At 39.0% G+C, this 227479-nt stretch overlaps 3 protein-coding genes, 1 long non-coding RNA gene and 2 pseudogenes across 5 annotated transcripts; 2 read left to right on the top strand and 4 right to left on the bottom strand.

The window, feature by feature from the left end:
* The first annotated feature begins 1319 nt into the window (after window positions 1–1319).
* Window positions 1320–90776, top strand: CCDC191 (coiled-coil domain containing 191). Of its 2 annotated transcripts, XM_047099855.1 has the most exons (17): window positions 1320–1409; window positions 3516–3554; window positions 10561–10702; window positions 14249–14389; window positions 18371–18549; window positions 20221–20444; window positions 23433–23583; window positions 35598–35788; window positions 47702–47951; window positions 54747–55204; window positions 55985–56097; window positions 58210–58292; window positions 59033–59134; window positions 69713–69856; window positions 74768–74920; window positions 75440–75585; window positions 89542–90776. In XM_047099855.1, the coding sequence occupies exons 1-17, from the start codon at window positions 1320–1322 to the stop codon at window positions 89684–89686; spliced, it is 2751 nt and encodes a 916-aa protein (XP_046955811.1). In that variant the 3' UTR covers window positions 89687–90776. The 2 variants fall into 2 exon arrangements, with proteins under 2 accessions (XP_046955811.1, XP_046955810.1); XM_047099854.1 differs by lacking the exons at window positions 1320–1409; window positions 3516–3554 and having other exon boundaries at window positions 10609–10702; window positions 14254–14389; window positions 89542–90775.
* Window positions 61820–67084, bottom strand: LOC124526503 (ATP synthase F(0) complex subunit B1, mitochondrial-like; annotated as a pseudogene).
* LOC124526727 (uncharacterized) lies at window positions 67503–86759 on the bottom strand. The gene is made up of 4 exons (XR_006965725.1): window positions 86180–86759; window positions 71233–71403; window positions 69551–69718; window positions 67503–68679 (listed from the first exon to the last, which is right to left on the bottom strand). It is a non-coding gene; the product is annotated as an uncharacterized LOC124526727 (long non-coding RNA).
* A 715-nt stretch (window positions 90777–91491) lies between the features above and the next one.
* ZDHHC23 (zinc finger DHHC-type palmitoyltransferase 23) lies at window positions 91492–103487 on the bottom strand. The gene is made up of 5 exons (XM_047099942.1): window positions 103282–103487; window positions 102530–102801; window positions 99830–100540; window positions 98172–98339; window positions 91492–96067 (listed from the first exon to the last, which is right to left on the bottom strand). The coding sequence occupies exons 2-5, from the start codon at window positions 102679–102681 to the stop codon at window positions 95800–95802; spliced, it is 1299 nt and encodes a 432-aa protein (XP_046955898.1). The 5' UTR covers window positions 102682–102801; window positions 103282–103487; the 3' UTR covers window positions 91492–95799.
* A 2339-nt stretch (window positions 103488–105826) lies between these two features.
* Window positions 105827–207245, bottom strand: GRAMD1C (GRAM domain containing 1C). The gene is made up of 18 exons (XM_047099880.1): window positions 207219–207245; window positions 201476–201625; window positions 187010–187094; window positions 178868–178971; window positions 178184–178279; window positions 164968–165048; window positions 139875–139993; window positions 136180–136312; window positions 132969–133131; window positions 126323–126460; window positions 120255–120373; window positions 118535–118677; window positions 117640–117743; window positions 115906–116082; window positions 114522–114579; window positions 112461–112571; window positions 112129–112234; window positions 105827–106033 (listed from the first exon to the last, which is right to left on the bottom strand). The coding sequence occupies exons 1-18, from the start codon at window positions 207243–207245 to the stop codon at window positions 105953–105955; spliced, it is 1995 nt and encodes a 664-aa protein (XP_046955836.1). The 3' UTR covers window positions 105827–105952.
* LOC124527464 (uncharacterized) lies at window positions 128920–129070 on the top strand (annotated as a pseudogene).
* Window positions 207246–227479: the final 20234 nt, after the last annotated feature.

The following is a 227479-nucleotide window of genomic DNA, read 5'->3' on the forward strand; positions in this document are numbered from 1 at the left end:
ATGGGAGTGGATGTTTTTTATAAAAAATGGAAATACACTACACTGTATGCATTTCTCTGCAATTTGCTTTTCTCTCAGGAGAAAATGGGTATCTTTCCTGAAGAAGAGACACAGAATTAACTTACTCTTTTAAAATAACTACTTCATGATATTACATTTTGGATGTGACACAATTTATTCAACCATCACCCTTGTGATAGGCACTCAAGTTACAGAGCAGGCCCTATGATCTCTGCAAAAGTCTGAGGACACAGCTCCCCTAATCTCATTTCCACCATCTCTAATCTACTTTACATTATGTTTCCTGGCAAAGCGCTATGTTTATGTTGATTTTTCATCATTACAACGCTCCAGTGAATTAGGTACTATCACTCCCAGTTTGCCGATGAGTTAATGAAGGGTCCGCGCTGTTTTAAACAGGTTGCCTGAGGTCAGCCACAAAGCAGGGTTCAAGCTCCCATTGTAAGCCCACCACCCTGCCTGTATGAGCCCATGTATCCTAGAGGGCAATGTCTCCGGGTACGTCTAAGTTCAATCAATAAGGATGGATTTTCCTTCACTCCATGCCTCCAGTGGCCTCAAACCTCGCGAAGCCCTGAGCTCAAGGATTCGAGATCTTCCCAACCCTCCCAAAGTACCCTGTGCCGTCCAGGAAACATTTCCGGCTGAGAACTTCATTCTTGAGCAGAGGGCAGTCGAAAGGAGGCCCTTTTCTCTCAGAGATGAAGAGAAGCTTACAGGATTTGGGAGAATCTGGATTTAGAGAAGCCAAGATCCATCAGAAGAGCCAGAAAAGGGAAGGAGAGACATGACAGAAGTACAACTACAGTTACTGCAACACAATCAGTGAGCCTCTGGGGGCGACGCGACTCAACCACCCGCAGTAGCCCCCATTCTTTCAGGGAAAGGGGGGACTTACGTGCACAACTCCCAACTTTTTTGGCCTTGAGACCCCTCAAACTCCTCGCAGCTCGTTACCACGTGTCCGGCTTGCAGGATTCTCGGACCCCTGAACCACCGCCTCCGATGTAGAGCCAATCAGGGAGCACTGCGTCATCACCGGGCGCCAGTAAAAGGCAAAGGTAATATTAAAGCGAGCTCCGGTGACTGTGAGGCCGCGGGACGGCTGCCGTTGCCATAGGTTACCGACCTAACTTGTTCCGCCTGCGCACAGCCTCCTGGGAGTGGTAGTTCGACGGCGCCCCACGCCTGCCTTCTTTGCGGGCGGAGGAACTACAACTCCCAGGGCGACCCGGAAGCAGCCTTGGCAACGGAGCGGTCTTTCCAGCTTTGCCTGGGTCCGGGCCTGAACCTGGAAAATGCTGCTGGCGCCCCAGGATATGTCCTCTTCAAGGAAGAGGACGGGGCCGAATCGCTGGAAACAATTTACCAGGAAGCCGAGTCCCAAGGTGATCCATCCCAGTCGGGAGCTCTGGGGGGTGCGGGGACCGACCCCGTGGGCAGCCGAGCCGGGCTGCGCTTCCTCCTTCTTCCCCCAGGGGCATCCTTACTTGGCTCCCCCTTGCCTTGACTGCCCTGGAGCCAGCATTGCCCTGGGGAAGGGGGCCTATGAACTTTGGGGTCTAGGTACCTTTTGGCTTTGATGGGCAGTACCGTGAAAGAACTGTTTCCATCAAATGCTTTTCATAAACCGGAGAGGTCTGGTAGCACCCATCCGGGTGAAGAGAATTCGCCAATTCCCTCGCCTCCCATTCCCACGCCCACAATTTTAGGGAAGTTCCCACACATTTCATTGTTTTAAAAAAAGGGGTTCCAATTTTAGATCTGTATTGGAAGGGGAAAGTCTTCACGTTAAGTCCTACGCCTCAGAGTCCTCCCCTTCTAATTTTACATAAATTATCAAAAATGAACTCAGGAATGCAAGTGAATATTGGACAGACCAATACTTGATTCACTTAAAAATTTCTGAATTCACCAACATTCAGAAAAATAATTCCTTTTTATATCTGTTACCTCCTTGGATGCATTAGCATCCAAAGACATGGATAACTGATAACCCCATTTTAAACTTGAAGCATACGCAAATGCCATGTGCAAAGTCACAGTCACACGGTGTGTGCCGTCCACAGACTACCTTTTTAACAGTCACAAAAATAAATGCTTTAAATGTGAGAGTACTAAAATGGAGTGGCTTCTCAGCTTTCAGCTCCTGAGCAGTTTCACCAGCTGTTTTCACCCTCAAGTTACACTTTCTTAAAAAAATATATTCTATAGACAACGTGACCTTTCTTAGGGCTCTAGGCAATTGAGCTTGCAGTTTATTTTAAATATACTAGCTAAATAATGCACCGGACATAGTCCACTTGGTGAATATCTTGACCAGAATACGGGAGGGTGGAGGTAGGAGCATTAGACTTGGAAACAGAGTCTGCTCATATTGTAATGTAGTAGTTTCACAATAGATTGGATCTCAAATAGGTTATTGGTATAGACTTGATGATGAAAGGTAAAAATTTGGGTCAATTTCTTAAGACTCCAAAAAGGAAGGATTTTTGCTGCCAGTGCTCATTGTAAATGCCTGGAGGATAAAAACGTAAAAGCACGAGAGCTTCTTGAGGTTCAGTTGTTTGAATAGCATCAGCTCTTTGTTGTAGTGAAAAAGCCACTCAGTTGTCCAGCTGCGTTGATTAGTTATCTTGAGGTGCTGTGAAGGTGACGTATTATGTGAGAGAGTATTATACCTTTCCTTCTTCTGTGTGACAGTATGTTAGTTGAGATATTCCCTTCTTTATTTAAAGACCCACCTGAATTATTAGCAAAGCAAATACTTACCTCTATTTGTTAAGTGACTATTAGAGGGAATTCTACAAGCTTCTAAGAGTTACAGAGAGTGAAGAAAGGAAGTGTCTTACTGGTCTGGTTTCTAATTTCATATTGATATCTGACTGACATGGGTAAAAATATTTGTGATCTTTACTTCATTTTCAGCTTTGTAAAACAGTAGAAGATTGCTTATCCCTCATGATATGCACCGCCTCCCCTCCCTAGTTCTTTTTGGACCAAATAATATTCCTGCTGTAGGTAAGATAGGAAAGCCCCTGGCTACAGGTCATTCTTGAAAAGAGGGGCCCAGGGAAAGGCGCATACCTTTCTCCAAGCAGATTTGCTTCCATGATATTTGAATGATTTGGCTCATGAATTGGCGCTTGTTTGGGTTTTTATAAGGAATATCATATCTATCATTCCTCTATTTTGGTTCTGGAGAGCTTTAAAAAAAAAAAAATACTGACACCTGGGGCCTATTCCAGACCAATTAAATCAGAATCTCCAGGTGGGCCTAGGCAGGAGACAAAAACAGAAGATGTCCCAGAGAAGGCTCCGTGTTTTTTCCTCTGACCATCTCTGTGTTCTTTTCTTGCTTAACTTGCTAATGAAATGCCTTGAGGAAAGAAAAAGGACACTTTTCCATATGCTTTAGTCAGAAGGATAGATTAAAAAGGCAAAGTTGATAAAGGTATTGCTGTGTATTAATATTCTGTATATATTATCTACAGCCTGCCTTTGACCCTGACAATGTGGAGCACTGGATTAAGGTAAGGATATTGCACAGTTAAGATAGGAAGAGAGTTAAGAGTCGGACATAATCAGATGGAAAGGAATACTAATCTCCATTTTGCAGTTTTTATTCTCATGTTAACTACGTTGCCTTAGTTGTGTTTTTTTAAAACTTTTTTTAATGTTTTTATTTATTTTTGAAGGAGAGAGAGATAGAGCATGAGTGGGGGAGGAGCAGAGAGAGAGGGAGACACAGAATTCGAAGCGGGCTCCAGGCTTTAAGCTGTCAGCACAGAGCCTGATGTAGGGCCCAAACTCACAAGCTGTGAGATCACAACCTGAGCCAAAGTCGGATGCTTAACTGACTGAGCCACCCAGGCACCCCTGTTGCTTTAGTTTTATATTCTTTAGTATTTTTTTTTCATTCTGTTGCTTCTCATGAAAGTGTGAATGACAAGAAAATGAATATAGACATACTCTTTCAAATGCTGTGAGGATCACGTGAAGAAGATTAAAGGAGCAGGAGAGGAGAAGCTGTAAGAGAGGATGTGGCAGCCTTCCTAAGATATTGGAAAGACTGTCCTGTAGTTACACTGACCTATGGGACCAATGCATTAGGTGAAAGCTATGCATGCATCATAAGAATTTTCTAATGACTGGAGGGATCCAAACATGGAGAGGGCATTCTCCTAAAGAGATGTTTTCTTTTTTGTTTTTTAATGTTTATTTATTTTTGAGAGAGGGACAGAGACAGAGCATGAGCAGGGGAGGGGCAGAGAGGGAGACACAGAATCCAAAGCAGGCTCCAAGCTCCCAGCTGTCAGCACAGAGTCCAACATGGGGCTCGAACCCACGAACCGGGAGATCATGACCTGAGCAAAAGTCGGAGGCTCAACCGACTGAGACACCCAGGCACCCCAAAGAGATGTATTTTCTATCAATGGAGGTATTCAAGTGGATTCTGAAAGGCCACTTGATGTTAGACTAATGAAGAATATGTTTGAGCATTCTATGATGAGGGGATTGGATTAGGTAACTTTCTGAGCGTTCTTCCAGGCCTGAAATGTATATTTTTGAATGCAAGTACCATTTAAGTTGAAAGTACCATTAAACTACTTCAGGTGCCTGCCTCTGAGTGTCAGCTTGGCAACTTGCCATACTCAATTCATTTGTGCAGCATATGTTTCAAAGTCATGCAGCATTTTCCTGGGAAAATATCATTCTGCCTGTTAGTATTTTGAAGAGCTATTACTTACCTAAATTGACAGGCATTATGAGCACCAGGCCAGATGGAACCTAGGCTAGATGTAATCAATGTTATTTATCCAGACAGTATTTATGAAGTGCCTTCTAGATACCAGTGCACTCTGTTGGACACTGAAGATAAAATAGTGCTTGGGGCAGGTACTCTCTGCCTTCCTAGAGTTAATAGTCCAGCAGGGGTTAAACAACTTACTTAAAACTGTTGGGAGAATTAAAGATGTAATAGAACCATGTGGTGGGGGACACTAATATAGATGGGCCAGAGAAGGCCTGCTGGCTCCTGCGGAAGGTCTGACTTAGAAGACAGCTAAAATGGACCTGCCATTGTGGAGGCTAGCCTCTGGGAAGCCCACTCCTCAGCCTCATACTAGGCTTACTTAGTTTACATGTCAGTGCTGAGAGTTCAGTGCCAGACCCCTGCAGGGCTTAGTTGCACATTTAGTTACCGTCTCCTCCAGAGGGGAAGATTTAAGTGACACAGAAGGATAAAATTGTGCTCTGACTTTCTACACCATTTTCCTCTTTTATGCGGTTGACAGCTTCATCAGTTAGATCTTTTATCATTCTTCTAAAACTTGTGCAGTAGCTCTGTCTCAGTTATGCCCTCAAATCTTCCATCTCAGGAAAACCCCCCAGTAAGTCCTTACTTGACCCCGCATTCCATTCTGATTGTGGTACATCTTGTTGTTACCTAGTGTCTTTGGGTGTATAGCCTAGACTCCCTGCCCTTTCATTTTTATTATCCTCTGGTGTCTACAGTAATTTCCCTCCCTGTTTCTGTTTCTTACCACAGAAATGGTTCTTATAAATGACTTCCTGATCAATCCTCTGTTATCTTCTTCATTCTCAAACTTTGTAAGATTTGTTTGATACAGTTATCACTTTTTTTATTCTAGAAATCCTCTCCTTATCTTTTTGTAACAGTCTTCTCTTGCTTCTCCTATTATTTTTCTGTTCATTCCTGTCTTCTTCTCTAATTTTGTTCCCTACTGTATCCCAACTCTGGATGTACCCTAAACAGTTACAACCTCCGGACCTAAGACTTCAAATCCCCTTAAGTGGACCACCATCTCAAAATCAGCTTAGACCTTGTTACGTGGAAGAAGGGGGAAGAGGTATCTGGAAAGGGTGTGGAGCATAGTGAAGTTTGAGAAAGGGCTTTCTTCAGAACAGAAAAGATCACCAGGCAGCACTGGGGACTTGGCTAAAGCAGGTAACTAAAATCTTATGTGATACCAAAAATTGACAAATCAGATTGATCCAGACTTAAAAATTCTCATTGGAGAGACAAAGATACAAGAGATTTGAGGCTTATGTAAGACAGTAGCTGAATATCCATGCAGAGTAGGAAGGAGAGGACCTTTTATTTATTTATTTTTTTTTTGGAAAAAAAATTTTTTTTTTCAACGTTTATTTATTTTTGGGACAGAGAGAGACAGAGCATGAACGGGCGAGGGGCAGAGAGAGAGGGAGACACAGAATCGGAAACAGGCTCCAGGCTCTGAGCCATCAGCCCAGAGCCCGACGCGGGGCTCGAACTCACGGACCGCGAGATCGTGACCTGGCTGAAGTCGGACGCCCAACCGACTGCGCCACCCAGGCGCCCCCAGAGAGGACCTTTTAAAGGACTCCTAAGTTGGGAGGAGAAGACATATAGTGACTAAGGACTTGTTTAGGTGCAACACCAATCTAGTGGAGGAGGGGGAGCAAAAGAGGCCAATGGACAGGAGGCTGATGAGGGGAAAGGGGTTATCAGCTTTGGGGCTGAACAGTGGAAAATTCTGCGTGATGTAGTGCAGGATGACCATGTCGGTAGGTTGCTGAAGTACAGTTGAGGGGAAGGCCATTGGAATAGAGATCAAACAAACCCTGAGGCTGAAATGTTGGTGAGTCTTCCTCAGAGATGTTGAAGTCACTTAGAATCAGGCAGATGCTTGAGTAGAACTGTGAGTTCTAGGGGAGCTCACCCAAAATGCCAACAGTTCACTATGATTTATAATTTATCCTCATCCTGATTTGATACACTGACTCATCTTTTTACTACTGTGCATTCTGTTACTTTGATACTTAAGCTTTCTAAACATTTTCATTGATTCTCTATTCTTGAACCTTCAGTGATTCTGCACGCCATTCAATGAAACTCTGTAAATTCTAGATGGGTGTTTAAGTCTCTCTGTCAATGTACCTGTAATATCAGTCAACCTGTAACAGCCCCTTTGCTGATACTCTGTGTGACTCCTGTCAGGCTGGTCTCCTTCCCATCTATCTTACCTTCACTTTGACTTACACCGATCTCCCCCCACCCCCAGCCTGGAATATCATTCCTCTCTGGTGTGGGGGGGGGGGTCAATCCAGATCCTTCCCTTAAAGCTCAGCTTGAGATGCACCTCTCAGTGAATAGCTTCCCCTCACTCACCTCAACCACCTAATCCCATTTTATCTAATACTTTTTCTTTGGAATTATTTTGGCATTCATACACAACAGAAACAGCATCAAGCATTTGCTTATATACAGAGTGATGAAAAAAGAATTGGGCAGTTTAAAAAATATCTTACTCCTGAAACTATTATATATAAACATGCAGTTTGTACTTGAGGGTATATTAAGAACCTTGTGCTTGTACCTCCCAACGTTGAGGAAATTGGAGTCCATTGTAGCTGTTGTTTCTGCCATTGGGTGGACAATGGGATTGATGTGTGCTGTGGGACATGAGGAGCTCATATTGAGCATTTATAAGATCATGGGAATAATTGAGATAGTTCCTTTACAAATTATATACTTTCATGTAACATAATTACTGAGTAACTTTACTATTCAAGTAACTCTGTTCAGGTTTTCAGGTTTTCTATGTAATCACCCTGTGTTACTTTAGAACTATGAGTTTTTTCTTGCACACATGGCATATGAAACAATAAATAGATAGGTAGGTAGATGAAAGTGAACTCTCTGAAAAGTCACTTTTAGTTTTGTTTTCCCCTTAACGTCCACTAAGGTAGTAGGAACAAAGCTCGCCTTCAATCCTTCAACCAACTTACTTAAAGAATAAGTTGTTAAGTTGACACTGTTTGTTTTAATGAAATATAACTTAAGATAAACCTCTTCCATTTCTCACATATTTATTTTGAAAGAAATGGTAAAGATGTAATATTTTAAACAAGGAATACAGACAATTTCTAATCCTTAGTATCATCTGTTTTTTCCCCAAATTTTCATTTTAAGTGATATCCCAAACACTTGCTTTGTCAGAGCTGAGCAGACATTTCTCTTTACTCCCTTCCTTGTAAGTTATCGGTCTGTGCCCTTCTTTAGTACCCAAATCAGTCTCCCCTATCTCCAAGTTCTCTACCTCCTTTGATAAGAATCTGTACAAATTCTAAATCAGTCTTCCCCATCTCCAAGTTCTCTACCTCCTTTGATAAGAATCTGTACAAATTCTAACTCACATGAGATGACATACCATACAGAGTTCTTTCTTTCATTCATAGCCTGAGGAACTGAGTCTATGATCTGGGTTTGTTTACTTTTTGTTTGTGAATGTTGGTTTAAAAACTGAAAGTTGATCTATTTTATTTGCACATTATTTACATATATATGTATATAGCATATACACACCTACAGAATATGTGAAATTCATCATGCTGTCTTAGAATATTAAAACCTTAAAGGGAAGGACTATATGCCCAGCGAATTGTGACCATCTACTGAATGGCATATTGACCATCATAAATTTGGGCACATCAGAGACCAAGAAATAATGTGGGAAACAGATCTCTCCCGAGTGATCTCATAATGAGTGAATGATATTTTCTTTATTTTAACCCTGATTAGATCGTGTTTTCTTCTGATTCCTATCTTTTCCTGTGTGTTCTATTTTCCACATCTTTTTCAAATTACCTTTGGCTTTTCAGTTTTATTCCTCTGTTTCTAATTCAAACTTAATATATGAAATCCTTGAGAATTTAAAAGGTAAAGTCCCTGGCAAATTTTGGCAGAGGTACTACCAGTTTTTCCATGAAGAGCAAGAGGAAAAATCATTTCCAAAATAGATCAGGCAACAATATAAACTTTGGGAAAGTTTAGCTTTTTAAAATAAATCCTGCATGTATTCCTTTTTTCAACAAACATTTATGGGGCATCTGTTACGTGTACTGGGGGATTCATGCATGAAAAGGACAAAAATGTCTGCTCACATTCTACTTAGGGGAGACAATAAATGGTAAAATATAAGGTCATAAGTGCTACAGAGAAAGAGCAGAGAAGGAGAATAGGGAGAGCCACAAGGAGGGTGGTTACCTTCCTTTCATGTAGTGTAGTTCGAGAAGGACTTAGGATGAAGGTGATATTTGAGTAAAGAGGAGGCAAGGGAAAGAGTTGTTTGGTTATCGAGGGGGAGCAGTTCAGCAGAGGGGAAACAAGTGCAAAGGCCCTGAGGTGGGACCATGCTTGGCATATGTGAAGAGGAATGAACCAGTAGATGAGTGTGGCTGAAGTTGAGTGAGCAATGGGATGTAGCAAACAAGAAGGTTGGAGAGTTCACCAAGGGCCTCATGGTACAGGACCATGAAGCACATTGGAAGGACTTTGACTTTTATTCTGAGTAAAATACAGAACAACTGAAGAGGTTGTTTTTTTTTTTTTAATATTTATTTATTTCAGAGAGAGCACGAGTGGGGGAGGGGCAGAAAGTGAGGGAGACACAGAATCCACAGCAGGCTCCAGGCTCCGAGCTGTCAGCACAGAGCCTGATGTGGAGCTCGAACCCACAAACCGCGAGATCACGACCCAAGCTGAAGTCAGATGCTCAACCAACTGAGCCGCCCAGGCGCCCCAAGAACAATTTAAGAGTTTTGAGTGGAGTTATGTTATGGCTTTCATTTTAAAGGGACTATCTGCTGTGATGGGAGACTATCACAGAAAACCTGTCAGGAAATTGCAGTGCCTTGGACCAGGTGATAGCAGTAGAGGTGACCAGAAGGGGTCAGATCCTGGGTATAGTTTGAAAATAGAGTCAACAGATTTCCTGACCAATTGGATGTGGGGTAAGAGGGAGAGACTATGTTCAAGAAGGACTGCAAGGTTTTCATCCTGAAAACTAAAAAAAGTGGAATTGTTACTACCAGGTGTGGAGGAAAGCAAGTCTGTGGGGAGGGGGAAAGTCAGGGATTTAGTTGTAAAATAAATTATTTTTTGTTGTGCAGATAAATGAAAATATGAACACAGTTTGCCCACCTCCACCAATCCCATGAATTGGGCCACGTTTTACTATTGAATTAAAACATTCTGGATGACTACCGTTCAGTGACTCTATCCCAATTTTATTGAGCCTATAGTTTGTTTAACATATGATGGGAGGTTCATTTCAGGGGTAGTAATTTAAGGAAGTATATAGCTACTCTGCCTCTGGTTCATATTCATATGCAAATCCTAGTGGCGTTGGAGCTAATAAAATGTTCTATTTTTTATTTGAAATAAAATATCCAGGTGTCAGGATCCCATCACTAATGCTCTAAACAAAAATTATCTACAGTCTAAATAATCTTTTGTTCAAATATAAGCATTGTGAATACCTGTTAAAATTTGGCAAAATATTGTAGTAAATTTCATGTTTAAAAAATGAAATTATTTGGGGTGTTTACACCTCAGAGTTCCTTCAAAAATGGAAAAATGGAAGTATTTTAGTAGTTGGTAGAAAATCAGTTCCATGAGCAGGAGAAAAATTCTTTAGCCCTGGACAAAGTTGTTGTCACCTTAATGGATTTCTTTTTTCTGTTATATTGAAGAGGGTGGAGAAAGCCTCAGAATTTGCAGTTTCAAAAGCATTCTCTGCTAGAGATTCTGATTTATCCAGAAGGCTTTGGAGCCATATCATAGATTTAGAAACACCTGAGCAAATAGAGGATCATGATGAAGTCTATGCAGAAGGTAAGAGAATACATTTTTTGCTGCAATGTTAACAGTTCTTTAGAATACAGTTTATTAAAGCATTACCTGTAATGCATTTCAAAGTACAGAATGGAAACTTTTCTTTCTCTTGCTGTTAATTTTTGTGTCTTTCTATCTTCCTGAAACTAATCTACTCTGGAGTAAACTCCAGTATTACAAGTAGTGCTCTATTTAAGGCCCATTTTGTCTCCTGAAATAGAACCACATTCAGAGGCAGTTTGATATGGCACAGCTAACTGGTGAGTGCTGTAAGGTATTAGTCCTGTTACACAGAAGGCAGCATGATAACTTCATCTAGTATTATGAGATAATTTGACCGCTAGTTTGTAAATCCACTTTATTCCTTATGAAGAGAGTCTAAACCTGATCTAACCTCCCTACCTTCCCAAAGCATTTACTCCTCTGGAATTTAGTATTTTAGTTTCTCATGCTCTGAGAAACTCCAGCACTTAGGGATGAAGAGATCAGGAGGAACCAGCAAAGAAGACTGGAAAGGAGAAGCCACAGAGGTAGGAGGAAAGTCAGAGTGGCCATCTCCTGAAGCCAGCTTCCATTTGGATCATCTATGTCTCCATTTATTCAGATTATGTCTTCGTTCAAAAAACATATATATAATTATTCTTTTATATGTATGATTATTTGTATATCTATATAATTTATTTATAATGAAAATTTATACATTTGTAACAAAATATATATTTATTTTATATATTATATACATGTCAATATATATATACAATTAGTACTCTGAGCCAGGTACTATTTTAGATACTGGAGGAACAGGTTATGAACAAGAGAGGCAAAGCCCTTGCTTTCATGGGGTATATGTTTTAGTGTGAGAATAAAGAAAACTGAAAGAATTATTAGGTAATGATAAATCATTCCAGTTTTCACCTGAATAATAAGAAGGAGCCAGCCAACTGGTGATGGAGGAAGGGCATCCCAGACAGAGGGAAAGACAGCATCAAGAGTTGAAGTACAGACAAGCTTGGTGTGCTTAAGGAACTGAAGGAAGAGCAGTGTGGCCGGAGCTTCCCAATGAAGATGAGCTTGCAGGAGTGAGCAGAAGACATATTACATAGGGCCCTTATAGGCCTGGGAAAAGAATTTAGACTTTATTCTGAGTATGAGAAGACATTGAAGGGTTTTAAGCAGAGGTTTAGCAGCACAGTATTTGAATTATATGAAGAATGGATCATAAGGAAGAAAAGGAGGGAAAAGGGAGACAAGTGGAAGGCTGTTGCAGTGGTCTGGGTGAGCAGTAATGGCACTTGATCTTGGTGGTTCGTAGTATTGGAGATGGAGAAAGGAGATTGATTCAGAAATTGGCAAGGCTACATCTTGCCCACCCTATCTCCTAATCCACTAGTGGGAATGCACAAAATAGTGTTTACTTACCCCATTTCCCAAGCTCCCTTTACCATGAAACTCTTTTTATCCTGAAATCCATATTCATATCTTGAAGAATTAGTGATACACATTAGAAAGTACTAGTATATGGACAGAACATGGTTTTCAAAGGTTTATATCCTTTTTTCTTTTCTCATCAACCATCTGTTAATATTCAATAAGAACCAATGTTCTGAGGAACATTCTTTGAGAAATTCTGCTTAATGTAGCCTTAGAGCCTCTGATCCAACATGAGGTATTCCTACAGTTGAACCCTCTAAGAGAAGTTCCCTTTCTTTTTTCTTTTGGGGCACTTCATACTAAACCCCTGTTTACTAATGAATGACATTTAGCAGATCTGAGTTAGTCTACACATAAATTATTATACACATAACTGCATGTATTACTGTACACAGGGTTACTCAGTAAATATCTGTCCCCTTTCTCTTCCTGCCTCTGAAAGCCAGTGATATTTGTTACGAGTATACTTTTCACACTTAGTTTCTACTACCTTGATTCATTTTTTTCTGTTTTATATGCATTGCTAGCTGTATTAAATGCCTTTTGGCATCATTTCATGTAATAAACATTTCATTCTCTCAGAGCTGTGTGATAATGGTAATAACGATGAAGATAGTGGTGAAATATACACTTTTCCTTTTTGAAAGCCCTCTGACCTACCCATAGAGCTGTCTGATAATGATGATAGTAATGAAGGTCATGCTAAAGTAGACATTTTCTTCCATACCTATCTATTTAAGAAGATTTTCTGAATATCACTAGGAACTTGGCTGCCAGGATGTCACACTGTTTGATTTTCCTCTTACCTCAATGGGCCTCTCCTTCCTAGTCTGCTTTCCTGGTTCTGCTTCAGCTCTTTAGCCCCTAAACACTGGAGGTGTTCAGAGCTTATTCCTGGAACCAGTTCTCTATCCATCTTCCTCCTTCGGCGAGTTTGTCCACTTCTATGGCTTTAAATACTGTCCGTATGCTGGCAACACCCACACTTATTTCTTCATCTTGGACCTCTTCCCTGAAATTGAGAGTGATATAGCCAATGCCTCTTTGACATTCTTATTTGACATTTCTTGTTTGTATGTCTCATAAGCATTTCAAACCGAACTAGTCTAAAACTGAGTCCCTGATCTTCTCTCCAAACCTGCTTTGCCCTTGGCCTTCCTTGTCTCAGTAAATGGCATCTCCATTTTTACAGTTGCTTAGGCCAAAAACCTTATACATTTCTTTCTCTCAATTCCCATATCATGTATCGGCAAACCAATTCCACCTCAAAGCATTACTTTCTAAAATTGGACCATTTTTAATACTTACACTGTAGGTCCGGGCTCCTATCACTTTTTTCCTAGATTATTGCAATTGTCTTTGACTTGGTGTCGCCTACTTCTATGCAAGGGATTTTCAACCTCAGCACTATGGATGTTTTGGGCCAGACAATTTCTTTTTGTGGGGGCTGTCCTGTGCATTGTTGGATGTTTAGCAGCATACCTGGCCTCTGTTACCCCAGTTGTGATAACAAAAATGGCTGTAGACATTGCCAAATGTCTACTCGGGGGCAGGATCACCCCTGGTCTAGAACTACTGCTCTAAACCTGATCCCCATGTTACCTCTTTACTTCGTCTCCTACATTCCCCCTTCACTCACTCCTTTCTACATTGCCTCCTTGCTATTTCTCCAACACTCTAGACATTCTCTTCCGTGGGGCCTTTGTACTTGCTTTCCCTCTACATGGAATAATATTGCCTTACATGTCCATATGGCTCACTCCTTCACTTTCTTCTCTTCTTTGCCCAAATGTCTTCTCAGGGAGGCCTTCTTTGACCCCTTCCCCCCAGTTTAAAACTATCAATACCTACCTTCCATTTCTTGTATATCATTTCTCCTCTTCCTGCTCTGTTTTTCTGATTTACTTATTGTCTCTCTTCTCCAATTAGAATGTAAACTTCATTGGTGATAGGTTTTATTTGTCCTGTTTTGTTTGCTGCTCTATTCACAGCATCTAGTGCAGTACTTGACACGTTAGATGCTCAATTAATATTTACTGAATGAATGAAAACAGTGAATGAAGAAAGTCTCTGAAGTAATTGAAATATTAAAAAGATTTTTTGTTTCACTGATAGCTCAGGAGCTAGTCAACGACTGGTTAGACACCAAACTTAAGCAAGAACTAGCAAGTGATGGTGAAGATGCTAAAGACACGGTATCAAATATCCCTTCTGTGCCGGAAGCCACTGGGCATTCGAAATATGACAGGTTTGATGGTAAGAACTTGTCTGATTGTTTTAAGCTTTAACATCTAATAAATGTATCTAAGAAATCTTTTTAATTGTTTGGAATAATACATGATATATTATTTGACTTTTCTGTGTTTTTGCTTAGTTTTATAATTAGCTTTAATTTTTCTTGGTTCAATTTAAATTACTTACCTATATCCTCAGTAAATTCATAGTGTTTTTCAAATTAAAAGCATTGTTTGTAATTCTTCTTTTGATTATAATAGCAATGCATGCTATTTGAGTGTCTTCCCATGTATTGTTGAATGACTCCTTACTTTGACAGGGGCTACATTTAAACATTCTTGTATCATTTTTAAAAATTTTTCTATTTTTGAGAGAGAGAGACAGAGAGAGAGAGACAGAGAGAGAGAGAGTGCACACAAGCCGGGGTGGGAGGCAAAGAAAGAGGGCCAGGGAGAATCCCAACTGTCATCGCAGAGCCTGACACAGGGCTCAATCTAATGAACTGCGAGATCATGATCTGAGCCAAGATCAAGACACTTAACTGACTGAGCCACCCAGAAACCCCTAAACATTCCTTTATCATTTTATATTTATGAAATGCGTCATATATCTTTATAAGAGAGCTTATTGCTTGTGCACAGAGCCAGTTTGTGAGGGTTCCTCAAATGTACTCAGAATTTGATATTATTTTCTTCAGCATAAAGGTAGGCCTGGTGATGGTGGTGGCAGATCCTCATGTGTGACTCAGACACCCTGGGTAAACTCACCTGGCGGCATTTTTCTTGTTTAGGGCTCTACAAAATCAACAAAATCCCCAGCCCAGGAATCACAAAGTCATGAGCTCTTAACGTTAGAGGAATCCTTTAAGATCAGCTAATCTGATCTCTCCTCTTCACCCCCTCAGACAGAGATCCTTCTATAGTATCCCTAACATGGAGTGATACAATCTCTGCCAGTAGAGGAATGCCTGGGTGGCTCAGTCGGTTGAGTGTCCAACTTCGGTTCAGGTCATGATCTCACGGTTCGTGAGTTCAAGCCCTGTGTCAGGCTCTGTGCTGAAAGTTCAGAGCCTGGAGCCTGTTTCCAATTCTGTGTCTCCCTCTCTCTCTGCCCCTCCCTCACTTGCACTCTGTCTCTCTCTCTCTCAAAAAGAGATAAACATTTTTAAAAAATATTAAAAAAAAAAAAAAACAAAACTCTGCCAGTACAGCTCCCAGGATAGGAGGAGCCCATTTCAGCTGTTGTGAGGCTCTACTCCTCACACATTCTCTCTTGGGAATTTGTCCTGTATAACTTTTACCCTTTAGAACAACAGAAAATAATATCATGTTCCCTTTCCCAAGAAAACTGTTGTTTGTTTGTTTGCTTGTTTGTTTTGTGGGTGATATAATCATATCTGATCTCATATACTTCAATGTTCCTAGCTTGAATACACCAGTTCTCTCAACAGTTCTTTATGTCACATCATTTCTAAATCTCATTATCCTGGTTGCCACCTTCTGGATGTTTTCTAATTCATTAATGTCATTACTAAAGTGAGGCATTTCCATACTTCATATTTATTCTGAAGCATATATGGAATATAGTGAAACTATTACTTCCTTTCATATGGTGCTAATAGATATAGTTATATTTCTTAGACTGGCAATTTTCATCTAGTATCATACCATCCCTCACACATCTTTTGCTTGTAGAGTGTTTTGTTTTCCTCATTTTTTAGATCAAAACTGAACAAAGGTATTATGGAGCCATTAAAGAGGATATTACCAAAAATATTGATTAATGTGATTATCTCAATAGACACAGAAGTACTTAACAAAATCTAACATCCAATCCTAATAAAAACTCTCAGCAAATTAGTAATAGAAGGTAAATTTCAACCTAACAAAGGTCATTTACATAAGATGTACAAAAAACAAATACCAAAATGACAAATATAAATCATATCTTGTCAGGAATTACACCTAATGTAAATGGATTAAATACTCCAAATAAAAGACGAAGATTTTAAAATATGAACTATATGCTGTCTGCAAGTTACACAATTTAGATTCAAAGACACAAATAGATTGAAAGTAAAATTCTGGAAAAAGATATACTGTGCAATTAGTAACCAAAAGAAAGTGAGAACAACTTAGTAATATCAGAAAAAATAGACTTTAAGATAAAAAAATTGTTGGGGCACCTGGGTGGCTCAGTTGGTTAAGCCTCTGGCTCTTGATTTCGGTTCAGGGCATGATCTCACAGTTTGTGAATTCGAGCCCCACATCAGGCTATGTACTGGCAGTGCAGAGCCTACTTGGGATTTTCTCTCTCCCTCTCTCTCTTTCTCTCTCTCTGCCTCTCCCATGCTTTCTCTCTTTCTCTCTCTCTCTCTCTCTCTCAAAAATAAATTAAAAAAAATTGTTATTAGAGGGATGACTGGGTGGCTCAGTTGGTTAAGTGTCTGACTCGATTTCAGGCTCAGGTCATGATCTCATGGTAGTGAGATGGAGCCCTGCATCAGGCTCTGCACGGGGCATGGAGCCTGCTTAAGAGTCTCTCTCTCCCTCGCCTTCTGCCCCTCCCCCACTCGTGCTTGCTCTCTCTCAAAAAAAAAATTGTTACTAGGGACAAAGAAGGGAGTTTTATAATGATAAAGGGACAAGTATAAACATACAACATACATACACCTAACAAAAAAGCCCCAAAATATATGAAGCAAAAACTGACAAAGTTGAAGGGAGAAATAGATAATTCAACAATTCTCCAAATTATTTGGAAACCTCATACCCCATTTTCAATAATGTATGGAACTAAACAGAACATCAACAAGAACGATGTTCACTATCCCTAGCCATCAAGAAAATGCAAATTAGAACTACTTTGAGTAACCAGTACATACCTAATAAAATGGCTTGTATCCGAAGACTGATGACACCAAGTATTGGTGAGGATGTGGAGTAACTGGAACATTCCTGTACTGCTGATGATTATGTGAAATTGTATAACCACTCTGGAAAACAGTTTGACAGTTTTTTAAAAAGTTAAACAGATACTTATACGATCAAGCCATTCCACTCCTAGGCATTTTCCCAAGAGAAAAGAAAGCATATGTTCATACAAAAACTTGTACACACATGTTTATAACAACTTTATTTGTAATAGCCAAGATCTGGAAACAACCCAAATGTCTATCCCTGAATAAATGAACAAATCATGGTATACCCATACAGTGGAATACTAATCAGCAATAAAAAGTGATAAACTATTGATATAACATGAATCTCAAAAATAATTATGCTGAGTAAAAGAAGGCTGACGAAAAAAGTACAGAGTGTATGATTTAATTAATACAAAATTCCAGAAAATGTAAATTTATAGTGTGAGAAAGCAGGTCTGTGGCTGCCTGGGATAAGACAGAGAACGTGGGGAGGAGTGGGAGGAAGAGCTTGCAAATCAGCATGAGGATCCTTTTGGAGCTGACAGACATGTTCCTTATCTTGGTTTTAGTGATGGTTTTACTGGTAGATGTATATGTCAAAACTTATGGTAGGCTTTAAATATTTACAGTTTATTGTATGTCAATTATACCTCAATACAACCATTTAAAAAAAAAAAAGCAACGGACGGGGCAGTTGGCTGGCACAGTCGGTGGAGCACATCACTCTTAACCTCAAGGTCGGGAGTTCGAGCCCCATGTTGGACGTGGAGCTTCCTTAAAATAAAAAAATGTAAAAAAGAAGCAATAGAGTCTTCAAGGATGTTTAGACTGAAATAGTATCTTTTACGTTTTGCAATGAAGGAATCTTTAGTGACTTGGGGAGGGAAGAGTCGTCATTTTTCCTCTCAGCTGAAGGTAGTTAATTGCTGAGGGCTGTACTCACCCAATTGGCATTATCAGTTACTGTTTATTAAACACCCACAGCTTTATGTTTTTATTATACCAAGGTTATTTATTTAAATATGGAAATTGTACTAAATTTTTTTTCCCTTTTTTTGTTCTTGCTCTGTCTCCCCCAGAGTTATGTGGCTATTTGGAGGAAGAAGAGGAAAGTACCACTGTTCAAAAATTTATAGACCATCTGCTCCATAAAGAAGTGGTGGATTCTGGAATGTTGGAAGATCTTGGAATGAATGGAAACCAAGACAAGCAGCAGCAGAAGGATCCTCGCCTTACCATGGAGATGAGACATAAGCAGGTGGGAGGGAAAAACAAAATTAAAATGGGTAACAGGAAGCAATCTTTGTGTAGCACATTTAATAAGCTTAAATAAAGACTTAGGCTTTATTATGAAAAAGGGTGCCATCTGTGGTTTGGTTAGAAAGAATAAAAATAAAATATAAGAACTTCAGAAGAAAAATAATGCTCATAAACTGAGAACAGGAAACAATTTAAGAAAACCAAAAAAGAGAACAATTGATTTTGAACAATGGAGTGGTGAACTAAACTTTATATTAGTTTGTATGTGATATTTTCTATTATAAATATGTAGATTGGTTTTGCTTGAATTTGGTTTTTGAACTGTGACATCAATATATTAATATCATGAATATTCTAGTGAGTGTTATAATGATAATTCTTTTCCAGACAACTGAAAAATTCACTCATTTTGTGATTATAATTTGAAAGGGAGGACAGATCTGAATTAAATCTAGTTCAGCTGTTTTGAATTAGAAAGGCATATGGGAACTTTCTTTTCTTCAAAGGGAATAAATAGTGGGTTATAGGAAAAAGATGCATCTCCACTCTTTGTAGGGGAACTTTAGGAAATCAGAATGACCAAGTCTTTTCCACATGTCCAGAACTAAGACTGAACTAAAATAATTGCATATACATTTTATGCTACCTTTTTATAACTCTGAATTTCTGATTGTTTTAAATTAAGATGTGCCTAATCAGCACTGGAGATATTAGAAAAATGGGTAGAAGTATGATCCTTTTGGGTTTGTGAAAAAAGGGAGGAGAGAAGGTTTAATAAGAGATTGCCAGTATCTGGAAGTCTTCTCATAAGTGGAGAGTAAGGTGAGGGTAAAGGTAAGTGACCTAGGAGGGAAGGAGCACTCCCATACTTACAGTTAGCCAAGCCTCTAAAGAATCAGTATGCTTGAAAAATTGACTGTGCTTATTTAGAAATACCTGTGAAATTCATGGTTTTGATTTCCAAATAAGAGCCAGAGTCATTGATATATTTAAATAATGATAAAAATGAATAAAGGGTAGGGGGCGCCTGGGTGGTTCAGTTGGTTGAGCATCCAGCTCTTGATTTGGGCTCAGGTCATGGATTGAGCCCTGCGTATGACTCCATGCTGAGACTGGAGCTGCTTAAGATTCTCTCTCTCCCTCCTTCTACCCTTCTCCCCCACTCGCTCTCGTTCACTCTCTCAAATAAAAAAAAAAATTTTTTTTAATAAATAAAGTGTGTGGTGTTCTTAAAGCAGTTTATCACTGTTCTATCCTTCACAATGTAGCCTCCCCCAAATATCCATATTCTTTCTTAAATTATAATCAGCCTGCAGACCGGGCCCAAATGAACAGCAGTAGTGTATATCTTGGAAAACTTTAGGGGTCAGAAATTATTACTAAGTAAGCATCCAGAATGTGGCATCTGACCCATTAGATTTTCAACTTTTCCGTGATGCAAATCATTCCCAGACTCTTTGGGAGTCCTCCTACCTGACTTCATCTAGACTTTTGAATTGGTTTTTACCCAGTAAACATGAATTCTTCCTATTTTTCTGATAAACAGTGGGCTTCTGGGCCAGAATGTTTCAAACTGGGCATATTGTGAACTTGAAAATGTATTCTAAGCTTTTGCATATCCTTTTCTACTTGAAAGGCTGCATTTCACCCTTGTTGTATTCTCTTTAAGGTAAAAGAAAATCGCCTAAGACGTGAGAAAGAACTAGAGCGCCAGAGAATTGAAAAGACCCTGAAAAAATCAGCGTTGTTAGAGGCTCAGTATTTGGTGCAAGAAGAGAAGAGAAAGAAGGCTCTGGAGGCCAAGAAAGAGGAGGAGGAGATTCAAAGGGAGATGGTAAAGCTGCGGAGGGAGATAATTGAGAGGAGACGCACTGTGGAAGAAGCATGGAAAATGTAAGCCGGTCGTGGTGAGCAGTGTGGAGTTTTTTTGTTTAAGCAGTCATTTTGGAAGTACTCTAAAAAAAATGGACATTGTAATAGCAAAACACAAAAGAGAAATCACCCACCATTCCAGTATCTTAACAAATTATTTAACATTTTTCTGTTTCCTCTGGGTCTTGATCCCTTTACATACTTAAAGTACATTTAATTTGTTATTTTGCTTGTCATAATTAACATATTGCCCAGAGTCCTGAGGTCTGTGTATTACCCCACTGAGTTCCTAGACCATAGTTTATGTAATGACCTCCCCGCCCAACCTGATAAGCATTTCAACTCTTTCAGGTTTGTCACCATGTAATAATGCAGTGAGCTTCCTTAAGCATAGAGCTTTTTATATTCTTAGGCATGTAATTACTGAGTTAAACAGTACAGGCCTTTTAATGACTCTTGAAACATTGCCAAATTTCTTTCAAAATGCGTTGTACTTATTTACACTATTGCTGGCAGTGGGCCAGATTAGCACACTCTTCTCAGCATTGGGGAGTACTATCACTTTCAGTATTTTTGCACTTTTAATAGGTAGTTTGTATTAGTTAGTTTGTATTTCTTTCGTTACCTGTATATTTGCTCACTGTGCCTCAGCCTGTGTGAATTGTGTGTCTTACCTTCTGATAATCCTACAGAATCCTCATTGCCTTCCAGCCACTGATCAAGAACGGAAATATCTGACATAAGAGGAAAATCAAAATAGTCTTCACCGGATGTAGTACTATTATGTATCCTTATGCAGAAAATGAGCTTCCTAAATGAAATAAATAACTAATGTATTTATTCTGAGAAACAGCACTGATGCATAAATTGGAAAAACCTTGGAGCAACATGCCTCAAGTGACTGAATACTCAAAACTCAAAGGCTAGAAAGACCTATTAGATAATCCCTTCCACCCCACCAGCCTACACAGCTTTTCCCCCTGTGTTCTTGATTGCTCTCACTCTACCCAATTTAAAACAGCTCGGCAGTGGATGTAGGCTTCACTCTTCCAAGTGCCAGCCTCAGGCTTCCTCCAGACGCCATTCCTTTCAGAAAGCAATCAACAGTGTTTTAGGGAGTTTCTCGCTAAGGGCAACCTTACTTTTCAGATTGCTCTTAAACTCTGAAAAATCTAGGCAGACCTAAAATAAATTATGAAAACAGGTAACATTTGATTGTAACAGGATGCTCTGTTCAGAGTGGGCACTCATCAAATGTTCACTGACCACTCATTTCTTTTAAAAGTTAAAATCTTGTCCGTGAGTCCAGCGATTCAGATAATATGCTCTACTGCTAGCAGATGAACTGATTTTAAACGTTCTAGAAAGTAATTTGGCAATAAACAACAAGAGCCGTAAAAATGGTGTTATCACTTGACCTGGGAGTTCCAATCTTAGGAAAACTCTCCTAAGAAAATGATCAGAAATCCAGGCAAAGATTTGTGCACAAAGATTATTAATATAATATTATGTATGATCAACATTAATAAATATTAGAAAAATTGATAAAACTGGTGGTACAATCAGATATCACTGACATATTGTCAGTGTATGTTTTCTGGGTAGAAATATGGATGGCTTTTATAGCTCTGGTGTTTCACAATGAGCAGCTATTATGTTCATAACATATTGTAACGTTATTTTAGAAAATCAGATCCATCGTATTAGAACTGTATTTCTTTAAATGGCCACTATGATCTGCCTACAAGTGTCTAATATAACATTATTATGGCACCTGGAGTCAGTAAAATTTTATTATTGATAGACCTTTTTAATTTTTTTGTAAGCTATCCTAAATCTGCTTCCCTACATAGTTTCAAAGTATCTCCTCTAAGAAATCTTTAATTACAAAGGGAAAAATGGCAACTTTACACTGGAGAGGCCCCTTTAACCAAGTGATGGTCAACAGCACAAGTCATAAGATACAACATTGTGCATCCCCTGTATGTATAGGAGAATTAATGAGAGCATGTTTATAGAGTATTCTGGCATCCCTCTCTCAGTTTGAGTTTCCACAACTGTGAAGTGAAATTCAGAAAGACCTGAGTTTTCACAGCTGGTTTGTGGGCCAAAGCACATAAATCCTGAGTCCTGACTAGGTGCTGTGTATACGACATCATCTTACACACATACATGTACTCGTGCTTTAGTACATGCCAGTAAGAAAGCAGTGGCTGTGAGCTTGCTTGAATTGGCAGGTGTGAGAGAGATGACCTGGGTGAGAAAGAATAGATGAGTGAGACAGGGGATGACCAGAGACATGAGCAACACATTTACTGAGAGATTCCTGTCACTTGTTGAAGGCCTTTTATTAATTGTTATTCTATTTTTTCTCTTTTCAGCTGTTTTAGAATTAATATAAAGTCCCTTCCCTCTTTACTCAAGAATACCTGATTCTTTTATTATTTTTTCCCCTAGAAGCCTTGTAAAAGCCTTGGAGTAAAATTCTCATCCCTTTCTTACCTAAGGTCCTTTTTTGTCTCTCCCTCAGAAGAAAGAGAACTTATGTCTACAGTAGAAAACACCTAGGAGTTGTTAACTCTCAAATTTTGATCAAAGTATCGCTCAGTGGTAAACTCAGTAAAAATACTTTGCCAAAGGGGCACTTGGCTGGCTCAGCCCAGAGAATATGTGACTGTTGATCTCAGGGTGAGTTTGAATCCCACATTGGGTGTAAGAGATTATTTAAATAAATAAATAAATTTTTTGAAAACTTTACCAAAATATCTATAGGGCCTTCTGTTTTTCAGAGTATAACAGTTTTATTTCATTTAGTGTATATTTTATAAAGGAGTAAACTAAGGCTCACAAAAAAAAAAAGAAAAATCATCCTACTATGGACTTTTAGAACCAGATCTAAAAATCTGTCTTCTGATGGAAAATTCAGTGTTCGTTCCACTATGGTAGGGTGTAATTGCCCATTTTTAAGTCTCTTGTTCCTACATGTATTTTTAAAATTGTTATTAACAGAGAGAAGAAAAAGCAGGAAGAAAATTCTCAAAACAATACAGAAGAAAGCATCTTTCAAAGTGATCATATTCTGGATAAAGAAAAAATGGCGAAAGAAAGAAAGAAGAAACTGAAAGAGTTACTAATCCAGACTTTCAAGGAAAATCATCAGGTAGGAATTGTAACATACCTTTATTCAGCATAAATGACAGAGGGCTCTCTATCAGAGATACAACAGTGTCACACTAAGCCCAACTGAGGCCTCACTGCAAATACCAGAATTGCCCACACCACTATGCTGCCCAGCAGGCTTAGGGCCTGGGGCAGTGCTCCATTCCCTGGTCCCAGGGCTATTCTTATATGTACTCTGTGTGATCCTGGGAAGTCAGGTGTGAATTTGGGATGGCTTCCTAAATTATTACCCGTTTCAGAGTAGCATGGAACCACCAGTGAGGTCTCTGATAGGTTTCGAAAGCTCGGCTTCTACGGTCTTCTGGATTATTCAGAAGAATTACTCAGAAAGTCACTTGCTTTCTGGTAGCTATGATCTTAAAGCAAGATACACTTTTCCTTTTCATGGTCTGCATTTTCTTTTACTCTTTTCTCCCTCTCTTTTACTTTCACTTTTTGTAAAATTAACTGGTCAATTTTTTATTGACAAATGAGCATCTTTTCCAGGCCATTTGAGCATAAATTTGTTTCAGTGAAGTGGGATTCACAATAGTATGCATTTGAGGCTTAAAACATGTCAGGTGTGGAGCACCTGCGTGGCTCAGTCAGTTAAGCATTCGACTTTGGCTCAGGTCGTTATCTCACAGTTGGTGAGTTTGAGCCCCGCATCGGGCTGTGTGCTGACAGCTCAGAGCCTGGAGCCTGCTTTGGATTCTGTGTCTCTCTCTCTGCCCCTTCCCCACTCACACTCTGTCTCTCTCTGTCTCTCAAAAATAAATAAATGTTAAAAAAAAGTTTTTAAAAACATTTCAGGCGAAAGGGATTACTTGGAAGGTTTGTAAAATGAGAAGGTTGGATGAGAAAGATAAACATGGATATATTTTATATCTTTTATAACACCCACCTATGGCTTTAGACTTTGCTGAAATTCAGCAAACAGTAGTGGAATGAATGCAGGAATGCATGGATTTAACAAGAGAAAAGAGAATGTCAGGATGATATTGAGGAGTTTAATAAATGTAGGACAGATTTACAAAAGCCCTGAAAATCAGAAACAGGAATTTGAATATAATATTGATAACTAGGATATGAGCAACAAAGTAAAGGAGTGTAAGCAATTTAAAAAAAGAGAGAGGGGAGCACCTGAGTGGCTCAGTCAGTTGAGCTCCAACTCTTGGTTTCAGCCCAGGTCATGATCTCATGGTTCGAGGGTTCAAGCGCCACATCAGGCTCCACACTGACAGTGCACAGCCTGCTTGGGATTCTCTCTCTCCCTGTCTCTCTTCCCCTCTCACTTCCCCAACTCACATGCTCGTTCTCTCTCAAAAAAGAAAAAAACAAAAAAAAACACATTTGATGGAGGCATTTTGGACTGATGGGCAAAAAGTCATAATTGTTGAGATATAAACCAACAAGATTTCTGGTTAGGGTTTTGGCTTTAGGAATAGAGAGGGAACATAGTAGGAGGAAATATTAAGAATTGGGGTTAACATTTTGAGAAAGATTGGCAAGGACTCTTAGATGCTGCATCTTTCACAGGACAGATGGCATTGGTGTGTCCTCCTAAAATAACAGTTCAGATTTCTGAAGGAAAATAGGAAAGGAGATGAGTACTCAGGGGGCCATCTAGAGAATGCGTGAGGAAAACGTGCCATGGTATATTGTCCAACCAATGAGAGATTAATAAGACATGTGTTCTCTGTAAGCTTAAGTTTTAAATTTTATTGAAGTTCACTGTACAGGAAGAAGTAATGTATGTTTTAGATAGAAGTGGCTAGGTATAAATTTTAGACATATGTAAAGAGTTTTACGAAATTAATGGTCTACCTAAAATAGATTACTCAGGTTTTTTTTTTTTTTTAAGTTTATTTATTTTGAGAGAGAGAGAGAGAGAGAGAGAACGAGCTGGGGAGGGGCTGAGAGAGAAGAGGACAGAGGATCTGAGGTGAGGTCTGAACTGTCAGCGCAGAGCCCCATGGGGGGCTCGAGTTCACAAGCCATGAGATCATGACCTGAGCTGAAGATGGATGCTTAACCGACTGAGCCACCCAGGTGCCCCCAGATTACTCAGTTTTAAAAGGACCAGCCATGGGGTGTCTGGGTGGCTCAGTCGGTTAAGTGTCCAACTTCGGCTCAGGTCATGATCTGTGAGTTCAAGTCCCGCATCAGGCTCTGTGCTGACAGCTCAGAGCCTGGAGCCTGCTTTGGATTCTGTGTCTCCCTTGCTCTCTGCCCCTCCCCCACTCACGCTCTGTCCCTCTCCCTCTCTCAAAAATAAATAAACATTCAAAAAAAATGTTTTTAAAGGACCAGTCAGGAATTCCTGGGTGACTTAGTCAGTTGAGCATTGGACTGTTGATCTTGGCTCAGGTCATGATCCCAGGGTCATGGAATCAAGCCCTGAGTTTAGCTTGGAGCCAGCTTAAGATCTCTCTCCCTCTCCCTCCGTTTCTCTCCCTCTACCTCTCCCTCTCCCCCTTTACACATCCCCCACATGCACACATATTCTCTCTTTAAAATTAAAAAATTAAAAAACGATCAGCCAGTATAATTTAAAAATGTGAGAGTATGAATAAATGATCTCTACTTCACACAGATTCTGCTTAGTGATCCTATACTTTATTGTTTTTAAGTTATTTTGAAATAATTGTAGACATACAGAAAAGGTTGCAAAAACAGTACACAGAGTACCTGAATACCCTTCACCCAGCTTTCCCCAATGTTACCATCTTATGTAAGCATAGCATAAATATCAAAACTAGGAAATTAACCTTGGTACAACACCATTAAATACATTAACTAAACCACAGACCTTATTAGGATGTCACCAGTTTTTTCACTAATGTCCTTTTTTCTATTCCAGGACTCAGTCCATAATTCTACATTAGGGAATACCTAGGAGTATATATACCGAAGACTCAATCCATAATTCTGTTTCATTTAGTTGTCACATCTTCTTTGTCTCTTCCAGCTTTGTGACAGCTCCTCAGTCTTTCCTTCTCTTTTATGACCTTGACATTTTTTTAAGGGTACTGATCAGGTATTTTGTAGAATGTCTCTCAGTTGAGGTTTTCTGATATTTTCTCCTGCTTAGATTGAGATTATACATTTTTGGTGAGATTACTTAAAGAAGTGATGCTGTGCCCTCCTCAGTATCGTATCAGGGTGTACAAGTGTTAATATGCTAGGTTTCTATACTATACTATTTTTCCTTTGGAATGTCTTAGAAGAAATATTGTAAAACTATGCAAATATCCTGTTTCTTCTTAAACTTTCACTTACTAATTTTGGCATCTATAGGTAGATAGATCTTGCCTGCAACATTAATGTATTTGTCTAATGATGATTTTGTATTTCCCTCATTTCTTTTCCATTTATTAACTGAAATTCTTCTAGAAAGAAAACCTGTCCTTTCTCCCCAATTTATTTATTTATTCAATTACCTACTTTTATCAGTATGGGCTCCTAGATAGGTATTTTATTCTATGGGTTATAATCTATTATTATCGTTGTTTACTTTGTTACTCAAATTGTTCTAACTTTGGCCATTGGGAAATCTTTCAGGTTGACTTCTTTGTTCTTTCAAAATATTTCCATTGTTTCGGGGGCACTTCCTTTCTTTCTGGCACCATAGGACATTCCAGGCCCATCTTGTATTTTCCCTGTTCCAGCCCTGGAATGAACCACTTCTACACGGAACTCTGGTTTCTTTATTGGAGAATAGTATTTAGAAACCAAGATCTGAATAGTAGGTGCTCTCCGTGCTCCTGGAGTGTCATTGCTTGGAAGACAGAGCTGGGAAATACATGTGTGTGTAGTAACCCACGCATGCACCCACATTATTTGTATTTCTGTGTCTGCCTATCTGTATACATACTAAAATCCGTGAGTTCATACTAGTATCTCTAATTCCAGTGCAGTAACACAGGGGTCATGCTATTCTTCCCTCTTCCTTATTTATCACTTATTTCTATAACTGTCTGTATGTTTATTAAAATAATCATAAGTTCATAATGATACCTTCAACTCTAATCCAGCACCACGGGTTTCAGTATAGCCCCTCCCCCTTGCTGATTTAGAATTCCTTTTTCAGACAGTGAGAAACCTGACACATTATCAAAAATCTATTTACTTATTCTAATATACTATAGAAGTAGTTTCAGAATTGCCAACCATACTGCTATGTAAACAAATATACTAACCAGAGTATAGTATTTGTACATTATCTTCATTTTCAATCTTATGCAGCCAGAATATTGTTACTTAGGTTGGTTCTGTTCTTCCCCTTCCCCTCTCCCTTCCCTTCAGTGTGATTATGTTGTTCATTTGTAATATTGTCAGTGAACCTGTAATTCTGATTTCTCCAGTGTATATGAGTATAACTGAGACATGGAGAGAATCCACCTACCAGACTCCTCCGGCTTTTACATAGACTTGGCTGGAGACAGGATAGGCCTCTGGTAAATGCCATGGAGTAGCTCATTACCTTGGCCCTAGTCCACATTCCTACCCTGGTTCTAAAGGAGCCTAAAGCTGCCCTTGGGAAATGAAACTTAAAACACTCAGCAGCCTAAATATGATCACAGGATAAAAAGGGGGAAAATGCCTAGCTGGCTTGCAGAGAGTGACTAGATAGCAGGAAACTTGTCAGCACCCTCAAAATGGTTCACTGGCACAAACCCAACAGCCAGCTATACAGAGTATTTACAGGAAGACTGGAAAGAATCTTTCTAGGAGTTGTTCTAGTTCAATCTCCTTTAATTCTTGTAATTCTTTGTGCTTTGACTCTGGATTCTATTTGTTCCCCCCTAAACAATCTCTTAACATCACATTTGGGCCAAGTTATTTAATAGGAGACTTTCTGAGAGAAACTGAGCGGGCCCTCTTATCCAAACAAAAGCTCAGGTGCAGCACTATGCATGCATCTTTCCCACATACTTCATTGCCAGCTCTCTTTGTTTTATTAAAAACCTGTTTTTGCATAGAAACTCTCTACTTCCATTTTCTCTCCTAGTTTCTCTTTGATCTTGCAGTGAAATCTCTTAGGGAGATTCAGCAATCCACATGTCATTGCTAATTAGCAGAAACAACAAGGGATTAACTATGAAACTCATACTATTTGGAAAATGGCCTTCTGAATTCTTGCCCTATCTTGAAATACATTTTATGTCTTGTTAATAAGATAAAGTCTATGAAACAAGACTTGGGAAAGTTGAAGAGAACAATGAAACATGGGTTAATACTAACTGAAATCTTAACTCTGTGGGGGAGGGTTTTGGTTTGCTTATTTGGTTGGGTTTTTCTGTTAGAGAGTAAGATAATAGTGACCCCCAGGAAATCATTGTTAATGTTATGCTTATGGCATAGCGCCTTCCAAAAGGCCACCCCAAACGAAACCAAGGGAACATGGGGATATATGGAAAAGAAGCCTAGATTTTTCTAACAAGATGATGAAAACAGTAGTTAAGTACCTCATTTATATAGCACGATTCATCCCTAGAGATCTTAGTTACATCGGGACTGCCTACACGCCACTGAGGTAAAGACATTTCTGAGCTGAAACATAGCAACCATCCTCTCAGCAATGTTGTCTGTGTTTGGGGAAGGAAATGAAGGAAAAGCCTTTTTGCAAATAAAACTGTAGGGAAAGAAATGTCAGGCACACACATGAAGGACATTGGCTCTAAGCTATTGGTAAAGACCATGTGTGGTATCATTTTAGGAGGGGTTTGAAACATTATTATGTTTTACTTCATGTAGCGAACTCTGGAAAATATCCAAGTAAAATTTGATCAGTATTAGTAAGGAGGTTGTTTATTTTGTTGTTCTGCTCTTCCTTACCCTCATCCTCTGAGTAACTAGGGTTTCCCATTCTCACAGAAGGGACAGTGAGAGCCAGGTTACCAAAGTATCGTGCTGGGGTTTTGCTTTTCAAAATGCCATGAAGCTGTTTGATCCAGAGGTTCCAATTCATGTATATGTAATTGTTTGTCTTTTGAAAAAAGTTCTGATTAAATTCTGCTTTAAGAAAAAATAAGAGCTTTTGGCATAAATGGGGCCCATTCTATAAAATTTTATGAGTTGACTATCATTTCCCCTAAATGCTAGACATTTTGGGTGAATATATATAAGGATCTTGAGAACCATATTGGTAGAAACAAATGACATTATATCATTGTCTTACTGTCAGACTACCCTGGAGGTGAACCTAACATTTGTCTAATATATTCTGAGATGAGCTGTACTCTCGACATAGTTTGAGGGTGTGTGGCTGAGGTGGGAGAATGCACAGGGAGTGGGGATTGGTAGGAGGGAAGAAATTTGGAAGAGGAAGAGAGAGGAAAAGAGAGAAGTGATGGGAAGCAGTGGGTCTGCCCTCCCTAAGACAGGAGGCCCTGAAAACCGGTCTAAGCTACATTGAGGAAGGAGCCTTATCCTAATGAATAGTCAGGTTATAGGCTATATCATGATCATTCTTTAAAAGATCCGGGGATATTTGTTGGTTAACAATTTACTGTATGAGGATGCCTAGGTGGTTCAGTCGGTTAGGCATCCAACTCTTGATTTCAGCTCAGGTCATGATCGTGGTTCATGAGTATGAGCCCCACATCTGGCTCTGTGCTGACAGGTGTGGAACCTGCTTGGGATTCTCTCTCTCCCTCTCTCTCTCTCTGCCCCTCCCCTGCTCGCACTCTCTCTCTCTCTCTCAAAATAAATAAATAAACTTAAAAAAAAAAAGAATTTACTATATGGTAAGACTAAGCAACTTCTTTCTGAAATTGTACTATTTCTGAAGAGAAGCAGAATTAGATAATTAAAGCAACATTATTGCTTAGCAGAATTAAGAATTTACCAAATGCCCTAATGTTGGCAAATACACAGTGACACATATATGTGTGATGTGATTTAATGTCTGATGTGTAGAATTTATTTTTAAATACTCCAGGGGAAAAAAAAATGAATGGAGGAGACATACAACAAGATTAGCAAAATGTTGATAATTTTTGAAGCTGAATGAGGGGTTTATTCTTCTATTTTTGGGTATGTTTGTTAAATTTCTGTAATAAGGGGTATTTTTGTGTGTGGGATTTTTTTTTTTAAGTTTAAAAAAGGAAGGAGAAAAAAGCTAAGTACAGAAGTTAAAAGAGCATCACACCTTCCAGGATATAACAAAAGTAGCTTTTTGTCTGTAACCAGTGTTAACATTTTGCACAGCGGTTTTGCACAGTGGTAGTTGTCAAGTTTAGGCCTTTGGGCTTCTCCGTGGAACCAGGCATTGTCCAGGTCTCAGTGCTGTGGGCAGGGAACTGAATGTATTTTCCCTAATGTAATTAATTATAGGAGTATTTAATGTTGGGGTAGGGGACACAATGACTTCCTCTCTTTTCTTTGGGGCGTAATGATGAAAATCAGGAATAGGGTGCGTCACAGGGTACTCCTTCCCAGGGGCATGAATTTTTGCCTGAATAAGGATCTTCCTTTCCCCACCCCCCAGGATTGCATAGGTTCTATGGGGCCTTTAGCCTAGCTCTATTGGTCCCCAAAAGGAAAATAGTTGAGGATTGCCTCCTGTTGTAGCTATAGAGTGCCTGTTCCTCTTGGCCAGGGAGCAGCAAGGGGTCACCTGGGGCCCCACAGAGCCTGTGGCTTTATTGCTAACATCGGAGCCTTGGTCAACTCCCCCCCAGCACTAGTTGCACCACAGTTAGTTCTGTTCAGTTCTGTTCAGAAATAAACTGTAAACTTGTTGACATTTTTGTCCTCTTTACAATGCATTGTTTATTTTTCCATGACTGAGAATTTTGATGCAATTATCACAGAGATTTCTGACAAAAGGGAAATAGCTGAGGAATTTTGATGAGTTCCCCACTTCATTAATCAGAACAAGCGTCTCTAGTGACAGGGTCAGAATTACAACGAAGATTAGATAGCAAATTGCTGTTCCACCTGATGCCAATCATTCCCCACGACAGCAGTGTGATTACACGTCAGGGAAGAGCTTTTCTTGCCAACAAAATGAGGGCAACTCCAGTGTAGGTAATAAATTTAGCAGGGCGAGCTGTCATTTCTCCTTTTGAGTGGAGTCCTTAACCATCAGAGGATGTCTTATGGAAGATTTTGAGAGGATGAGAAGCACTTCCCTTAAAAACTTACTCAATTTCACTTTGTGTAGTATTTTATTTTATAAATTATTATAGATATGTATTTAGGAACAGTCTTTCCCACAGTGATTTTCTGTATTTTACTTACCTGTACGAAGCCTTAACTCTCACCACAACTACGTTAAAAAGAGGTGCAAGTTAGTAAAAAGAATATATGACCGTAGTTGAAAATCTATCAGAAACAAAACATGGTACAGAAATAAAGGAACTAGGTAAGAAATGGAGGGAGGTCAGAATAGTTGTCTGATGAGTTAAAACATTAAATTCTGAGGGGCGCCTGGGTAGCTCAGTCGGTTAAGCATCGGACTTCGGCTCAGGTCATGATCTCACGGTTCATGGGTTCGAGCCCCGCGTTGGGCTCTGTGCTGACAGCTCAGAGCCTGGAGCCTGCTTTGGATTCTACGTCTCCTTCTGTCTCTCTGCCCCTCCCCTGCTCATGCTCTGTCTCTCTCTCTCTCAAAAATAAATAAATATCAAAAAAAAAAACCCCATTAAATTCTGAAACCAAATTTATTGAATAATATGTATTAAACAGAATGTATTCCTCTTCCAACACAGTTGTGACTTTCAGTAATAGTTCTTGTTTCAAAGAGCAAAAGGATAGAGCACTATTGTAGTGGCACTGAAGAGGAGAAGCAGGCCCGGGAACAGCAGGGACTCAGCTGGGGGGAGAGGTAATAGAGAGAATAAATAGATCATGACTATGGAAGTATGCCACTTCTCATCACTTCTAAATAAAAGCAGAGTGCTAGCATCTTCCAGAGAAGACAGGACTGAGAGTATTTTCCTTTCCCAAATACTTTCCTCCAAGTACATTTATGGGAATCCTATTTGCCGAAATAATGTTTGCCATGAATCAAGAATAACTAAGTGGCTATTTTTGATTCACACTTTTATTTATTTTTTTTTTTACTTTAATGAGATTGCTCTTTTGAGTAGTCAGGAAAGACCAATCACAAGTGAATTTTGAGAAAGCAGTTGCTATGAGGGCTCCTGGGTGGCTCAGCTGGGTGAGTTTTCAATTCTTGATTTCTACTCAGGTCATGATCCCAGAGTTGTGGGATCAAGCCCTGCATTGGGTTCTGCTCTGAGTGTGGAGACTGCTTAAGATTCTGTCTCTCCCTCTGCCACTCTCCCCTTCTCATGCTCTCTCTCTCTCTAAAATAAAATGTATTAAAGAAAAGAAAGCAGTTGCTGTGAGTCTGTCACTTTGCTGTTACTAACTTTTATGTAGTGAAACTGAATCATAGATCGTTAAAACTGATCATTTTGCCCTTAAAGTCTAATCTTAACTATTTTCACTTGATCTTAGCCAAACGGCCGAGAAGCGATAATCTTAACTATTTTAAAGACATATAATGACAATAGCATTTATTAACACAAATTTTGCCCTTTTAAATTCACATATGTTCCAGCAGTGCTCTTCTACCATAGTAAGGTATATATTGAGTTTTTTCTCTTTCAGTATAAAAGCAGCAAAAAATTTGCCCTTCATTTTTAAAAAGAAGACTTTTTGCCTAATATAGATTGGGTCATCAGGATGCCAGAATATTTCAGTGTTAACCTTAGGTATGCCACTAGCTTTTCACTCTGTGAATTTAGTGATTAACCCTTCTCTACTTGAAGTTTAGCTTTGTAAAGTAAATCATAATATCTGCAGTCTCTCCATTTGGTAATGATGGTCTACAAATTAATAAAACAGTGCATGTAATATTGTGCTTACAGCAATGCTTTGAACTTTGTAGACAAGGAATATAGAAATCCAAGAAGGACACTATTAATAGTGTTATTATTGTCCAGGTGGATTATGTTTATACTATTTCATCATTAGAAACATTCCAGGAGTTAAAATTAGAGATAGCTACACACAGAATATTTCATCAGATCGTTCAGGAGGAATATCTTAAATGAATCTGGTATTTTCTTTTGACAATGACACACAAGTTAACAATATATTTTTTTTCCATGGTCTATTTTGTGGGTTAGATGGGCAAATAATGCAAAAAGTATATCCCCTCAACTTGGTAGCTATGTGTCTTTTCTTTTTTATGACTGCAGGCATATCCTGTATTTAGCAAATGTCCCTTCCTCTCTCCCTCTCTTTTCCCTTCTTCCCTCTTTTCCTCCCTCCTTCCCTTCCTTGCATGGCATCTAAGGTAAACGTCTGCACAGTATTCCCTCATGTGACATAATGGAAAGGGAACAAGGGCTTTTTAAAGTTTGCCATGGTTTCTCCTGATAAATAACAATAGGGAAGATTTTGTAGTTTGTCTAAATGGAAATATAACTGAATTCTTGTTATTCCTGGACAAATGGTCTATTTGTAAGAATTCCAACATATGCTTCCTTCCTAATGTTATCAATCTTTCAATTTATATATCCTCTCTCCCTATAATCTCTCAAAAGGAGAAATTATATCTTAACTTTGTTCAGAGTTCCCAAATTTAAACGCAGTGGTGGTTGCTTACTAAATGTTGAAATAGTGAAAGATAAGTATTGGTACACAGATAGAAGCAGTAAGTACAGATGATCCTGGTAGAGCTAACAAGTGCTTGAAGCTGGTCATTAGGCATTCCCTATACTTCCCACAAAGTCACTTTCTATGAAGTTACTTTGTGTTTTATTGCTACCAACACGGATTTTCCATTTCCATTCATGGGACCCACTCCCTTCCTTCTGGAGGCTCACAGTCTAGTAGAAACCAGTGAACAGGTGATTATAATACAGTGTAATGAGAGTTTTGATAGAAGAAGCAGAGGTTGCTGAGAACACAGTGGATGGGCACTGAGATTTGCAGAAAGTAGTTGGTGATAGGAGAACTTCCAGGGAGAAGTGAGTCCTGAAGTAGTCAGGTAAAGAGAGGGCAGAAATGGAGGACCAAGAAATTAGTATGAACATAGGAAGGTGTTAAGCAGTGTGGTTGATATAAGGCCAAGAGCTGAAAGTTATGTGATGTGGTGGGAACATTAAGTTTACTGTGAAGGTGGAAGATGAAGGCAACGACTAGATCTCAGAGATGTTCTCAAACCAGAGAGTAAAGTACTTCTCTGGGGATATCTTTAGGGTCAGTGGAACTTGTCTTATTTGTTGTCAGATGCATGGAGTGGAAGATCAAAAGCGTCCTGAGCATCTAGTCTCTCTAGACCTGCTCACCAAAGCTCTCCCATGGTCATGGTAGCCCAGCTGAAGCTGTTTTAGCTATCCTGTTTCCAGACACCAGAGACCCCCATTCCATCCTCATGGGATCTTCTATATTCCTTTGTGTAGGATATCAGCAGGTGTTAGTAACAGAAATTAACTAATTGGTTGGTACTTTATTTTATTAAGTTTATTTTATTTATTTATTGGGGAGGAGGGCACAGAGAGAGAGGGAGAGAGAAAATCCCAAACAGGCTCTGCACTGCCGGCACAGAGCCTGATGTAGGGCTCGAATCCATGAACTGTGAGATCATGACCTGAGCTGAAATCAAGAGTCAAACGTTTAACCCACTGAGCCACCCAGGTGTCTGAATCAGTTGGTATTTTAAGCTCCAAGACAAGTTGGCCATCCTCCTAGAAGCAGGTGTTTCAAGCTTTTCAAACAAGTCCCTTAACTGGGGTCTTAGATATGACTGCTACTCCAGCTTCCCAAAGGACTGGTGCCTGAGAATGAGAATTAAGTACTATAGTTTAAGCCACGAGCCTCAGCTGCATGACTTGAATAGTTATACTTGGTTCTCCTTCCATCAAGACGACAGTTGCTAGATTTGTTAGAAAAAGTATGAGGGGGATACCTGAGGTGACAGCTCTCAGTATTAGATATTACAAACACTAGAGCCAATCAGTGATGATTTTCCACATGTTTCCATTGCAGTGTCAAAAACGGTATTTCTCTGCCTGGCACAAGCTGATCCTTGATCATAGGATCAAGCTGGGAAAAGCTGGGACCCTGTCTGACTGGAAGTTTCAACTGAAAGTCCTGCGGGCCTGGAGAGACTACACAAGATCCCAGAAGTTGGCACGGGAGACTCAAGCCATGGAAAATTACCTTAGGGAAGAAAACAGGTACTATTATCTGTACCATGAAAATCCTTCTGGTGTATTATAGGACATTTTTCCTCCTGAAGAATCCCAAAATAATCTAAAAATTATGTTCACTAGAATCATCTCATCCATTATAAAATGTGGTAATCACTGTTTTTCTATATTACATCCCAAACTAGAAAATTTTAACTGAGGGGCACCTGGGTGGCTCAGTCAGTTAAGCATCTGACTCTTGATCTCAGCCCAGGTCTTAATCTCAGGGTCATAAGTTCTCGCTGGGCATGAAGCCTGCTTAAGATAAAGAAAAAGAAAAAAAAAAAACATTTTAACTGAAAAGTATAAGCAAAGATTTCATTAAAATATACTGATGCACATGCTCTCCTTTTGAAGAAAACAAGTACTATGTTTTTTCCTTGCCCTCTGGATGTCGTAGCATTGTACCTTGGACCATTTTGCCAATTCAGAAGACAGAATTTGGTTTTTTTGCCAGTAATTCTCACTGATGGAAATACCTGTCTGCACGCTGAATGTTAATTAGGAACACAGGGAACATCCATCTGCCAAGGTGATTCCCCCCACTCCTCTGTCTTCTGTACCACACCTTATTTAGAGGTTTTTGACACCTTTATATCAGCTCCCTCTTATGCTTGTGAATGACACAGAATTTGTCTTCAAATAAAACGTCCTTTGTTCCGTCATCTTAAAATTATATACGTTTTCTTCCATTCATTTCCAAGTTTAGCTCTGCATCCTTGAACCAAAATCATGGGTATAGAAGGAACCATTTGTTTGTTTGGGGACAGGGGCAGTTTATGTGCTTCTGTGTAATCACTTCTCTTACCAGCAACTCTTATTCAGGGTGAAAACTTGAATGAATTGTGTGTGAAACCATTGTTATGTAGAAGGAAATGCTGCCCCCTGGAGTTGTGCAGCTGTGTGACAGCATCAGGCCCTGGGGTGGATACACAGGAGTCTGAAGCCCTTTTATGGGGAAGACAAGATCTAGAAGCAGGACAGGGGCTGAGCAGCATCATAAACCATCAAGTGCATAAATCAGCCCCTCTGCCACTGAGAACTTAGCAGAAGTGTCACACTGACTGAGCAGGCTCCTACAGAGTGCCAGGAAGGGCTTGATCAGGAAGGTGGGTCTTGAGCCGGACTTTGTACCATAAATAGGATATTCCTAGGTGGGGATGGGGAGATGAGGTAATGGCACTTGGTGTAGCCATTCAGGTTGGCCAGAGATCATCAAGCATGTGGCTTCTCAAGTTCATCAATTTGTGAAAGGCCTTGAATGCCAAGACAAGGAGTTTAGGAATTCTTTGGTAAATAAAGGTGAAGTCTTGATAGTTTTTAAGCAGAGGGATGACTTAGTCAATTTCCCTTTCTTTACAGTATGCTAGGGGGAAAAAAAAGGTCAGCTTGGAAAACTCTTTCCCATAATTCATTTCTAAGTTCTTAGGACCTAGCGATTCATATAAGGAATTGGGATGATAGCTTACTGAAAAAGGAATAGCTAGCAAGATATGCTGGGTAAAGGAGAGAAACTGGAGGTGCTGTAAAAGGGAAGTGACATGAATGATGGTATGAAGGGAGTGGAAACTGAGTGTTGAAGTTAAACATGGCTGTGAAATTTACATACCAGAAGAAACTTGTAGAAGAAAAATATGAAGAACTTGAGATTTCATTGCAATTAAACTGCTTAAATATGAAATCACTAAATGGGGATTTCATAATAGCATTATGTGCCAATTTTTTTTTTAAGATCTTAGAACGTCTCGTATCTGTGAATTATTTTCAGGTGTCTATTTTTAAACATTCAGAATGGGTACTACATTTTTTTTAAGTGCCAGAGTTAGAAAATACTTAACTTGTAATAATTTTTTTACTACAGAACTTTAGAGCAAAAAAATGTAGAGCAGAAAGCCACCTCAAGGATCATCTGATCCTGCCTGTCATTTTACATATGTTAAAAGTAAGGCCTAGAGAGAGTAAACAACTCTCTCAAGGTCCAAAGGGTGAGAGTAGCTAGTCTAGGACTAGACTCTGGTCTCTTTGCTTCTGATCCAAATGCTCTTTCCTGTACCACACTGCTTCTGTACTAAATGTTATATAACATCTAGGTGGTGGTTCCCCAAGACAGCTGTATTTTTCATTTGTGTGGCAATTTACTTTAGATGGCTGCAGATGAAAAATAAAGCAGTAATTAACAAATGACAAGACATGCTGGAAACATATTGGTAGTAAGAAGCTACTAGATACAAACCATCCTTTGTGCTGCTTTCCCAAATCCCTGGCTGTCTGCATGTTTTTCTTTGTTCTAGAAAGAAGGATGGGATATTAAAAGTGGGGAAAAGCTCTAAGTTAGCTACTATAAGCAGAAACCAAGAAACATTAGTGGGATTGAGGGTGTCTGGAGAGCTGGGTTCTTTTCTGTGTTCATCAGAGTTTCTCCTAGTATCTCAGTAGACACCAAATACACATTTGCTGAATAATAAGTGAGTCAATGAGGAGTTTATTTGCTTCCTCTTTTGCAATTTAACTTGACAGTGTTTTCAAGTATTTTTTTCCCCTAAATAATGAGCTCAAGGGATATAATGGGTTACTAACCATAGAAACTAAACACCTACCAGATTGACAAAGCACAGGTGGTTCTGTGGCCCATCCACCTGGACATGGAAATTATTTGCTATGCCCGTTACTCAGATGTCAGCTGTGTCTTCATCCTCCAGCTCTTGCATCCGCACTTGTTTCTGACACCTGAGATTTCCCTCACTGGCCAGTTCCCCCATGCAAGGCCTAGCTTTCCTGGCTTCCTTCCTTCCTTCCATCCTTCCGTCCTCCCCTTTTTCCTTTCTTTAATTTTCTTTTGTTCTTTCTCCTATTTTTGTCTGTCTCTTTTCTTTTAAAAGTAGTTATGGTAGGGGCGCCTGGGTGGCGCAGTCGGTTAAGCGTCCGACTTCAGCCAGGTCACGATCTCGCGGTCCGTGAGTTCGAGCCCCGTGTCAGGCTCTGGGCTGATGGCTCAGAGCCTGGAGCCTGTTTCCGATTCTGTGTCTCCCTCTCTCTCTGCCCCTCCCCCGTTCATGCTCTGTCTCTCTCTGTCCCAAAAATAAATAAACGTTGAAAAAAATAATAATAAAAAAAAAGTAGTTATGGTAACGGTGTTATAAAATTTCAATACAATATTATAATATAATCTCAACCTTAACAAATATTCCCAAACCTGAGAATTTACTTGCTTAGGTAATATAATAAAACCCTGGTGCACATGCTTAGTTAGACCCTTTGATGTGGTGGTGTTGGAATTTGAACTGTATTTTTACTTTGCTCAGCATGTTCACTTTTAAAAGCTGACTTCATTTCTTCCATTGCTCCTCTCTCCCTTCCTCTCTTAAATTTATGGCGAGCCCTAGACAAAATTAGGAAGGAGCGGGGTTTTCGACATCTTCCACCAGCCCTTTTTGAGCCCCTGATTTCTCAGTTCTTTCCTGAGAAGTACCTCTGTTTTCCTCTCATTAACCTCTACATTACTTGCAGTCCTGCCCTCTCTTGTACCAGAGTTCTGGGCCTTTCCTGAAATATGCTTTTATCTCTTCCCTTTGTCCCTCAAGCCCCTCATGCTCTTTTACTGTAATCCTCAGTTGATGTTATCCCTCTCAGGAAACTGAGTATACTTTAACAGGCATGGTCTGGAAACAGTGCCCAATATGTAAGTGTTGGGGATTTGAGGGTACTGTGTGGCAGGCCAGTGGGAAAACTGGCTCTTTGACATCCCTCAAACTATGGTGTTCATTTGTTCACTTGTTCTTTCATTCTGTTTGATAGAATTTATTCTTTCAGCCAACCAGCTTTATTGACATTTACTGGGTACTAGGCTCTCTCCTAAGTACAGGGAGGAGGGACTTGAAAAAAGTGTTAAACACTTGCCTTCTAGGAGTTTTCCATTTAAGTGAAGTTAAACATGGCACCCAACTACTAAAAATAATTGCAACAGAAGGCAGCATAAGATAAATACTCGAGAGTGACATGGACTTGGCTATCGTGCGTTATAATCCCCTGAGGAGCTTTTTAAAAATAGGAATTCATGGGCCCCACCTTCTGAGAGACAGAATGTGGCAAAGTAGAAGAGGGCGTTTTTCAGTTTGGGGAAAAACTGGTAAATCAGCACATAGCTGGGGTGAGCCCACATGCTAGCCTAGAAGAGGGGAGGCTGGGTTGGAAATAGACTGTCAGGTCCCCATTTTCCCACACCTCATTTGAGCATTCTTTTGGGCAGTCACTTACAGCGCCCCTCTGTGAATCATGTTTGATGCCCTTCCCTCCATGCTCACCTGGTCTGAAGGCAAGAGGCCAGAAATTGCGTGGCTTCTGAAGCTGGTCAGGCTCCTCATATGTCTGTCATAGAGGCAGGGGGCCCAGATTTGCACTGCCTGGCTCACTTTAAAACCCTTTCAGACAGAATTGTGTTATCTTCTTTTTCCCTGTGGGCTACCTGGTGCATTACTGAATGCATTAGCTCGTTCATTCCTGCTCCTATTCATCCCAAATGCGACTGCTTGCACCGCTGCTGTTTTCATGCGTCAGATTTCAGGACTCAGATCACTAGTGTGTGCTTATTTATTTATCATTTTTCATATCCTTTTAAAAAATCCAAGACACTTTTTAGGTATCTAGTAGTTTTGCCCTGAGACAGTGTTATCTTCCATGAGAATTTGTTCTCTATGTTTAGGGTGTGTGTGTGTGTGTGTGTGTGTGTGTGTGTGAATTAGATCTTTTTAAAAAACTCCTGTAGAACAAGCAATGTAAAGCCTTTTTTTTTTTTTTTTAGGGTGATACCATTTTTTAGGAGGAATCTGAGGCTTAGAAGCTTCCAGGTACTTATCTAGTCACCCCTATCTATTCAGTTAGTGTTCTCCTGACTTACAGGTTCTAGTTCATGCACTGATCACTAAGTATCAATTCAGGTGTTGGTATAAACAGCATGGTTCAGGGGCACCTAGGTGGCTCAGTTGGTTAAACATCGACTTCAGCTCAGGTCATGATCTTAAGTTTGTGAGTCTGAGCTTTGTGACGGGCTCTGTGCTGACAGCTCAGAGCCTGGAGCCTGCTTCAGGTTCTCCCTCGCTCTCTGCCCCTCCCCCGCTCATGCTCTGTCTCTCTCTCTCTCTCTCTCTCTCTCTCTCAAAAATAAATGAAAATGTTAAAAAATTAAAAAAAAAATAAGAAACAGCATGGTTCATATTTAAACTCTTATTTAAACCCTAATAGTTTATTTTCTTTTTTAAACTTAAATTTTATTTTATTTTATTTTTACAATTTATTTATTTAAATTCAAGTTAGTTAACATACAGTGTAGTATTGGTTTCAGGAGTAGAACCCAGTGATTCATTACGTATATATAATACCCAGCGCTCATCCCAACAAGTGCCCTCCTTAATGCCCATCACCCATTTGGCCCAACCCCTCACCCACGTCCCCTCCAGCAACCCTCAGTTTGTTCTCTGTATTTCAGCATCTCTTATGGTTTTCCTCCCTCTCTCTTTTGTGTCTTATTTTTCTCTTATTTTTTTATTATTAATTTATTTTTTTGTATTTTTCATTTACATCCAAGTTAGTTAGCATATAGTGCAATAATGATTTCAGGAGTAGAATCCAGTGATTCATCCCCTACATATAACACCTAGTGCTCACCCCAACATGTGTCCTCCTTAATGCTCCTCACCTGTTTAGCCCATCCTCCCACCCCAAACCCCTCCAACAACCCTCAGTTTGTTCTCTGTATTTAAGAGACTCTTATCTTTTGTTCTCATCCCTGTTTTTATATTATTTTTGCTTCCCTTCTCTTATGTTCATCTGTTTTGTATCTTAAATTCCACATATGAATGAAGTCATGTGATATTTGTCTTTCTGTGACTAGTTTCACTTACCATAATACCTTGTAGTTCCATCCACATAGTTGCAAATGGCAAGATTTCATTCTTTTCGATTGCTGAGTAATATTCCATTTTGTGTGTGTATATGTGTGTGTGTGTGTATGCACACATACACACACACACACACCATATCTTCTTTATCCATTCATCTGTTGATGGACATTTGGGCTCTTTCCATACTTTGGCTGTTGTCGATAGCACTGCTGTAAACATTGGGGTGCATGTCCCCTTCAAAACAGCATACCTGTATCCTTTGGATAAATACCTAGTAGTGCAATTGCTGGGTCATAGCATAGTTCTATTTTTAACTTTTTGAAGGACCTCCATACTGTTCTCCAGAGTGGCTGCACCAGTTCGCATTCCCACCTGCAGTGTAAAAGGTTTCCTCTTTCTCCTCATCCTTGCCAACATTTGTTGTTGCCTGAGTTGTTAATGTTAGCCATTCTGACAGGTGTGGAGTGGTATCTCATTGTGGTTTTGATTTGTATTTCCCTGATGATGAGTGATATTGAACATCTTTTCATGTGTTTATTAGGCATCTGGATGTGTTCTTTGCAAGTGTCTATTCATGTCTTTTACCCATTTCTTCACTTTTTTTTTTTTGATTTTTGGGTGCTGAGTTTGGTAAGTTCTTTATAGATTTTAAATACTAACCCCTTATCTGATATTAGAAGATACTGCAAATATCTTCTCCCTTTCTGTTGGTTGCCTTTTAGTTTTGCTAATTGTTTCCTTCGCTGTGCAGAAGCTTTTTATCTTGATGTGGTCCCAATAGTTCATTTTTGCATTTGTTTCTCTTGCCTCTGGAGATATATTGAGTAAGAAGTTGTTCTGGCTGAGGTCAAAGAGGTTTTTGTCTGCTTTCTCCTCTAGGATTTTGATGGCTTTCTGTCTTACATTTAGGTCTTACATCCATTTTGAGTTTATTTCTTTGTCTGGTGTAAGAAAGTGGTCTAGGTTCATTCTTCTACATTCTTCTACATGGCACTGTCCAGTTTTCCCAACACCTTCAGTTTGCTGAAGAGACTGTCTTGGTTAGCCCATTCATTCTTTAGTAGGATGGTCTTTAGTCTCCAATAATTTGTTGTCTTTCCAAATTTTTTTCTTGTGGTTGATTACAAGTTTCATAGCGTTGTAGTCTGAAAATATGCATGGTATGATCTCGATCTTTTTGTACTTGTTGAGGGCTGATTTGTGTCCCAGTATGTGATCTATTCTGGAGAATGTTCCATGTGCACTGGAGAAGAATGTATATTCCACTGCTTTAGGATGAAATGTTCTGAATATATCTGTTAAATCCATCTGGTCCAGTGTGTCATTCAAAGCTGTTGTTTCTTTGTTGATTTTCTGCTTAGATGATATGTCCATTGCTGTAAGTGGGGTGTTGAAGTCCCCTACTATTATGGTATTATTATCAATGAGTTTCTTTATGTTCATGATTAATTGATTTATATATTTGCGTGTTTCCACGTTGAGGGCATAAATGTTTATAATTGTTAGGTCTTGGTGGACGTACCCCTTAATTATGATATAATGCCCTTCTTCATCTCTTGTTACGGTCTTTATTTTAAAATCTAGATTGTCTGATATAGGTATGGCTACTCGAGCTTTCTTTTGGTGACCATTAGCATGATAGATGGTCCTCCATCCCCTTACTTTCAATCTGAAGGTGTCTTTATGTCTAAAATTGGTTTCTTATAAATATCATATAGATGGATTTTATTTTCTTTTCCATTCTGATACCCTATGCCTTTTGATTGGAGCATGTATTCCATTAACATTTAGAGTGAGTACTGGAAGATAGGTTTTATTGCTATTGTGTTGTCTGTAGAGTTGGAGTTTCTGGTGGTATTCTCTGGTCCTTTCTAGTCTTTGATGCTTTGGGTCTTTTTTTGTTTTGTGTCATTTTTTTCTCCCCTCAGAGAGTCCCCCTTAAAATTTCTTGCAGGGCTGGTTTAGAGGTCATGAACTCCTTTAGTTTTTGTTGTCTGGGAAACTCTTTATCTCTCCTTCTATTTTGAATGACAGCCTTGCCAGATAAAAAATTCTTGGCCGCATATTTTTCTGATTCAGCACATTGAATATATCCTGCCACTCCTTTCTGGCCTGCCAGTTCTATGGATAGGTCTGCTGCGAACCTGATCTGTCTTCCTTTATAGGTTAAGACTTTTTTCCCTTGCTGCTTTCATGATTCTTTCCTTGCCTGAGTATTTTGTGAATTTGACTATGATATGCCTTGATTGTCAGTTTTGTTGAATCTAATGGGAGTTCTCTGTGTTTCTTGGATTTTGATGTCTGTGTCTTTCCACAAATGAGGAAAGGTTTCCGCTATAATTTGCTCACATAAAAACCTTCTACCCCTTTTTCTGTCTCTTCATCTCCTTGGACTCCTATGATTCAGATGTTATTCCTTTGTAATAAGTCACTGAGTTCTCTAATTCTTATAATGTGCTCCTTTGCATTAGTTTCCCTCTTTTTTACTGCTTCATTATTCTCTACAAGTTTATCTTCTATATCCCCCCCCATTCTCTTGAAAAAGAAGAAAGGCTAAAATGGATTTAATATCAATCATAGTGACATGAAGCTTCCATAAAATCTCCAAAATACAGGGTTCAGGGAACTTCTGGGCAGGTGAACACATCCACATTGACACCCCAAATACACGGGGACAGAAGCTCTTGTGCTTAGGACCCTCCCAGACCTCACCCTATATATCTCTTCATCTGGCTGTTCATTGGTATCCTTCATCATATATCCTTTAATTAACTGGTAAACATAAATGTTTCTCCAAGTTCTGTGAGCTACTCTAGCAAATTAATCAAACCCAAGGAAGGGGTGGTTAGAACTTACAGTCTATAGCCAATTGATCAGAAACACAGGTGATAGATAACCTGGTCTTGTGACTGGCATCTGAAGGTGGTAGGAGGAATGGGGGAAGATACTTATGGGACCGAGCCCTTAAACTGTGGGATCTGACACTGTCTTCAGGTAGAGGTGTCAGAACTGAGTTGAGTTCTTGGATACCCTGCTGGGTGTACAAGAATTGCTTGTTGGTGTGGGTAAAAACCTCCACACATTTGGTGACTAGAGTGCCAGAAGTGAGGTATTCTCTGAAAAGGTAAAAAAGACACACAGGTGACAAACAGTGGGGAAAAACTGGATTTTTCCCTACATGGGAAGGAAAATGGAGTTTTTCCATTATATATGGTCTTTAGCCTTTCTGTGCATGCAGTTATGTAAGGATGATGCTCAATTTATATACTCGTGCCAGAAATTCCCATATTTCACCTGGGAAGCATATTGGGACAGGATGTTTTCCAAAGGGAACTCTGTCCTTCATTTTATGATTAATTGGCAACTGTGTCTGAAACCATTTCTTTTGGTTAACATACCTAAGTATTGCATTGGATTGAGGTTTTAAGACATAAGTGATTTTTCACTTTCAGAAATATTTATGTTTTTAGTGTTAATCTTTTAAAAAGTATAGAAATTAGCTTATTTGGACTATTGTCACTCTGCTGAGGTGAACTGCAGAGGAACGGGAGTAAAACTAGCATTGTCTCTGGATCCCTGCCTTCTTCACGTCTACTCTTCCATCACAACCCTCAAATGTAGATATTTTAAACACACTTTGAAATCCCCTACATAGTCATTATAGAGTGGCTTGTAAGCACTATGGTGAACATGAAATTTTTACCCATTTTCTTACTGTTAGTCTTTTTGTTATACTTGCAGAAATATTTTTCTCTTTCCCTTTTTATAGTGTCCAAATAACTTCTTCCATGACAGAATCCTAGATCACTTTTTGCTGTTTATGCTGTAAAGACATGAAATTAACACATCAGATAAATTTCACACTCCCCCCCTTCCTGAGCAGATTGATGTAAATTGAATTTCACATTAATCAGACAGAGCAATATACATCTTCTATCCAGTGGAAATTTATGATTTTCACTTACTTAAGAAAAGTGCTATAGGCTTTCTATTTCTTTCACTATTTAAACATTGGTATTTTGGGAGCTTTTTCTTACCTGCATTGCTACCTGATTTATTATCCCTATTTCCTCTAAAATTTTTATTTCAAGGTTATTCTGTCTCATACTAGATAATTTATTTCCATCAAATTAAACTCCATGTATAAATGTTTATATTATCACCTATATTGTACTTTTATCACAAAAACATCAGTCTGTTAATCAAATATTGAGTACCTACATTAATACAGTAGAAGGAAGCAATTAAATACAATGAAGTCCACTATTGGCAGAGTTGTTGTTAGTGTTCATCCTGAATTTCATTATTTCAGTGGACTCTACTCTCACTAATTGGTTGTTTCATCCAATGCCTCTGACATAGGTTAAATTCTATAATACTAGAATAGTCTTTTTCAAACTAAGGGTTTTAACCCATTAATGGGACCTGAAATCAGACTCAAGATGAGCTGTTTTTTAAAGAAATGGAATGCATCAGAAATGTCAGAATGCACCTCTGGTAGTAAGGGTAAATATTGTTTGGTGAAACTTTTGTTTCATTTAGATATGTTTTTGTTTCAAACATACACATATACCTATAAACTTGTATGTTGAGCCACGGTGTAACATTTTTCTTACTGTAGGTGCCAGTCAAAAAAGATTTAAAAGTCACTTAAACATTTAACAACTCTAGAAATGTTCTCCTGACTCAGTGACTTAAGAACTTTATGATTTTTTTTTTTATGTAACGCCAAACAGTCTTTGAGGAGTGTTAAGCATTATGGATGTTCAACAGAAATGGGTATACAAATTGTATTCTAGAGAACATATTCGAGTCACTTTTACAAGATAAAATCAAGTAGGTGTCTAGATAATAGATTTTAAACCTCAAAACTGACCCCTGATGCAATATAATAAGTTCCAAACTCTATAGCTTACTTATTCAGGGACAGTAATTATCCACTTATAGTGCTCAGAGACCTCCATGCTTGAATTCTCAAATGGCTGTCAGAAAAATGTCTCTTAATGGAGATCCCCTTTGGGAAGGGAGTGTAGCAAGCATTACCCAACTCCACTCAGTGATGTCTCCTAATGTCATGAAGTATCTGGGAATCAAAAAAAGGTCTTCCTTACAAAGAGAATTAACCAGACTCATTACTAGACTCTGAATGAGTTCCATGAGGGCAAGTGCCTTATCTCTGACACGTCTTTCACACTTGTCTAGTGTTTAGCAAGGCAGTGTTTCATTCATTCAGTTTAAGCATTTGGTAAATGAATCCTTCTCTTTAGAGATCCTGTGTCTGATCAAGTTCTTTCCTAAGATCCACCCTCCTGGTTTCATACTGACTTTTGTAAGTCTTATACTTAATTTGTTATTGACAGTTCACTTGTTAAATCTTGTTCCATTCCCTTTCTCCCAAACCTGTCTTCATTTGCAAGCATGGCTGAAATCTCCCTCATGCATTCATCTTTTTAAAAGTAGTTATTTAGGGGCTCCTGGGCGGCCCAGTCAGTTAAGCGTTCAACTCTTGATTTCGGTTGAGGTCATGATCTAACGGTTCATGAGTTCAAGCACCGAGTCAGGCTCACGCTCACAGCACAGAGCCTGCTTGGGATCCTCTCTCTCTCCCTCTCTCTCTCTGCCCCTCTCCCACTCACTTGCACGTGTGGTCTCTCTGTCTCTCTCAAAGTAAGTAAACTTAAAAAAAATAAATGTAGTTCTTTATATGCCTGTTCTCTTTGCTCCCTTTTACTATTTTATGGTAATTTAGAAAATGTAGTATGTCTTTGTGACATGATAGAATTCCTTCTTCTGAGGTAATGTCTTATGGTACTAATGCCCTCTACTAGCAGACCTTTTGCACCAGGGAATTTGATAAAGTGATTCCATTTTAGCTTAAATCAAAGGATAAGCTGGAGGTAAGATGGAGTATTTCTGGGACTCCTTTAGACTTGTCTCATTTATATTATCAACTAACAAGCGATAAATGGCTTCTTTTTTTTAACGGAAGAACTTTGTTGCTTAGAAAACAACAACTGGCCACTGAATATAACCGGAAACAAGTTCTCCGACACCACTTTACAGAATGGCAGCATTGGCATCGTGCAGAGATCCTAAAGAGAGAGCTGGCGCAAACTAAGAAGGAAACCAGGAAGAGAATGAATGAGCTGCTGATGGCAGCATCACTAGGGAAACTCAGTGCAAATGGGTCACCTGGCATCAGTCTACTTGAGGAAGCAGCAGCCATGGTGGATGCACCTGTAAGAAATGGAGAGGTACAATGTTTTTCCTTTGCTTGGCCTTCTACTTATTAAACACTGGCATCTGAGCTCTGCACTTGTATAGCCTAGGATATATTAGCCACTGTCAGATTGCCTTGACTGGGCTATCTAAAAGATGAGAGCTGTTTATAGTACACAAAGGTTACCTTTCAGTCAGTGTTTATTTTCTTGAGCTGAATCTTGTTTTTATATATCACATATAAACTTTGGTATAGTTGAGACTCGGTAGGGACATAATATAGAGAGGGAATTTACAATAAATGAAAGACTCTTTCACAAATAGATAAAGATTGTTTATACCTTTTGAATTCCTCTTACTTGATCATCAGACATTTCCTTTCTAACTGAGCTTATGACATATGTATATATGTATATGGAATTTTAAAGTTTTTGTCTAATAAGAAAGTCATATGTTAATTATTGTCATTTGATAGGAGAAAATGAGAGAGGAAAAAGAAAAGTAGCCTATAATTCCATCATCTGGAGATAACCACCAGTAACATATTGAAATACAGCCATATAGTCTTTTCTCTATTCATGCATATGTAAATTTTTCTCTTTAATATTTATATAACTTAACGTTTCTTCAAGTGACTGAAGATATCTAGTTTTTCATAATACAGAGAAAGTAAGGCCATTTTTTTCCTTCTTAATAACTATATCACTATGCTGTTTTTCTAAAAAAATAATTCATAATTTTATACTATAACATGTGAATTTTCTATGCCACTAAATCTACTTCTGCAACAGTAGTTCTCAACTGAGAGTAAACCACAGATGAGACCTGTTAAATCAGAATTTCTGGTTGTTGGGTGCCTGTATTTTTTTTAAGTTTCACAAATGACCCTGATGAATACCCCTTGGTGAAGCACTACCATTCTGTACCATCATTTTGTAATGGCTGTGGATACTCTATCGTGAACCCTAAGCTAGGATATGTTTACCTTTTTCTCTATTGCCGGACATTTAAGTTGTTTCCAGTTTGACGCTATTGCAAACAGTTCTTCAGTGCTTCAGTGAACATCATGGTAATGAAATCTTTGCACGCATCCATTTTTACTGAAATGCTTTGTACTTAGGATAAATACGTAAAAATAGAATGCCCATTTGAAGACTTACCAAATTGCCCTTCCACAAAGGTTGTGCCAAAGAAATGCCTATTTTCCTGTCTAATAACACATTTTTCATTTTTGCTAAGTTGATAGGTAAAATATTTTTATCTTATTATTGCTTCAACATTTGCATTTTTTTATTAGTGAGGTTAAATATTTTCTTAATGAGCTTTCTTTTTTTATTTTATTTACATCCATATTGGTTAGCATATAGTGCAACAATGATTTCAGGAGTAGATTCCTTAATGCCCCTTACCCATTTAGCCTGTCTGCCCTCCCACAACCCCTCCAGTAACCCTCTGTTTGTTTTCCATATCTAAGAGTCTCTTGTGTTTTGTCCTCCTCCCTGTTTTTATATTATTTTTGCTTCCCTTCCCTTGTGTTCATCTGTCCTGTGTCTTACAGTTCTCATATAAGTGAAGTCATATTATATTTGTCTTTCTCTGACTAATTTTGCTTAGCATAATACCCTCTAGTTCCATCATGTAGTTGTGAATGGCAAGATTTCATTCTTTTTGACTGCTGAGTAATACTCCATTGTATATATATACCACATCTTCTTCATCCATTCATCCATCGATGGATATTTGGGCTCTTTCCATACTTTGGCTAATGTTGATAGTGCTGCTATAAACGTGGGGGTGCATGTGCCCCTTCAAAACAGCATACCTGTATCCCTTAGATAAATACCTAATAGTGCAATTGCTGGGTCATAGGGTAGTTCTATTTTTAATTTTTTGAGGAACCTCCCTACTGTTCTCCAGAGTGGCTGCACCAGTTTGCATTCCCACGAGCAGTGCAAAAGAGCTCTTTTTCCGCATCCTCACCAACATCTGTTGTTGCCTGAGTTGTTTGGACAGGTGTGAAGTGGTATCTCATTGTGGTTTTGATTTGTATCTCCCTGGTGATGAGTGATGTTGAGCATTTCTTCCTGTGTTGGTTGACCATCTGGATGTCTTCTTTGGAGAAGTGTCTATTCATGTCTTTTGCCCATTTCTTCACTGGATTATTTGTTTTTTGGGTGTTGAGTTTGGTAAGTTCTTTATAGATTTTGGATACTAACCCTTTATCTGATAGGTCATTTGCAAATATCTTCTCCCTTTCCATCAGTTGCCTTTTAGTTTTGCTGATTGTTTCCTTTGCTGTGCAGAAGCTTTTTATTTTGACGAGGTCCCAATAGTTCATTTTTGCTTTTGTTTCCCTTGCCTCTGGAGACGTGTTGAGTAAGAAGTTGCTGCGGCCAAAGTCAAAGAGGTTTTTGCCTGCTTTCTCCTCGAGGATTTTGATGACTTCCTGTCTTACATTGAGGTCTTTCATCCATTTTGAGTTTATTTTTGTGTATGGTGTTAGAAAGTGGTCCAGGTTCATTCTTCTGCCTGTCGCTGTCCGGTTTTCCCAGCACCACTTGCTGAAGAGACTGTCTTTATTCCATTGGATATTCTTTCCTGCTTTGTCAAAGATTAGTTGGCCATACGTTTGTGGGCCCATTTCTGGGTTCTCTCTATTCTGTTCCATTGATCTGAGTGTCTGTTTTTGTGTCAGTATCATACTGTCTTGATGATTACAGCTTTGTAATACAGCTTGAAGTCTGGGATTGTGATGCTTCCTGCTTTGGTTTTCTTTTTCAAGATTGCTTTGGCTATTCGGGGTCTTTTCTGGTTCCATACAAATTTTGGGATTGTTTGTTCTAGCTCTGTGAAGAATGCTGGTGTTATTTTGATAAGGATTGCATTGAATATGTAGATTGCTTTGGTTAGTACACATTTTAACAATATTTGTTCTTCCTATGTAGGAACATAGAATGTTTTTCCATTTTTTGTGTCTTCTTCAGTTTCTTTCATAACCTTTCTATATTTTTAAGTGTATCAATTTTTCACCTCTTTGGTTAGGTTTATTCCTAGGTATTTTATGGTTTTTGGTGCAATTGGAAATGGGATCAATTCCTTGATTTCTCTTTCTGTTGCTTCATTATTGGTGAATAGGAATGCAACCGTTTTCTGGGCACTGATTTTATATCCTGCAACTTTGCTGAATTCATGGATCAGTTCTAGCAGTTTTTTGATGGAATCTTTTGGGTTTTCCATATAGAGTATCATGTCATCTGCGAAGAGTGAAAGTTTGACCTCCTCCTGGCTGATTTGGATGCCTTTTATTTCTTTATGTTGTCTGATTGCTGAGGCTAAGACTTCCAATACTATGTTGAATAACAGTGGTGAGAGTGGACATCCCTGTCTTGTTCCTGACCTTAGAGCTGAAACCTAAAAACTGAGAGCTTTCCCCCACTGAGGATGATATTAGCATTGGGTCTTTCGTATATGGCTTTTATGATCTCGAGGTATGCTCCTTCTATCCCTACTTTCTTGAGGTTTTTTATTAAGAAAGGATGCTGTATTTTGTCAAATGTTTTCTCTGCATCTATTGAGAGGATCATATGGTTCTTGTCCTTTTTTTATTGATGTGATGAATCACGTTAATTGTTTTTGCGGATATTGAACCAGCCCTGCATCCCAGGTATAAATCCCGCTTGGTCATGGTGAATAATTTTCTTAATGTATTGTTGGATCTGGTTGGCTAATATCTTGTTGAGGATTTTTGCATCCATGTTCATCAGGGAAACTGGTTCATAGTTCTCCTTTTTAGTGTGGTCTCTGTCTGGTTTGGAATCAAGGTAATGCTGGCTTCATAGAAAGGGTTTGGAAGTTTTCCTTCCATTTCTATTTTTTGGAACAGCTTCAAGAGAATAGGTATTAACTCTTCCTTAAATGTTTGGTAGAATTCCCCTGGAAAGCCATCTGGCCCTGGACTCTTGTTTTTTGGGGTTAAATATTTTTTGTAATGACTATATATATATATATATATGTGTGTGTGTGTGTGTGTGTGTGTGTGTGTGTGAAAATGGATATAGATATTTAGTGACTTGTCTCTTCATGTCATTATACTTTTTTTTGCTTGATTATATATATTTTTCTTATTTGTAGAGCTCTTTCTATTAGACTATTGATGCTTTTATTATGACGTATTTTGCAAAATTGTTTCATTTTTTTTTGTCCTTTTGGGTAAGTTTTGGTGTTTGGTACTATACAGAGTTAAGTTTTTATAGATTTTTGTCTTTCATAATTATACTTGTCATATTTGAAAAGCCCTTTGGGGAAGGTCCCCTGCCACCTCACCTTCACCCCAAACCCCTCCAATCTTTCACATAACACTGTTGAGCACTTAACTCAGACATGTAAAATAAACTGGGCACTAAAGGGGCCCCAGTCTTGCTTTTTACCCTGATTTCTGCCAGTACGTAGGCTGGTTTTAATTTAAACCTAGTCTCTTAGCAAAGGGCTATCATGAGGATGCTTATTGGGACTTATGTAACATTTTGGTCCCTTCCCCTAGGCAATTTATCAACCTTTATGTCAGCTAGATAATTTTACTTCCATTGAGACCCAAGAGAGTCCTCTATCTTAAGAAATAGCTGTGTGGAACCTTTTACTTTACAAAGTTACACTGTTGTTATCTTTAAATTTAGAAAAGACAACAAAGTATTTTTTATTTTCATAAAACAGAAAAGTTACTATGTCTAATTTTCTTACTATATGTAAGATATAAAAAGAAATAAAAGCCTTTAAATCTCTGAAATCAACTCTGAAAAAGATATTCTTAAAAGAATATTATAAAAAATAAAGCAAGTGGAAATAAAAGGATATAATACTCTGTAGGTTATTAGGTAAACCCTAACTTTTTCCACAGTGTAGAATATAACACAAATAAAATATAAAATCTTTAGTAAGATGCTCAGTAATAACACAATTAAAGGGACTAATGTACCACAGATGCATACATTATACCTTGAAATTTTTCAAAATTATCAGCTTATAGATGAATTTCGCTAATTACACCAGCCTGTTCAGTCCTGTTTCACCAAATACAGCAAGTACCGTTAAGCTTTCTTTCATTCTTTTATTTTTACCTTGAAAAGTTACTGTGATCCAAATGAAATTTTGCTGTACCCAAGGCTTTTACAGTCTTGCTGGGTTAATAATGCACCATTATCACAAAGTTTAAAAGGGCCTAAAACGTATACCCTGCTTGATGCTAAATTACGTAAGCAGATGTTCTCGCAAATAAATATCCATTGACATTTCTGAAATAGAAGGTTATTTTTTAGTCTTTAACATGTCAGAGTTTCCATATACCATATTTTTCACTTTAGCTGAGTCTATAGGAAATATTTCCATCATCGTGAAAAATATTTAGTATGGTACCCTCTAGCTAAAAGCTTCTAAGATATAAGATAGTTCATAGTATTTTTCTCCCTGTATCTTTGCAGATGGCAGAATCAAAAACTGGTCAGACCTTAGGACACAGAACCTAGAAGAGACATTTTAACTATGTGTTATTTTGGTCAGGATTAGTTTTTCTGATTAAGAATTCTGTTTCCTCCCCCTCTATATAGAACTTATATGAACGAATAATAAGTATGATATCTCAGTCTGTTGAATGAGGTCTGTTATATGATAAAGCTTTAACTCATATGCTAAAATATTGTATTATCGGGGCGCCTGGGTGGCGCAGTCGGTTAAGCGTCCGACTTCAGCCAGGTCACAATCTCGCAGTCCTTGAGTTCGAGCCCCGCGTCGGGCTCTGGGCTGATGGCTCAGAGCCTGGAGCCTGTTTCCGATTCTGTGTCTCCCTCTCTCTCTGCCCCTCCCCCGTTCATGCTTTGTCTCTCTCTGTCCCAAAAATAAATAAACGTTGAAAAAAAATTTAAAAAAAATAAATAAAAAATAAAATATTGTATTATCGATAATAGTATTATATAATGCAGATATTTGCCCAGTGGTCATGGGCTTGCAAATATTTCCCACAGATAGTCTGGGAATAGTTGGAGACTATAAACTTTAATCCAGACTTTGATTCTGAAAATGAATGAATGAATAGGTGAATAAATAACATACATATATACCCTGTAATTAATTTATTTGTGGCAAGAGGGGCATTGAGAGAACAGAGCTATTATTCATTTGTAAAGGTATTTGCTAGTTTTCAAACATTCTTTTTTATTTAATTTTTTTCCAAAAGTTTATTTCTTTATTTTTTAGAGAGAGAGAGAGCACAAGTGGGGGAGAGACAGAGACAGGGAGACACAGAATCCGAAGCAGGCTCCAGGCTCCGAGCTGTCAGCACAGAGCCCCACGCGGGCTCAGACTCATGAACCACGAGATCATGACCTGAGCCAAAGTCGGATGCTCAACCGACTGAGCTACCCAGGTGCCCCAGTTTTCAAACATTCTTGACAGAGAGTATATCCTTTGCCACAAAATTCAGAGTTAATTCATGCAGATTAAAATTCCTGTAATATATATCTGGAATAATCCTGCCTAATTGACAAATGAACTATCCAAATTAGAAATTTCTAAGAGCACAGTTTTCTTATTGTAAATGTCCTGGCCCACGGCAATGGTTTGTACAACTGTAGCCACTCGCCCACCTAGTTTCCATGGTGAGCAGCAGTGCACATTCTGAGAACAGCTCACAGATCTACGGCTGGTAGCCTCTGAGATAGCCAGGCCAAGAGCACAGGGCAGTTGTGCCATTGAACCAAACAAGGCTGACTAGATGAGGTTGGATCTCTTCAACATAGTCCTTTAAATAGCTGAACTGTAACATGCTCCTTCTTTCTCAGGTGACTGGTGGGCCACCTTTGTGGGAAAAGCCTCCCTCAGGGAGCAGTGATTGCATGCCCAGCCCCCACCTAGGAAGACCAACAAAGAGCAGCTTGCATTTTCCCTTCCAGCATGTCCCTTTGAACACATATGACAATAAGCAGCACGAGACCCAGGATGTTGAGCCGTCCCAACAGCCTGGCAGCAACAAGATCATCAGAACCACCAGCCAGAAAGCAGAATCCATGTGCATGGGTCATTTCCATAACCGCCATGTCTTCCAGCAACAATTGATTGAAAAGCAAAAGAAGAAACTTCAGGAACAGCAGAAAACAATTCTACAGCTGAAGGAAAGCCAGCGGTTAGCAGAGGCTCGGTGGGCAGCAGAGAGGGCTGCAGCAGTCACAGATGCACAGAGCTGCCAGCTGTCAAACCCCAGAGGAAAAGAACCTAAAAGAACCTGCCAGGTGCTTCCAAAGTATGTCCATTATATCAGAACACTCTTTGGACTCATGATTTGGGTTTTTTCACCTAGTGTTTGAGAGGCCCCTGAACTTCTTTGACCAGCTTCCAGACTCCATGATCTCTCCCTTTCTTTTGTTGTGTACTCTCAAAAGAAAGAAGCCCCTTTCTCATAGATATTTCAGGCCACTAGCAACCTATGAGTTATATAGTTAGCATTTGTGTTGTGGCTATCTTTGTCTGAGGAGCCCTGTTGCTATACCAGTAAAAGAGAATAATGCTTCCTTGCTTACTCTAACTTGATTTCTGGGTTTCTGATTATGTTTAGTCCTGAGAAGCCAGGTTGGACAATATCAGGTGCAAATGGAGCATCCCCTGGACTGGCTAAATACCTAGGTTAAATGTGTAGTTGGTTTGGATAAAAGTAAACATCTTTGAGCCTGAAATAAGAATCCAGATTTCTCAAAAGTGGTTTCAGACATGCTTGTGACATACTCAATACATGTGATAAATGGTAGGATAAGAAGTGGGTGATAGATACCTATTGATTTGAAGCCCTGGGATGGGAGTCTGAGCACCTGACTCACCTTGCAGACTGAGGACAGTCATTCAACCTTCCCATGCCTCCTCACACCAATTTATCGAGTGGGTATAATATGCAGTTATCTTAGAGAGTAAAGATTAATGAATATTTGTGAAATGCTTTGAGTTCCTCAGGCTCAAGAGTTTTGAACAATGCTGGTTATTGGTCTGAATTCTTTCCTTTTTTTTTTTTTTTTTTTTTTTTAACCCCCAGCTCGCCTGTTGCTTCCCCTGGAACTGATGGTAGTAGAAGTGACTCCCAAAATTCTCTCTCTGGAGCCAGAAGGAACCCAAGGCAGCTGATGGCACCCCACCCCATACTGAAAGGCAGGGCGGTCTTGGTGGTGGTCTGGTGGGAGTTATCTTCCTTCCTGAAATAGGATATGCTGGGACTGAATCCCAGCAACTCCTGGGTTTTGAGACTTGGCAGAACCTGGTCAAAGATGTGAGGAGACCAGTGCACCAGAGAGTTCCACGGCTTTTTTCCTGCCCCTTCTGCCAAACTTTTTGGCCTTCCCAACCAATACAAAAAGAACAAAAACAAACTGAAAGATGCATCATCTTTCTGTAATATGAGATTTGGACTGTGGGAAAAAAATGGGACAGTTACACTAATGAGAAAACTCTGAGTAACTGCTAACAACAAACACTGATAAAGATCACCTGACATTATACTTTGTTAACCTTAAAATATTGATCCATTTACAGCAATCCACATCAAGTTACTACATCATCTTATAATGAGTTGTACCTTGATGGTGATAATAACATTTTGATGCATGTGGTAATCATTATTTAAACCAAATAATGCTATGAGAAGAAAAGCATTCTCCACCTAGTGAATCTGCTAATTGTTTTTACTGAATACTCAGTCATGCACTGTATATGTTTGTATATAGAGGTAGGCACATTAGCAGTTCAGTTATGTTGTGGTTTGTAAATCTGATTTTTCACCTATGGCAAGATAGTTGCCCTAATAAGAAGTGACGTCACCTGAAGGCACGCTGTGCCTGAAGTCCTTCCTTTTCATGAAGAAAGTAGCAGGCTTTGCATTGACTCTTTGCCAGGACAGCAATCTATGCCATCTTTGTCTACCCCTGAGGATGGTCAGGAAATGCCTAGTTCAGTGTGCTTGTTTTTAAAAAATTATTGTTCGGATCAAGGGGTTATCATATTTTAGAACTGTAGGCTCCTTTTCAAGTAGTCTTTAATGATTCACGCTAGAAAACATGGGGAAAGCGCTTATTACCAGAGACTCTGCTCCTCAGGGCTCTTGCTTTAATCCTCTAGTCTATTTCTGCCTCCTTGAAGACAGCCTCACTGCCGCCATCTGCAGCTTTCCCACTATTCTTTTTCTAGGAAAGCAGACACTTAATATCTGTAAGAAATAGCCTGGTGAGTTTTTTGTTTATTAATTCTTGAAAGTTGGACTTTTCCTATCACGGCACAAGGAACCAAATGTAACTTGGCTGACTTAGGTGGGCAGAACTTGATACTCCTCCCACCCGTGCCCATCTTCCTGTAAAAGCCCAACTGATGACAGAGTCATATTATCAGACCATCTTGCACATTTGCTTCTTTTGGATCGATATTTAATAGACTGTCAAGCACAGGAGTCTGACACTTGAATTCACTCAGATGCCAGTTCTCTAAATGCCTAGTACAATTCCATTTTCTGCCCATCTGGATATCTATTCATGCCTTAAAACTAGATTTTAATATATTCATCGTGACCCCAAACTTCAGTTTGTTTGTTGTTGTTGTTTCACCTACAGACATACTTACATGTATGTATGTAGTATAATGACTTAGGGAAAAATAGCAGACCCAATGGGATTTGAAGACTGATTGTACTGTCAAAGTCTGTGTCAGATGTATTTAAAGTTTTCTACATTCGTTAAAGAAATGATCAAATTAAAATTCTGGTTTCTGGGGGCACCTGGGTGGCTCAGTCGGTTAAGCGCCCGACTCTTGATCTCAGGGTCATGAGTTCAAGCCCCGCGTTGGGCTCCATGCTGGGCGTGAAGCCTACTTAAAAAAGAATTCTGGTTTCTGGATTTCATTAAGAAAAGTATCATCAAGGCACATTATCTTATTTAAATCAGTAAACATTTATTCTAATAGAAAAGTAAACAAAAAAACAATTTGCAAATTGTTCATCACTGCTGAGGATAGGATTTTAGGTCTTTAACTTGTACGGGGTATATAAGTAACACATATATACTCATATATTTATAAATAGCAACTACAACTTCTATTTTATATGAATTTTTTATTTATATATTTACCAACAAATAAATAAATGTTTCTGAGATTGTAAATACTCAACCGGCAAGAAAACCCTAACAGTAACACTAAATTTTGCTATAAAATGTGGAGACATTTCTTTTGCAATGTTCCTTATATTTTTTATATCGGAGCTCTGTTACTATTTTCTAGCCATGGAAGAGAGAGCAGTTCAGCGAGCTGAACGTAGGCGGATCTTGGCAGAGAGGAAGAAAAAACAAGAAGAGGAGAAATTGGTAAATCAAGAATGAAACCCCAGGCAAGAAAAAAGATTCGTATAGGTCTTTATTTAAAAAAAAAAAAAAATGAGGCCTAGCTTGTTTAAGTGTTTTGAGACAAGAGAGCTAGGCCAACTTTAGAAATGGCTTTTTACCCACTGGCCTGAACTCTGTGAAAATTTTAGGAAAACAAAGGTAAAAAACAGAAACACCATTAGTGTAGCAGGAAGGAAATGTTATAAAAGTTGATGAGAGCCAGCAATTGGGAAGATCTGCACATTTAGATTTAGATGTCTGATCTGGTAAGCTGCAAAGGTGAGTAGTTCCTGTCATACAGAGTTGTGACCTAGACTGTCAAAAGTAAATTTTGTACCTAGCAAGAAAAAATAAATAGTTCCAACAGTTTGGGGGGGTTTTGAGTGTGAAATGAAAGAAATTTTTCCGACACTTTATAGAGTTTGGATTTAGTGTTTCACAGGTGAAAATAACTAAAAAGTAATTATTTTTTACTGAAAAAGTAATGTCCTTTTCTTGCTTAGTATCACCTTCCCAAGTAGAAGATAATTATTTTGGAGATACTTTTAAGTTACACAAGTGATCACCTATTTGTTGGATTTTCTACTTTTATCATGAAGTGTAGGCTTCTTGCAGGGACAGAGCGGGCACTTTGGTAGATACTTGACTTTCTTCAATATGAAAAATCTTATGTCCATACAAATACAGCATTCTCATTGTTTACTGACTCTAATGTTGATTAGGCCCAGTTAAAGGCCCAAGAGGAGGACCGTCAGAAGAGGGAAGCAGAAGAAAAGGAAGCTCAGCTTAAGAAAAAACAAGAAGAGAAGAGACTGCAGAAAATGGTTTGTAGCAAATGTTTGGTCAGCCATACATAGCACCTGTCTGTTAAAGCCTATTGTGTGCATTACTGTGGCCCTGTGCACACTTCTCCATCCCAGAACTTCCAACCAGAACACTCTTTTCATACCTCTACCCTTTTTTTCTACCTTAGTGAAAACCTGCTCATTCTTCAGCTTAAACAGAACTTCTTCCAGATTAGCCTTTCTTGCCTTGTACACTGTCTTCTCCACCCAAGGTTAAGTTCCCCTTAATGGACTCTGAAATGTATTTCCTTCAAAGCATTATCAGGGCTTGTAATTAAGCATATGTTTTGTGGTTGTCTTATTGATTTCAGCATCCCCAACTAAACTGAAATCTCCTTGAGAATAAAGGGAGCAGTCTGGTGCTGCTCACTGTTGTTTTGGTTAGCAGTATAGTAGGCATATAGTAGGAACTCAGCAAGTGTGTTGAATGAGTGAATAGATGAATGAACAAATAAGTGAACAAATGGAGGAAAATACACACACAAGAAATAAGAGCTGAAACTCTTACTTTCAAGATTATTAAATTCTGGTTGGAAAGATAAGGCCTAAAATTGCACACCTGTCAGACAATGTAGTCCAGCATATCCTGTCTTGTGCCTCAAAGTCCAAAGGAGATCAAGAGAGTCATACAAGGCAAGACCTATTAAGATTTGGGGGATATTATAGACCTTTTTGTAGAAAAGAGATTCAAATTGGAAATTGTATTAGTCATGATTCTACAGAGAAATGGAAGCAATAAGATATATGTATAAGGAAGAGATTTATTATGAGGAATTGGCTCACATGATTATAGAGATTGAGAAGTCCCACAGTCTGCCATCTGCAAACTGTAGACCCAGAAAAGCCAGCAATGTAATTCCAGTCTGAGTCTGAAGGCCTGAAACCAGGATAATTGATGGTATAGATTCCACATTGGGAGCAGGACAAGACCAATGTCCCCTCTCAAGCAGGCAGCCAGAAAGAAAAAAGAGGCAAATTGTTCCTTGGACAATGCCATTTGGACATTTGGGAGGACAGTCTACAAAGCCCATGGATTCAAATGCTAATCTCGTCCCAAAACACATTCACAGACACACCCCTAAATGTTTCATGTAGGCATCCTGTGGCACATTCAAGTTAACACATAAAATTAACAAGTCTACCGCTTATCAACTTGGCATCCATACATATCTTCTTAACTCACACTTGATCTCCAAATAAAGACAACAACAAGATCATAATTCTGCTTAACTTGATACAACTATCCTGCGTACAAGTGAAAGCATACTAACTCCTTCCCCAGAAGAGGAAGTAAAGTTGTTGAGTGATGTTTACTCTTCTCGTTGCTCTCCCATAACTTAAATACCGTGATGTAAAATTAAAAATACTTAAACACAATGATACAAAGTCAATACATCTTATATTACTGTTCATTGCAGAACATTTGAGAATACCTAAAAAAAACTTTTTTTACATCTATGAGTTCAGCACTAAGAGGTAACTATTTAATACCTTAGTATATTTACTTCTTTTTCTCTAAGCATCTCTCTCTTAATTGATAACCTGGGGGTGGGGGAAGGGGCGGTGCATGTAGCTTTTAAGCTCCTTTTTTGCATTTCAGAGTCTATCATGAGTATTTTCACTTGTCATTCACAATTCTTCAAAACCTATATTATATGCTGAAGGTCATTTTTTTAAGTTTTTAAATTAAGTTAACATAGAGCATTACTACTAAAATGTTAACATATTTGTTTCAAGTGTAGAATTTAGTGACTCGTCACTTACCATACAACATCGAGTGCTCATCACAAGTACCCTCCTTAATACCCATCATTTTTAAAAAATAAACTTTTTCTTTTGGATAATTTAGGCTTACAAAAAAGTTGCAAAGGTAGTACAGGGAGATTTCCTACAACCTTCACTCAGTTTCAGTTTCTCCTTTAATGTTACCATCTTATATTACCATGGTACGTTTGTCAAAGCTAAGAAACCAACATTATTACATTACTATTAACACCAGACATTATTCAGATTTCACCGATTTTTCCAGTTTTTCTAACTTTTTGCTGTGTCTTCACGTAGTGGAAAGAGCTAGGGAGCTCTGTGGAGTCTCTTTTATGACAGCACATCCCATTCTGAGGGCTCCACCCTCATGACCTAAGCACCCAAAGGCCCCACTTCCTAACACCATCACTTTGGGCACTTTGGTAGATACTTGACTTTCTTCAATATGAAAAATCTTATGTCCATACAAATACAGCATTCTCATTGTTTACTCTTCCCTTTCGGTATCCGCTAGCTCAGTCTGTAACCTTAAAGCCTTTGCCTGTGTGAGGTTCCCCCTCCACTTAGGTGAGATATGGGGGGCAAGTCTGGGCAGAGCTCTCTTCCCCCCAGCTGCAGTAGCAGTCCACTAGTACACTGAAGTAGGGCCACTTGCAGATGAAGGCTTTGTTTCCCAAGGGAGAATGGTTTGGGCAGATTTTACAGTGACTGCTGTTACTCTCCCCGAGCCAGAACCATGGTAGGAACTTTATCTGGATTCCCTCGATTCTCTCTGTGACAGCCTGGTGGAGTTCCTAGAGCAAAAGCCTGCAAAAAGGTGGGAACCTCCCTATCACTATGACCTGCAGATAAAATATAACATTAGTCCAAAACGGTAGACCAAGAGATTTGTCATATAGACTAGTTTCCATTTAGTAAATCTACTATAGCTGTTTCAATAAAGATAGATGCATGTTCAAACTGTGTTTGAGCTTTCTTTGCAAGCAGCTTCAGATCTAAAATACATTTGGCAGTTGTCTCCTTTGCTTCTGGGCAGTCATGCTCTCCACAGTGTATTTCTCTACCCAGTTTATCATGAGGTCTTTTTCCTTCTGATGCATCATATTCTGCACAGGCAATTCTTTACCTCCTTGTGTACTTGATACAGCCATTCCTAGTAAGCAACTACCAAGGCCATGGCAGCATTATTCCTCTGGACAAAAAGATAATGACATTTCTGAACTAGTGCCTGCTATGACTTCTCTGAATCAGTCACATCCTGGATGTATTTGATGGGAGCCTGCTTCTCTTCTTCTAGTTGGGATTTCTTTTTTCTTATTATCTGTTTACAGTATGAGGTACCATATTTTCTAATTACATAGATGAGCAACCCTACTGTTGATATGGTAGAGAAGGTTTCTGGGGCAGTCTCATGTATTTCTTTGGATAAGAAATACAAGATAAGTCCTTTGACATGTTTCAGGATAAAGGAACTAAAACAATTCCTTAGGGATAAGCCTATGACAAATTTGTCCTGTATATTCAGAAAGAAGTGGTTCAGGGTTAAGACATGACTGCCCTTTCTGAAAGGGCCTACCTTGTTACCTACATTTTAGCTGGTGCTAGAAATTCTGCATTCGTCAGAAGAGGCCACTGTAGCTATGGCAGGAAGTATGACCTGGGACAGCATGGTCATTCATTGATGACCCAAGTGATGGTGGCTTAGTGTTTCTGTGTCCCTGACAGGGTAGCTTGTCAGATGTAGCAGTATGATGGCCACTTGTGGGTCTCATTCAGTGACCTTTTGAAAATAAAAATCTAGGGGTGCCTGAGTGGCTCAGTCAGTTAAGCATCCAACTTCAGCTCAGGACATGATCTCACAGCTCATGAGTTCTAGCCCCACATTGGGCTCTGTGCTGACAGCTCAGAGCCTGGAGACTGCTTTGGATTCTGTGTCTCCCTGTCTCCCTCTCTGCCCCTTCCCCACTCATGCGCGCGCTCTCTCTCTCTGTCTCTGTCTCTCAAAAATACACATTTTTAAAAAATTATAAAAAAGAAAAAAATCTAAACTTTAACATCCCATTGTCCATTTTTCTGAAAAGCTTACTTTCTAGTAATATTTATCAGGCAGTAACTTTTATGGATATATAAATATGTTTTTGATTAACAGACAATTGATGAAGTTTTTGGTTGAAAAGATAAATTTATCAGAGAAGACCAGACAAGATTTGAAGTCTTCCATAATTGTGTAACAAGCATATTTGTTCACTAAACAAGTATCTATAGAGCCTCTACTATGTGCTAGGCATCATTCTAGGTATTAGAATAGAGCAATGGAGAAGACAGACAACACTTCTGCCCTCACAAAGATTATATGCTACCTGGGGAGAATAGGAAGTAAACAAGGTAACGAAGTAGGGAGGGAGAGGTAAAATGGGGGAATGAGGGAAGCAAGATGGAAAGGCTTCTCTGAGGAGGTGATATTTGAGCTGTAAGATGCTAAGGAGGCTTCTGCAAGGTCCAGTAGGGGCATGTTAAATGTGAGATACCTATTACACATCCAACTGAATGTATCAAATAGCTGAATATATAAGCCTGGATATGAAGATTGTAGTAAGGAACGTGAAAGTCAAAAACATGTCAATGTTATTAATGCTCTGGGAATGGATGAAATCAGCTTGGGAGATTGGATGGAGAAGAAATATAAGGGTCCAAGACCAAGTCCTAGAGTGTATAAATAATTACTGAGGATGAGAAGCTAATGAGGTAGAAAGAGAACCAGAAGAAATTTTTGTCAAAAAAGCTGAGAGAAAAACCATTTCTGGAAAGGGGTTGATGGTAGTTAACTGGACTAAATAGTGCTGAGTTCAATTAAAAGGAGGACAGACTCTTTGATTTGGCAAGATGGAACTCATTCATGACTATGAGTATAATAGGGGTCACATGGGATCAAAGAAGATTCTGTCATGGCTGGTGATTGTTTTTTCTGCCTTATTTTATTTTCTAAAGATGGGAGTTACATGTACATAGTTGCATAGCGATGGGAATGATCCAATAGTGAGGGAGAAATTCATGATACCAGAAAGCAAAGGGTATAAATTACAGGAGTATATAAATGTTCCAGAATATGTGCCAGAACACAATGAAAGGGTGGCTTATAGTGGACAGAAGGCAGAGTTTGGGAATGGTGTTGACTGCCCTGTAGTCTTCTTAATTCTTGCTGTAATTCCTGGTCTTTCAAAGTAGTAGTGGTGGAGAAATATACACATGCACATATACACGTTCAGATTAGTCTTATTTTTTGCACATCACTTGTTGAATGATTTAAATCAGAAAGATGCCCTAATTTTTTATCCCTTCTTAGCCTGAGTGAACTATGCTATATGAAACCCCAATATAAGTGCCATCTCAAAGCAGACACCATCATTTCATGTAATCCTTTGTTTTATATACAGGAAATGGAAAATATGGTAATATTAATGAAATACAGTGAACTCTTGAGGAATCCTTAATCAAGAGGTAAAATATATATTTAAATAATTTGCTGTGGAAACCGAATTTTGGCTCAAGCAGCTTTCTATTAAATGTTTTTCTTTCTATTTTTTTCATGGAAAAGTAAACTTCAAAGAAGGCTATTTTAATTTGCAACGATGTGGAAGGAACTAGGGTGTATTATGCTAAGCGAAATAAGTCAAAGAAAGACAAATACTGTATGATTTCACTCTTGTGGAATTTAAGAAACAAAATAGATGAACATATGGGAGGAGGAAAAAAGGGAGAAACAAACCATAAGAGACTCTTAAGACTAGAGAACAAACTGAGGGTTGGTGGAGGGAGGTGGGTAGGGGATGGGCTACATGGGTGATGGGTATTAGGAGGGCACTTGTTATTGATGACCACTGGGAGTCGTATGTAAGTGATGAATCACTGAATTCTACTCCTGAAGCCAATATTGCACTGTATGTTAACTAATTAGAATTTAAACAAAAATTTGAAAAGAAAAAGTAATACAGACTCATTTTCTCTGCTCCATCCAAAAATGGGTTTTCTTTTGAACCTACAACATCAGCCATAGAATTGTAATTCTAGGAAAATATTTACACCATAACTTAGGTGTGTGTGTGAACAGGGTTGGTGAGACTGAGGATTTCTCCAAAGGCTTATTGTCTGTGTTGAATTGCTGTCTGTAAGTTGCAACTGCCATCTCAATGCTACAGGGACATTTCAGTGGATGTGAAAATGGCTACTTTTCTGTTTTCCTCCCCACATAACCCTCAGCTGCTCCTTGTTACTCATTAAGAAAATTCTTATAAATGATTTTTATTTCTGACCATTCAGTTCAATATCTCAAGTGTCTGGAATAAAGATTATAAAGATAATTTTATGTTAGTGATTTAGAGAATGTGGACATTTCATCTTGAGGAATTTGTACTGAAACCGGTAGTTTGGAATGGAAGATCAGGACAAATCTCCCTTCCATATCAGAAATGTTCCACTTGCTTCTCTCATTTTTTTTTTCTTGCATAAGACTCAGCAATGAAGCAGCTTGTCAGAATCAGCTAATTCAGCACACTTTTTTCCTCAAGTGAAATTGGGGGGGGGGGGGAGGGTAGAAAAAGAAGCTTAAATTCAATATTTTTATATTTACACTACATAGATGACAACTACTGTAAAGTCTTTGCTTTTGTTCTTGTGACTCTCATAACGGGTATCAGTTGCTACCACTCACCTTTTTAAGGTAGTTTTTTTTCTCACTTTTATTATAGCTCATTTTTATTAAAAAGAGAAATACAAGAAATCCTAATACCTTTACAGTAAACCATTAAGCTTCCATCATCTTCCTCAGTCAGCCTCTCGGGGTGCAGTTCTTCTTTGAAGAGAACAGAGGTGTCTTTTCTCAGTGCATCACCACGGATGGTTAAGCTTTCTCCTCCTCAGAGAAGGGAGGGCTGCCTAATGATCATCAAATATTTTTAACTCTTTTTTGGACTTATTTGTTCATCATGTTTTTAAAAATCCCAGTGTAAGAATATTATTGTAGGCATTAAATGGAGTATAGAGTATCTTTAAATTTAAATAGGGTATTATTTACATATAAATCTCTACCCCATAATCCAAACGAAGGGACTGTATTGCTACATTTCCCATAATAATGAGGGGGAAATATTGATTGCTCTTCTAACTAGATGTTTTACTTTGGGGGAACTTAGTGACATACAAATCATCTGTGAACAATACTGAATATATCTAAGAATATGTACGGCATTCATTTGTGTAGTACTTACGACCAACTTTTCCCCACCCTCTTGGCAGAATTGTTTCCCATGATGCTCCAGTGTTCTGTTACCATGATTAGCACACTGTTTAGTAGTTATATGTTGAAATTACATTAATTAGTTATTTGTTGAAATTCATTAGTGTTTGGGTCATGGCATTTTTACTTATTTTTTGCAGCTTTGCTGAGGTATAATTCTTCCTAATGAAGTGACCCTTTTGTCATGATATAATGACCTTTTTTATCTTTTATTATAGATTTTGGCTTAATGTCTGATGTAGATATAACTACCCCTGCTCTTTGGTTTGCATTTGCATGGAATATCTTTTTTCCATCCCTTTACTGTTAGTCTCTATGTGTCCTTACAGCTGAAATGAGCCTCTCCCAGGCAGCAGATGGTTGGGTCCTGGGTTTTTTTAATCCATTCAGCCACTGTATGGCTTTTAATTGGACAATTTAGTCTGTGTGCATTTAGGTTTTTGTTTGTTTGTTTCAGAGAGAGTGCAAGTGGGGGAGGGGCAGCGAGAAAGAGAGAAAGAATCTTAAGCAGGCTCTACGCTCAGCATAGAGCCTGACACAGGGCTCAATCTCATAACCCTGAGATCATGACCTGAACTGAAATTAAGAGTCAGATGCTTAACTGAGCCACCCAGGCACTGCAGTCTGTGTTCATTTTAAGGTAATTGATAAGGGGCACCCGGGTGGGTGGCTCAGTCACTTAAGCATCCAACTTCAGCTCAGGTCATGATATCACGGTTTGTGAGTTCAAGCCCCACATTGGGCTCTGCACTGACAGTGTGGAGCCTACTTGGGATTCTCTCTCTGCCCCTCCCCTGCTCATGCGCTCTCAAAATAAATAAATTTAAAAAAATAAATAAAGTAAATGATAGGTGTGGACTTACTCTTGCCATATTGTTTATTGTAGTTTTGTAGTTCCTTTATTCCTTTCTTCCTCTCTTGCTTTCTTCTTTTGTAATTTAATGATCCTCTGTAGTGGAATGCTTTGATTCCTTTATCTTTTTTTGTGTACTTACCTATAGGTTTATACTTTTTGGTTATAAGGCTGACATAAAACATCTTATAGTTATAATCGTCTGTTTTAAGCTGATAAGTTTGTATACAAACTTCTACATTTTTATACTCTTGCTCCCAGTTTGTGTTGATGTCACAATTTACAATTCTTAATATTCTATAATTCTTAATATTCTATAATTCTTAATATTCTATAATTCTATAATTCTTAATATTCTATAATTCTTAATTAACAAATTATCACTATAGTTATTTTTAATACTTTTGTCTTCTGACCTTTATACTGGAGTTATAAGTGATTCACCCACCACCATTACAATATTAGAGTATTCTGGATTAAACCACACACACACACACACACACACACACACACACACACACACCTTTACCAGTAAATTTTATTGTTTTATAATTTAATATGTTTTCATGTTACTAGTGTCCTTCACTTCAACTTGAAGAAGTCCCTTTAACACTTCTTGTAAGGCTGGGCTATTGGTAATGAACTCTTTCAGCTTTTGTTTGTAAAACTCTTTTATCTCTCCTTCAATTCTGAAGGACACCTTTGCCAGGTAGAGGATTCTTGTTTGGCAGTTTTTTTCTTTCACACTTTGAATACATCATCCCACTATCTCTGGCCTGCTAGATTTCTGGCTGAAAAACTGGCTGACTGTCTTATGGGAGTGCTCTTATATGTAACAAGTTGTTCTTCTCTTGATGCTTTTAAGATTCTCTCCTTGTCTTTTAACTTCTGACAGTTTAATTATGTGTTTTGGTGTGTGTGTCTCTTTAGATTCATTTTGTTTGGTATTCTTTGGGCTTCCTGGATGTGTATGTCTGTTTATCTCCCCAGGTGAGGGAAGTTTTCAGCCAGTATTTCTTTCAATAAGCTTTCTGCTCCTTTCTTCTCGAACCTGTATAATGGAAATATTTGTACCTGTGATGGTGTACCATTAGTGCCTTAAGCGATTCTTTGCTCTGTCTTTATGTTGGCTGATCCTTTCTTCTGCCTGATATAGTCTACTATTGAACCCCTCTATTGAATTTTTTCAGTTCAGTTATTGTATTCTTCAGCCGTATGATTTATGTTTGGGGTTGTTCTTTAAATATATTTTGTATCTCTTGGAGAAATTCTGTCTTTCCTCATACATTGCTCTCCTGACCTCAGTAAGAATCTGTACAACCACTGTTTTGAACTGTCTATTAGGCAAGTCACTTATTTCATTAAGATTGCTTTCTGGAGATTCATCTTGTTCCTTTGTTTGAAAGATATTCCCGTTTCTCTATTTTTCTTGACGCTCTTGGTCTCTGCACATTAGATAAAGCAGCCACCTCTCCTAGTCTTAACAGAGTGGTCTTATGTAGGAGATGAACCTTGTCAGCTTGGCCCAGGTTCTTGGTTGTCTCTCAGACCTCTGTGATCATTCAGTCTGCTGCCTTTGTTCTTAGTTCCCAGTAGTTGAGCCTGTACCAAGACCTGTCAGTGTTCCAAAGGGGAGAATCTCAGTCAGCACCTGGATGCAAGCTGATTAAAAACTGTACCCTCAGGCAGCAGCTGGAAATGTAGGTAACTAAGCCCCTTTGAGAGAAACTATGAGATGTGTCTTTGCCTGCTCCCTCTGCACTGAGCCCAGGTGTGTAGCCACAGGGGGTGAGGGATGCTTCTAAACCCATTTAAAAACTGCTTCTTTGTTACAGTCCTATAGGACCTGTGAATATAAGCTCCATTGGCTTTCAGAGCCGGGCAAACCAGGGTCCCATCCCTCAGGTGGTTGTCATAAATGTTGGGTAACCAGATTGTATCCACACTCCTTCCAGAGAGATGCTGGTGGTCTTGTTTTATCACTGGAGTGAGTTAGAGGGAGAGGACAGGGGAAGGCCCCATCAGACAACTTCAGTCTCTGGGGAAGACTATAGCCAACCCCTGAATGTGTGCTAAATTAGAAACTGGACCCTCAGGAATTAGCTTATAAAGTATGCAATCAAACTCTTTCAGGGAAATACTGGGAGATGGGCGTTTTTGCCTGCTCTCTCAGGGCTGAGCCCCACGGGGATGGCTATAGGGAGTGCTCACACATCCATTAAGAACCATTTCTTGGTTTTGTGTATCTCATGGACACAGGCTCCACTGGCTTTCAGAGCCAGTTTTTTTAGGGGCCCTTCCTTTGGGTTGGTTGTTTTAAAAGTTGAAATACTAGATGTGCAGTCCAAACCCTTCATTCCTCAGAGAGAAGTTCGGAGTTGGGAGTTCCCTTCCTGTTGTATGGTGCAGTGCCAGGGATGGGGTTCAGTCAAGAATGTGTTTCAGCCTTTCCTACCCACTTTGATGTGGGTATTCTCTCATTTACCTGATATGGAAGTCGCTCAGCTAGTTTCTGGACTTCTTTTAGAGGGAAATGCTCCATCTGTGGCTATACACTGAGTGCATCCAAGGGAAGAGGGAAGTCCAGGACCTCCTAGGTCACCATCTTGGTCCTTCCTCAGCAGTTTTACTTTTTAATTTTTCCCAGAAAGAACTAGAGAAGCAGAAGAGAATTAAGAGGAACCAACAGCTGGAAGCAGCAGCTAAAGAACATTATGAAAGAATGTTGCTAAGAAAAAAAGGCATGGAGCCTTGGAAAAGATTGAGAATGCAAAGCAAGCAAAACATTCAGGTATAGTGTCACGAGCTTCCTCCCAAAATTACAAAATGAATAAATAGAATTTTCAAATAGAATAAACCCCCAATTAGGATTGTTTATTTGGTGTTTAAAAGCCAGAAATATTATCCCAGACCTACTATTTGAGTATATGTATTTATTTGGGATAAGAGCTCAGATTTGGTCATCAAAGATGGAGGAAGATTTCTGTAATTGGGTAAGTTGGAAACAAAGTGAGGTTTCTTTGTTTTGTTTTGTTTTTAGTTTTAGAGAGGGAGTGGGGGGGGGAGGGAGAGAGAGAGAGAGAGAGAGAGAGAGAGAGAGAATGAATGAATGAATGAATGCATCCCAAGCAGGCTTCATGCTCAGCATAGAACCCAAAGCAGAGCTCGATCCCACAACCCTGGGATCGGACCTGAGCCAAAATCAAGAGTCAGGCACTCAACTGAGCCACCCAGCTGCCCCAAAATTAGTAAATGTTTTTTATTAAAGACTTTCCAAGTAAGATAAAGAGAGGCCTTTCTCAATTTTAGCCATGTTTTTAACAAAGAGAAAATGACTACCATAAGGAATATTAGTCAGGTTTCTACTTCAATAAAACTGCATAACAAACAGCCCTCAATAATCAGTGGCTTATTTCTTACTCACATGTCTGTGGCCCAGTTGTGGATTACATTCAGATCTCTCCAAAGCCTCTTTCTGGCTTCAGCAGTAATTTAGGCCATGCTTTTACCTGGTAGATGTCTGAGGTACCAAAACTAAACCCAAATATGTACACCAATACAAAGCCTCTGCTTGTATCACATCCACTAACATTTCATTGGCCAAAGTAAGTACCAGAGCCAAACTCACAGTCATTATGGGAGAAAAAGGTTCCTACTTCATTGGGAGGCACTATGATATGACACACAAAAAGTATGGGTGTATAATCCTATTATAGGGACAATAATCTACTCTGCCACACAGAAATACATAAAATCAAATAACATTAAACTTCAAATTTACTCACTACATAGGGCAGGACATTCTAAACTAAATGATCAGAAGCTCAAAATGGATAAAATGTTATTTTCAAAATGCTGTCTAATAATAAGCACAGTAATCTATACTAGTTATGACCACTCTTACACATTTGGCCAGGTTAATACTGAAAAGTAAAACTAGCATTTTTGATTATGAAAACCAAATATAATAAGAGTCCCACAAAATTGAGTAATGCTGTGGGTTATACCTCTGTGCACATGACTTAGGCTGTTTTTTTCCTCCCTACCTAATCTATTCATTCTTCATTCTCTTTGTTCTCTTCCTTTCACACTTTCTTTCTACCTTCCCAAAATGTCCTTCCCACTGTCTTTTCTCTGTCCCTGATTTTTTGCACTCAGCCTCCTTACCAGTGGTTCTGGAACTGTTGAGTATTCCAGACCTGCTGATGAAGTCAGTTTGTGGTGATCAGGCCTGAGGGCAAGAGGATCCATCTGTGCCCTAAGCCATTGCTTTTTGCTTTGGCTTTTTCTTGTAATGAGATAGGAGGGCTGACTCCCTGGTCTTCTGAATGAATGAATCTGGAAATGAAATTTGAAATTCGAATTGAAATTTGCTTCTTACAATATACTACCAAATTATAAGTTGGTTATATCTGATAGTTTGCTATCCAATTGAATTTCTAGTTTTGTTTTACCTGGCTTTTGTATATTTTGGGGAGATTTTCAATTATTAATACACAAATAAAAAGTAGACAGGGAGTGGAAAGACTCACTCTTATATTTTTATAAGCTCTTCTTTTGTCCTAATTTTTTTACTAAACTAAACATCTTGGAGGCTCCTGGGTGGCTCAGTCAGTTAAGTGTCTGACTTCAGCTCAGGTCATGATCTCACAGTCTGTGGGTTTGAGCCCTGCATCGGGCTCTGTGCTGACAGTTCAGAGCCTGGAGCCCTGCTTCAGATTTTGTGTCTCCCTCTCTCTCTCTCTGTTCCTGTCCCGCTCATGCTCTCTCTCTCTCTCAAAAATAGACATTAAAATTTTTTAAAAATTTTAAAAATAAGGTATAAGATTTTGAAATGAAATTGAAATTGAATCTATGGGTGAATAACCAAATGAAAAAAAATTTTTTTTAAGTTTATTTATTGGGGCGCCTGGGTGGCTCCGTTGGTTAAGCATCTGACTCTTAGTTTCAGCTCAGGTCATGATCTCAGTTTCATGAGTTCAAGCCCCATGTCAGGCTCTGTGCTGCCAGTGTAGAGCCTGCTTGGGATTCTCTCTCACTCCCTCTCTGCCCCTCCTCCACTTGCACTGTCTCTCTCTCTCAAAATTAATAAATAAACTTTAAAAAAAGTTTATTATTTTTGAGAGAGAGAGCACAAATAGGGGAAGGGCAGAGAGAGAGATAGGGAGACACAGAATCTGAAGCAGGCTCCAAGCTCTGAGCTGTCAGCACAAAGCCCCAAACTCATAAACTGTGAGATCATAACCTGAGTGGAAGTTGGATGCTTAACCAACTGAGCCACCTAGGTGCCCCCAAATTAATTTTTTTTTAATTTATTAGAATATAAAAATAGGAGTTTGAGTTCAAAAGGACAATTATAGGCTTTAAAAATAGAAAATCCCTAAATAGATTATTAAAAATAATAGTGATAATAAATGAATAATATAAAAACAAGAGGACAAAACATAAGAGACTCTTAAATATGGAGAACAAACAGAGGGTTTCTGGAGGGGTTGTGGGAGGGGGGATGGGCTAAATGGATAAGGGGTATTAAAGAACCTACTCCTAAAATCATTGTTGCACTATATGCTAACTAACTTGGATATAAATTTAAAAATAAATAATTAAAAAATAAATAAAAATAGAAAAGCCCAATTAAAATAAAAATAGGAAAACAGTTCTGAAACCAGTATTTCCAAACTTTTCTGTTCATAAAACCTGTTTTCTTTTCATCTGGAGAACTTCTAAAAATGAACATTCCCTGGTGCCCCCTCCAGGTATTCTCAGTAGGACTGAGTTGTGGGCTGGTATATGTGTCAGGGAATCTGCATTTTTTAAAAGTAGCCCAGGAAATTGAGTGGTCTGAGCACCACATTTTAGGAATCATCTCTGCAGCTTATGACAAGAGTATTAGCTTCCTATTGTTGGTACAACAAATTACCACAACTTTAGTGGCTTAAAACAACCCATATTTATTATCTTAAAATCAGACTTGCAGGGCAAAGGCACGTTCCTTCTGGTGGTTCCAAGGGGTATCTGTTTCCTTGCCTTTTTCACCTTCTAGCAGCCACCTGCATTCTGCTGCCCCCTCCTCAAATCACTCTTCTCTCTTGCTTTCATGTCACATGTCCTGATACTGACCCCTCTCCCCCCCAACCTCTCTCTGACAAGGATACTTAGAATTACATTTAGGGCTCTCCCACATAATCCAGGATAATCTCGTTTAAGATCCTTCACTTAATCACATTTTAAGATTCTTCACTTAATCACATTTGCAAAATCCCTTTTACAATGTAAGGTAACATATTTCCAGGAATCAGGCCACGACTGTTCCTGAGGGGCCATTATTCAGTCTATCACAACAAGACAGTAGAATTTTAGAACATTAGCAGTCCTCTCCATCTCTTTCAATATGTAATAAGAGAACTGAGCCTTAGGAGAGCGGACGTGCTCTAAGTTACACAGCACATTGGTTACAAAGCTAAAGTGTGGCACCCGTTTCTGCCAGAAACCCTGCCCAGGTCTGGCATTCCTTTAAACTGTGTAAGAATCAGAGTATTTGTGTAGACAACAACCACCAGTTGAAACTTAAAAAGTAAAATGAAGTAAAAGAAAAAGTTCTGGAGGACAGTAAAAGGAAGGGTTGCTTCTTTACCCATCAGAGTTGGCTTCCAGAAGAGACAGAAAAAAGAAAGGTCCAGTTCAACAGTTCCTGGCTTGTTTGTAACATGTTTTCATAAGGGTTATTTAGCTTTTCCCTTAAACTCATATATGCTATATGCTATTTATTCCAACATCCATTTTCAGAATTTCCATGGGATTTTCTGATAATCTTTTTCTTCTTGGTTCTCTGTTTTCCCAGAGAATAAAAATCAGGGAGAATAGGAGGCTCCCCTTGCCTTTCGGCTCCCAGGCCAGGATGAGTGAGGACAGGCAGTGGTCTCAAGGGCCACAATGGCCTCCTGGATGGTTATTTTGACCAAGAAATATGACTGTTAGGAGATTCGCTTGGATCATTCACAGTGCTGGATAGCTAGACAAGGCTTGGGAAAATTTCTAATGGTCTGGACAGGATTGAGAGAGAAGGATTTTTCCCTCCTGCCTCTTAAAAGAATGTAACAGTTACCTTTTAAAACCCATAAACTCTGAGTTACATGTTTGTTTTGATAGAATGATGCTCTGAACCTTTTAAGTTGGTAAGACATTAAATTATTCATCATGTTATTTTCCTATCAAATGTTTTTGTGGTTTATTGATAATGTCTAAATTTCAATTCTGGTGACAGCTCATACTATAAAACTAATTGAAAGTATTGGCATTTCTTCAGTTAGATGGTGGTTAAGTACATACTAGAGAAGTTTATTATGGAGTTGCTGTCTAAGCTCCAGGAGAACAAACTGAGAATGTCAGCTACTGACTTCAAAACTCGGTGCAAGTGAAATATGGCTTTGGAGGTTCATTCCATTTCCCTAATAACCAGCCAGTCACTGTGGTCTTTAGGGAGTCATCGCTGAAAGGCTATACATGATGTGAATCTAAAACCCCCATAAAAAAGGGTCAGTAGTCAAAGCTCTTAGGACATAGTCTGAATGTCCTTAGTATTCTTACCTCTACAACTACCTACATGTGTTTTATAGCATCGTTTGCTAAGGTGATTTGTGCTTTCTTAAATGATTAACCATATAAGGAATAATTTCCTTTTCTCATTTAAAAACTTCTCCAGGTGGCAGAAGAACATCACTCTTTGGCTCTACAGAGGAAATGCCTGTTGTCTTGGCTCCAGTATAGTCAGGAAAGCCTGGCTAGGAAGACAGCCTGGGCTGATCAATTTTATTGCCAGATATTGCTTAGGAGAGTTATCCGGAGCTGGCTACAGGTAAGGCCACAGGGAAGGAAGCTTTAAATACATGTCCCTGCTCAGTCCCATGTAAGAAAATCAGATGCAATCCAGATGTCCATAATCATTGTTTTTTCAAGAATATAGAATAGTCAATTCAGTTCCTTGCTTTGAAATGAATATGAAAATGTCAAATCAATTCTTAGTATAAAACATTTCACAGTTTCATAAGCTGTTTATAAAGTGTAATGTATCATTACATCAGCTTTTGTTTTTATACTCATTTCTTGTTTCTTGTCCCATAATTGCTCAAGTGATTTTACTAGAACCCTGCCCCCGTCCCAGGCTTATAATTGTTTCTACACCTCTGGTTCCATTATTGTTTAATACATTGCAAAGGATATTATCTTGGCTGCCATGTTGTCTTTTTCTCCTTCTGCCTCCAGTGTCCTTTCTTCCTTTGTTTTGTGTTTGCTTCAATTCTCTTTTGTACTGCTTATTTGTTCCAATTCTTTATGATATTATTTGTCTCACTGTTATTCCTGTCCTCATCCCTAGTACATGACCGAACTGGAGGAAGACATACGAAAACTGTGTGTACATTTTCTTCAGAAGAAGATGTTCAGGGCCTGGTTTAACGTGGTCAGGGAGGCCAAGACTGATTCCCAGAGCAAGCACAAGATTGCGGTGGAACATAGTGACAGGTGAGGTTCTGATTTCTGAGAAAATTCACTCAGACTTCACAGCTGCTCTGCAATATATTGTTTTATGTTTATTTATTTATTTTGAGAGAGAGAACATTAGCGGGGAAGGGGCAGAGAGAGACAGAATCCCAAGCAGGCTCCACATTGACAGCATGGAGCCCGACTGATGTGGGACTCGATCTCAGGAATGGTGAGATCATGCCCTGAGCCTAAATCAAGAGTCGGACACTCAGGAGCCACCCAGGAGCCCCCCCGCCCTTTTTTTTTTTTTTTTGTATTTTACAGAGAGAAAAACAGCAATCAAGACACGAGTTGGAGGGAGGCAGAGAGAGAGGGAGAGAGAATCTTAAGCACATTCCACACTCAGCATGGAGCCTGACATAGGGATCCATCTCACCACCCTAAGATCATGACCTGAGCTAAAATTAAGAGTCAGATACTTAACCGGCTAAGCCACCCAGGCACCCCTGCTCTGGAGTATATTCTATGCCCAGAATATGTCTGAAAGATGAGGTGGGGGCTAGGAGAGCTGGACACTCGAAGATACCAGAGAAGGGTGAGAGTCCTAGCTTGCCCACTGACTACAAGGATGAAGGCAAGGCAGTGAACTCCTAGAGCTCCAGGGTCCCAGTCTTAAAATGAGGAGGAGGATGCCTGCCCTCTCCACCTCTCTACCTCACAGGGGCTTCCCAGAGGATAAAATGATAGGAAATCCATGAAACACACCTGAGCAAAATGTATCGTATACTTTATTAGTCATATAGGTTTATCTTTTAAGTTCAATTATTTTAACATTTATTGTGAAATATAACACAAATATAGAAAAGTGTGCTTAAATCAATCATACAAATACAGCCTACTGAATTACTGTGAATTGGACACTCGTGTCACCATCACTCAGGTCAAGAAACAGGACATTGCTGGCCCCTACAAATCCCCACGGGCAACTTCCTAATTGCAAGCCCTGCCCTTCCCTCCTAAAGGTAAACTACTCTCCTGACTTTTAAATAATGAGCACATCCTGGGGCACCTGACTGGCTCAATTGGTTGAGCATCCGACTTCAGCTCAGGTCATGATCTTACCATCCATGAGTTTGAGCCCCACGTCGGGCTCTGTGCTGACAGCTGGGAGCCTGGAGCCTGCTTCGGATTCTGTGTCTCCCTCTCTCTCTGCCCCTCCCCTGCTCGCGCTCCATCTTTCTTTCTCTCAAAAATAAACACTGAAAACAAATTTAATAAAAAAAAAACAACAAGCACATCCTTGTGTTTCTTTTCCCTTTGACCTAAGGATGAAGCCTTCAAGGCTATAATTTCATGTTGCCTGGTTTGGAACTTTATATAAGTGAAATCACATTGCCATATTTTTATAATACAGTGATGTTTCATTTAATCCAGTGTCCTTGCAGAATAAGCTATTCTATGTAAGTTTTTTCTTGGTTTTCTACTTTTAGGCATTTTGGATAGAAATGTTCTAAATTTCATTACATACTTCCCTTTGAGAGTAAATTAATGACCTATGTTTTGGTGATCGGTTGTCATTGCTTATGAGCATAATGTGGTGGGCATATATCTCCAAGCTCTGAGGTGGCAAGATTGTTGTGTAGGTAGAAAAGTGACCCTTTCCTCATTACACCCAGATTCATTTTTGGTTGCTTTGTTTTCATTTGTGTGTATGTGCCTATGTGAGTGTCTGGTTTTTATAAAAGTGTTCCTATCTTGTTGCTGCTAGGGTGCCCACCACCAACAAAGCCTGCTCACCCTTGTTTAATTTACAGGTTACTGAAATCTGTGGGCTGGGAAAACCTCAGTAAGTTGATTCTAATTTTGTCTAAAATAAAATAAGCAAAGAGGGGCGCCTGGGTGGCTCGGTCGGTTAAACGTCCGACTTCAGCTCATGTCATGATCTTGTGGTTCATGAGTTTGAGCCCCAAGTCAGGCTCTGTGCTGACAGCACGGAGCCTGCTTTGAACATTTAATTTTTTTTTGACCTTTATTTTTGAGAGAAAGGGAGAGACAGAGCGTGAACAGAGGAGGAGCAGAGAGTTAGGGAGACAGAATCCAAAGCAGGCTCCAGGCTCTGAGCCATCAGCACAGAGCCCAACGCGGGGCTCGAACTCACAAGCTGCGAGATCATGACCTGACTTGAAGTCGGATGCTTAACTGACTGAGCCACCCAAGTGCCCCAGCACAGAGCCTGCTTTGGATTCTTCCTCTCTCTTTGGAGACTCTTTGGAGTCTTCCTCTCTCTCTGTTCCTCCCCTGCTCGCATTCTCTCTCTCTCTCAAAAATAAATAAAAGACTAATAGATAAATAAACTAAACTAAGCTAAAATAAAATAAAATAAAAGTAAGCAATGAAAAAGGGTACTCAGAGGATTTGCCTTTGAATAAACACTTCAGTTTGAAGGTTGAAGTTTCCTCATGTGACCCTGGATAAATAACCTTTTGAAGCCTCCTCATTCCCTGTTTGTAAAATGAGAATAACAACAGAACCAATCTTAGGGAGTTGTTGAGAAGACTAAACAGGCTAACACAGTACCTCACTTAGTGCATGCTTAGCCCCAAATAATAGCTATGTTTTGTTTACTGTCATTATTAATGTGTTGTTATTAAACATCTTGTTTGTCCACTTTTCTTTCTGTTTCTCGGCTGCCATGTACAGACTGAGAGACTTATTGGGGCGGCCGCACAGGACAGCTAAGAGAGGGCTTTCGCACACACCAGAGGGTGGGGTACAGTGTCAGTGTTTCCCTTTTCAGGCAAGGAGACTGAAGCTACAAGCAGGTAGGTAAACTGCCCAAGGCACACAAATAACAAATGGTGGAGCCTGGCCTCTGATTCAGGCTTTCTGACTCCAAACCATTCTCTTCTTGCTATATCCATCTCCTTCCCCAGTTTTCTAATTCAATCTAATTCAATGTAAACTATAAAATATAGTAGTAAAATAGTGGTCCTATTCACTGAATATTCAGTTATGAAATCTATGTGGGAATCCACACATTCAACAAGAAATAAATTCTCAACCAGTGTCTATTTGATATAAAAGCATCGTGGAAAATTCATGGCTTCGCTCTTTGCTCCATTCCCCGGGCACCAGCCCCATGGCCTCCTGGTGTTCCTCAGACAAACCTCACGTCTGCTTCACAGTTTGCACAGCTTTCACATGACCTGGATCAATGCACCTCCCTGACCACCCCATCTCCTGTCTATCCACTGACATGCCCTGTTTTCTTCACAGCACTTGAGACTCTCTGAAATTACATAATTTATTGTTTACACATTTATTGTCTGTCCCTTCCAGCAGTGGAAGGGCCACATCTGGCTCACTACTGTGTTTTCAGTGTGTGACAATGCCCAGTACACGGGTGCACAGTAGATACTTGGTACATAAATGAACGGATTTTCTTACAGGAATGACACTGTAATTTAGTCACGGGTCTTTTAAAAGGACCTTTAACAAGTTGATATTCAAAGTTCTTATTCAATGTTATATGAATGAAAGAATATTGTCTAGAAAAGCTGTGGGTGAAAGAGAAGGAAAGAGAGACATTTGTAAGTGTGAGGCCTCATCTTAAAGTTGCAGTAATTCTGTCAGATGATCCTAATAAGAGCATGAGGTGTAATCTTATATATCTGTATCACTTCTCAATATATTACTTTATAATTACATATAGATTTCTAATTTTATAAATCTGGAATTTTATACTTGGTGGGGATGTCAGCCAGACCTAAGTGTCTCATTATCACTACTTCCTGTGTAGTTCTGCAGTTAGAGCTCAGCTGTATGCCTGTCCAGTGCCTCTCAGATGAACTGGTATATATTTATATTTTTATACTATAGATACTATTCTATTTGTTTTACATATGTGATGGCATTGGATAAATGACATCTCCATGATTAAGCAATTATTGTTATCCTCATTGTTTCATTTTCTTTTAATTCCAGTATAATTAACATATAGTGTTAGTTTCAGATGTACAATATAGTGATTCAACAATTCTATACATTACTCAGGGCTCATAACAATAAGTGCACCCTTAATCCCCTTCACCTGTATTATCCATTCCCATACCCCTCTCCCCTCTGGTAACCACCAGTGCTTTATATTTAAGAGCCTGCAGGAGGGAGCTGTTTGTCTCCTTTTTTCTTTGTTTTGTTTTCCACATGTAAGTGAAATCGTGGTATTTGTCTTTCTCTGACTTATTTCACTTAGCATTATACCCTCTAGATCCATCCATGTTGTTGCAAATGGCAAGATTTCATTCTTTTTTATGGCCTTCATAAATATTTCATCATATATATACCACATCTTCTCTATTCATCTATTGATGGACACTTGTGTTGCTTCCATAATGTGGCTATTGTTTTTTTTTTAATTTTTTTATGTTTCTTTATTTTTGAGACAGAAACAGAGCATGAATGGGGGAGGGGCAGAGAGAGAGGGAGACACAGAATCTGAAGCAGTTCCAGGCTCTGAGCTGTCGGCACAGAGCCCAACACGGGGCTTGAACCCACGAACCGTGAGATGATGACCAGAGCCGAAGTCGGACGCTTAACCAACTGAGCCACCCAGGTGCCCCCATACTGTGGCTATTGTAAATAATGCTGCAATAAACATAGGGGTGCATATAATTTCAAATTAGTGTTTTCACACTTTTGGTAAATACCCAGTAGTGGAATTACTAGATCATAAGGTAGTTCCGTTTTCAATTGTGGTAAGAACCTCCATACTGTTTCCAGTGGTTACACTAGTTTGCATTCCCAACAGTGCACAAGGGTTCCTTTTTTCTCTACATCCTCGCCCATATTTGTTGTTTCTTGGGTTTTCAATTTTAGCCATTCTGACAGGTGTGAGGTGATATTTCATTGTGGTTTGAATTGCATTTTCCTGATAATGAGTGATGCTGAGCATCTTTTAATGTGCCAGTTTCCATCTGTGTGTCTTCTTTGGAGAAATATGTCTTTCATGTCTTCTGTCCATTTTTAAATTGGATTGTTTGTGTGTGTGTGTGTGTGTGTAATTGTATAAGTTCTTTATATATTTTGGGTACTAACCCCTTATTTGATATATCATTTACAAATATCTTCTCCATTCAATAAGTTTTCTTTTTGTTTTGTTGATTGTTTTCTTTGCAGAAGCTTTTTATTTTGATGTAGTCCCAATAGTTTCTTTTTGCTTTTGTTTCCCTTGCCTTAGGAGACATATCTAGAAAAATATTGCTATGGCTGATATCCAAGAAATTACTGCCTGTGCTCTCTTCTAGGATTTTCATGGTTTCAGGACTCACATTTAGGTCTTTAATCCATGTTGAATTTTTGTGTATGGTTTAAGAAAGTGGTCCAGCTTCTTTCTTTTGCATAAACTGTCCAGTTTACCCAATATGTTTATTGAAGAGACTTTTTGCCATTGTATATTCTTGCCTCCTTTGTTGAAGATTAACTGCCCATATAATCATGGGTTTATTTCTGAGTTCTCTATTTTGTTCCATTGATCTGTGTGTCTATTTTTGTGCCAGTTCCATTCTGTTTTGATTTCCACAGCTTTGTAGTATATTTTGAAATCTGGGATTGTGATACCTTCAGTTTTGTTCTTCTTTTTCAAGACTGCTTTGGCTACTCAGTCTTTTGTGGTTCTATACAAATTTTTGGATTATCTGTTCCAGTTTTGTGAAAAATGCTGTTGGTATTTTGATAGGGATTGCATTAAATCTGTTTTGTTCTCCCAATTCATAAACATGGAATATCTTTCCATTTGTTTGTGTAATCTTCAATTTCTTTCATGCATGTTTAGTTTTCAGAGTACAGGTCTTTCACTTCCTTAGTTTATTTCTAGGTATTTTATTATTTTTGGTGCACTTGTAAATGGGATTGTTTTCTTAATTTCTTTCTGCTACTTCATTGTCAGTGTATAGAGATGCAATGGATTTCTGTATATTGAATTTGTATCCTGTGACCTTAATAAATTCATTTATCAGTTCTAGTTTTTTGGTCGGGTCTTGAGGGTTTTCTATAGATAGTATCAATCATCTTCAAATAGTGAAAGTTTTACTTCTTCCTTACCAATTTTGATGTTTTTTATTTCTTTTTCTTATCTGATTGCTGTGACTGATTGCTTTTTCTTGACTGATTGCTGTGTTCAACAATATTATGTTGAACAAAAATGGTGAGAATGGACATCCTTCTCTTATTTCCTGATCTTAAGGGAAAAGCTCTCAGTGTTTCACCACTGAGTATGTTATTTGTGGGTTTTCCATATACGGCCTTTATTACGTTGAAGTATGTTCCCTCTAAACCTACTTTGTTGAGGGTTTTTATCATGAATGAATGTCATACTTTGTCAAGTGCTTTCTCTGCATCTACCAAAATGATCATATGGTTTTTATCCTTTCTCTTAGTGATATGATGTATCACACTGATTTGCACATATTGAACCACCCTTGCATCACTGGAATAAATACCACTTGATTGTGGTGAATGTTTGTTTTAATGTATTGTTGGATTCAGTTTGCTAGTATTTTGAGGATTTTTGTATTTATGTTCATCAGAGATTGGCCTTTAGTTCTCTTTTTTTGTATTGTATTTATCTTGTTTTGGTATGTGTTTAATACTGGCCTCATAAAATGAATTTGGAAGCTTTCTTTCCTCTACTATTTTTTGGAATAGTTTGAGAAGAATAGGTTATCAACTCCTCTTTAAATGTTTGGTCGAACTCACCTGTGAGTTTGTCTGGTCCTGGACATTTGTTTGTTGGGAGTTTTTTACTGATACAATTTCATTGCTGGTAACTGGTCTGTTCAAATTTTCTATGTTTCTAGGAATTTACACATTTCTTGTAGGTTGTCCAATTTGGTGGCATATGGTTTTTCATAGTATTATAATCCTTTGTATTTCTGTGCTATTGGTTGTTATTTCTCCTCTTTCATTTCTGATTTTGAGTCCTCTTTTTTTTTTTTTTTTTTAAATGAGCCTAGGTAATGGTTTATCAATTTTGTTGATCTTTTCAAAGAATGATCTCCTGGTTTCACTGATGTGTTCTGTTGTGTTGTTTCTTGTGTTTTTGTTTTGTGTTTTAGTTTCTATGTCATTTATTTCTGCTCTAGCCTTTCTTATTTCCTTCTGGTTTGGGCTTTGTTTGTTCTTCTTGTTGTAGCTCCCTTATGTGTAAGGTTACGTTGTTTATTTGAGATTTTTCTTGCTTTTTGAAGTACGTCTGTGCTGTATAAACTTCCCTCTCAGAACAGCTCTGGCTACATCCCAAACATTTTGAACCATTCTATTTTCATTTTCATTTGCCTCCATGTATTTTTTGACTTCCTGTTTTATTTCTTCATTGACTCTTTCATTGTTTAGTAGCATGTTATTTAACCTCCATGTATTTGTGGTCTTTCCAGATTTTCTCATGTGGTGGATTTCTAATTTCATGGCGTTGTGGTCAGAAAAGATGCATGGTATGACTTTGATCTTTTTGAATTTGTTGAGACTTGGTTTGTGGCCTAATATCTGATCTGCTCTGGAGAATGTTCCATGTACACTTGAAAAGAATATGTATTCTGCTGTTTTAGGATGGAATGTTCTGAATATATCTGTTAGATCCATCTGGTCCAATATGTCATTCCAAGCTATTGTTTCTTTGATTTTCTGTTTGGATGATCTATCCATTGATAAAAGTGGGGGGTGTTAAGGTCCCCTACTATTATTGTATTACTATTGATTACTTCCTTTATGTTTGTTATTAGCTGCTTTATGTATTTAGGTGTTCTCTTGTTGGGTGCATAATTAATTGTTTTATCTTCTTGTTGGATTGTTCCCTTTATGATTAGGTAGTATGCTTCTTTGTCTCTGCCATAACACATGGTAATTAAAATGGCAAAGAGTAGTGATAAAGAGAGTTTTAAAATCAGCAAAAGAAAAGTTACATTCAAGGAAAACCCCATAAGGCTATCAGCTGATCTTTTAGCAGAAGTATTGCAGACCAGAAGGGAGTGGTATGATACATTCAAAGTGGTAAAAGGAAAAAAATCTACAACTACCAATATTCTATCCAACAAGGCCATCATTCAGAATGGGAGAGATAGAGTTTCCCAGACCAAAACAAAAATTAAAGAAGTTCATCACCACTAAACCAGCCCTACAAGAACTGTTAAAGGGAACTCTTTGAGTGGAAAGGAAAGACCATAAGCAGGAGTAAGAAAAGCAGGTAGCACAAAAGCAGTAAAATTAAGCATATCTATAAAAATCAGTCAAGACAGGCACCTGGATGGCTCAGTCAGTTAAGCATCCAATTTCAGCTGAGGTCATGATCTCATGGTTCGTGAGTTCAAGCCTCGCAGCAGGCGTTCTGCTGTCAGCACAGAGCCTGCTTCAGATCCTGTCTCCCTCTCTCTCTGCCCCTCTCCCGCTCATGCTCTTTCTCAAAAATAATCATTTTTAAAAAATTGGTCAAGAGATTCACAAAATTAAAAAATGTAAAGTATGACACAATATACCTAAACCAAGGTGGGGTAGATAAAAATTTAGTACTTTTATTTTTTTTTTTTTTACTTTTATTCTTTTTAATGTTTATTTTTGAGAGAGACAGAGTATGAATGGGGGAGGGGTACAGAGAGAGTGAGACACAGAATCAGAAGCAGGCTCCAGGCTCTGAGCCCTCAGCACAGAGCTCGATGTGGGGCTTGAACTCAGGACCCATGAGATGATCTGAGCTGAAGTTGGATGCTTAACCGACCGAGCCACCCAGGTTCCCCTTATTTTTATTTTTTAAATTTAATGCTTTTAGAATGGGTTCTAAACTTCAGTGACCATCAATTTAATACAGACTGCTATATGCAGAAGATGTTATATATAAACCTAACAGTAACCACAAATCGATACCTGGTAATAGATATGCAAAAAAGAAAGAGAAATGAATCCAAGTATGTCACTAAAGAAAGCCAGTACACCATGAGAGGAGAGCAAGAGAAGAAAGGAGCAGAGAAGAACTGCAAAAATAACCATGAAACAAGTAACAAAATGGCAATAAGTACATACTTATCCATAATTACTTTTAATGTAATGGACTAAGTGCTCTAATCAAAAGACCTAGGATGGAATGGATAAAAAAGCAAGACCTATCTATATGCTGCCTTTAAGAGACTCATTTCAGACCTAAAGACACTTGCAGATTGAAAATGAGGGGGTGGAGAAACATTTATCATGCAAATGGAAGTGAAAAGAAAGCCAGGGTAGCGATACTTACAGCAGACAAAATATAGTTTATTTTTTGTTGTTTATTTATTTTGAGAGAGAAAGAGAGAGAGCACAAACTGGGGAGGGGTAGACAGAGGAGGAGAGAGAGAGTCCTAAGCAGGCTATGTGCTGTCAGCACAGAGCCCAGCATGGGGCTCAAACTCATGAACCGTGAGATCATGACCTGAGCTGAAATCAAGAGTCAGATGCTTAGCTGACTGAGCCACCCAAGCGCCCAAAATAAACTTTAAAACAAAGACTGTAACAAGTGACAGAGAAGTACTTATATTTCTGATATTGCCTCAGTACTATAGCTCTGAAGCATTTTGGAATGATAGGCCCCTTCATAGGAATAACAGTCACAGACCTACTACACCCCCAGAAATGGGCATATGCACATCTCATACAATGTTACACAAAATGTCAAAGAATCGTGGACCTCACGTTAAGAATTCTTATGTTGGTGACTCACAACACATTTGTTAACACAATACATGCACATGTCATCTATCAAGACATACTTGCCAAGCATAAAAAATGCCTAATAACATGGTGTCTGGCTCCCATAATTCAGCAGAAAATGAAGAGTAGATAGATACATGCTTACATACAGACCATAAATAAGTGCCAAACCAATGATTGTGACCATGTGCTGTAAGAGGAGTTCAGAGGAAAGAAAGATAAATGCAGGCAAAGATAGTCTAGGAAGATTTTTCTCGAGGGGGCAGACCATTTCCATTAGGGCAGAACAGTAGGAGATAAAATGTACAAGTCAGAAAGAGGGAGGGGAGCCAGGAGAAAGATGTGAACAGAGGTAAGAGTCGGAAGACAGGGTCGAGGCCTGGGTGGCCAGACAGCTGAGGACAGTAGATGGAGGACTGGATAGGAGAAGGAAGAAAGCAAATGTAGCTGCACTCCTTGAAGCCTTTTTGTGCTTAACTTCCACCAACAAAAATCACCAATATCAGAAAGAGCAAATAACCATCAGCCACGGAACTAATGGGGACTGTGATGCCTTCTAGGGTTTTGTGACAGAGTCAAGAAGCCAGAATAAATCCCATCTATGCCTCTAGTTGTGAAAATATAAACTCAGCTACTCTGCATTTTTGTTTCCACAACATAACTCTATTTGTAATTCCTTCTACACACCATGCTGTTCTTGCCTCTTTGTCTTTACTCAAGACATGCCGTCTTCTAGAAAAGCCTTTTGTCTGACAAAAACTCCGTTCATTCTCTTTCAAAAATTTCAGATGCTCCTCACCACAAGACTGGTGAGTACCCTGTGCTTATCTGCACCATGGTAGCTCCTCACTGCACTGATCTGTTCACCAGGTTAACTCCCTGTGTGGGCGGAGACCATCTGGCTTACCTTCTCATTCCCAGTGTGCAGGTAGTTGCGTTATCCTAAAAGGCCACTGCAGGTCTCCCTAGCTGCAACATGTGACCCTCCAAAACTGTGATTCCAGAAATTGACATCAGGGTAATCTTTTCTCAACTGAAATTCAAGGCTGTTTTTGTTACTGGAGGTGATGTTACCAGTGGCCTTTTTAAACTATATACAGACACACCTCAGAGATCCTGTGGGTTCCATTCTAGGCCACTGCAATAAAGCAAATATCACAATGAGTCAAATGAATTTTTTAGTTTCCCAGTACTTCTAAAAGTTATGTTTACACTGTAACTATTAAATATGCAATAGAATTCTATGTCTTCAAAAAAATGTACATACCTTATTTAAAAATACTTTATTGCTAAAAAAGGCTGACCATCATCTGAGCTTTTAGGGAGTCATAATCTTTTCCCTGGTAGAGGAACTGCCTCAATGTTAATGATTGCTGGCTGATCAGGGTGGTGGTTGGTGAAGGCCGGGGTGGCTGTAGCAATTTCTTAAGACAACAGTGAAGTTTGCTGCATCAACTGACTCTTCCCCTCCCAAACAATTTCCTCTGTGGCACATGATGCTGTTTGATAGCATTTTACCCACAGTAGAACTTCTTTTAAAATTGGGGTCGATGGCTCAGTCAGTTGAGCATCTGACTTCAGCTCAGGTCCTGATCTCGCGGTTTGGGAGTTTGAGCCCCGCGCTGGGCTCTGTGCTGACAGCTCAGAGCCTGGAGCCTGCTTCAGATTCTGTGTCTCCCTCTCTCTGCAACTCCGCAGCTCACGCGCACTCTCTCTCAAAAATAAGTAAGCATTAAAAAAAATTTTTTTTTAATTGGGGTCGATCTTCTGATCCCCTGCCACTGCTTTATCAACAAAGTTTATGTCTTATTCCAAATCCTTTGTTGTTTCAACAGTCTTCTTGGAATCTTTACAGGGATAGATCCCATCTCAAGAAACCACTTTCTCTGCTTATCCATAAGAAGCAACTCCTCATCCATTAAAGCGTTATATGAGATGGCAGCAATTCAGTCCCATCTTCAGGCTCCACTTGTGATTCTAGTTCTCTTGGTATTTCTACCCCATCTGCAGTTACTTCCTCCACTCAAGTCTTGAACCCCACAAAGTCACCCAAGAGGGTTGGAATCAGCTTCTACCAAACTCCTGCAAATGCTGATATTTTGATCTCTTCCCGTGAATCACAAATGTTCTTAATGACCTCTAGAATAGTGACTCCTTTCCAGAAGGTTAATTTACTTTGCCCAGATCCATCAGAGGAATCACTATCTATGGCAGGTACAGCCCTAAGAAATGTTTATTTTTTGGTTTTTATTTTAGAGAGAGAAAGTGGAAGGGGCAGGGGGAGAGGGAGAATCTTAAGAAGGTTTCACACTCAGCACAGAGCCCGATGCAGGGCTTGATCCCACAACCCTAGGATCATGACCTGAGCCAAAATCAAGAGTTGGATCCTCAACCCGACTGAGCCACCCAGGCGCCCCTAAGAAATATATTTCTTAGGTAATAAGATGTGAAAGTCAAAATTATTCCTTGATCTATGGGCTGCAGAATGGATGTTGTGTTAAGAGGTATGAAAACATTAGTCTCATTGTCCGTCTCCTTCAGAGCTCTTGGGCGACCGAGTGCATTGTCAGCAGTCATATCTTGCCAGGAATCTTTTTTTCTGAGCAATAGATCTCAACAGTGAGTTTAAAATATTCAGTAAACCATGCTGTTAACAGATGTGCTGCCGTCCAGGCTTCGTTGTCCCATTTACAGAGCACAGGCAGAGTGGATTTAGCAGAATTCTTACAGGCCCTAGGGTTCTTGGAATGGTCAGTGAGCACTGGCTTCAACTTCAAGTCACCACTTGCCTTATCTCCTAACGAGAGAGTCAGCCTGTGCTTTGAAGCTCTGAAGCCAGGCACTGACTTCCTCTAAGAAAATCCTGGATGGTGTCTTCTTCCAAAATGAGACTGTTTTATCTACGTTGAAAATCTGTTGTTTAGCATGGCTACCACCTTCATGACTGATCTGAGCTAGACCTTCCAGATAACCTCCTGCAGCTTCTACATCAGCACCTGCTGCTTCACTGTGCACTTTTATGTCATGGAGAGGATTTTCCCCTTAAACCTCAGGAACCACCTTCTGCTAGCTTCCAACTTTTCTTCTGCAGCTTCCTCATCCTTGTCAGCCTAACTAGAATTGAGTTAGGGCCTTACTGTGGCTTAAGCTTTGGCTGAAGAGAATGTCATGGTTGGTGTGATCTTCTATCCAGACTAGTCAGACTTTCTTGTATCAGCAATAAGGCTGTTTTGGTTTCCTAGTATTCCCGTGTTCACTGGAAAAGCATCTTAATTTCAAGAACTTTTCCTTTGCATTCACAACTTGGCTATTTGGCAAAAGGCGCCTAGCTTTTGGCTTCTCTTGGCTTTAGACATGCCTTCCTCACTAAGCTTAATCATTTCTAGCTTCTGATTTGCAGTGAGAGGCATGCGACTCTTCCTTTCACTTGAACACATGGAGGCCAGTTATTAACTGACCTCATTTCAATATTGTTGTGTCTCATGGAATAGGGAGGCCTGAGGTGAAGGAGAGGGATGGGGAAACGGCTAGTCGAGCAGTCAGAACACGCACATTTATCACTTAAGTGTGCTGCCTTGTCTGTGCATGGGTTGTGGTGCCCCAGTTACAATGTTAGTATCAAAGGTCACTGATCCCAGATCACCATAACAAATACTGTGATAATGAAAATGCCTGAAATGTTGTGAGAATAACCAACATGCACCATAGAAACACGAAGTATAAGTAAATGCTATTGGAAAAGCAGAGCCGACTGACTTGGCTCAGTGCAGGGTTGCTGCCATAAACCTTCAGTTTATAAAAAATGCACTATCTGTGAAATGCAATAAAATGAAGTATGCCCATACGTCTAAGTGCCTGGGACTCAGTCTGTGACTGTGGTACTGCACTTGCGTTTCCAGCATCTTTGCCTTGAGGTGTTTAGCTGCTGGAGCCCTCGGTCCACTGGTTCTGTCTTGAGCACAAGGTGCAGGCTGTGACCACATCACCCGGAATGTCTCATGGCCTGCATTTTCAAAGGCCACTGGGTGCTCCACTCAAATGTCACCTCAGAGAGGGTTTCCCTGACCCCTGGATGAAAAATAAAAACCCATCAGTCACTCCATCCTGTTTCACTGCTTAATTTTCTTCATAGCACTTCTCACTGTCTGAATTCCGATTCTGATCTCCGTATTTCTTATATAACATTTTATTCAAAGAATTACTCTTCTACTGATGGAAAGTAAACTTTTCCCTTGGTGTTTTACCTTTTTTTACTTTTTATTTTTAAAGGAGGATTCTCTGGATCACATTTCAGACGTGGAAGAAGTTTGCAAACTCTATGAAAGAGGAAAGAATAAAAGAAGAAAGGCGAAAGCAACTCCGCAGGAAGGTAGCTGAAATTCTCCCGGACTTCCAGATGCCCGCACCACCGTGACTCCCGTGGCAGCAGCAGACGCAGGCCCTCGTGTCCCAGGAGTCCTTGGGAGACGGTGTGCACGCGCAGTGCGGCGTGTGGGATGGCCATCCGCACATATGTGCATATGCCTGCTTTGTGTTCTGTCAAATACTTCTTGGACTGGAGGAATTATCTGGGGAATTTTAACTTCCTTCTTTGACTCTTCTTGGATTGCTAATTCATTAAAGCATTTATCACAGCAGGAGCATTCAGAAGAACAGTCTAAAGTTCAACTGTTCAAACGTATCCTATATATTTTTAGCATCATAAACTTTAAAAGGGGACAAGTGTTTGCTTGCCTGAGTCTTTGAAGGAAAACGTGTCCTTATGGTTTAACATTGGTCGTTGACAAATGTACCTTCGATAGAAATTAAAGGTAGTGAGTATTTGGAAAAGGAGTCACAGGTGCTCAGTTATCTAGAAGGTCAGCATCAGCAACAGACATGCTGCGAGGCCCCATCCTTCTGCCCACCCCTGATGGAAAAGCACGTATCAGACGGACTTCCATGCAGCTGTGGCAAAGGGCCGGCAGCGGACCCTCATTTCAGAGAAACTGCGGCATCGGAGATCCCTCCCTTTGGAGCATCCTGACCAGCGTGAAGGGGATTCCAAAAGCCAACGGCTCCATCAGAAGCAGTCCGGAAGTTTGTTAACGTGTGTGTTCATGCTCACAGCTGCGGCTTCTAGGTAATACACCCGGTCTGTCTTCTAGTCTTCAGCTCAGTTTGATCCACGTACGGAGATACTTCTCTCTGATTCAAAGGAGGATTTACCTTTAAGGTGCAGAAGACTATAAACACTGAAAAATGCTCTCCTGTGGACTGTCTGAATTACGTGCTAGAAAAAAACACTTCCTCACAAACAACAGGTTTACTGTAACAAATCTAAGTATACTAGAGAAGGGCACCCAGTAAAACCAGAAGGCCCCTTGCAGCTCCGAGGTCACTACTGTTGTTTGGTAACTGGAAATTTTAAGCTGGTAAAATAAAACCGCGTTTGCTGTTCAAGAAACCGCTGTTGTCTCTCGCTCCCTAGAAGGGACGTGCCGTTGTGCCACCGGCACAGCCACCCCCATCCTTTGTCTCCGGAACACATGTGAGGATTTACTCAGAACTGACAAAACGCCCTCGACCGAACTTTATTTCTCCTACAGAGTCCCTGTCCCCACACATCCTTTCATGTGAGTATGCAGGTGTCAGCTAAAAACTCTTTTTAAGACCAAGAGGCACCAAAGAAAGTGGGACTGAAACGAACTCGTGCTTAATCTCTTTCCATCCAAATCACCCTCCACCACCCTTGTGTGTGGTGCAGCACAGAACCCTGGTGACCATTAGCACCCAGATGCCAAATATCAACTTTAGGGCAGTGCCAGGCCTGCAGATAAGGAAGGATGAGCCCCTTAAGTCAACATGCCAAGGGCCCAAGTAAATCTCATAAAGCTTAGGTTTTCTCTCTTAAGCGTTCCTTTATTTCTCCTTCACCTCAAGCATCAAATTAGACAGTGAGTCTTTAGCAACCCATATTGTGACTGGGCCAGTGAGGACTTTTTACCTATTTCGGGAACCTTCTAAAGACACACGGGAAGATCACTTTGTCAGTGACCTCTGCTTCTTGCTGGACTATCCTAAGACACGATTAGAAATATTACTGCTGACAGAATGTCCAAATAAGCAGGATGCCTGGCCTATAAAACTAGAAAATGTAACCAGCAGGAAAAGGACAGTTCAGGGCTAGGGGTAACTTAGGTCACAGGACGGGGACCCCTCAGTGGCCAAAGCAGCCGCCCAGCTCTGACACAGGCTTCCCTTGCAGCAAAACAGTTCAGGAGACACACTAAGAAACACCATTTCCCTTAAAGAAAGCACTTTATTTTCTATTTAAGCAACTCGGTCACAGTACATTATTTTACATAAATGGCAGTAATTTTTTAAATCTCCACTTAAAAGGCCTTGTGTCTGAGGTGATAAGAGGATATGAACACAAGTATAAAAACAGTGCAAAACGTTTAGCCCGTAGCCTCCAGAGTTGGCGTCGGGAATCCCCTCGCACGTTGCTGGGCCAGTTACATTAAACACTGAATAGTAAACATTCCTGGGTGTCCTTTAGTCTAACATCAGACCCAGAAATGTAATCAAGTGAAACGGCTCCACCACCCCAACAACTCAAACCATCCAACCCCCCAGACCACAGGCCCGCAGCAGGTTGAGCTCCCAAGTTCTGTGACGTGACGTCTTGGCAGTGGTGCCGTGGGAAGAAATACAGGATGTCTGTCGCATTGGGAACCAGAACAGACTAGCTCTGCTTTTAAAGCTTTGCCTTTAAAGTATGAATTCTCTAGGAGTAAAGGTGCCACCAGGAAGGCTGGAGCAGCAGGAAGTCAAAAGCCCAACTCGGAAATGTAGCCAGAAATGGCCACAACCTCTAAGAAAATTGTCTCCATTAACCACTGGGTCTTTGCTGCTAAAACTACAGTGAAGCACTTGGTGCCGACTGAAGTGAGGTTAACAGCCCAAGAGCAACAAGATTACATTTAGCTGATTTTGCAAGAAGTGTCTATTCACCACAGCAAACGCCGGGGAGAACATAGGGGATTTTATTCAGCACGAAGCACAGCTCTCATTCTCCCCCTGCATCACCTTGGCAGTGTTTGATATAACGTGGCAGAAAACCAGATTCCACACAAGTGCCTCAAGCAAAAGTCTCTACCATCCCATGCTTGTTTGAGGAAATTCTCTTTTTTTCAAATTCAGGGTACCAAAATATGGCTCAAATGAAGTCCTATAAACCTACTTACCTCATCTAAAGAGACCCTTAAAGCTCACAAAACATTGTTAAACATCCTGGTTAAGACTGTGCTTCTAGATGTCGTATTTTTGCTTATATTAGTTTTGTAATAAAAAGCTAATTTCCTACCCAAAGGAAATAAGTCTATTAAGCAGATGGTCAGTATTCCAAGCGAACCTTACTGGCATTGTTTTCTGGCAGTGGAAGATTCTAGTATAGAAAATTTTCTCTTACTAAAAATATTAGAAGTACCAAGGACTATTGCATAAGAGAAAGTTTGTAGCAGCCTTTCTGCTAGGCAGGTGGCACAGTGGAAGATAACAATTACTTCATTCACCAAAGGACAACACTACTTGAATGGCAAAGATTTCCAGCATCATAAGCAGACACAGAGGTGGCTGAGGTGAGGTGAGCAGCAGTGTCCCTAAAACTCACTTAAGGCTTATTAAAGGTCAGTTCATTTCAGGGGGCTCTGCCGTAACCACAAAGTACTCTTTGGGTATCATAAAAAACATTTTAAATACTGAAGGACTTTCTCCTTTCATGCAATCCCGATCCTTAACTACTTTTTCCCTTAAATCCTCCAAATGGACTCATTTCTCTTCCCTAGGAATGATACACAATGGCATGACCACGATTATAGAAGCTCATTTATAAAGCTCCATATCCAATATGTTCATTAACAGGCTGAGGATGGGAAGGGGGGCCTTGCCTCTATGGCCAACAAAGTGCTGGTTTATAGGTTTGCAGACCAATTCCCCCACAGCCACTATCACCAAATGTTTCTCTGGAACCATTTGTTCACAGAGGCCTTGTCGTTTAAAAGGGGAAAAAAAAAATCCCTCAAATAGTTCCAGGTCATAACAAGATGTAAGAATCTAGGAGTATAGACTAAAGGTGTACGAGGGCCTACAGAAACCCTGCTCACAAAGAGCCCCTTGTTTGCTGCTCCTTTTAGTGCAAATATTTCAGTAGGCTTTTACCCCCACTCAACCACTGAAGTTTTCAAAAGTTTGAGCTTTCTTCTGAAAAACACCAATCATGAAGATCTCGAGGAACTTAAAACAAGCCTCTTAGTTCCCACCAGCCAGAATAATATATAAGGAGCCCTGCAGGTGAGGGAGCCTGAGAGGCCCCATGCGGATAAACTCGAAGGCTGCGCAGTTATGCAGATGGCAGTCGCTCTCAATCCTCCCACATGACCCTGGTCTTTTGGGGACTACTCCTCTTTGTGTCTGGTTTTGATGGTTGTTAAAGATTTAGCAAGAGGCTCAAATTACCGACTATGCTAACATTTCTATGAATTCTACCATCAACTGTTTAGACAATCAGTTGCCTACACATCTGGTGTTCAAGAGATGACAAACAGAGGTTTCTAGCCACATGTGCTGTCCCTGACATCATTACTCTCTCAAACTCACACAGAAAAGAATCAGTCCTATCAGATCCAACGTTAACTCCAAACGAATGCTTGACTCTGGGCCAGGGCAAGGGCATCACTGTAGAAACCACAGACTGCTAACATCCCCAGACTTGCTCTTTGGCTCGTCCCAGGGGAATACGGAGCCTCTCATTGGTTAAACAATCCATCTCTGGGGAGAGCAGCGACCAGCCTGATATAAAAATGTGGTGAGTGTCTTAAGGACAGCTTCGTTTCATGGCAGAACTAGGGATGGTGCCAGCTCCAGAGGGAAAGTTGCAGGAAGGAGCAGTATTTCCTCTCGACATTTATAAACCTCTTACTACGGCAGCATGCACAGAAAGACGGGAAAAGCTGGCAATATTTCCCCTATATGAAGCTATAAGCCAAAGCAAATTTAAGGACTCATGAATTTTCTTTGGGATTGCAAAATAAGTACACGTATAAAACCAAATAACTCAAGATGGTATTTTCCCCATCCAAAATCGCCTTATCCTAATTCCATGGCAGAATAGACCCGTTCTCTATAAGTATTTAATCTTCTGTACATTTTCAGTTTAAAGATACAATTAAAGAGACAACTTATTATTTTAGGAAGAGCTAGGGAGGAATCGTAGTCCATTAATTAGTGGAAACCACATATACCCTGTTTCTTCTCTCCAAGTGAGATACTTTTGTCTAGGGAACGGTGAATGAGAAGTAATGTGCAAGTAGGAAGATGTCAGTCAATTCCTCAGAGAGGTCATGCCAGAAGAACTGTGAATGCCAGAAGACTGGTTTTCGCAACTGAGTGCTGTAACGACAGTGTCTGAATTACTTCCATGAGAAAAAAAAAAAAAAAATCAAGCCCTTGATAGTAACCAGCCACTCTACCCAGGAAAGAGGGTAAAATGCTCCCCATGGGGTGTCTGTTCTCCTCTTCCAGCCTCATCCTAAGTGCTCTAGCACCTTCCCAGGTGAAGCACGGAAAGAGGGGAAAAATTAGTAATGGCTATTGGAGTTTGGAGTTATGCAGAGTAAATCCAAAGAGAATAAATGTATAAGAAATAAGATGAAAAACAAGGACTCATCACCTGAATTCAAGACCAGCGTATACTACACGACCAGTAATCGTAACTGTTATCAAGTGTCCCTTCAAGATCAGAAGATCGTGTAAATCCATCCGGTCATCCTCTACCCCGTTTGAGTAGTTAATGTCTAATACTTCAAAGAGAGAAGTTGCCATAACTGTACAATATGGTATTTCAGGATCTTTCTTCCATTCTGAAAAGCTGAAAGTGGATTACTCTGATACTTTTGGCTTCAGTATTCTGATCTATAAACAGTTTTCTCAGTCTTCGAACCTTCCCAATAATACTTCAAACCTGTTGAGTGCTTTAGTCATTTTCCAGTGCTTTCCACATACCCCATCCCTCGCACGACCCTCACGACTGTGAGGTAAGCCAGGGCAGGTGCTATTAGTACCCCCACTTTACAGATGAACCTGAGACTCGGGGAGGTGACTCAACTAAGGGTCACATGGCTATCAGGAATTGAAAGAGGGACTGGAAACTACGCTAATCCAAACTCTTTCTCCCCTAGTAATGGATGGGAACTGCTTCTATCAATCTGTGCATTAACAATCCACATCCTTTTCCACATGGTGACTGAGTTAGTTAACAAGGTGACTGGAAAAGAATGGCTCTTTTACTGCTTCAATAAAAAAATCGCTTAGGCTGAAGTCAGGAAACTTCATTTCTTCCCAGTCCAATGTCTAAACCTGAGCATGGCCCTATACAGCCTTTAGGAAACTGGGGATAAAAACAAACATCCTGCGTGGACACTGAAGTGTACAATGGGAGGGAGCAGAGGGAGGGGCCGCCCCTCGCAGAGCCACACGGAAGGCACTTCAGACAATGTCCTCGGCAGGGTGGTGGAAGGGGTGGGCACCCAGGGTGGAGAACTGGTACCAGTTCCGCAGGAAGCCCCGGTTGTACTGGCCTGTGTCCACGATGAGCCCACAGAGGAGCCGGCGCCCCGTCTTCTGTCGAAGGGCCTGCTGGACTTCCCTCTCGGTGACGTTGTAACTGATGTTTATCAGCTGGATGAGGAAGATGTAGGCCATGCCCGCCGTGATGATCACAGAGTACCACACGCAGGTGAAGGACAACGCTGAGCTGGGAGGAGAAAGGGCAGGTCAGGACTACCAATCTCTTCGGTGGGTAAGTGGCACCATTCTAACATTTGACACGCGCAGTACTCGTTACGAAGGACTCTGGTACCTTCCCCAGTTATGCCGATTGGAAGATACTTTTCCACCCTCAGGACACCAGAATGCTTAACACAGAACTATTCCCATGTCCTATTTCATGCTATAATTATCGGTGCCTCTTTTTCTAGAATGTTGTATTACAGTAGCAAGGACATTTTTGTATTTGGTGTCCCCCATGCGACCAACACAGTGCCTCACAGAACAGCATCCCGAATCTATCGAATGAATGAACAATTCCAAAATCGTTCTTAACTGAGCAGATACTGCTACAAACATCCTCAAGGAAGCTGTGGGTGGGAACACAGGAACAGTGCTAAGGCCCTGCATCCCCATTTTGTCAGTACGATCAGTACAACATTGATGGACACAAACCGCTACAGGTCCTGATGTCTATAAATCCAGCCTCCTCAAGCCAACAAAATCACACCAGACAAGAAAGCTCCTTTCAGCTCATCAGTCAGACTGCGAAGAGAGGCTACTGATTAATGTCTGCCAGTTGACTCTTTTCAAGTATTTGCAAATGAAGGGTCAGCTGGAAATGAACCCATCCCAAGGAATCTTCATTTGTTAAGCTGAAAGGGACTCAGAGATGATTAACTCACCAGAGATGAGGAAAACCAGGCTCAATGGGGTGACGTGAAGCACCTGTATGGAGGGTGAGTACCAGCGGCGGACCATGTTCCTCATTCCATGTCAGTGGCCCCCAGAAAGCTCACAAAACTCATGCTTAGCAACACAAAGACGTGCCCTGCTTTGGGACTTCATCACCCACATTTCACAACCTACTAACACTCTCAGTACAGAAAGAAAAGGAATTGGCCCTGAGGAGGAGGACCAATCTATTCTACTAATGCTCACAAACCTCTAGATGGAGAATAGCAACGGGAGATCTGGCCACAAACTAATGTAAACAAATACCTCCACAGAGGCACTATGTAGGGAAAGCGGGGATTGTTCTGAAAACGAAAAGTAAGAAGAAAGAAAAGGAGGGTGCCTGGGTGGCTCAGTCTGTTAAGCATCCGACTTTGGCTCAGGTCGTGATCTCACAGTTTGTGGGTTTGAGCCCCACGTCAGGCTCTGTGCTGACAGCTCAGAGCCTGGAGCCTGCTTCGGATTCTGTGTCTCCCTCTCTCTCTGCCCTTACCTGCACACACTCTGTCTCTCGAAAATGAAGAAAGAAAGAAAAGAAAAAAGAGAGAAAGAAAGACAGACACAGACAGACAGACAAGGACCATGGGGCAGAGCTGTCCTAGCTCAGACTGGGAACCACAGACCCCACACAGCATCCTCCTCAGAGGAAAAGGTGGAAGAGAGGACGCAAAGAACACAGGCAGGGGGCCCACAGCGCTCTGGGGAGGGGCTGGCTGCGGCTAAAGCTGCAAAACCCTGGCTTCCCACAAAGCATGGAGATCTCCACAATATATAAATGTGCCCCAACCTAACAAAGGAAATTGTGACCTAGATACCACAGTAATCATGAGTGGTGATATTTTAAAAAGTAGAACAGGAAAAACCAATGGAGGTTACAAAGTAAAGAAATGTTACAGAAATTGTGAGTACATCACAAAAGGGTCAGAAGCAATAAATCCAGATAGGGCTAAAGAGCATGAGAAAGCCACAACAAAGGGAGGCAAGATTGTCTTGCCTTGACAATCTATGACAAAATAGACCACACACATACCCTGGGACCGCTCCTTTATGGCTTTAGTTTCACTACTGCTACCTTGGCCATGCACGTGGTCATCTGACTCCGGACTTCCCTGCCTGAGCCCAGCCCTCCCTGCAGCGTACTAGTTCCTCAGTCTGTAAGGGTCAACGGTCAGCACCCTAGAGAAACACACCTGTCCACTGCACAATTCGGTTGGCAATTTCAAGGATACCCGGCATCCGATAACCTGTCCCATGTTTTGGTTAAAAACTGACGTGGCAGCAAATCACAGCCCCTTACATTAACGGCAACATCTGTTCCCTCTTCTACGGGGCTTTGTGCTACGGCAGCCACATCTCACCTGTAATCTGCGTAAACTCCAGGACAGTAGAAGAGAGCTGTGAAGACACTTCTATCTCTACAAATGGTGTCCAAGGTCAGTGTTATCCCATACGCCGAGGTTAGCAAGAAGATCGAAAGGGCAAGTATAAATGCTTGATGATTTGATTCTCCAACACAGCTATTTATCCTCAAAACAGCATAGGGGGAAGAAAAAGCAAACATTTTAAAAAGTTCTCGATACAGATGGTAGCTAGATTCATCATGGTGATCATTTCATAATGGACATAAATGCTGAATCACTACACTGTGCACCTGAAAGTAATATAATGTTGTAGATCAAGTACAGTTCAATGAAAAAGAAGGGGGGCCTTGCCTCTATGGCCAACAAACTGCTGGTTTATAGGTTTGCAGACCAATTCCCCCACAGCCACTATCACCAAATGTTTCTCTGGAACCATTTGTTCACAGAGGCCTTGTTGTTTAAAAGGGGAAAAAAAAAAATCCCTCAAAAAGTTCCAGGTCATAACAAGATGTAAGAATCTAGGAGTGTAGACTAAAGGTGTACGAGGGCCTGCAGAAACCCTGCTCACAAAGAGCCCCTTGTTTGCTGCTCCTTTTGGTGCAAATATTTCAGACTTGAGGTCCACTCCCAGCCCTCCTGGCCTTGCTGCACCCTCCTCCTCCCCTACGTCCCCTTCTATGGGCGAGGGGGCAGGCCACATAACCAGAATCCTCAGCATCCTAGCCATAAAAAGCAGAATTCCCTGACCACAAGTGCCTCGAGAGCTACAGAGCAGCAAACGCACTACTTACAGCATTCAGAATCAACTACACCATTTTAGATTCACTCAGTGAAACAGCAACACTGTCTTCAAAAGTTGCACTTCATATAGTATGGGTGTCCTAGTTTGGCACTGGCCAGCTGGAAGGTACCAAAAAAGCCCAACTTTCACGGCACCTAGGTGGCTCAGTCACTTGGGTGTCCGACTCTCGATCTCCGCTCAGGTCACAATCTCATGGTTTGTGGGATCAAGCCCCACGTCAGGCTCTGCGCTGATGGCACTGAGTCTGCTTGGATTCTCTCTCTCCCTGTCTCTCTGCTCTCTCCCTGCTCTTTGTCTCAAAGTAAATAAATAAAACTTAAAAAAAAAAAAAAAAGCGCCCACCACTCTACAAATAACAAAACAGGAAGGTACCTGGTACCTGGTAGGGCCTTCCCTCAACAATGCAGACCAGGAGTCATCAGAATGGTAAAGGATGGATGGTGAGGGGACAGGGTCACCTACAAATATGGGAACACTTTCTTGAGCTCTGTGTTCAAAAGGCACAGCACAGGGAAACGTGCCTATATGGATTCTGATCCCTTCTTTTTTAAAAAAACACCAATCGACTGCAGATACTTCTCTTGCAGGAAGGAGAAGGTAACAGAGGGGCAGCTCAGAAGGGAAAAGCAAAGTAGCAACACCACCACCACTCTTCAGGAAATGACTGAGGGGACTACATCTGTGAGACTGGGAAGCTGGTGACTCAGTGGGAATGTCATGCCAACACACAAATATCTGCAAGGTGTAAAGCTGGGAACGAGTGAGATTTTAGGGTGGCGCAAAGGAGGAGCAAACACAGCTAGAGTCTCACGTGAATTTACACTCTGCAAGCCACCAGATTTTCCCAACATACCAGACACAGTGATGATCCATTCTCCTCACACAGATGCCACAGATCCGGCAATGCCACGCCCGGGCTGGTCGCACCAGCTGGCACTTGGCACACCAGTCCTCCTTGACCTTGGTAGGGCTTCCAACCAACACCCTGGAAGAGCCCTTAGGCTCATCCTTCAGTGTGCGGTTGTTGAGACTACCCGACGATTCTGCGCCCGGGAACCCTTTGGTCTTCTCCTGCCCTTTTCTGGTCAGGCATTCAGTCTGGCCGCTGCTTAGAGGTCTGTCATTGCTTGCTGGATTTCTGAGGTAGCCTGGATTCTTCTTGGCTCTGTACAAGGCTAAGAGTATCAGAAATAACCCACAGGTAAGAAGAGCCAGCTGAGTGGGTCCCACACGCCCTTTGGGGACCACTTCCTGCAGGAACACATAGTACATGTAGCCCAGAGAGAACAGTCCGAGGCTCAGGAAAAACAGAGTCTGTTCTTTCCTTCTGTGAGTGAGGTAGTAGTACCACAGAGCCAGCACAGGAAGGGAGGTCAAAACCACCCCCCCCAGGAGGAAATGCCAGGAAGCCACGCGGAGGAAGACGGGCAGTAGGACGAGCGGGGGAATGATGCTAATGTTAACTTTTTTGGCTCCCCTAAGCCAAGGAATTCGGAGGCGATCGGAAATAGTATCCATGATTCTTTCACAAGTCTCCGGCTGCACGGATTTACATGTAATCCATCTATTCAGAAGAGCACAAAAAGAAGGCACTTCACATGGGGTTTGCTAAACAAAAAAAACACTCAACACCACAGGCCAAACAGCAGGATAAATGATAAAAGAGGCCAAAGGCCAAGTATTCTACTTCTATACTACTAAACATGAGCTTTTCGGATCACGTATCATTTTTTAATACGAAAGAGACTAGCTACCGTTTAGAAATGTAACAGTTAAAAACCACTTCTCCACGAAGCAAATATGTAGGAATACACACATATTCTGTACAAGTACTGTTTACGTTTGGGGGCGTATAGAGACTTAAGATCCTCAAAACAATTCACAATCTAGTTGCAAAGACAACATGGGAATTCAGGAAATCTCAGGACAAAGCAGCAAAATCGCCTAATGAACTCTTGTGGGCAAACACTGAGGAGTGCTCAGAGGAGAGTAAACACTTCCGGGTGGAGTCACTAGATGGGTCTCTGTGAACAAACGTGGGCTCGGCGCCTGATCTCCACGGCTGGCTGGCACTGGTGTGGGGAACTGGGGGGGACAGGAGGCAGGGAGGCGGCCCAATGCAGAGGCACATGTACAGCACAAACCTGTCCTGTGCCCAAAGAGTAAACCTGTCCAGCAAGGCCAGGGGGCTGCCTAAGAGTGGAGATCAAAGCGGTAAGAGAAAAACGACTAAGCCTCGTGGACACGCAGTATTTGTACATATTTTTTGCACACTTGGGCTCCTAAGACAACGATCAGCTCAAGGAATAACTCTGACCGTAGACAGACAATTTGGAAACATAAGGCAACACCTTGAACGTTGAGGGGAGATAACTACATGGGAGTGGTACTGAGCAGCAGGACAGTGGAAAGACCGGGAGCCTATCTCCAGAGACAGGTAAGGAGAGAACGCAGCAACAGCCCAGGTCTCAAGGGCTAGGAGAGAGGAAGAGCTGGAAGGTTAATGGAAGAGCTGTGGTCTCGACTGATGGAAGTTGTGGAAACAGCATCATTTTTCCATTCATTAAAGCAGAGTGCTCCATTTTCTCAGTATGGACTTTAGACTGAGTCCATTTAAAAACACCTGTAAAAAAGACTACAGACACTATCAAGGAAAAATTACAAAAGGACTATGGGGTCTTCAGGGCTCTAAACTACAATGTCCCAAGAACACTTTTCATGTCGAGATGGATGCACCAAGCTCTAAGTCAACAATGTTCCTCTGTGGTGACTTTTTTAACCAGATATAATTATTAAAGGGAAAAGCAACTTCCCAAACGTCCTTATTCTTCTCCCACATTATGCTTTCCATATGGCAACAGTTTTTAGATATATAATTATTTAGAAAATGGATAAAACCTGTTATTACTGTTGGGCACAAAATTTTTCTCACTGATGTTAAAAATCATCTTTTTGGATAGTAATTTCCAACACTGGGGATTAATGGTGAAAATAAAAGCCAAATACAATAATATCGGTCAAGACTGTGTTGCTGCCCATGCTGAAAACAGCCAGTTGGGGGAGGGAGGGCCTTCTGGCGAGACCAGTTCCAACAGCAGGAAAGTGATCGTTCCGCCCTCAAGACCCTTTGTGGCCAGGTGCAGTCCATCCTCAAGTAGTTGGTCGCTAGATGCTAAGACCACTGAGAATGTAAGCACTTTCTGGTACTAATGTGTTCATTTTAAATGTACGGATTCTGCGGGTCTGTACTTTATTTTTTTATACATTTAACTTGCCACTATCCCTTTATTTGCCTGTTCTCTCCATCATCTTCTCCCTTTAAAAATGAAAAAAATAATTATGTGCTACTAAACTGAGCCGAATAGACAGTTGTGCACTACCCAATAATTCATCTTTACAAAACCCTCACACTTGACATAAAAGACGACTATTTCAGACCCTTGGAAACAGCATCGGGAGCAAATTCTAGTGTTGTGGATGGCTAAGCTTAAAGTATGCATGGTAGTTCTCAAAACGGCCAGGGGGTCAGCATCAAGAAACACTCCGCCCTTACCTATCGCACCCTTCATCGAGATCTTGGCAATCGCACAAACAGGCAGCCACGTGGTTCTTTTCCCCATTTCGATCTATGTACTCGCAGCAGCACAGGGGCTCCAATTCAGGTTCTTCCGCTTTGTTTGTCTTCACTGGCTTCATACTGCCCATCTGTGTCACGATTTCCACCTGTCACCATGAGTGGTAAGAAGCCCTCAGAAGGTAAAGGTGGAAAGAACACAACTCATCTTGTAAACACATCCACGCCTCTCTCTGATTATCCGCCAACGCCTGAGAAATCCAAAATGAGAAGAAAGAGGGGGAGGGGGTGTCTCGTTCTCATCATGCTTTTCTCTCTCGGCTTGGCCAGACAGGGAGCTCTAAGGGCTCCCAACCCCGTTCACCGTCCCTTCCCACCAGGGCTGGAGCCGTCTGGGCACCAGCCGTTCCCATGGTGACAGCCGACCACACAGCCCAGGACAGCCAGGGCGCGGGCGGCTGCGCTCACCTGCGGGTGCAGGCTGGGGAGGGCCGAGCGGTCCCCGCCCAAAGACTGGGCGCAGGTGGAAACTCACCCTCGGGGCTGCGGCCGGCGTCTGCAGCCGGCTCCGGGGAGGCCACCAGGCGCCCGCGCAGCGCTCAGAGTCGCCGTCCAGCCCCACCGCTCCGGCTCCGCGCAGGGCGCCCCTCTCCCGCCTCCGCCGACCGTGAGGACGTGGGCGGGCCGCGAGCGCCGCCCCGCCCGAAGAATGACCTTGGAAAGGAAGTTACCTGCGCTCCAGGGCCGAGGTGCGGCTGCAGCCAAAGAGGCCGAGGTGGCGGGGAGAACGGCCGGTTCCTTCCGAGGCGCGGACGCGTCTTCCCAGCTCGGAGCCGCTGGGCTCTCGGTGTGACGGCTGGAGTCTCGAGGACCCCGGCTCCGCTCCGCCGCGCCTTCGCCGCCGCCGCCCACCTGTGAGCACAGCCGGCCGCGGCCCGGGCAGTGCGCCCGCCTCCCCGCCGCCCCCCTGCCCGCCGGGCTCGGCGTGGCAAGTCCGCGCGCGCTTCCGGGTGCCCCGCCTCCGGCGCCGGGGATCCCCGCCCGTCCGCACGTGCGCCGCCAGCCGCCCCGCGGAGCCCGCCGGCGAGGCCCCTCCCCCAGCCCGAGGCCCTGGCGCCCGGAGGACGCGGGGATCCGAGGACCCGAGGACGCGCTCCCGGGCGCGGGCGCCAGCGGCGAGGCGCAGGGCTGGCCCGGCACCTCCGCCCCTCCCGGCCCCCGTGCGGCCCCGCCGGTGCCCGCGGGCGGGCGGTACGTGGGCGGGGCAAGCCCAAACCCACGGCCGGGGGAAGTGCCGACGGAAAGACGGGAACCCCGGGAACCCGGAGGGTTCCCAAAGTACTGGGGACTCGTGGGTGGGCCAGCCTTCATTCAGACGCTGGCAACAGGCTTAGGGGGAGATCTCCACCGCGAACTGTTCCCGAGGTACCGCCCCCAAATTCTCCAGCCTTCCCTTAAAGGCCCATCGCCGTCCCTGAGCTGTTAATTTATAAAGCTTGTTCATTTTCATGATTTCTGGCAAGCAGATTCTACATTAGACCGGCAGGCCTACTAGTACTTTTGTTCCAACAGTCTGCATATTTGAAATGAAATTGCCCGAAGATGACCGTAGAGTCCTCTTTGGGTTTTATTTTTGCAAAAAATTTTAAGAGTGTAGGCCCATATACACTGTTTCGCTGTAGCAGCGTTTCTAGTTATTTTTGTTTGGTTTTTTTTTTTTTTTTTAAACAGAAAAAGAAAAACTACAACTCAGACATTTGGGTTTTATTGGTATCAATTTACATTAACAGGCTGAAATGCAATTAATTGAATTCTGCATGCATACATGTTCAGTCAATCTATAAAGCAACTTTGTTAATTTCCTTTGAGGTATGTTTATGAAGTACAAGTTTTAAATAACATCACAAAAACATTCAGCTTGCCACTGATCATTTTTGTGAATTTAACAGAGAACAAGTCTTCAAGTTTAATATCCGGTGACTCTTACTCACAGCCAAACACTTCATAAATCCTTTTTTCAAAAACCCCAGGTAAGTACACTGGTACCCCAATGTAGGTTTGTTGGGAACCACCCAGAGAAATCCATTTTCCCTGTAATGAAGTTAATACTTTCATTCTCTACAGGCATCTCAAAAATGACTTTAGCTATCTCAGGTGGCTTTGGTGACTCTGGGGGAAAAAAGAAACATATAACTAAAGGGAAGCAATTGTCCAAACAGTAAGAATATATACAAATTACTCGGCACTATCTTTCTCTTGTTCCAAAGACATCATATTGAGACATACATGCCTAAAAAATTGTTGTGAAAGAGCCAAAGCTTCTGTCTGGCCTAGAAGTTCAGTCAGTGCACTAGTACTGGGACACAGTGCCCCCAAAAGTTTTTATTGAAGAGCTAAAGTTTGTGTCTGGTTATAACTTCCCAACTGAAACAAGCTACACACGTGAATGAGTAAGTGAAGACATATATGGCTCCTGAAAAGTAATCCACAGATTATTTTCAACCAGGTGGTTCGCTTCCACCATGAAAGAGTGCTAAGCTAAAGCCACGCTTAGTTCAAGTATTCCTTTGATCGGCCACTAAGTGCCCAGATTTCAACATAATCCTCTCGTTTTTAAAATCAGCACGTGGTTCTTCATTTTGAGTGTTGGTACCCTACATGTCTCCTTTTCCAGAATTTACTCTTCCACCATTTGATACATGAAGTATCAAGGCAAGATAATCTCACCTCTCATATCTCCTGAAACATCTATCTTCAAAAAGATACAACGGCTGAAGAACCTTTCAGGTAATAATTACCAAGTTGTAGATTCAGAACCTGACTACTGAATTCCCATGCTAAAGAAAAAATGAAGACACTGTAATATTTACAGTACACAAACTTAGAAATGTTATAATACATGCCTGAAACCTGGTCCTTCACAATTCATAATGATACAGAGGTTTATTCTTAAATTTTCTTTAGCATCTTCAGTGTATCTCAACTGGGAAAGCAGCCTGTCGAACACGTACTGATTCTGTGCTAACAGATAAAGCATCAAACTTCAAATCTCACTGTAAAAACAAGGCCATACTACTCAGTTTGGAGTGTCTCATTTTCTTTTTGTATTGTAGAAATTCAAGTCCACAACATATTTCACCTGAAATATCCACTGGAGAATAATTCCACTGGAGAAATCCACTGCTTAGAATTACGTATAAGAAGTGAAAGAATGGATCATTAAGGCCATCAGAGACTAGTCATCACATTAATGTTATTAAAAAGATTGTTCATATTAAAAGTACCAATAATGAGAAAATATGGAAATGTTCCTGTGACAATTAAAATCCTTCATCCTCTGGTTTTCTTTAAGACGTTTTCTTTTAGTTCCAAGTATCTCTACAGTTTCAGGCCTTGAGATCACTAGCTTTTGACAGTCATGCCAGTCTTGTTTTTATTTAGTAGATCAAAAGTTCTCTGAAGCATAACAAGTGAGCTCTTTAACTGCAAACAAAATTAATTTTCAAAATAAGATTAAGTTTCACCTGCTTATTTTTATGCCAAAAGTTTACATTTATATATTCGATATAGTTTTGTTTCTACTGATGCCCAGATAAAAGACTGAATTTATACAACAGCCAGCTGCTTCGGGTGTGTGTCAGTACGCCTCCTCAGGAGCTCTTTCTGTCCACTGTACCCTGCTCTTCTCCCCGCACTGTCCTGTTGCACATTCTGCCTCCCAGTAGGTTGTTTCCTTAAATGGTTTCTCAAGTGGCAGCGGTCTTGCCACTGTCCCCTGAACGACTCAAGTGCCACCTCCAGGCCTTTGCTTGCTATTTCCTTCACGCTTGTATTCACCCATCTAAAACTTACCCATCACCACCGTCTCTGTGTCACCTTCCCTAGTCATCCTGCCTTTAAACTCCCAAAGCATTACTATGTACTTAACACTTAACTGTGTACTTTTTTTTTTAATTTTGAGAGACCGCACTGAGGGAGAGAGGGTGGAGAGAGAATCTCAAGCAGGCTCTGTTCCGATGGGGGGGGGGGGGGAGTGCGATTCCATGACCCTGCAATCACAACTTGAGCCAAAACCAAGAGTCGATTGCTTAACTGACTGAGCCACCCAGGTGCCCCAATTTTGTATTTTTTTATAGTCTTTAACAATGTATCTGATTTTTCTAATAAAGTTATAGGCAACTTGAGAGCAAGAATTATTCTTCTTTGTATTCATTCCTTGGTTCATTCAGTAAATGTTAATTGCTTACCTCTCACATGCTGGGTTTGTACTAAGCACTGCATATACAATGGTGAACCAAATAGGCGCCGTCCCTGCTGTCCTAGAGCTGACAGACTAGTGAGGGATACAGGACTAAAACGTACCATCACATCTATACATATATGCTCACACAATGCACTAAATTTCTGACTGGAGGATCATAGTGTCATTTTCTGAAATTACGTCAACTAGAGGAGAATCAGGCCTACGTAGCTCAGGATGAAAACTGAAGTCTGCTTTGGTCATGATCAATTTGTGGTGGCCTGTCAGTACCCAGGAGAAGATGCCAAGTCAGCAAGTGACCGCATGAGTCTGGAGCTCAGGGAAGAGGTTAGGGTAAGGGAAATGGATCTGGGAGTCAAAGGCACACATGGCACAACCTAGGGGAGTGGATGAGGCCACTTGAAGGGAAGGAGAGGAGAAGGGAAGAGAATCTAACGCAGAAAGTCTGGAGCACTGGACCAGGAAGAGGTCAAGTCGAGGAGATAGTTTTAACCAGCAAAAAGTCATTTTACTTTATGCTAAGTAAAAAAAGCCAGTCACAAAAGACCATATAGTATATGATTCCATTTATATGAAACGTCCAGCGTGGGCAAACCTATAGAAATAAAAAGCAGATTAGTGACTAGAAGCTGAGAGAATGAAGCATGGTGAGAGGCTGCTAATGGATATAGGGTTTCTTTTGGGGGTGATAAAAATGCTCTGGAATTAGTGGTGATGGTTGTATAACTTTGTGAATATATTAAGAATTCTTTAAAAGGCGAATTTTATAGTATGTCAATTATATCACAATAAAGCTGGATTTTTTTTATAGTTTTAAAGAAGGCCAGATTAGATACATTTCATGAAAAGAGTAGTCAGCTCTGTCAAATGCTTACACTGTAAGGTGAAAACTGAAAACAGCTATATTAATTTTAACAGCCAGAGCTCACTGGGGACTTTAGCCGGAGCAATATCAGTGGAAGATATGGGGAAGAAAATAAGGCAGGAGTGACCTGAAGAGCGAATACTGGCTTCAACACAGGCATCCAATTTTACTCCCTCCTGAAACCCACTAAAAGCACAATAAAGGGACTCTTTAAAGGCATATATCCACAAGGACAGGGAGAACAGAAAAGGCAAAACTTTGGAAACAAGAAAGCAGATGGATGACTTAGGAGACCAGAAAAAGTGAACTCCTAAGTGAACTGCAGAGAAAGCTGAGAACCAACCAAATCTACCCTGAAGGATCCTCAAAAGCCTCAGGAATTGACAGGAATCTCTGAAAGTGGGAATATAGAGGAAGGGACTAATGTAATGACTGAATGGCATTTGTGCTCTTCTACTACCTGGGAGAGGTCTACAATTTTATTATCTGGAGAGGATCTCTGGTTGACCCAGGGACAATAAGACACCATTTAGGACAGTGGTACAATCCCCAAAATGGGGATTGTATAAAAGAGTGGTGAGACCATCTTCCTCTGCCCTGCCCTCCTCCATCCCTCTACTTTGGCTCTCCTCCTAAAATGCCAGCAGCCAGCCCTTAATCCTTTGGGTGGAGACTGGAAGACACTTCTTTGTAGAAACTGACCAATCTAAGAGGAAAGACCCAAAGATAGTGATATCAGGGTTTCTCAACCAACAGCCCAGCCAGATCTACAGAGAAGTTCAAGAGACACCAGCCCAACCTACATTACAAGCTTAACAACTTCTGATCCACACAAGCAGACAACCAAGGACTACAGACATGTAACGAAATCTCCTAACTTTAAGGACAGAAATCAAAACAGGAAAGGATCTTGATGGAAAATAAGTATGCAAGAAGAAGGGAAAAAGTTTTTAGCCATCAGTAATATGATCAGAGAGATGAAGATACTATAGTCATTTAAAAAGATCATAATGCCATAAAAAAAATTCAGAGAAGTAGTAGGTCTTTGGAATCAAAAACTTGTTAGCAAAAATTGAAAAAGGGGCAATTTAGTGAAGATTAAGTTGAGGAACTCTGAGGAAGCAGAACAAAAAGGCAAAGATGGAAGCTGAAAAGAAAAAGTAAGATTAGACAGCCTGTCCAAAAGAAGGTAGACATCTCAATTACAGGAGCCTCAGAAAGTCAGAAAAGAGAGTGGAGGAGAGGAGATCATCAACCGTATAATTCAGTATTTCCTAGAACTAAAGGGCATGAGTTTCCAGATTAAAGGATGAGGAATGGTAATAGCTTCAGAATTTTCAATAGCAACACTAGAAGCAGAGAAACAATGGGGCAATGTCTTAAAAACTCTGAAGAAACATTGTTTCCAAGCTAGAGTTCTCTTCCCAGCCAAACTATTAATCAAGGGAAAGGATGGAGTAAAAAACTTGCACACAGATTAAGTCTTAAAATATTTACCTCCATGCTCTCTTTCTCAGGATGCTACTAGACAATATTCTCCATTAGAAGGAGGGAGTAAACCAGGAAAGCAGAAAACATTCTGGATATGGGAAACAGAGGGGGTGTTCAACAGGAAGCCCCAGGATGGTGGCTGTGTCCCTGCAGAGAGGGCCCCTGGGCCTGACTGGAGCCAGCCAGGAGGCTCCACCCACAGAATACCCAAGGGGAATGAAGGTTATGAGAGGAGACTTACAAACAAACAGAGCTTTAGGAGATGACATACTTATAAATAATGGTTAATTAACCAACAGTAGTAAGACAATTTCAGGAATAAGAAAAAGCACAGAAAAGAAAAAGTAGTCCTGGTTTATTCCATCGCTCAGCTCAGAATAGCAAACTTTGTCAAAATAAACACTGGATGCTGATCATACCAAGATTATAACTTCTTTGGGAGCATGGGGGATCAGAAATGGAGGCAGGAAGAGGTGAAAGAAAACAAAACAAAACGTTTGTCTTCCATAATGGGTCAAATGATCATGTCTAAAACTGAAAAACCAAGAAGTATCAGTACATGCTTGTTGTTTATAAATATGGAGGTACACACCAAAAGAAACTAAAAGAGTTAAAGATTGTTGTATTTGGGAAAGTATATAGTGGGACTGCTTTTTTTCTGAGCGAGCCTGGTAGAACAAGTTAACCATGTGAAGGAGTGACTTTGGTGACAATGAAACCTTAAAAAAGTGAACAGGTTATGAAGGATAAAGTAGTGGCAGCCACCACAGGCAACTGGGAAAGAGCCCGACTGTGAAAGGGAGCAGAGAGAGAAGGATGTGGATGGCGTGGGTGCTTTGATGTAGAAGAGACTAGAGCAGGGACTATGTGCAGATGGGAAAGATCCAGTCGAATGAGGGAGACTGAAATGGGAAGCCTGAGGGTGATGGACGAACAGGGTCTCCCACTAGCACATGCTGGGACTCTCCTCACAGGCAGAGCGATGCTCTGACAGCTGTGGACAAGAGGACAGAGTGCAGCAATTGGAGGGTCTGTAGGTCTGGTTACGGAAGGAGAGGAAAACTCTCTTTTCTCTTTGAGGCAGAGTCATCAGTTGAGAGTCAGGGAAACAGGAGGCTGAGGAGGAAAGTGCAAATATGACCTATTCCCACTGAGAGTGGGAGGGGAATGGCACCAAGAGCTGTAGATACCACGCATGTGACAAATGCCTAGTTGAAGCACCTGTAAGTTGGGGCAACTTTAATGCCCCATATGGCATCCTGAGAAAAAAATGAATCTTCTAAAAACCAATGCACAGAAAAAAAGGATAGAAGGAAACAAAATATTAATAGTGACTATGTCTGAATGCTTAGAACTATAAGTTTTCTACTCTTCTACCATTCTCTTTTTTAAGCTTGAAAAGTACACATGTACTATATTATGACGGAAACAGTAATCTTATTTTTCAAAGGGAATCCTAAGTTTTGACTCATGGAACTGAGCATCACATATTGATGATACTGTCCTCAAGAAATAAATCTTCAGGAGCACCTGGGTGGCTCAGTTGGTTAAGCGTCCAACTTTGGTTCAGGTCATGATCTCACAGCCCGTGAATTTGAGCCCCGCGTCGGGCTCTGTGCTGACAGCTCAGAGCCTGGGGCCTGCTTCAGATTTTCTCTCTTTCTCTCTCTCTCTCTCTCTCTCTCTCTCTCTCTCTCTCTCTCTCTCACTCTGCCCCTCCCCTGCTCATGCTCTGTCTCTCTGTCTCTCTGTCTCTCTGTCTCTGTCTCTCAAAAATAAATAAAACATTAAAAAAAAATTTTTTAAAGAGATAAATGTTTATAGCAACACATCAGAACAACCTAAATGTTTATTCTTTAATGGAGGGCTGGTAAAATAAGTAATTATGGTACACTTATACAGTTGAATTCTATGCACTTGTTAATAGGAGCTGCTTTTATGCTAATATGGAAGCATCTCCAAGATATATGGTGAATAGATAAAAACAAAATAATCAACAGTGTACACAGTGTACTTCTACAAAAAGTTAATATTAAGCATAAATTTTTATATAGAAGTATCAATAAAAAGAATGAGGTGGATGTATACAGTTGACCTTTGAACAACACAGGTTTGAACTGCGAGGGTCCACTCACATGTGGATTTTTTACAGGACAGTACTGTAAATGTGTTTTCTCTTCCTTATGATCTTCTTAATAACATTTTCTTTTCTCTAGCTTACTTCATTGTTAGAATACAGCACATAATACATGTAACATATAAAATATGTGTTAATCGAGGGGCGCCTGGGTGGCTCAGTCAGTTAAGCATCCGACTTCAGCTCAGGTCATGATCTCACAGTTTGTGGGTTTGAGCCCTGCGTTAGGCTCTGTGCTGATGGCTGGGAGCCTGGACTGGACCCTGCTTCAGATTCTGTGTCTCCTTCTCTCTCTGCCCCTCCTCCCTTGATCATGATGTCTCTCTCTCAAAACTAAATAAACATTAAAAAAAAATTTTTTTTTAATAAAATAAAAATATGTGTTAATCGACTCTGTTATCAGTAAGGCTTCTGGTCAACAGTAGGCTATTAGTAGTTAAGTTTTGGGGGAGTCAAAATTATATGTGATTTTCGACTGTGCAGTGCTCGGCACCCCTAACCTTGGCATTATTCAAGAGTCAAATGTACATGCTGATATGGAAACATCTTCAAAATATATTGTAAATTGTAAAATTTACAATTATTGTAAATAATTGTAAAATGAGGGTATGCAATGGTGTGTACAGTATGCTCCCATTTTGAAAAAAAAATGCAACTGACTATACATATAAAATGCATAATATAGAAACTGGCAAGGATAGTTGTCTCTAGGAGGGGGGTTTCTTCAAATAATGGTATGGTAAATGTTCTCACACAACCAGAAGAGTAACTGCTTCATGCTGGTATGAAAGTACTATGTAGTGTGGTAACACAGAGTTGCCTACCTGTTCAAGCATCACGATAGAGTCTCGGAGCACTCCTTTTAAACGATGGGCCTGGTCTTTGTTCTTCTCAATACTTTCTGCTCTTGACAGCATACCAGAGGCTAAACTGAAAAAAAAATACCATCTTAAAAATAAGGGGAATAGCTTCTAATCTTGTCATTTCTAGAAATCATCAGTGTCCTATGAATTTGCAAACAAAGCAAAAAATTAAATTAAAAAAACCTTATGACTAAAGTATAGTTAGCAAACCAAAATCTCCAAACTGGAATTCAGTTTTCTGCAGCTAGAGAATTACTGAAATAATAACAGGTTGGGGGGAAAAAAAGACTTACTGCAGAGATTTCTCTTCTTGGAGGTGGAGACGGTAAAGGGACTGAGCAGCAGATTCTATCCTTGACAGCTTCAGAAACAGCGTCACATTCAACAGAACTAGCAACAGCAAACTAGGCAGAGCAAATTAATTGTACCTGGTTAATCCACTCTTATCCAGACCTAAAGCATTGCCATGTGAAGAACAGACACGTAAAACCTTTAAAAATGTACGTTGTCCAGTCCGTGAGTTCGAGCCCCGCGTCGGGCTCTGTGCTGACCGCTGATCGGATTCTGTGTCTCCCTCTCTCTCTGACCCTCCCCCGTTCATGCTCTGTCTCTCTCTGTCTCAAAAATAAATAAACATTAAAAAAAAATTTTTTTTAAATGTACGTTGTCCAGACCAGTTTCCAATTATTGTTATTGTTTAAATCAGTTATCTCTATTTTATGGTATGAGGTAATTAGTTAAAAAGCGGATGGTGAGGAAAAAGTTAGAAGGTAACTAGAGTGACAAAAAGTCCTCAAAATGGCAGGTTGGGATTGTCCCTGACATCTCTTCTCTCTGCAAGGAATCCCAGCCAGTGCTGATGTGCGACCACCAGCTTAGAAATCTACCAGGTAACCTTGAGAGATCTATTTTTGGGTGCTTTCAACTTAAGCAATTATACCCCCATTATGCTGCACTTCAAAAAGGAAATGAAGATCAATATGGACTTGATCTTATGTAGACAGTCATACACCTTATTCCCTGTGAAAGCCAAAACAAATTTTTGGAATTACTATTCAGCAAAAATTTCTTCTAGTTCAACTTAGACAAAGGAAGTATCAAATCCCAAATATGCGTGAATTGCATCATATATAAAATCTTACATGCTAAATGGATTTACTGTACTGGTTCTCACAGCAGCCTTTCAACTGAATGGAAGTATTTCTTATTACACATATATACAAATATATAGGTGGCATCATATCTTTCCTATTCTGTTAAAATATTGACTTCCCTTAAAAATACATAGAATTCATCTTTACCTGCCAAAAGAAGATTGTTTAAAAAAATGAAAACTAAGGAGAAACAAGAAAACCAAATCTATGAAATTATTGTGGCACTGAAATGGCATATAGATCAACATTTCAACCTCTGACTATAAATTTTCTACATAGTAATACAAAAGATCACTGCTAATATTTAATATTCAAAATTATTAGAGCAAACCGACTTAAACAGAATATGAAAGTCTTTCGTAAAGCTCAAAGGTATATCAAACATTTGTATGTTCCGAAAGTTATAATTAGAAAAAACAGAGGATATAAGAACTTCATTCCAAAGTATATTCACCAAGAGTGTATCACCCAGTCAGAACCAATTCAATTAAATCTAATGGACTACCTCGATATTAAACTACATCCATGTAGATAATAGTAGTCGAAATATGTCTGCCTAAGTAGATTCCTATAGAATACTCTGAGGTTCTTGCTCACTGCTCGAGACCTTCTGACCCAATCTCTGGCACTGAGGCCTAGAAATCTGCATTTTCATAAGTGATCCTAGAGGGTAAGGATCATTGGTCTAATCAGATAGAGCAAAATAGCACTATTGGCATTTCACCAGCCTGCATATATAAATATTCTCTTTAAATCTATGGAACTTCCAGTAAAAACCTATGATGGTAGAAATAAATCAGATTAATTTTTGAAAAACAAAACATTTATTGAATGTGTACTTGGGGTGTTCCCTCAGATTTAATAATTCTCCTGAAAATCATACATCAAAAACTGTCAGACTGAAGTATATAAGAGACAGAGCATGAACAGGGGAGGGGCAGGGAGAGAGGAAGACACAGAATCCGAAGCCGGACTCAGGCTCTAAGCTGTCAGCACAGAGCCCCACGCAGGGCTTGAACTCACCAACTGCGAGATCATGACCTGAGCTGAAGTGGAATATTTAATCGACTGAGCTACCCAGGCGCCTCAAATAGTGGCAATTTCTACACAGTAACATACAAATGCATTCAAATCTTTTTGGAAACCATTAAAAGATAAGTGAAGGCACAAGCAAAATAAGCATGCAAAACGAATACTTACAAAATACTCATCACCACAATAAGGGCAGTATTACAGATTTCCATTTCCTTTTTCTTTCCTGCAGATCACAAACACACAAAAAACTTACATTAGAACAGGATTGTGATTAACACTGGTTAAAATTTAACTTCATTTGAAAAAAAAAGGAGAAGAAATTTTGTACATGAATTGTAAAAACAACTTGATATAGGATGAATTCCCAGCACCCTTTTTTTGATTTCTAATATCCTGACTAATGTGAAACTAATGTATGAAAAGAAAACCTATGTTTGGCCTACATTACAATTAATTTACTCTAAATAAACAAGCAATTCAATACATCATGTATGATCTCTAGTGAAGTTCCATCTCTGCAAATAATATTTGAACTGGGTTTATATACAATGCTTCCCTCCTTAATTTTTTTAATCACCCTCACCTGTTCTCTGTTGCCCAAACTTTTAAATTCCAAAACTAAAGAGCTTAAATTTAAATAGTAAATAAACATTCACACTAAGATATAAGCCTCAGAAGAGGATTTGATAATGTAGAATGAGGATGACAGTTTTATAGTTCTAAGAGAAAGGGAGTAAGAGTAGAGGCAAGATGTCTTCAAATTTGAGAATGGGGATAGTAAGAGTCAAATTCCATCTCTGCAATTTGCTGGGTTGGACCTGACAGGTACAGAAGGACTGAAAGCATATCATCAGTTTAGTACTTTCAAGGGTTAGAAGTCAAATGTCTGTAAATGCTAGGTAGGAAGTTAACAGAATGAAGCAGCCAGCAGCCAGGGACAGTGGTGGGGACTGGTGACTTGGGAGCACATGCTCTAATGGCACAGCTTCTACTAAGCTCCAGCAACTGTTGCTGTGAAGAGATTTGGGTCCAGAGCTGTCAGATGTGAGTTTTTACATAAAAACTCCCACCTTTTAAAATATCATGTGGGCCAAATAAAACACCTCTATTGGCCATTTGCCTGCCATTTTGCAACTGCTTCTTTACACGTACACATTAGTTATACTGAAGGAAGTCCGAGTTTGATAAACATTATCAGAAAAGGAGAGGAGGGGCGCCTGGGTGGCGCAGTCGGTTAAGCGCCCGACTTCAGCCAGGTCACGATCTCGCGGTCCGTGAGTTCGAGCCCCGCGTCAGGCTCTGGGCTGATGGCTCGGAGCCTGGAGCCTGTTTCTGATTCTGTGTCTCCCTCTCTCTCTGCCCCTCCCCCGTTCATGCTCTGTCTCTCTCGGTCCCAAAAATAAATAAACGTTGAAAAAAAAAAAAAAAAAAAAAGAAAAGGAGAGGAAAAAGGGAAACCTCCTTTCTGATGTGTCCTATAAACAAGAGATGTATTCTGCTTCATATAAGTAAATTAAAATCTTCCATCTGTTTACTACATAATAGCTACCTGAAATATCCCCTTTGGCATCCAAGCCCACATCTCCAGAAGAGCGCTGAGAAGAAAGTTTAGGAACTGTTTCTGCTGTTCGGTTGAATGTTCGCCTTCTCCTTCGTAAGCCACTAAGTTTTCCAGCATCTTCAACGGACTGATTTAACACAGATTCTTCCGCTAATAAGTTTGATTCTAAGAAGGAAAAAAAAAAATCTTTAGACAGCAGAGAAACCTTCTTGACTATAAGATGTGAGGGTAGGGAGGGGATTGCTTTGTTTTCAGTTTTGTTTTTAATTTTTTTTAATTGTTTTATTTATTTTGAGAGACACAGAGAGAGTGAGCAGGGGAAGAACAGAGAGAGAGGGAGACACAGAATCCAAAGCAGGCTCCAGGCTCTGAGCCTGATGTGGGGCTCAAACCCACAAATCATGAGATCATGAACCATGAGATCACAACCTGAGCCAAAGTCGGACACTTAACTGACTGAGCCACCCCGGCGCCCCTTCAGTTTGTTTTTTTAAAGCCTTGGTAACTTTCTTTAACTATTACTTAGGCTCTTGTGGCCTAGATTCAAACCTTACTATTAATAAAAAGTTTTGGAGGATAAAGTGATCCTATAATGAGGCTTCACTATTCTAGGAAGAATGAACTGTATTAATAAATGATGGAATCATCAGAGCAAATTCACCATGTGCTATATTAAATATTAACATAATGATTTCAGTTATGGAAACAACAGGCTACCCACTTACACTGGATCATTAGAAAGATTTCCAAGAAAGACTGTGGTACTTGATTGTCAATATCAAAGGAAGGAGGAGCATATAATAGTTCTAGTTTATAAATGAGGGTTTGCAAAAAGTGAGTACTGGTAAGAAAAATCTGCAAACAACCTAAAAACCTCATTTTTGTCTTTTTTTTTTTTTTTTGACCTTTCCTTCACCAGATTTTTCATTAGAAGCTCATTATCCAGTGGCCAAACTAACTTTTGAATAACATTTTCTTTGCTCCTGATTAGGAGTTTAATAATGAATAGCCAAGAGAGAAGAGCAAGAAAAATAACCAACAAACTAGATAATCAAGCCTTACTTTACCCTGAGCTGACTGACCCCAGCTTTTCTTTAACCAGAATTAATTATGTTTATGTATATATATATTTTTTTCTCATGTTTTATTTTAAGGAATATCCAAACAGAACTATATCACTTCCCCAGTCTAGTCCCTACCTCCACCAAATCCATACACGTACGTGTTACCATTGCTAAGTGGGCCTGCATAAACCCAAGGAAGCTGCATTGATAAGGATTGCGGGGTAGAGGTGGGGCCACCAAGGAACACCAAGTGCATATTTGTGGTAAGTTATGCAGTTTCTCACTACAGTCAGCCTTCTTGGCTCCTTGCAGGGAGTGACAGCTCCTCACTGTGTGATCTTGGACAAGTCACTTAACCTCTCTCTCTGTTTCAATATTTATTCTTTAGTAAAATGGAAAAAAAAATAATAGTACCTACTGCACAGTATTGTAATAGGTTGATATTTATAAAGCATGCAGAACATGTCAGGCATATAATAAGCATAATATGAATGTTTGTTAGACCAATGAAAATTAAAGTTTCCAAATTCCAAGTCAGGTAGTTAGGATCACTTCAGTGGGAGTCAATTCAACTTCATCTGCTGTGAATCCAAATGAGGTTATCAATCTGTTTTGTTAATATCTTTACAAAAATAGATAAACTAAGAAATTTACAAACCAAGCTGTCTGAAATAGTCCTCCAATGAACTCCAGGAATTCTTTTCAATTAGAGATTTGATAATGGCCCATGGTTGTTTTCTGTACTTCACATCTGTAGAAACTCTAATAAAATACGGAGAAAAAAGTTTATTTAAAGGATAGAATTTAGTTCTATTATAGTTGTATTTATAATCTAAATGTAAGATATGTCCACTGGAAAGCCAAAGGACTCAAAGTCATTAAGACTATGAAAGAAAATTTATGCACTGATGACAACTTTTTAGAAAATTACTATATGCTGCTAATAATTTCATGAAATTTTCCTTCTAAGTACTTGGCATTTTATTTTTTCCTTTCTCTAGCCCTGAATTTTCTTTACTTAAACGGCAATAAAGGCTCAAAATAAATTCTAAGTTTTCTAAATGCCTTGTATAAAAAAATCTCTAGTGGTCATAAATTAGGTAAAAGTAACTACATTAACTAAGACCAGGCAAAGCACATGGTGGCACATCACTATCTTTAATACACCAACATTTCTTATTTCCATTGCAGCAATGTGCTCACCATGTGCTCCTCAAGAACTCACAGCTGCCTTGACATAAAACAGGGTCCTGTGACTAGTTTTGGCCACTGGACGGTGAACACAGTTCTAGAACTCTCTTTTCCTGTAGCAACTGAAACAACACATATTCTGGATGGTGCAGCTACAGAATGTCAAAGTGTTCATCAGTTTGTGGCCTTGAGTAAGGAGCTCCACCCCTCTGCTGACCACTGGTGGTCATATAATTTGAGCAAGAAATAAAGCTTGGTTGTCTAAGGCTACTGCTAAGATTTTAGGATTGACATGTTCCAGAATAAAATCTCACCTATCCTGACTAATATTTCATTTACGATATTCATTTACGATAGCTCACCTCAGCCGGCATTTCTGTTTTGAGGATCGGATGATATGGTATCTGTTCAGGGTATAGAAGTAATCATGGTAGGGAACATCATGTGTCAGTACTTCTGAATCTACCAAATAAAATTGTGCTTCCCGACTTTCTTTATACAGTGTCTGTCAAAATAAGATTAAACATTTTTTTTGCATGTTCAAGTTTAATATATCAAATTCCTTGCCAATTTAGAACACATACACTAAAATTACAAAAGACATGAGAAGCCTATATACAAACCCAGAAGAGCCTTCGTGTTGGCTATGCAATCTATGAATTGAGAAGATGGGACCTGCAGAAAGAGTATTTGTTGCCTGTCATTTCATTGTACCATTATTTTTTCCTTCTTTTAGGTATGAGGAGGAGAGTCTCTTATGTGTGTCATTAGTTTATAAAAATTTTTAAATGTTCCTGATAGGGGAACAATTTAAAATTCAAACTGGATGAAGCAAAGACCCACCCCAAAATTCATAAAAATTTAACAATCACCCTTCACCAAAAAAGTGAAGGAAGCTTGGGGCACCTGGGTGGCTCAGTTAGGTGTCCGACTTTGGCTCAGGTCATGATCTCGTGGTTCTTGGGTTCGAGCCCCACATCAGGCTCTTTGCCAACAGCTTAAATCCTGGAGCATTCTTTGGATTCTGTGTCTACCTCTCTCTCTGCCCCTCCCCCTCTCATGCTCTGTCTCTATCTCTCAAAAATAAATAAAAATGTTAAAAAAAATTTTTTTTCAATGAAGAAAGGGGACAACCAAAGAAAACACTGCCTACCTTAACAGGATTTGGAGTGGTTACTGGTCAAACCTTCCTCATTTTAACCATACCCTTTCAACCTATCCTGTAACATTATCAAAGATTCTCCAAGGTCAAAATACCAAACTCTTCTTAAATAAGTCCTTTTAAACACTGGACAAAAACCGTAATAGCATAACTAGTTCAGATGTTAAGATATTTTCTAACTATTTGCAGAGCAGATACACTATACCTCAACATAAATTGGTCAAACACAAACTCTACTATAAAGACAGTGCCACACTGGCCAGAGTAGAGCACTGAATATCTTATCATCTCTTCCCATACATCACAGCACCCCTCTAGTTATTTGGCTATAACTCTTGGCATGATCCCGTATATTGGATTCCAGTAGTGTTCTTTATTAAACCATTTATTATGGAAAAGTTAAAACATACACACGAGTAGAAATGAGGTATAATGAACCCTCATAAACTCAACAGCCAGCTTCAACTACGTTAACTCTTGCCCAGTCCTGCTTCATCTGTACCCCATCCCCACATTCCCTCCCTCTACCACCATGCTCTCCCTGGCTAGATTACTTTTAAAGGATACCCCAGATATCAGAATAATTTTATTCATAAATATTCCAGTGTATCTCTTTATTTCTTCAGTGTGTCTCTTTAAAAGATATTCTTTTCTTTAAAATACAGCTACAATACCATTAATATATGTAAAAAATTAGTAATTCCTTAAATCTCCTAAATATATTTTTAGTTGGTTTGTTTGAATTAGGGTTGGTTGATTTGGTTGATATGCCTCTTCAGTCTTTTTTAATCTGTAATAGTTTCTCCTCCCTTTTGTTTTGCCATTTATTTCTTAAAATTGTCTTGTTAACTGGGGACAATGACAGGTTTCTCTCTTCCCACATATATGATTCTTTTGGAATACTGATGGAGGAAACATACCTGCTTTTCAGTGGCAGTGGTGCACTTTCCAGTAAGTGGATTATTAAGGATTATAGTGTAGGTCATGGTTCTTAGTTGATCACCTCCAGGTTCTATTTTCCAAGGGGTGGACACTACATCTAATCACAGCAAACGTAAAGAGTTGGTTCTAAAACTCTGAAGAGTATGACTTGAAATGGAATCAGAGGTAGGGCTTTTTTTTAAGTATAATTAACATACAGTGTTGTATTAGTTTCAGGTGTACAAAAAAATGACTTAACAGTTCTATACTTTACCCAGTGCTCATCATGGTAAATGTACTCTTAATCCCCTTCACCTATTTCACCCATCCCCCCAAACACCTCCCCTCCAGTTACCACCAGCTTGTTCTCTGTATTTGAGTCTGGGGTTTTATTTGTCTTTTTGTTTTCTCTTTTGTTTTCTTAAATTCCACATATGAGTGAGATCATATGGTATTTGCCTTTCTCTGTCTTATTTCACTTTGCATTAATACTTTCCAGGTTCATCCATGTTGTTGGAAAGGGCAAAATCCCATTCCTTTTTTTATGGCTGGGCAATATTCCATTACACACACACACACACACACACACACACGTACGTATACATACACACACACAGACACACCAACACCATCATCACCTCTTCTTTATCCATTCATCTGTTGATGGACACCTTGGCTGCTTCCAGATCTTTGCTATTGTAAATAATGCTGCAATAAACACGGGGGTGCATATATCTTTTTGAATTGATGTTTTCATTTTCTTTGGGTAAAAATCCAGTAGTGGAATTACTGAATCAATGGTAATTCTATTTTTAATTTTTTGAGGAACCTCCATACTGTTTTACATAGTGGCTGTGCCAGTTTGCACTCCCACCAACAGTGCACGAGGGTTCCTTTTTCTCCACATCTTCAACAACACTTGTTATTCCTTGTGTTTTTGATTCCAGCCATTCTGATAGGTGTGTGGGGTATTTCACTGTGGTTTTGATTTGCATTTCCCCAATGATTAATGGAAAGAAGTAGTTTTTAATTATTTAAATTTTTATTTTTGACCAGTCCTAATATCCTTTTGACAGTGTTATCATTTTAACATTAAAGAATAGTAAAATTAAATGTAAGGCCCTCTTCTTGTATGTGACATATTCCCCATCTTTGATCCATTTACTTCTAAATTGTTGTCTATTAACACACTTTCTTTCTTTTCTTTAGAAAAGAAAATTAAAAGTTGTTTCATCTGTAGGCTTCATTTTAAAGTCCCCAGTACCTGTGAAGAGAAATATTAGCACCAACCTTATTAAACACAAACAGAACAACACTTTAACGTTCCCATCATTGAGGACAAAACCTTGAAAGACATTTGCCATTATGCAACAATAAGACCTTGATCCCAACTTGTGGAAAAATCATGTAATGAGAAATCATGTAATGTTAATGGCTTATCTGTCAAAATCTTTAATCAAGAAGGGGGCTATGAAGTGTAATGACATAACCTTTTCCAAGTTGAGAAAGCTATAGGATAATCTCTGTATTAATGGCAAGATCTGTTAAAAATTCTCTCTTAGGGGCGTCTGGGTGGCTCAGTTCAGGGGTGGCCAACTTCGGCTCAGGTCATGATCTCATGGTTCATGAGTTCAAGCCCGGCGTCGGGCTCTGTGCTGACAGCTCAGAAGCCTGGAGCCTGATTCAGATTCTGTGTCTCCTTCTCAGTCTGCCCCTCCCCGACTCACACGCTATCTCTCTCTCTCAAAAATAAATAAACATTTTTAAAAATGAAATAATATATATAAATATATAATTCTTCTTATTTTCCTAATAACTACACAGTGAGTAAAAATAACTTTGAAGAGAAATATATTTTTAGAACATAGCACAGGTCGTTTAACAAGGCAAAGACTACGTAGGTATAGGTAATGGCATCGTGAACTCTTTTGCAAAGATCTGACTAAATCACCTAATGCTGTTCACACAAATGGACTTAGGCAATTAGTATACTTGACTGCTATTTGTCAACATCTTAAAATACAGAAGACTTATCTAATCTATCAACCATCACCAAAAAATGAAGCAAAGCTTTGTGATATAGACAATTTTACTCAACTTCTTTCATATAGCTAGGCCTTGAGATTTTTTGAGGGACCCTGAAGCTGCATTTTGAGTATGTGGAAAAAAATCTTACAACTAAACTAAAAAGGCAGTATCACAAACTATAGAATCTACCCTACAGAATTATATATATATATATAGTTATTTAGTTATTTTTAATAATCTCTACACCCAACATGGAGCTTGAACTCATGACCCCGAGATCAAAAGTTGCATGCTCTTCCAACTGAGCCAGCCAGGCATCCCTACCATACAGAATTTGCTGTAAAAAATAATTTATTTAATTGTCCATGAAAGAAGATACAAAATTTATTCTAAAATACTTTTCAAGCAATTATTTTGGTCCTATGTCAGTCTGTTTCAAAAAAATTATACAAATAATCCATTGTTAATTAGCAACATAATTTTAAGGTATCATTGGATTCTACTATAAAATTGCACACTACTCAACAAAAAAACTATTAACAAGGGTAAAAGTATGTCTTCCACTTGTATTGTAACCAATGGTACCAACAATCCTACTGAATCATGTACCAGAACATCATATAATTAACAACATTTTGGACTAGTCAAGCCCCCCAATACCTAAGTAAAGCTCATCATGATATAAAAAATCAGGGATGAAATTATTTTTAAAATACAACAATGTACAAAGGACACATCAGCCACTTGATATACTGAATTAAAGTAATAAAAAGCAGGATCTGCAGAATCCTTTATGAATCCTTTGATGTAATAAAGTTTTAAAATTGGCAAATCTTCATTCCATTAGGATGGCTGTTATCACAAAGACTGAAAATAACAAGTGCTGGCAAGGATATGGAGAAATTGGAACCTTTATGCATTGCTGGGGAGAATGTAAAATGATGCAGCCATTCTGGGGGGAATGTAAAATGATGTAGCCATTATGGAAAACAGTATGGCCATTCCTCAAAAAGCAACCATAGAGTTACCTAAGGATCCAGTAAGTCCACTTCTACATATACACCCAAAGGAATTGAAAACAGGGACTCAAACAGATATTTGTATATCAGTGTTCACAGCAGTATTACTCACAATAACTAAAAAGTAGAAACAACTCAAAACTCCATCAATGGATATGAATGGATACACAAAATATGTATATACATAGAATGGAATGATATCCAGCCTTAAAAAGGAATGAAATTCTGACACATGCTACAAGGATAAACCCTGAAGACACGCTAAGTGAAATAAGCCAGACACAAAGGGACAAATATTGTATGATTCCACTGATTTGAGGTACCTAAAGTAGTCAAATTCGTAAAGACAGAAAGTAGAATGGTGGTCATTAGCAGTTGGGAGAAGGAGGAATAGAGATTTATTTTTTATTTTTGGGACAGACAGAGACAGAGCATGAACGGGGGAGGGGCAGAGAGAGAGGGAGACACAGAATCGGAAACAGGCTCCAGGCTCCGAGCCATCAGCCCAGAGCCTGACGCGGGGCTCGAACTCACAGACCGTGAGATCGTGACCTGGCTGAAGTCGGACGCTTAACCGACTGCGCCACCCAGGCGCCCCGAGATTTATTTTTTAATAAGTACAGAGTTGCAGTTTGGGAAGATGAAAAAGTTCTGAAGATGGATGGTTTTGATGATTATACAATGTCAATGTGCTTAATGCTACTGAAACGAACACTTAAAAATGGTTAAAATGGTATATGTTATGTTATATACATTTTACCACAACAACAAAAAAATGGTGAATTTTGGGAATGGCTATATGGGTTTTATTATACTATTCATGCAACTTTTCTGAAAGTTTATAATTTCCAAAATTAAAAAGTGGAATAAAAAGACTTAAAACTGAGTTTTGAATTACAAAAGCAGTGTCATACAACTGCTAACAAAGATTTAAAAGAACACCTATTTAGAAGTTCCCTAATTAAAAAAAAAGATCAAGTAGTGCTGAAATTTTAGTTTAGTGCCGAAATTAAATTCATAAATAATTGACTATACAAAATCTTTTCATGAAAAAAGAAATACTTCTTAGTATTTTTAAAAAGAAGCCTTTGAAATGTATTCTCAAGAAATAGAACTTTGATTACCAGGTAACAACTTCAGAAGATAGCAGAATGGTGTACAGTAAGCAGATTCTCTTTGGGGGCAAAACTTCTGATGAATTGTAGGTCTAAACAGCACCATTCCTATTACTGTCTATACTTGTAATTAGCCAGAAGCTTTTGCTTCCAAAAGCCATTTATAACATCAGATAGCAAACACAGTCATCCATATTGAAGCTAGATAAATATCAGACACCTGGTATAGTTGTGAGTCAAAGAACAAACTTCATTTAGTACCAGCATGGAATAACATACTAGTTCCTCGGGGGTCTTTGCAGCCATAAACATGACAGGGCAATATCAACAAGCATCATCTTAGAAAATTAAGAAAAATAACATATCCAACTATTTTGAAATATCAAGTTCTCCAGGTAGACATAAATAGCAAGAAAATACAAAACAGATTTTGAAGAGATATAGTTAAATATAAGCTACTGCATGAAGAGGAAACTTTATATTCCTCAGATATTCCACATTTTTAAAACTAGAAGAACAGAAAAAAATGATTTTTTAAACAGAGAGTTCTTAATTACAAGACTCAATTGCTATCAATTAGAAATCACTTTGCTATACTACTCTGAATAAGAATAAATTATTTTTTGTATCTAGAATCCATATCAATGATATAATCTATGAATACATAGAAGTTTCAAATAAAAGAATAATATCTAATGGTTAATAAAGTGGCTCAATTATAAACTATATTTAAAACTGACTGTAGAATAACTTTCTCTTTGACTATGTCAAGTGATTAAACTTACATGAATCTCTGCTGCTGCTGTTTTATAATGTTTTATAGCAATCTAAACCATGTGCTCCCAAGGTTTATAAAATATTTTTGAATATTTAGGATAAATTCAGTTTCAAACTATAAGCTTATTTGAGATGTTTAGCAAAATAGAACTTTTAACACATAATCAGTGCAATCCTTTTTATGAGTCTAACTAATTTCCTAACTGGAATATTTTTTTTTTTTGGTATTTTCATTGAGATATACCATAACCATTGCAATCTAAGTGTACGTCTAGCTCCATGAATTTACACAAAGAAAACACACATGTGTACCAGATCAAGATAGACTTTACCAACATCCCAAAAGTTCCCTCCCACTCTTTACCTGCCCAATTCTCCACACAGCAAATACTATGCTGATTCTATGTCCATAAATTAGTTGTGCCTGTTTTTGAACTTTATATAAAGAAATCAAAGTATGTACTCTTCTGTGTCTGGCTTCTTTTGCTTAACATTATATCTGTGAGATTTACTGATATTGTTACAAGTAGCAACGATTTGTTTTTTTTGTTTTTTTTTTCATTGCTAGTATAGTAATCTTTTGTGTGAACATACACAATTTGTCTATCCATTCTATTATCCATACCCACCATATATTACTGGTGGGTATCTGGGCTGTTTTGTTTTGGGACCATTATTAATAATGCTGCTATGAACACTGTAGAACATGTCATTCAGAATACACATACCTACTAGTAGAATTGGTGAGTCATAGAGAATTTTTATGTTCAGCTTACTGCCAAACCATTTTGCAAAGTGATTGTACCAATTTACACCCTACTAGAATCCAATTGTTCTGCAATAGAATCCTTTTAAGTTAGGTTCAAATAACTGAACTGGTACATTAATAAATATATAGGGTTTTAGTTTTCAAAGGGTTTGAACCTCATTGTAGGTAGGATCTGACTAATTGAACAATTACACTGCTCACATGTAAATTTAACCAAAATGCTTAAATATTAGTTTATCTATCACCAAAATAAAATCAAAGTCTAATTTTCCCCCTGACAACATAAATTAATTTGTATAGACTTAACTCTTAAAGGATAATAAAATTCTCCCAAATTTATCATTAAACACAAAACCAACCTATTATATTTCTAGAATCGGCAAATCTCTGCATGAAGCGTGAACTGGTGAAGAGCAATTCAAACATTCTCTCAGCACTGATATGAAAAACACGGTTGATAAAAAGTCTTCCATGAAGATCTTTCTCAGGCATATTTTCTGGGGAAACAACAGCAAAAGGAAACAACAACAAAAAACACAGGACTGGAAGGGAAGAAACTAAGGAATGGTAATTTCAAGATTTCGTTTTTGCTTGTTTGTTTTGGCACAAAATGGTTTTTAAATGTGATTACAATGATCAGCACATTCCAAAACACTATTAAAACTCTAAATTGGCATTATATACATATGTACTGTATATAATTATACATAATATATATTTAATTAAACCATATATGATCAATATTTCAGTCATCAAAACCCTAAAGATATACAAATATTTAACCTGAATGATACCAAACTCTTGTACTACATCACTCAAAAGAATACTTCAAAAATGATAAGGTTAATACTGGGATATATAGGGATGTATCTACCACAGCAATTAGCAGGTCCTATTTCTGAATGGTCATACATTCAATAGATATTAAGTCATGAGTGGCTCTAATATCTGCTGCACTCACCAACTTGGTAGCCTGAATAACGTTTCAAACCTGACTTAAAGCCACCTGCCCCAAGACAAGTCTTATCGTATTCACAACCTATTCTCAATACCATACGTTAAAAGAACTAAGAAATCCTTCTGAAAAGTATTCTTCAAAGCTAAGTAGAGCCCAGTGGAATATTTAATTTTTCTGGGAACCTGATAATGATGATGATGTTGAAAACTACCAGTAGCAAATGAAGAAGCAATATCTGCTCACCTCTCCTCATACTCCCTGGAAACATTATATAAAGTAGCCCATGCTTATATGGTGCTTACCATATATCAGGCATTGTACTAAGCACCTTACAAGTACCCATTCATCTTATCCTCGCAGCAATCCTGTGAGATGAGTGGTATTATCATCACCTTCATTGTATAGATGAGGAAACTGAGGCAATGAGAGAGAATTGCCAAAGCTCCATGGCTAGTGAGTGACTGAAATGGAATTTGAATTCACTACAGCTCCAGGGCAACACAAACTTAACCTCTATTTTATTGCCAGGAGTTTAACTTAAAAGAATCAAAAAGGAAATTAAAAAAAAAAAGACAGCTAGGAATAAGAATCTGATAAAGGAAATAGAGTAAAGCAATCCAATATGAAATTTTAATGATTTCAGGACTAGGATTATTTATTATTTCAAGGATTACGCTCCATCAATACAGAATAAAAACTGTGACAAAAGCCCCCCATATTACAGATATCATGCTCTGACAACTGTCTGTGTAGGCCATCTGTCAATATTAAGCCATGGGAAGCAATCCGGTCAAGCAAAAGGCAGTAGTTTAAGAATCAGAAAAACTCTTCTAGTTCTGCCTTCACCCCAACTATTCCTTTTTCTCCCTCATCAAATGATTTGTGTTTCTCTATTTTGCTACAGGTGCAAAGAACTTAGGGATATCAGACGGATATTGATTTACCTTCTCCCTGCAACAATACTTTGTGTAGGCAAAAGCTAGTCACAGAAATTTCAAATAATGGCTCCTTCCACAGAGAAATAAATCACTGAAACTAGGTAATATGCTAAGGTTTTCTGAGATAACTTCCCAATTAGGCTTGAGAAATAGCTTTTTCTGAAATAGAATGTATGTTCATTGAAAAAATTACTGATATATTCACAAAGAAAACAAACAAGTATAGATGATTCTATTAATCCTGTTCATTTCCTTCATGAACTTATCCTGAATTGTAATTATTATCTTTACTGGCCTGTTGACTTGTTTATTGCCTCTCTCCTGCATAAGACTCTAAGTTCCATCTGAGTAGGGGCTATGTCAATTTTAAACACCTATATACATTATGTATTTGGCACATAAAAGTGTTAAATAACTATTTCTGAATGAATGACTACTGAAAGTGCTTTAAAAAAAGTATCTTACGGTCAATTTTTATTTACAGGACTTCCATTTTGCAACCATATTTTTTAACTTTTTATTTCGGAATAATTTTAGATTTACAATCAATGAAGCTCGGTGTTATTGTTACCCTTTTCCAGTAATGTCCTTTTTTTGTACAAAGATCCAATCCAAAATACCACACTGCATTTCATTGTTTTATCTCCCTTATCTCCTCCAGTTGTGATAGTCCCTCACTCTTTCCTTGTTTTTTAATGGCCTTACACACTTGAAGAACTCTGGTCAGGTATTTTGTAGAATGTCCTTCAATTTGGGTTCATCCGTTTTTTCATGATTGCACTGGGGTTGTGGATTTGGCGAAGAACACCCACAAAGGTGAAGTCCCCTTCTCATCAAACTCAGGGGATCCAGGGTATCAGCATGAGTTATGATAATGGTAACCTTGATCATTTGGTTACGGTGGTGTCTGGCAGGCTCCTCCTCTGTAAAGTTACCATTTTTACCTTTCCATATTCTGTTTGTTAGAAATGCGTTAGAACTAAGAAATTTGTTAGAACTAAGCTCAGCCCATGCTCAAGGGAAAGAGAATTAAGCTCCACTTTCAAGAAGGGGGAGTATGATCGCTTCTCGGCCTTTTGGCTAAGATCAAGTGTAGAAGGGGGAGTATGTATGTATATTATTTGAAACGCTGTAAGGAAGGCTTGTGTTTTGTCCCCCATTTACATATTTATTTGATCATTTGTATCAGTATGGACTCATGAATAGTTATTTTATACTTTAGGTTATAATCCAATACTATCATTATATATTTTGTTGCTCAATTTTTTTTTTTTACTTTGGCCATTAGGAGCTCTTTCAGGTTGACTCCTATGCCCTTTTGATACACCTCTTTTTTTTTGAAGCATTTCTTTACTTCTGGCCCTACAAGAAACTCCAGCCTCATTTTGCATATTCCCCACCTCAGCCCTAGAAGCAGTCATTTCTCTAAGGAACTCTTAAACTGTAATTTTTCAAAAGTAAGTTTCCTATTCACATTTATGAAGGAAACAAACTATACTCACATAAATATTACATTTTCATATTTCATTTAAACTCAATTAGTTGATCAATTATTCTATATTATGACTGACAAAATGGAATTTGTGGTATTACTATTAGAAATTAATAATACCTTTTGTATGGAAATTAATTCAAGGAAGTAAGAACCTGAAATAAACTATTTCCATCTGGGATTATTTATGTATGACATTCACAGTACTTTAAAGCCTCCTATCCAAGTAAGATCACCAGTGATATTACTGTGACATATGAAGCTAGCAAGTGGTATTTCAAGTAGGGAAGGGAACAGCGCTCAACCTGAGAGCAGGTTACTATTTCCAATAAAGAAGAAACATCTCTTGAATTGAAAATATTCAAACCTATCAGTTTGAAAGTAGCCAGTGGAAAGGATGGGAAAAGTGAGTCAGATAAATAAATATGAGAGGGACATGGGCATGAATGGAACTAAAACCCTATGTGGACAGTGTTTTGAGAGTTCACGAAAAATGTACCAGATAGGTATGCAAGAAAAGCAGATTTGGAGTTTAATTAAGTAACTAAGGACGCACAATTTGTTCTATCCTGTATCTTCTTAAAAACTGGTGACCTGCTGTCTTCTTGACATAGTTTGAGGGCTTTCTTTACATGTGAAAAACCAAGTTCAGTTTGAGAGTGTTGTTTAAAAACCTGCCTCAGGTAACTATGTCAGGGTTACCTGGTTTAGTCTCATGGTGCTTCCCTGATGTGCTAGACTATTTCATGGCTTTTTCTCTGCTTTCCCCAGAGGCTTACTTGTCCTCACCTTTATTAATTAGCATCACCTGATATCTGATTCCTATTTTTCTTTGCATGAGTTTCCAATTCATCTTGGTCTGTCAGCTGTAGATCATGGATTCTAATTTTGTTATTATGTGCCCCTCACCCAGCCTAATCTTTGCCTCACTTAGCTTCCATTCTCAACATAAGTGACTTTGGTTAGGGCACCCTGTCACACCAAGTTCTGATCTAAGCAATTAAGACTAAACTTAATTTTGTCATGACACAGCCCTGGTATCTCATGACATCAGCCAGTTTGTCAGCTTCCACTCAAGGCTCTACCTCCTGGGGCAGATGTTTCACAGACTATCCGTGACACGCATAGAGCAGGGCAGGTGAAAGAAGTAAACCCTGATAGCAACAGAAATGTTATTTTGGCCAAAAATACAGCCACAATTTCATTATACTTGTAGATGTGGATACATTGTGTCAACTCATCTTCATCTGCCAGGAAACTCCTAGCATCTTCTCAAATTCTCTGCACTCCTACCCAAAACTGAGCATGTAGTTAATAAGCTGCAGAAAGCCTATCAGCAACAGCACTCTAGATAAACAAGGTTCTTCTACAGCTTATTCTATGAAATATTATGTATCAAATTTTCAAGTTCATATATGGCTTAACAGATTAAAACACAATGCTCAGCATTTTGTTCAGGAGGTGGCAGCCCAGAACCCATTTCTGGAAGTACAGAAATATCCCTAAAAAGGCTCCCTTCAATCTTGGTGGGTGGCCTAAGCATAAGAACATTAAAAAAAGAACGAGTCAAAGCAGATTCTAGGCTAACTTTTCCTATATGGGCTTCAGTTAAACTCCACATCAAAGGGAGCACACTAGTTTCAGGCCCCTCTGTAAGATATCTCATGAGGATACATGAGTCTAGAAGGAGTCTCTCCTTCAAAATGGTACTCTCCCAAAGATTACAATCTGTAGGTGGCAGAAGAGAGAAAAAAAGGAAATCCTCTCATTTTCTCACTCAGACTGCTTACAATGGTAGATCAAAATACTATGATTTTAAATAAGATGATGTTTGGTTTAGAATACTCTGCCATCTACCTAACTCTCCCTAAACCCACACACAGATTTCCTGGGATGGTTTTCTTCTTTTGACCTTTCTTATTTTCCCCCCTTCACTGATTTCAAGTATCTTCATAAGGTCACAACTTCCAGAAAATAAAAAATAGATTCCTTATAATAGCCACTTATGATAAGCCTGAAATTTTGAAGTCTACTTAGGGGAAGCAACAGAAGTACTTGATTTGTTATCTAATAAGGAAAAAGTCATTACGTGCACCTTAAAGAAAACCTCCACAAAAGAAGGTTAAATGTTACATGTAAAGTCTTAATGCTGTAAAACCAGTCTTTAAAGGGACATCAGCAAGAAGGAAATGTGACCAGGGCTAACATGCAATACAGCAACTACACTGCTGTTATTCTTTATTTCTAGATATGAACACAACTTCTATGAGATATATTATCCCTTATGTAACTTATCATTAATGTTAATTTTTTAGGACCAATAAGGAAGCTTCTTTTTGAGGACCATTCTTATAAAAGAGCAGGTGAGAAAGAAGAGGGGGAAAAATTGTTTTGGTGTCACTTACCTATCTGGCCACTGGGTGCCAGAGTAGGTCTTCCTAAAGTCAGAGGTTCAGTCAGGCAGATTACTAATTCATACACACTGCAGCACACCAGAGCATGAATGGTAAGGACACTAAGAGAGTCTAGTCATTCATGGAGCTCAATCCTCTTAAAAAAAAACTCTCAACTATGTTTTCAAAAGAACTCAACAACTGTCCAAATGCATTCTATGATTTTTAGGAACTACTGAATTTTTATTTACATTTTCAAGATCATGGATTTAGTTTTCATTAAAGATACTTACTACAGTATTCCCAAACCAAAGTCTAACTTGATTTGGATTTGGTTTTCAGAGATTGGGTCTTGGTTTGCTTTTGGATTTGGATTTGATTTTAGATTTGACTTGGATTTAGTTTTGGTTTTCATGGATTTTTCACTTACAGTAAAAGACTTCAGGAGATCCCATACCAGGTCTAATCTGAATAGTAACTGAACTAGTAAATACAGTCATGTCCTACAGATCGAAACCACTATAATGTCCCCATTCCCGATATTCTGAGCATTGCCAGATAGAAAGCAGATACAGTAAAATCCACTGGCTTTGTACCCTTTCCTGAAAGTGGAAAGTAGCCACTACTCGGTATCTTTCCCAATGTCTCCCCACTGACTTCAGATGTCAACAATCTTACAGTGAAAAAAAAAAAAAGAAAGATTCCTTAAAATGCCCACTTAGTAAGTATGACAAGCCCCAGGTTTTCAGTATTAACTTAGAGAAAGTAGAACATGATTTTCTATGAAATTTCCTTTAAGCAGCTGGGTTTTATTTTTATTATATTCTCTACTTTTGCATCTCTCTCTTTTTCCTTCTTCTTCTTCTTTTTTTTTTTTTTTTTTTTTGGTAGTCAAAAGAAAGTACAATTATGGTGTCTGTAACACCATGCAGATTTTTATTCAGGTTTGCTTTTCCATTGCTACTGCTCCATCTCCATTGACTTCCGGCTTGGAATTTTAATAGCTAAATGTGATGGAAATCCTCACAACCCAGGCTTCTGAAAAGTGGAGATGGGTTAGATCTGGCAGCTTCTTTCCCCTATTTTCTATCAACTCCCACCATTCCTTTGGTTTTTTATAGAGTGAGAATGTGAATAAATTCTCAAACTGCACTCACCCAATACAAAGATAAACATTAAGAGACATAACTGAAATGTTATTAAAATTTATAAGAAATTCTTTACCTTCATCAACAGAATCTGAAGTGCTGCTTTTGTCCAGAGAAAGATATTCATTTTTATTCAAGTCCAGTGATTTTGATGGCACTCTACTTAACCTCTTCTCTGAAGTTAGTAAAGGACTCTTTTTGATCTGTTTCTCACTTGGGGGTTCCTCTTTCCCTAACCCCTAAAAGGAAAACAATCCAGTTTAAAAAACAGATTATTGGCTTAGATTTTAAAGTGAGATCTTTAATAATAAAGACTCTTGGAAATACAGCTCTTTGGAAAATGTGTTTGTTATGTTTGCATCACATTTCCAATACAGTCCATAAATATTGGTAAACAACAATATATGATAATATATTCTGAAATCATCTTCTGACACAGTACTGAACAATAAATTTAAGAAGAACATCATATAAGAAGAACTCACAGTCAACATCACGTGAATCACTTGAGCAGAAGGGAAAGGGGAGCAGAGAACAACAATAATAGAGCAGTAGATTCTTTAAAGTGGGCAAGGGAGAGAGGAGTCAAACCCGATTAGTGTCCCCAGACAATACCTGCCCCATCATCTCAAGGAAGAGAACTCCCCCATTCTCAAGACCAGTAACTACAGGGAAAAGAGAAAGCAAATAAAGAGAATAAGAGTCACATAAGAGTACAGTGGAGGAAAGAGGTTCAACAGGAAACAATTTCACAGCAAACTCCTAAGAACACAGTTGGCTTTGCTGTTAAAGAACTAAGGGATTGGGCATTAAAATATATTCCATATATGATGCTATCTATACTTTCTGAGAATGGTTTAATCAAGAGATGTCGTTTCTATAATAAATTTAATGTTAGGCATTAAAGTATGAATGCTATTGCTATGTTAGTATTCAAGTAGAATAGCATTAAAATTAGGTTTAATAGACCAGCATAAAAAATATCAACTACATAGCAAATTACTTTCTTGCATTGAAAGAAGCATATCTGTAATCCTTACACTTCCTGCCCCAGATCTTTGAGTAGCAGTGAAACTCAGGGAGGATACGGGTTTCTATTGGCCACTCAGAGAACAGAATAACAACTGGGACCCAGAACACAATTTGTGAAAGGATTAAACTACCCTCATCAGAGAACTCATTCTTCAAGCAGAGATTACTGCTAAAATTGAGACTTGATTTATTTGGGAGTTCCACACTGCAAAGCAACATGCCTACTTAGCTGATCCAGAGCCTCTTTAGTAGATGCTGAGTAAGTTTACACACATATTTCTCCTGTTCTTTCTAATTAAGGTATGGCTCCTATTATAAGGAATATAGACAAATACTTGTAGGAAAAGTAACAGTCACTATCTTTTCGTGGTTGACATTTGAACAGTTTTTATTTGTGTTCTTTTCTATATTTCCTGAATTTTTACAAAGAATATTAATTTTATAACTTAAGAAAGACCTATTTCATCTTAGAAAAAAAATGTTATTTCTCACTTTTTGTTATTTCCAACTTTCTTACAAGTAAAAAGGAAACAAAGTTAGTGACATATGATATTTGTTGCCATATGAGAATCTATCTCATCATACTGTTCTTGAATGCAAAAAAAAAAAAAAAGGACTGAACTATATTGTATCCCATAACCTGAAAATGACAATGAATGTATAACCAATCTTAAAACATTAAAATCTTCCTCTACATTCCATTCCCTTTCCTTAAATGAAATATGACCTCCCTCAGGGACAAAACTAGAAGGAAGAACCAATGGATTAACTATTCTAAGAGCGGGTACAGAAGACAATGTCAAGAACGTTGTAAGAAAGACTCAAGATTAGTAATTTTGAGAATCTAATCCTCAAAGTCAGACTTTTATAAAAGGATCAGGAGACTGCAAGAGACCTCCTGTCCTGTTACCTCCCCAAATTTGAGTGGTTTGGTTTTCTCCATGAGAACATACAAAAAGATTAGCATCCAGAATCACCTCCCTTACTACAGTAGTAAGTTCCTAAGGGTCTCTATATAAATAGTTTTACAAGAGATCCACAACACAAAATCTGACTGAGATAGATGAATGATGCCCGAAACAAGGTGATAACTTGGTGGCCTTTACACATTCTATTCAAAGTTTTCCCAAATTTATTCACAGGAGATGCTGAGAGCTCCATGGGAGAAATTAGAAAAGGCCCATTGCTGGCCACATGTAGATTCACCCTCAATTATAATAGCTATGGTTATTGAATACTTAATGTGTAATAGGGATTGTTTAATGCAATTTCACATATATTAATTCATGTCATCCTTATTAAAAAAAAACCCTGTGGAGTATTATAGTCCTCATCTTACAGTTGAGAAAACCAAAGCATAGAAATGTTAAGTAATTAAGTTAACATTTAAGGGCATTCAGGTAGCAAGTGGCAGAGGCAGAATTTGAAACCAAAGCTCTGCTTTAAACCAAGAAATTCAGCTTTGGCCCCAGACTTACATCCCCAGTCAGCAGAATGAAAGCTCTATAGTAGGAGCACTTTCAGCGCTTAGAGTGCGGTCTCTAAATACCATTCTTCACTAAGAACGATGGCCCATTAGGAAAATGGTTAATACTAAGTCTGGGACAGTAAGTGTACAAAGTGTGCCTGGGACATGTTGTTGTGCCAGAAAGAAAGGAAGCCATCAAAGATTATTGATCATTTCTAAAACACAAAGGAGCCCACCTGAAGGGGCTCCTGTTGCCAGAGGAGACAAACTGAGTATTAAAAAAAATAAATAATGGGGGAGGGAACAATGGGCTTATAATGATATTTGAAAAAATAAAGGAAGAAACTAACTAGTAATTAACCAGATGTGCCTGCTTTCATAGTCAGCTTAAGAAGCATTTACTGTTACTCAAGCATGCTACTCAGGGTTCTCATCTCCCCCTTCAAAACAAATTCTTTTCACCACACACCACTTACCCTGAGAAAAATTCTGCTAACTACAAATTTCTCTATCATATTTTATTTTTAATGATGCCTATCCCCCTTATAGACAGATGCTCAGGGAACTGTCTGGTAGTTTTGCACCATATCCAGCACTGAACAGAACAATATATTATTCCCATATAACCTCAGTTACTTAAAGACTTAAAACCTTTTTCTTAAAATAAAGGAGCAGCCTGACATCCTAAACTTTAAAAATTTTGTACACTTTGTTTTTATTTGATCTTACATTATGATGAACACATGACAGTATCAGATATATTTTAAAAGGGGTATCATACACTAACCCCTTTCGGTGAATTTCCATCAATTGACTCTGTCTCTGAAACACGATTAACTGATTCTCGTGTAAAACTGATGGACTTGGAAAATTTTTCATCTCTCGCCCCACAATCATCCAAGCTGCTTCTTCCTGGACTTCTATAAGAAACACATCATTATAGAAATATAACCAAGATCAATTTCATACAAATAAGTGATTTAGTCTCCCTACTGAGGTCTTCTCTATTATACAGCATTTTGACAACAAATGGTTTTTTGTAATGTAACAAATAAGTCCTACTTATAACAAGATCATCTTCTTAAACCACCTGCAAATGACTTTATTTCTGAAAATAAGATGTGCTCATATGAGACATTATAAATGTCAGAAACCATTAAAAAATTAACCAAATACCAGCAGCAATAACAGCAAGTAACCCAATGAATATTATAGCTTGTTTGAATTTCAGTTGGGGACCGCCACAAAGCTTTGAAAGGTACAGACTAGATGTTTGGGTTGGATGCCAGTCAGCACCAGGAGGCAGCTCTGGATTTCCTTTCTTCTGACTCAGTTCCAGCTGAGGTGGTGAGTCCCTCCCAGAAGGGGGTGCTCCTGATGTCTGAGCACAGACCCCATTGATCAGTCCATGCCCCTTTTCTTGTTCTTCTTGTTCCTAAGAACCAGGTTTAAGGAACAGCTTTCAAATGGTCATAGGAACACGACTACAACAAATGTCCTGGGACTTGCTTTTCCTCTTTCTGGGAAGAGCATAAAGAAAGGAAAATCTATTAAATATAAAAGAAGTACAACTGATCTAATTTTCAGGCCTTGAACTTACTGAGCAATTATTATTCCTATGTAATCATTGCTAGATAGAGACTTAAAGCTCTTCTAAAATAAAGTAGCAGCCTAACATCTTTAGCTAGATTATCCTGAGGAAGGAACAGAAAAGCCAAAGGGCCTTTCATCCCTATTCTACCCCACCCAAATAATACTTAGGTCTGCCACCAAGTCACTCCTGGCTAGGCAGAATGGCAAGACTGAGGGGGACCCAACAAGAAAAATGGCCCTTTGAGACTAGCCCAGCAGCTGAGTGTCTGCATCTGAGGATTTTAAGGATGGGAGTGAGTTGTGGAGAAATACAGAAAGGAAAAAGGAGGAGAGAGAGTGATGGAGAGATTGAAAATGAAGACAAAGAAAGTGGAACAGCTGAGGAAATAAAGGTTTGAGACAGATACACTTCTTTTGGAAATAGGAAGAAAGGGAAAAGGAAGAGAAGAGGAAATAAGAATCTGGCCACATTCTCTCTGAGAAAGCACTCAATTGCTAGAAGAAAGTTTTCTGGTGACCTCAAAAAGCTAGAACTTACAGTGTATAAAGCACTTGGTCAAAAATATTTATTCTCGGGCGCCTGGGTGGTTCAGTCTGTTGAGTGTCTGACCTGGGCTCGGGTCATGATCTCACGGTTCGTGGGTTCAAGCCCCGCATTGGGTTCTGTGCTGACAGCCTGGAGCCTGGAGCCTGCTTTAGATTCTGTCTCCCTCTCTCTCTGCCCCTCCCCCCACTCATGCTCTCTCTCTGTCTCAAAAATAAATGAACATTTAAAAAAAACTTTTTTTATGGGAATACAAGCTGGTGCAGCCACTCTGGAAAACAGTATGGAGGTTCCTCAAAAAACTAAAAATAGAACTACCCTACAACCCAGCAATTGCATTACTAGGCATTTATCCACAGGATACAGGTGTGCTGTTTCAAAGGGACACATGCACCCCTGTGTTTATAGCAGCACTATCAACAATAGCCAAAGTATGGAAAGAGCCCAAATGTCCATCGATGGATGAATGGATAAAGAAGATGTATACAATGGTGTATTACTCAGCAATCAAAAAGAATGAAATCTTGCCATTTGCAACTACATGGATGGAACTGGAGGGTATTATGCTAAGTGAAATTAGTCAGAGAAAGACAAAAATCATATGACTTCACTAATATGAGGACTTTAAGAACCAAGACAGATGAACATAAGGGAAGGGAAACAAAAATAATATAAAAACAGAGAAGGGGACAAAACCGAAGAGACTCATAAATATGGAGAACAAACTGAGGGCTAGGGGAGGGGTTGTGGGAGGGGGGATGGGCTAAATGGGTAAGGTGCATTAAGGAATCTACTCCTGAAATCATTGCTGCACTATATGCTAACTAACTTGGATGTAAATTAAAAAAAAATTAAATTAAAAAAAAATTTTTAATAAAAAAAATATTCTCTTCTTCACAAGAAACTCCTTGAGTTGGCAGGGACCTTGGAGATTATCTAGTTTAACTACCTCATTTCAGAGATGGGTAAAGTGAGAATCTGAAAGGCTAAGAGATTTGCTTGAGGTTGTGCAGATACTTGGTGGCCAAGTCCAGACAAGAATCCAGATCTTCTTTACCATAACCCAAGGCTCTCTACATTATGTCAACTGTTTTTCTACCCAGCCCCAGTACCTAAGAAACACTAGTAAACTTTACAAGGAGAGTAGTACAATGGAAATTTTTAACTTTACAGAAAACTAATAAAATATGCATGTGCAACCACGTAAAAAAGTCTAAAATATTGATGCTGAGCTGAAACAGTATAAAGAGGATCAGCATAACTAGAAGACTACCTAAAATAGAAGAAAAAAAAACTGTAAACATACTGAGACTTCTGAAAGGTTTCCATTTTTAACTTGCTATAGAATTTTTAAGAGTTTTATTAAGATATAACTCACATTCCATAAAATTCACCCCATTTAATGTGTACAATACAGTGGTTTATAGAGTTGTACAGCCACAACCACTATCTAGGTTTAGAGCATGTTCATCAACAAAAAGAAATCCTGTGCCTGTTAGTAATCACTCCCCATTCTCCCTTCCTCCCAGCCCTTGGTAAATACTAATCTACTTTCTGTCTCTATAGATGTGCTCATTCTGGATTCCATTTCACATAAATGGATTGTACAATACGTGGTCTTGGGTAACTCACTTCTTTCACTTGCTTCCGTCATTTATAATGTCTACTATAGAATTTTAATGTATTATCCTTAATTGTTTTTATTGCTATGACCTCAATTACCATTGGACAAAATGCACTTTTACTTGTGTAGGTTAATAAAAATATCCACTCTTCCAAAGAATCCCCATCAGTCAAAAATAATCTCATCTCTGAATTTATCATATTATCTATTGCTCCTTTTGGTCTTTGTCATTTTCAACCCTGTATTATAAGTATTTGCATTCTCCATAGTACTATCAGCTCCTTTCATTAATGCATTCAGTATTTATTGAGTGTCAACTACATGTCAAGCACTATGCTAGGGTTTCCTTGAGGAAACATCATACCATCTTTGTATCCCTCAAAATACCTACCAGCTAGTTTATTTTATTGTTATCTACAAGCTCAGAGATGTCACTAGGTACTTCTTCAGACCCTTAATAAAAAGTTTTACTAAAACTATACTTTAAGCAAACCCTAGATAACAGAGTTACAAAATTAACATTTCCTTGTATGTCCTATATTTGCTTACCAATTTAGCAAACTATTCAATGTCCTCACCTTTCACTTCATTCCACTACAAAGACCAAAGAGGCAAATTCCACCCAAGGACAATTTAATAGAAATTCTAAATTGGTAAAGTCTAAAATAATTCTGCTTTAATTAATGATTAATAAGTTGTGATAGTTAACATTTTGCTCTACCTTGGCTGCACAGTATCCTCGATTGACAAAGACAAGTTTTCCATCTCTTCAGCATTTAAGCCTAGCTCATTACCATAGTTCTGCTGGAGCAGCTGCCAGAATTCCTGTCTGGTCAAGCTCTAAAATGACACAAAAATTACACTGAATATTGGAAAATATAAGATACTACAACATAGTGATTCAAACATGAATTTTGAGGTCAAAATGACCTGTTGTGCAGATTCTAAATGTGAAAGTTTGGTAGTTATTTGGCCTTTTCAAATGACAGTTTTCTGCATGTATAAAAAATGGGTTAACAGGGGTGCCTGGGTGGCTCAATAGGTTTAGCGTCCTACTCTTGATTTCGGCTCAGGTTATGATCTCATAGTTCGTGAGACTGAGTCCCACCTCAGGCTCTGCACTGACAACATGGAACCTGCTTAGTATTCTCTCTCTCTCTGCCCCTCCCCTGCCCGTGCTCTCTCTCCTTCTCAAAATAAATAAATAAACATTTTTTAAAAACGGGTTAACAAAACTTACCTGACAGGGTTGATACTGGAAGTAGATAAAATGATGATTTTAAAGTGTATAACATAATAACTACTTAAATGAGAAGTAAGAGGTTTCAAATTGTCTCTTCATAAAATAATTTGTTCATAGTATTATTGGGCAATCACTAATCTGCAATTTAAATTCTACAATCCAGGGGCCCCTGAGTGGCTCAGTAGGTTAAGCGTCTGATTTCAGCTCAGGTCATGATCTCCCGGTTCATGAGTTCAAGCCCCACTTCCAGCTCTGTGCTGACATCTCAGAGCCTGGAGCCTGCTTTGGATTCTGTGTCTCCCTCTCTCTCTGCCCCTCCCCAACTTGTGCTTTGTCTCTCTCTGCCTCTCAAATTAAAAAAGAAATTTTCTTAAAAAAGAAATTTAAATTCTATAGCCCAATAAATAAATAAATAAATAAATAAATAAATAAATTCTACAATCCAACTGTCTACCATGACCACTGGATCAGCATTCAGTGTTCTAATCATCAACTCAAAACCATTCTCTTAATCCATAATGTATCTGAATATTTTGACCATTTTTAACACCTTATATATCAGTAAATTTTAAGTTATATTTTCCTACAATATAAAAGGCAACAGGATAGAATTCAGAGTATTTCCTTTAATTCATTTGTAAAAAAATCCATCTTGTTCTTTCTTTATAGGTAACATATCAGTGTTAAAATCATCTAAAACAATAAAGTCATGCATGCACTGTAGAGCAAAACAAAAACAATAATAATAAGATAACCAATGGTCTGATTTCTAGAAACATTTTAGGTGGTTAATTACATGATTAAGCACAGTAGAGGGAGGCAGCATAACACCTGAGGCAACTGTTGGCAAGACTATTTCTCATTCATTTAGCAAATATTTATTTAGAACCTCCAAACATGTATCACTGCACTACATGGCTAAGAATAAACATGATATATACAAGTTAAGCTCCTTGTTCTCAAACAACTTATAATATAGTTGAAGAACCATGGGAGACTCTTAAGTTAAATATGACAGGCTATAATATTAAGTACTAAAGTACTGATACAATCAACTTACTATAAAAGTCTAAAGGCAAGGGTGCCCGGGTGGCTCAGTCAGTTAAGCGTCTGACTTCAGTTCAGGTCATGATCTCATGGTTTGTGAGTTTGAGCCCTGCGTAGGGCTCTGTGCTGACAGCTCAGAGCCTGGAACCTGCTTCAGATTCTGTGTCTCCCTCTCTCTCTATCCCTCTCCAACTAATGCTCTGTCTCTCTGTCTCTCAAAAATAAATAAATGTAAAAAAAGATTTTTTTAAAGTCTAAAGGCAAGAAATATTACTGTGGATTAGCGTGATCAGATAAGGCTTCACATTGGCTAAATGTCTTCAGCAGAGCTGAAGGAAGGACATGAATGGGGAAAATGGAGAGAGGAGGAAATTTTGAGAGAGAGAAACCAACACACAAATACAAAATAAATACATAAAGAACATAGGTAATGTCTATTTTGCAGTCGGTTAATAGTTTATTGACCTAACTGGCGTAAAAAAAAAATTAAGTTGGAAAATAGAGATAAATATAGGGAGATTTAAGGGGGCCAAATATATGCCTTAAATTCCTCCCTGATATTCCCCTTGACAGATGCCACTTTCTTTTTTCTTTCTCCTTGTTTCTTCTCCATGTCTAGTGGCTATGGAATCTTTGTTACATTACACTAGATGACCTTCACTATATTTTACAGAACCTCGAAGAAATTAAGAAAAAAACTTCTGCATTTTAGACCACTAGTTTCCAATTTGCCATACCCAGACTGGTAAGATTCCACAAGAGTAGTTGATGAAAATTCAGACATTACTATCAATATTTCAAAAAATAAAAAGTATCCAAACAATTACCTACAATAAAGTTATTCAAGCTAAGTAAAATGTCAGGCCCCTTTGAGGCTGAATTACATTAGTCTAGAGCAGTTATTCAGGCTCATAAGAAACTCTCATTGCAAATAATGTTTGTCTAATAAACAATAATGTTCTAAGATTTTATTATTTAGTTATATACCATTTGCTTGGTGGACAAAGTCTTTGGAAGACTAGTGTCCACAAAAGAAAAATAAAAAGGATCACTAGTGGTAGAGAAAGTTAAGGAACTTGATTCTTGATCTTAACACATTTCTTTTCTGATTCCCACTCCAAAAAAGCCATTTGTGTACAGCAGTTAGCTCTAATAACTCAATCTTTCAAAGACATTATCTTTGAAATAGTTCTAGTGTCATAAGTGGATGGTTAACTTTATAAAGAGAAACAAGAAATATTTCAATATACTTGTGGAAGATTATTTTATAAAAACTTCTCTGAAATAATAAATATCAAACTATTCCAAAAACAGACTAAAAGAAGTAGATAAAACAATTATAAATATTCCTACAACTGAATGACATGAAACTTAGACATAAAATATTAACAATAAAAACACAATTTTACACAATTTTATTTGACTACATGAATGTTTTAAATACGTTATCAAAAACTATCTAGATGTGAATAGTTAATAGGGTAATTTCAATATACTTTTTCATTTCTGAGTTTATATATATATAGGAACTTCTATACAAAGTATAAAGTATTTATATATAAAGTATATGTTTACATATATAAATATAAATTTATAAAAATATAAAGTATATATATAAAGTATCTATGTATGTAAATTAGTGGAAAACAAAATAGAACGCATTTAATTCACCATCTTTTTTTAAGTTCACCATTTTATAGATCTGCTCATTTGTTAAAAACAAGTTTTTCCATAAAGTTGATCAGAAAAGACAAAAACGTGGTCATTTATTTATAGTCGTGTTGAATATTTAAACATTAAAACATATACCCAGACTGATATTCATAATTCTCTGAATAACAATAATTTTCTAAAGAGGTTGTTTTAAAAAACATCCTAAATTTTAACCAAAGGCTGACCACCTACCTGCAAACAATGAAGAGTCCTGGTTCAGCCTGCAGGCTACTTTAACAAAATAAAGATGAACCAAGCAGGAATCAGATACGACTCAAAAGTCAGAAGATCAATTTCTGGCCCAGAAAGCTTTGTATTCTAAGTATTCTGCAAAGTCTTTATCTGCAGCAGAGTTCCCAATATTTAATGACAACTACATAAAATCACTGTTTCAATCTTCTCTTTTTGTTATGAGAGGCTTTTCCTTATGAAAGACAAGTCCTACAGAGTTCAAAGCACATTATTTGTCACTTCCTGGTTTGTAGTATCAGCACTCTTTCCAAGGTTGCAGGTCAGAATGCAGAATTGGTAGTTACACCTCACTCTACAGGTTCCTAAGCCACTCCTACTAGAAGAGGATAGGTAAACAGGGTTTTATTAAAGGGACAGTTCTCAATTTCTTCTGTTCCACAGAAGATTAGAAACAATAAAATGCAAATGAAAATATCTTGCTTATGCTCAATTACTATGTCAATCTCATTTTATTTTATTTTTTAATTTTTTTTTCAACGTTTATTTATTTTTGGGACAGAGAGAGACAGAGCATGAACGGGGGAGGGGCAGAGAGAGAGGGAGACACAGAATCGGAAACAGGCTCCAGGCTCTGAGCCACCAGCCCAGAGCCCGACGCGGGGCTCAAACTCACGGACCGCGAGATCATGACCTGGCTGAAGTCGGACGCTTAACCGACTGCGCCACCCAGGCGCCCCGATGTCAATCTCATTTTAAGGATTAAATATATCAAGGGCTAAATTTCTTCCTCCATGCTATCGCTTTCTATTCATTTCTAGCAATGTCATTATTACTTCTTCATATGCCACTTCTTCAAGCACCTCATCAGACTCATGCATTAACCCTTTATCACTATCAAAGATTGAGTTCTTGAGTATTATAAATGGAACGCCAGGAAATGGCAAGAAGAGTGAGCTATTCAGGTCAAGCAATTCCAATAAGCCCTCAGCACATCATTCATCACTGAAAAGTTTACATCTTCATTACTCAATAGTTCTTTCCTTTAAAAATATTTTTTACTTTCTTCAGAATAATTTCCTGGCAGGGACCTGGGATATAATAAACACACAGAGAGTCTCATCTACCAATTCCAATTTCTTTCCTGAAGAAAAATGTTCCTCTAAATAAAAAATCACAGCTTGCCCGAATTTCTACCTAGGTATTCCATTTAATTTAGTAAGGTGTTAGACAACATCAAATGCTACTCAATGAACTGCAAGGATATCCTTTTGGGGGGTTGCTAAAACCTAATCATTTAATGCAACAGCAGAATGAGGCACCAGAGCAACACCGGAGAATAGCACGCCCTCAAACAAAGAAAGCACACATGGGGGATACAGTACACTGTCTAAAAATCAATGCTTTTGGCATGTTATGGAAATTCTCATGGGTTGCAATTACAGATAGATATCCTTACTCTATTATGGTAACCAAACTGCTATGAGAAAAATATACCTTAGCTATACTGTAAATGATCATATATACTAAGATCATATATACTTATATGCTAAATATAAAAATTCCTATAGTAAACCATCAGTAAGTATTCAGTAAATTTAGTAGGCTTACAAGGGAAAACAGAACCTAAGACTGAGCCCTAAGAAAGCCTGGCACACAAAGGAGTGGCCAGCAAAAAAAAAGAATGAAGGAAATACCAGACAGGTAAGAGGGAAGTCCAGAAGGAATGATGTCATGGAATTCAAGGAAAGGTGCTTCAAAATGGAGGGAGTGTGTCGTAGTGTGGAATGTTGCTGACAGATCAAGTACATGGAGAACATCCATGGCAAGTGCAAGCATGCCAAGGAAACAGCCTGGCAAGCCAGTTCACCAAGACTAGCAGGGGGAAGAAGGGAAGGGGGGGTGTGGAAGGAAGAGAAGGGAGAAGGAAAGAGTCAGTGGGGAAGAGGGAAGCAGCCAGGGCATGAGGGGCTTTGTATGCCATGCTGAGGAATATAGGGTTTACACTGTTAAAATATGAAAAGCCAGGGCACCTGGGTGGCTCAGTCGGGTTAAACATCAGACTTTGGCTCAGGTCATGATCTCGCGGTTCCTGAGTTTGAATCCCACATTGGGTTCTCTGCTGTCAGTGCACAGTCTGCTTCAGCTCCTCTGGCCCTCTCTCTCTCTCTCTCTCTCTCTCTCTCTCTCTCTCTCTCTCTGCTCCTCCCCAAGTCGTGGTCTCTCTCTCTCTCTCTCTCTCTCTCTCTCTCTCTCTGTCTCAAAAATAAACATTAAAAAAATTAAAATATAAAAAGCCACCTAATGGTTTCACATAGAAAAGTAAAAAGTTCAAACCTGTTTTTTGAAAGATACACTTTTAAAACCATTATCACTTTGGTAACAATCTAAAGGACAAATTACAGTGTTAAAAAGAGATATTTAGGAGACTATTGTAATGGCTCAAGGTAGAAATGATGAGGGCCCTGGTAAACAACACAACATGGTTGGGGAAGGAGAGGTAAGGAACAAGGATACATCCAGGTTTCTGGCTTGGGTGACCAGGTAGAAGGAGGTACACTTCACCAACTGAGGGAAAACAGGTGGAGGAGTTCTGCTAACCAACAAGGTAAAACAGAGGGAACAATATAAGAATACAAATACTTTTCCATTACCAGGCTATTATATAGAAAACATGACTAAAACAGTCAGCAATTTTACACTTATTTTTCCAGGCAGGTTTGAATGTTGTACTTAGATTTACAGCACTACTGGAAAACTTCTATATTTCCAAGTACAGGAATTCCAAAACAAGTGATCACTGGGGAGAGGCACGAGAAAGAATAAGGGGATTTGACAAGACTGAGGAGTCTGCAGGAGAAGGCTGGATGACACTCTTCCAAAAGGTCTCAGAATTTGACATTAACTTCCTAAACTGACCGCCTTTTGGAGAATGGCCCCAGCACTGTCAGTGGCCTGTAGTTGCACTCAGAGTGGCTAACTTTAACAAGCCACACTCACATACTGCATATACTCTGTCAGTGGTAAATGCACTAATGCACAACAGGGGGACAGTCCTTTCTAGTCACTGGAAATCTTTCATTCCGCCACACAGGGTGCTCAACACCTTTTAAGTCAGGTATTACTAATCAGAAATTTGCATGATAAGCATGGAATCAGAGCAAAGGTAGACAGTTTAAAGGACCAACTGTGATGTTGGTGTGGACTGATGATTCATCTCTGTACATTTCTCTAGTGATCTCAGTTGGCCTCTGTAACTCTATTTTTCTGTCCTAAGTTCTTGGCCTAAGTCCAGCCAACCCCCCTTCAGACTGACATATTTGTTCTTTATACATACTAATATAATCAACCGTTTTATTTATTTTTAAAATGTTTATCTTTGAGAGAGAGAGAGAGAGACAGAGAGAGAGAGAGAGACAGAGAGAGAGGAGGAGAGAGGATCCAAAGCAGGCTCTGCGCTGACAGCAGCAAGACCAATGCGGGGCTGGAACTCATGAACTGTGAGATCATGACCTAAGCGGAAGTCAGATGCTTAACCAACTGAGTCACTCAGGCACCCCCAACCATTTTAAATCCATTTTTCCCCAACACACCTGAGGAATAGGACACCCTTTTGTCATTCTCCTATTAGCAATTCCCAAAACAGACGCTGGAATGACATGAATCAAAATTTGGAGGGGGGGGGGGTCTGTGTATATCAGAAGAGCTCCTCTCATCACCTTACCCCTAGTTCTGACACATGCCCCTGCTTCTGACCTTAGGAAATAAGTCAGAAAGCCAGTCTGTCTCTTTAAGCCTTAGAATTTAAAATGAGTGCAAATTTTTGCTCTCAGAGGCTCTGGTTTTAAATAATCAGTCTCAAAATGTATTCTTAAATTTGCATGAAGAGCTAGCTTCATAGCAGCCCCCACATACTGGCAAGAGAGACCACCATTATCTCTCTGAGAGAAAAATAGTACAAAAAGAGCAATTTGACTCTATACACATCCTGCCTGTATTGGCAGGAACATGGAACATGAACACAAGGAACATGAAAGGATTAATATTGAGGCTTGAGCTTTAACCAAAAAAAACTTTTAACTTTTAAGCTTTGTTAGAAGTAATAACCTTATAGGGGTGCCTGGGTCTCAGTCAGCTGAGTATCCAACTTCGGCTCATGTCATGATCTCACAGCTTGTGGGTTCGACCCCTGCATCAGGCTCTGTGCTGACAGCTCAGAGCCTGGAGCCTGCTTCGGATTCTGTCTCCTCTGCCCCTCCCCCACTTGCACAGGCGTTCTCTCTCTCTCAAAAATAAATAAACATTAAAAAAAATTTCTTTAAGTAATAACCTTATATATTCATCCTGTTTTCTTGATAATTCAAGTATACAAAAGATAACGTTCCTTTGGCAACTGAGGATTCTTCAGTGTTTCCAAATAATCATTTGTTCTCATGTCACATAGAGGTTTAAAAAACTGAGTTAAGGCATACCTTGACTGTTGTTTCTGTAACCAAATGCCTGTTTTCTCCCCATCCTTTGCCTTTTCCTTGAGCAGAGAATTGTAAAAGTCTTGTTATTTTTTTTTTATTAAAAAAAATTTTTTTAATGTTTATTTTTGAAAGAGAGAGACAGAGCACGAGCAGGTGAGGGGCAGTGAGAGAGGGAGACACAGAATCTGAAACAGACTCTAGGCTCTGAGGTGTCAGCACAGAGCCCAACGCAGGGCTCGAACCCACAAATCACAAGATCATGACCTGAGCCGAAGTCTGACACTTAACCAGATTGAGCCACCCAGGCCCCCCAGAAACAGTCTTGTTATTTAAATGTAATGATCATCTGGAGTCAAAATCATTGAAGTTTTTTACTAAACTGAATCATTCAAAAAGTATTTATTGAGCATCTACTATGTATAATGTAACACTATAACTTATTGTCCACTCTTGAGAGTAAAGGGCATTATTGACAGAGTGCCAGACGATACTGAGTAAAACAAGATGTATGCCAAAGTTCTATAGTGAATACTGACCTGGTCACTATGAACAATGAACACTATGAACAATGAACAAGACAGACATGGTCCTTATCTTCAGGGAGTTTATAGTCAAGCAAGGAGAACAGAAGTAGAACACAGAATTATATGTATAGTGAACTTTACAAAGGAAAATTGCAAGACGTTATAGAAAGGTAAAGGAATGGACTTGACTTGGTCTCATTAATGAGTTCCATTTCAACCTAGGGGCGGGAAAGAAGCAGGCACAAAGACCATGCTTGAACACCTACTGTAGGGGGAGCAGGGGAGAAAGGCAGAACATTTAAGAATGGGGAGGGTATGTTGAGATGAAGCTGGAATGGTGGGCTGGGGCGTGATCATGGGGTCCCTAGATAAAATTTTAGATTTTCCAAGGGAAAATTTAGATTATTCCAAGGGAAATGGGTATTAAGCAGGAAGCTAATATTGGTAGGCATACATTTTAAAAAAGATAAATTTGGCTGTAGTATTGTTCAGAGGTCAAAAACTTCCTGTGAAAGGCCATACGGTAAATATTTTAGGCTTTGTAGACCAGTCTCTTGCAAATACTCAACTCTGCTGCTGCAGTGTGAAAGCATCCATATAATAAATAAACAAAAAAATGTGGCTATGTTTCAGTAAAATTTTATTAATGGACAAGGAAATGTGAATTTCATATAATTGTGCCATGAAATATTATTCTTCTTTTGATTTTTTTAAAACCAACTTAAAAAGGTAAGCCATTCCTACTTTGTGGACTATACAAAAACAGATGGCAAGATTGTTTGGCTCTGAAATAGAACATGGAAGGGGTAGGAGCTTTAAACAAAATAGCTGAGGATGGGGAAAGGCCTACAGTATTATCTTAAACCATGGTTGCACACTTCTTCACAAAAGACAGAAACCACCAATTGTTTGTATGAAAGAATGGAGCTGCCACTGTCTATTGGCCCCACAAATCGCAGATACTCAACGTGCTGTCTATAAAAATGGTGCTGGGGAGCCCGGGTCATCATCTAATGGGTAATCATCTGACTTTAGCTCAGGTCATGATCCCACTGTACATGAGTTCAAGTCCTACCTCAGGCTCTGTGCTGACAGCTCAGAGCCTGAAGCCTGCTTGAAATTCTGTGTCTCCCTTTCTCTTTGCCCCTACCCCGCTCATACTCTGTTTCTCTCTCAAAAATAAATAAGCATTAAAAAAAAATTTAGGAAAAGGTGCTAAGCTCAAAGGTTGTGAACTAAGCTGAAGTGCTATAAATTACTGCATGACTAACCATAGTGACAGGTTAAACACATGTCTACACACTGAGGATTTATGTTAAGCTAAGTCAAATATCTGAAATAAACTGTTCTTTCTGAAGCAATACATCAGATGAAGCTTATGAATGAAAAAAATGTACTTTTAAAAGCATTCTTTCTGAAAGGCATCGTATTTGCCTCTAGCTATTTTCCTTTTTTGTGGATTTATTTTACTGGAGAAATCAATAAAACACACAGAACACACACACACACACACACACAATTTAAAAATCATTTTGTTGTATTTACCTTAATCTTTTTTCTAGATTAGTTTGCTTTGTTTTTAAGGCCTTGTCATGTAAGAAGTAAAACTAAGTAAGACATACTTACTCTCAGATCCCCAGTCACAAGTAAACATAAATATAATATTCTGAATTTAAATTCTCTAAAAATATTTTGTAATTAATTTTTTTTTCATTTTACATATTTGAGAGAGGGTATACAAGGGAGAGAGGGGCAGAGGGAAAGAGAAAGAAAATCTTAAGCAGGCAACACGCTCAGCACAGAGCCCAACACAGGGGTCAATACCACAACCTTGGGATCATGACCTGAACTGAAATCAAGAGTCACATGCTCAACCGACTTAGTCACCCAAGTGCCCCTAAAAATATTTTGGGGGAAAGAAAAATATATATATATGTGTGTGTGTATATGTGCATAATATATATATAAAATGTATTATTCAAATGGTTAGGTTTTTTATAGAATTTTGTAGTTATACTGTATATTTTATGGATTTTGCTTTTTTGAAGGAATAGTATTATGAAAGTTCAAGAAATCTAACCAATGCGGCTTTATCACTTTCAAAAACTAGAAGGCAACTGAAGTGTGTAAAAATTGCAGACAATACTAAAACTATACCAAGCACTTAGCATTATGCCTGACAACTAACACCTCATAACTGAGAATTGCTACAATTGTTACAGATATTAGTATGTTTTAAAAAACTGTTTTTCAAAGATCACTAGGAAAATACAGGAAGGGTGGTTTTGGTTTTGTTTTCTAGTTCCTTTTCCAGGTGAATTCCACAATGTTTAAAATTTTAGTGAGGTCAGTTTTATTTTTTATTTTTTTTTAATTATTTAATGTTTATTTTTGAGAGAGACAGAGACAGAATGTGAATGGGGGAGGAACATAGAGACAGGGAGACACAGAATCCAAAGCAGGTTCCAGGCTCCAAGAGCTCAGTGCAGAGCCGGACACGGGGCTCAAACCCACAAACCCAAAAGTGAGATCATGACTGAGCCGAAGTCAGACGCTTAACTGACTGAGCCACCCAGGAGCCCCCATGGTGAGGGCAGTTTTAAAAGTGAGATCTCATCTCCAACTTCAGTTGGAGTTTAAGTTCTGTATTGTATTTAACACACAATATGCTTAAACATTGATTTTGTTTTAGTATACAGCAGAAATGGTTACCATTCTGTTTATTAAAATGAGGGTATGGTATCCAATCAAGATAGTCACAAGTTCAACGTGAAAGAACCAAATAATCCAAAGATATAAATTAAAGCAAAACTACAATAAAGATGGTGACACTCCTTTTGTACACATCAAGAACACAGGTGACATCAGGATCTTTTCAAAGAGGTTTACATTTTACTCCCACCCAGTAATGCTTTAGTGGCCTTAAAAGTACCATGGAATTACCTTTCTTCCTCCCACTTCAAAGAGCTTTTTAAATTTTTTTTCATTAAAGTTCGAATCTGTTTCTTCCTTGGCTCATCTGTAAACCTAAACTTTATCACTTCTCTGGAGTTGCTTGTTTTCATAAGGATGTATCTCAACTTTCTCACCTATAAGTGCAAATGGGATGTGGGGAGGATGCTCAGATCCAGCACATAACCAAATGCAGGCTGCAATAGCAGTCTTTGGCTCCTTATTAAAATGAGGGATGCAACTGGGGGATTGCCAAAAAACTCAGAAAACTTGGCATTGGAGGGTAGCATTAGACAGGTCTCTAGGGCAACACTGTCGTTTTCAGCCCATACCAGCAAGAGCAGCCCACTGTAATTATAACAATATAACCGAACATGGCGGGCCTAACATAGGGGAAACAGGCTTTCTGCAGCACAACGCTGAAAGGGCAACGCAGAGCTGTAGGGCAGGAAGTCTTTGTGCAGCTGCCCCATACTCCTGCAGGTGGCTGCCGCACACCACCAGACCAGGCATCCATGGGCCGCCACCCCTAGCATTGCCCAGGCCAAGAACATGGGTGCAGGGCTCTGGGGAGCCTGGGTGCCCAAACACCAGAAAACACTCATGGGGACGAGGCGAGCTTGCACATGGTGCTTCACTGCCAGTCTTGTCTATTCACTTAAGGAGGGAGGAGGGGCTGGGCTCGGCAAGCTCCCCACCCTCACCCGTGTCTCTCCTCTCTGCTCCAACTGGGGACTTCCAGGCCACTTCTCCGTGTCCCCAGGACTCTGAGAAAGTGAAAGCAGCCAAGTGGGGCACTGTTTGGTAGACCGCAACTTCAGCAGCTGCCCCAAAGTTCGAAAACCATTCAACCATAAGAGCCACAAAGGCCACAATGTGTCCACCCCAGTGAGTGGCTTAGCTGGAGAGTGGGGAGGAGAGGAGGTAAAGTTCTGGCCTCCAATGTTTAAGCTTCAGCTGCAAAGAAGCCTTTCTTACCAGCTAGGAATCTCTACACCACCCCCCAAGCCATTTTTTTAAAATGACGGATTTATTGAGCTATAATTCACATATCATAAAATTTACTTTAAATGTACAATTGAGAAGTTTTTAGCATATCCTGAGCTGTACAATTATCACCACTAAGTCTAGAACATTTTCATACACCCAAAAGATACCCAAATCCATTAGCAGTCACTTTTCATTTCTCCCTCCTCCTGGAAACAAACTTACTCTCTACTTCTATGACTTTGCCTATACTGGACATTTCATAAAAGCAGGATCATGCAATATATGTTATTTGGGGACTGGCTTTTTTCACGTAGCATAATGTTTCAAGGATCATCTATGTTGTAACATGTATCATTACTTCCCTCATTTGTATTGATGAATAATACTCTATTTTGTGAATAGACACTCTGTTTACCCATTCATCAGTTGATGAACATTTAGGATATTTCCACTTCTTGGCTTTGTGAATAATGCTAAGAACCTTCAAGTGCAAGTTTCTGTGTGAATATATGCTTTCAATTCTCATGCATAAAAACCTAGGAGTGGAATTGCTGGGTCATGCAAAAACTATGTCTAACATAAAAACTGCCAAACTATTTTTTCAAAGTTTTCAAAATTTTAGAACCCCACCAGCAATGTATGAGGGCTCTAGTTTCTCCACATCCTTAACTGTTGTCAAGGTCTGCTTTTTATTTTAGCTGTCCCAATGAATGTGAAGTAGTACCTTGGTGTGGTTTTATGTTTCCCGAATGGCTAATGACATTGTGCATCTTTGCATGCACTTACTCGCCATTTGTAGATCTTTGCAGAAATGACTATTCAAATCCTTTGCCCATTTTCTTAATAGGTTGTCTTTTTGTTGTTGTTGAGTTGTAATAGTTCCTTCTATGTTCTAGATATGAATGCCTTATCAGAAACATAACTTGCAAATATTTTCTCCTAGTCCTTGAGTTGTCTTTTCACTTTCTTGATGGATACATTCAAGTGTAAAAGTTCTGAATTAAAGTCCAATTTATTTTTTTGTCACTTGAGGTTTTGGTATCATATCTAAGAAACAACTATCTAACCCAAAAGTCATAAAGATTCACAGCTACAGTTTCTTCTGAGAGTTTTATACTTTAAGATCTTACATTTAAGTCTGTGATCCATTTTGACTTAATTATTGTATACCATCTAAAGTAGGAATCAAAATTCATTCTTTAGTATGTGCTATCTAGTTGTGCCAGCACCATTTGGTGAAAAGACTTCTTTCCCTGTTGAATTATTTTGGCACCCTTGTCAAAAATCAATTTAAGGCTGGTAAGTGTAAGATTTTATTTCTGGACTCTCCATTCTATTCCATTAATGTATATGTCTAGACTGACACCAGTAAACTTACTGCCTTGATTATTGCAGCTTTACAGTAAACATCAAAAAAAAAAAAAGTGCAAGTCTTCCAATGTTATGGACTGAATTGCATTCTCCTAAATTTTATATGTGAAGCCCTAACCCCCCAATGTGACTATATTTGAAAACAGGGACTTTAAGGAGAAAATTAAAGTTAATGAAGTTGCTATGGTTTGAATTGTGTCCTCCCCCCTGAAATTCATATGTTGAAGCGCTAACTCCCAATGTGATATTATTTGCAGGTGAGGCCTTTGGGAGATAATTAGGTTTAGATGAGGTAAATGAGGGCAGGACTCTCATGATAAGATTAGTGCCTTTATAAGAAAAGACACCAGAAAGTTTGCTCACTCTGGCTCTGGCTCTCTCTCTCCTTCCCTGCTATGTCAGGACACAATGAGAAGGCAAGAAGTATTCTCACCAGAACCCAACCAAAGCTGGCATCCTGATTTCAGACTTCCAGCCCCTAGAACTATGAGGAAATAAATTTCTGTACCTTTAGCCACCCAGTCTACAGCATTTTGTTATAGCAGCTTGAGCTAAGACAGAAGTCATGAGGGTGGGGTCCTAACCTAATAGGACTGGTATTTATATAAGAGGAAGAGATACCTTGGGGTGCCTGGGTGGCTCAGTCAGTTAAGCATCCAACTCTTGATTTTGGTTCAGGTCATGATCTCACGGTCCTAAGTTCAAGGCCCATGTTGAGCTCCATGCCCAGCATGGAGCCTCCTTAAGAGTCTCTCTCTCTCCCTCCCTCTGCCCCTCTCCTGCTTTCATGCTCTCTCTCTCTCAAAAAACAAACAAACAAAAAACCCCACATAAAAATAATGAAAAAAAAAAAAAGGGAAGAGATACCAGGAATGTGCATGAACAGAGGGAAAACCAGTGAGAAGGCTGCAAGCCAATGAGAGGGGTCTCACCAGAAATTCACCCTGCCCATTCCACGATCTTGGACTTTCAGCTTCTGGAAGGGTGAGAAAATACATTTATGCTGTTTAAGCCACCCAGTCTGTAGTATTTTGTAATGGCAGCCCTAACAGACTAATTCATCTAATTTTATTCTCCTTCTTCAAGATGTTTTGACTATTCTGGGTACCTTGCATTTCCATATGAGTTTTAGGATCTGCTTGTCAATTTCTTAAAAAAAAAAAAAAGCCAGTTGGGATTTTGATAGGGATTGCACTGAATCTGCAAATCAATTTGGGGAGTATTGCCAACTTAACAATATCAAGTCTTCTGATCCATGAGCATGAGACTCTTTTCACTTGTATTGTTTAATTTCTTCTCACAATATTTAGTAGCTTTCAGTGTTCATCTTAAACTTCTTTTGTTAAATTTGTTCCCAAGTATTTTATTCTTTTTGATATTATTATAAATGAACTATTTTTGGGGTGCCTGGGTGGCTCAGTCGGTTAAGCATCCAACTTCAGTTCAAGTCATGATCTCACAGTTCACGGGTTTGAGCCCCGTGTCGGGCTCTGTGCTGACAGCTCAAAGCCTGGAGCCTGCTTCGGATTCTATATCTCCCTCTCTCTCTGCCCCTCCCTCATTCATGCTCTGTCTCTCTCTGTCTCTCAAAAATAAATAAAAGTTAAAAAAAAATTTATAAATGAACTATATTTTTTTTTAATTTTGGATTGTTCATTTTGAGTGTATAGAAATATATAATTGATTTTTGTATTTTGATCATATGTTCTGCAACTTGCTGAACTTATTAGTTCTAATGGGTTTTTATGGATTTCCTTAGAACTTTACATATACAAAAACATACTATCTACCAGTGGAGATAGTTTTATTTCTTCATTTTTAATTGGATGTCTTTTACTTCTTTTTTTTTTTTTTTTTTTTTTTTTTTTTTTTTGCCTAATTTCCCTGGCTAGAGCCTTCAATACAATGTTGAATAGAAATGGCAAGAAAGATTGTAATTTGGCCCAGGTCATGATATCAAAGTTCATGGGTTCAAGCCCTGCCTAGGGCTCTCTGCTGTCAGTGCTGTGCCGGCTTTGGATTCTGTTTCCCTCTCTCTGCCCCTCCCCAGCTCTCACATGCGTGCACACACACACTCTCTCTCTCTTTCTCAAAAATAAACATTAAAAAAAAAGAAAGGAAGAAAGAAATGGTAAGAAACTACATCCTTGTCTTGTTCTTGACCTGAGGTGGGAAGCATTGATCTCTTACCATTAAGTATGTTAGTTTTATTAGATCAAAGAAATTCCCTGCTAGTCCCACTTAATTTTTTTTTTTTTATCATGAAAAGATGTTGGCTCTTGTCACATTTTTTCTGTATTGATTGAAATGATCATGTCGTTTTTGTCCTTTATTCTACTAATATAGTGTATTACACTGACTGATGTTCATAGGTTGAATCACCTGTATAAATTCTACCTAGTCACAGCATATAATCATTTTTATATGTGGCTGGATTTGTTTTGCTAAATTGGCTTGGATTTTGGTTTGGTTTTGTTGAGCATTTTTATGTCTATAATCATAAACAAAATGAACAGAGACACAATGAACATAAAAATTGTCCTGTAGGTTTCTTGTGATGTTCTTTGTCTGGTTTTGGTTATCAAAGGAACAGTGGCCTCAATGACTGAGTTGGGAAGTATTCTCTCCTCTTCTATTTTTTGAAATACATTGTGAAGGATTGATGTTAATTCTACTGTAAACATTTGGCACAATTCACCAAAGAAGCCATCTGGACCTGAGATTTCCTTTGTAGGTAGACTTTTTTTAATTGCTAATTCAATCTCTTTTGTTGTTATAGGTCTATTCAGATTTTTCATTTCTACTTGAGTCAGTTTGCAGTGTTTTATGACTTTCTAGTCACAAGTGTGTCCATTTCATTTAGACTAATTTGTTGGCATACAATGTTCATGGTAAGAATCCTCTTCATTTTGTTTTTTTTAAATATGACATTTATTGTCAAATTGGTTTCCATACAACACCCAGTGCTCATCCCAACAGGTGCCCTCCTCAATACCCATCACCTACCCACCTCTCCCTCCCACCCCCCCCATCAACCCTCAGTTTGCTCTCAGTTTTTAAGAGTCTCTTATGTTTTGGCTCCCTCCCTCTCTAACCTTTTTTTTTTCTTCCCCTCCCCCATGGGTTTCTGTTAAGTTTCTCAGGATCCACATAAGAGTGAAAACATATGGCATCTGTCTTTCTCTGTATGACTTATTTCACTTAGCATAACACTCTCCAGTTCCATCCACGTTGCTACAAAAGGCCATATTTCATTCTTTCTCATTGCCACGTAGTATTCCATTGTGCATATAAACCACAATTTCTTTATCCATTCACCAGTTGATGGGCATTTAGGCTCTTTCCATAATTCGGCTATTGTTGAGAGTGCTGCTATAAACACATAGGGGTACAAGTGCCCCTATGCATCATTACTCCTGTATCCCTTGGGTAAATTCCTAGCAGTACTATTGCTGGGTCATAGGGTAGATCTATTTTTAATTTTTTGAGGAACCTCCACACTGTTTTCCTGAATGGCTGCACCAGTTTGCATTCCCACCAACAATACAAGAGGGTTCCCGTTTCTCCACATCCTCACCAGCATCTATAGTCTCCTGATTTGTTCATTTTAGCCACTCTGACTGGGGTGAGGTCATATCTGAGTGTGGATTTGATTTGTATTTCCCTGATTAGGAGCGAGGTTGAGCATCTTTTCATGTGCCTGTTGGCATCTGGGTGTCTTCTTTAGAGAAGTGTCTATTCATGTATTCTACCCATTTCTTCACTGGATTATTTATTTTTCGGGTGTGGAGTTTGGTAAGCTCTTTATAGATTTTGGATACTAGCCCTTTGTCTGATATGTCATTTGCAATTATCTTTTCCCATTCGGTTGGTTGCCTTTTAGTTTTGTTGATAGTTTCCTTTGCAGTGCAGAAGCATTTTATCTTCATGAGGTCCCAATAGTTCATTTTTGCTTTCAATTCCCTTGTCTTTGGGGATGTGTCAAGTAAGAAATTGCTGTGGCTGAGGTCAGAGAGGTTTTTTTCCTTCTTTCTCTTCTAGAGTGCTGATGGTTTCTTATCTCACATTCAGGTCCTTTACAAATTTTGAGTTTATTTTTGTGAATGGTGTAAGAAAGTGGTCTAGTTTCATCCTTCTGTATGTTGCTGTCCAGTTCTCCCAGCACCATTTGTTAAAGAGTCTGTACTTTTTCCATTGGATATTCTTTCCTGCTTTGTCAAAGATTAGTTGGCCATACTTTTGTGGGACTAATTCTGGGGTTTCTATTCCATTCCATTGGTCTATGTGTCTGTTTTTGTGCCAATACCATGCTGTCTTGATGATTATAGCTTTGTAGTAGAGGCTTAAGTCTGGGGTTGTGATGCCTCCTGCTTTGGTCTTCTTCAAAATTACTTTGGCTATTCAGGATCTTTTGTGGTTCCACACAAATTTTAGGATTGCTTGTTCTAGCTTCAAGAAGAATGCTGGTGCAATTTTGATTAGGATTGCACTGAATGTGTAGATTGCTTTGGGTAGTATTGACATTTTAACAATATTTATTTTTCCAATCCATGAGCACAGAATGTTTTTCCATTTCTTTACGTCTTCTTCAATTTCCTTCATAAGCTTTCTATAGTTTTCAGCATACAGATCTTTTACATCTTTTGTTAGGTTTATTCCTAGATATTTTATGCTTCTTTGTGCAATTGTGAATGGGATCAGTTTATTTATTTGTCTTTCTGTTGCTTCATTGTTAGTGTATAAGAATGCAACTGATTTCTATACATTGATTTTGTATCCTGCGACTTTGCTGAATTCATGTATCAGTTCTAGCAGACTTTGGTGGAGTCTATCGGGTTTTCCATGTATAATATCATGTCATCTGCAAAAAGTGAAAGCTTGACTTCATCTTTGCCAATTTTGATGCCTTTGATTTCCTTTTGTTGTCTGATTGCTGATGATAGCACTTCCAACACTATGTTAAACAACAGCAGTGAGAGAGGACATCCCTGTCATGTTCCTGATCTCAGGGGGAACTCTCTCAGTTTTTCCCCATTGAGGATGATATTAGCTGTGGGCTTTTCATAAATGGCTTTTATGATGTTTAAGTATGTTCCTTCTATCCCGACTTTCTCGAGGGTTTTTATTAAGAAATGATGCTGAATTTTGTCAAATGTTTTTTCTGCATTGATTGACAGGATCATATGGTTCTTATCTTTTCTTTTATTTTTTTATTATTTTTTTAATGTTTATTTATTTTTGAGACAGAGAGAGACAGAGCATGAACAGGGGAGGGGCAGAGAGAGAGGGAGACACAGAATCTGAAGCAGGCTCCAGGCTCTGAGTTGTCAGCACAGAGCCCGACGCGGGGCTCGAACTCACGGACCATGAGATCATGACCTGAGCCGAAGTCGGACGCTCAACCAACTGAGCCACCCAGGCACCCCTTATGTTTTCTTTTATTAATGTGATGTATCACATTGATTGATTTGCGAATGTTGAACCAGCCCTGCATCCCAGGAATGAATACCACTTGATCATGGTGAATAATTCTTTTTATATGCTATTGAATTCGATTTGCTAGTATCTTATTGAGAATTTTTGCATCCATATTCATCAGGGATATTGGTCTGTAGTTCTCTTTTTTTGCTGGGTCTCTGTCTGGTTTGGAAATCAAAGTAATGCTGGCTTCATAGAATGAGTCTGGAAGTTTTCCTTCCCTTTCTATTTTTTTGGAACAGCTTGAGAAGGATAGGTATTATCTCTGCTTTAAATGTCTGGTAGAATTCCCCTGGGAAGCCATCTGGTCCTGGACTCTTATTTGTTGGGAGATTTTTGATAACTGATTCAATTTCTTTGCTGGTTATGGGTCTGTTCAAGTTTTCTATTTCTTTCTGTTTGAGTTTTGGAAGTGTGTGGGTGCTTAGGAATTTGTCCATTTCTTCCTGGGTGTCCAGTTTGTTGGCATATAATTTTTCATAGTATTCCCTGATAATTGCTTGTATTTCTGAGGGATTGGTTGTAATAATTCCATGTTCATTATGATTTTATCTATTTGGGTCATCTCCCTTTTCTTTTTGAGAAGCCTGGCTAGAGGTTTATCAATTTTATTTTTTCAAAAAAACCAACTCTTGGTTTCATTGATCTGCTCTACAGTTTTTTTTAGATTCTATATTGTTTATTTCTGCTCTGATCTTTATTATTTCCCTTCTTCTTCTGGGTTTGGGGTGTCTTTGCTGTTCTGCTTCTATTTCCTTTAGGTGTGCTGTTAGATTTTGTATTTGGGATTTTTCTTGTTTCTTGACATAGGCCTGGATCGCAATGTATTTTCCTCTCAGCACTGCCTTCGCTGCATCCCAAATTGTTTGGATTGTTTTATTTTCATTTTTGTTTGTTTCCATATATTTTTTAATTTCTTCTCTAATTGCCTGGTTGACCCACTCATTCTTTAGTAGTTGTTTAACCTCCATGCTTTTGGAGGTTTTCCAGACTTTTTCCTGTGGTTGATTTCAAGCTTCATAGCATTGTGGTCTGAAAGTATGCATGGTATGATCTCAATTCTTGTATACTTATGAAGGGCTGTTTTGTGACCCAGTATGTGATCTATCTTGGAGAATGTTCTGTGTGCACTTGAGAAGAAAATATACTCTATTGCTTTGGGATTCAGAGTTCTAAATATATCTGTCAAGTCCATCTGAGCCAATGTATCATTCAGGGCCCTTGTTTCTTTATTGATCCTGTGTCTAGATGATCTATCCATTATTGTAAGTGGAGTATTAAAGTCCCCTGCAATTACCACATTCTTATCAATAAGGTTGCTTATGTTTGTGATTAATTCTTTTATATATTTGGGGCTCCCGTATTGGGTGCATAGACATTTATAATTGTTAGCTCTTCCTGATGGATAGACCCTGTAATGGTTATATAATGCCCTTCTTCATCTCTTGTTACAGCCTTTAAAGTCTAGTTTGTCTGATACAAGTATGGCTACTCCAGCTTTCTTCTATGGCTACTCCAGTAGCATGATAGATAGTTCTCCATTCCCTCACTTTCAATCTGAAGGTGTCCTCAGGTCTAAAATGAGTCTCTTGTAGACAGCAAATAGATGGGTCTTGGTTTTTTATACATTCTGATACCCTATGTCTTTTGGTTGGAGAATTTAGTCCATTTACATTCAGTGTTATTATAGAAAGATATGGGTTTAGAGTCATTGTGATGTCTGTAGGTTTCATGCTTGTAGTGAAGTCTCTGGTACTTTCTGGTCCTTGCAACATTTCACTCACAGAATCCCCCTTAGGATCTCTTATTAGTGGTTGGTTTAGTGGTGATGGTTTAGTGGTTTAGTGGTGATGAATTCCTTCAGTTTTTGTTTGTTTGGGAAGACCTTTATCTCTCCTTCTATTCTGAATGACAGACTTGCTGGATAAAGGATTCTCGGCTGCATATTTTTTCTGTTCATCACATTGAAGATTTCCTGCCATTCCTTTCTGGCCTGCCAAGTTTCAGTAGATAGGTCTGCCACTAGTCTTATCGGTCTCCCTTTATATGTTAGAGTTTATCCCTAGATGCTTTCAGAATTTTCTCTTTATCCTTGTATTTTGCCAGTTTCACTATGATATGTCATGCAGAAGATCGATTCAAGTTATGTCTAAGGGAGTTCTCTGCGCCTCTTGGATTTCAATGCCTTTTTCCTTCCCCAGATCAGGGAAGTTCTATGATTTGTTCAAGTACACCTTCAGCCCCTTTCTCTCTCTCTTCCTCTTCTGGAATTCCTATTATATGGATATTGTTATGTTTGATTGCATCACTTAGTTCTCTAATTCTCCCCTCATACTCCTGGATTTTTTTATCTCGTTTTCTCAGCTTCCTCTTTTTCCATAATTTTATCTTCTAATTCACCTATTCTCTCCTCTGCCCCTTCAATCCAAGCTGTGGTCACCACCATTTTATTATGCACCTCATTTATAGCATTTTTTAGCTCCTCCTATTTCTTAGTCCCTTGATCTCTGTAGCAATAGATTCTCTGCTGTTCTCTATAATTTTTTCAAGCCCAGCGATTAATTTTATGACTATTATTATAATTCTTGTTCTATTATATTGCTTAAATCGTTTCTGATCAATTTGATAGCTGTCGCTACTTCCTGGAGTTTCTTTTGAGGAGAATTCTTTCATTTTGTCATTTTGGATAGTCCCTGGGGTGGCATGGAACTGCAGGGCACTTCCCCTGTGCTGTCTGGAGTAACTTGTGTTGGTGGACAGGGCCATAGTCAGACCTGATGTCTGTCCCCAGCCCACCACTAGGGCTACAGTCAGACTGGTGTGTACCTTATCTTTCTCTCTCCCAGGGGCAGAACTCACTGTGGAGTGGTGTGGCCCCTGTCTGGGCTACTTGCACACTGCCAGGCTTGTGGTGCTGCTTTGATGGGATCTGGTGTATTAACCGGGGTGGATCCACAAGGTGCACAGGGGTGGGAGGGGCAGGCTCAGCTAGCTTTGCTGTGGGTGGTCCCCTGTAGGAGGGGCCCTGCAGCATCGGGAGGGAGGCCAACCTGTCGGAGTTATGAATCCACAGAAGGACAGTTGGGTGTTTGCGCAGTGCACAAGCAAGTTCGGTGAACTGGTTCCCTTTGGGGTTTTGGCTGGGGGATGGGAGAGGGAGATGGCACTGGCCAGCGCCTTTGTTCCTGGTCGAGCAGAGCTCTGTCTTCCAGGGCTCTACACCTCTCCCTCCTGTTGTCCTCTCACCCTCCCACTCTCTGAGCAGAGCTGTTGACTTATAACATTCCAGATGTTAAGTCCTGCTGGCCATCAGAACTCATGCAGTCCGGCCCCTCCACTTTTGCAAGCCAGACTCAGGCTCTGTCTTGCCAGGCAGGCTGCCCCTCCACCGCCCTGGCTCCCTCCCGCCAGTCCGTGTAGCGCGCACCGCCTCTCCGCCCTTCCTACCCTCTTCCGTGGGCCTCTTGTCTATGCTTGGCTCCAGAGAGTCCGTTCTGCTAGTCTTCTGGTGGTTTTCTGGGTTATTTAGGCAGGTATGGATGGAATCTAAGTGATCAGCAGGACGAGGTGAGCCCAGCGTCCTCCTACGCTGCCATCTTCCTGAATCCTCTTCATTTTGTAGGGTCAGTAGTAATGTTTCCAGTTTCACTTCTGAATTTAATAATTTTAATATTTTTTTCTTGTTCAGTCTAGCTAAAAATTGTCAACTTTATTGATCTTTTCAAAGAAAAATCTTTTGGTTCTGTTGATCATCTTTTTGAAATCTCTTTTTCATTCACTTCTGTTCTAATGTTTAGTACTTCCTTGCTTCTATTTCCTTTAAGTTTAGTGTGTTTTCTTTACTCTAATTTCTTAAGGTGAAAAGTTAGGTTATTCATTTGAAATCATTCTTCTTTTATAATATAGATATTTATAGTTATAATATCCCCCTTTTAGCACTGCTTTAACTGTATCTCATGAGTTCTAGTATGTTGTCTTTTTGTTTTCATTTAACTCAAACTATGTTCTAATTTATCTTGTGAATTCTCCTTGGACTCTATTTAGGAATGTCCTATTTAATACCCACTTTTTATGAATTTCCCAAACATCTGTTATTGAGTTCTAATTTCATTCCATTGTGGTCCACTGTATTATTTCAATACTCTTGAATTACTAAGGTTTCTTTTATGGTCTAGCATATGGTCTGTCCTGGAGAATGTTCCATGTATACTTGAGAAGGATGTGTATTCTGTTTTGAGTGGACTGTCCCTTAGATGTCTTTTAGTTCTAGTTAGTTTATAGTTTTGTTCAAGTCTTCTGTTTTCTTGTTGATCTCCTTGGTTGTTCTACACATAATTGAAAGTGGGGTGTTGAAATCTCCAACTATTATTGTTGAATTGTCTGTTTCCCCCTTCAATTCTGCCAGGTTTGTTTCATGTATTTTAGGGCTCTGTTATTAGGTGTATATAAGTTTATAAATTGTTATGGATTGACTTTTAGTATTATAAAATATTATTCCTTGTCTCTATTAATTTTTGTTTTACAGTCTATTTTGTTTGATACTACTGCAGTCACTTCAACTTTCTTTTGGTTACTATTTGTATGGTATATTTTGTTTCCATCCTTTTATTGTCCATCTGTTTGTATCTTTAAATCTAACATATTTCATATAGACAGCATATAGTTGGATCAAGTTTTTTTTTTCATTCTTTCTGCCTACCTCTGCCTTCTGATTAAAGTGCTTAATCTTGGGGCGCCTGGGTGGCGCAGTCGGTTAAGCGTCCGACTTCAGCCAGGTCACGATCTCGCGGTCCGTGAGTTCGAGCCCCGCGTCGGGCTCTGGGCTGATGGCTCAGAGCCTGGAGCCTGTTTCCGATTCTGTGTCTCCCTCTCTCTCTGCCCCTCCCCCGTTCATGCTCTGTCTCTCTCTGTCCCAAAAATAAATAAATGTTGAAAAAAATAAAAATAAAAAAAATAAAATAAAAAAAAATAAAGTGCTTAATCTTTTATGTTTAATGATTTAATGGCTATGTTTAATAGCCATTTTGCTATTTTTTTCTATGTGTCTTATATCTTGTTAGTCCCTCTATTCTTCCATTACTGCCTTATGTGTGAAATAAATCTAGTATACCATTTTAATTCCCTTGATATTTCTTTTACTATATTTTTAAAGCTATTTTCTTGGTGGTTACCCTGAGGATTTGCAGTAGTCCCTCCCCCCTTATCTACAAGTTCAGTTTCCCCAGTTTTAGTTACCCGAAGTCAATCACAGTCAAGAAGTATACTGTCCTCCTTCTGACATACCATCAGAATTAGTAGCACAACAATACATCACAAGGCTATGTCATTCACCTCACTTCATCATGCAGTCATTTGATAATCTCATATCATCAAGAAGAAAGATGAGTATAGCATAATAAGGTATTTTAAGAGAAAGAAAGATACCACATTCACATAACTTCTATTATAGTATATTGTTACAATTATTCTATGTAATTAGTTATTTTTATTAATCTCTTACCATGCCTAATTTACAAATTAAATTTTATCATAGGTATGCACATATAGGAAAAAACATAACATATATATTAGTTTCAGTACTGTCTGCAGTTTCAGGCATCCACTGTGGGTCTTGGACCATATCCCCTACAGATAAAGGGGAGACTACTATACAATCAACATCTTAACATAACTATGGATTCTATTTTGCTTCGAGTTTCTTCTTGGAATTTCAATAGTCTAGTCAAAATTAACTCCAAAAACATAAAAAGGAACTTTCAACTCACAAACACTGTTGAGGTACACATTGGGATGTTGCAATTATAATAAGTACCTGCCTCTGGTATGAACACTTACCTTGTCTAATAGTACATTCTGCCACAACCTAAAGATACTGAGGTAACTTCTGTCTCTGGCACCAAAAGATGTAAAGAAAAACTGCAAAGAAAAACAGAACAATGATTTTAGTGTCATAAAAAAAAGTGGGAAGGAGTGTCATGAGGATCTGTTGGCACTTGCTATGGTGAAAGCAAACTAATATGACACCATTACCTACTTTATATTTAAAAAAATGTTTTTAATGATTATTTTTGAGAGAGAGAGAGAGAGCGTGGGAGCGGGGAAGGGGCAGAGAGAGGGGGAGACACAGAATTCAAAGCAGGCTCCAGGCTCTGAGCTGTCAGCACAGAGCCCAATGTAGGGCTTGAACACATGATCCATGAGATAATGACCTGAGCCGAGTTGGATGCTTAATCGACTGAGCCACCAACGTGCCCCTATATATTACTTTTGTTTCACTCTTTGCTAAAAGAGAAGAAAAACAGGTAACTGGTACGTGAACGAGGTATCTTTAAAAATTGTATCTTACAGGAAGTACAATTTTATCAATATTTACTCAGGAAAGGAGTTTGAAATAGGTAGATATTTATGTACATGTAATTTAACTATTAAAATAATCTTCTTAAAAATTTTTTTTACATTTATTTATTTATTTTGAGAGAGACAACACATCGTGCAAGCAGGGGAGGGACGGGGCGGGGTTGGGGGAGAGAGAGAGAGAGAGAGAGAGAGAGAGAGAGAGAGAGAGAGAGAGAATCCCAAGCAGCCTCCGCACCACCACCATGGAGGCTGATGTGGGGCTCAAACCCACAACCAGTGAGATCATGACCAGAGCTGAGATCAAGAGGCAGATACCTAATCAACTGAGCCACCCAGGTGCCCTATTTTAAAGATCTTAATTTCAAATAATATCATCTTTCATGGTCTTCTGAAAAATCCAGAAATAGTTAACTTCTACTAATTATATATATAACACTCCCATGTTAAAACTTAACTTTGCTTTGAATGCTATAGAAAAAAAAAGCATGTTTCAATCTATAATTCTATGTTTGGTTTTAGCTCTATCTCTTCCTCTGCATTTAATTGATTTTGCAAAGTCACGTTTTGAAATAGGCTTTTATGAGAAAATCTGACAAGTGACAGCACTAACGACAGTCTCTCAGTGTATCATCTCTTCCGACCCCATAGTTAGTGACTTTTCATGACTGAGTGGTTATTTTTAGGGATGAGAAAGCTGTTTGTTTGATTTGTTAAATAACATGTCAAACAAATAATGTTTTGGGTGTTTATACTTTTCATAGAAAGATTTTAAAGTGCTATTTTCTAGTTAGTAAATTGAAATGTTGCTATATATATATACTCCATAAAGGAAAACTTTTCATAACAAGCATATATCTAGATTTTCCAAATACAATTACATACATAATATGTAACTTAACGATGACTACTTACTATCCTCTATCTCATTTTCTTAGACCCAAATCATTTTTTTTTTGTATTTTTTGTATTGTAATAATCTTGCAACCTTTTTGTTCAGGTATATAGATAAGAAAAACCTCCTCATCTCTCTTTCACCACTGTCTTATGCTTACTAATTCCCACATCTTAAACTAAATAACTTGTAATCTACTTTATCCACTCATGCATACAATCTATCACTTAATTCTACAGGTCTTAGTTCCTTGGGTCACTTTTCTTTTCCTTAGTTTCCTCATCTGCAAAATGGGAATAACTATAGTAGCAAACTTTTGTAAAAATTAAATGAGAAAATATATGTAAAGAACTTAACACAGTGTCTTAGAACAAATATATTCAGCAAATGCCAGTTGTTATAAAAATTAAAATGCTTGACCCTGAAATTTCACCAAATATGTGAGGAAAAGTCATACACGAGCTCTAGAAGGCATGGTCAGGCTGTTCACTGCAGCACTGGTGGGTAATAACAAAATATTGGAAATGAACTAACATTAGAACAAGGAAACCATGGTAAATTCATTCTATGAAATACTACACAGCACATGTATAAACAGAAATAGCTCTATGTGCTAACCTGTAACTCCAAAAACTGTTAAGCTCTTTTTAAGAAAGGAAAACTGAAAAACAACATGTATAAGATAGAATTTGCTTTTAAAAACAAAGTAGAGGAGGAGTCAAGATGGCAGAACAGCATGGAAATTTTTTCTGCATCTCGCGTCCATGATATACAGCAAGATCAACACTAAACTATCCTGCAAACCTAAAAAACTGATATGAGGATTAACACAACAATCTGCACAACCTGAACCACAGAACTCAGCAGGTACACAGCATGGAGAGGTAAATTGGGGAAGAGAGAAGCTGCAGAGGGCAGGGATGAGTTTTTGCTTGCAGAGAGAGGACAGAGATGGGAGGAGAGTATGGAAAAAGCACCCCCCGCCAAAAGCAGCTGGAGAGAAAGTGGAAACATGGAAACAGCCTCAGGGATTGAACTATAAAGGGTGAAAGAGGAGGGTTTAAATTGCATTAAGACTCTATAAACAGGGGGAGCACAGAGTCTGAAACTCCACAGCTCAATACCTGGTGGTGCTCTGGTGGGAAAGGTGAATCCCCAGGAGCAGAGTGGACTGCAGGAGATCCTCAGGTCACACAGGGAGAAGTGGTTCCACTACTCGAAGGACATTTGGTAGAGGCTGTGCAGCCACCCAGTCCCAGCAGACCCCAGGGAACGACCACATTCACTGGTGCTAGAACAAGGTCGTTAAGGGTGAAGCCTGGTGCCAGACATGTGTTGTGATTTTCCACAATCCCTAAAATGCTGCTGCTACACGATTGCGTGAACTTTTTCTGGGGCAGACTGGCACCCAGCAGCAGTCGATGGGCATCAGCAGCAGCATGGACCTGCGAACATTCCTGGATGTGGCTGACACCCGGCCATTGCTCGGTGAGACCCTCTCCCAGAGGATCTGAGAGGGTCAAAGCTGCAGTCTCTCAGAAGTGAGGGGTCGGGGAACAGAGTCACATCTGAGATAAAACTCAGGAGGGAGGTGCCTCCTGGCAACCTGATGGCTTGGACACAGACAGTGTAAAAGCAGGAAGTGGACAGAAGCCGGGGACAAAAGACAGGTGCACAATTACTGGTCGGGGAGAGCACATAGTTCCGATACTAGAGACTGGGTAGCTGGGTGACACCATTTTCACCCCTCCTGCGCATGCGCATACACACCTACAAGCGCCACAACAATCCACCACCAGTAAGCTAAGTGGTGCCATCTAGTGGAGAACGGAGCCATTACACTAAGCCCAGACCAACTGGGCCAACCTCGCTTTTTAGGATCACCACAAATCTCTCCGCCTGCTTAGTTTATGGACTATAAAGTACTTCATACTTTGACTTCTAGGAGAAAACATGTAATTTCAATTGTATTTCAGTCTGTTTGCTGCTCCATCTATTCAATTGTCTTTTTTTTCTTTCTTTTTCATTTCTTTTCTTTTTCTTGAATACAGAAAGAGAAAAAATTTTTATTTTCAATTTTTATTAAAATATTATTTTTTCTACTATATTTTTTACTTTTTTGTAAATTTTTCAAATTCTATTTTACTCCCATCATTTCATTTTATTCTATTTCACTGTATTCATTTTCTCAAATTTTCAAACGTTTTCCTTTTTTTGTTTTTTTTTATTTTTTTTACTTTTTATCTTTTTTCCCCTTTTTCTCTAATCTATCAAACTCCTTTCAATTACCAGACAAAACACACCAGTATCTAGCATCATTTATTTGATTTGTGTGTTTATGTTGCTTTTAATGTTTCCATTTTATTTTTTTTTTACCTTATTAATTCATTTTGTTCCTTCAAAATGACGAAACAAAGGCATTTGCCCCAAAAGAGCAGGAAGAAACAACAGCCAAGGACTTAATCAACAGAGATACAAGCAAGATGTCTGAAGCAGAATTCAGAATCACGATACTAAGAATACTAGCTGGGGTCAAAAATAGATTATAATCCCTTTCTGTGGAGATAAGAGAAGTAAAAGCTAGTCAGAATAAAATAAAAATGTTATAATTGAGCTGCAATCTCAAATGGATGCCACGGCAGCAATGATGGATGAGGCAGAGCAGTGAATCAGTGATATAGAGGACAAATGTATGGAGAATAATGAAGCAGGAAAAAAGAGGGAGACTAAGGTAAAAGAGCACAATTTAAGAATTAGATAAATCAGTGACTCACTAAAAAGGAACAACGTCAGAATCACAGGGGGTCCCAGAAGATGAAGAGAGAGAAAAAGGAGTAGAGGGTTAGGTGAGCAAATCATAGCAGAAGATTTTTCTAACCTGGGGAAAGACACAGACATCAAAATCCAGGAAGCACAGAGGACCCCCGTAAGATTCAACAAAACCAACCATCAACAAGGCATATCATAGTCAAATTCACAAAATACTCAGGCAAGGAAAGAATCATGAAAGCAGCAAGGGAGAAAAAAGTCCTTAATCTACAAGGGAAGACAGATCAGGTTTGCAGCAGACCTATCCACAGACACTTGGCAGGCCAGAAAGGAGTGACAGGATATCTTCAATGTGCTGAATTGGAAAAATATGCAGTCAAGAATTCTTTATCCAGCAAGGTTGTCATTCAAAATAGAAGGAGAGATTAAAAATTTCCCAGACAAACAAAAATTAAAGGAGTTCATGACCACTAAATCAGCCCTGCAAGAAATTTTAAGGGGGACTCTCTGAGGAGAGAAAAGACAGAAAAAAAAAAAATACCAAAAGCAATGAAGACTAGAAAGGACCAGAGAACACCATCAGAAACTCCCAACTCTACAAGAAACATAACGGCAATAAATTCATATTTTTCAATATTCACTCGAAACATCAATGGACTAAATGCTCCAATCAAAAGACATAGGGTAATGGAATGGATAAGAAAACAAGATCTATCTATATGCTGTTTACTAGAGACCCACTTTAGACCTAAAGACACCTTCAGATCGAAAATAAGGGGATGGAGAACCATCTATCGTGCTAATGTTGCCAAAAGAAAGCCAGAGTAGCCATACTTATATCAGACAATCTACACTTTAAAATAAAGACTGTAACATGAGATGAAGAAGGGCATTATACCATAATTAAGGGGTCTATCCACCAAGAAGACTTAATAATTGTAAACATTTATGCTCCAAATATTAAGCACCCAAATATATACGTCAATTAATCACAAACACAAAGAAACTCACTGATAATAATACCATAATAGTAGGAGACTTCAACACCCCACTTACAACAATGGACAGATCATCTAAACAGAAAATCAACAAGGAAACAATGGCTTTGAATGACACACTGGACCAGATGGACTTAACAGATATATTCAGAAAATTTCATCCTAAAGCAGCAGAATACACATCCTTCTCCAGTCCACATGGAACATTCTCCAGAATAGATCACACACGGGGACACAAATCAGCCCTCAACAAATACAAAAAGATCGAGATCATACCATGCATATTTTAAGACCACAATGCTATGAAATTTGAAATAAACTACAAGAAAAAATGTGGAAAGATAAGAAATACTTGGAGACTACAGAACATCCTACTAAAGAATGAAAGGGCTAGGGGCGCCTGGGTGGTTCAGTCGGTTAAGCATCCGACTTCGGCTCAGGTCACGATCTCGCGGTCCATGAGTTCGAGCCCCGTGTCGGGCTCTGTGCTGACAGCTCAGAGCCTGGAGCCTATTTCCAATTCTGTGTCTCCCTCTCTCTCTGACCCTCCCCTGTTCATACTCTGTCTCTCTCTGTCTCACAAATAAATAAACGTTAAAAAAAAAAAAAAGAATGAAAGGGCTAGCCAAGAAGTTAAAGACAAAATTAAAAAGTACATGGAAGCCGATGAAAATGAGAACACCACGGCCCAAAACCAAAGGTGATCATAAGAGGGAAGTATACAGCAATTCAGGCCTTCCTAAAGAAGGAAGATAGGTCTCAGATACACAATCTAACCTTACACCTTGAAGAGCTAGAAAAAGAACAGCAAATAAAACCCAAAACCAGCAGAAGACAGAAAATAATAAAGATTAGAGCAGAAATCAATGCTATTAAAACCAAAAACAAGCAGACAGATGAAAAAACAAACAAAACAAAACAGTAGAACAGATCAATGAAACCAAAAGCTGGTTCTTTGAAAGAGTTAACAAACTTGACAAACCCCCAGCCAGTTTGATCAAACAGAAAACGGAAAGGACCCAAATAAATAAAATCAAGAATGAAAGAGTAGAGATCACAACCAACACAGCAGAAATAAAACAAGAGAATATTATGAGCAATTACATGCCAATAAAATGGGCAATCTGGAAGAAATGGACAAATTCCTAGAAACATATAAACTACCAAAACTGAAACAGGAAGAAATAGAAAATTTGAACAGACCCATAACCAGTAAAGAAATTGAATTAGTAATCAAACTCTGCCAAAAAACAAAAGTCCAGAGCCAGATGGCTTTCCAGGGGAATTCTACCAAACATTTAAGGAAGAGTTAATGCCTATTCTCTTGAAGCTGTTCAAAAAAATATAAATGGAAGGAAAACCTCCAAACTCTTTCTATGAAGCCAGAATTACCTTGATTCCAAAACCAGACAGAGACCCCACTAAGAAGAACTACAGACCAATTTCCCTGATGAACAGATGCAAAAATCCTCAACAAAATATTGGCCAACTGGATCCAACAATACATTAAGAAAATTATTCACCATGACCAAGTGGGATTTACATCTGGGATGCAGGGCTGGTTCAATATCCACAAAACAAACAATGTGATTCATCATATCAATAAAAGGAAGGACAAGAACCATATAATCCTCTCAATAGATGCAGAGAAAGCATTTGACAAAATACAACATCCTTTCTTGATAAAAACCCTTATGAAAGTAGGGATAGAAGGATCATACCTTGAGATCATAAATGCCATATATGTAAGACCCAACACTAATATCATCCTCAATGGGGAAAAACTGAGAGCTTTCCCCCTAAGGTCAGGAATAAGACAGGGATGTCCACTCTCACCACTGTTATTCAACATAGTATTGGAAGTCTTAGCCTCAGCAATCAGACAACACAAAAAAATAAAAGGCATCCAAATCAGCCAAGAGGAGGTCAAACTTTCACTCTTCACAGATAACATGATACTCTATATGGAAAACCCTAAAGATTCCACCAAAAAACTGCTAGAACTGATCCATGAATTCGGCAAAGTTGCAGGATATAAAATCAATGCACAGAAAGTGGTTGCATTCTTATACACCAATAATGAAGCAACAGAAAGAGGAATCAAGGAATCGATCCCATTTATAATTGCACCAAAAAACATAAAATACCTGGGAGTAAATCAAACCAAAGAGGTGAAAAATCGATACACTGAAAACTATAGGAAGCTTATGAAAGAAATTGAAGAAGACACAAAAAAAATGGAAAAACATTCCATGCTCCTGGATAGAAAAAACATATATTGTTAAAATGTCGATACCATCCAAAGCAATCTATATATCCAACACAATCCCTATCAAAATAACACCAGCATTCTTCACAGAGCTAGAACAAACAATCCTAAAATTTGTATGGAACCAGAAAAGACCCCGAATAGCCAAAGCAATCTTGAAAAAGAAAACCAAAGCAGGAAGCATCACAATCCCAAACTTCAAGCTGTATTACAAAGCTGTAATCATCAAGACAGTATGATTCTGGCACAAAAACAGACACTCAGATCAATGGAACAGAATAGAGAGAACCCAGAAATGGACCCACAAACGTATGGCCAACTAATTTTTGACAAAGCAGGAAAGAATATCCAATGGAATAAGGACAGTCTCTTCAGCAAGCTGAGCTGGGAAAACTGGACAGTGACAGGCAGAAAAATGAACCTGGACCACTTTCTTACACCATACACAAAAATAAACTCAAAATGGATGAAAGACCTAAATGTAAGACAGGAAGCCTTCAAAACTCTCCAGAAGAAAGCAGGCAAAAACCTCTTTGACCTTGGCCACAGCAACTTCTTACTCAACACGTCTCCAGAGGCAAGGGAAACAAAAGCAAAAATGAACTACTGGGACCTCATCAAAATAAAAAGTTTCTGCACAGCAAAGGAAACAATCAGCAAAACTAAAAGGCAACTGATGGAAAGGGAGAAGATATTTGCAAATGACCTATCAGATAAAGGATTAGTATCCAAAATCTATAAAGAACTTATCAAACTCAACACCCAAAAAACAAATAATCCAGTAAAGAAATGGGCAAAAGACATGAATACACACTTCTCCAAAGAAGACATCCAGATGGCCAACTGACACATGAAAAAATGCTTAACATCACTCATCATCAGGGAAATACAAATCAAAACCACAATGAGATACCACCTGACACCTGTCAGAATGGCTAACATTAACAACTCAGGCAACAACAGATGTTGGCAAGGATGCGGAGAAAGAGGATCTCTTTTGCACTGCTGGTGGGAATGCAAACTGGTGCAGTCACTCTGGAAAACAGCATGGCGGTTCCTCAAAAAATTAAAAGTAGAACTACCCTATGACCCAGCAATTGCACTACTAGGTATTTATCCAAGGGATACAGGTATGCTGTTTAGAAGGGGCACATGCACCCCAATGTTTATAGCAGCGCTATCGACAATAGCCAAAGTATGGAAAGAGCCCAAATATCCATTGATGGATGAATGGATAAAGAAGATGTGGTATGTATATATACATATATATATATATATATATACACATATATATATATACACACACACATATATATATATACACAATGAAGTATTATTCGACAATCAAAAATAATGAAATCTTGCCATTCACAACTACGTGGATGGAACTATTATGGGTATTATGCTAAGTGAATAAATATATAGGGTATTATGCTATGTGAAATTAATCAGTCAGAGAAAGACAAATATTATATGACTTCACTCATATGAGGACTTTAAGAATCAAAACAGACAAACATAAGGGAAGGGAAGCAAAAAAATATAAAGACAGGGAAGGGGACAACAACATAAGAGACTCTTAAATATGGAGAACAAACAGAGGGTTACTGGAGGGGTTGTGGGAAATCGTTGCACCACATACTAACTAACTTGGATGTAAATTTAAAAAATAAATTTAAAAAATTAAAAAAAAAGCAAAACTATATGTGTGTATGTATATACATACATACAACTATATGTTTATATATACATACACAAAGGAAGAAAGTCTAAAAAGATACATACCAAACTGGTAACAGTGTCTGCCTCTAAAAAAACATAAATAAATGGAATTGGGGGTTATGGCATAGACCAAGATGCTAGTTTAAAAACTGTTTGACGATGATTTTGTTAGGGAATGCATTCATGTATTAATTATAAATGCTTATTTTATTTATTAAAATGCTTATTTTAGCTCTTCTCTTCCTCAACAGCTCAGTCCTAAAGCTATTGGTAGAGAAAAAGAGGCATCCACACTGGAGGGGAGCGGAGGGAGAAAAGAGCTGCAGTAGCCCAAAACAATGTCAAAACCCGAAAAGAATGAGGAAGTTGTCCACATAGAAGGGTTGCCTTACATGGAGTATCAGAGACCAAGCAGGTAAGAAGGGCCTCCATATATGAGGGTGATCTGGAGCATGGTTTCAGAACAAGAACACGGTGAGGGGCCCAAGTCAGAGCCCATCAAGGGTGACCATGTAAAGAGGTAGACTGGTGTGGGTGGCAGAGCCCAAGCATGGCAGAGTGTGACCATGAACAGGAGCAGCCTACAAAAGCATGTCAGAGCTGGAGCAGGTGAGGGTGACACAGCGTGATAGAGTCCATGAGGGTGGTTCTGTGCTGGGGAGTCAGAGCCTGAAGAGGTGAGGGTGGCAACCACACACAGTGACAGACTGGCACAGAATATCAGAGCACGAGCAGGGAATGGAGGGCATCCCTTTAGAGGGTTGACCTGGCACAGGGTAAAGTGAGTGCAGGGAAGGTGCTTGGCATAGGATGTCAGACCAAGCAGAGTGAGGAGTGCTTTCACATGGTGAGAGCACCTGTGTCGTGATGGGATGGGCAGCAACTGGACTGGAAAGTGTCAGAAACCAAGTCAGGTAAAAGGGCATCCATGTGGGGAAGGAGTGGCAAAGAAATGAAGTTTGATTACATAGAGGTCAACTGATCAAGTAAGTAAATATATTGAGGATAATGGGAGCCTGGCTTCTCAGTCAGCGAAGAGAGTTACAAATATCAAAGGGAGGAAACAAAACTGAACTGTGTAGTGTTGGACAGGAATTAGAGATTTCAGAGTGAATTCTTGGTTTATGACAGATAAGTAGAAAGACACTGATGTACAAATGGCTATATATGTGTGTATATTATGTGTATGGGTGTGTAATTATATATACATTACATATACCCTTATTCTTACTATTTAAAGGGCTCAGGAATATGACACCCCAATAGCAATGAATACACTGGCTTCTAAATATCAGTCTTCCCTTAGAAGAAATCACAACTGGGGCCTGGGGGGGCTCAGTCAGTTAAGTGTCCTACTCTTGATTTCAGCTTGAGTCATGATCTCGTGGTTTGTGGGTTTGGGCCCCACACTGGGCTCTGAACTGACAGCACGGAGCCTGCTTGGGATTCTCCCTCTCTCTCTCTCTCTCTCTCTCTCTCTCTCTCTCCCCCTCCCCCACTCATGTGCATGTGCACACTCTCACTCTCTCTCTCTCTCCCAAAAATAAATAAACATTAAAAAAAATAAGAATGAGAACTTTTTGGAGAAGTGACTGATTCCAGGGCTGAGGCAGAGAAAGCCTGGAACACCTTATGTCAAAAAGCAAGGAAAAAAAAAAAAAAAAAAGCAAGGAAATGCTCAAACAATACTAAGAATAGTCAGAAGGTCACCAGAGCCACCTTAAGGGCCTGCAACTGTCCAAATCTGGGACAATTTGAGCATCAAAATAAATAATGCTAGTAATGGATTAGAACTCACTGAATAAAACAAGAAACTATGAGGACATGCTGATATAAGTAAATGAATGAATAAATTTAAAGTTTGATGAAGAATTGTGTATTTATATAGTTTCAGAGTAGCTTGCCACAAAATATTATTACAAAGGAAAACAGACTACACAGTAAAGTCTGGCAGATTAACCATCTTAATCAAGTGATCCAAGTGAATATCGCCAATAATGGTAGAAGCTGAAGTCATGGGCCATCTGATAGGATGCAGTGTAAAGAACAGAGTATCACTTTCATGTCATTTCTGTCAACATTGCATAACCTACGTTTAGTTACAAGGAAATATTAAACAAACACAATTGAGGGATAACTTAAAAAGTAACACCTGTAATCTTTAAAAGTATCAAGGGCACAAAAGTCAAAAAAGACTAAGAGACTATTTCAGAATATGGAAATTAAAGAGCATGACAACTAAAAGTAATTATGTATTTCTAAACTGCATCTAATTGCTATAAAGGATGTTATTAGAATATCTGGGGGAACTGAAGAAGGTCTGAGGATTGAACAATGGTAATGGTCAATGGTAATTTCTTGATTTTGATGGTCAGCTTGCGCTTATGCAGGAGAATCTCTTTGTTGGAAATACATGCTAGGATATTTGGTTTGCTATCTGGAGTAATGAGGTTTCAGAGTAACAACTTACTCTCAAATAGTTCCAAGGGGATAAGTTCTTTGTACTGTACTGGGGAGTATTCTAGAAGGATAAGATTATTTAAAAATAGGGGCACCTGGGTGGCTCAGTCAGTTAAGCATCTGGCTCTTGATTTTGGCTCAGGTCCATGATCTCATTCATGAGTTCAAGACTCAATTTGGGCTCTGCACTGATGCCAAGGAGCCTACTTGGTATTCTCACTCTCTCCAACTCTCTCCGCCCCTCCCTTGCTCACACTCTCTCTCTTTCAAAATAAATAAATAAACTTTAAAAAATAAAAAATAGTAAGTAAATAAAAATAAAATTTAAAGTGCATTGGAAAGAAACTGTAAGATTTAAAAGTATCATTACAATGATTCAATGTCATGATAGTGTTTCTCTCCCCTGCTTCTCTTTCCTCTCTCTTTTTCCTTTCATTGCCTCCCTTCGTTCCTTCTGTGGTTCCTTCCTTTTCCTTCCCTTTCATTCCCTTCTTTTCCCTTTTCCCTACTTTCCTTCTTTTCCTTCCTTATCTCTTTTGCTTTCTCAGCATTATGCTTTTTTTTTAATATATGAAATTTATTGTCAAATTGGTTTCCATACAACACCCAGTGCTCATCCCAAAAGGTGCCCTCCTCAATACCCATCACCCACCCACCCTCCCACCCCCCATCAGCCCTCAGTTTGTTCTCAGTTTTTACGACTCTCTTATGCTTTGGCTCTCTCCCACTCTAACCTCTTTTTTTTTTTTTCTTCCCCTCCCCCATGGGTTTCTGTTAAGTTTCTCAGGATCCACATAAGAGTGAAAACATATGGTATCTGTCTTTCTCTGTATGGCTTATTTCACTTAGCACCACACTCTCCAGTTCCATCCACATTGCTACAAAGGGCCATATTTCATTCTTTCTCATTGCCACGTAGTACTCCATTGTGTATATAAACCACAATTTCTTTATCCATTTATCAGTTGATGGACATTTAGGCTCTTTCCATAATTTGGCTATTGTTGAGAGTAGCATTATGCTTCTAATGTCACACACAGAGCCCTAATCAATTTTCCAGGTGGGTACAGAAAGATTCTTCATATATCCCCACTACAAAATGGCAGATATTGTAGGCAGGATCATAAAAACAATGGCAGTTAAAGATAACTGCTACCCTAACTGCCATCCTAAAAAAAATAGTATAATGATTACGTGTTTACTTGTAATCTCTCTGCTCACCAGAACCATTTGTTTTTATTAGTTGCTACTGTGCAGGTATTATTGACTACACAATACCATGGAATTATTAGGGCATTTAGAAATAATGATGTTTTGATAATGTTTACCCTACCTACCTCTTATAAAGAAGAAATGAAAAATATGGGAGAAAGTTCTCTGTGAACTATAAAGCACAAAAATTGTTAGCAGTCATTTAATTATCAGTGAGTACTTAACTACACAGAAATTTAGTATTAAATACAATATATGTCTATTACAAATTCCTAACTCCAAGAATTGCCTACATCACCAACACTGATGAATCAGTATGATGCAGATTTTCTCCATGTTATGTAATAAGGCAAAGGTAGAAAAGTTTTTCACCTTTTCACTTTCTGTAACAATCTGGATAGCATTTGGGATGAGTCGAGCAGTTTTCTCCTTGGTCATGAAGGTTATGTTCTTTAATGCAATACAAATCTAAACATGTGAAAGAATGAAAAATTATTAAATGAATTTTTCTGAAACATATGCAGCACAAAATACGAAGTATGGCATCAATCTAATCCAGAATATTCCGTTGAAAAACCTGAAGGAGTTAATAACCACATGCTTGCATTCTCTGAGAAAAATAGGGTAAGCAGTCAGACGTTCTCCCCCAGCAGTAATTTCCTCCTCAGCTCTTATCTCTAACTTTAGGACAGAGTGTGAAAAGACATGTGGGTGTTCGTGTTCCACATTAACACATACACACACAAACAAAATTCAGACAGTCTGTCACATCAGACATGATTTTGGCAGTCAAACTGATATATGTTCAAGCTTTTTTCAACCTGAAATCTTTCTCCAACTGTATTAAATATGTACAAATGGAGCTTGATGTATTAAGAAAATAGATTACACACTTCTACGATATATAAATATATCACGCGCATATACAAGTACAGATATACAAATATATATAAATTTACTTTGGAATCTAAAGTACATTGTTTTTAGGAGGACTATATATATATTTCTATCTATGCAATTATTTGTATCAACAAGTCAAATCAAAATACATCTTACTGTAGTTTCCCATCTGAAGATGTTGCTATAGAAACACAGCCAGTTTTCTGAAAGATAGAGACGTCCCTGAAGCAAAATGTCCCTCTGAAGAGCACAAGCATAATCTAGATACACAAGGATAAGGAACACCTTATTCACAAAAATCTGGCAACTTTATAACCTTATATTACTTTAACACATGAAAAGTCATCACTCTTTGTTCAATTGTTTGTTCGTTTATTCACTCACTCATTCAGATACTTTGGGCATCATACACCAGCTATTTTGCTGGAAACCAGGATTACCAAAAATGTACCTTGCCCGCATGGAACACAGTCTATAAGGGAAGGTATACAATGAAAGAATTACAAAAGGAAGTATAATGATCAAAGTGTAGAGAAAGCTATGAGAGAATATAACAAGGAGTACACAGATATGGGGGGATTGGGCAGGGAGAGAGTACATCAGGAAAGTTCTCCAGAAAAAAAGTAGTCTTTAAACTGAGATCTAAAGATCAATAAATGGTCAGCTGGACCATATGGAAACAGCATGTGTGAAGACCCCGTGCAGAAAGAAACACAGCACATTTCAGTAACTATATAAAGATGTCTGAGCTAGAGAAGCTGGAAAAGCTAGATCATATAAGGTTCACAGACAACAGTAGACTGTGGACTTTACGAGAAGCCATTGATGAGTTTTAAGTAGAAGGGGCATGATCAGATGTACATTATTAAAGACTACTTTTTTCACACTGTGAATATGGATTCAGATAAATGAGTTGAAAGTCCAGGGGAAAACTGATGGTGGCCCAGACCAAGAAATGACAGTAGTAAGAGAAAGAAGTGGTTAGATTCAGAGATATTTAGGAGGTACTACCGATGGAAAATTGGTGATTAATTAGACGTTGGAAAAGGGTGAGAGAGGGGACAAGGGCTCCTACAAAAATTATATACATTTTAAGTTAGTTTCAAAGTTGATCTTCACTGCCTCAGCGCTAAAATCCAGCAAAATCAAGAGTGTTCTGGTAAATGCTGCTATTTACCAGTAAGTTAATATCAATTTAGATTTGGCTCTTTGGCTAATGTAAATAGTATTGCTAAATTATCAATAATTCAAGATATAAAGATCTGCTATGATATTTGGTTTACCTGATAAATTTTAAAACTATATGAAGTGATTAGCAATTTCAGGAAAAAGCTGTTAAGGTTATGAATCTCAAAATATTTAAATTTCATCATATTAAATTTCTAATTTAACTAAAATACTAAAAATTGAGCCAAGTAATTCAGTCTTTCAAAATGTTTCCTTCAGCAAAAGAAAACTGAGATGCCCCCAAAATCTTAGTAAATAATTAAGTAGATTAAGTTACTCATTACTAGTACACATCTCTAAAACAGGAATTGGGCTAAAGGTCACCTTGAGGTGTCCTGAAATTTTTATATGAGCCACTGAAACATTTTATTAATTTAATGCTTCTCACATTTCAGATCAGAAATACCTGGCAGACTTATTAAAACAGATTGGTAGGCCCCTCCCCAGAGTTTCTGATTAAATATGTTTGGAGTAGGGTGAAGAGTTTCATGTCTAACATGAGCCCAAGTAACACTAACATTACTAGTCTGTGCACCACACTATGAGAACCAATGCACTATTTTACATTAACTATGTTCAAAGCTCTAGCAACCAACTGGATTATTTTAACCAAAGACTATTTGACACAGATTGACAGACTTTTTTCAGTGGTTTAAAAAAGGGTTTCCCTCGAGGCACCTGGGTGGCTCAGTCGGTTAAGCATCCAACTCTTGATTTTGGCTCAGGTCATCACGGTTCATGGGATCGAGCCCTGTGTCAGGCTCTGCACTGACAGCACTGGGCCTGCTTGGGATTCTCTCTCCCTGTCTCTGCCCCTCCCCCCCCCCACACACACACACTCTCTCTCTCTCTCTCAAAATAAATAAATTTTTAAAAACTTTAAAAAAAGGGGGGGGCTTCCCTAAAACAGATGTATTTTATTGTAATAAACTTATACCTCAATAAAATTTATTTTTTATAAAATGGCTTCTTAGCAATATGGCCTATGCAGGAAATGAAAAAAAATTTAAGGCAGGAAATTTTACTTTTTTCTACTCCCAATTTCCCTACTGATAAACATGTAATTGTCATTTCAGAAGGCAATATTCTACCTGATTTGAGTCAAATGACAATCTGATTCATCTAGAATGGGATAAGAAAATGTTTATCAAAAATTGTTTTATGGATTTATAACTTTATAATTTGTGACTAGAAAGTTAGAATAAATTTAAGTAAATTAACCAAGCAACATAGGTCACTTTGATGTGTGTGTTAACATCAACTTACTAGCTATTGCATAATCAATTTCAGAAAAATTAAATGGCTCCTATTCTTAAAGATTTATTTTAATAACTATAGTATAATGAAGGATACAGTGGAAATATGTACCAAGTGTTATGGAAATATAGATAGAGTGAATCAGCACCATATACTTCTACAGTAAGGTTGTACAATAAATAAACAAGATGTCCTATTATAGTTTTATCAAAGAATTTAGGCATATCTATCCATAAGGGAGGTGAATTTAAAAAATGTGTTTTTAAACAATCATGTCAGGAAACACACATTCCAAAGTATTCTTTGGGAGCCCCATAATGGGAACACTGCTTTGAAAAAGACTCTTTGGAGGCATCTGGATGGCTCAGCAGGTTAAGCGTCTGACTCTTGGTTTTGACTCAGGTCAAGATGTCACAGCTCACAGTTAGAGCCCTGCATCGGGCCCTGTGCTGACAGCACTAAGCCTGCTTGGGATTCTCTCTCTCTCCATCTCTCTCTCTTTCTCTACCTCTCCATTACTTATGTGCACATACACATGAGCACACTCTCGCTCTCTCTCTCAAAATAAATAACTTTAAATAAATAAATAATAAAAGAGTCTTTGGAATATTTTTAGGATTGCTTTCAGATTTAATACTTAAATTATAAAAGATAAGCATTCTCCTTTTCACACTTAACATTTTTTATGTTGTTCTGTTTGCTTTTTACCTGAGACAACTGTAAAGGTAAATACAAATAGAAAAAAAATTAATTTTCCCTAGTGCAAAAAGGGAAAAAGACTCCCTCCTCACTTCTCTTTAAGCATTTTCTTCAGAAAATTTGTAAATTCTTTCTTGCTTCTTTGAGATACATGTGAATCTTTTTAAAAACAAAATAAGCCCCTTGCCAGGTTTACAATCCAGGAATGTTTTCTCAAGGACTTAGGAGCCATCTCTTGGAAACGTAAACATCAAGAGAGATAGCCTCCTATCTCCCAGTTTCTGTAATAGGGTAGGAGCTTAACTGCGGTGGGCAACTTGCTCCAAGCTGCAAAACAAACTCTTGTCATAAAGATACGAGTTCATTTTTCCTTTGCATAAAGCCAGTTAACTAACACAGATAGTAGCCCCAATTATCAGGTGAATTTATGATGAAATTGTGTGTGACAAACAGTACTATCATGTCCTCTTACTTGAGGACTAGTTATCACTCATCTTTAGAACATGTGTAAAGGGTTGTATCTGCTTGGCTATATAAAAGGGTGAGATTTTCTTTCTGTCTCTCTTCACAATCTCTTTTACAGATTACCTGTGAGCATATCTCATTCCAGTTGAATGCTTATTCAATAATAAAACTATTTTCTTTCTTTTCTACTTTTGTGAGAGGTTTTCTGGATTGGTAGGGTATTTTGTTTTTAATTGTATTTCTCCAACATAACATTTTCTTTGGCCAGGAATAAGAAGAGTAAGAATAAAGAAGGCACAAATGAATATTAGGAGTGAAAATGTGGACTCCAGCTAAAGTAGATGTTTAGAAATATTCTAGGGATAGTTAGCTGTTTAATCAGGGATTCATACTTGGGATAAGTCACCTAACAATTAGGACTACACTCCTTCAGGAGCTACTAGAAGCCCTTAGGCTACCTTTATTACTGTTTAACAACATATGTTTGGCTAACTAGCAGAGACACAGAAAAGGGTTTTCATTAGCAAAATTAGTGGTTTATCAGCATACAGGATGTTAGACATGGGATCACACTGGTGAAATCAGTTGTATAACTATACATGGATTGGTTATCTTTTAAAGACCCTCTTCATCATCAGTATTTTATGTACAGAGAAAAAGAACCTAGTAAGCTCTTACCCTTAGGTATGGCACCTTGTGTTACCTTGATCAGTGCTTCTCAAACTTTAATGTGCATATAAATTACCTGGAGATACCACTGAAGGGAGATTTGTGTCTTCTTCCCCATACGCTTAATTATTCAAGCATTTATTTTTATCAATATATACTCATGGATATTTTATTCTTCAGGTTATAATCCAATATTATCATTATTTATTTTATTGCTCAAATTATTCTCTCTTTGACCACTGGGAGTTCTTTCGAATTGTTTTTGTTTTTTTTTTTTTTTTTTTTTTTTGTAGCACTTCCTTACTTTCTGGCACTATAAGCTACTCCACAGCCACTCATATTCTTTTTTCACTGCCCCAGCCCCAGAATGGACCATTTCTTCATGGAGCTCTCATTCCTTTTATTGGGGATGGTATTTAGAGACCAATATCTGGGTCCTGGACATGCTGACTGCTTACTGAGGTATCACTGTTTCTAGGCTCAAGCAACAGACAGAGCTAGGGAATAGATGTATATATGCTAACCCATCCTTGAGTGCAATATGTCACTTGTATGTAATATAGTTAGATCCTTTTCTTACTGATGGAATTTCAACCTGGGATCTCCTGATATTCTGGTTGACTTTTTCAACTTTTATACAATAAAGTTACCTCTATAAAGGCTTCACAAATGCAATTATGTTACCACCACCCCAGTACCATATAGAACCATTCCATCACCATAAAAATTCCCTTGTGAAACCACTCTCTTTTCCCAGTGTCCACAAATCTGCTTTCCATCCCTATATATTTGCATTTTTCATAATGTCAAATAAGTGGAATCATAAAACATGTAACCTTTTAAGTTTTGTTTTTCTCACTTAGAAAATGTATTGAAGATTCATCCATGTTGCAATGCATATTAATAGCTTGTTCCTTTTTATTGCTGAATAGTATTCCATTATATGGATGTGCCACAGTTTGTTTATTCATTCACCAGTTGAATGACATCTTGGTTATTACCCATTGTTAACAAAGATGCTATAAACATTCATGTACAGGACTTTTGTGAACATCAGCTTACAGTTCACTTGAGAAAATAACTAGGATTGCCAGGTCATACGGTTAAGTGCATGTTTAACTTTACAAGAAACTGCCAACTTGCCTTTGAAAGCAGCTGCGCCAGCCAGCATTCCCACCACCAGGAGATGAGAGCCTTGCAGCCTCATCTTCATTTGCTGCTGTCCATTGTGTTGTTGTTGCTGTGAATTTTAGCAATTCTCACTGCCAGGTAGTTTACTTGTGCTTTTAATGTGCATTCCCCTATAATAATTGATGTGGAGGATTTTTTTACATGCTTATCTGTCCTCCATATATATCCTGGGTAAAGTGTATTTACCTATTTTTTTAATTGGGTTGTTTGTGTTCTTATTGTTGACTTTTATTTCCATTCTAAATACAAGGATTTTTTTTTTAATCAGATATGTGATTATCAACTATTTTCTCTCAGTCTGTGGCTTGGTACAATTAAACCTGGTTTTAGTTTTCTGCTTTGTAAAAGTCTGTATTTTGCAAGTTTTATACAATAAACAGGTTCATTGTATCAGTGAGAGAAAACTAAAAAGTGTAAATTTTTTAAAACAAATTCACATACTGAAAAATACCTAGAAAGCTATACAAACAATATGAACTAAATTTATATGTAGGTGTTATGATTACCAATACTTTTCAATTTTTTTCCTTACATTTTTCTGCAGAGCTTTAATGTTTTATAATGAATATGTATCATTACATTATCAGATTAAATTCTTTCAAGAAGGCAGTGATAAGTATGATAAATTTTACACAGGTTTCCTTGAAAAGTCATTTGATTTCAAGTGACAAACTGGAAAGAAACACTTGCATCACACATGAAAAAGATCTAATTTTTTAAACATCTAACAAGCTACTACAAATTAAGAAAAAGACAAAAAAAACAGAAAAATTGGCAGAGTTTATGAAATGTTCACAGAAAAAGAAATATAAATGGTTTATACATATATAAATAGATGTTCAACCTCCTTTATAATTAAAGACATGGCATATTTCAACAATGATTAAGTACCATGTCTAACTACCAAATTTTACTAAAGCAAACTTCCTGAGGTGGGGCAAAACAGGTACTCACATACACTTTTGATGAAAATGCAAATTGGTGCAGACTTTTTGGAGGGTAACTTGGCAACAGGAAACTTATTAAATACTTATTACCTTTTTACCACAATTCCACTTCATAGAATTTATCTTACAATGTGTGTGCACACATGTGCTAAAACAAATGTAAAAGTTTCAATGCAACATTAGTGGAAATAGTAACAGACAGGAAGTGATCAAAATGTCCATCAATAAAGGATTTGTTAAATAAATTGCAGTACAGAGTTAATTTAGTTGAAAATGGGCAGGCATTAAAAGAATGAAGTAATTCCTTAAGTAAGGCTAATAAAAAGAGCTCTAAACAAGGTTCAAAGAGTAAACACAGTATGTTCCCACTGAAATTCTCTTAGGCGGGGGGGATGCCTGGGTGGCTCAGCTGGTTAAGCTTCTGACTCTTGATTTTGGCTCAGGTCATGATCTCATGATTCCTGAGATCGAGCCCTGCATCGGGCTCCATGATGACAGCATAGAGCCTGCTTGGGATTCTCTCTCTCCCTCTCTCTCTCTGTCCCTACCCCACTTGCATGCGCACTTTCCCTCTCTTTCTCAAAATGAATAAACTTAAAAAATAGAAAATAATAAAAAGAAATTCTGTTAGGAATATACATATATACCCCTTGAAACGCCTACAGAAAACTTCTCAAAATATACATAAGAAATTACTCTAAGTGGCTATACAGCCCAGAAAGTATGTTGGAATAGTCTTGGTTGGAAGGACCACTCACTTCTCATTATATGCCCTTATATAGCATTTAAATATTTTGTCATGAGAATACATTGCTTTCAAATGTTCTTAGAAGTTGTTTTAACTCATTATGATATTTAAAGTACTGAGCTGAACTACAGAAATTCAGTTACATTGTGTTGAATACTGCCCAACAGTACCAGAAATCAGAAATTTCTATGAATAAATGGTTTAAATGAAATATATACTAAAATTAAAACCTAGTTTTATATTTTGATTATAAAAAAAACATATTAAGCTTATATCAAAAATTAAGCACTTTTGTAAGAAAAATAGCTACAGTTTTCCTCTTCAAGTCTATTTAAACAAAAACTACCTGAAAGATTACATGAGGGACACCTGGCTGGCTCAGTTGGGAGAGCCTGCAACTCGATCTCCAGGTCATGAGTTCAAGCACCATATTGGGTGTAGAGATTACTAAAAACTAAATAAATAAACTTGGGGCACCTGGATGGCTCAGTTGGTTGAGCAGCCAACTTCAGTAAGGTATGTGCTCACAGATCATGAGTTCGAGCCCCGCATCAGGCTCACTGCTGTCCTCAGCACAGAGCCCACTTTGTATCCTCTGTCCCCCTCTCTGCCCCCTGCCCTCCCCTTAAACTCTTAAAAATAAACATTTAATAAATAAATAAATAAACAAACAAACTTTAAAAAGAAGGATTACACGAATAAGAATATAGCCCCAGAAAATTTTACAAAATTGGCTCTATAATCTGTTAAGGAGTACCTTTTTCCGGGGAAAGTTAATATATATTGAACAGCAAATTTAAATTTTTCCTACAAAACCATATGAAACAAGCACCAGAAGAAATTGTGACAATGATTTCCTTTTAGTTCTATTTTTCTTAGCTAGTACTGAATATTTTTATAAGTCAGAAATCACTCCTCCCCAAATTATAACTTAGTTTTACATTGTCTAATTAGAATGATAACATGCTGCTTATCTTAAAAAATATTTTCTGTCTAGCACGAAGGCTCAAATTTTCTACAAATATTGTCACTTGTCAGTTCTCTTTTGATAATGAGGTAGTAAAATGGTTTTTTGCAACTTCCTGTCTGTTTTACCTGCTATCAGCTTCTCTGTATCAGGTAAGTGTGTGAACTGTCTTTTGTATTCCTCATTCCTGTCTTTATAGGTGGCACTTGAAATCTGCAACAATAAAAAGATTAAATTTCCATTTAATTATAATCTTTATTAGATGACTAAAAGGTAGTGTCTTGAACAAATTTAAATGGACTGTAAAATAACATGCTTCTTATGCAATATTTTGTACATTTTTATATGAAAAACTAGATACATAAACATTTCAAAAAACACCAAAAGCAAGCAAAGGAAGCTCCCAACATGCTGGAGTAAGGAGTTTAGCAAATTCTCTCTACAAAAGCAAATAAAAAACTATCAAAAAACATCATCTCAAATTATTGGAAATTGACCAAAGGCATGCAATAAACTGAGAAGCATTTTTTTCATGAAAATCTACCAAACTTAGAAGCAGCGGAAGTCTGTGGCACTGTTTCCTTGCCCAGTGGCCCTTACTCATCCTCCCCCATCGGTTAAATCACTGTGACAGTGTGACAGTTCCACGAGGGCAGTTGTGTAGGCTATGAAAACTAGCAGCTATGCTGAGTGAGATGGCTGAGATGGTTCAGAGTGGAGAGCAGAAAAGCTATGCCCAGAAGTGAAAGGGAAAATTCTGAAGCTATCCACAAGAGTGTGAGGTTGTAGTCTCATTTGTGGCAAGAAATAAGCCCACTGGCAGATTAGCAGCAGACTTAACAAAGAGATCTTGGAGGAGAGACAACCATAAATGGGGTTCATAAACTTCCCATGTATTCCTGGCTAAACAGAAGCTGCATGCATGGGTAGCAGAGACTACAGAGTTCCCATACTATCCACACATTCCTGGCTAGAAACAAGTCTTGGGGAAACATAAAAATTGAGACAAACTTGAAAACGGCCTGAACATTGAATACATTCCCCAACCTACACACAGATCTCTCAGCAGAAGAAAAAAGTCTTACTGGCTCTATGTATTTAAGCACAATTTCCAGAGCACCTAGGTGGCTCAGTTGGCTAAGCATCCAACTTTGGCTCAGGTCATGAACTCGCGGTTCGTGAGTTCGAGCCCCGCATTGGGCTCTCTGCTGACAGCTCATAGCCTGGAGCCTGCTTCAGATTCTGTGTCTCCCTTTCTCTGCCCCTCCCCTGCTCATGCTCGCTCTCTCTCTCTCTCTCTCTCTCTCAAAGAATAAATAAACATTAAAAAAAACTTTTCAAAAAAGCAAAATTTCTGACCAATCACTGGCTGACATAAGGGGTGACCACTAGGAAGCCAGCCTTGAAAAATAAAAACAACAAGGGGCGCCTGGGTGGCTCAGTTGGTTAAGCGTCCAACTTCAACTTAGGTCATGATCTCACGGTTCATGGGTTCGGGCCCCACATCGGGCTCTGTGCTGACACTCAGAGCCTGCAGCCTGCTTCGGATTCTGTGTCTCCCTCTCTCTCTGCCCCTCCTTTGCTCGTGCTCTGTCTCTCTCTGTCTCAAAATGAATAACCATTAAAAATTTTTTTGATAATAATAAAAAATAAATAAAACCAACAACAACACTTAGCTGAGCAGAGATAAGACAAATAGATTTCACAGATTTACTCTAGGCAAGTTACTAAACAAACAAAAATCATCAATAACAAGCTTTAGGGGTAGGGAGGATGCAATTAGAATCCACAGTTGCTACAATACATTATCTTAATAGCACAATGTTCAACAAAAACTATGAAACATGCCAAGAAACAGAAAAATGTGACTCATACTAAGGAAAGAGAAAAGCAGGCAGTAGGGTCTTTCACGGTCCCCAAATACTACATTTAGCAGACAAAGACATCAAAGCAATTATTACAAATATGTTCAAACAACTAAAGAGAATCATGCTTAAAGAATTAAAGAAAAACATGTCAATAGTGATTCAACAAATAGAGAATCTCAACAAACACATTTTTAAAATTTTTTTAAGGAAAAAAAAGGACATTCTGGAGTTGAAAACTACATTCACTGAAATAAAAAATGCACTGAAGGGGCTCAACAAAAATTCAATATAGCAGGGAAAGAATCAGTGAACTTAAAGATTATTAGCAAAAATTATCCAATTTGAAGAACAGAGATGAAAAAGATTGTAGAAAATGAACAGACTCAGAGACCCATGAGACAAAATTAAGCGATTCAATATACACTCAGTAGGCTGAGCCACCTAGGTCATGATCTCACTGTTTGCGGGTTCTGTGCTGACAGCTCAGAGCCTGGAGCCTACTTCAGATTCTGTGTGTCTCTCTTTCTGCCCCTCATCTGCTCGTGCTCAGTCTCTCTCTCTCTCTCAAAGATTAATTTAAAAAAAATATATACACAACAGAAGTAATGAAAGGTAAAGGGCAGGCAGAAAAACACTTGATGAAATAATGGTTAAAACTTTCAAAATCTGCAGAGAAATATTAATCTATAGATCAAAGAAGCTCAATTAACCAAGAAGGACAGGGAAATTGTTGGACAATTGTTGACAACTGAAGGACAGTTAAACTGTGAACGACAAAGAAGAACATGAACGCAAGAGAAAAATGACATGTACATACAGGTAAAAACTAGTATAATTAATGGCTGATTTCTCAACATAAACAATGGAGACAGCAGACCTGCTTCAAAGAAATGTGAAAGGAAGTCCTCAGACTGCAAAGAAAGGCTATAGTATGGTAAACTCAAATTCACAAGAAGAAATGAAGCACACCAAAAGTGGAAATATCAAAAGTAATTAATTAAAATATATCCTAAGAGATATCTGACACAAGATTATTTTAAAACTTACATGGAAGAGCTCCTTCCATGATGAAAACACTCAGCAAGAAGGCAAGAATGTGTAAAAACTGGATCACCCACACACTGTGGCAGGAATATAAAATGGCACCGCCACTCTGGAAAACAGACTGGCAGTTTCTTAAAAACTAAATATGTAACTATCAATGACCCAACAATTGCATTCCTGGGCATTTACCCCTAGAGAGGAAAGCTATGTTCACACAAAAACCTGTACATGAATATCTACAGCAGTATTATTCATCACAGTCCTAAACTGGAAATAGCCCAGATATTCTTCAGTGGATATATGGTTAAAACTATGGTACATCCATACCACGGAATTCTACTCAGCATTAAAAAGGAATGAACTGGGGCGCCTGGCTGGCTCAGTCAGGATCAAGAGCATCTGACTCTCGACCACTGGGTTGGGAGTTCCAGCCCCACATTGGGTATAGAGATTATTTTTAAAAATAATAATATATATATACATATAATAATAGATATGTACATATTATATATGTACATTCATACATACATAAACTTTAATGAAATGTTAGTATACAAAATAGATGGATCTCCAGGGAATTATGATGAGTGCATAGCCAATATAAAAGGTTACATACTGGCGGCACCTGGGTGGCTCAGTCAGTTAAGCATCTGACTTTGGCTCAGATCATGATCTCATGGTTTGTGAGTTCAAGCCCTGTATCGAGCTCTATGCTGACAGCTCAGAACCTGGATCCTGCTTCAGATTCTGTGTCTCCCCCTCTCTCTGCCCCTCCCATGCTCATGCTCTGTCTCTCTTTGTTTCTCAATAATAAATAAACGTTAAGAAAATTAAAAGGTTACATACTATATGATTCCATTTATATAATATTCTTGAAGTGACATAATTATAGAAATGGAGAATAATTATAGGAATGGAGTGGTTGCTAAGGGTTGAGTAGGGGGAAGGGACACTATAAAAAGGCTGTGTCTATAAAAATAATTCTTGCTGTGATGCAAATGTTCTGTATCAATGTCAATATGCTGGTTGTGATATTGTCCTATAGTCTTGTAAGATGTTGTCATTGGGGGAAAACTGTTGAAAGAGTACAGGGTATCTGTATCATTTCTTACAATTCCATGTGAGTCTAAAATTATCTCAAACTAAAAGTAAAAAAAAAAAGTAAAAGAAGAAAGTTCATAAGGTTAGAATAAATGTGTTAATTCTATGTAAAAGGGGGAAATGCTTTAAAGTAGTTTTAAAGCTGATTCAGAGGTCATTCCCCATACTCATGTTTGTCTTCCTCCGTAACATTTTCACCAGAGAAATAACACAAGTAAAATCATTTAATTATTGAGCAAAATGTGACTAGTGTAATAGAAACTCACTCTTGTATGTGGCTCATGGGATCAATGTCATTGCTTTTAAGTTCACATCTCATGTCTAAGAAAAGGTTTTTTGGAAAGGTAGATAGAGAATGCTGAGCTAGAATTTTTGTATTATTTTAATTTGGTTTGCATGTGCTATTTAAACTTTCTCATCATCCTACTCTCTCTCTCTCAAAAATAAAAATAAATAAACTTAAAAAAAAAAGGAGAGGGGCGCCTGGGTGGCACAGTCTGTTAAGCCTCCGACTCTTGGTTTCTTTCAGCTCAGTTCATGACCTCATGGTTCATGCGGCTCTGAACTGACAGCAGGAGCCTGCTTGATATTCTGTCTCTGTCTCTGTCTCTGTCTCTCTCTCTTTCTAAGTAAAAATAAACCAACTTTAAAAAAATAAAATAAAATTTCTCATTGTCCTAGATAATCAAAAGGATATACTTAGGTTGAAGCCCTAATTAATAACCCAGTAACACATTACTATTTCAGTTACTTTCCACATTCTCCATGTCATTTATTTAAATATGCTAATTTACTGCTAATTTCTTAGTAGTCATGCTACTTTACCAAAATATTTTTCCATGTTGATATGGTCATCTTTAAAGAAGTATACATTGGGGCGCCTGGGTGGCGCAGTCGGTTAAGCGTCCGACTTCAGCCAGGTCACGATCTCGCGGTCCGTGAGTTCGAGCCCCACGTCGGGCTCTGGGCTGATGGCTCAGAGCCTGGAGCCTGCTTCCGATTCTGTGTCTCCCTCTCTCTCTGCGCCTCCCCCGTTCATGCTCTGTCTCTCTCTGTCCCAAAAATAAATAAACGTTGAAAAAAAAATTTTTTTTTAAAATAAAAAATAAAAATAAAAAAAAATAAAGAAGTATACATTGTTTTTAATGAAATATGAATTTTCTTCCTTCAGCCCTCTATTGCTTTGGATAATCAAATTCAAACCTTACAAAGGAAGATTAGGACAGCAGTCTAAAACCTAGTGCTTCAATCAGGTTTTTGCCCCCAAACTGTACTTTGTAATGTCACTAGAATCCTCTACTTTGCAAATCCAGTAGTCAATTTTCAGCTCTCATCTTATTCTACCTATCACAGTAGGTCACTCTGTCCTTAAAAGACTTCCATCATTTGCCTTTGAGGATGCCACACTTCCTAAGATTTTATCTCAGTAGTCAAATCGCAGTTTCTTTTGCTAGTTCCTGCTCCACCACCTGAGGTTCTAAACACTGGAGAGTCTACTTCTTTTCTCTATCCACTCTATCCATATTTTTTCCCTAGGTGATCTCATCCAATCTTTATAAATCTGTTTTATTTTTTTAATGTTTTTTAAGGTTTATTTATTTTGAGAGAGAGAGAGAAAAAAAGCATTGGTTGGAGAAGGGCAGAGAGAGCAGGAGAGAGAGAATCCCAAGCAGGCTCTGCACTGACAGTGCAGATGCGGGCTCGAACTCAGGAACCATGAGATCATGACCTGAGCAGTCAGATGCTTAACCAACTGAGCCACCCAGGCACTCCAAAAATCTGTCTTTAAATACCATCCATACTCAAAGTCTTCAAAATTTATTTCCTGCTTCAATCTCTCTCCTACGATTCATGTCATAAATCCAATTGTCTACTAGACTTTTCTACTTATATATCAAATATGCATCTCCAACTTCATTTTCCCAATTCCCAAAACTACTTCTTCCCCCTGCTATCTGCATCTTTCTCTTCTCCTAAGCGATGCTTCCATGCACCCCGTTGCACTGATCAAAAACCTAGAAATTATTATCCTTGATCTTTTTCTTCTTCACTCACCATATCTGACTCCATAAGGAAACTGTCAAACAAGGCAATCTTATTCCCGACTCTTGCCTTCCCACAGAACCCCACTTACATTTTCCTTTCTTCGCATGGTTCATCGGTATTCTTTCTTTGTCCCTCATAGGGCTCTCTCAAATGGCACCTCCTCAGAGAAGCTTTTCCAGACCATCTTGACTGAAAATGCTACTCCCTTCCATGTGATTCTCTACACCTTACATACTTCTATTATCTTTAGAGCTTCTAGCACTACCTGACATAATATTACACATTTGCAAAGAGAGAGAGAGGGGGGGAGAGAGAGAGAGAGAGAGAGAGAGAGAGAGAGAGGGGCAAACCATTAAAGACCTTTAACTATAGAGAACAAACTGAGGGTTGCTGGAGGGAAGGTAGGTAGGAACATTGGCTAAATGGGTAATGGGTATTAAGGAGGGCACTTGTGATGAGCACTGGGTGTTCTATGTAAATGACGAATTACTAAATTCTACTCCTGAAACCAGTATTACACAATATGTTAACTAGAATTTAAATAAAAACTTGAAACAAAAAAATATTATACATTTGCTCAGGTGTATACTATCCATCTCCCAGTCAGCTCTAGAATGGCAGAGACACCACCGAGTTCACTTAGAATAGGCTGGTGCATAGATGACACTCAAATGAATTATTAAGACTACTCCTGGGGGCCTGGCTGCCTCAGTCAGAAGAACATGCGACTCTTGATTTTGGGGTTATTAGTTCAAGCCCCATGTTGGGTGTAGAGTTTAATAAAAAATAATAATAAATACACTTTAAAAAAGACTTCTCCTATCTTAATTGATGTACATCTACCTTTGTCACTTGTATGATAATAATTTCTCTGCTCATATATTCTTTTCATTTACCATGTGAGAGACTCACCGTACCTCCTGATTCTGACATCTTTCATCAAGAGTAGAACATTTTCAGCTATATTCTTTTTGAATGTTGCCTTTATGTTGATCTTCTGAAACTTCTAATGGAATCATAATGGACTCCTCTACTTTTCTCCTTATATCTCGAGCCATTCTCTTTAAAATTTTCTATCTTTATCTCTCAGTGGTACAGTGTGAATAACTTCCTCATATATATCCTTCAATTTGCTGACTTTCTCTTTATCTGGTATTTCCCACATCCACTGAATTTTTAAATTATTATTTCAATAACCATATTTTTCATTTCTAGAAGTTGAATTTGGTTGTTTTCCAAATCTGCCCAGTGTTTTTAAGAATGTCTTATCCAGGGGCACCTGGGTAGCTCAGTTGGTTAAGTAACCGACTCTTGATTTCAGCTCAGGTCATGATCTCATGGTTCGTGGGACTGAGCCCACGAACAGCGCCCTCTGTCAGTGCAGACCCTGCTTGAGATTCTCTCTTTCCTCTCTCTCTGTCCCTCCCCCAACTCATGTGCATGTGCACACACACACACACACTCTCTCAAAATAAATAAATAAACAAACAAACAAACAAACATAGTAAAAAAGAATGTCTTGGGGCGCCTGGGTGGCTCAGTCGGTTAAGCGTCCGACTTCGGCTCAGGTCACGATCTCGCGGTATGTGAGTTCGAGCCCCGCGTCGGGCTCTGTGCTGACTGCTCAGAGCCTGGAGCCTGTTTTGGATTCTGTGTCTCCCTCTCTCTCTGACCCTCCCCCGTTCATGCTCTGTCTCTCTCTGTCTCAAAAATAAATAAACGTTAAAAAAAATTTAAAAAAATGTCTTACCCACTTATTGCATGCTTAATTTCTTCTATTAAGTCTTAAATAATATCAAATAATGATTTTATAGTCTTTACCTAGTAGTTCTATCCAAAATTTTGAAGCAACTAATATGCTATTCATTGAATATCCTTCTGCTCACTCATAAAGTATTAAATTCAGGTCCCAAAACTTCATGAGAGATCAACTATAGTTGTGTACTCTCAGGAATATTTCCCTCCCCTACCACCCCAAGCCCAAGTTTAGACAAATAAGCTTCCTTGTCTTCAATGGGCAGATGTAGGTGGATTTTTCTTAGCCTACCTTTCACAGAATGTATAACTCTTCAAGAGTCATGGCTTTACAAGGAGTTCTCCATTCTAATTCATACAAGTCCAAGACATGTCTTCTATCCCAGTGTAGCCATTAAAGTTTTCGTTACAGAGACTAATAAACTCCCCAGGGCTGCCTCAACATTAGCTCATGTGCTTACAACTCTGATAATCAGTTCCCTCTTCTTTTTTAGCCCTCGGGTAGTTCCCTTGCTATTCCGTGAGCCCAGACATCCAATTTATAAACATGTTTGTAACATTTCATACAGCATTTCTAGGTACTTTGTAACAGAGGAGTTTTTAAGTTAAATGGTCCTCTTTCCCAGCCTAAATGTCCATCAACTGATGAATGGATAAAGAAATTGTGGTTTATATACACAATGGAGTACTATGTGGCAATGAGAAAGAATGAAATATGGCCCTTTGTAGCAATGTGGATGGAACTGGAGAGTGTTATGCTAAGTGAAATAAGCCATACAGAGAAAGACAGATACCATATGTGTTCACTCTTATGTGGATCCTGAGAAACTTACCAGGAACCCATGGGGGAGGGGAAGGGAAAAAAAAAAAAAAAAAAAAGGACGTTAGAGTGGGAGAGAGCCAAAGCATAAGAGACTCTTAAAAACTGAGAACAAACTGAGGGCTGATGGGGGTGGGAGGGAGGGGAGGGTGGGTGATGGGTATTGAGGAGGGCACCTTTTGGGACGAGCACTGGGTGTTGTATGGAAACTAATTTGACAATAAATTTCACATATTAAAAAAAAAAAGGTCCTCTTTCCATATTGCCAGAAATGTTAGTTCCTATTCCTTTATAATTAAATCTAAAATTAATAACATATCTAGATTTTCAAACAAAATCTATAATTGAATATTAATGAATAAAATATTATTTTCAAATCCAACAGAAACTAGAAAATAAGTTCATTCTTTTTTATCAGCTACGAAAGTCAATGTCTAAAATATCCTTTTTACCTTGAATAAATTCAAGATATTCTGTGTGGAGGACAACGTCTGATTACAGAAAACACCTTTTCTAAAGTTGCCAAAGTACGTTTCAAACATACTAATTAATCCTCTTGGGTTTTGTTTTTATTGTTATTTAACAGTATAACATTAATTAATCCTCATGGTGTACCTAATTCTAAATCATGTTTGTGGTAAGTTGTATCCAATAAAAAAGCTTACTTGTGAATAACATGACTATGATCATGCTATAAGTCAATGATAAAGTACAGAGTCAAGACTTACGATTTCTTGTATAATTAGAAAAAAGTTTATTATGATCTAAAAAATTTCAACTCTAAATATTTTCTACCAAAACATAAGTAGAGTAGTTATTATTTGTACATATATAATGTTTCAAAATCTACACTTGTTTTATCCTTGAAATGTTTTAGAACAAAAATATTTTTAAAATGACAAATTTAAACTCTAACCTCTTTTAAACATCTCCTATTCTTTCTTTTTTTCCCTGTCTCCCTTCCAGATTCAAAGATCTGAGGAATATGAGATTTCATATCTTCTTTATTCTATGTATATTTGCCAAGATTTTCAAATATACACTCAAAGGAAAACACCCCTAAGCAAATTTTAGTTACACAATTCAGAAAACTTTATAAATGCCTCCACTTTTAAAATACAATTATCAAGTAAATCAGCTATTAAAGAAATAAGTATATACAAATGACAAATATTTTTAAAGAGAAATTTAATATTAATGAAATATCAACATAAAAAGGAATGCCTAAAATTAAGTACCTTATCCAAAGCACTATTATTTCTATTAGAAAGCCCAGGTAAGGAGTGCCTGGGTGGCTCAGTTGGTTAGGCATCTGACTTCGGCCTAGGTCATGATCTCACCGTTCCAGAGTTCAAGCCCCATGTTGGGTTCTGTGCTGACAGCTCAGAGCCTGGAGCCTGTTTCAGATTATGTGTCTTTCTCTCTCTCTCTGCCCCTCCCCCACTCACACTCTGTCTCCCTCTCTCTCAAAAATAAACATTAAAAAAAAAAAGTCCAGATAAGTATGTCATTTCCTAAACATAAGCAACAGAAAATCTCAAATGCTTTTTTCTACTTTCAAAAGTTACTAGCTCAACATCATGAAGAGAAGTTACATTAAGTAAATGCATCTTCTGCAAACCTCTGAATGCTTTTCCTCTGGAACATTAATCTACCTGGAATCATCATTTTAGTCAGGAAAAAAAAAGTGTTTTTTTTGTTTGGTTGGTTGGATGTGGGGTTTTTTGCGGTATATTTTTACTAACAGTTAAAGGACAAAAGGATAAATATTTGTTTGCCATTAAGTTTATTTCAAGTTTATTCTCTTCCTTTTCACATAATTATTGTTATACTGGGACTTAAAAGTTATTAATAAAACTAATTTCTCACACAGTAGGATTAAACATTTTCATTTTTAAATATAAAAGAAAATAAATATAACCATTAAGATTCCTATCTTTAAATTATGGGATTGAAATAGAATATCCACAGCTATTGATCTCACTGTCCAGTGCTATGGTAATTTGATCAAACTTCTTTAAAGTCCTACTGTCAGCTGCTAACTACCCTAGAAGTAAAATAAGTCAATAAAACTGAAAAAATAAAGCGCTACTGTCAGAAAGACAATCACTAGCCAATTTGTCAAGCAGCACAAGATTAAATGCATAGAGTCTAGAAGAAACCAGCCTCAGCAACGACAAAAAAACTTAAACTTTGTTTCACTGTCTTGTATCCTTTTGCCAAGTTTTCACAATTTTTTATTTGGGGGGAATCATCAAAATATCTTTTCCAATATTACAAATAGCAGGTCCTCTCTCTTCTCTAGCACTTTTCACCCCTTTCTACCACTCTTAAGGAAAGGTGTTCCACATGTAACATACTCCCACTATATATGCCCAGAGTTTTTTATGACTGATACACAGCTGCCAGAAATGTAAATTATGAGCACTTGCTAGCCAAACACCTCCTCCACCTTTTTCCCTATTGATTCAAGACACACTAATGTTGCAATACCAAGGCCCAATCTCTCATTTTAGAAATGAGGCGCCTGACAGGTTGAACAACATAGTCAAGAGTACCACACAGTGAAATCACCAGGCACAGAGCGTACGTACTCTATCCCAAACTTTTTGTTCCCAATCTCCAATTCATTAAATGATACCATGCTTCCCTGTAGATTCACTATTGTGGAACAACTGAGTTAGCCAGGCCAAAATATATGAGTTAATCGACACTAGTGAATTTTTCAGGTCCTGGGAGCTTAACTCTTCAAATAACAAAACTTTAAAAAGTTATCAATTCTTGGGGCACCTGGGTGACTCAGTTGGCTAAGTGTCCGACTTCGGCTCAAGTCATGATCTCATAGCTCGTGGGTTCAAGCCCCACATCTGTGCTGACGGCTCAGAGCCTGGAGCCTGCTTCAGATTCTGTGTCTCCCTCTCTCTCTGCTCCTTCCCCATTCACGCTCTGTCTGTCCCTCAAAAATAAATAAACATTACAAAAAAATGTTTTTCATTCCTCAAAACAAAGTGCTTGTAATCAGCATATAGACCTAAACTGAGACAAAATAGACTTTCAACACTCTAAACAAGTGCTTCTCAAACTTGAATGTTCATACAAATCTCCAAGAATTCTTGTGAAATAAAGACTCTAATTCAATAGGTCTGAGATTGGGCCCAAGACTCTGCATTTCTTATCAGCAGACAGGTGAAGCCAAGTCTGTTGGCCCCACATACTACAGTTTGAGTAGCAAAGGTCTAGAACACATACCTCTTTTCTTCCTCTCTCCTATTTCTAAATCCTCATTCCCCTGCTTGTTCCTTTTTTAGCTTTACCCTTCTTCTTAGGTTAAGTCTGCAAAGAATAACCACAGTGACTATTTAGTCCTGTAGATAGCCCTTGGAATTATAAAGGTTTTCCAATCCATAACAAAGCTACACGATCATAGTGCAGAAGGGCCAAAACACTACAGTAGTCATAAACTGTCTCTGAATGAAACCAAGAATAATATAATCAATATAGATGATATGATTTTCAGGAAGTATAATTATTTGGTATATTTGTTAGCAATTAAACATTTTCCTTCAGATATGGTTTTAAAAAACTTAAGTTTCTTAATAGGAAGTCAGAAACTTATTCATGTTAAGATTCAATAACATTCACCGGACTTCAAGCTGTATTACAAAGCTGTAATCATCAAGACAGTATGGTACTGGCACAAGAACAGACACTCAGATCAATGGAACAGAATAGAGAGAACCCAGAAATGGACCCACAAATGTATGGCCAACTAATCTTTGACAAAGCAGGAAAGAATATCCAATGGAATAAGGACAGTCTCTTCAGCAAGTGGTGCTGGGAAAACTGGACAGTGACAGGCAGAAAAATGAACCTGGACCACTTCCTTACACCATACACAAAAATAAACTCAAAATGGATGAAAGACCTAAATGTAAGACAGGAAGCCTTCAAAACCCTCCAGAAGAAAGCAGGCAAAAACCTCTTTGACCTTGGCCATAGTAACTTCTTACTCAACACGTCTCTGGAGGCAAGGGAAACAAAAGTAAAAATGAACTATTGGGACCTCCTCAAAATAAAAAGCTTCTGCAGAGCGAAGGAAACAATCAGCAAAACTAAAAGGCAACTGACAGAATGGGAGAAGAATATGTTATTTGCTAACAACATATCAGGTAAAGGGTTAGTATCCAAAATCTGTAAAGAACTTACCAAACCCAACACCCAAAAAAGCAAATAATCCAGTGAAGAAGTGGGCAAAAGACATGAATACACACTTCTCCAAAGAAGACATCCAGATGGCCAACCGACACATGAAAAAATGCTCAACATCACTCATCATCAGGGAAATACAAATCAAAACCACAATGAGATACCACCTGACACCTGTCAGAATGGCTAACATTAACAACTCAGGCAACAACAGATGTTGGCAAGGATGCGGAGAAAAAGGATCTCTTTTGCACTGCTGGTGGGAATGCAAGCTGGTGCAGCCACTCTGGAAAACAGTATGGAGGTTCCTCAAAAAACTAAAAATAGAACTACCCTACGACCCAGTAACTGCACTACTAGGTATTTATCCAAGGGATACAGGTGTGCTGTTTCGAAGGGGCACACCCCCCCCAATGTTTTATAGCAGCGCTATCAACAATAGCCAAAGTATGGAAACAGCCCAAATGTCCATCGATGGATGAATGGATAAATATGTGGTATATATATATACAATGGAATATTACTCAGCAATCAAAAAGAATGAAATCTTGCCATTTGCAACTATGTGGATGGAACTAGAGGGTATTATGCTAAGCAAAATTAGTCAAAGAAAGACAAATATCATACGACTTCACTCATATGAGGACTGTAAGACACAGAACAGATGAACACAAGGGAAGGGAAGCAAAAATAATATAAAAACAGGGAGGGGGAAAAACATAAGAGACTCTTAAATATGGAGAACAGAGGGTTACTGGAGGGGTTGTGGGAAGGGGGATGGGATAAATGGGTTAGGGGCATTAGGGAATCTACCCTTGAAATCACTGTTGTACTATATGCTAACTAACTTGGATGTAAATTATAAAAAAAGATTCAATAACTGAGCTGCTAATTATGAAGAGAATAAGGGTACTTGTACTAATCCTTATAACCTATTAATATTATTTCTTTTTTAGGCTACTGTAAAACTACAAGAAATTCTGCTACCAAGTATACCTAAGAGTCAAGAGAGCAGCTTTCTAATGACTTAATATTTGAAGTACATATGTCTCATAATCTTCTATAAATTTCAGTTATAGTTGCAGTATACAAGATTCTGTCAAATATCTTATAACTCTGACAGGAATTGGTAGATTTGGAATGAGTCCTTTAAGATAATAAATGCTAGCATTCATATGGCAATAGAAATGTTGTTCCTACCAAAAGATACTATACACCTAATCATGAGTCTCAAAGCAGAAGTCTCATTTTACAATGGGGAAACTTGACCCACATCCCAGTTCTGCAACTAAGTACAGTGCAAAGAGAATATGAAACTCCTAACTTTAAAACTTACCTTGTAATTACTATATTCTACAGGTCAAACATTGTTAAACTTCCTTTTAGGTATCAAAACTAATTCTTTAAATCAAAGTTATGTAAAATAGCTGGTTTCTCAGTAACATTTAGAAATACGGTTTCTGCATAATGTTAGTCTCTTGCAATATAGTGAACAACAACGTAGGTAGAATCCAATTCTGTGCTGTAGTTTTCTCCCAGGAAAACTGAAGCAGATAATTCCACTCCATCAAACCAGACAACAGTGCATTCTAGTGGCCAAAGAAGAGCATAATCAGAAATGTCTCGGACTCTGGTAAAACTGTCTAAAATCAAGAAGCTAATAAAATATTATAAACATTATATGAACTGCTATAAATTTAAAGAAAATTTGCATTTAAGATTAAAGTGAAAATATAAGAAAGAAAAAATATTACCCAAAAGCTCCAGTCACCACTCCAGTTATGTAAATTTGGCCCCTGTTTTTTTGCTGACACTGTATTATTCTCATCCGCAACTGGGCTAGGATTCTCCTCTAACTCTTCCTGTGGCTCAGGGGCAAAGCTTGAATCCCCTGCATTTATTGCCTGGAAACAAGTATCAACAATTTAAATTACTTATTGAGAAATGCTCATTTTAAAAATGAAAAGAGTTAATGTTCAAAATACACAAATTAACTTGAAAACAATATTTAAGCATTTAGGAAACAGTAATTAACATGTTTTTTCTTCTACAGTTCATATATTTACACATGTGACAAATATTCTCCAACTACTACTACTCATTAGGTAGTTTAATTGGCACTGGGAATTCAAAAATGAATAAAAGGAAGTCCTTAGCTTCCAGAAGTTCACAGTCAGCTAGAGGAATAATTAAACAGTAAAAAATACCATGTAAGGGGGATGACAATTAGTTCAACCTCTTTGGAGAATAATTTGCAATGCCTGCTCTGGTCTAGAATGGGTATAAACTAAAACTCTGTGCACATGGAGTCAACAATGGTTATAGTACTAAGAAAGTGGAAACTTACTAACCATAATTTGTGGGAAATTGGTAAATTAACTCTGATTTATACAAACAATGTAGTTAAAATCAATGAATCAGGCACTGACCCCCAATCTATGGAGCATTCTGGGGAAAGAGTACACTCTGTGCAAGAGATGGACCCATTTGGGCAGTCACTCATGAAAGAGAGTCATTTTGGAGTAAAAAAGAGAGAGAAAAAAGAGCCGGGAGGAGGGAAGGGAGCAACCATTGTGAGAACACATGGCTCACCTGGACCCTTAAATACCTCTGTTGTTCCTGCTGTTGCCCTGCTGCCACTGGTACCTATGCCTCTATTGTAACAAAAATCCTGATCCTCCAGGTTACAGAGAAAAGCAGCCATGGAACCCATGTGGCACAGCAAAGGGGTAATTCAAACTCAGCTTCAGTTCAGGGTTGGTTTTTTTGTTTTTGTTTTTTAGCGTTTATTTATTTTTGAGAGAGAGAGAGAGACAGAGCATGAGCAGGGGAGGGGCTGAGAGAGAGGGAGACACAGAATCTGAAGCAGGCTCCAGGCTCTGAGCCATCAGCACAGATGTGGGGCTTGAACCCATGAGCTGTGAGATCATGACCTGAGCTGAAGTCAGACACTTAACTGACTGAGCCACCCAGGCGCCCCAAGCTCAGGGTTTTTAAACTCCACAAAGTAACCACATACCCCTAACCCTGGTAACACTGATTTGAGGCTCTCTGGAGGATGAAATTTATAAATATGAAATGACAGACAGGACTCCCTCCACTTGAAATATATTCACTCACCACCAAAAGAGATAGAGAAAAACAATAAAGAAACAAAGAAACAACAACAAAATAGAGAAGTCCACAATTTGGCCCAGTTGGAAATCCAAAATTTACTAAAATAATTTATACAACAAAAGGTAAAGATTGGCTTTTATATCTCTATAGCACAGGTTTTTGAATTAACTTCAACATCTGCTGAAATGCCTTAAGTGGCAAATTTTCATGACTTTAATCAATACTGGGCTCAAACTACAGTTATACCTGGAGATCCCACTAAGTTTAGGGAAATACTCAACATAAAATAAATAATAAATAGGTATGTCTCACTTTAACCACCAGAACTTCTGTCTTGCTGAAATTCTTCCAGGTAATGGTATAGTACACATCACCCTAAAATATTCCATATTGGCAGTGGATGCTCTGACCCAACAATAAATTTAAACAGAGTCTTTGGAGCATACAAATGGCTTTTTAAAAAGCCATGGACCACTCCCTCAACCCCTAGCTAAAATAGTAAATACAACTCAACTCAATATAACATTAAACAGGGCCTTTGAGGATTGGGATTTACTATAAAAGACCTAATTAGTGAAAGAGTGATTATCTCTATGGTTTCTCCATTTAACAGCCCAACATGGCCTATTAAAGTTGGAAAAATGAATGGTGCCTCACAGTTGATGACTGTGCCCTTGATGCTGTGTTCCTTCCCATGAAGGCCCCTTTACCACATACTATTGAAATTACTGACTCTATCCAATCAGAAACTGGTAAATATATGTTATAATAGGGGCGCCTGGGTGGCTCAGTCGGTTAAACGTCCGACTTCGGCTCAGGTCATGATCTCAAGGTTTGTGGCTTCAAGCCGCCCATCGGCCTCTGTGCTGTCAGCTCAGAGCCCGGAGCCTGTTTCAGATGCTGTGTCTCCCTCTCTCTCTGACCCTTCCCTGTTCATGCTCTGTCTCTCTCTGTCTCAAAAATAAATACATATATATATATATTATATACATATATATATGTTATACACATAACATATATATATGCTATAATAAATTTGGCTAATATTCTGTTCAGTGTCTCTTTCAATAAGCTCTCAGTCACATTTTGCCTTCATCTCTAGTGGGACACAATACACCTTTACATAGCTAGGCACAGCATACCTCAAAGGCTTGCCCTTACATGCAACTTTTACAGGCAATATTGTAATTGTAATTATTTTGCTCCAGGAGCACAGGTATGACATTACATTGCTTACATCCTCCTCTGAAGACACTCTTTTGACATACCCATTCAAATATGCACAAAAGAGCTCACGAAAAGGGGATGGGCCATTGCCCCAAACACAGCATTAAGGTCTGCCACCTTAAATTCCTGAAAACCATTTGGTACACCAAGGGTCACTCCATCCCTGACAATGTCAAGAAATTACTATTGACCCTCTTAGCACCCATAACACTAAAATAAGCCCAACATTTATTAGGCATTTTGGGCATCTAGAGCAATATATTCCTCATTTACAAATTTTACTTAAGTCTGTTTATACTATTACTTGCAAATCAGTCATGCTGAATGAGGATCCTTCCCAAAAAGACTCTAATATTTGTCAAAATCATAACAGACACTTCCATTAGTACTATTCCCCTCTCCCCCAAACACACACACACACACACACACACACACACACACACACACACACAGAACTCTTCATTACAGAGACTTTAGCAGCTTCTTTCCATGACTCTTGGAGTCTCTCAACCACCCATGGTGTCTATAAGTTGTCTATAGGCTTCTAATGCAAGAAACTATCCCCCAGGCCCCACGTTACACACCATTAGAGCAGCAGTCACTGACAGCATACTGGACTCTTCTGGAAATAGAGGCTCTACAAACCCTGAGCCTGTGACCCTCCATTCTCAGACCTTCTTAGGTCTTAGAAGCAACACCTTGCAAGCTCAGCACAACTACCAAGGCCTCCTTGCTATGGGATAAAACCAAATCTGAGCCCCCTGGCATATCTTACCTGCAAGAGGGCATGCCCTCCCCTGTCCTCATTCTTTTGTCAGATGTCATGGTGCTAGAAAAGGCCATCACTCTTCTGAACCCCTTGTTAACCTGAAGAGTGACTTGGGTTCAAATGAGTGAACAGCAGTTGGAGTCTGTACACTCTAAATTCCCATTTGAAGTTTGACAGACAAACCTACTATCAGTGAACAGCATCACCACCATTAACACATGATGGAGCTCTCTGGATATCTACTGCTTTTCATCCCTTAACCAAGATGTCCCTGATAAAGGTAAGGACCCAAGGGTCAGCACAACTGGCTGAACTTCCCATAGTCATCTTAACACTGGATGCTCTGGCCAACAGTTGGCTCCATCTGCACATGCACATTTTTACAGACTCTTGGGGCACTGCCTCAGAGCTGTACCCTTTGGGATAAAGCACTCTAGAAATCTCTTGTTTCACAGATACTCATAATACAAATCAAGATCACCATGTCTTGGGGCACCTGGGTGGCTCAGTCAGTTAAGGGTCCAACTCTTGATTTCTATTCAGGTCATGATCTCACAGTTTGTGAGATGGAGCCCGAAACTGGGTTCTGCACTGACAGCGTAGAAGCTGCTTGGGATTCTCTCCCTCTCTCTCTGCCCCTCCCCTGCTTACGTGTATGTTCTTTCTCTAAATAAATAAATAAATAAATAAATAAATAAATAAATAAATAAATTTTTTTTTTAAAAAAAGATCACTCGTGTCTCTACATATACTAAACCCATAATAAAAGACCTCACCAAGATACTCCTTATGCCTGTTAGAGTTCCAGAAGATTACTAATAGAGACCAAGGCACTCATTTTATTTCTCAAAACACACTGTTGTGCTCTTGAACAAGACATTCCAGGGAACTTTCATTTTCCTTACTGGGCACAGACTGGAGACCTAGTAGACAGCCATGATGGCTTACCTACACTAATTCAAATTCAACTAAATGAAAAATGGTACCTTTCAGTCATTAACCCAACATCTGGGTGAACTGTGATAAGGAGTCTCATTCAATTTTTTAATGTTTGCCTGCTGACAGATTTTAAGCCTCACCCGTCCTTTTTCCTCTTCTTTCCCCCATATGGGCAAGTGGGTGAGAAAGTCTGGGTGCTCTCACCTTTGGTGTGGGTGAGAGAGTCAAACCAAGCAAGCCCCAGTCCACACACAGGAACCCTTACCCTGACCCCACCAGGGTAAAAACCTGGATTAAACTTCCTTTCCTTGTCTTTCAAATCATTTAGGATCTGCTTGAGAACGCTGACCTACTTCTACTTTTTCATTACGTATTTAATAAGCCATTGTATATATAAGTAATAAGCCTTCTCATATATTCATGGTGCATGTGTGGCATAATTCTACATCCAAATCAAATTGAAAGGGTAGGTGTTCATTCTGACTTTGTAGAGTGGCTACAACAGAATCCTATCTCTCTAACATTAGTTGTGTGGTCTTTGCCAGTCAATTTCTCTAAATCTGTTTTCTCCACTCTACAGTAGGGGTAATAACTCTCCGTAGTCTAAACTATAAACTCATCGAGAACAGGAATCATGTGTCTGTTGCTCACCATCTTATCCCAACACCAGTGCCAGGGACAGAGAATAAAATAACTGATTGGGTTCATTAATATGTATCATGACTATTTCATAAGTAATGTTTCTGAGGCTCAGTTGAAATAGTACACTCACTTGTTCATTCAACAATTATTCGAATGTCTACCATTTTGTAACCTGTAAAACGCTACTCAAATAAAAGGTATCGCACTGATTGCAATTCTCTAAAACATATACACCCAACCAACGTAAAAGAAATGAGCGTAGTGTTCATAAATGCAGGTAGCCCTGGAACAAAAGTAGGCTTTCACCCTGAAGGTTAATCAGCAAGATCTTCCGTTTATCAAATAAGACAGTGAGCAAAGAACAAAACTAGTTGGAACCAAAAGCTTGGTTGACAGCACAGTTATTTACGCTAGAGTCCTGAGCCCTTTATTCAAGAGCTGATAGTTTAGGGAGGCGGGTGAGACTGGATCAACGTGATGTCGGGTCAGAATCACGACAACGGAACGTGAGTCGGTGGGGCCTGAGGCTGAGACATCTGGACTAGGACATTTCGGGACCAAATTCCTGCTCTCCACGCCCACAGAGAAGCAGACTTTCCACCATCGCCCCGAGGGGAAGGCTCGCAGGAAGCACTCGAAACCGTTTCCTTGGTAACAACTTTCCAAATTACTCCAAAGAGCACGGAGAAAACGGAAGGGAGGAATTAATTATCATAATCTGAGAAGGTTCAAACAACTATCGTGAAGAAAACTGCCGGGTGCAGCCACCGCTTGGGAAGCCGCCCCAGCGAAGAGCCGCTTACCTGGCGAACAGTCAGAGCGCCCTCCATCGCGGCTCCTTGGGCCGCAGCGGAACCGCGCACGCGCGCCCCGCGTGGGGAGGGGGCGGCCCGGCGCGTGCCCCGCGACCACCCCCGGCGCGCGCTCAGGACGCTGGGCCACGCACGCCCCCACCGCGACCTCGGAGGGCTACCTGGGATCCTGCCGGCGCGCCTTGCGCCCTCTGGCGGCAGTCGCCTTTGGCTAACTAGTGAGAATGTAAGGTTAATTTGTTAGCGCGCAGGCCAGTCTTTTACTAGCATCAAGATAAGCCCCCTGTAGTTACCTACCTCCCAGTACCTACCTCCCAACCTCAAACTCCTTTTGCCGGTCGTGAAACGGCTTCCGGGCATTAGTCACTCCTCACAAAGTCCCTCCTCAACCTTTTTCACACAATACATACTCTGCCCCAGGGTGCGAAAAGGTGAATTGCACGGCAAAGTCTTCTTCCTTCAAATAAGGGCCTGAAGTTATAATTAATAGTTAAAAGCTATTGAGTGTTTTCACTCTTATGTAGATCCTGAGAAACTTAACAGAAACCCATGGAGGAGGGGAAGGAAAAAAAAAAAAAAAGAGGTTAGAGTGGGAGAGAGCCAAAGCATAAGAGACTCTTAAAAACTGAGAACAAACTGAGGGCTGATGGGGGTGGGAGGGAGGGGAGGGTGGGTGATGGGTATTGAGGAGGGCACCTTTTGGGATGAGCACTGGGTGTTGTATGGAAACCAATTTGACAATAAATTTCATATATTGAAAAAAAATAAATAAAATAAAATAAAATATTTTAAAAAAAATAATGTGACATGAGATGATTAAAAAAAAAAAAAAAAAAGCTATTGAGTGTCGGGATGCCTGAGCGGCTCTGGTTGGTTGAGCGTCTGACTTCAGCTCTGGTCATGATCTCACAGTTCATGAGTTCGAGCCCCACATCGGGATCTGTGCTGACAGGTCAGAACCTGGAGCCTGCTTTGGTTTCTGTGTCTCCCTCTCTCTCTCTGCCCCTCCCCCACTCATACGCACGCTCTCTCTCTCAAAAATAAATAAAACATTAAAAAAAAAAAGCTATTGGGGCGCCTGGGTGGCGCAGTCGGTTAAGCGTCCGACTTCAGCCAGGTCACGATCTCGCGGTCCGTGAGTTCGAGCCCCGCGTCAAGCTCTGGGCTGATGGCTCAGAGCCTGGAGCCTGTTTCCGATTCTGTGTCTCCCTCTCTCTCTGCCCCTCCCCCGTTCATGCTCTGTCTCTCTCTGTCCCAAAAATAAATAAACGTTGAAAAAAAAATTAAAAAAAAAAAAAAGCTATTGAGTGTTGCCGATCCTGGTTCCTTCCCCCCTCAAAATACAGCTATAACAGACATTCTAGAACAATTAAGGAAGACTGAATGTGAAATATATTTTATATGTATAAATATATTGATTAATATATTAAATATATTTACGAAATAAATATATTTCTTCCTTGTTACAGAATAAAATAACGGTTTGTGGATAAAATTATTGATATTCATTTATGGATAATTACTACTTGGTGGTTATGTTGGAGAATGTCTTTATTATTAGAAAATTCATGCTCAGGTATTTAGGAATGAGGTGTCGTGATGCCTACAACTTGATTTCAAATGCTTCAACAAATATAGATGCCACGGGCTGAGTGTGGAGTCCTCCCCAAATTCATACGCTGACATATAATCCCCTTCTACCATTTGAGGACACTGTTAAGAAGACTGCAACTATGAATAGGGTGTGGGTTCTCACCAGACACAGAATCTGCAGGTGTCTTCATCCTGGACTTCCCAGACTTCAGAACTGTGAGAAATAAATCTTTGTTGTTTACAAGCCATCTAACCTCCGGCATTTTTTGTTCTAACCGCCTAAATAAACTAAGACAACAGATAAGGGGAAAGGGAACGCAAAATAGCAAAATGTTAACAATTATTCCATCTATGTGGAGGGTACACCACTATTCAGTTATTCTTTTCCTGTTCCTGTATGTTTGAAAATAATCATAATGGAAAGTGGAAGAGGGAGAAAAAGTCAACTCCGCTTCCACAAAAAGTCAGATATTGAGTATCTTTTTTAAAAAAGTGTTATATGTTAAGGAACAATTACCTAATAAGATAATCAAGAAAGGATATATTCTTGTTTTTGTTCTGCAAAACTTAGCATAAACTGTGTTTTCCTTCAATGTTGTGTACTAGAATAGGCTGAAGAAAAAAATGCCTATTATTTGAACCAGAAGCCATGCTAAGAATTCTACTTTGGATTGAAAGAATTTAATATTGCCAATATTTTTTTAATGGTACAAGATGAATGTGGTCATTATGTAAAGTATTTTAAAACATATTTAATTTTTTTTAACTTTGAAACAATTTCAAACTTACAGAAAAATTGCAAATATATTACAATAACCTTTTCCCTGAGCCATTTGAAAGTAAACTGTCAACAGTGTGCCCTATCAACTCTGAATATTTAGGTGAATATTTCTTGCATACAAGGACATTCTCCCAAACCATCATAATATGACCAACAAAATTGGGAAATTAACATCATATTACTACATTCTAATTCTCACATCACACTAAAGTTCAACCAATTGTCCCAGTAAGATCCTTCATAGTAAGAGAATATAGCCCCAAATCACATGTTATCATCTGTTGCCATATCTCCTTCAATGTGCAATATTAAATGCCCCTTGCACAGGCTCCCTCCTCATCCATGCCACCCTAACCCCCTTGCCCAGCCATCATGGTCCCTGCATTCTGCATACACCCCTTTCCTACTCTGCTCAGGTTGTATAACCCCTCACAGTGCCACCCCCACTAAATTATTTAAATTTTTTGAAAAGGTGGAAAAAATGAAAATAATCTGATAAAGAAAGATCCTAAGGTTGGGCTAGGTGAATCACTATTCAGGTTTTAGACCAATTTTAAAAGGGTGAGATTGTTTTTAAATAGAGATTTCGAGGTTGAGGAGATAAAGAGGAAACAGCAAAGACTGAGAAGGAATGGCCAATGAGGTAGATAGAGAACCTCACCCTGAAGTCAAATAAAGTATCTCAAGGAGGATGAAAAAAATCAGAGATGTCAACCATTGCTAACAGGTCAAGTAGGATGAGAACTGAGAATAGTTCTATATCGCTCTATATTTATCAATCTGGAGATCATTCGTTGACCTTGACAAGAACAATTTTGGTGGAGAGCAGATTCAAGAGAAAAGGAAAGGTTGTAGAAGGCAATATGTATAAACAACTACTTGGAAGAACTTTGCTCTAAATGAGGCAGTGAAATAGGACAGAGCTGGAGGGGAGATTTAGGGTCAAAGGAGAGTTTATTCTTCTGCTTTGTCTTTAAATTTTTGTGTTTTTTTTTAATAAGATGGGAACAATAACAGCATATTTGAATACACATGGGAATGACCCAACAGACAGGTAAAATTTGTGGTTCAAGAGAGGCAGGGAGAACTTCAGGAGTGAAGACCTTGAATAGATGGTGGGGTAGGCTCTACTATGTAAGTGGATGGGCTGGACTACAACGGGAACATGGACTGTTCATCCTTAGTATTGCGAAAGAATATATGGCACAGGTGCAGGTAAGTGAATAGATGTGACAAGATGAGTCTGTGCAAATTCTCTTGTGACTGCTTCCCAGCAGCCCCTGACAGCCAGAAGATGGCCTGGTGCTCAGAGCAGAGGCCACGGTGGTCTGTTGAACATGAAAAACTACACATGTCACTGGTGTTTTTTAAAAGCCGCTTTGCAAGCATGATAGAGCAAGGGCAAAGGAAGTCCACTCCATAATCAGGTGTAAGCAGACAAAAATGGGGACATGGTTCAAACCACAAAAATGGCCAAATATCCCCTTATGCTGGCTAATGTGAGTAACTGCTGCTTCTTTCTCATTCACGGCTTTCACTGCACTTTGTTCCTCCCACCTTCTACATAAGATTTATTAAGATACTCAACCATACAATTACTACAGCTTTTGTCAACATATAATCCTGGGGAAAGCCCCACTTCTTAACTCATCCTCCCAGAATCACCAAAAACAGAAACCCAAATCCTATAGTAAATCCTCTCTAACACCGTTTGACTGAGATGTCCTCATGATTCTCTATGGTGTACTTTCGCCTTTGTTGCAATGAGTCAATAAACCCAACATTGCGGTCTTTGGCTGAAGGGCATTGCTATTTCGCAGTGAACTAGAACACAAGGCTGAAAGTGATTTATGGAGGACAAGTTGTTGGAAGTTTGAGGAAAGGAAAAATTATGAGATACTTGGGACCATAGGAAAATAAATGGAATAACATATTAAGAAAACAGTAGGATTGCCGTAATACCAATGCCAAGCTGAGATTTGTGGCCATGTATTTAAAGTGAGATCACCCTGGGGTGCCTGGCTAGTTCAGTCAGTAGAGCGTGCAACTCTTTTTCTGGATCAATTTTTTTTAATTTACATTCTACTTAGTCAATATAGTATAATATTGGTTTTAGGAGTAGAATTTAATGATTCATTACTTATATAACACCCAGTGCTCATCACAACAAGTGCCCTCCTTAATGCCCATCACCCATTTTAGCTCATTTCCCCACTCACCTCCCCTCAGCAACCTTCAGTTTGTTCTCTATAGTTAAGAGTTTCTTGGGGCGCCTGGGTTAAGTGTCCAACTCTTGATTTTGGCTCAGGTTACGATCTCACAGTTTATGGGTTCAAACCCTGCTGGCAGCACAAAGCCTGCTTCTGATTCTCTCTCCCTCTCTCTCTGCCCCTCCCCCACTCTCTCTTTCTCAAAAATAAATAAAATAAACTTTAAAAGAGTCTCTTATGGTTTGCTTCCTCTTTTTTTTCCTTCCCCTATGTTCATCTGTTTTGTTTCTTAAATTCCACATATGAGTGAAATCATGGTATTTGTCTTTCACTGGCTTATTTTGCTTAGCATAATACACTCTAGCTCCATCCACATTGTTGCAGATGGCAAGATTTCATTCTTTTTGTTGGCTAAGTAATATTCTATTGTGTGTGTGTGTGTGTGTGTGTGTGTGTGTGTATATATATATATATATATATATATACCACATCTTCTTTATCCATACATTAGTCGATGGACTCTTGGGCTCTTTCCATAATTTGGCTATTCTTTATAATGCTGCTATAAACATTGGGGTGCATGTGCTGGTTCTAAGTAGTATGTTTGTATCCTTTGGGTAAATATCTAGTAGTGCAATTGCTGGGTTGTAGGGTCGTTCTATTTTTCACTTTTTGAGAACCCTCCATACTGTTTTCCAGAGTGGCTGCACCAGTTTGCATACCCACCAACAGTGTAAGAGAGTTCCCCTTTCTTGAGTGTGCAACTCTTGATCTTGCAGTTGTGAGTTTGAGCCCCATGTTGGGTATAGAGATTACTTAAAAATAAAATCTTTTTAAAAAATAAAGTAAGTAAATAAAGTAAGATCATACTAACATATAAAGAGCTCCTGGGAATTAATACGGAAAGACTGATATGGAAATTGATCAACTAAAAAATTGATAAGGTATATGTCAGAAGTTCACAGAAAATGAAATACAAGTGCCCCTTTTTAAAGTCCTCATTTTTACTCAGAATTTTAAAAAATAGAAATAAAAACCACATGGAAATACTATTTTCACCTACAAGACTGACAAAAGTATAGTAGTTTAATAACACAATCTGTTTGTTGACAAGACTGTTGTTGACAAGTCTCATGGTGGGAGTGTAAGGTGATACAGCACTTGGCAATAGCTATAAATGTTACAAAATGCATACACTGTTGCAGCAATTTCATTTCTGGGTTTTTTTCCTATAGATTTATTTGCAGACATGAAAAATAATGTGCAAAGTTATTCACTGGAGAATTGTTTGCATTAGCAAAAAGTGGAAACAAATGTTCATCAATGAAAGCTTGGCTAAATAAACTATGTACATCCATCTATTGAAATTCTATGCTAGATTAAAAAAAAAAAGAAGAAGAAGAATGAGGGGCACCTCGGTGGTGCAGCCGGTTAAGCATCCAACTTCAGCTCAAGTCATGACCTCATGGTTCCTGAGTTCAAGCCCTGTGTCAGGCTCTGTGCTGACAACTCAGAGACTAGAGCCTGTTTCAGATTCTGTGTCTCCATCTCTCTCTGCCCCTCCCCTGCTCATGCTCCTTCTCTCTCTCTCTCAAAAATAAATAAACATTTAAAAAAATAAATTAAATTTAAAAAAGAATGAGAGAGAATGACATCGACAAATAAGACAGAGTAGGAAACTCTGAAAGTTTGTACCTCCACAAAAGCAACAAATAAATTAGCAAAAAAGGTCAGGACCTACTTATTTGGAACTCTGGAATCCAATCAAAAGCTTACAACAATCAGGGAATGCTTAATTAAGAAACAACAGCTGAGTCTCAGGAAGAGAGCTTTGTGGCATTTTAATTTACCCTGGTACCACCCCCCACTCCACAATAGCCCACATTCCTGGTACTAGCTCCTGGCATTGGAAGGAGTAGCACAGAACTTATTAAAGAATTGGAGTTGCTTGCTTTGACCTGTCTGGTGGCTCCCTGATCTGCCTTTATTTCACCTAACTCACAACTCTCCCAGGGATAGGGCAGATACTTTAAAGAGGAGGGGTGGAAGCAAACATTTGTGGGCAAATGATTTAGCCACTGCAACTTGGAGCAAAGGAAAACAGTTGAGGCAAACTGTGGGCAACCTGAAAAGTTTGGGAGGAAAGGCTGGGGAATAAGGGCTTTGAAAAGCTCCCACAAATTCCAGGGAATCTGGAAAGTCACGCATATGCCCAGAGCTGGGAGCATGCACAGAAAAGACCTAAGAAGGCCCTAAGTTCTTTCTTAGGAGGAAGGAAGCACAGCAGGAAGGCAAAGCAAAGGCAGAGTTGTAAACTGAATGCATCCCAGACCCCAACCTCCCAAAGACTGCGAGGTTTCTTTTCTTTCTTTCTTTCTTTCTTTCTTTCTTTCTTTCTTTCTTTCTTTCTTTCTTTCTTTCTCTTTTTTTTCTTTCTTTCTTTCTCTCTTTTCTCTTTCTTCTTTCTTTTCTTTCTTTTCTTTCTTTCTTTCTTTCTTTCTTTCTTTCTTTCTTTCTTTCTTCTTTCTTTCTTTCTTTCTTTCTTTTCCTGGAGTTTAAAAATCTCTGCCAAATCACTAGCTGATCACTGAGCTAACAGAACAGAGATTTCTATGCCCATGCATGATAATGATCGTAAATTCATAAATTTAGTTCGGCTCATGAGTAGTCACATTTATAGAGACAGTAGAATGGCGGTTTCAAGTGGCTGGGGGTAGGGCACAATGGGGAGCTATTGTTTAGGTGTATGGCCTTTCAGTTTGGGAAGATGAAGAAGTTCTGAAGGGGGCAGTGGTGATGGTAGCACAGCAACATGAATGTACTTAATACACTGAACTGTACACTTAAAGTGGGTAAAATGGTAAATGTTATCTTATGTGTGTGTGTATATATATATATATATATTATTATTATTATTATTATAAATTTTAGTTAACATACAGGGGCACCTGGGTGGCTCAGTCAGTTAAGCATCCAACTTCAGCTCAGGTCATGATCTCACAGATTGTGAGTTTGAGCCCCACGTTGGGCTCTGTGTTGACAGCTCTGAGCCTGGAACCTGCTTCAGATTCTGGGTCTCCCTCTCTCTCTGCCATCCCCTGCTCATGCTGACTCTCTCTGAAAAATAAATAAACATTAAAAAAAATTTTTAAAGAAATATCAAGCTTCTAAAAGCCAAGGAAAGACTGAACTATTGCTCCATATTAAAGGAGAAGACATACGGCAATAAAATGCAATGTGTGATCTTGAATTGGATCCTGAACCAGAATTATTTTTTTAATTGCCATAAAAGGACATTATTGGGACAACTGGAAAACTTTGAATAAAGTCTGCAGATTAGATGATAGTGTTTATTAAAATTAATTTCCATTTTTGATAATTATACTATGGTGAGAATGTCCTTGATTGGAGGAATATATTGCTGTCTCTTCATTTAGGTTTAACTGATGTATTTAGGCTTAACTCACTCTCAAATGGTACAGAAAAAAATGCGCAGAGAGAAAGAATAAGCAAACAAATAAAGCAGACATGGAAATGTTAATAATTGGGGGATCTGAGTAAGGGTTTATGGGAAGCCTTCGTACCATTCCTCAACTTTCCTTATTTCATAGAATTAAAAACTATTATAAGCTGTCAAAATAAATAGAGTGAAACACACCTGCACAGGTGTGTGTTTTTCTGCAGGGGCACAAGTTCGAGCGCAGAAAGGGCTGAGTTGGATTTAATTAGAGTTGATTTTTACCACGTGAACATGCTAAAGCAAGAGAGGCGCAAGGGGGATGAATGTGCATGCAGGTGTGTGGGAGTAATGGTTGTCCTTAGAATCCAAACTGGGAAAGAGGCAAAGCAAAGGTTAGAAGTATGAAGGACAAATGAAAATTATTAGGATTAAAGGTTGGTAAATCTAATTGGGGTTGAAAGATTGCTAGTAATTGCTACAATTAAGAGTTCTCAGTTCTATGTAGGGGCACCTGGGTGGGTCAGTCCCAGTTGACTTCGAAGTCAGTCAGACTTCGGCTCAGGTCATGATCTCATGGTTTGTAAGTTGGAGCCTCGTGTCTGTGGTGATAGCTCAAAGCCTGGAGCCTGCTTCAGATTCTGTCTGTCTGTCTGTCTCTCTCTCTCTGCTCCTCCCCGCTTGTACTCTGTCTCTGTCTCTGTCTCTCTCAAAAATAAATAAAACATTAAAAAAAATTTTTTTAAGTTCTCAGTTCTATGTAAATTACAACATGACAGAAAGAGTCTCAGAATGTTTCTTATCTGGCAAAATTCATAGAAATTTGGATAAGTACATTAATTTTTTTTAAGTTTTTATCTAAATTCCAAAAAGTTAGCATATAGTGTAATACTAGTTTCAGGGGTGCAATGTAGTATTTCAACACTCCCATATAACACCTGTGTGTTCATCACAACAACGGATAAGAACATTAACATTTTTAAAGAAAAAAATTAGAGGTGATGAGTTGGAAAAATAGGAAGTGGTGCTTGTAATTGAAATTATGGATAAATTGCAATTATAATGATGAGTTCTCTTCTATGAGCCTTAGAGTGGGTGGCTGCCTAGAGTAGACAAGATGATGGGGGCAAGGTCACTGAACTAAGAAACCGGAGATTGGAGATATAATCTTAGTGGATATTGAAATCACCAAGTACTACGGTCTGAATGTGTCCCCCTCACCAAATTTGTATGTTGAATCAATCCTAACCCCAAAAGTGATGGTAGCAGGGAGTGAGGCCTTTGGGAGGCTCTCTGCTCTCATGAATGGAATTAGTGCTCTTATAAAAGAGATTCCAGGAAGCTCCTTGCTCCCCACCCCACCATGTAAGGACACAGAGAGAAGGTGCCAGCTATGAACCAGGAAGAGGATGTCACCAAAACACAACCATACTGTCACCTTCATCCTGGACTTCTCAGCCTCCAGAACTATGAGAAGTAAACTTCTTTTTTTATAAGCCACCCAGTCTATGGTATTTTGTTAGAACAGCCCAAATGAACTACGCTACCAAGTATAAAAATAATTGCATAGAGGAAAGTGACCATGAGCAAAGAACAAAACTCGTCAATAAAAAAAGAAACATGAATGAGTCTGTAGACAATTACAATAAAGACAGGTAGTCTGTGGCATTCTTTTCTGACATAAAATTCAAAGCTAGGGTTCTAGGGAGGAGTAAAGGAGAAGAGTCTGGAAGTAATAGAAGGAAAGAAGGCAATCACTTTTTCTCTGCAACCAGTCATGTTCCAGTTACTATGCTGCATGACACATGACCTAAGACCATAGTGGCTGAAAACAGCAATAATTATTCATTATCTTTCATGGTTTCTATGGGTCAAGGATTTGGGGACAGCTCAGTTGAACAGTTCTGGCTCATAGTCTCTCATGAGGTTGCCCTCATTAGCCATGTGGTGCTCCAGTCATCCATCAAAAGGCCTGGTTGAATCTGGAGGATCCATTTTCAATGTGTCTCATTTACATGACCCACAACCTGGAGCTGCCTGCTGGTTTGGGACCTCAGTTCCTCTCCACACGTGCCTCTCCAGAAGGCTGCTTGAGCCCTCATGGTATGGCAGAACCTTTCCTCAGAGCATGTTGTTGCAAAAGACCAAGCTGAAAGTTGCAATGCCTTTTATGACCTAGCCTTGGGGGTTGCACACTGTCAGTTACACCACCTTCTATTGGGCTAAAGGGTCAGACCTGATCCACTGTGGGAGGTGACTATACAGGGCATGACTCCTGGGAGGCAGGATCATTGGGGGCCTTCTAGGAGTGAAGCTCCCACAAGTGGTATGACAGTGTGGGACAGAAAACAGCCACCACTTGAGAAGGCTGTAGGGAAAGCAGTGTCCTCAGGGGGAAGTGAGATTTCAGTCACAGCAAAGTGAAGAGAAGTTCTAGAGAATATTCAGGAAAAAAAAAAAAACAAAACAAAACCCAAAACTCTGAGAAATTAGAAGATAGGGAGTTTTGTTAATGTTTGATCTTGAATTCCACAGCATACCAAAAAGGAATTTGAAAGTTGGGGATGGGGGAGAGGGCAAGGGGTTCGATAGAGCTGCACGGTGACAAGAGTCTGGGGGTGGGGGGAGCTGGAAACCTTGGGTGTCTTGTACTGAGTGACGTAAATAAAATTGTAGGGCATAACAAGATTAGTCTTGATGGCTATATTAGTCTCCAGGGAAACAGAACCAATTTTATGCATATGTAACTAACTACACAATCTGCCTTCTGCAGGCTGAAGATCCAGGAAAGCCTGTGGTACAGTTCTGAGAATCTGAGAGCCAACCGTTCTAAAGTTCCGGCCCAAGAGGAGGAGAAGACTGATGATGTCTCAGCTCAAGCAGTCAGGCACAGAAAGCAAATTCTCCCTTCCTCTAACTTTTGTTCTATTCAGGAGCTCAACAGATTGGATGGATGATGCCCACCCACTTTAAGGAGGGCAAACTGCTTTACTCAGTCTGCAGATGCAAATGCTAAACTCATTTGCAAACACCCTCACACAGACACAGCCAGAAAGAACATTTAGTCAGATATCTGGGCACCTCAGGATCCAGTCAAGTTGACACATAGAATTAACCATCACAATGTATTTGAGGCAGATAGTTGTGGAGAAGATATGGGTGTTAAGGAGATAGATACGGGTATGACCAGGAGCATACAGGATCCTTGGACCACCTCTTTATTCCTTCTCACTGAGCCCCATAGGCCAGGCAAAAAAGGGAAAAGTGAAAAAAGAAAGTATGCCACTTTTTGCCCCTTTACTAAGTGAAACTTTCCTGAATAACTCTCTCACTTACATTTTATTTTATTTATAGAGCTTACAAACATCACTCTTTCCACTTTTTTAATGTTCAGTATGACTGACTTTAGCACAGATCCCTCAAAAATACCATTCTTAATTTTTATAAGTCTTTTTCTAATGCTGCTAATCCATAAATGGTGAGTTAATGTATCTGTACATACGTATCTAATTTTGTTCCTTCCCAAAACTCATCAAAACCACAATAAGAGGAATTGTGGACAGATAGGGAGAACAGTAGAGGATACCAGAGCAAGAAAATTTCATAAGCTAGAAAACAATGGAACAAGGGGTAACTGATTTATAAAACTGAGCAAGCCAGGTTCTCAACTGATATTGGGGAAAACTGAGGACTCACCAAACTTATACCTCAGAATCCTGACAAAACACAGGAATTGACACCACCAAAATAACCCTGGAACTGGTGATAAAGAAGGGGAGAGGGATTAGAATAGCAGCTAAAACAAGGAGAACGAGGGTCAAAGTTATTAGAAAACAGTTATGTGTCTAAATTATCTCTGTACCTCCAGGCTGCTGGGCAATTGTATGATTTTTTTAAAGGTGGTATTTTTCCATTGTTAATCTTTTCTTTTTTCTTTTTTTGTTTTAAGTTTCTTTATTTATTTTCATAAACAGAGAGAGAGAATGAGAGCCAGTGAAAAAGGAGCAAAGAGAAAGGGAGAGAGAGAATTCCAAGTAAGCCCCATGCTGTCAGCACAGAGCCTAATGTGGGGCTCAAACTCACAAACTGTGAGATCATGACCTAAGCCAAAACCAAGAGTCAGATGTTTAACCGACTGAGCCACTCAGGTGCCCCCAACTGTATGATTTTAAGATGTACAATGTCCCCCAGAATTTTCCAGCCTAAGAAAGAAGCTCCTGGAAAAGCTGCCCATTGAGAAACCAGTAAAGACAAAATGTAGGATACAAAAAACTGGAAATGGAACCACAAGACAGATGAAGGGAGCCCCTAAGTTGAGGCTGAAGGCAGATCCCAGAATAACAGCTGGGGATGGGATGTTGGAGGCACCATGTTTTATACTGGGGCTGTGCAGCTCAAGAGACAAACCAGCTGAGCACTGGCATCGCCAGGATCCTCCTTCTCCTTTTCCTCCTCCTCCCCTTCCTCCTTCTCCCCTTCCTCCTCCTCTTCCTCCTCCTCCTCTTCCTACTTCTCTCCTCCTCGTCCTCCTCCTCCTCCTCCCTCTTCTTCTTTTTGTCATTTACCTTCTTTTTAGCTGAGGATGGAACCCCCCCCCCCCCCACAGATCTTGCTCAGGTTCTTTTCTGTACTTAGCTTGCGAAGTCTCTATTCTTCCCCATGCTCTGCTGCTTTCTTCCATAGGTTTCTGCTTTAACTTTCTCCTGAGAGCTGGAAGTAGTCAGGGGAAGTCTAGAAGCAGAAAACACAGAGCAGTCCACTCTCTCTGACCATACTTTTGCTAAATGTCAGTATCTGGTCCAGGGGCCCAAACTATAGTGAGTCCTATGCTTTCCAGGATACCAGAAGTCCCTGCCACTGACTTCCCTAGAAACCATTTTGTAAATGCTCGGGGAACCTGATGCCAAATCATGACCCATCGGCTCTGTTGAGTCGATTTTCTCCTAGAAGTCATTATCTGATGGTGGCAACGTCACTCTTCCTCATACAGAAAGATAGGTGCTTGCTACTTGGCTGTGCTTTTCTTCTCTCTTTTTATTTTTTAACTAAGAAATGTATTATTTAGGAATACATATAAGGTAAATCTATGAATTAAAACAGCAACTGATTAACACAAAAGTCAGAGTAATGTTTATCTTTAAAGGAAGGAAGATGGATGCAGTCAAAGGAGGGATGGTGGTGGGGGGGTTCTATGTTACTCAGATATTCTATTTCTTTTTTTTTTTTTAACATTAATTCACCTTTTAGAGAGAGTTTGAGCAGGGGGAGGGAAGAGAGAGAGGGAGACACAGAATCCAAAGCAGGCTCCAGGCTCTGAGCTGTCCGCACAGAGCCCGACGCAGGGCTTGAACTCATAAGCAGTGAGACCATGACCTGAGCTGAAGTCGGACACTTAACCGACTGAGCCACCCATGTGCCCCTAAATGTTCTGTTTCTTATTCTAAGTAATGGATACATACATATTTATATTACTTGTTAAATTGTCCATGTAAATATTATATATTTTTCTGTATGCATGATACATTTCCCAGCATTTTTAAGTAAATAGAAAAACAATTAACAAAAATAATTTTACTATTATTTTAGTGTTACTCATTGAATATTAGATCAACAGAAAAGTCTTAGTGTTGATTTGAATAGTTTTTGTAAGGTGCAAGTGGCTGCAATATATTTCTTTATTTCACCTAATAAAGAAAAGCCAACAGAGAAGTTTAACAGAGAGCCAAAAGAGGTTTAAGACAGAGAAAAGGTAACATTTCCTGAGAGAGTAGGATGAGATCCCCTGGACAGAACTTTAGAGATTGGTCAAAGTGAAGGTTACATATGAACTAGAAGCTAGTTGGGGCAAAAAGAGAAAAGTGCTGAGAGACTTCCTACGTCATTTGCTAAAAGTATCAGGTTTCTAGATTGCATTTCATTACACTGTGAATTATTTAAATCCACCTGGAAGCCAGTTTCTGAAACGGAATGCCTCATATTAATTATCTAATGTAGCCCTGTAACTTATGATGTTAAATAAATAAACACACCTGAGGTTGACCTGCCATCCCTCACACCTGTCTCCTATCCCTGTGCCTTAACACACAGGGATATGTATAACTTCACAATGTTAGCATTGTTATTTTACGTAGGAATATTTGCTTTTACAAAGATATAGGCATATGCTTTCTAATAGACTATTGATAGTGTAATTAAATTTAGAGATCATCAAACATGTTGAGACAATGTTTTCTTTTATATAATATTCTTCCTGAAAGTTAGACATATTTAGAAACTACATTATCCATTTTATTGAATCTAACAGGCCACAGGAGTATCATTTTTTAAAAATCTCTAGCGAGATCATTAGCAATTTAGTAGTTATAATTCATGGATAAGTGTTCATCCTGCCTACTACAGATAAGAATAGAAACTGTGCTCATTGTGGTTAGAACTCATGCTAAATACATATAAATTGTAAAATATGTAGTATTTTTTAAGTTTATTTATTTATTTTGAGAGAGGGAGGGGAGAGAGAGAAACCTGAGCAGGGGAGGGACAAAGAGAGAGAATCCCAAGCAGACTTGGTGCTATCAACACAGAGCCCACTGTGGGGCTCAATCTCACAAACCATGAGATCATGACCTGAGCCAAAATCAAGCACTGGATGCTTAAATGACAAAAGCCATGAAGGCACCCCAAATATGTAGTATTTTTTGTATAGCTATGTTTGTTGGAAACAGAGACTACTAATATCAGTGGGTAGCTTACCTTGGACCACACAATGGTGCATTTAAAAGTAAGTACAGGGGCGCCTGGGTGGCTCAGTCGGCTAAGCAACTGACTTCGGCTCAGGTCATGATCTCATGGTTCTTGGGTTCAAGCCCTGCATCGGGCTCTGTGCTGACAGCTCAGAGCCTGGAGCCTGCTTCGGATTCTGTGTCTGCCTCTCTCTCTGTTCCTCCCTTGCTCATTCTCTGTCTCTCAAAAATAAATAAATGTTAAAAAAATTTTTTAAAGTAAGTACAGCCCCTTGGAAAACAGCATATATGTGTGATCCAGATCATAGAACAGAAGAAAGACATAGAAGAAAAAGATGTGGAATTGAATTCTCAATTCCCTCGACATGAAGGCTACAGTGTGAAGGCCTTCTTTTAGTGAAAAGTTCTCAGAAGATGCTTGCCTGACCATATTCAACATGGTTGGAAAATTCAGAATATACAGTTATTTCTATTCTGTGAGAATCTCTGTGGAGGAGAAAATGGAGCAGAGGGAGGAAATGAAGGTAATGTGTTTAGTTCAGCTACCTGGGAGTTGAGCTTGAGAAGAATCCTGGGAGTGACCTACTGAAGGGAGTGCTGCTTTGGAGAAATGTTAAGGGAACCAGAGAAGCAGGAATGATGAGAGATGTTTAGCCGGATCCCACAGGCAGCTCTGGAGAATGAATGTCATCACAGACTTGGGTCTCCTTGAGGCAAGAGGATTGGTCTTTTTAAAATTATTATTGCTATCATTAAAATGTTTTATTTATTTATTTTAATGTTTTTAATGTTTATTCTTGAGAGAGTGAGAGAGAGACAGAGTGTGAGCAGGGGAGGGGCAGAGAAAGAGGGAGACACAGAATCAGAAGCAGCCTCCAGGCTCTGAGCTGTCACTCCAACGTTGGGCTCAAACTCACGAAACATCATGATCTGAGCCAAAGTCGGATACTCAACCGACTGAGCCACCCAGGCTCCCTGAAATGTTTTGTTTGTTTTTGAGAGAGGGAGAGAGAGAGGGAGAGGGAGAGAGAGAGAGAGAGCGAGTGAGCAGCACGGGAGGAGCAGAAAGAGAGGGAGACAGAAGATCTGAAGTAGGCTCTGCACTGACAGCAGGGAGCCCAATGGTGGCTCAAACTCATGAACCACCGTGAGATTGTGACCTGAACCGAAGTCAGAGCCTCCCAGGTGCCCTTGAGGATTAGTCTTTGATACCCTCATATTGGCTTGTGACCACTGGGTGTGGGGGTTGGGGAGAAGCGCAGACATAGAGTGCTTAACCTTCTAGGCATTGCCAGATGTGACACCTGCTGTGGGTTGAGGGCGAGTTTCAGTACAAATGTACTGTGAGTTCTTAGCAGCCAACATCCAGTTGGTCTGGTAAAGGAGCTATGGCCAGTTCACCAACAGGACAACTACAGGTACTATTTTTTTTTTTTTTTTTGGGGGGGGGACAGAGAGAGACAGAGCATGAACGGGGGAGGGGCAGAGAGAGAGGGAGACACAGAATCGGAAACAGGCTCCAGGCTCTGAGCCATCAGCCCAGAGCCCGACGCGGGGCTCGAACTCCCGGACCGCGAGATCGTGACCTGGCTGAAGTCGGACACTTAACCGACTGCGCCACCCAGGCGCCCCTACAGGTACTATTTTTATTTGTGTCCTTTTTCCTTTTATCCTAACACCTCATCATTTTCTTCAGTTGCATATTTTAACTCCAGAACTTTTTTGGTAGCAGCCATTAATGCGTTAAAAATAGAACTGGAAAAAAAAAGTAGAACTGGATTTTAATATTTAAACACCTTTTTATTTAGCCTCTGGGTTCATTGCTAACTAATAATGTAAATAAGCAAAATAAAAAAAGTTAAATTACTTTTCATAAAGGCCACCAAAAGCCTTCAGTATAAATAAGCCTTCAGTATAAATAAGGCATATAGTTGGGTGGTTAAGGGAAAAGCCTTGAGTAAAATAGAAGTGGATTTAAATCCTGGCTCCGATGTCCACTAGCTGTGTGATTATATGCAAGTTTCTTCAATGTGCTTCATCTGCTTCTTTATCTTGGGAAAAAAAGATAACCCCTCCTTAGAGTTGTGTGAGGTTTAAGGAATACAGGATAGAGTTCGATTTCTAATTTTGGAAATAGAGTGGGCCACATCATTGGGCCAACCTTCCCACTAAGCATAACTAAAAATACTTCATAAAATATTTCCAGAAATCTTGTGTAAATAATTAGAGAGCTGACAAGATAGTAAGAGTTATCAAGCCAATGTCTAAGGAACACAGAAAAATGAGTCAAGTATGAAGCTGCTTTTGCCCTGAACCTGGCCAGACCCTAAAGTTCAGTTTTCAAGGCCCAGGGAGGAGAATGACAGAAGACAAAATCCCAGTGTGGAGATTCTAACAGGAACCACATTCCCATAAAGCAGGGAACGAACTTGAAGAAAACCCATCCCGTGTTCTCACCTATAAGAAATTAGAAGGTAGTTGGGGAGCACAGACCTGAAAGTTTGCAGTTATAAACCAACCATTATTCTGCTTTGCAGACCATATCCGCAAGACCTAGGTGGTCCAAAGAAACTTCAAGCTGTGAATTTAATTTAAAGCCATCCTGGATGTCCTTTTTTCTAGGAGAATCTCAGCTAATAATTATAGAAGGGATGGTAAAATTGGATATCACAAGTGTGAAATAATGGACCTAGATTTGTGCTCTCCAATAACCCTAACCACTAACCACAATTTGCTATTTAAATTTAAATTAGTGAATACTACAATTCAGTTCCTCAGTCACACTAGTACATTCCAAGAGCTCAACTGACTTAGGTACCATACTGACAGCATCGCTTTAGAACATTCACTCAACTGAAAGTTCTGTTGGGCAGTCTCAATCAAGGCAATAATCATCAATGGCTGCTAAGATCATTAAGTGAAATACAAGGATGTTAAAGTCAATGGATTGGCTGACAAAAGGTAAACCCATGATCAGTTTTTTTTAAATATATATACTTAAATTTATTTACTTATTTTGAGAAGGAGAGAGAGAGAATGAGCGGGAAGGGGCAGAGAGAGAAGGAGAGAGAGAGTCCCAAGCAGGCTCCCCACTGTTAGTGTGGAGTCAGACGTGGTGCTTGAACTCACTAACCGTGGGATCATGACCTGGGTGGAAACCAAGCGTTGGACTCTTAACCAACTGAGCCATCCAGGAGCCCCAAGGTCTACTCTTGATTAAAAAAAGCTTAAGAAGCATAAGAACCAAATGTGCTGTGTGGATCTCATTTACATTCTGATTTGAAGAAAACATATATAAGAATTTATTTAAAAACAGTTGGGGAAGGGGTGCTTGGGTGGCTCAGTCGGTTAAGTGTCCGACTCAGGTCATGATCTCATGGCTCGTGGGTTCCAGCTCTGTGCCGAACTCTTGCTCAGAGCCTGGAGCCTGCTTTGGATTCTGTGTCTCCTTCTCTCTCTGCCCCTCCTCCACTCACGCTCTGTGTCACTCTGTCTCTCAAAAATAAATAAACGTATTTAAAAACAATTGGGGGGATGTAAATACCATCTGTGTATTAGTAATATTAAGAAATTATTTTTGCTAAGCATAATTGTGGTTATGTGGTTATGTAACTGTCAGTTACTGTGATTAGGTAAGAAAAAAAAAGCCCTTAATTTTTGGAGCTGGATTTTGAAATATTTAGTGGAGAAATGTCATAATGGGTATAGTTTGCTTCAAAATAGTTCAGCAAAAATAATAAATAAAATGTGGCAAAATATCAATAATTGTTCAACCTCATTAACCAGTGCATTGGGGTTTATTATACCATTATCTCCACTTTTCTGTATATTTGAAATTTTTCATGATAAAAATTTTATAAAAATTAAGTGCCGTGATTAGGGATGGGTTGGAAAGCAAAGGGCTGGTGGGAGGGAGGGAGGTGTGGTTACAAAGAGTCAACAGCAGGGATCCTTGTGGTGTTCGAACTGTTTACATGAACCTACATATGTAATCAAATTGCATGGAACTAAATACACACACACACACATACACACACACACACACACGTACATACACACACACCAAAAGAAGGAAACCTGGGGAAATGGGAATGAGACTGCTGAATTGTATCAATGATATTATCCTGGTTGTGATAATTATACTACAGTTTTGCAAGATGTTAACCATTTAGGGGAACTGAATAAGGATACATGTTTTTCTGTATTATTTCTTATGAGTGCATGTAAATCTACAACTTTCTAAAAGAAAGTTTAATTTAAAATTAAAATTAAAAATAAGTAAAAGTGAAATAATGACATAGCCATGCAACATAACATCATTTGGCCTTTATAAACAATGATATAGAAGTTTGTGCAAACAAATGGTTAGCTCTCCAACATGTATTAATAGGTAAAAAAGAAATCTGATGTGTAGTAACATGTATGTTACGCTTCTGAGTGTTTTTAAGTATGTATGTGTGTATATGGGAAATTTCCAGAAGTATAAACAAAAAACGTACTTTTATGAAGTATACCTTATGCTAGGGTTTTGAGGTGTTTTTTTAAGATTTTGTTGTGGTAAAATATATATAACATAAAACTTAACATTTTAACTTTTTTTTTTTACTTTTTTAAAAAAATGTAAGGTCTACACCCAACATGGGTCTTGAACTCACAACCCTGAGTTCGAGTCACATGTTCTACCAACTGAACCAGCCTTAACATTTAAACTATTTTTAAGTACAGTATACAATTTAGTGGCATTGAGTACATTCACATTGTTGTGCGACCATCCATAAGAACCATTTTCACCTTCCCAAACTGAAATTCCATAGCCATTAAACAATGACACCCATACCTCTTTCCTCAAACCCTGGCAACCACCACTAATCTTTCTGTCTATTAATTTGGCTGCTGTAAGAACCTCACATCAGTGGAATACTACAGTATTTATCATTTTGTGACTGGCACATTTCATTTAGTATAATGTCTTCAAGATTCATCCATGTTGTAGCATATGTCAGAATTTCCTTCCTTTCTAAGGCTGAAGAATATTCTGTTGTTGTCCATACCACATTTTATTTATCCATTTATCCATCAATGCATACTTGAGCTACCTCCAGGTTTTGGTAGTTGTGAACATAGGTTTATAAATAAATATCTGTTCAAGTCCCTGCTCCTTATTCCCCTTTGAAAAATATTTTTACAAGTTTATTTTGAGAGGGCGCAGGGGTGGAGCAGAGAGAGGATCCCAAGCTGACTCCACTCTGTCAGAGCCTGAGGCAGCGCTTGATCTCACCAACCCTGAGATCATGACCTGAGCTAACATCAAGAGTAGAATGATTAACCAACTGAGCCACTTAGGAGACCCGAAAAAAATTTTTTTAAGAGGTAAATACATGCTGGGCACCTGGGTGCCTCAGTCGGTTAGGCATCCGACTTTGGCTCAGGTCATGATCTCACAGCTCATGAGTTCAAGCCCCATATTGGGC

Source organism: Lynx rufus, unplaced genomic scaffold (genome assembly GCF_022079265.1).
Source record: "Lynx rufus isolate CCGP_SWC_20201006 ecotype Redwood Valley unplaced genomic scaffold, mLynRuf1.p SCAF_5, whole genome shotgun sequence".
In the NCBI taxonomy this organism is placed as follows: domain Eukaryota; kingdom Metazoa; phylum Chordata; class Mammalia; order Carnivora; family Felidae; genus Lynx; species Lynx rufus.

What these genes read in the sequence shown, in the direction of transcription:
- CCDC191 (XM_047099855.1), top strand. Translation starts at nt 1,320, where the DNA reads ATGCTGCTGGCGCCCCAGGATATGTCCTCTTCAAGGAAGAGGACGGGG. An exon ending in TGATGAAGTCTATGCAGAAG is followed by an intron (nt 10,703 to 14,248) that starts GTAAGAGAATAC and finishes TTTCACTGATAG; the next exon opens with CTCAGGAGCTAGTCAACGAC. An exon ending in ACCTGCCAGGTGCTTCCAAA is followed by an intron (nt 55,205 to 55,984) that starts GTATGTCCATTA and finishes TTTAACCCCCAG; the next exon opens with CTCGCCTGTTGCTTCCCCTG.
- GRAMD1C (XM_047099880.1), bottom strand. Translation starts at nt 207,245, where the DNA reads ATGGAGGGCGCTCTGACTGTTCGCCAG. An exon ending in CCACTGCCACTGAAAAGCAG is followed by an intron (nt 118,678 to 120,254) that starts GTATGTTTCCTC and finishes TTATTTTGACAG; the next exon opens with ACACTGTATAAAGAAAGTCG. An exon ending in ATTGTGGTGATGAGTATTTT is followed by an intron (nt 112,572 to 114,521) that starts GTAAGTATTCGT and finishes TGCTCTGCCTAG; the next exon opens with TTTGCTGTTGCTAGTTCTGT.
- ZDHHC23 (XM_047099942.1), bottom strand. Translation starts at nt 102,681, where the DNA reads ATGGGCAGTATGAAGCCAGTGAAGACAAACAAAGCGGAAGAACCTGAA. An exon ending in CTCGATGAAGGGTGCGATAG is followed by an intron (nt 100,541 to 102,529) that starts GTAAGGGCGGAG and finishes TCTTCTGAATAG; the next exon opens with ATGGATTACATGTAAATCCG. An exon ending in GGAGTTTACGCAGATTACAG is followed by an intron (nt 96,068 to 98,171) that starts GTGAGATGTGGC and finishes TTCTCCTCCCAG; the next exon opens with CTCAGCGTTGTCCTTCACCT.